General features: G+C 41.9%; 4 protein-coding genes across 5 annotated transcripts; 1 reads left to right on the forward strand and 3 right to left on the reverse strand.

Moving 5' to 3' along the window:
- Positions 1–44,616: 44,616 nt before the first annotated feature.
- On the reverse strand, positions 44,617–64,654 carry FBXO4 (F-box protein 4). Its single transcript, XM_054032010.1, has 7 exons — positions 63,906–64,654; positions 57,436–57,671; positions 54,175–54,395; positions 52,869–52,944; positions 52,158–52,336; positions 48,870–49,045; positions 44,617–48,186 (listed from the first exon to the last, which is right to left on the reverse strand). The coding sequence occupies exons 1-7, from the start codon at positions 64,095–64,097 to the stop codon at positions 48,097–48,099; spliced, it is 1,170 nt and encodes a 389-aa protein (XP_053887985.1). The 5' UTR covers positions 64,098–64,654; the 3' UTR covers positions 44,617–48,096.
- Positions 60,135–61,925, reverse strand: LOC128839221 (SRRM2 protein homolog rsr-2-like). 2 transcript variants are annotated; one of them, XM_054032013.1, is made up of 2 exons: positions 61,651–61,925; positions 60,135–60,701 (listed from the first exon to the last, which is right to left on the reverse strand). In XM_054032013.1, exons 1-2 carry the CDS (start codon positions 61,847–61,849, stop codon positions 60,181–60,183), a joined length of 720 nt encoding a protein of 239 aa, XP_053887988.1. In that variant the 5' UTR covers positions 61,850–61,925; the 3' UTR covers positions 60,135–60,180. The 2 variants fall into 2 exon arrangements, with proteins under 2 accessions (XP_053887988.1, XP_053887987.1); XM_054032012.1 differs by having other exon boundaries at positions 60,135–60,704.
- A 450-nt stretch (positions 64,655–65,104) lies between the features above and the next one.
- RIMOC1 (RAB7A interacting MON1-CCZ1 complex subunit 1) lies at positions 65,105–70,768 on the reverse strand. Its single transcript, XM_054032011.1, has 6 exons — positions 70,664–70,768; positions 69,962–70,068; positions 69,267–69,413; positions 68,441–68,572; positions 67,271–67,382; positions 65,105–65,515 (listed from the first exon to the last, which is right to left on the reverse strand). The coding sequence occupies exons 1-6, from the start codon at positions 70,749–70,751 to the stop codon at positions 65,229–65,231; spliced, it is 873 nt and encodes a 290-aa protein (XP_053887986.1). The 5' UTR covers positions 70,752–70,768; the 3' UTR covers positions 65,105–65,228.
- Positions 70,769–112,205: 41,437 nt separating this feature from the next.
- OXCT1 (3-oxoacid CoA-transferase 1) lies at positions 112,206–240,742 on the forward strand. The gene is made up of 17 exons (XM_054031401.1): positions 112,206–112,719; positions 114,882–114,990; positions 121,202–121,292; positions 141,659–141,794; positions 146,570–146,719; positions 153,967–154,073; positions 161,140–161,200; positions 186,033–186,140; positions 189,038–189,152; positions 189,644–189,738; positions 190,397–190,445; positions 195,597–195,669; positions 196,447–196,522; positions 215,482–215,571; positions 227,662–227,742; positions 229,637–229,738; positions 236,782–240,742. Exons 1-17 carry the CDS (start codon positions 112,612–112,614, stop codon positions 236,821–236,823), a joined length of 1,593 nt encoding a protein of 530 aa, XP_053887376.1. The 5' UTR covers positions 112,206–112,611; the 3' UTR covers positions 236,824–240,742.
- The last annotated feature ends 45,134 nt before the right edge of the window (positions 240,743–285,876 follow it).

Genomic DNA, 285,876 nt, shown 5'->3' on the forward strand with positions numbered 1-285,876 from the left:
GAGTGTGAAGGCCTCAGTACTGAGGACATTGCTGTGGGCAATATAGTCTTCTCCAGTGAGGAATCAGTTGGCCCTGTTAATGATTCCATAGATGGTACTGATGTCAATACCTGCTCCGATGCAGACGCTGTCACTTCCATTGAAGCCAGCATCAATGGCGATGCCAGGCCATGCTTCTTTAGCACTTTGCTGGGAGTTGTGCCAGTGTTGGGTTGGGTGTGTTTTTTTTCCCCCTGGAGGGTTTATGGTTAGACCTCTCCTTGTTAAAGGACATGGATTGGTGTCTGGAACCAGGTTTGTCTTTCTGCCCAGACCTTCCCTGCCTTTGGGAAGCTGCGGTACCAGCTCTTGGTGCTGGATCTCTATTTGAAACCAATCCTGTCAGCATTGATCCTGGGCAATCCAGCATTGATTGCATGCCAGCTGGTAGGGACACAGGCAGAAGAGGACTTTAGCAGATTAGATATGTTTCAGAGACCAGTCCTCTCTTTTTAGGGTTCCAGGTTACCCACGGGGTCTGCTTGAGGAAGTGAAGCTTGAGACAAGAGTCTCTACTTCTATGTCCTTATATGGAAAGACTGGTATATGGTACACTGACCCAGGATGTGACTTTCACTGAGGCAGAATAAACAACAGGTCTGGACACTGGTGAGAGGGATTAAACTTTATCACAAGACCAGCATAGGTTAAAGGCTAAATGCTTTGAGTCAGAGACGCTGGAATGGGGAGAAGGTGGGGGGGAAGATGACAGGGGGCCATGGCCCTCCCACTTTTGAAAGTGGATTGGCCTGGCCCATCCTTTTTTTGCCAAGGGCAGGGCCGGCTCCAGGCACCAGCTTAAGAAGCAGGTGCTTGGGGCGGCCAAGGGAGAGGGGCGGCACGTGCGGCAATTCGGGGGTGGCAGGTCCCTCACTCCCTCTAGGAGCGAAGGACCTGGCGCCGAACTTTTTTTGTCCCCAATTGCCGCTGCTGGTCGTGATTGCGATTGTGGCTTTTTTTTTTTTGCTTGGGGCGGCAGAAATGCTGGAGCCGGCCCTGGCCAAGGGCCCAGCCCCCTGCCCCTCCTCTTTCCCCTGAGGACCAGCCCCCTCCCACCAGCCAGGCTGGAAACTGGAGCCCGGGAACCTGGGGAGCTGTGGACCCTCTGCCTGCCCTGGGCGGGGGGGGCCATGGACGCAGGGACACAGGCGTGGGGGCTGCTCTCACTCCCTCGCCTCCCTCCCCGCCCCCCAGGCAGGTAGAGGATCCATGGCTCCCCGGCCCAGCTCCCAGTTTGGCTTGGGCCTAAGAGGGAAGAGCAGGGCCCTGGGTGGGGGCAAGGCTTGTGGCCCCCCCACTTTTAGGAAAAATCCATCTCCCCTGCTTTGAGTCCACCATTTGACACAGGAAGAGGCATCAAGCACCAAAGGGGAAAATGAGGTTAAATTTTCCTTTGGAAAACATTAAAAATTGAAAATGTTTGTGAGATACGAATTAACAAGGGTAACGGAAGATAATTTTAGCTCTAACTTGGTACATCAAAAGTAAATGCTAAGAGGTAATGGGCATACACCACTTGTTCCATCTCACTGCCACGGGTGATAACAAGTAAGTGAGGGACAGTTTCAGCCACTCTGTCCTTAATGCCCTCAGCTGGGGGACAGAAAGGCATGCAGGGCACAGGGGCGGCCCTAGTGGACACTGGTGTTCAAAAAGTTTTGATCTCATGTGCATGAGGCACATGGGCACAAAATGTATGAGCCACACTGACACATACTTGAAGAAAAACCTTTAATTTCTGCTCTAATATTTAAACAGATCTGCACACACCTTTTTTAGTCTATTAAATACCATCTTGCTAAAAGACATAAGCAACTCCAATTATTATTCAAAAGCCTTTACCAAAATGTGTCTTGAAATGCACTTCAGGTTATTTTTCTTGATGTTCACAAATGAATCATCATTTAAGATCAAAGAGAGAGAGAGAGAGAGAGATGAGGCGTACCAATCAGAAAATGCCAAGTCATTTGTTTATGCTGAGTAAAAAACCAAAAACAAAACTACTTAACTTGCTCAAAATATAGGGTGATCTTATGGAGCTCTACAAACCAGAAACATCTGCATAGACAGACCTCTTTTTTCTGAATTTTTAAAGATTTCAAAGCTTAAAAAAATCAAGATAAGGCATTATGTAAATATTTTAGCGAAGAGCAAATAAAATGGAAAAAAATCACAACTGTAGGTTGGAATTAATATTGAGAACCTATCTTAAAATCCTTTTATTGAATATCTGTTTGTTCAGCTACAAAAAAATCCTATGAGCTCTGATCAATATTTTACTTGTTTTAGATCTCTTTATTACATTTTTTTAAATGACCTACTTGGAAAGTGATCTCATCTTAGAAGTCTTACCTTCTAGTCTCCCAGAATGAGTATACTTTGGCAAACAAAATGAAACCCTCATGTGCCTTTATATCAGAGTCACTGTAAAAATTGGTATGTACATGTGCAATCTGCTATCATATGAAATAAATACTGGAAGCTGCACATCTTTGAGCATGAAAGGAGAGAGCCAATTTTCTATAAAGTTCTGTAAGGCTGCAGGAATAGTCATTCACTAGGTGTATGTGTGGGGGGGGGGGGGGAGTTTGAGGGGTGGCTCTGTACAATGGATAACATAAATAAGCACTGTGCTTATCCTAGCTGAGGACAACTGAAAACGTTTGTAGCTCACTACAGCATCTGAAAACACCAAAGAAGCCACTGTAATCTAAAAACTACTGTCTAATTTGCATGGTGAGCCAGGTGAGATTGCCATAATTGACCTGAATAAAGAGCCTGGGGCTCCATCCTGCACGGTGCTAAGCCCTCAAGGCCAATCCAACAAAAAACGTATGCACCTTCTTCATTTTTAAATATGGGAGTAGTCCCACTGAAATCCAGGTGCTCCTGTGCTTAAAGTTAATCAAGAGCTTAGTTGATTTGCTTGATTGGACTAGGGGGCTCAGCACCTTGCAGGACAGCCCCTTTTGAAGTATAAGTATTACAAGCCATAGCATATGAAGGAGGAGGAGGAGGAAAGAGAGCACTTAACCCAATTTTCAAAAGACAGCCTGTGATGAGTTGGACCCCACTTCTGGATGCCACCTGATGCTGGGGTCCCACTCAGCCCTCCGGCCCTGCCAGCCTGGATTTCCCTTGCACTGGCTCTAAGGCGACAGGGGAACCTGAAATTCAGTAGATGGAGCCTTGAAATATTTATTTCCTTTCTATTTCACCCTGGCAACAAAACAAAACAAAAATCTGACAGAAAAAATAAGCCTTGAAACTGCAGTTTTAATAATCTGGGGAAAGAGGACTAAGAAAAACTCCAAAGAGAGTTAGAAATGGACAGTGAAGAATTTGTTTCATTTCATTTAAGCTAGGACAACTGATCTCTGAATTTGTCAAAGGCTTTTACAATAGAAAGTAAGTGTCTCTCCCTTGGTCATGTCAGCGGGGAGCTCTCGTCCATTATGCCTCACCTAATTGCAATACACAAAGTGGTCCAGAGCACTATCCTATACATGCTTTTTATTTTCAAAAAGCATCAGAAGAAACTAAGAATTGAAGAGAGGAGCGAGAGAGGCAGACTGATTGATCCTCAAAGCAGCACTTAAATGTAAATGTTTTCGGTTTCAAAAAAAGTATCTGAGACTGAGAGGTAAGGAGTTTGAAGCCAGATGCAGCATTCTTTCTTGTGAATTTATTTTATATATGATCTGACTGACTAAAAGATTCTTGTGAGCTGAAGCAAAAGTGGAATGGCACTTTGAGGTATTTCCTCTCTGCTTGGAACCCAGACTGATAAGAGAAAAACAAGAGAGTTTCCACTTTCAAGATGAGAACAAAACTTGAGGAAACTCAAGATTCCAACCAAAGTGATGGAGGGGAGGGGCGGGAGAGAGAGAGAGTCAATAGTTAAAATCTCTCTTGCTTTTTTTGTTTTTAAATCTTTCTTGTGTTGCTTTGGTTGGAAACTTGAGTTATCCAACCTCTGTTCATATCTTGAAGGTGAAAGTCTCTCTGGTTTCTCTTTTATCCTTCTTGCTAATCCCACATTGTCCTGCGGTTTCTAGACCATCAGCCATGCTTGAGTTAGAGAATTTGCTGCCACATCTGTTGTTGCCATGCATATGCCCAGGCCAACTTCCATTTAGGTCTAATTTACCTATTCAGTGTTCCACTCATAGGTTGCATGTGTTTTTCACACACATGAGGCTGCTAACACTTTTATAGGCTGCTCAAGGTCCAGCTTACTCACTAGCACTTTCCTACCTGTAGTAGGATGTAATTAGCTAGAAGCTCCAAGTCTATGTCCTAACCAAGGAAAGACCTTTCTCCCTGTATGCACATATGTGCACACACACACACACACACACACACACACACACACACAAATTGCTGGACTGGATCAAATCCAAAGTTCATCTAGTCCTGTATCCTATCTCCATCAGTGGCTAGCCCTGGATGTGGTACCTCAGACAAGTCTCATCCTGATCTGTGATGGCTGGAGATTGGCGTAAGCCTTAAAGCATGAAGTTTACTATCTGTTCCAAAATGTTTGTTTTCAATTTTAACAACTCTAGAAATCCATATCAATTTCTAATCCCTTTAAGCATCTTGTTATATTCTTGGCCTTGGTGGGTTCCTGTGGCAATGAGTTCTGCAGTTTATACATATGGTAACTGTTTTCAATGTTTTTTTTAAATTAAGCCTAAAGGTAACATTGAAAATGATGCCATATACAGAACAGAAAATTCAACTTATATGGGGCTTTTTGGACTAACTCAGTTCAACAGCAGAGTTTTGCAGTATCTGTGACATCCCATAATGCTGCATTCTGGGACGTCTGCACTCAATCCAGAAATAGCCAGAGGACTTAGCAGGAACTATGAAGAAATTGTTTACATTCTTTTAGGCTTGTTTACGGGCAGCATAGGCCACCATAGCCTGATTCACAGCTGCATTCATTGACTTGACTGCATTAATTCTGCTTGAGTGTATTTTCCAGTTTTCAGTTCAGGTTGCCCATACAGTGTGGAACTTTTCACACACCTCTAATAGATTCTCTCTTCATTATGATAGTACTTCCTCTGATCAGAACAATTTAACTTCCCATTTTGCAGAATAAACTAGGATTGCAGTGTTTGTTCTGCTAGAAAAAATGGAGAGATGAAAAATATATGTACACATTACAACTTTAGGCAAATGTAAACTGCCTTGCAATTTTGTCGTTTCTTTGTTGATAACATAACTGTCTTAGGCTGCCATTTGCAATATCACATTAATTACATATTTCCAGTAACCTGCTGTTAGCTTCATTCTTCCTTGACGACGGGGAAAGACATGCTTGGATGATTTCCTCTGCACTAAAATGTCATGTTATTTCACTGAAAAGTCAGATGAATAGGCTCTGGCAGAGAACTTCAGTAGGGAGCTACTCGATAAATTCTGCTGCAGTTTCCTGGGCTCATTTGTACCCAGTAGAAAATGTTTTCTTTTTCCTCTTGTGTGTTTCGACTCAACTCTTATTACTTCACATTCAGCAGCTTCTACAGATTGTGACAAACAAAAATATTCCTTGCTACAAGAGCTCATCTTTAGGCCTGTCTGCCCTGCAGAAAAAAGGGGGTCACAACCACTGGGTTGGTGCCTGTAACAGCTGTAGAATACTTCAGGCCCATTTCTGCTCTCAGTTAAACTAGTGTAAATAGAGAATGACTTTAATGAAATGAAACCGAGTTGTAACAGAGCAGAATCAGGCCCTTCTTTACTCTCACATGGCAAGTGCTTTTGGGGAAGCACTTTACTGGAGCAAGTCTTGGCTGTGCCCAGTCTGATTCCTTGTGGAGCCAACATGAACGACAGCCACAGGTAGTTCAACCGCAGAGCTGCAGCCAGTCCCACAATGCTTTCCAACCAGCTCTGCAATCTGCCTATTGACAAGTTTCCCTGTAGTTACTAATAGGTGAACATTTTTGCCAGGGACAATGTTCCAGAGAAGCCAGAGGTCTGAGGGGCCTCTCAGGGTACACTAGACAGTCCTATGTACATTTGGGTGGATATAAGGTTATATCCATTTTCAAAAGGTGAGAGGGAATAGAGTGGAGGGGCAAAGAAAAACGTGGGTGAAGTGGTTTTCACCTATGTGAAATGTAAGGAAATTCTTACACGTTCTTACACGTTGACAGTAGTTCCAGAACCAGGTAATCATGGTACCAGGTGTATTCAGGTACTGCAACATGCAGTGGTGGAGACTCCTGCCTGGCTCATGGCTGTGCAGAGAAACTGTCTCTACTCCACAGAGTCAGTGGGAGGCATGCAGGCAGGTCACAGACAGATCAGATCCAAATAGGGTGACCAGAACTCCCAATTTTATAGGGACAGTCCCAATATTTGGGGCTTTGTCTTATAAAGGCATTACCCCTCACCCCCGTCCTGATTTTTCACACTTGCTATCTGATCACCCTAGATCCAAAGGCCTAAACCAGGGGTGGGCAAACTTTTTGGTCCGAGGGCCACATCGGGGTTGCGCAACTGTGTGGAGGGCCGGGTAGGGAAGTCTGTGCCTCCCCAAACAGCCTGGCCCCCGCCCCATATCCGCCCCTTCCCACTTCCTGCCCCCTGACTGCCCCCCTCAGAACTCCCAACCCATCCAACCCCCCCGCTCCGTGTCCCCTGACTGCCTCCTCCTGGGATCCCCGCCCTCTATCCAACCCCCCTGCTGTCTGTCCCCTTACTGCCCCGACCCTTATCCACACCCCCGCCCCTGACAGCCCCCCCGGGACTCCCACCCCCTATCCAACCGCCCTCTGATCCTCGTTGCCTGACTAACCCCTGCCGGGACCTCCCGCCCCTAACTGCCCCCCAGGATCCCACCCCCTTAGCCAGCCCCCCCTGCTCCCTGTCCCCTGACTGCCCGAACATAAGAACATAAGAACAGCCATACTGGGTCAGAGCGAAGGTCCATCTAGCCCAGTATCCTGTCTACCGACAGTGGCCAATGCTAGGTGCCCCAGAGGAAGTGAACCTAACAGGTAATGATCAAGTGATCTCTCTCCTGCCATCCATCTCCACTCTCTGACAAACAGAGTCTAGGGACACCATTCCTTACCCATCGTGGCTAATAGCCATTAATGGACTTAACCTCCATGAATTTATCCAGTTCTCTTTTAAACGCTGTTATAGTCCTAACCTTTACAACCTCCTCAGGTAAGGAGTTCCACAAGTTGCATGCCTGTGCGCTGTGTGAAGAAGAATTTCCTTTTATTTGTTTTAAATCTGCTGCCTATTACTTTCATTTGGTGACCCCTAGTTCTTGTATTATGGGAATAAGTAAATAACTTTTCCTTATCTACTTTCTCCACATCACTCATAATTTTATATACCTCTATCATATTTTCCCTTAGTCTCCTCTTTTCCAAGCTGAAAAGTCCTAGTCTCTTTAATCTCTCCTCATATGGGACCCTCTCCAAACCCCTAATCATTTTAGTTGCCCTTCTCTGAACCTTTTCTAGTGCCAGTATATCTTTTTTGAGATGAGGGACCACATCTGTACACAGTATTCAAGATGTGGACGTACCATTGATTTATACAAGGGCAATAATATATTCTCCGTCTTACTCTCTATCCCCTTTTTAATGATTCCTAACATCCTGTTTGCTTTTTTGACCACCTCTGCACACTGCGTGGACATCTTCAGAGAACTATCCATGATGACGCCAAGATCTTTTTCCTGATTTGTTGTAGCTAAATTAGCCCCCATCATATTGTATGTAAGTTCGGGTTATTTTTTCCAATGTGCATTACTTTACATTTATCCACATTAAATTTCATTTGCCATTTTGTTGCCCAATCACTTAGTTTTGTAAGATCTTTTTGAAGTTCTTCACAGTCTGCTTTGGTCTTAACTATCTTGAGCAGTTTAGTATCATCTGCAAACCGCCTCACTGTTTACCCCTTTCTCAGATCATTTATGACCCCGACCCCTATCCACATCCCTGCCCCCTGACAGGCCCCCCAGGACTCCCACTCCCAACTCTCCCTGATCCCCATCCCTTGACCGCCCCCCCAGAACCTCCGCCCCCGCCATCCGTCCCCTCCTCCCTGACTGCCCCCCAGGACCACCGCTCCCTTACCCAACCCCTCCAACCCCTTACCAGCAGCAGGAGTTTGCAGCCGCGACACCCGGCCAGAGCCAGCTGCGCTCCCCACGCTGCCCAGCGGGAGCGGTGGGCCAAAGCGTGGCCCGTGCGGTGGCATGGCTGTAGGGGAGGGGGAGGGGCCAGGGACTAGGCTCCCTGGCCAGAAGCTCAGGGGCCGGGCAGGATGGTCCCGCGGGCCAGATGTGGCCCACGGGCCATAATTTGCCCTCGTCTGGCCTAAACCAAAGCCGACTGAAATCAATGGGACCCTTTCCACCGACTTCAATGGGGCTTTAGATCACGCTCTCAGGGTGAGAACTCCCGCCCCCCCACCGCAAAGAACATTTTTGTCACAAAAAGGTTTTTACTTAAAAATCATATATGTGTCAAGAATATTTAGGCAATACATTTGTTCATTATGCAAATTAGGTTATCTAACAGTGTTCATTGAGTGATGCATGTATGTAGGGCTTGGCATATAGTAGCCAAAATATGTTGAACTTTGTGAGCCAAATTTTCAAAAGAGAGCATACGTGCCAATCCCAGTCATAAACCTCACATTGCATGTGCAAAATGGGTGAGTACAAATCTGCTGTTTGATGGGTGCACGCTTTTGAAATCACTTTCTACAGCATTTAGTATTGGACTCCTCCTATGGGGCCTAAACACATGTGCATTCCCACAATTGTAACCAAGGAGTATGTGGATTGGTGGCGCAGGTGTCTACTTTATCTTGCAAAGCCTCTACTTCTATTCAAATTTCAAAACAAACTCTCCCCTAACCAAGCATCTATAAATAAACTCTTCCCACTTTTCTAAAGCAAATAATTACAATTTTAAAAAAGTCTAATCCAAAAGGAAAGAACAATTCATATATGTATGGTTGTGCTAGATCAGAAGCCTTACATCATGAAAACCAGCTATTCAATGAGAAATACATTCTTTATAGTAGAAGATAGCAACAAAACTTCCACTTTGTTAGGGATGGTCTAGCTAATACTTAGTCCTGCCATGAGTGCAGGGGATGGACTAGATGGATTCTCAAGGTCCCTTCCCGTCTTATGATTCTATGATTTTATTCAAACTCTGATTCAGGAATTCACAAAGGATAAATGGATTAGAATGTAACTATTTCTAGGTATGTGATGGAGAAGGTCAAATCGACAAACAAAGTGCCATATTTGTGCTATCATTCCAGTTGTTGCAAGCTATCATAGACAATGATGGAAATTATACTTATTTTGAGAACTTTTGGAGCTCTCTAAATATAATCATTTCAGGTTTAAAAAGCCTTCAGATGTGCTTATTGGCTGTGAGCAATTAAACATAGGCCCTATTGTGCAAAAGCCTCAATTTTGTTTGCAGTTATAATTATGAATATTGGAGTCAGAAAAGATTGTTTTAAAAATTATTTTATCTTGGACTTCCTTCACAACTTCCACTCTGATACTGTTTATTATGTAACTGTACCCTCATCTTTTATATTTACCACTGTTGAGTCCATTGCATTTTTTAGTTAATGCTTTTACCTTCTGTCTGTTATTTCAAAACACCACCTATTTACTTCATGAATTTCATCTAATGGATCACATTTTACTTGGCTGCCTCACTACCAGGTTCATTTTGTATAGCTTTTATTTATTTATTTAGAAGCATCAGTATATTGAAAGGAAATAGGAGACAGAGGAAATAAAGCAAATTAATTATTTCTCCTGCAAGCTACACATGTTGAATTGTACTTTTGGAGATGCGGTATTATGTGTGCACGTGGGCACACACTCACACTGGCACACTCCTACCCGTATTTAAAGAACTGAGATTAATTTCCTCTGAATCCAGTTTTGAGAACCCTTCACTTTTAAAGGGCTCCTCCAGATGAGAGGAGAGGCACATTGGCAAGCTCGTGTGTAGAAGCTTCTCCGGCTGCTGCCTGTATGCTGGCAATTCTTGGGGAGAAATGAAGGAATTCAGTTCCCAGTGCTGCCAATCTGGCCCTTTAAAAATTACAAAAAACAAAACACTAAACACACAACAACATACACAAAACAAAAGCCCTAAATGTAGCTGTCCATAGCAGGTACTGCAGGCTCTGAAGACATTGATTACACTGGATCAATTTGACATTGTGATATTGAAATTGACGCTGATACAATTTATTCCTAATATTTTTTTTCAGTAGCTAGTTATTTAAAAAGCCTTGGGGAACGCTATTGCCCATCTGGTTGAAGGTGCCCATAGTGTGCATGATGCAGCTAACCTGTATAAAATTTCCAAACATATTAGCTAGCACTGCACTATAAGTGAAATTAGGAAGTGTAGGGTTCAGAATGTTTTTGTTTCAACTTAGTACCTGAGTACAGAGCAAAAAAAAAAAGCCAAAGGTGGTTTAACAATAGATTTTTGGATCTTTGGGATCTAGATCTAGTGGTTATAGATTATAAAGACAATGGGGACCATTGTGGTCATCTAATCTGTCCTCCTGTATAACACAGGGGCATAGAACTTCCTTGAATTAATTCCTGACTGAACAGGAGGGAGAGGGAGGAAGGGAGAGGGAACCAGAATGTAAAACAAGGACCTGTCTGTCCAGAAGGGAATAGAATGGACTTCTTAGATCCTCAGTTGGTGTAAATTTGCATAGATCCATCAATATCAACAAGACTTTCTTGATTTACAGAAACTGAGGATCTGGCTCATTGGGTCTCTCTGGGCTGGGATTCTGGAAGGAAGAGTCTGTCCATGGTGGCCTTATTAGTTGATCTCTGTTAAAAGGGATAAGACTTTTCAAAAATAGTAGGTTTAATTAGATAAAGTCATAGTTTCTTAGCAATGCCAGTCTAGGTACATGTGAGGCAGTCCATCAGTTATGGCTTAAATGCCCTATTATCTTTGCAAACTAACAGCCTATATGGGGAATTAAAAAAAAATCTTCCTAGCTTCCCTGAAAAAATGGCTTGGTAATTGTATTCATGGAAATTGCTATGCATGACAGCAATAATAAGAGGACCAACATTATGGAGATGGCAGGTATAAATCTATCCTCAAGGCAATGATGAGTGCAAAGAGCAAATTACCTTGAAAACAAATTAGTTTGTTCACACAATTATTTTCAATGGATGGTTTGCATCTCCTCTCATTTCAGTAATTGAAAAGCATGTAGCAATTTTGTGGATTATTTTCGCCCACAGAGCAAATTCAAGAAAGCAGAAGCAGACGGATAACCACTCTTCTTCTGCCTTTGATCACTTCCCTTCTATTTGTCACTGTTTCTTCCAACTTTCTTAATATTTAGGAGCGGACATGCTGCTGAGTTCTGTAGAAAAGAAGCACTGCCAACTGTTTTTCAGTCTGTTTCAATAATGAATGTATTAGGCAACAGCTTAAGACTTTCATTACGTGTGTGTGTGTGTGTGTTTGTACGAGAGAAAACATTTTCCTACCAACTGATGGATAGTATATAATTACTGTCCCTTTGAGTCAATACTCAAGGCTTTGCTGGGTTGTTTCCATTAGGTGAAGAAATCAATTACATGAGTCAGGTATTTCTTTGGTGCAATCCTGTTTGTGTACACAGAATGTACACAAAGTCCCATTTCCCTGAACACATTATAAACAATAGGCAGTTTCTTTGTTCAGAAACTCAAGTCTGCCTTTCCAGTGAATACTTTGCCCAAAAAGTGGGTATTGGTTATGCTCATCAGTGCTTCTCCAGCTCTCTCCTGGCTTTCTGCTCTCTTTCTCTTGGCTCGCTGGCTGCTTTCTGCCTCTCAAAAACCTAGACATACATAGCTACATCCAATTAATCCCTCAGTCTCTGTGTTTGCAATCAATCCCCAGGGAAAATCCTTGGCCCACATGGCTAAGCTTCTGTTCATGTCTGTGACTGGGATATGGGTGGTCATACTTAGTGGTTAGAGCAGGCATCAGTAGCCAGGAATTGGAACTTAGGGTCAGAACCAGAGTCAGAGGCCAGATGGCAGAGCCAAGGGTCAGGGCCATAGACAGAAGTCAAAGACGAGGGTCAGAACTGGGCTACCTGGAGTGGGCCAAGGCAGTAGCAAGGCTGGGAACAAGCAAGTGCCGGAACTATCTCAGCCAGGGGCAAACGCTTTGAGCAGTCCCTGAAATTCTGCTTCTGCTGCTGCAGGGCTTAGGAGCCAGCCTATTGATTCTTCCAGCCAATCAGGTAGTGTCACCAATTTGGCAGCCTACTGCAGGCCAGCTGCACTCATTAGCCCAGAGACTAGCTCTGCTGCAGGCCCTGCTTCCAGACAGCTCAGACCTTGCCATGCTGGCCAGGGCTGGGCCATGGCATCTAGTGTTTCAACTCTCTCTACACAAAAGCTCCGTTAATTGCTCTTTCCATTCAGCCTGAATGAAGGGTGTTTTGTACACCCATAAGCTTTAACCAGGTCTGTGACTGATGGCAGCCATTAACACCTTCCAGCATAACGTCATTTTATGAAGTTGTGAAGAATGGAAAGCTGGTGTATAACCTCTTTCACTCTCGCATCTGTTTTTCTGATTTCAATACAATCCAAATGATACAAATATATAAAACATTTTGTTTCTTTAATGTTAGGTTCTTACTGAAGAAAGGCCTGAACCAACACACTAGATCTAAAGATACTGGAGCACTGGGAAAGTTCAAACCAGAGCTAAACTTCACAGGTAACCCCTTTCTTTACAATGGGCTGAACTGAAACCTCAGCCCCACGACACTGGATACCATTCTGAGGCGCTGATCCCTTCTTTGTGTCCTGCAACAACAGCTTATTGGCCATGTTCTGTGCTGTTTACACCACTGGTAACCTCACCAGGTTGCCCCGTCAGATTGTACAGCATGGAATTTAGGATAGGATTTGGTCTCATCCACACCTTTCAAAGATGGTTGCATGCTGAACTCCACATCCAAATGAAGTGGAAAGGAACATTAGCTATTTCTGGGTGCTTTTTACACATGTAAGGACAAAATGGCCTTAGTGCACCAGCGAATCCAGCACTATAAGCAAAGCTATGGTATTAAATGTCATGTGAGGATAATTCACGTTGGCTACTGTAGGAAGAGTTAGTAAAAGAACTGGTATTATTTGCACACATGCTTAAAGGAATCTATGTTATTCAGACCTTGTTTTTTCTGTTAGCAAGACAAATTACCAGGGTCCTACAAATTCAGGGACAGCTCCAGATCAAGGTTGTGAACAGCAAGCTAAGTTTATATGGTTTTCATTGTTCCAGGTGGCATCTACTTCTTTTATACTCACGTCCAACAAACAGTAGTACATCAAAGTGCACTACAGAACTTTTTAGTGCAGGGTCCACATGACCTGTTAGTGCATGGCAAGCTAGTGCATAGTACAGTCACTCCTCAACTTGCCATGCACTAAGTTCTATGTCCATTTCATTCTTATCTTCTTGAATCCACTGCCGCCCCCCCCCCCCATTTTCCACCCCTTCCTCCCTTGCTGGTTACTTAAAAGGACAAGGAATTCTGATCCATTTGCTGCCCTCCACCCCCACCCCCACTCCCACCGCTTCACCTGTGACCAGACTATATGAGCGAAATTCCTACAAGACAAAAGCTGCAAAAAGCCTCACATGGCTCAGAGGCCGCAGACTACACTGCTCCAACACTAGGCTAAAGCAACTTAACACCTTTGCCTTTCTTCCTTTTCCTGTACTAGTAAGCAGCCTTAAAAGCAGTTTGTGAATAACATCACACAGTACTAACCTGGAGAAAACCACATCAGTCACGGTTCTTAATCATTACTGATATTACTTGACTCTCTTTAGGAGTGTGCACAATATTTTGTTTTAATATAAATGCACAAGATTTCTTTGAGTTAATTTTTTTTTAATTACCCAGGACCAAACCCTCTGCTCTGTTCAGTGCATGGATAAACAGGATTTATTCCAGGGTGATCCACATGGGACAGAATTCTCCTGCCCCAGACCTCAGAACACAGTGGGAGGTATTCCCCAACTGTTATTGAATGCTCAGCAGCAGCATTGCCCACCTAGGAGCAGGGAAAGGTGGAGTCTGGCCAGTGGAGTTGTGCATATGGTGCAAAAAAATTCCCAGTGCAAACAATGCCCAAATGTCTCTGGAACTGTATGGCTACAGGTGTGATTAAGAGAGAATTTATTGGGATTGGCATAGCAACCTGAGATAGATTTATGCTGATATAAACAGACTTCTTAGTACTCCTTGTGTGATCAGCAAACAGTATTATAAATCTGCTTAACAATTTCAGCCTGCATTGGCTTGTGCCTGCCTTTCAACTGGACAGAAGATAGAATAAACCAGGGGTCGGCAACGTTTGGCACGCGGCTCTCCAGGGTAAGCACCCTGGCGGGCCGGGACAGTTTTATTTACATGCTGACGCGGCAGGTTCGGCCGATTGCGGTCCCCACTGGCTGCAGTTCGCCATCCCGGGCCAATGGGGGCGGCGAGAAGCCGTGGCCAGCACATCGCTCGCCCGCGCCGCTTCTCGCCGCCCCCATTGGCCCGGGACAGCGAACCGCGGCCAGCGGGGACCGCAATCGGCCGAACCTGCCGCATCAGCAGGTAAATAAAACTGGCCCGGCCCGCCAGGGTGCTTACCCTGGCGAGCCGCGTGCCGAACGTTGCCGACCCCTGGAATAAACTACTTATATGCACCCATTATCATAGTACCTTAGTGCCTCACAATCTAACACAGCTATCCTCCCAGCACCCTTGTGAAGCAGGGCACTGTTATTATCTTCATTTTACAGATGGGGAACTGAGGCACAGAGAGGCTAAGTGACTTGCCCAAGGTCACACAGCAAATATGTGTCATAACATGGAATTGAACCCAGCCTAATTATTTAGCTCTTCAATGGTAGCTTTAAATTATCAACAGAAAGGGGACATCTGGGCACCTTTTGTCGTTAATGTATGTGTTGTGCATGGTAAAGACTCAAAATACTTGGAGACAATGTTTTGGTAAAAATGTAAGTGACACACTGTACTTATTCATGGTAGGGATAGCCACTTTCAGCTCATAATGAAACTTTTCTAGTTGAAGATATAAATTGAGGCAGTGTGAACTACATTATAAGTGCTCACATTATGCAGAGCACTGAACAGATCAGTTGGTCTTCAAATTAAGACTAACCATGCAGCCAGTCTTTGTCAGTTCAGACGGGGGATTGGTTAGCTGTGAATCATACACTAGAGGTTTTTTCTGCTGCCGCAGCAGCATCCTAATTTGCTTTATTATCCAATTTTCTGAGCACCTTAATTAAACATCAGAAACCTTATATCATGTCCTGTGACGGGTTGGATGTACTGAAACTGGGAGCTGCACCCGATGTGCCAAGACTACTTCTACCCCTGCTTCCCCTGCCAGCTCGGGACCCCAGCACCACGTCTTGCTGAGCCAGACACGCCAGTCTGCTCCAACACAGACCCAGGGTCTGAATTACTTGCCCCAAAGCTCCAGGCTTCACTGAAAGTAGCTAACAGAAGTGTTCTTGTCTTTAACACCCAGATGCCCAAATCCCAATGGGGTATAAACCCAAAGAAATCTGTTTTACCCTGCATAAAGCTTATACAGGATAAACTCATAAATTGTTCGGCCTCTGTAACACTGATAGAGAGATATGCACAGCTGTTTGCCCCCCAAGTATTAATACATACTCTGGGTCAATTAACAAGTAAAAAGTGATTATATTAAATACAGAAAATAGGATTTAAGTGGTTCCAAGTAGTAACAGACAGAACAAAGCAAGTCACCAAGCAAAATAAACTAAAACACGCAAATCCATGTCTAATCAAACAATACAGATAAGATCCTTACCAGTTCCAGAATGCTCCCTTTTACAGACTAATCTCCTTTTAGCCTAGGTCCAGCAATCACTCACACCCCTTGCAGTCACTGTCCTTTGTTCCAGTTTCTTTCAGGTATCCTGGGAGGTGGGGTGGGGTGGAGAGGCTCTCTCTTTAGCCAACTTGAAGACAAAATGGAGGGGTCTCCAACGGGCTTAAATAGATTTTCTCTTGTGGGTGGAGACCCGCTCCCCTCTCCTATGCAAAGTCCAGCTCCAAGATGGAGTTTTGAAGTCACCTGGGCAAGTCACATGTCCATATATGACTGAGTTCCTTACCAGCCAAGCCACGTTCCTGGGAAAGCCCACATGTGTATTGGTGTCTCCAAGTTCATTGTTGGCTTAAGTGTTTCCGGATTGGGCACTTACTGAGAATAGTCTTTTCTCAGGAAGCTGACCAACCGCTTCACTACAGCCTACTTAGAATCAAACAAGTATACAGCCAATATTCATAACTTCGAATACAAAAATGATACATGCATACAAATAGGATTAATAGATTTAGTAGATCATAACCTTTACAGATATGTTACATGGCATATGTAGTATAAAACACATTCTAGTTATGTTATATATATACATTCATATGCATATTTTCATAAAGCCTTATGGGAGGTATCGTCACAATGTCCTCAAGCTTTGTCACCATCCTAGCCAAACAACAGACAAAAAGCAAAAGAATGCAGTGCAACTGGCAGAAAAGAGGGTCCATGAAAGAGCACATTTGCTATATTTGGTTATTCCTGAAATAGGATTGCAATGGAAGATGAAGCATAGAATCAACACTTAGTATATTAAAAAGAGAACGGAACTAAAGATGAATGCTTTAAAAAGACTCCAAAGAAACAGTGTCACTTTCCTACTTCTCTAGTGAATAGTCTCCTACCTTAGACAATCTACTACCTCACTAAGTACAGCGGTGACTCCCTGAGAGATAGTATTCAGAAAGCCACTAACCTCTGATGGCACCTTAGAGACTAACAAATTTATTAGAGCATAAGCTTTCGTGGACTTTGTTAGTCTCTAAGGTGCCACAAGTACTCCTGTTCTTCTTTTTGCGGATACAGACTAACACGGCTGTTACTCTGTAACCTCTGATGGTGTCTACAGACTTTTCTTAGCTATAAAAAGGACCAAAAAAAGAAGATACTATTCTGGTAAGTGCTCTTAACCATTTGATCTCAGTAACTGTCCTTCCCTATGGTATAGAAATATGGAAGTACGAGCCTCACTTGACTTGCATAACCCAATATACTACTTTTTAATGAACAACAAAATTGCAAATATACTGGGTGAAAAGTTAGTAAATTCTTTTCAGCTGCTTTTACATACCCTGCTTATGGAGATGTTTGTATGAACATTGAGGACTTAATTTTCAGTTACAACAAGGCCCATTTACACCACTCTGGCAGTGTAAATTTCATCATGCTTTCTTTAATGCCCCTTTACCAGGGGCGGCTCCAGGCACCAGCACAGCAAGTGCATGCCTGGGGCGGCAAGCCACGGGGGGCAGCCTGCCGGTTGCCGTGAGGGCGGCGGTCAGGCTGCCTTCGGTGGCATGCCTGCGGGAGGTCCACTGGTCCTGTGGATTCGGCAGCAATTCAGCGGCGGGGACACCGAAGGCGCGGCACTGGCGGACCTCCCGCAGGCATGCCACCGAATCGGTGTGACCAGCGGACTGCCCGCAGGCATGCCACCGAAGGCAGCCTGACCGCCGCCCTCATGGCAACCGGCAGGGGCGCGCCACTGAATGCTGCCTGACTGCCATGCTTGGGGCGGCAAAAAGCTTAGAGCCGCCCCTGCCCTTTACACTGCCAGAATGGACAGAAAGGGGTCTTAGTGTAACTAAAACTCAGGCCCCAAAAATTTGCTTTGAAGTCCATTTGCTCCAGCTGCTTATTCCCAATTAGAGATCTCTCCCCATTCCCCGATCTTTGCTGCTCCATTACAGTCATTAGTGAAGTATCCTGCTGAAAGATAGTCAGATCTATATAAATAAAGAAAAAGGGCCTATTAAAAAAAGCAGTTATTATACATCGCATCTGATGAGCCATCATCCAGTCTCTCTCTCTCTCTCTCTCCAAAAACTTTTGGAGTTACTTTCAGTGTTAATAAAAGTGAGGGAATAATACTATTGACTTATACTGCTTAAGGGATGCAGATATCTTTCCTATATCCCTCTGTCAGCACAGCTCAATCCTGCTGTAAAACACCCTATTATGTCAGCCATCATATTTTACAAGCTAGCAGTTTCACCTGTAATTTTGTCCAATGGTTAAAAAAAATCAGAATTGAGACTACTAGAAGTGTTGAGCTCTGACTGCTGACTTTGACTCCATCATTTGTGCAATTTACCTGTTATTTCTCCAAATGAAAGATTTGATTGTGTTACATTTTCCACTGTAGTTGCTGTTTCATTTTTCAAGTAAATCCTGTAATGCACAACAGGAGAAGAACTTTCAGAGTGGGGAATCTCAACTGTTTTGAACCCACCACCATTTTTGTTCAATGCCCCCTTTTTTCTCCATGCTAGTTATCAGCAGCCTTTTCCACAGGAACAAATGGAGTCAATTATCTGCTAGTTTGCAGAGTGGGGGTTGAAACAAGATTTGTATTGTTCAAAACACTGTTAAGTTTGTTTGGCACATCTGTACTTCAGGGGGAAAAAAAAACAGTTACTCACCTTCTCGTAACTGTTGTTCTTTGAGATGTGTTGCTCATATCCATTCCAATTAGGTGTGCGCATGCCACATGCAGAGTCATCGGAAAGTTTTTACCTTAGCAGCTCCCGTCAGGTTGGCTGTGGAGCCCCCTAGAGTGGCACCTTCATAGCGCTGAATATATATGACCCTGCCAAGCCGGACCCTCCTCAGTTCCTTCTTGCCGGCTACTCCGACAGAGGGGTAGGAGGGTGGGTATTGGAATGGATATGAGCAACACATCTTGAAGAACAACAGTTATGAGAAGGTGAGTACAGTAACTGTTTTTTACTTCTTCGAATGATTGCTCATGTTGATTCCAATTAGGTGACTCACAAGCCCTACCTAGGCGGTGGGGTTGGAGTTATGGAATCACTGACTGGAGCACTGCTCTGCCAAATGCTGCATCATTTCTGATGTGCTGGATGATGGCATAATGAGAGGTGAACGTATGCATCGAGGACCACGTTGCTGCCCTGCAGATCTCTTGTATCGGGACCTGGGCCGGGAATGCCACTGACGAAGCCTGTGCCCTTGGGGAATGTGCTGTAAGGGACGGGGCTGAAACCTTGGCTAGCTAGTAGCACATCTGGATGCAGGACGTGATCCATGATGAGATTCTCTGAGATGAGACTGGGAGCCCTTTCATCCGGTCCGCAATGAAGGAGCTGGTTCGACTTCCTGAACGGCTTTGTGTGCTCGATGTAAAAGACTAGCTGAATACCCAATGAGTGGAGACTCTGTTCTCAGATATTAGCGAGCCACGTTTGGAAGGGTCTGAGCCTCATTCTAGCATGCCAGACCACGTAAGCGCAGACTGCCATGTGGCCAAGGAGACTCAGGCATTCCCTTGCTGTAGTGGCCTGGTACCACCTGAGGCCTTGAATAATGTCTATCATGGCTTAGAAGCGGGCGTCTGACAGAAATGCTCTTGCCTGTATCGAGTCCAACACTGCCCCAATGAACACTGTTCTTTGGGTCGGTAACAAAGTCGACTTGTTCACATTGAGGAGGAGGCCCAGATTCTTGAAAGTGGATCTGACCAATCAGACTTGAGTCTCCACCTGTTCCCTGGAGCATCCCATGAGCAGCCAGTCATAGAGGTAGGAGTATACCTGCACCTGCCTCCTTTGGAGGAAGGCTGCTATGATTGACATGCACTTGGTGAACACTCAGGGGGTTGTCGACAGGCTGAAGGGCAGGACCGTGAACTGATAATGGCTGTGGTCAACAACAAACCTGAGGAATCATCTGTGTGCAGGCTGTATAGCTGTGTGAAAGTACGCGTTTTTCATCTTGAAGGTGGCGTACCCATCTCCTGGATCCAGAGAAGGGATAATAGCACTCAGGGAGACCATGCGGAGCTTTATCTTTTCCATGAACTTCTTGAGTTCACACAGGTTTAGAATCGGTCTGAGACCTCCCCCCCCTTGGCTTTGGGGATTAGAAAATAACGGGAATACAATCCCTTGCCTCCTCCACCGCTCCCATGGCAAGGAGCGCCTGCACCTTGTGGATAAGGAGTTGCTTAAGAGAAGGGTCCCTGAAGAGGAATGGGGAAGGGGAGTGGGAGGGAGGGGGAAGCAGAACTGGAGAGAATATCCCACTGCTACTGTGCAAAGAACCCAGCGGTCCGATGCTATTTGGGACCAAGCACAGTAGAAGTGGGATAGACGATTCAAGAAACAAGGGGAAGGATCTGGTGTCATGACCAGGGCCGCCCAGACGGGGGGGCAAGTGGGGCAATTTGCCCCAGGCCCTGGGCCCTGCAGGGGCCCCCACAAGAATATAGTATTCTATAGTATTGCAACTTTTTTTTAGGGAAGGGGCCCCCGAAATTGCTTTGCCCCAGGCCCCCTGAATCCTCTGGGTGGCCCTGGTCATCGCGGGTGCACCGTCCTCGGTTGCACCTTCAAAAATCCTGTTTTGAGCCCAAAGATGGCTTGGTAGGGCCCTGGCCCTGCTCTGGCAGGGGATGGGAAGGCTTGTGCGTGCCATTCCTACCCCTCCTCCTGTGGAAGTCCTGCCTTGGCTGGGGAGGATAGGCAGGGCAGTCCTTAGGCACACGCAGCATACACGGCTCCGTAGGGCACCTGAAAATTTGGGGCACCCCTCGGTCTTAGTGTCCACCCTTCCACCTCTTCCTATCCCTGTTCTGACCCTTCCTGCAGGCTCCCACCACAGCTGGCTGCTGCAGCCTGGTGAGTCTTCCTCAGGAGGGGATCTAGTACTTCAGAGGGAAAAAGCCTCCAGCCTGCCAGACCTATTAGCACAACACTGAAACTGTTAAAGAGCCATTGATGTGGTAATGAAGTAATTTACCAGGCATTTGCCAACGCCCAGGTATATCCTGTCAGTTTCTGAATTTACTGACAAAAACAGTTGTGCATTACTGTAATATTTACTCAGAACATGTTAGTCTACAGGACCTTAGTTTAAAATTTGCTTTAAAAATATTTCATTAGTGTGTTGCTGAAGATTATAAAATCGCATCTCTAAAAAATCCTTGCATAGATTTTTAGATGCACAATCTGAGTATTCATCTTTAGTCTTAAATGCTTGGATCTTCAAACATATAGTTTTTTGAATAAATCCTTCAAAAGACCACCCTTATCTAAAATATACATGTGAGCCCAGGCTGCCTTCAGGCATAGGGGCACCAGTTTAATAATACTGCATAGGGCCCCATAAATCCTAAGGATGGCCCTGAAGATAGGGGTGTTGTTTCCGTTGTTGCGGCTTTAAATGTTTGCGTTGGGTTGCCGAGGTGTGCATGCCCAACAATTTCATGATCGCCCAGGAGTCGTTTAGGCTGTGCAGCCTGGAGTCAGTTTGCTCTGAGAACAGGCCTGCTCCGTCAAACGGTGGGTCCTGCACTTCCGGGGGCAACCCAGATGCCTGTAACCCTGAGCCCTTCCTCATGGCTATCCCAGAGGAAAGGGTGTGTGCGGCTGAATCCACAGCATCCAGGGAGGTCTGTAAAGAGGCCCATGCCACTGCCTTTCCTTCATTGACTATAGCCTCAAATTTGGCTCTGGAGTCCGATGGAACCAGCTCCTTAAACTTCAACATGGAGGCCCAAGAGTTGAAGTTATATCTCCTGAGGATAGCTTGCTGGTTAGCTATCCCCGGTTGCAAGCCTCCCGTTGAGCAGACCGTCTACCAAAAAGGTCCATCCGTTTTGATTCCTTTGATTTGGGAGTCGGTCCCTGCTGCCCCTGCCTCTCCTTCTCGTTAACTATGGTCATGACTAAGGAGCAGGGCTGTGGGTGCGAGACGAGCTATTCGTACCCTTTAGAGGGTATGAAGTACTTCTGCTCAACTCCTTTAGCGGTAGGCAGGATAGATGCAGGGGTCTGCCATAGAGTCTTAATCTTGCTCTGGATCATTTTTATCAGTGGCAGAGTTACCTTGAATGGCCCCTCTCATGCCAAGATGTCCTCCATGGGGTCCTCAAGTTCAACCACCACTTCTGCCTGCAACCCCATGTTGAGGGCAATCCTGCATAGCAGATCTTGGTGGGCCTTGTGGTCAATCGGGGGGGGGTGTCCCCGAGGCCAAAGCCCTTGCCACCGCCTTGTCTAGCTCTCTTGCTCCCTCCTGTCCAGTGTCGAGAACCTCAGTGCCGACTGCTGTTGCAGTGGCCTGGATGGACAGCAGAACTTGTGCTGGCATCGTCTCAGAGCCCCGAGGCATAGGTCCATCTCTGGGTGGTGGGGGCGCTCAACTTTCAGGGGCCACTGACCGGGAGCCCCTGGAAAAAGATCCCTGGACTTGGTGGTAAGACCAGGCGGTCCAAAAGGGCCACTGTGCAGGTGGCTGCCACTGGGGGTGCTAAGGCACCACACTTGCATCACGTCGGTGCCTGTCTGACCTGTGCCAGTTACATCGCGAGTATAGGGATTCCACATCTGAGTCCAACGAAGCAAACCTTGACTGTGAGAACCACAGCGGCACCTGTGGGTATTGCAACAGGGACCGGTGCTGAGCGTCCAGTGTGGGGGATCAGTGCCGAGGATCCGGTGCCAGAGATGGGTGCTGAGGAGCAGGTGCGGGAGACCGGTGCCGCTCAGTCAGTGCCAGAGCCCGGTGCCGCTCCACTCTTGATGTCAAAAAAGGTGATCACTGCCCCGTTGGTATCGGGGAGCCTTGCTGGGAACCCAGTGCCGGCAAATGGTGCCGTGGTGCAGGAGATTGGGAGCGGTATCACAGGTAGTGGTACCAAACTGGGGAGGGTAACCACCTCATCATGGCCAGCTTGCCTCTAGATTGTGCCAGTCATTGCGGCACCAGAGGCTTGTCTCTGACTGCCAGGGCCTGAGGAGCCATCATGGCAATCAGATCCCTGGCAGCTTCAAAAGTTTCCAGGGTGGAGGGAAGCTCCAACTCCTCCACCTGGGACTGCCTTTCAGGAGTGTTGCTGGGCACCTCACTCGACGGTTCCCTTAACAGGACCGAAGTCAACGGTGCTGACTCCTGCGCTCCTGGCACTAAGAGCTCCTGACTAGAACATAAGAACAGCTATACTGGGTCAGACCAATGGTCCATCTAGCCCAATATCCGGTCTTCTGACTGTAGCCAATGCCCAGGTGCCCAGGAGGGAATGAACAGAACAGGTAATCATCCAGTGATCCATCCATCCCCTGTCGCCCACTCCCAGCTTCTGGCAAACAGAGGCTAGGGAAACCATCCTTGCCCATTGTATTTAATAGCCATTGATGGAACTATTCTCCATGAATTTATCTAGTTCTTTTTTGAACCCTGTTATAGTCTTGGCCTTCACAACATCCTTTGACAAGGAGTTCCACAGGTTGACTGTGCGTTGTGTGAAAAAATACTTCCTTTTGTTTGTTTTAAACCTGCTTCCTATTAATTTCATTTGGTGACCCCTAGTTCTTGTGTTATGAGAAGGAGTAAATAATACTTCCTTATTTACTTTCTCCACATCAGTCATAATTTTATAGACCTCTATCATATCCCCCCCCCCCTTAGTCATCTTTTTTCCAAGCTGAAAAGTCCCAGTCTTATTAATCTCTCTTCATATGGCAGCTGTTCCATACCCCTAATTATTTTTGTTGCCCTTTTCTGAATCTTTTCCAATTCCGATATTTCTTTTTTGAGATGGGGCGACCACATCTGCATGCAGTATTCAAGATGTGGGTGTACCATGGATCTGTATAGAGGCAATATGATATTTTCTGTCTTATTATCTATCCTTTTCTTAATGATTCCCAACCTTCTGTTTGCTTTTTTGACTGTCGCTTCACATTGAGTGGATGTTTTCAGAGAACTAACCACAATGACTCCAAGATCTCTTTCTTGAGCGGTAACAGCTAATTTAGACCCCATTATTTTATATGTATAGTTGGGATTATGTTTTCCAGTGTGCATTACTTTGCATTTATCAACATTGAATTTCATCTGCCATTTTGTTGCCTAGTTACCAGGTTTGAGAGATCCTTTCATAGCTCTTCGCGGTCTGCCTGGGACTTAACTATCTTGAGCAGTTTTGTATCATCTGCAAATTTTGCCACCTCACTGTTTACCCCCTTTTCCAGATCATTTATGAATATGTTGAATAGGACTGGGCCCAGTACAGACCCCTGGGGGATACCACTATTTACCTCTCTCTATTCTGAAAACTGACCATTTATTCCTATCCTTTGTTTCCTATCTTTTAACCAGTTACCAATCCATGAGAGGACCTTCTCTCTTATCCCATGACTGCTTATTTTGCTTAACAGCCTTTGGTGAGGGACCTTATCAAAGGCTTTCTGAAAATCTAAGTACACTATATCCACTGGATCACTCTTGTCCACATGCTTGTTGACCCCCTCAAAGAATTCTAGTAGATTGGTAAGCCATGATTTCCCTTTACAAAAAACATGTTTACTCTTTCCCAACAAATTATGTTCATCTATGTGTTTGACAATTTTGTTCTTTACTATAGTTTCAACCAGTTTGCCCGGTACTGAAGTCAGACTTACAGGCCTATAATTGCCGGAATTGCCTCTAGAGCCCTTTTAAAAAACTGCGTCACATTGGTTATCCTGCCAGCACCACTGTCTTCAGCATGGGGGAGTGACCTCTATCAGTCTTCCTGTGCTGCTTGCCACTGGGGAGTGGGAGCCGTGCTGGGCTGTCTCCGCAGCCCACAGTGCTGGGGAGTGTCGGTGCCAAGGGTCTCTTAGCCCAGAGTCCCTCCTTGGCGCCGTGTCGCATACGGAGGTTGGGGCGCTCCTCATGTACATGCTCGGTGACGCGTCCTGATGGTCCGTGGCAGGCTGGGGACGAAGAGCGGACTCCATCAAGAGCTGTTCAAGATGGAAGTCTGGCTCTTTCTTAGTCCTGGGGTGGAAAGCCTTACGGATCCTGCACTTCTCTGTCAGGTGCATCTCCCCCAGAGACTTTAGGCATGAGTCGTAGGGGTCACCTGTTGGCATAGGCTTACTGCAGGATCCACAGGCCTTAAACCCTTGGGACTGAAGCATGTCCTCAGAAAGGATTGGGAGGTAACCCCAGCCACAATACCTTACCTACAAACTACAACTATATATACAGGCTATAACTAACTACAAACTAACAACTACTATATATGCTAAGGGAAGCACTTGCTACGCAAGCGACTGCAGTTTCAACGACCGTCACTGGCGATAAGAAGGAACTGAGGAGGGGCTGGGTCAGCAGGCTCATATATTCAGTGCCATGAAGGCATCACTTCTGGGGGCTCCCAGCCGACCCAACGGGAGCTGCTAAGGGAAAAACTTTCCGACAACTGTGCACACAACGCGCGCACACCTAATTGGAATCAATATGAGCAATCACTCGAAGAAGAGCCTGTGTGTGGATTTGAAGGCATTATTTGCCAGCTAAGCAGTCTATTTACAGTGCTGGTATGAATGTGTTATAGTGGCATGACAGCAGAGCATTCAGCAGGGATGACATTAGTTAGACACAGGGGTGAGCTGGATAGTATTCTGCCTGTACTAGCAGATTCTACATTTGTCACATCACATCTACTTATCACAGAGACAGAGGAGAGAATGATAGTTAGGGTTGGAAAAGGAAAAACTACATGTGCAACATAGAGGAATGTGTTGAAGTTTATGTGAAACTAAGGGTATGTCTACACTGCAGCTGGGAACATGCTTCATTGAGCTACCACCTAAAAAGAGCAGTATGGCCTGCCCGGGTACAAACCTGGCTCTGTATCCGGATGGCTAACTGAGCCACTGCAGCCACTCTGCTATTTTTTGCACACTAGCTCAAGCAGAACTAGCGCAAGTCTGTCTACCCACACTGGAAAGCACACTCCCAGCTGCAGTGCAGACATACCCTGCAACTGAGGGTATCAGGGAGTAATTTTAGCACTCCTTATTCAACATACGTTTCCTTGCAGCCCCCTCCACTTCTGTGGAGAAAGAAGTGGTTTGGGACTATTTAGAAAAATTGGACGTGCACAAGTCCATGGGGCCGGATGCGCTGCATCCGAGGGTGCTAAAGGAGTTGGCGGGTGAGATTGCAGAGCCATTAGCCATTATCTTTGAAAACTCATGGCGATCGGGGGAGGTCCCAGATGACTGGAAAAAGGCTAATGTAGTGCCCATCTTTAAAAAAGGGAAGAAGGAGGATCCGGGGAACTACAGGCCAGTCAGCCTCACCTCAGTCCCTGGAAAAATCATGGAGCAGGTCCTCAAGGAATCAATTATGAAACATTTAGAAGAGAGGAAAGTGATCAGGAACAGTCAGCATGGATTCACGAAGGGGAAGTCATGCCTGACTAACCTAATTGCCTTCTATGATGAGATAACTGGCTCTGTGGATGAGGGGAAAGCAGTGGATGTGTTGTTCCTTGACTTTAGCAAAGCTTTTGATACGGTCTCCCACAGTATTCTTGCCGCCAACTTAAAGAAGTATGGGCTGGATGAATGGACTGTAAGGTGGATAGAAAGCTGGCTAGATCGTCGGGCTCAACGGGTAGTGATCAATGGCTCCATGTCTAGTTGGCAGCCGGTTTCAAGCGGAGTGCCCCAAGGGTCGGTCCTGGGGCCGGTTTTGTTTAATATCTTTATTAATGATATGGAGGATGGTGTGGACTGCACTCTCAGCAAGTTTGCAGATGACACTAAACTAGGAGGCGTGGTAGATACACTAGAGGGTAGGGATTGGATACAGAGGGACCTAGACAAATTAGAGGATTGGGCAGAAAAAAACCTGATGAGGTTCAACAAGGACAAGTGCAGAGTCCTGCACTTAGGACGAAAGAATCCCATGCACTGCTACAGACTAGGGACCGAATGGCTAGGTAGCAGTTCTGCAGAAAAGGACCTAGGGGTCACAGTGGACGAGAAGCTGGATATGAGTCAACAGTGTGCTCTTGTTGCCAAGAAGGCTAACGGCATTTTGGGCTGTATAAGTAGGGGCATTGCCAGCAGATCGAGGAACGTGATCGTTCCCCTTTATTCGACATTGGTGAGGCCTCATCTGGAATACTGTGTCCAGTTTTGGTCCCCACACTACAAGAAGGATGTGGAAAAATTGGAAAGAGTCCAGCGTAGGGCAACAAAAATGATTAGAGGTCTGGAGCACATGACTTATGAGGAGAGGCTGAGGGAACTGGGATTGTTTAGTCTCCAGAAGAGAAGAATGAGGGGGGATTTGATAGCAGCCTTCAACTACCTGAAGGGGGGTTCCAAAGAGGATGGAGCTCGGCTGTTCTCAGTGGTGGCAGATGACAGAACAAGGAGCAATGGTCTCAAGTTGCAGTGGGGGAGGTCCAGGTTGGATATCAGGAAAAACTATTTCACTAGGAGGGTGGTGAAACACTGGAATGGGTTACCTAGGGAGGTGGTGGAGTCTCCTTCCTTGGAGGTTTTTAAGGCCCGGCTTGACAAAGCCCTGGCTGGGATGATTTAGCTGGGAATTGGTCCTGCTTTGAGCAGGGGGTTGGACTAGATGACCTCTTGAGGTCCCTTCCAACTCTGATATTCTATGATTCTATGATTCAAAGATGTCTGAGACTAAGGCTATGTCTACACTGTAGAGCCTAAGTCAGCACAGCACTAGTCCATTAGTGTAGATGCAGTGAACATCGACAGGCATTTTTTCTGCCAGTTTAGGAACACCGCATTGCTCAGCAAAGGGAGCTATGCCAACAGAAGCTCTTTTCTGTTGGAACAGCTGCATCTACACTGGGGGTTAGGTTGGCATAGCTGTGTTGGCAAGGGGTGTGGTTTTTCACAGCCCTGACTGGTGTAGTTATGCTGATACGCGTTTTAGGTATAGACCAAGCCTACACCAGCCCTTATTAAAACCACTTGGCTAGTGATGAATGTGTCTTCATTCCCATCACATCAATAAGACTGCAGGGGAACTGCACACCTAGAAGTTCCCCACAACGTCCAATGTGGGAGGAAGGGGCAATACACCTACCCATCCTGAACAACCAACCAACCATGCCAACTGGAATGTTCCCTTGAGACAGAACCTAGGAAGAAGTTGATGAACTTAGCTCTCTCTCTTCTATGTTCTTCCTTTTTTCCCATCTTTTCTCTCTGTCTCTTTCCCAACCTTCTTAAATATTCCATCATAGTTAATAAATCTAATATATTGACCATCTTATCTGACTGTATGAAAAAGAATTTTAAAAAAATTCTTGCTTTATTTTTTGTTAGTTTTATTCAAGAAGAAAGAAAAACCCTTGTGTTTTCTACTTTGTAGTGAATCCATCTCTACAGGTCTGTGCTTCATATCATTTTACAGCAATAAATAATGCGACTAGAACTAGCACTCCATCCACTGGACAAAATTACTACTTTGCTTTGTTACACATTATAGCCTTGTCTATCCTAGCGATATATAAGTGCAATCACTGCTGGAGCTCTGCTAGTGCTGCCATTAAGGGAAACTTGGCATCGAATTCAGGCATATTTTTAATCCACCAGCAATAAATATGAAATAATAATTCAGTAGTTTAAATCCCTTTGTCTTTCTGCACTAGATTCTACCCTTAGTAGCACGGTGGAGCTGCACCTGTGTAGAAAAATGCTTTAAAACATTAAAAGAATAGGGAACCTCCTTCTGCTTAGTAACTGAGTGGCTTCGTTTTAACCCATTTAAGTTTCCTTTTGAGCACTATACAAATGAATGAAAATCATAGCCATCCCAGCATTGGTTATTTAGCACTGTGGCACTCTTATCAAATTGCTAGCAGTCCCACTTAAGTGCTGGGCCTGTTTTTGCAGTATATTGTAAAATACAAATGAAGCTTTTACAGCACAAAGGAGTACAATTTCCTCTCATTAGCAATCACTTTGCAGTATGGGTCTGCGCTGCAGTTGGTTTACTGGTTTCTCAAAGCTATTTCTGTGGCTCTCTCAGCTACAAGCTCATCCATTATCAAATTGTTACCCATATACATAGCATACCCTTGTCTGCATCTTCTTCCTATTTTCTGCTTTGGAAAAAAAAACCCCACCACAGTAATTATTAATTAATTTATTCCTTTCTGTATGCAACAAAATGGAAGAGAAATTATTCTGCAAAGCAGAAGATTAATAAAATTGCTTACTTTCACTTGTGAAGGAAAATATAACAAATTTCTACAGCATTTCTGATATGGTATAATTAATTTTCAATGAAGAATTAATATTACATTTTAGTTTAATTGTACTTTTTTCAATCAAAAATGAATAGAAATGTAAGTTTTCTTTTGATATGAAAAGAAAAAATGCTCAGTAAATATAAGGTCCTATTTTTTGTTAAAGTGGCCTGCAGCTCCTTCTAAATATGAAAAATGGTTTCATGGCATGGTTAAACATAAAACAAATTGCAGTAACGGGATATTGCACTTTTTTATATGGGTGAATTTCAAAAGAATATAAAGCACACTCTTGGAAATGTATGGCTATGAGTATTTTTTTTTAATTCCTTTAAGGATTAAATTGCAAGGGATTTGATAGCTCCAGGAGTAACACTACACAGCACACCCAGGGCCAACTGCCCTCCCCACCAATCTTCCTCCCGTGCGCATACTTGCTTGCAGCCTCTACTTTGCTGCTGCTGGCAAACATCCTCCTGAAAGACCTGGGAAGAGCAAATTCATGAGTCCTGCCCAGAGAAATGCATGCAAACAATTTCATCATGCTAGAGCATGAAACAGAGAGATCGTATATACAAAACAGAGAGATTGTATATACACTTACACAAACACACACACACACACGGGTTGTCAAATGTACAAAATTAAGAGGAAAATATTTTTCCTTTTGTCTTTAGTAATCTTAGGAGGTTACTTGAAATATTAAGTACAAAATTTCAGACAGAAGTGTAATTTTCAAGTTGGTGGGATTTCTTTATGCAAAGCATTTTAATAACATGTAAACCTCTCCTGGGTGGTCTCTCTCTTATTTTTAATACTCAGTCTAGAATCTTGGCTTTCACAGTTACCTTGGATCCAATCCCTTCTTACCTAGCCTTGAATGTTATTTCATAGTTCTTCCAGTCTGCTAAGAAGGCCATCTTCCTTCATCTGTACAATAGTTTTATCTGTGTGCACAGAGAGATTAAAAGCTGGTGTCATACAGATGGAATGAAGGAAGAAGCAGTAACATTTAAACACAGCCTAGATATGCAGGTCAAGATAGAGGGCACAATCAAAGACAAAAGCAAGATTAACAGACTTGAGTGGCGGGGAGATGGATCCACAACAACAGAGAAACGGGAGAACGGGAATGGATGATATTTTGGCATGTTAATTTTAAGTTGATGGTGAGACATGCAGACACAGAAACAAAAGCTCAGATGCCTCTACTCTGCCAGAGATACCAGCCTCTCACTTGTTAAACTTTCAGTGCAAAGGTGGTTGTCTTTCTCCCATGCTCCCCTCAACATGTGTAAGGATAAAGTCTTTTCCTGGAGCCATATTGTAAGGTTTGAGGCCTTTTTCTGCAGCCATATTAGGAGAGCAGCAGCCATGAGCTAAGAATAGGGTTGCCAAACCTTCCAGACTGACCGGGAGTCTATCAGAATCGGCAGCAATCTCCCGGGGACTACTGAAAGCAAACTGGGAGATTTTAATAGGCCGCTAAAAGTCCAGTCGGCAGTACAGCGGGGCTAAGGCAGGCTCCCTACCTGACATATCCAGCTCCTAGGTACAAGGGTGGCCAGGGGCTCTTTGCAAACTGCCCCTGTCCCGAGCGCCAACTCTGCACTCCCATTGGCTGGGAACCGCAGCCAATAGGTGCCTGCAGGCAGGGGCAGTGCCTGCAGGCAGGGGCAGCATGTGGAGCCACCTGTCCGGCCCTGAGCCTAGAAGCCAGAGGGACATGCCGGTTGCTTCCAGGAGCCACCTGAGGTAAGCACCGCCCAACCAGAGTCCACACCCCTCACCCCCTCCCACACCCCAACCCCCTGCCCTGGCCCTGAGCCCTCTCCCACACCCAGGGCCGGCGCTTCCATTTAAGCGACCTAGGCGGTCGCCTAGGGCACCCGGATTTGGGGGGGATGGCATTTTGCCACCCTTGGCGGCAATTCGGCAGCGGGGGGTCGTTCCGCGCTCCGGGTCTTCGGCGGCAATTCTGCGGCGGGTACTTCACTCGCTCCGGGACCGGCCGCCGAAGTGCCCTGAAGACCGGGAGCGCGGAAGGACCCCCTTGCCGCAGAATTGCCGACGACAACCAGGAGCGTGGAAGGACCCCCGCCTAGGGTGCCAAAAACCCTGGTGCCGCTCCTGCTCACACCCAAACTTCCTCCCAGAGCCCACAGCCCAACCCCATGCCCCAGCCCTGATCCCTCTCTGGCACTCCAAACCCCTCAGTCCCAGGCCGGAGCCCCCTCCTGCACCCCAAACATCTCATCCCAGCCCCATCCTGGAGCCCACATCCCCAGCCGGAGCCTTCACCTCCTCCCGTACCCCAACCCCCTGCCCCAGCCTGGTGAAAGTGAGTGCAGGTGGGGGGAGAGCGAGTGATGGAGGGAGGGGGGATGGAGTGAGCAGAGGGTGGGGCCTCAGAGAAGGGGCAGGGCAGGGGCGTGGCTTCAGAGAAGGGGCGGGGAAGAGGGCAGGGGAAGGGTGTTGGGTTTTTTGTGATTAAAAAGTTGGCAACCCTACCTAAGAAGCAGATGGCCACATCTTCACATTCCATCTAAATTACATTAAAACAATGTAATATCAGGCTGTTAAAGAAGGCACTCCAGTCCTAATAGTACCCACCATCACCAGATACAGAAACAAATCTTAAGATGGTTAAGAAAACTTTCTTTGATAGCATTCTGTCTGGCAAGAAATCATTTACCAACAGTTGTGATTGTAAAATCTATACTTCTATTGTTTTGCCTTTATGGTCCCTACTTCTCTATTGTTTATCTGTATGATCTCTGTATGGTTCTTTGATTGTTTCTGTCTATTGCATAACTAATTTTGCTAGGTATAAATCAATTAAGGTGGTGGGGTATGATTGTTTAAAGAATTGTTTTACAATACGTTAGGATTGGTTAGAGAATTGTTTACTAATATTTTAGTAAAATGATCGGTTAAGGTACAGCTAAGCAGGACTCAAGTTTCACTATATGAATTGGGTCCAAAAGGAAGTTCTTTGGAACCAATTTGGACACAGCTCCAACATCAGAGCAGCCAGACCTCAACACCCTGCCAATGACACTGTGCAGAAGCTGGAGTTCCCCAGATGACCTGATTCTGACCGGCCATCAGGAGAAGTTCATCTACCTTATTGGGAGTGGTGAGCATTGTATGCTTAGTGTGTGCATTCTATTTTGGTGATTGTTAATAAATAGAGGTTAAGTAGGATATTACTGTGTAAGGCTCTTTCACTGCTAAAAGACCCCGCAAACCCGCGGAGTGTAAGGTTACGCCCTGAGCCCACAGAAGGGTAAGGGTGGGTGCCACTAGAGTGTGCAAGTAACAGAGAATTTTGTGCAGGTAACACATGGGAGGAGCTCCCTATCAACATCTGCAAAGCCAATTTGTTGTCTTACTTCAAATCTCTCCTCAAAACTCTCCTGTGCTGTGATGCCTACAAAAAAATGACAACAGTTAGGCAGCTGGTGTGCTAAGACCATGGCCTATCATGCTGACCATCATGGTCTCATTGCTTCTTTGTGCTCCCCCATATGTCTGTCTGTATCCACCTGCACTCTTGTCTTATACTTCAATTGTAAACTCTTTGGTGCAGGAACCATCTTTTGTTCTGGGTTTGTACAGAATGTAGCACAATGGAGTTCTGAGTCCATGACTGGGGCTCCGAGGTGCTACCACAATTCCAGTAAAATCAATAATAAAAAGGTCAGGCCTGGAGATTTCTGAGTCATCAGCATAGAGATGGTAATTGAAACCATGTGATCAGATGAGATCACTTAGCGCAAGGATGTAAAGGAAAAGGAGATGGAAAGGGCTAAGGACAAAGCCCCAAGGGACACCCATGGAAAATGGGATAAGGGAGAAGAACCCACCAAGAGGTGCTGAAGGACTGACCAGAGATACAGAAGTAGAACTAGACGATAAAAGGGTCATGAAAGCCATGGGGAGACAAGATTTCAAGAAGAAGAGTGCAACCAATGGTGTAAAGAGCAGCTGAGAGTAGGTAGGGCCCTGAGATTTGGCCATGAAAAGATCATCAGAGACCTTTGCTAGAATGCCTTTTAGTAGAGTGGAGAGGGTGGAAGCCTGATAGGGGGGGATACATCCAGGATCGAGTTGGAAGAAAAGACGAGGCAATGATTGCAGACAGTGTGTTCAATGAGTCTGGAGATGAAAGGGAGAAGGAAGATGGTGTGGCGGTTGGAAATGAAAATGACTTAGGAAAGGATTTTTTTGGAAAGCAGCGACTATAATGTGTTTGCATTGTGAAGGGAAAGAGCATGCTGAGAGTGAGACGTTAAGGAGAGAGTGTGGAGCCAAAGTGGGTCACTAGGAGACATGGAATGTTTTCTCTAAGGAAGGAAGAATTATTAGAAAAGGAAAGGTGACAAGAAGCCTACGTGTCAGTGACAGGAGAGCAAGAGGAGAAAGTGAGGTGGGAGTGGTGAGACAGGTCCTGTTGGATCTCACCTTCAAAACCTTCTGTTTGAAAGGTCACAGTATCCTATACGGAGAGGCAGGAGGGCACAAGATTAGAAGCCACATAGCTGACTGCTTAACGTATCTAGGACTGAAATACTGATAAAAACATAACAATGTCATGTCAGTAACCTACCGGACAACTGGCCAGGGACACTTTGTTCAATGAGGGAGGAGAATGCTGCAGCAGAGTGAGACAGGAAATGGTTTTCCTGTCCTGTGAATGTTTTCAAGAGTTCAGAAATTGTCCCCACTCCACATCGAGATGAAACTGAGAGATGGGGGGCGGGAAGGAGACAGACAGAGGCAGACAGACAATAATCAATTGCCTAGTGGTTAGGTTAGTCATGTGAGTTGTAAGAAACCCAGGTTTGAATCCCTGCTCTGCAGGGACTTGAATTTGAGTTAAAGCCACTCAGAGACTCTGGGGTTGAATTTGAGCTGCTAAACTGAGTTCAAAGCTGAATTGCCAAGTCTTTATTTCTGTTAATCCCAGTTAGCTAACCCTACTTTAAAAAAAAAAACACATTTAAAAAAAAAATCCATCTGCCCCCTCTTTGTCTCTCATTTTGAGCAGACATTCCATCCTGGACCTCAATGGAAGTTTCATCAAATCTGGTATGTTCCTCTGAACAGTTTCAGTTAGGTGAATCTTCATTTTCCAACAGAAAATTCTTGACCAGCTCTACTGTTCAGCTAGCCAGGACTCAGCAAAGAAGAGACCTTGCTCAATAGACATGGGAGCTGGCAAACACAAAACTAGATAAACTGCCGTGTTCAGTCTCTGACAGTGAAGTCAAATGGGAATGTAGGTCTGCATAACAAACAAGCCTGGTCTATAAAATCAGCCTTCTAAGAAGCCAGTCTGAAAGTACTGCAGGCTACTGAGAAGCCATGTCAGAAATTACACCAGAGAAAAATATCAAACTAAATATTTTATTATTTCTGGAGGACAATCAGTCTTGTAAATAAGCACATTTTGACTTTAAGGAATTGAGTGGTCTCACTGAGTTTGATGAGACTGCTCAGATGTTTAAATTAAGTATGTTAGAGTGTGCAGGATCAGGGCTCATATCCAGATACCAGAATATCCAAGAACTCAGCATAGTAAACAAACGGAAGTGCTGACCTATCATATTTATGGAAGAAATATTATCTGATGTCTTAGACCTTTTTTAAGCTCTATTATATAGAGAGAATTGTTATTGTATTCCATTGCTCAAACAACCTGATAACCCCAAAGCAGAGGTGGCAGTATGACCTTCCATGTGGCTTATATCCGGGAACAAGATAGGATATTTATAGGCATCCAGAAGAGAGCAGAATATTAACTTAGAGAGCTTCCAGTATTTTTCTCTTACAAAGAAAAAATATGGGGAATTAAATATAATAAAACAAGCCCTTTAGCAGAGATTATACAATCAGCAAGACTGTAACATGCTAAATTATGGGTTACCCACATAAATAAACAATACACATTTTGTGACAAAAGTTCAGGTTTAACAACCTTAAAGAATAATAAGGAGGACTTGATCACCCTTAGCGTGGATGATCCTGAAAAAAAAAGCCATGGTCCTGCTTTTGTCCTCACTGGAATCCATGGGAATCGTTACATTGACTTCAGTGGGCTTTGGATCAGGCTCTTAGGGCCAGATTTTAAAGGCATTTAGGGCACCAGACTTGCATTGATTTCAATGGGAGTGAAGCACCTAAATACATTTAAAAATCTGGCAGTGACTGGCTGCAGTATGTCAAAGAATAGACAGGAGGAATTGTGAGTTTGGAAGGCAGAGTACTGGTTTGTTTGTTTACTGTTTATTAATTATGAGATAACCTTAACCCTTTCCTTCCCCAGATCCTATTTTCCTGTTCCCAATAAAGTCCCCCATTCGTTATACTGTTATTTTGGGTGTCATTCCCTTGCAGGGTTTGTTTTATATACTTTTTGTCTCTTGTACTGTGTGTTATGCTCCTCAAAGGACAGCACCCCTGAGCGTGAAACAGTGAGGAGTCACTTTGGGTGGAGGCACCAGGTACCAGATAAGCAGGACCCACCCAACCCTTGTGAAGAGGAGGGGGAGAAATCACTGCAAATAATGGTGATAGAAAGCCATTTCTCCAGAGAGGGAGAAGAGAGGAGACTTGAGCCACAGCTCAGGGAGGGGATACAATAACAAGAAAGGCACTCACAAAGAAATAACACCCATCTACATAAGCATCCCGATCCAAAAAAAAAAAAGAATAAAAACTTATTACATAAACCTTATGATTTTACACATTATTGGCACACACACTCCAAGCAGAGACTTTTCCCAGAAAAGGGAGAAGAGTCTGAGACACCGAGTTCACTACAAACTTTGCTATTGCTATTTATTTTCTATGGATGGCACTCAGATACCACAGTGATGGGTGGCAGTATAAAGGCTAATATCCACAGACAGACATTGCAAAGATGTTAATATTAATTTAAGTATGTTGCCCAAAGTTTTAAAAGTAAACTGGGGGGGTGAGGGGTTGGATGCCGAATTTGAGGCCAGGTCTACACTAACCCCCTAATTCGAACTAAGGTACGGAACTTCAGCTACGTGAATAACGTAGCTGAAGTTCAAAGTACCTTAGTTCGAACTTACCTTGGTCCACACTCGGCAGGCAGGCTCCCCCGTCGACTCCGCGGTACTCCTCTCGCCGAGCTGGAGTACCGCAGTCGACGGCGAGCACTTCCGGGTTCGACTTATCGCGTCCAGACTAGACGCGATAAGTCGAACCCAGAAGTTCGATTGCCAGCCGCCGAACTAGCGGGTAAGTGTAGCCAAGGCCTAAGACATCTTAAAAGGGCCCTGATATTCAGAGTGGGTCCTCAGCACTTTCTGAAAGTCTATTCCCCATAGTATCTCAAACTGGACTCTGAAAAATTGGAGCTTGCAAAATCACTCTTGAAAAAAATAGCTCCAGATACTTATTTTTATTTATTTCTATTTTAAACTCACTTTGAAATTATTGGCAATTTGTAAATTTAAAGAAGCTATTCTACAATATCGGGGGGTGGGGAGGAGATCCACCAAAGGAACCAAATAGTGTAAGCATGTACAGATTTTATATTGTCTTTTTTATAATTGATGAAATGTGATTTAAACTGTCAGAGCCTCTGAAGGGGATCACTCACTGCAGGTACTTCCTAGTGGTCAGGGGAAGGTATAGAAAGTTTTCTTCTTACTGGTGCCCCTTGTTAACAGATACTCTGACCCTGCAGTGATCTGCACCTTCTGTGATTCGGGTCTTTGGCCAGGCCATGAGTTGTATCCACCCCTTTTGGGGACACAGAGAATCCAACAAAGGATAGCCTCACTGTCAGGCAAGGAGTTCCAGGACAATATCCATGGTTTGTGACCCTCCAGGTTGTAGGGTCTTCCTACTCCAGATTCCCCTGTTTCCAGGGTAGGCTTTTCACCGTGAGCAGGGTCCTGTGTGTGGGGGGGGGGGGGGCAGAGTTTTTGCACCAAAAGGTGCAGCACTGCTGCTCCCCTGGATTGTTTCCTACTAGTCTCTTTACTCAAAAGGACAAAGCCAAGCATACAAACAAAATAAATCAAAGGCTAATTCGCAGACCTCACAGTTGTCCAGAAACCTCTTTCCCTCAGCAGGTCAGATAGATTCTCAATAGTCAGGGGCCCCAGGCAGTTGGACTTCCTCCTAGTGCTCCCTCTGAGGTGTAGGTCCGTTTACCTCCCCCAGCTGCCTGGTGCTGAATTGCTCTGCTCTGCCCCCTAGCTCCTCCTCCAGCCCATCCATGCTTTGCAGGTATGGTGGCCGGGGCCCAAAGGGATATTTAAACCCTTACTTTCCACTGCAGGGTTTGAACACCCCACCACAGTGCTATATAGCAATCTTTGTCTTTCTGGAGGAGTCTGCAGAAATGTTAGGGAACCTTCTTTCCAACTGGGCTGTTGATATTCCCTCACCAGCAGGGATTTTCAACAACAGGAGTAAAGCTGATGAAAGTATTTCATTACATATTTATTTTAATGCAAAATTCAACTCAACTTTAATTATAATTATGGAGTCAGAACAGCATCTCCATGATTAACATCCTATTGTCTTATTTGGAAGCAAGAAGAGAAAAGGTAGCTAGACACAAAGAGCATACATGAGTGGGTAATTTTCTTTCTATCGTCTGACTTTCAGATCTCTCTAATCTTGAAAAACACTTCAAAGGAATTTTCCTTATTTGGTTTCTCAAAACTTCTGTATTTGTCATTTGCATTTCTTAGCTTTGCTAACAGTTCTGCTTTTTTTAGTTCAATCAACATTCTACTCAACTAAGAATGCCAATTTCAGGGTGTTTGGATGTATTCATGTAATCTATAGTACATATGCATATTGAATTTAAACTGTGTTTTACATTCAAACCAAAGGCATGGATGTATCTGTTAACTAGCTACAGAACTTAACAAAGAAGTCACTGAACTGAAGCCACTGAATTTCACAAATAGCTTATTCACTGCTAAGCAATTGCTAAATCTCACAGAAGAGTTTTGAGCAGCTGCTGGACACATATTCAGCTGCTTAGGAACCTGGTATAAGAATATTTAATAAAACCACAAGTTCTTTTTGGCTCAAAAATAGAAAAGAGAGATTAATTACCAGCAACTTTTATTGTTTGAGAGTTGCCTTCATGCTTTCACACTTGTGGGAGGTGGTGCCCCTGGCGTTGAGCTGTGGAACTGCCTTAAAAAGCCAGTCTGTTGAGGAGTGCATGAGAGAGATCACACAAGAGTAACATCATCTCCCTACTCTGTATAAAGGAGTGCAGCCCCCTTCCCCCCACTGCTGATTCAGGGAGCAAACAAAATTTGCCTAAATGACCACAGGCTAGTGTGACATTATACCCCATATTCTTTATGGAACTATGCTTATGATATGGATATGGCATAACAGATATATTTTATGCAAGATGGGTCTTATAAGGTATCATTGGAAAGATTATGATTTACTGAATGTAATTATGCAATTTGTATGCATGTATCATTTCTATACCTGGAGTTAGGGATATTAACTATGTAACAATTACAACTGTGGGTGTATTTGGGAGATACCCACCAGACAACAGGCCATCAGCCTTGATGGGCCATTAGGAAGAAACAATAAGACTTTGAAGATACTAATCTCTCTCCTTCCTACTGGGTCAGGTGGTCCTGTCACCTGATACTAAACACCATCATGGACTTCCAGTAATTTTCCACTAAAAGGAGTGGGAGGTCAAGACTGGGAAACAAAAGATTCCTGCCTTATGTAAATCTTATTTAAGGCTGGGGAGTAAGGCAAACAGGACTCCTCTCCATTGCCTTCCTGCCCAAGAAGAAAAACTTCTGAAGGTATCTGAAGAGACAAAGGAACTGAGTGGTGGGAAAGGCAAGGACTGAGTCCAGACTAAGACAGGAGTCTAGTCTGTAAAGAGAAATAACTGGAACTCTAAACTACAGAAACTCTGCAACTTGCCTAAAACAATATTTAGGGTGAGAAATTATTTATTGAAACTAATCTCGAAGATCTTAAGCTTAGTATGCGTGTTTTGCTTTATTTCATAGAATCATAGACCCATAGAATATCAGGGTTGGAAGGGACCTCAGGAGGTCATCTAGTCCAACCCCCTGCTCAAAGCAGGGCCAATCCCCAACTAAATCATCCCAGCCAGGGCTTTGTCAAGCCTGACCTTAAAAACCTCTAAGGAAGGAGTTTCCACCACCTCCCTAGGTAATCCATTCCAGTTCTTCACCACTCTCCTAGTGAAATAGTGTTTCCTGAATCCAACCTAGACCTCCCCCACTTGAGACCATTACTCCTTGCTTGGTAATCTGCTTTGTTCTGTTTGCTATCTCTTATAATCACTTAAAATCTGCCTTTTATATTTAATACATTTGTTTTTGTTTATTATTAAACCCAGTTGGTGCAATTTCTAACTGGGGAGGGGGGGCAAGAAATCGTGCACATCTTCCTCCACATTGAGGGAAGGGACGAATTTATGAATTTATGTTGTATAGATTTCTCTACAGCGCAAGACAATATTATTTTGGGTGTACTTTCCAGAGGGGAGCTGCACTTGAGTGCTGGTCGATTTCCTAGCTGAGTCTTCTCCTAGAGAGCTGTTTGCAGACTCTGTGTGATTCTACAGCTGGTGCACCCCTACCTGTGTGTGTGCGTGCTACCAGAGACCAGAGAGCCTAATTCAGCAAAACAGGGAGAGGGAGCCCAGGCTAGTGGAGCAGGCAGGCTCAGTGAAACCCCAGTACATCAGGTGACATCCCAGACGGGGGCTCTAACCCGTCACAGTTCGATCTTCCCTCTGCCTAGCTTATTATTACTATTTTCTTGTAGTTATTTTGTGTAGAATAATATAGCACACATAGCATGCCCTTATCCCAGGAGCCTTTGGACCCTCAGTTCATATCAGCCTGCAAACCTTGTAAGGGCTTCAAGAGATGTGCTTGCAGGCAGCCCAGCAATCATACTGGAGACTGACACCACATCTAGTGCCTGTCTGGGTGAGATCTGCTCAGTGGGCAGTTTGTTGTGCTTTCAATCCCCACACTAGAAGGGAGAGAATTTTGAGGCTCCAGGCTCATCTGGCTTCTCAATGCATACAGTCTGATATACCTACAGGCCCATTGAGGGTACTCAGACCAGCCGTTGGGCCAAAATCATCTCACACGACACAGGATCCAAGACGTATCTTGCTGTTCCAGCTTCAGCACTGCCTTACATCATATCTCCTCATTCTTATCCTGGAAGCAAATTCCTTACCCAGCACCACTAGTGCTGGCTAAATCAAAGTGACACTGAGGACCAAACTGGCACTGCCTATTACAGTTTCAGTAGCCTTGGTAATAATGCAGGACATGCTTATCTTGGTTCCTGCCCTCATTAGGCACTATTACCCTAGACACTGACTCCAGACCTATTCTCCAGCACTAACGTCTCTGCCTCATCATCGCAAGTCCGTGCAGATGCCTACCAGAATGAAAGCAAGGAGAACAAGACCCATCAAATGGGCAGAAGCAGTAGAAAGATGCCCACAAAGAAGAACATGTCCAATTCATAGAAATTCATTTTCTCTTTGGGTCTTCTATAGCATAGCATCTATTTGCTGTAGTATCTGAGAAACCAACAGTCTAACTGATTTCTTAAAATAAAACTTGCCCAATTGTCTAACGGTTCCTTCATCTATACACTTACTATGTGTCACTTACATGTAACAATTTATAACTTCGCTAGACACTAAAAATCATGGACGGAATAGACACTGGATTTATGGTTTATTACAATGATCTATAACCCACTAACAACATCCGCCCCCGCTGCCTTTCCTTTCCACTTCCTTCCTTTCTCCCTTATGATTGGAGGGGTGTTAATGGGCCACTACACCTCGAATGATGCCTTGCAATATGTGTTAACTAATTATGTTAAACAATCTGTTCCACCTTGTACTTAGCTGTGACACTCTGAGTATGTTTCCCAGTCCTGAAGAAGAGCTCTCTGTAAACTCAAAAGCTTGTCTCTCGCCAAGAGCAGCTGGTCCAATAAAACTTATTACCTCACCTACCTTGTCTCGTGTAACAATGGTGACATCCAGTGGCTGGATGGGAAAGTCACAATTCCTTTGAATTGAGATGTACAGTGTTCCAGGCTTCATATTTCAGTTCTAATTCTTTCTGTACCACAGCCCCAGGCAGTTCCAGTGAAGGGACATGTGATGAATTATATAGTCATTCTTATACCAATTTCTTCTTTATCCTGCAGCCTTTTTTATCTTTATTTTCTTTAAACGGAATGTGATGTTCTTTTTCACTTGCTATTCCTAACTATTTTGTAACCATATATCACTCCAGAGGGTCTAATTCAGCAGTGGGAGAAGGAATTCCTCTGTATGATTTATAAAGAGCTTTGGAATCCTCGGTGCTGAGAGGCTGTATGGGCTCAATCCTTCTTGCCTTATTCTAACTTACGGCAATGGGAACCAGGATGGATAGTTCTCTGAAAACATCCACTCAATGTGCAGCGGCAGTCAAAAAAGCAAACAGAATGTTGGGAATCACTAAGAAAGGGCTAGATAAGAAGACAGAAAATATATTGCCTCTATATAAATCCATGGTACACTCACATCTTGAATTCTGTGTGCAGATGTGGTCGCCCCCTCTCATAAAAGATATATTGGAATTGGAAAAGGTTCAGAAAAAGGCAACAAAAATGATTAGGATGTGGAACAGTTTCTGTATGAGGAGAGATTAATAAGACTGACACTTTTCACCTTGGAAAAAAGACGACTAAGCGGGGATATGATAGAGATCTATAAAGTCATGACTGGTATGGAGAAAGTAAATAAGGAAGTGTTATTTACTCCTTCTCATAACACATGAATTAAGGGTCACCAAATAAAATGAATAGGCAGTAGGTTTAAAACAAACAAAAGTAAGTATTTTTTCACACAACGCACAGTCAACCTGTGGAACTCCTTGCCAGACGATGTTGTGAAGGCCAAGACTATAACAAGGTTCAAAAAAGAACTAGATAAATTCATGGAGGATAGGTCCATCAATGGCTATCAACCAGGATGGGCAGGGATGGTGTCCCTAGCCTCTGTTTGCTAGAAGCTGGGAATAGGCTATAGGGGATGGATCACTTGATGATTATCTGTTCTATTCTTTCCCTTTGGGCACCTTGCATTAGCCACTCTCAGAAGACAGGATACTGGACTTGATGGACCTTTGGTCTGACCCAGTATGGCCATTCTTATGTTATGTTCATTTTCCATAGCATTGATTCCTTCACACTCCTGCTAAGACTACCAAGAAGGGGGCCAATTGTGGTGGTGGATTTTGTAACATGGAACATCTCCAGCAGGAATTGGACTGAGGTCAGCTCATCTCACCAAGGATAAAGAGCTATCATATGAATGACTCTGATTCATTCCAGACCCATGCCACATTTATGCCTTCAGCTGTTAAGTGTGTCTGATTATCAGTCATCTATACAGAGGGTTTTTTAATCCTCAGTCAGACTATTCATAGGGAAGGGGAAAAGTTATACTTAGATGTCATTTAGGAGTCCCATGTGCAGTTCAGTATTTCTGTGTTCACCACTGGTGAAACTGTATAAAAAGAAGAAGAATATAGGCTCTTATCTTGAATTCCTCCCTGGCTTCCAGAAACACACACATTTTTTTTCCAGACAGAAAGACTCCTACTTCTTTGCAAGTTTGCTAATTCTTTATAAAAATAGGAAAATCAAAAGGAATATGTCAAAAATGTTCATTTAAATTGACTCTCTTATTTCCAACCCTCCACATCCCCTCCCGTGCCCCTCCCCAAAAAATCCCTCTAAAACTTTCCCACTGTTTGTGGAACATGATGCCATTAGGCTGCTGACCCTCCCTTAAATACTTAAGAAAACCAGGCAGTTATAAACAGCCACCGACTAATCAATGTGCTTAACAAAGAAAATGATAGTTGGTTACATCTATATTGGGAAAATGTTCCACCAAAGATAGGACACTGGAAGAGCTAGGGTAGCTAGGGCACAGATTTTTTTACCACCATGCTGTCTAAATCCAGAGGCTTAGATGACAGTGATAAAATCACCTGTTCTCTGTCTACAGCACTCTCTATTACTAACACTGGCAGAGCTGCACTGGTGCTGATAGATGTCTACAATAGGAAAATTTGGAGGCAAGACCTGTAGGTCTGCTTACTAAACCAGAAACTGTCATTTGAGGAGAAACACCACTTTTTGTAATGTAACAAAGCAAAATGGTTGTACTTAAATGTCAGGAACTGGTTTGCCATATCAAAAAACCACCACACCCCTACACTCTTGAGATTGTTTGTTAGTTGCTTGTTCTATTAGAGAAATTCTCAATGCTGGGGTAGAGACTTGGAAGTGAATCCACAAAACATATTTTGGAGAGTAGGGAGATAAGGTGTACAAACTTTGTCTACAGAATCAAGCTTTCATTAAAAAAGAAGTTTGTGGCCATTCTGGTTGTGGAGATAACCAATCATTTGTAAATAGCTACAGCAATTAGGTTTATTGAATATTTAGCACAAAAAATCAATATTTATGCAGAAGATATGTCAAAATGTCAAAAAGAATGTTTGAATTATTTTTAATGTGCAGCTGTGGATACTGAATATAAACACAGACTTTGGACATGTATGGCACAATAAACTTGCATTATATTTCACAGGGTGGGTGAGGTAATATCTTTTATTGGACCAACTTCTGTTGGTGAGAGAGACAAGCTTTTGAGCTTACCCAGATCCTGAAGAAGAGCGCTGTGCAAGTTTGAAAGCTTGTCTCTCTCACCAACAGAAGCTGTTACCCACCTTTTCTCTCTAAGATTCTGGGACCAACATGGCTACAACACTGCATATTATATTTCACAGCATTTTAGGGGCTAGAACAGTGGAAAATACTTTGAGTAGATTTTGGGTCATGGGTGAAGCCTCAGAACCTCTGGCCCTGGACACTGTCCCACAAGTACTAATGATCATTCATGTATTTATCAGTGACAGCTCCATCTTTAGAACAGCTGGGAATCCTCACCCCATTTGTGCTCAGTCAACCCACTTCAATAGGGCCAGGATTTCACCCTTGGAGCTCTGGCCTGCCTTAGATAAACTATAACATGTACTCCAATAAATGTATCTCAGTCCCATGTCCATGCGATAGCTGATCATTTAACAGCAGAGTGCTTCCATTTTCCAGATGTGGGATTTAATCAGGCCCCTGCTTGTAGTACATACATCAAAAGATAGCTTTAACACTGCAGAACTCAGTGGAGCAACTGCATTTATTGACCAACCCACAATACATGCCTGGCACTTACTAAAGCACCCATAATTAAATGAGCACATGTGAAGCTAAGAAGGGGGTACATTGCACACTCTAAAAGTTTGGGAACCAATAGTATTTGAAACAAAAGTAAGAAGTACTGGGCGAGGTGACTTCTAGCTCTAATCTTCCTCCATGCTTTTTTCTAATGTGGTTTACCATTGTTTTGATACATTGTGCATATTGCAGTTTCTCTGTGTTCTCTAAACTCACAAAAAAGGGTATTCCCCATAGTACCTTCACTACTTTCTTTTCTTTTTAAAAAAACCATTGAGTAACAAATATTTATATTAAATCACACCTTTGAGAGTAACATGTAGAAACCAACATCAGAGCCAACAGGAAAATGTTAGAAAAGAGACATAGTAAGAAAAAAATCACAGTTATTTTGATTTAATGCAGAAGGGCTAACATGTGGCCTAATTAATGAAAATAGTATTAGTGTACCTTGAAATAAATATTCTTCTATTCCTTCTCACCAGAAGGAAAGTCTGGTTTTCAAAACATTGCAAACATCTCAAACTCAATGGCAAACACCAACAGTCATTGGAGCCCAAGCATATAACTAACAGTTTCTATGTATTAAACACTTGAAACACTTGAGTATGGTAACTGAGTTGATTATGCAAAGCAGCTGTTACAATTACACATCCCTTAAATAAAAATGTTATACAAAACAATATGAAGAACTTTTTTTTCCAAATTCTCTTTAACTCTCCTCATTGTTCATGTTACCTTCTGAAAAAAGTGAAAGAAAAAAAATGCCCTGTATCTATTTTCTCCTTTTTCTAACTGAAACTTGTTACCTTCCCACCCTCTTGAAAATAACATCATTGCTTTGGTCTATGCCCATATTTCTGCACCAATAAGTTTAACGAGTGCACCATGGGACAGGTATTTTTTGTTAACTGTTACTGGACAGCACAGATGTTTATGGTGCCTACACAAATAAGGAAGATCTGCCACCTTTAAAAAACAATGTATTACACATTTTTGAGGGGAGAAAAGAGAGTGCTATTACAATAGTGATCATTGCATAAATTAATCCTCCTTCCCAATGTATGAAATGGTAGGAGCTGCAGTAGTACCAGAGACAGTTGCATTCTCCTGCTGCAGAGCAGAGTGGCTATTAGACTATAGTAGCATTTTTTAATTATTTGACAACCAGCAGTTCACGTGAAGCCACATTACAAAGTATGGCGATCCATATGTATTTAAGGTATTTATTCAAAATATTGATTGCATTATACATGGGTTTTATCTCTTCTGTTCTGTAGAGTATCTTACAAGAGAACTATATATATACACACACACAGAATTAAAAAAATAAAAGCTAGAATAGGCATAGTGGAACTCCCAGGGTTAATCTTAGAACTCCAAATTGTCCTTTATGAACACAGATACAACAAAAGTTAGGAGGCCTTGGCTACCTGAAGCAATAGAAATAGGAAATGTTTTTGAATTTCCTTTATTTCTACCTCTGGCCTAAATATCAATCACTGGAAAGTTTTTTTAAAAAGGAACTTTGCAAATAGAATGTTTTGAAATAGATATTTTGCAGGAATGAGACCAATTCAACCTTCCATTCAGTGATAATGGGAGTAAGGGCCACTTGTAAAGTCCCCTGTATTTTGATAGGAGGAATGAAGAAGTTATTCTGGAACACTTGCTGTGCATGCTCAGGCATCTAAACATGTTTGTATTTTCTCTTCATTGGCCTCACTCTGGACAGTTCTGCTTGAAGACCCCGCCTCCCAAATGTTGAGTGCCATCATCTCTCACAGAGATCTTAATAGTAAAACTAAGTGGCACTAGCTTAATTTTATACTATTGATAGAACTTTCACCCCAAATATGTCTATGTCAGAGGTAGACAAGGTGTCTATGTTACGCCTATGAATACAGAATTAGAACATTGTTCTATAATGAACACCATGGACTCCCACCACACTAGGTACTTGTATGACCCTCACCACTGTAGTATCCAAGTGCCATGGTAGAGGTAAAGTAGAGATGACTGGCTCCACAAAAACTGCCTGTCTTCCTGCTCTGATCCCATAGTAGCCCCTCTTGCAGCCAGCTGTGGGAGCTACTGACACATACAGGGCAGCAGGCTCAAGTTTCTCTTTGCTCCCAAAGCCCTTAGTTCCATGAAAACACATCAGGCCTAGCTTCCCAGAGCTGCCCTTTGACCTATGTATGGCCTATGCCACCATCCTCAGAGCTGCATGTACTTTTCTGGTTAGTAGGAAGGTTTTACTGATATAAGTGAGAGAAAAAAATAGAGAGTAAAAAAACCAAGAAGATTAAAAAATAAATACTCAGAGAACCAACAAAAGCCAAGGAAAAGTATGTAGGTATCCATCCAATAATTCATTGGAAAGCAACAAAGAGAGAATGGGAACTACTAGCTTAAAGTAGGAGAAAGAGCCCATTTTGTTCCCTAGAACACTGCAATATGTAAACTCTAATTCCAATTCTAGGAATATTTTTTCGATTTTATAAAAATATTTCAGCTCCACAGAAGATGCAGAACGAAGACATTTACATTTCATATATTTGCTAGCTGCCAAAAGTATTTGTATGAAGGTTTGCCAGTTGAAAGCCTAGTAGATAATGTCAGGATGTTCTAATGAAGGAATAGGACATTTGTTCCCATGGTGACAGATGGATGTGAAATTCAAGTTAATATTACTGCAGCAGAAAGCAGACACAGCTGAGCTTTATTAATGTCATGAAGAACACATAGGAAAAAAATCAAATGTTCATTTTTAAAAATTTTGGTATAAGCTAACAATTCCCCTTTATGTTTACCTCTTTTCCCTAAACAATGGTTCTGGAGAGAATTCTTTTTTCCTTTTCAGGAGCTGGTCTGGGATCAGTGTTTGGAACAAATATCAAATACGATGTGCACCTTTCGGGAGACCTGGCACAGTAGATGATCACTTAAGCGCACATTGTGGTACAAGGCATGTCTCTTCTCTTGTTGGCCATTTAAGGAATACACTATATAGGAGATGGCTGCCTATGTCATCAGGAATCTCCATGTAGTATGCTTCATAAATCTGGTATAACGTACACCTAAGTGAGAGGGTTGTTCTGGCATTAAGCTAATCGGGGATAAAGGTTTGCAGAATGTTTTATATTATAGAATATGCTGAGAATGAAAAGCATTATAAGGACCCCAAATTAAAAAAAAATATATCAAACCCATTTCTTTGTCAAATGTTGATATCCAGTCAAACTTGCTTTCAGTTATAATTCAAGTCTACATTTGGAAGAATGTTGATTATTAAAATATTTGCAATCACAGAGGGCTGCCTTTTAAATCTCTTATCAATCAGTACAACATCAGGGCGAAATGTTCTCTTCATACTCTTTGCAAATGGCAAAGTCCATACAGTATGACTAAGCAAGTTTGATCATGGTGCATTTTTACATTCAACTTCTCCCAGTATCCACTCAATTCCATTTAACAGTCCACTTAAAGTAGCAGCCACAGTGTCTTGTACCTGTAAAACCAACAATGGCAGATGTTAATGTGGTATATGGATATACATATTGGGTGTATAGATACTAGATTAACATTCCATATTTGTTCTTAAAAATACAGGTATTATCAAATCTGCCTGTTTTGTCACTGGCTTCCGGGTTCCTTAAACAGAACATGTTTCTTAGAGTAAATTAGGGGAAAGGAAACAGTACTGTTCAGAGGATGAATAAAGAGAGCCATTAGGAAAGCTGTACATTATTGATTTCCTATAGAGTTCTCTCTTAATCCTCCCTCTGCTGTTTTGTGACATCTTCCTTCCTTCACAGTATCAGTTGGAATCACAGGTTATTTGAAATTCCTTTTTATAACTCTTGGGGGAACAAAGTTTCAAACTTTAGAATTTCACATAGATTATGAATTCTATAATTTCTAGTATATTTCCATTCAATTTATGTAATCTTCTAAATAACAGTGGTATGTTTTAAAAATACACAAAGCTTTCCAACAATATCCTTATGAAGGCAAAGGAAAATATTTTATCTAAAATCTGTATTTAGGCTTTACTGCCTGGCAATTCTCCTTTAACTACAGTATGCCACTAACATTTAAATTAAAGTCCACTTCAAACATTACTGCTCACTCACAAGACAATATAAAGAGGATGAGTAAAAAGAAAACAAATATTTTAAGAAGTGAAGATACCATCCATGGTTGCTTTAGCAGATTTAATTGCAGTTGATGTGCCATGTAAACACAAGGGATTCTTTTAATGCCAACTTCAGAGGTGCAGGACAAAATCAGTACAGGTCTGTTTGGAGGCCCAAGAGTTGGATCTATCATTGCCAAAATATGAGCAAATTCATCTTGACGGTCATGTTCTAGAAAACAGTTTGAAATATGAGTATTAGACTATATACAAATCCCACTATATATAATCAAACTCATCTTTATTACATTTTCTTCTATCTTGGTTCTTAGGAGGATACACATAAGTGTTATTACTGGAGTACCTTCCAAGCGATAATAACCAAAGTCACAATAGGCCATTTTCCTAACTTCCACAGAGGCAGTTGGGGCAGTGAGTTGCCCCTCCTTCCTCTTCCTTCCACCTCTCCCTTCCTGATCTAACTTTTTCCTCCTTTTAAAAGGCAATGATTATGAAGACAATCTAGCATGGATGAAGGCTGAAGAAACAAAAAGTAAACACACCTTCAGTATTAAAAGATATTCAGGACATGTTGCTTCATTATAGTTCTACATCTTCTGTAAATAAAATTAGATGCTAGAAACAATCCTAAATGTAAATACATGCTCTAGTTTAAATACTCCCAACTGAAACACATTTTAAAAATCAACAGGTAACTTGTTTGTTTCAACTTCCCGTTAATGGACCGTTAAAAACACACACAACTGTTTAAGACTAGGTCAAAGAAGGAGAGTTATACCGTCATTACATGAAAATAAGCAAGGAAAGAACTTTAGATGATAGCAGAACTCTGTTTCAGTGCAGTGCCAGACGTATGATAAACTAATGAGATATTTCAGTGCATACATTAAGAGAAACTGTAGAGACTACCAACCATTTGATAATGGACAGTCTCCTTAAAGAGAAGAAACAACCCGAATGAACTCTGGAATAAAATGAAAACTATCATGCTCAAAGCCATCTAAGCACACATTCTGAAAAGTCAGAGTTGGACCACACCATGGTTAATGGAGAAGGTGTCTGAGCTAATGAAAAAAATGACAGAATGAAAGAGTGGATTGGAAACTGAAGAACACTGGAGAGAATACAAGGAACTGAGCACACAGATTCAAAGGCACACTAAACAGAAGTGAATACATCAGGGCAAAATGTGAGGAATTTGAGAATTATAAAGAGACTAATAATATAAAAAGGTATATTCACAGTGGTCAGATTTCTTACCAAAAAGTTTTCCCCATGACCGAGTATTATAAAAGATCATGATGGCACAGTTCTTACTGAAGGTGATTCAGATTACAGTGCCAACCTGTATGTCTCATCAGAGCCACTTACAATGCAGGATGACAGAAAAGAGAGTACAAAGCCAGAGGCATCAGTCCACCGAGAAGAAATGGTGCATGTTATTAGGAAAATGAAGTTTGGAAAAGAAGCAGTGGTAAATAATGTACCAGCAGAATTACTAAAAGCAATTGGTGACCGCAGTATTGCTCTCATGCGGAAAATTTGCAATGACGCATGGATGATTTGAAATTGGTGGGAAGACTGAACGAAAGGAATCTTTCTGCTTTTACAAAGAAAGATATAACAGAGTGCAGTAACTATTAAACCATCTCCCCGATATCACACACAATTAAAGTATTTGCTCTGCGTAATTCAGGATTGCATGAAGCAATCGACAGAAGCAGAAGTAGCACCACAACAAGCTGGTTTCAGAGAGGGGCGAGGCACATGTGCTCAAATTGCAAATATTAGTCATATAATGAAAAATGTAGGGAGTATAATCTCCCAAAACGTTTTGTACAGTACTCCAAAGCATTTCACTGCACTCGCTGCAAGTCTCTACTGTTCACAACAGACCATGGTGTGAACAGCAGCGGGCAACAGCGATTTGTTTTCCATTGAGGAGAGTCCAAGACATGAGTGTATTCTGTCCCCAGGTCTTTTCAACGTATATGCAGAATTTATCATGAGACAAGCCCTGGAAGATTTTGATAAGGTGGAAGGAACTGGGACTTCTATTGATGGACACTTCTTAACCAACCTCAGATATGCTGATGATATGATGCTCTTTGGTGAAACCAATCGATGCAATGCAATAAATGTTGGAGTCTGTGAAAACAGTTAGTGAGGAACATGGACTATTCCTGAATGTGGCAAAAATGAAATTCATGTACGTTGACATGATCAATAACAACAGGATGCAAGCAAACATCATGATCAGCAGTGAAGCTGTAGAGGCAATAGTTGAATTTAATTATCTGGGATCATACATATTCAACCAAGGAGGCTGTTCCAAAGAAATCTGAAGACTACTAGGGATGGCTTGCTCAGCAAGGCCTCCCTCATGAAACTGTGGAAAAACCATGGTATCTCAACATGTATTACTGTTAGATTGCTCAAAAGCTTAATTTTTTCCATAGCAACTTATAGATGTGAATCCTGGAAAACTAATACTGACAAGAAGAAAAAAGAAGAGATGTGGTGCTGGCAAAGACTCTTGCATATCTCCTGGACGGAGAAGACAATGCATGCTTATGTTAGAAATATTATTGGAGAGAAGTGGATTCTGCTCTCGGAAATCAACAGGTGCAAACTTATATACTTTGGTCACATTTGGCATAGAGATGGAAATATCCTTGAGAAAGTTATCATGGAAGGAATGGTGGTGGGTCACCATAGTAGATGATGACCAGTGAGCAGAAGGACAGATCGTGTGTGGCAGATCACAGGGAAGTCAGCTGCTGTGTGCGCAAAGTTAGTGATGGATCACAAAGGCTTCCAAAAAATTCTGCTATGATGTCACTAGTATTCAGACATGAATAAGAGGGCTTTACTTAGCCATTAACAAAACTAAATCTTTCCATTTGACATTTTTAAATTCCCATTTGCATGACATTCTCATTTGCTCTGATCTTTAGCTCAGATTATTAAGAATTCATACCAAACACTTATTTACACAAAAGGAATAACTGAGCACACCTTGCTTTTATATTGTAGCAAAACTGCATATAACCTGCTTAGTAGTGTCCTTGTAAAATTAAATTCCTCAAGTTATATAGCAGATTCAGTAGTCAATCATTAGTAAGAACTGTCCTGAAACCACACTAACTTCATTTGGACTCATAATTCTTACTTACATTGATTAGTATCTTTCTTTGCACTTCTGAAGGTGAACAATAAGATCAGAATTTGGCCTTCAAAGTATAAATGTATTCTCATGTATTAGCAGCATCTCAACCATCCGCAAAATATGAGTCAACATAGTTAAAATAAACATTCCTTACTTTTATGAGCTTCCGCATTAGCAACATAGATGAATCCATCAACTACTTCGCACACCTGTTTAACTTGAGCAATTACATTGTAGTGTACTGCCTGTTGATTCCCACCTATGCTGTTTTCTTGGTAAAACATCTTATTGACTGTAACAGTTTGCTCTGTTCTTGCTCTCTTCCTTTCCATGCTGAAAAATATGAGAACATCCCAAACATTTAACAAAATTATCCAGACTAATTTGGAAGGAGAATGGCAAAGGGGAGGGTACTCCACAAAGAGGGGAGAGGGGAATGGCCAAAACATGCAGAACAGTTTCATCCCTGAAACAACTTTTTATAATTTGCATGCATAGTTAACCAGTTTTGCAAGATCCATACTAACATGCACCAATGGGTAGGTTCATGCTTATAAATTTCAAAAATAAAGTTAGAGACACAAAAAGGAAAGGCACTGCTCTTTATACATTACACACACACATACTCATGCTGATCAAAGATTCTTTGGGCCAGATTTAAAAAACTAGGCCTACCTTCTGCCACACAATTTGTGAGTGGCATTGCCAATTGAGGTAATTTACAAGAGATGTTCATCCACCTGATTTACAGAAACAATCAAGTACTGTGATATCCAAATTATATTAGTGGTTGAGACCAGGGAAAAAGCTGAAATAACTGAGAATATCCAGCTTTTTTTTTTTTTCTCCAGAGAACAAGCCTTACCTGGTAGTTGAATACAATGTCAAAATATTGAAATTTCGATGGTTATTAAATTTAAAACTGACTCCTGATCCAATCCCTACAAGAGGAACAAAATGAATTTAGGATATAAAAATATTCAGTTGCTAAAGACAGCTAAAGCCAAAGGCTGAAAAATCCATAGGGATCATAAATTGGGCACATTTAATCAAGTGTGTCTCTATATTACAAGAAAATATATTCATTGCATCAGAATGTGACTTTAGACACACACTAAATTGATCACACTGAGATGCTGGTAATTTAATTCAGTATTGCTATAAAAGATTGGATGGCACTTGGAATTATTTCAAGTACCTAAATAAGTTATTTAAAATTTGTACTGCAGAAGCACTTAGACCCCCAATCAGGATCAAGCGCTACTGCGCTTCCTGTTCTTAAATCACACATTAAGTTCTATCCAAAATGTTTTACACCTAATTTAAAAGATAATGCAAAAAGTGTGACATATGACAGCAGGAAAACAGCACTAAAAATGTATATTTGCATATGCCACCTGTGAGCACAACTTCATTATTCCAATTCAGTAATGAATAAATAAATATCAGTGGCTCCCAATCAAATAATTTTTGAGATTTTTTACTCTGGTTTAGAGTGAGGGGAAACTGCAGATGTTTAGAACTATATTTTATGTAAAATCCCATTGATTAATCATTTAACAACTTCCTACATTTTCCTAGGTCACTGTTCTTTTTAATAAAGGCATTTTATTACCAATCTCATATATAACTTAGATTTAAGTAGGAAATGGGGTCCTTCATCCACTTTTCCTTTTTTTGTACCTACACACTTTTTTTGTATAAAGTGCAGGCAATCAAGCAAAAGTAATTTTTAAAAAAGGACATAGTATTAATGTCAGCTAAAGAAAACTGGGCTTAAGACTAATCCATGATCAACAGCATATCTGACTTTAAGTTCTGGACCAAAACCCCAGGGTGAACTCTTGAGAGACAGACAGACAGACACCCAGACACCCACCACACACCACTGATTTCAATTCGCGTTTTCCCACTGACTTCAAGGTAGAAAGATTTCACCCCGAATGCTTATTGTTCTACAATGGCATTTTATTCTAATCAGCCACAGAGAGGGAAAAAATCCAGTTTTAGTATAGATTCATAGATCCTAAGGCCAAAAGGGGTCTTTGCAATCATCTAGTCTGATCTCCTGTATAACACAGTCTATAAAACTAATATTTGTTTTAAAGGGAGGTATAAAAAGCACCTTTTCTCTTGTAGAACATGTTTTTAAAGAAACAACTGACTATTACCATGGATTTGTCTTTGAGGTAAGCCAGCTACAGGCAAAATTTCTGGGCAAGTCATCATTCTTCGCACCAAAGATTCATCCAATTCTTCTAAACCTGGTCCAAAAAGGGCAAAGCGAGGTTCTGCTTGAGTGACCAGTGATTGTACAAGGAAGGTGGTCACAGCTCCATATGTGGGACGGCTTGATTTCAAATGTCTACTCGGAGGACAGCTCTTTTTGTATCTGGGTAAAATAGATATAATTAGAAATTAAACACAAAATACAGAGGAGATATTAATTACTGTCAACCAAATTAGGTCCCAAATGTATTTTACTTGTGACTTGTAGGTTGCTGATTCATATCAATGAGGGACAGAGTTGTTAACTGATGGTTGTTATGTAGCCTATGTAAATAAATTAGAAGTCTTGGTCCAACGAGAAATGTTTTTTGTGGTTAAGGCACTGTATTGGTACTCAGGAGAGTAGGGGGATGTAAGAGCCAGAGCATGGGGAGCACCAGAAGAGTAGGTGGCTGGACAGCTGCAGAGGCGGGGAATACGGGAAAGTACATAGATCATAGAATATCAGGGTTGGAAGGGACCTCAGGAGGTCATCTAGTCCAACCCCCTGCTCAAAGCAGGGCCAATCCCCAACTAAATCATCCCAGCCAGGGCTTTGTCAAGCCTGACCTTAAAAACCTCTAAGGAAGGAGATTCCACCACCTCCCTAGGTAACCCATTCCAGTTCTTCACCACCCTCCTAGTGAAAAAGTTTTTCCTAATATCCAACCTAAACCTCCCCCACTGCAACTTGAGACCATTACTCCTTGTTCTGTCATCTGCCACCACTGAGAACAGTCTAGATCCATCCTCTTTGGAACCCCCTTTCAGGTAGTAGAAAGCAGCTATCAAATCCCCCCTCATTCTTCTCTTCTGCAGACTAAACAATCCCAGTTCCCTCAGCCTCTCCTCATAAATCATGTGCTCCAGCCTCCTAATCATTTTTGTTGTGCTCCGCTGGACTCTTTCCAATTTTTCCACATCCTTCTCGTAGTGTGGGGCCCAAAACTGGACACAGTACTCCAGATGAGGCCTCACCAATGTCGAATAGAGGGGAACGATCACATCCCTCAATCTGCTGGCAATGCCCCTACTTATACAGCCCAAAATGCTGTTAGCCTTCTTGGAAACAAGGGCACACTGTTGACTCATATCCAGCTTCTCATCCACTGTAAGGATGAGGGACCAGTAGGTCCTTTTCTGCAGAACTGCTTCCTAGCCATTCGGTCCCTAGTCTGTAACAGTGCATGGGATTCTTCCATCCTAAGTGCAGGACTCTGCACTTGTCCTTGTTGAACCTCATCAGGTTTCTTTTAGCCCAATCCTCTAAATTGTCTAGGTCTCTCTGTATGCTATCCCTACTCGCTAGTGTATCTACCACGCCTCCCAGTTTAGTGTCATCTGCAAATTTGCTGAGAGTGCAGTCCACGCCATCCTCCAGATCATTAATGAAGATATTGAACAAAACTGGCCCCAGGACAGACCCTTGGGGCACTCTGCTTGATACCGGCTGCCAGCTAGACATGGAGCCGTTGATCACTACCCGTTGAGCCCAACGATCTAGCCAGCTTTCTATCCACTTTATAGTCCATTCATCCAGCCCATACTTCTTTAACTTGGTGGCAAGAATACTGTGGGAGACGGTATCAAAAGCTTTGCTAAAGTCAAGGAATAACACATCCACTGCTTTCCCCTCATCCACAGACCAACAGAGGGATAGCTCAGTGGCTAGAGCATTTGCCTGCTAAACCCAGGTTTGTGAGCTCAATCCTTGGGGGGCCACTTAGGGATCTGGGGCAAAATCAGTACTTGGTTCTGCTAGTGAAGGCAGGGGGCTGGACTTGATGACCTTTCAGGGTCCCTTCTAGCTCTATGAGATAAATAAATATACCTATCTCCTCATAGAAAGCAATTAGGTTAGTCAGGTATGACTTGCCCTTGGTGGATCCATGCTGACTGTTCCTGATCACTTTCCACTCCTCTAAGTGCTTCAGAATTGATTCCTTGAGGACCTGCTCCATGATTTTTCCAGGGACTGAGGTGAGGCTGACTGGCCTGTAGTTCCCTGGATCCTCCTTCTTCCCTTTTTTAAAGATGGGGTCTACATTATCCTTTTTCCAGTCATCCGGGACCTCCCCCGATCACCATGAGTTTTCAAAGATAATGGCCAATGGCTCTGCAATCACAATGTCCAGCGGGAGGAGGGCAGAAGCAGGGAGTTGAACAAGAGTAGAGTGAGAGAGAGGCAGGAGCCGGGAGGTGGATAAAAGAAAGGGGAACAAGAACAGGCTAGGAGTATACAGATATAAGGGTCTGTGCCCTCTTGAACACAGAACCTAGAATTGAACCCGGGAATCCTGAGCATCTACATTCCTCTGTTGTCAGCAAATAATTGTGAAAGCACAGCACTAGCAAAGCATGTGTCTCATTCCTCTCTAGTGGCTGATCCACATATTGGAGAACACCAACTATTGCCAATATTGTTCCATGTAACAGATTTTTCCCCCATTTTTTTTAAATTAGGAAGCTGTATCCAAAAAAAAGCTACGTTAAAAGAACATTAAAGTTCCAAAGTCAAGATGCAAAAGTTAGGAAATGCCAAAATTAAGGTTGCCTGGACAACCCTTTGTGCATATGTATTATTATGCTTATTACATTTTCCAAAGGACTTCTGGTTTATTTGATGAGTTCTTGACTTAGCAACATTAATATTCTTTTAATGTAGTTGACTGAATGTATAGATAGATTTTTCATGCAATTTACTGTACCTGAGTCTGTCAAATAAGACCTTAAAAAACAAAATCCCAATTGCTCTACATAGTACTTTTGGTAAGAGTAGGCGTTTGCTTGTCTTCTGGACAAAAACGTTTTCACCTCCTCTCCCACCACACTTTTTGTGTAGCATGCTGTGGCTGGCTCTCTAACTCCTATTCTGAGGTGGCTGCATTTCTGTGGCATTGTATATGTATCATTTGCAAAATGCTTTGAAATCCTTTGGAATTAAATAGGAATGTACTAATACTGCAAACAGAAAGAACTGAGAGAATTGTTACATAATTAGAAACTTCCTTTCAAGGAACCAGAAATGCATTTTATCCGCAAAACCACTTCAAAAGTCAAGTAATACTTTCCTATAATTAGACTGGCAGAGTTGTGGTTTTAAAATCTGGATTTGGGGTGAGTTATACTGCTTTATACACATTGGAGAAACGTAAAATACTTACATTGTCATGTAGTCGTACAATGCATTATCATTTAGCTCAGAAAATGATTTATTAAAGATTTCCACATCTGGAAGTGATTTCCAGTCAACAGAAGACCAAGAAGGGAGATCCCGCAAGAGAAAATATCGCCATAACAATGGATCCCGTGCAGTTAAACTCCAGTAGTGATTTGTGCTTCCCAAATGGCACAGGTCTTGGGGTGAGAGAAATGACATAATGTATAACTGCACATCAATCTGAAAACATTAAAAAAGAGCAGTTTTAATGACCGAGGACCTCACTAATGCAAATAGAAGAGATTAGGAGGGAAAAATAAGAGCAAAAGTAATATTACTTCACATGCAAAAGTATAAACATGAAACAGATCACTACATTATTAAGTCAAAAATATGCTTGACTTCCTGCATAACACAGGCCATAGATTATCCGCAATTCCTGCATCTAGTGCAATAATTTGTGGCTGAATAAGAGCATAGTTTTTAGAAAGATGTCCAATCTGGATTTAGACTCCAAATGATTGATCATCCTCATTGTTAAAAAATGTACACTTTATCTCCAAGTTGAATTTTGATGATTTCAGCTTCCAGCCACTGAATCTTATTATGCCTCTATCTGCTAGAATCAGCTTTTCTCAAATTTGGCCACCGTGGCTGCATGCGGCCACTAGGGGGTTTCCCTGTGGCCACGACAGCCTCATGTCTCCCTCCAACCCTGTTGCTCTTGGATGCGCCACCCTGCACCATCTCTGGAGACAGGTGGGGAACAAGGCTGAAGGAGCAAGTTGAGTTCTCTACCGGGGGGGGGAGGGGAGAGGGGAGAAGAGAGGCATAGTTGGGCTCATGCTTTAGACATGGGGTGGGGACTTAGGGTATGTCTACACTACAGGATTAATCTGAATGTATATAATTCGAATTTGGGAAACAGATTGTATAAAGTCGAATGTATGTGGCCACACTAAGCACATTAATTCAGTGGTGCGTGTCCATGTTCCGGGGCTAGCGTCGATTTCTGGAGCGTTGCACTGTGGGTAGCTATCCCATAGTTCCCGCAGTCTCCCCCGCCCATTGGAATTCTGGGTTGAGATCCCAGTGCCAGATGGGACAAAAAACATTGTCGCAGGTGGTTCTGGGTACAGCCTCACCCCTCCCTCCCTCCCTGCATGAAAGCAACGGATGGCAGACAACCATTTTGCGCCTTTTTTTCTGGGTGAACACTGCAGACTCCATACCACGGCAAGCATGGAGCCCACTCAGCTCAAGACAGCAGTCATGAACATTGTAAACACCTCGCGCATTCTCATGCAGTTTATGCTGAGCAAGGACCAGAAAAACGAGGCAAGGAGGCGGCGGCGGTGGCAGCGCAGCGACAAGCGTGATGAGGACATGGACACGGACACAGAATTCTGTCAAACTGTGGGCCCCGGTGCTTTGGAGATCATGTTGTTAATGGGGCAGGTTCTATCCATGGAACGCCGATTCTGGGCAAGGGAAACAAGCACAGACTGGTGGGAACGCATAGTGTTGCAGGTGTGGGATGATTCCCAGTGGCTGAGGAACTTTTGCATGCGTAAGGGCACTTTCATGGAACTTTGTGACTTACTGTCCCCTGCCCTGAAGCGCCAGAATACCAGGATGAGAGCAGCCCTCACAGTTGAGAAGCGAGTGGCGATAGCCCTATGGAAGCTTGCAACGCCAGACAGCTACCGGTCAGTCGGGAATCAATTTGGAGTGGGCAAATCTACTGTGGGGGCTGCTGTGATGCAAGTAGCCAAACCAATCACTCAGGTGCTGCTACGAAAGGTAGTGACTCTGGGAAATGTGCAGGCCATAGTGGATGGCTTTGCTGCAATGGGATTCCCTAACTGTGGTGGGGCGATAGATGGAACCCATATCCCTATCTTGGCACCGGAGCACCAGGGTACCCAGTACATAAACCGCAAGGGGTACTTTTCAATGGTGCTGCAAGCACTTGTGGATTCACCAACATGAACGTGGGCTGGCCGGGAAGGGTTCATGACGCTCGCATCTTCAGGAACACTACTCTGTTTAAAGGGCTGCAGCAAGGGACTTACTTTCCGGACCAGAAAATAACTGTTGGGGATGCTGAAATGCCAATAGTTATTCTTGGGGACCCAGCCTACCTCTTAATGCCATGGCTCATGAAGCCGTACATAGGCAGCCTGGACAGGAGTCAGGAGCTGTTCAACTACAGGCTGAGCAAGTGCAGAATGGTGGTAGAATGTGCATTTGGCCATTTAAAAGGTCGCTGGCGATCGTTACTGACTCGCTCAGACCTCAGACAAACCAATCTCCCCATTGTTATTTCTGCTTGCTGTGTGCTCCACAATTTCTGTGAAAGTAAGGGCAAGACTTTTATGGCGGGGTGGGAGGCTGAGGCAAATCGCCTGGCTGCTGATTATGCGCAGCCAGACACCAGGGCGATTAGAAGAGCACACCAGGAAGCGCTGTGCATCAGAGAAGCTTTGAAAACCAGTTTCATGACTGGCCAGGCTACAGTGTGAAATATCTGTTTGTTTCTCCTTCATGAAAACCCACCCCCTTTATTGACTCATTCTCTGTAAGGAACCCACCCTCCCCCTTCCCCCAGCTTGCTTTCAAACCAAATAAAGTCACTATCGTTTAAAAATCATTTATTCTTTATTAATAGATTTATAAAAAGAGGGAGGGAATCCGGGTGGGGTTTGGGAGGAGAATCGGCAGGAAGGAAAAGGCCACTAAAAAAAGGTTAAAAAAATGACAGCCTTTTGCTTGGGCTGTCCACTGGGGTGGAATGGGAAGGTGTACGGAGCCTCCCCCTCCCCCCCGCGTTCTTACACGTCTGGGTGAGGAGGCTATGGAACATGGTGAGGGGGAAGGAGGGGTTATACAGGGGCTGTAACGGCACTCTGTTATCCTGCTGCCGTTCCTGAAGCGCCACCAGACGCTGGAGCATGTCTGTTTGCTCACGCAGCAGCCCCAGCGTTGCATCCTGCCTCCTCTGATCTTCCTGCCGCCACCTCTCATCTCGAGCGTCTCTCTTCTCCTCATGTTGGTCCTTCCTGTCCTCACGTTGGTCCCTCCTGTCCTTACGTTCACTGTCTTCTTTCCTATACTTTGAAACAGTGTCCTTCCACTCATTCAGTTTAGCTCTGTCACTGTGGGTGGATTCCATGATTTCTGGGAACATCTCGTCTCGCATCTTCTTTTTCCGACGCCTTATCTGTGATAGCCTTTGGGACGGAGGAGGGAGGCTTGAAGAATTTGCAGCTGCTGGAGGGAGGGAAAAACGGAGAGAATTTTTTAAAAAGATACATTTTGCAGAACAATGCTTATATTCTTTCACGGTGACCAACACTATTCACATTACATAGCACATGTGATTTCTGTGCAAGGTCGCATTTTGCCTCTTAATATTGAGTGCCTGTGGCTTTGCTGCTAGAGATCACAGACGCAGGTCCGGGCAACAGAATTCGGCTTGCATGCGGCCATGGTAAGCCATTGTCTTTCAGCTTCTGCGCCCTCCTTTCCCACATACCAAGCAAAGCCCGTTGAGTGCTGCGGTTTTCCTGTTAAGATTCAGCAGCAGAAAACAAACTAACCCCCCCCCCCAATCCAATTCTCTGGATGATCGCTTTATCCCCACACCGCGTGGCTGGTATTAGGGAAGATCCCTGCTAGCCAAACGCGAAAAGCTCTAGGCCAATTCCTCCACCACGCTTGGCTAACTGCAGGGAAGGATTTCTTTTCAGCCACAGACAAACAGCCCAGTAGGAACAGCCACCTCTGTCCCCTTAATTAAATTCCCGTATTTCAACCAGGTTACCATAAGCGATATCACTCTCCTGAGGATTACACAGCAAGATAAAGAACGAATGTTGCTTGAATGCCAGCAAACACCGGGACCATACGCTGCCAGGCTTTGTCATGCAATGATACCGGATTACTTGCTGCAAGCATGACACGGTCAAGTGTCCTACCATGGAGGAACGGAATAAGGCTGCACTGCCCAGAAACCTTGTGGCAAGGCTTTTGGAGTACCTTCAGGAGAGCTTCATGGAGATGTCCCTGGAGGATTTCCGCTCCATCCCCAGACACATTAACAGACTTTTCCAGTAGCTGTACTGGCTGTGAATGCATCCCAAGCCCTCAGGGCAAAGTAATCATTAAAAACCCTTGCTTTTAAAACAAGTTTTATATTTTAAAAAGGTAAACTCACCTGAGGTCCCTTCCATGGGGTCGTGGTCTTGGTTACTGGGTTGGGAGGGTTGGAAGGGTACTTCAGTCAGGTTGAGAAAAAGATCCTGGCTGTTGGGGAGAACGGAGTGCTGGGTGCTCTCTGCAAGCTCCTCCTCCTCTTCCCCGTCCACAGAATCCTCAGGTGTAGCTGATGAGATGATCCCCGCCTCGGAATCCATGGTCAGAGGTGGGGTAGTGATGGCGGCCCCCCCTAGAACTGCATGCAGCTCGGCGTAGAAGCGGCATGTCCGCGGCTCTGACCCAGAGCAACCATTTGCCTCCTTTGTTTTTTGATAGGCTTGTCTGAGCTCCTTGACTTTCACGCGGCACTGATCTGAGTCCCTATTGTGGCCTCTCTCCATCATGCCCTTGGAGATTTTTTCAAAAGTTTTGGCATTTCGTCTTTTTGAACAAAGTTCTGCTAGCACTGAATCCTCTCCCCATATAGCGATCAGATCCAGTACCTCCCGTACGGTCCATGCTGGTGCTCTTTTTCGATTATCGGCCTGCATGGTTACCTGTGCTGATGAGCTATCTGTGGTCACCTGTGCTCTCCACACTGGGCAAACAGGAAATGAAATTCAAATGTTTGCGGGGCTTTTCCTGTCTACCTGACCAGTGCATCCGAGTTCAGATTGCTGTCCAGAGCGGTCACAATGGTGCACTGTGGTATAGCTCCCGGAGGCCAATACCATCGAATTGCGGCCACACTAACCCTAATTCGAAATGATAAAATCGATTTTGGCGCTACTCCACTCGTCGGGTTGGAGTACAGAAATCGATTTAAAGAGCCCTTTATTTCAAATTAAATGGCTTCGTTGTGTGGACGGGTGCAGGGTTAATTCGATTTAACGCTGCTAAATCCGAATTAAAGTCATAGTGTAGACCAGGCCTTAGGGAGCCCGTCTGCAGACCCCCTGCTGCAGCCATGGGGCTTCAGGTGCCAACACCCGGCTCTAGCCGCAGGACTTCAGGCACTGACCCCCAGCTCTGGCCACGCGGCCCTGGCCTTCAGTCACAGGTCTTCAGGCTCCAACCTCTGGCTGCGCAGCTGCAGACTCCGATCCCCGGCTCTCACCACATGGCACCAACCTCCAACCCCAGCGGCAGCCGCAGGCCTCAGGCGCAGATCCCTGGCAGCACAGTCTGACTCCCAGCCATGGTCGCTAACCCTGGGTGCCAACCCTCGGTGCAGATTCCCAGCCCTGGGTGCTGGCCCTGGGTTCAGATCCCCAGCCTTGGGCTCCGGCGGTTTGCTGGCTCTGGATGCTGACCCCTAGCCCTGGCCGCATGGCAGCAGGTATGGACCCCAAGCGCCAACCCCAGCGGTGGCTGGAGGCTCCAGGGGCCAACCCCGGCCACGCGCTCTTACCCCCAGCCCTGGTTGCTGACCCCAGACACTGCGTCTGGATGTCAACCCTGGGCTCCGGCGGGTGCTGGCCACAGGCGCCGATCCCCAGCCTTGATCACGCGGCAGCAGGCACCAACCCCGGGCTCCGGCAGGTGCTGGCCCTAGATGCTGATGCCAACCCCTTGCCCCAGTCGTGTGGCAGCGGGCATGGACCCCAAATGCTGAGCCTGGGTGCCAACCCCTGGCCCCGGTCTCGCGGCAGCAGATGCTGGCTCCAGTGCTGACCCCCCCGATCCTCAGCCCTGACCGCACAGCAGCGGCCGCCAACCCTCACCCCCAAGCACGCATTGGTGGGCCCCCTCCCATCCATCGCCTCTGACCTCTGCAGCCTCCCTCAGCCCCGCATCCATCCTCCCTGCCCCCCCTTAATTTGCCAGGACTTGCTGTGAAAAGTGATATTAACAAACATACAAATATCACTTTTCACAGCATTATATTTATTACTGAGTCTGCAAAAAAGCCATACATAAATTACAGTGAGTTGGACATGTATATGTGCATATTTATTTGTTTTCCCTAAAGTTAATTAAGCAAGAGTTGGTGGCCACACTGTGAGGCCACCAAAAAATGTGTTGTGAGAACCCCTGTGACAAAGAGCCTTTGAGTATCAGACATGAACCCCCAGGTGGTAATTTCTGAGGGTATGCCAGAATAATATGATCATGCCTTTGATTTATGGGAGCACCCAAGTGCTGCCAACAGGATGGGAACCGGATGGCTGGAGTGATAAAGAGAGACGAGGAGAGGTGGGTGGGTTACAGACGAAAGGGAGGCAGATAGCTGGTCTGGGCGGAGGGGTGGCAGGAACCGGGTGACTCACTCACCGGCAGCGTCTGCAGGGCGCAAACCTCTTCGCCGGCCTCCTCGATGCCGCTGCTCGACCGCTCTGTGGCCGCGGCCGCCGCCTGCCCGCCGCGTTGACTCGGCCCCCGGGCCCACCTGTCCCGGAGGAGGCGGAGGCTGCTGCGCAGGGCGGACTCCAGGCGGCCCCAGTGCCCGGCGTTGTCCGCTGCCATTGCCCGCTGCCCACCGGCTGCGGCCGAGAGAGCCCCCGGGGCGCTGCTTGCTCTCGGCAGGCGCTCGCTGCCAGGCCCTGGAGGCTCGGAGATCCCGGCCTCCAGCTCGCTGGCTGACTGTCCGGCCGGCAGGGAGCGGGCGTGGCGAGGGGAGCGCTACCGGGTCACCGAAAACCCACGCCTCGCCCCGGCCGCCTCTCAGCTGCGGTGCCGGGCTGCTCCGCACGGCGCTCCCGGTAGAGGCCACCCCGGTGCCGGGGGCCCCACGCACCCCTGCCGTTCAGGGCAGGAGGAAACCCCGGCCTCCCGCAGTAGCACGGCAGCCAGCCCTGGGCTCAGCCCAGCCGGTGCAGCGTGTCTGGACCCATCCCTGGCGGGAGCCCTGCACCCACGGAACGATAATCGGACCCCAGCCGCAGCTTAGCTGCATGCATCCCTGGTGCAACGGTGAGAGCTGCTGCGCTGTTAACTAGGCTTAAGAATTGGAGCAGCTGGACGAGGCAGCCCTACAGCAGGAAAGGCTGGAACTGAGCTCAGGGCTTCTTTAGAAACAACCTCAAACCTGCTTCCCAGCACTGGACAGGGCTTTTACCTACGATCTGTACCAGGAGAGGGAGGATATATAGATTTTAACCACAGTACCTAAAGCTATAATAGACTCTCACTTTCACCTCTGATGTGGTAGTGAGTCATAGCTATACATATGACAAAATCCCCCATAAACAAACAGTATTTCTCCGCTATCGTAGTTATCCATGACTGTAGAGCATCTGTGTTATCCTCAGCACTTTATACAACCAGCAGTTTTATGACTACTGCACCATTCAATACCAAAAGTGAGCGTGTGTATGTACACATCCACCCTCTTCAAAATTTAATACTGAGAAGGCAGGCAGTTTGCCTGATTGGAGGCTCACTAGATTGTAAGTTGTTTTTAACCAAATAAATAGTAATTCTCGCCCTAGCTTTCAGAATTGTAGGGGTAAAATTTCCAAGAGCACTCGAAAAACAGTCACCCTACTGAGCTTTTAATAGTGTTTTATCTCAGTTTAATGTTGACCTTTCTACTTGTGTTCTTCATATACTGCAACTTTCTTGTAAAGAATAGATAACAGCAACTGGTTAATTAAGCTAGCTATGGAATGTCTTGAAGTAGTCCAAGATTAGTTTTGCATTTGCCGTATTCCAGTCTTGTCCTTTTAAGAGTCCCTCGCACACAGCTACATATTTCATTAACATATTTTCTCCTACTTCTCGGAAATCCAGCACTGCACTATGTAAGCTACAATACAGTTCAGTATTAGATTCAGAATCCATTTTATGGGTTCCAGGCTTTTCTTCTCCACAGTGCTTCAGTCCCCAGTAACACATTTCTCCAATATACATCATGGCCAGAACATGGGTATCACTAAATACACCTGCAAAAACAGTTTAGAATTCAAGACTCCAGCGGACATGACACCTATTTCCCCCCTCTTATTTTAACAAATTAATAATCATTAACTTAGTGCTTTTCAATAGATCTCAAGAATTTTACAAAAGGCAGTAAATATAATTATCCTCATTTTACAGAAGAATACAAGAGAGTACAGAGAAGTGAAGCAACTTGCACAAGGTCATCCAGTAGGCCAGTGGCAAAGCAGCAAAAAAGACTCCAAGTCTAAGTCCTAATTCATTACTTTGTCCACTCTGTCTTCCAGTAGAAGCGGGGTTTTAATACGGACTTTGCCATGTACAATTTTCTGACAAATATCAGTGTTTATTGCAATGGTTTATAAAAATACAGAATGTCACTACAGGGGCAAAGGATTTTTTTAAAATACTGTAGGTAAACACAACTTTTCTGCACTTCCTCAGCAGCACTGTATTTAAAAAGCAGCTCCCCAGTAGTATTAGTAGCTTTAGTATTTGGACAGTGCCATACTGAAGATACCCAAGGCGTTTTACAAAGAAAAAACATTACTAAAGTGAAGATAAAAAAAAAAAAAAGTCCTATTAATTCTTCTTACTTTATAAAAAGTGATGACTTATGACAAGGCTAGATTGAAAGCCCCGGTGATTGTCTTAATCCCAGCTCCAAAACACTTCCTATTTGAATTTGTTTAATTCATTTAACCAGCGGGTGCTTCAATTTTCATAATTTATATAAATGTACAGTGCCACCTCAAAAGAATTTGAGGAATAGTGACACCCCCCCCCCCTTTGGGTGGGGGGGGTGAAGCTAAACTCAGTTTTTTTAAAGTACTTTAAGATCCTCAGATGAAAAGCATTAATAGCAATAGTGATATATATAGCCATAGAACAGGTACAGCATAGGCAGTGACAGTAAAAATGTCCCAACTCTACCTAATGTGACTCAACCCAGTTCTGGAAGTACTATCTCTAAGGGCTTGTCTATACTTACGCGCTGGTTCGGCGGCAGGCAATCGAACTTCTGGGTTCAATTTATCGCGTCTTGTCTGGACGCGATAAATCGAACTCAGAAGTGCTCCCCGTCGACTCCGGTAATCCTGCTCGCCGCGAGGAGTACGCGGAGTCGACGGGGGAGCCTGCCTGCCGGGTCTGGACCGCGGTAAGTTCGAACTAAGGTACGTCGACTTCAGCTACGTTATTCATGTAGCTGAAGTTGCGTACCTTAGTTCGATTTGGGGGTTTAGTGTAGACCAAGCCTAACACTGTGAACACAGTTAATCTACCATGTCCATTTAATCCTAGGCATGACTGCAGAGACTGCCAGCAAGGTACCACTTAGTACCATGTATAGTGGGTTTTGTGCTGTTGACACTTGCCTACTGAGAACTGGACAGATCATACAACACCAAACTGTCTTCAGATGCTAATAACTTTTGGGCACTGATGATCTGGACCTGAATTTGAACCAATGACCTAGATGTCAAAGGCTTTGTATCCCATAACTAGATCATTCAGCTGTCCATTTTCCTGAGATGAATTTATAGTTCAGCTAATTGTCTTATTTTCTCTCTTCCCTTCCCCCCTTCCCCCATATCCACAATTCAGAACAGGAAAAGAGGACAATTTGTTGGGTCCACAAGTCTTGCCTGTTTCTATAATTTATTGTTCTTAAAAGGGGACAGAATTCGAATGTGAGTGAAGTTCAAATTAGGTGGTAGAGGATCTTACAAAGGAGAGGGAACAGGAGAAGAACAATTTACCTTCACTGAGCAGTCTAGCTGTGTCTGTATCCTGAAATGAGACATCATTTAGCTGAGTAGGGTATCTAAACCTTAGCATCTCCAGTAAGTAATGGATTCCATCATTAAGACACTGAATATAAATTACACAGAAAATAGAGAAGTGTTAGAACAGCAAACAACAAATTAGATCAACTACAATGTAATCAATTCTAGTCAGAATTATTTTAAATTAAAATATTTCCCAAGTACTTATGTGAAGGAAAAACAATAAGATGAATATAATTTTGAAGGCAAAAGTCATTTTTTAATTTACAGAGAGTCACAAATCCATGAAATTAACTTTTTTCATCTTCCTGTGTTCAGTTATGCAACATAAGCCATATTAGATTGCTATATTTATGATTTTAGTTAAGACTATTTTAAAATTGCTATTTTAAGGAGATTATGTTTAAATTTAATTTGAGCTGAATTTTTAATGTACTAATTGGTAACATAACAGAAGTATTTTCAAGTAACTTTTCAAATGGCTGCTGAACAGATAAAATAATTTAACTTTTAAAATAGACAGTGTTGAAGGGCAAATTTTCCAAAGGGCTTAAGTGATTTAGGAGCCTAAATCCTATTTTCAAGTGCGATATACGCATTTATGTCCTTAAGTCTCAAAAAAATCAATAGGATTTGGTATCCTAAGGGTCTGTCTACATGGGAAAGTTATACCATTATAAATTAAAGTTTAAATTTCAACAACAGTTATTACATTTAAGAGCACCTTTTTTATATTAAAAAAAAAAAGAAAGAAAGAAAAATCTTTGGAAGGGATTCAAGAAAACTGAAAAAGAATATCCACCAGGGGGTTTATATCAGTATAACTATATCTGTTTAACTATAGCAGCATAGCTAGTCAAATTTTTCCATGTAGACAAGTCCTAAGTCACTTAGGTACTTCTGAAAATTTTACTCCAAGTTTCCAACTGTGATCCAAACTGAGCCAGTCCAAATGACAGAAGAGAAAACTGTGGCTAGATTAAAAAATCTAATGTATTTCGTGGCTGTTGTGATTTTGTCAACAACTCCAATCTAACTCAAAGCAAACAGCTTGTCTGAGGATCACAGTTATCCCATGATCATCAGCTTGTTAGAATTACAAAAAATTTTAAAATGTCTGCTAGTGAAGAAAAGGGGCTTTACCTTTTTAAACAAGTCAGTGTTTTTTGTTAGCCAGCATCCTCTCTCTTTTACAGTGTGACAATACATGTAGAGTAGAGCTCCTCGTCTCCAGGACAGACATTCTAACAACTCTGTACCAAGAACACCAATTAGCTGAAATAAAATTCAAAAGCTGAACCAAAACTGTTGTTTTAGCCCTAGGAAATCAAAGAAATACATGAGAACTGTGATGGGCACAGAGTTTATTGTTTTTAGGTTAAGCAGCCAAAAGGTCTCTTGAAACTAACAGGAGTACTTGTGGCACCTTAGAGACTAACAAATTTATTAGAGCATAAGCTTTCGTGGACTACAGCCCACTTCTTCGGATGCATATAGAGTGGAATAAATATTGAGGAAATATATATACACACATACAGAGAGCATAAACAGGTGGGAGTTGTCTTACCAACTCTGAGAGGCCAATTAAGTAAGAGAAAAAAAACTTTTGAAGTGATAATCAAGATAGCCCAGTACAGACAGTTTGATAAGAAGTGTGAGAATACTTACAAGGGGATACAGACTAACACGGCTGCTAATCTGAAACCTGTCATCTTGAAACTAAGTGAGTTCTGGACCAGACTACAACTAGCAAGAACTACCACTGTGAGAGTCTAGTGAGCTGCTTCTAAAAATGGTCTGTGAACCATCATTCAAGAATCAGTGCTTATAGACAGATAAGATTCAGAACCTTTTAAAGAGACCTCAGAATATTTTGTGGTTTACCCATCAAAATTAAAAATAAGCGTCATTCTCTATTAAAACCCCCAACCATTTGAAATAAGGTCATTTGCCATAATTCAGTACTCACATCTTGATGCATGTTGCTTTCTTTAACTAGAACCTCTGGTTCTGAAAGAATACTGATAAGTTCTTTAACTCTCTGTAAGGAAGAATCTTCTGGAAAATCTTCATCTACAAGTTGGTTCTCCTCAAAATATGTGATGTCCAAGACTATCTATAAAAAGGGAAAACACATAAGGCATAAAAACATACTATAAACAAAACATTGAACAAATTCATTAAAAATTATATTTAGTAAAATATGAGCTTGTTAATATTATGATTTTAAAGTTAATTATTTTGTAATAACATTTAATTTAGAAAAACTCACTCTAGAGTTCACAAATCACAAAGTTAAAATTCTTACAATAATTTCAGTCTACATAATAGACACAGGACATGGTGTTGTCCTCCTCTAACACTGGTGCAACTCCCATTAATTCTGGCTTGTCTCGGATCCAGAGCATAAGGTGACCTGAATTTTCTGAAAATGCTTGCAACCACCACAAAATACACTACAAAAACAACAAGGAGTCCGGTGGCACCTTAAAGACTAACAGATTTATTTGGGCATAAGCTTTCACGGGTAAAAACCTCACTTCTTCGGATACACTACAGGTATCGAAGAACATTGAGGAATCTTTTCATGCTATGCCACTTTTTCTTTAATTTTAATTATAAATGTGACTGTTTCTTAACGCATGTCTCATTTAAAAAACATACCTGTGTATAAAGCTGCAAAAGATTTGAAGGATTTACAGTTTCTTTATCTTCTTTACAAAGATTTTTCAGCTTCTCCAGAGAAATGGCACCCTTCACTAAAAAAGCATCTGTAAGAGGGTGGGGGGAAAAGACCTTAGAAAGACAGAAAAATGTCTGGCAATAACCTACAATCAGCCTCGGTGTCTTTCAACAGCCTGACTTGCCTGATTTTATCATTACACGTTTGCATCCATCATAACAATATCTGCAATGACAGAAACACTGGCTCAGTAACAGGGAAAACCTACCCTCTAAATGTTTAGTTTTAATTCTCTCAAACAGCTGAGTAGTAAAATACTGAAACAAGCCAGAGGCGCGTTTCCTTGACAGCCTACTGCTTTTGGACCAAGTCTGAACCCCCTATTTTTTACGTTCACAGTCTGGTGCTTTACGAAAAGGCTACACACTAGAAGTCTAGTTCTATTTGAAAGCGGCTCTCTTTGGCCTAGAGGGGCCCCTGGCGCAGTGCCCGGCAGAGGCTCGGTGGGAACAAGTCCCCGTGAGGAACCCGGCACAGAGCTCTTGCTAGGCTGCCCCATGGCACGGAGCTGCCGTCTCCGCAGGGCTCGGCTGTACATGGGGCAGGAGGCCAGAGACCGAGCGACTTCACGCCAGCTGCCTCCAGCGGGCAGAGCCGGCGGCGCTGGGGTAACCCCCGCTCACCCTCTCCGCCCGCTCCTCTCAGCCGTTCCAGCCTCCGCCCCAGCCCCGCCAGCCGCTGGCACAGCGCAACCACCGCCGCCCCAGCCATAGCAGCAACCACTACAACCGCCGCCCGGATCACGTGACTCAACCTGCCTTCTCACCTGACCTCAACGCCGACCCGCCGCCAAAATCACGTGACGCGCGGGGGGGGGTCCCAGCGGGTGGACACGCATGCGCTGTTATGGGAGTGACGGGACCAGCCAACTAGGTGCGGGAAAGGAGGGAAACAGTCTCTGCGCATGCGCCATAGGGAGAGCGTATGTCATGTCGTCACTTTCAGTCTTCCTCCTTTGCGAGTCTCTTTGGTCGCTCTCTGGGCAGGATGCCTACGGGGTTAACCCCTTGTTCTCCATCCCCCCGCTACCCTTCTTATCCACGGCAGGACTGATCCGTCTCGTTCCTTAATCCCCCCCTTAGCAGCTGGGGTGGGGCCAGGTCGTTGCTAGGTGTATCCCACGTTCACTCCCAGAAGGGGCTGGCCCTAGGAGGTAGGGTTAAGGCTTGGGCCAGGGCTGGGGGTGGGTGTGAGTGGCAGAGTCGTACCCTGCTTGGTAGAATTGTCTCGTTTCTCTGGGGTCAAAGGCAAAATGTTTCATAGTAAAACAGAAGTTGTCACCATTAGGCTTCAGAGTTAACACGTGAGCCCAAAGGAGGCAGCTCGTGTCTCAGGGGTGGCACAGCATCTGGGTCACATTTGGAAAGTTTTTATTCACCAGAGGAGATAGAATGTAAACAAACAAAAATCCCTCAGAAAGGAACAGGGATGCTGAGAAGGTGGGTGAATATCTTCCACTGACTCTTACAATCCATACTTAAATACTGTTCTCCTTCCCACTATGCAGCTTCAAAGCCTTTGAGGAACATCTCCACTAGAATCAGTTAATTGTTTATAAATCAGGATGCAGTTCAGACCTGGTGTAAAATGGTTCTTGGCATTAAAATAATCGTAAGCAACATTGACTTAAATTGAAGGCAGAATGACTAAAAGTAAGAATTTTTCAGATTTTAAACTGAGCATTGCCCCAATTCCAACCGCTTCACTGCTGATTCCAAGGGATAACATTTTAATATTGGGGCCCACTTGATAAAACTGAAAATTAGATAAAAATAAATCTACATGTATACTTGTTTTGGATACATGCTGCTGCTTTTCCATGTCTTGGTTCTTATCCAGCCTAAAATACACCTGCAGGTGATGACCCTCAGAAGCTCTGCAGAGGTTGCCTCCAACAACAAGCTGCTAGCACACCATAGATTCAGAGTAACAGCCGTGTTAGTCTGTATCCGCAAAAAGAAGAACAGGAGTACTTGTGGCACCTTAGAGACTAACAAATTTATTAGAGCATAAGCTTTCGTGGACTACAGCCCACTTCTTCGGATGCATATAGAATGGAACATATATTGAGGAGATATATATACACACATACAGAGAGCATAAACAGGTGGGAGTTGTCTTACTAACTCTGAGAGGCCAATTAATTAAGAGGAAAAAAAAAAAAAAAAAAAAAAAACTTTTGAAGTGATAATCAAGCTAGCCGAGTACAGACAGTGTGATAAGAAGTGTGAGAATACTTACAAGGGGAGATAGTCAACGTTTGTAATGGCTCAGCCATTCCCAGTCCTTATTCAAACCGGAGTTAATTGTGTCTAGTTTGCATATCAATTCTAGCTCTGCAGTCTCTCTTTGGAGTCTGTTTTTGAAGTTTTTCTGTTGTAATATAGCCACCCGCAGGTCTGTCACTGAATGACCAGACAGGTTAAAGTGTTCTCCCACTGGTTTTTGAGTATTTTGATTCCTGATGTCAGATTTGTGTCCATTAATTCTTTTGCGTAGAGACTGTCCGGTTTGGCCAATGTACATGGCAGAGGGGCATTGCTGGAACATGATGGCATAGATCACATTGGTAGATGTGCAGGTGAACGAGCCCCTGATGGTATGGCTGATGTGATTAGGTCCTATGATGATGTCACTTGAATAGATATGTGGACAGAGTTGGCATCGGGGTTTGTTACAAGGATAGGTTCCTGGGTTAGTGGTTTTGTTCAGTGATGTGTGGTTGCTGGTGAGTATTTGCTTTAGGTTGGGGGGTTGTCTGTAAGCGAGGACAGGTCTGTCTCCCAAGATCTGTGAGAGTAAAGGATCATCTTTCAGGATAGGTTGTAGATCTCTGATGATGCGCTGGAGAGGTTTTAGTTGGGGGCTGAAGGTGACAGCTAGTGGTGTTCTGTTATTTTCTTTGTTGGGCCTGTCTTGTAGGAGGTGACTTCTGGGTACTCGTCTGGCTCTGTCAATCTGTTTTTTCACTTCAGCAGGTGGGTATTGTAGTTTTAAGAATGCTTGATAGAGATCTTGTAGGTGCTTGTCTCTATCCGAGGGATTGGAGCAAATGCGGTTATATCTTAGAGCTTGGCTGTAGACAATGGATCGTGTGGTGTGTCCTGGATGGAAGCTGGAGGCATGTAGGTAAGTGTAGCGGTCAGTAGGTTTCCGGTATAGGGTGGTATTGATGTGACCATCGCTTATTAGCACAGTAGTGTCCAGGAAATGGACCGCTTGTGTGGATTGATCTAGGCTGAGGTTGATGGTGGGATGGAAATTATTGAAATCATGGTGAAATTCCTCAAGGGCTTCTTTTCCATGGGTCCAGATGATGAAGATGTCATCAATGTAGCGCAAGTAGAGTAGGGGCGTTAGGGGACGAGAGCTAAGGAAGCGTTGTTCTAAGTCAGCCATAAAAATGTTGGCATATTGTGGGGCCATGCGGGTACCCATAGCAGTGCCGCTGACTTGAAGGTATATATTGTCCCCAAATGTGAAATAGTTGTGGGTGAGGACAAAATCACAAAGTTCAGCCACCAGGTTAGCTGTGACATTATCAGGGATACTGTTCCTGATAGCTTGTAGTCCATCTTTGTGTGGAATATTGGTGTAGAGGGCTTCTACGTCCATAGTGGCCAGGATGGTGTTTTCTGGAAGATCACCGATGGATTGTAGTTTCCTCAGGAAGTCAGTGGTGTCTCGAAGATAGCTGGGAGTGCTGGTAGCGTAGGGTCTTAGGACAGAGTCTACATAACCAGACAAGCCTGATGTTAGGGTGCCAATGCCTGAGATGATGGGGCGTCCAGGATATCCAGGTTTATGGATCTTGGGTAGCAAATAGAATACCCCTGGTCGGGGTTCTAGGCATGTGTCTGTACGGATTTGTTCCTGTGCTTTGTCAGGGAGTTTTTTTAGCAGATGGTGTAGTTTCTTTAGGTAATCTTCAGTGGGATCAGAGGATAATGGCCTGTAGAATGTGGTGTTAGAGAGCTGTCTAGCAGCCTCCTGGTCATATTCCAATTTATTCATGATGACGACAGCACCTCCTTTGTCAGCCTTTTTGATTATGATGTCAGGGTTGTTTCTGAGGCTGTAGATGGCGTTGTGTTCAGCATGGCTGAGGTTATGTGGCAAGTGATGTTGCTTTTCCACAATTTCAGCCTTTGCACGTCGACGGAAGCAATCTATGTAGAAATCCAGTCTGTTGTTTCGACCGTCCGGAGGAGTCCATGCAGAATCCTTTTTTTTGTAGTGCTGGTAGGGAGGATTCTGTGGGTTAGTATGCTGTTCAGAGGTATGTTGGAAATATTCTTTGAGTCGGAGACGTCGAAAGTAGGATTCTAGGTCACCGCAGAACTGTATCATATTCATGGGTCTGGAGGGACAAAAGGAGAGGCCCCGAGATAGGACAGACTCTTCTGCTGGGCTAAGAGTATAGCTGGAAAGATTAACAATATTGCTGGGTGGGTTAAGGGAGCTACTGTTGTGGCTGCTTGTGGCATGTAGCAGTTTAGATAGTTTAGTGTCCTTTTTCCTCATGCCTAGAACCCCGACCAGGGGTATTCTATTTGCTACCCAAGATCCATAAACCTGGATATCCTGGACGCCCCATCATCTCAGGCATTGGCACCCTAACATCAGGCTTGTCTGGTTATGTAGACTCTGTCCTAAGACCCTACGCTACCAGCACTCCCAGCTATCTTCGAGACACCACTGACTTCCTGAGGAAACTACAATCCATCGGTGATCTTCCAGAAAACACCATCCTGGCCACTATGGACGTAGAAGCCCTCTACACCAATATTCCACACAAAGATGGACTACAAGCTATCAGGAACAGTATCCCTGATAATGTCACAGCTAACCTGGTGGCTGAACTTTGTGATTTTGTCCTCACCCACAACTATTTCACATTTGGGGACAATATATACCTTCAAGTCAGCGGCACTGCTATGGGTACCCGCATGGCCCCACAATATGCCAACATTTTTATGGCTGACTTAGAACAACGCTTCCTTAGCTCTCGTCCCCTAACGCCCCTACTCTACTTGCGCTACATTGATGACATCTTCATCATCTGGACCCATGGAAAAGAAGCCCTTGAGGAATTTCACCATGATTTCAATAATTTCCATCCCACCATCAACCTCAGCCTAGATCAATCCACACAAGCGGTCCATTTCCTGGACACTACTGTGCTAATAAGCGATGGTCACATCAATACCACCCTATACCGGAAACCTACTGACCGCTACACTTACCTACATGCCTCCAGCTTCCATCCAGGACACACCACACGATCCATTGTCTACAGCCAAGCTCTAAGATATAACCGCATTTGCTCCAATCCCTCGGATAGAGACAAGCACCTACAAGATCTCTATCAAGCATTCTTAAAACTACAATACCCACCTGCTGAAGTGAAAAAACAGATTGACAGAGCCAGACGAGTACCCAGAAGTCACCTCCTACAAGACAGGCCCAACAAAGAAAATAACAGAACACCACTAGCTGTCACCTTCAGCCCCCAACTAAAACCTCTCCAGCGCATCATCAGAGATCTACAACCTATCCTGAAAGATGATCCTTTACTCTCACAGATCTTGGGAGACAGACCTGTCCTCGCTTACAGACAACCCCCCAACCTAAAGCAAATACTCACCAGCAACCACACATCACTGAACAAAACCACTAACCCAGGAACCTATCCTTGTAACAAACCCCGATGCCAACTCTGTCCACATATCTATTCAAGTGACATCATCATAGGACCTAATCACATCAGCCATACCATCAGGGGCTCGTTCACCTGCACATCTACCAATGTGATCTATGCCATCATGTGCCAGCAATGCCCCTCTGCCATGTACATTGGCCAAACCGGACAGTCTCTACGCAAAAGAATGAATGGACACAAATCTGACATCAGGAATCAAAATACTCAAAAACCAGTGGGAGAACACTTTAACCTGTCTGGTCATTCAGTGACAGACCTGCGGGTGGCTATATTACAACAGAAAAACTTCAAAAACAGACTCCAAAGAGAGACTGCAGAGCTAGAATTGATATGCAAACTAGACACAATTAACTCCGGTTTGAATAAGGACTGGGAATGGCTGAGCCATTACAAACGTTGACTATCTCCCCTTGTAAGTATTCTCACACTTCTTATCACACTGTCTGTACTCGGCTAGCTTGATTATCACTTCAAAAGTTTTTTTTTTTTTTTGTTTTTTTTTTCTCTTAATTAATTGGCCTCTCAGAGTTAGTAAGACAACTCCCACCTGTTTATGCTCTCTATATGTGTGTATATATATCTCCTCAATATATGTTCCATTCTATATGCATCCGAAGAAGTGGGCTGTAGTCCACGAAAGCTTATGCTCTAATAAATTTGTTAGTCTCTAAGGTGCCACAAGTACTCCTGTTCTTCTTTACACCATAGATTGTTACCATCATGTTTCATTGGTATAACAACTGTATTTCTAAAAAAACCCCAACAACAACAAGGAATCCTTGTGGCACCTTAGAGACTAACAAATTTATTTGGGCATAAGCTTTCATGGGCTAAAACCCATTTCATCAGATGCATAGAGTGAAAAATACAATAAGCAGAATATATATTACAGCACGTGAAAAGATGGGAGTTGCATACCAAGCCGGGGAGAGGGGCAGGGCTAATGAGCCAATTCAATCAAAGTGGAAGTGGCCTATTCTCAACAGCTGACAAGAAGGGGTGAATATCAACAGTGGGGAAATTACTTTTTGTAGTGACCTATCCACTCCCGGTCTTTATTCAGGCCTAATTTGATGGTGTCCAGTTTGCAAATTAATTCTAGTTTTGCAGTTTCTTGTTGAAGTCTGTTTTCTATGTTTTTTTGTTGTGCCTTTAACTATAATACAAGTATCCTAACATAAATTGATTTAGTACAAGGAGCTAAGGGATCATAGCACTCTATCCTTTTCTTCTAAATTGTATTAGCAAGATCAGTTTCCAGATGGAGTTAGAGACTTTGGTCCTCTCGAAGGAGAATACCAGCTCTAAAAAGGGAGTCCTGGAAGGTACCCTGAAAGTAGCAAAACTCACAGTCCCTCATTACAAGGGATGCCCCTTATTTTTTATCTTTGTACAGAAAGATTGGGAGTTGCTGAGTGCTGCAGAAAGCTTCAAGAAATACCCCCAGCAAATGTGAGTGTTGCTTATTAATTATTATTAAGAATAGTAATATCGGAGGAAGGTGAGATGGGGGTGCTAAGAAAACAGTCCCTTATTTTTGAAATACAATGTTGGCAACCCTTGCAGGGGCAGAGGTAGCCTGTACTAGAGTAAGAAAATGCAGACCCTATTTCATTTGCTTGTTCAGCTGATTTACAACTCCCTACTCTGAAGCAGCATCTGCATCCTACAGGAGTTACGTAGCCCAGAAGGCAATGGATATCCTCTTATTGAGTTTTCTGTAAACTCTTTAGAATGAAATTTGCAAGAATCCGCTTTTGGAAGCACAGTTTTCCCTCTGGAGTATAGCAAAGCTGCTAGGAAGGCGGGATTGTCACTACATACAATGTTCAGGGAGAAAATAACCCACTTGAGATATAAAAAGTGATATCTTTTAAATCATGTTTTTAAAATTTTGGGTTTAGAATTTGCATAAACAAGATAATGCAGAGATTTATATTTTATGTCTAATATGGGATGAACTAACTGAGTGTTCTGTCTTTCTTTTTTTTTTTTTAAGTCACATGTTTCAAGGAGCAGTTGAACTAAAACCATCATCTTACCTTGACATCAGAAAGGTCTACTTTCTAGAGCATACTGATATGTTTATTTTATCAACCAATCAGTGCTCCATTAGGATATTTTTTAAAAAAGCAGAAATTTGATTTATTGTTATCTTAAAATCAGAAAACAGGCACTCCTCTCACAGACACCTTTTTTTTTAAACTGTTAATCATGTGCACTATCTGCTTTGCTTACAAATTCTGAATTTTAAATTCAAAACAAAACAAAAAAGCAAAATCTACAAGACAAACCCCTGTTAAGCCACTTTTGGAGGTCTGGGTACTTTGAAGTAACCTTTAATATTTTAGTTGTGTATGTATTGACATTTATCTCTTTTATGTTAAGTTTTATAAATATGTTTTTAAACTATTTCCTCCCCAAAGTAAGGCCTGGTTACTCCATCTATAAACCACATCTAGTGGAGGTCAGCATTCAAGAAACAGGTATATTAATACTAGAATTTTCATGACATCATAGCCATATGTGAGACCAGAGAATATTGTCTTTGTAATGAAATATAATAGTTTGTGTCTTGTACCTTTAAGGCACCCCTCCATTATTCTGCTGAGGGAGCTCTTCAGGACCCCTTTCTGAGCGTAGGTAGTCAAATTTGGGATGGGGAGAAGAGAAAACCTGTGGAGGTGGTAAGAGATCTGCTACCATTTCTGATTTAGACTTTTTTCTTGGTTGTTTGTGCCCACATTTGTTGATTTTAACCCCAAATTGTGACTGTATTGTCTCAGTATCTTCCTCACTGATCAGTGAACACCATCAACTCTCAATAGTGAATGAGATTACATCTAACCATCCAGTGCTTAATTTGTGCCAGAGCTAAGCCCTGGCACCTCTAGGCTTGGCAGTTCATAGCCCCAGCACCTCTGGGTTTGCTGCATTAGTTTTTAATGTAAAAAAAATTGCTTGAGCTCCAGCAGCTAATTGCTTGAGTACCAGCACCTCTTTCGTTAGAAATTAAGCACGGCATCTAACCTTTCAGAAAGTGTATGGTAGCAATAAACATAGTTATTGCCCACAGCCATCATTTGTTTTGCCTTGTCTGACAAAGAGAACTGTACCTTTGCTTAGTCTGCAAGCCTGACTTTTGAGCACCATGCCAGCCTCTCAAACATTCCGGCCTGTTTGTACTGTGCCTTCTCTGAAAACTTGACACACACATCCATGTGTATTGAGACTTTATGTAAACCCTTACTTACTATGTCACAATGAAACCTGGCCTAAATGACCACTCAAGGGACTGACAGCTTTGATAGAAATGGTCATCTGATAAAGATGAGGCAAAATTATACTTGCTATTCTGCACATGGGAGGGAAATGGATTTGTGCCCATTTTTATTATATAAAAAGAGAGCCTGAAAGGTTTTCATTTAATTGCAGTGGGGTGTAGTTCTACTGGTGTTTTCATATTAAAAGTTCAAGTCTTGTCTATCCTGTTTTCCTGAAGGCCTGTATGGATAACTGGGAAACTAATAAGCTTATGACATAATAAATATAAAGCAAGTGACATCTGGTTAATTGAGAGGGGAAGTGATTTTAATCAAATTGCTAAAATTTTTGATTTGTTTGATTTTGCTTAGACCCATTTAATTCGAATTCACTACAAACATTTGGAAGAAAATATGTTGTTTAAAGACCTACCACAACTGCCCATTAATTTCAAGGCTTGGAAAGCTCACAGTCCAAACACTGTGAGCCCTCCAAACAAACCTTTGAGAAAACCAGAGAAAACCTGACTTCCTGATATTTCTAAGGCTTTTTATTAAAGGTGGGGAAAAAAGAGCTCATTTAAGATGGTTTAATAAAGAAGGAGATTGTTTGTTTAATAATAGTTGTGTCCTATGCAGGTGTTACTGTTTGTGGGAATTAGATGACAGTTGTCTGTCCAGTATTTCCTGTTTACAAAACTGAGGATATAAATAGGGCAAGAAATGCACAGTGGCTTTATTTACTCTTTTTTTAAGACTGGCTGTTTTTCTGAATAGGTGGAAGAAAACACACATACCAGCATGTAAGTACCTGCGGTTGAGATTATAACAGGTCAGCTTTGCTTCTGCCATCAAATAGAAGAGCCAAAAATATGGCATTGCCACAATTGTATATTCCTGTCTCTCTTTACTTAGAGAGACTTTCGCCTAGTCTGTAAACTGAAAGGCTTTCACCACCAAATCATGTACTAAAGATTGGGCTTGTTTAGATTAGAGTTTTATATGCCAAAAGGGGTTCCTAGAAGTTGATTAGGAGAAGGAGGAACTGTCTATGCTCAGAAGATTGCTTCTTTCTGGTTTACTTTTTAATTGGGTTAGTTCCTTATTTACATGTTTGGCTTTTTGCTCTGTTGAATCAGAAAAATGGGAGTTAGGAAATATTTGGAATTTGAGTGCGTTGCTGGCAAACCAGGTGCCAGCTCAGGTCAGAACCCCAGACCAATTCACTTGTGTGTTAGTATAGATCAAAGAGTTAAATATATAAGTGTGTATTCAGATGTTTAAGCATCATTAAAACTAGTGTAATGTAACTTGTATTGTTTTCACGTATCTGTTCCTGTTATAATGTAACAGCAAATATTTACATGATGTATACCTGCTTGACTAAATAACCCATCAAATAAATCTTGTGGAATGCTAATGAAGAACTTCAGGGCTTTAACAGAAAAGGCTAATTCCAAAGCAAATGGCCATTGTGGTGATGACCTGAGATCAGAGACTCAAAGTGGATTCCTCTCTCATCCTCATCAAAGGAAAAGCCCATGTGGGTAGAGAGACTATCAACTTGCTTTCTATGTGACGATACTATAAATATGGATTCAAAGACAGATCCTTTATCTCCGGACTGTTTGGATTCTAACAGGGCAGAATAACTGAACGAGAAGACAGAGCTCCCCAGAGTTATGCTGGATAGTCCTGAAAGACTTTTGGGAAACTGATAGTTTATTACATCACCGCCACCATTTGGAATTACAAACTGTGGTTCACCGGTACATATGTTTTACTTGCTTAGCCTCTCAATAACTCTCATTCTTTTTTTCTTAGCTAATAAAACCTTTAGTTAGTTTACTATGGAATTGGCTGCCAGCATTGTCTTTGGTGTAAGATCCGGAGTACCAACTTATCTGGGGTAAGTGACTGATCCTGTGGGACTAGGAGAAACCTGATGTGGTGTGATTTGGGGTTTAAGTGACCATTATCACAAAGTTCAGTTTGTCTGGGTGGCAAGATAGGCTAGAGCAGGGATGGGCAAACTTTTTGGCCTGAGGGCCACATATGGGTATGGAAATTGTGTGGCGGGCCACAAATGCTCACAAAATTGGGGGTTGGGGTGTGAGAGGGGGTGAGGGCTCTGGCTTGGGGTGTGGGCTCTGGGGTGGGGCCAGAAATGAAGAGTTCAGGGTGTGGGAGGGGTTCCAGGCTGGGGTAGGAACTTGGGGTGAGGGGGAGGGCTCCGGCTAGGGGTGCGGGCTTTGGATTGGAGCTGGGTATAAGGGATTGGGGGTGCAGGAGGGTGCTCTGGGCTGAGACGGAGGGGTTCGGAGGGTTGGTGGGGATCAGGGCTGGGGCAGGGAGTTGCAGAGGGGGTCGGGGTGCAGGTTCTGGGTGGCGCTTGCCTCAAGCAGCTCCTGGAAGCAACGGCATGTCCCCCCTCTGGCTCCTATGCGGAGGTGCAGCCAGGCATCTCTGCACGCTGCCCCGTAGCAGGCGCCGCCCTTGCAGCTCCCATTGGCCTCAGTTCCCAGCTAATGGGAGCTGCAGGGGCGGCGCTTGGGATAGGGGCAGCGTGCAGAGCCCCCTGGCTTCCCCTATGTGTCGGAGCTGGAGGGGGGACATGCTGCTGCTTACAGGAGCCGCGTGGAGCCACGGCACATGCAGAGTGGGACAAGCTTCCGACCTCGCGCTCTGGCTGGAGCACCAGAGCAGGGCAAGCCCCGCACCCCGCTACCTGGCAGGAACTTGAGGGCCAGATTTAAACATCTGAAGGGCCAGATGCAGTTCCCGGGCTGTAGTTTGCCCACCTCTGGGTTAGAGAGTCTAAGAGGACTATCTGTGACTCCATGGTATAGTGATCCAGGAGTTCACTTTTGTTACTGGCTTGGTGAAATCTAATTATAGAACATATCACCAGTTTGGGGTGTCTGACCTTGTTTTTTGACCGTCTGCCCTGAGGTAGGCACTCTCAGTTGTGAGACACTCCAGACAGCGTAACAATGAGTAACATCTATGGAATTACACAAAGAATGAATTTGGCTCATGGTTTGTGTTGCTTTATATGTTTGCTTCTAGGATACACACCAGTTTCCACCTGTATTGGAACTGAGCACTTCATTAGATAGCAGACCCTGCAACTTCTTTCCTTCAAAACCACATGTGCTTTTCACCCTGCTGGAGGTTTGTGTGTAAATACACATGCACATATGCATGCGCACATATGTAGACTCAGGGAACAGATTAACTGAAACTATTGTTGTAATTAATGATCTTCCTTCTGTTAGTCAGATCAAAATACATTTCGGTTATTGTGGTTCATGCAGCTATGGAACTGTGATACTGTTGTTGTTTTTCCCCTACACCTTCAAATGTTTTAGGACTCTACTGGTGTGTACAAGGCAGGAGCTATTTTGTTCCAGTAATTGAATGTAGTCTGTTCTAGAGGAGACATACACACTATGCTCTCTCATGAAGACTTTATTTTTGTTTCTTGTTTTCTTTTATCTAAAACAAATCATTTTAGACTGAAAGTATATTGCTCCTCTTTGTGTATGAAAATATATAGCTTTACTTGGTAATGAAAGGCTAATTTAATAGGGGAACAGGAACATCCTAAGAAATAGCTGAAGAACTCTCTCCTTCCCCGATTTAAAAATACAGAAATACGTAGTAAAGACAACTGCATATAAGAGAAGAAAATCATAGTGTTGCTATTCCTAGCACTTTCAGGAACTTTAATCTTTTCACGTATTTAAAATGGCCTCTGCCACCTTTCTTGCACTAGGGGAAGTGGGCATTAATGAAGTTGGTAGTAATGAAATCATAGCTTCAGGGAAAAATTAGAATTGTCTTACAGTGTGGAAGAAAGTTTTTGTCAGGTCAGAGCAAACTGAAAAACTTAATTATGTGCTAATAATTGTTGTGTAGAAAGTAAGTGGAGAGAGAGACTTACCGGCTTTCTTCGCTACTAACTGTTGTGGTTAAGAGGTTAAAAAACAGGGCTGCGAAGGCAACATGGGGCCACCCACAATTTTCAGTTATAAACTGTATCTTCAAAAAAAACAAAAACAAGTTGAAATGGGAGACCATTGTTCAAGTAAGTGGAGATGGGGCAGCGAGTTATATGGGCCCATGGTGCCCATGCTACAGGAATACTCTCCCCTGACCCCATCTGCTGCCCCTGCATACCTGCCCCGGAGTGTCTCCCGGCCCCGCCTGCCGCCCTCGGGTGATTTTAAAAGGGCCTGGGGACCCCAGGCCGCTGCTGCCACCACCAGCAGCGCAGTGGGGCTAAGGCGGCTTTCTGCCCACCCTCGTTCTGCATTGCTCCTGGAAGCAACTGGCATGTTCCTGCTGCCCTGGGGGGGAGGGGTGTCTCTGCGTGCTGCCCCTGCCCATAGCGCTGACGCCACAGCTCCCATTGGCCGGGAACTGTGGCCAATGGGAGCTGCGGGGGTGGTGCCTGTGGGCAGCAGGGCGCAGAGACCCCCCAACCCTCCCACCTAGGAGCTGTTGCCAGAGGGGTGTGCAAGTCATTTTTGGGAGTTGCCCAAGGTAAGTGCCTCATCCTCTCCCACACCCCAACCCCCTGCCCCAGCGTAGAGCCTGCACCCCTCCCATACCCAAACTCCCTCCTAGAGCCTGCATCTCTCACCCCCTCCTGCACTCTAACTCCCTGTCCCAGCCCAGAACCTGCACCCAACACCCAAACTCCATCCCAGTGCCCGCACCCCTCCTGCACCCAAACTCCCTCCCAGAGCCTTAGGCAGGTGTGTGGGGCGGCAGGACTTGGACCCGTTCTGGGCACCACCAAAAATTATACAAACCTGCCGCCTCTGACTGGAGAGATTGGATCTCAGGCAGCCTAGAACAGATCAGAGAGAGAGAGACAGGTGTGGACCAGAGCAGAATGAAGAAATATGTCACCAGATTAATCTTTTGGCCAACAAGCTTTTAACAGTTTAAAAACAATGGAAAAATTTCAGCTCTTAACTAAGCAGGAAAACTCTCATTGATGTCAGCGGGAGCTGCATCCACTTAGGTTGAATTTGGGCCAATAGATTTAAATTTCAGCAAAGATACCAGATTCTCTGGTGTTTATTACTTGTCCTTGTTCCTGTCTTTAAAATTATCCTTCTGTGGATTTTGAGTCTAGCCAGGTGTGGAATCTTGGTTTTCTCTCCGTACATAAAGTTCCTGAAGTCTTTTCCCCCAGCTCATCACTAGATGTCAGGAGAGAGCTCATTCAGATCCTTCTACGGCTGCTTAGTAGTGATTAAAATTGTATTCTACATAGGTTTCTATATTGTCCCCATCACTGTAGTATTTGAGCATCTTCCAATTTAGTCTATGAATGAAATACAGAATAGTTAGACGTCAAGAAGGAAGGGTTAATAGCCATAAAATAGTTATGGCATTACATACAAAGTTCTATCTTATACATTCACATCTGAAGAAAGATGGTACACTTAGGGTATGTCTACATTGCAAAAAAAGTCCCACAGCAGCAGGTCTCAGAGCTCGAATCAGCTGAGTCAAACTCACACTATGGGGCTAAAAATAGCAGTGTAAACATTTGGGCATGAGCTAGAATCTGGGCTCTGAAACCTGGTGAGGAGGGTGGGTCTCAGAGGTCTGGACAAATGACTTGGGCTCATGCGGCTTCCTTTATGGGGCTAAAAATAGAAGTGTTCGAGGGATTTTCTAGGCACCATGATGCTCAGTGTTACAACACCCAAGTGCCTTTGTGGATCTGGGCCTTAGTCCTGGGGTCTCATAATTGTAATGATAGCTATGTAAATTGTTAAATGCGAGATGTGTTATGTAAAAACCTAAGAGAGGTACAGAGATCATTTTATTTGTGAAAATGTGTGTTGCGGGGGGGGGGGGGTGTTTAAAAATCTGTTTTGATATCTTGCATTATCCTTATTGTTGTGTTCTTAGGAGCCAACATTTTGACTTAATAAGATTATGACAAGGGCAGTTTTGAAGTTCAGTGCATAGCAGTTAGGCAAGTTACAGTAAGCATATATTTAGACTGCAGATGAGCCGTGTGTGTGTATAATGATTACTGTCATTAATGTATGGATGGAGGCATCACAGCATCATTTATCAAAAACATTTTCATTTATATCTGTACAATGAAGGGAGATATGTGATATCTCTTACTGGGAGTGGTCTGCACATTACATTAGGGAGAACATTAAGTCAGAGTTACTAAGGAAAACGCACAAAGCTGAATCTGGTCAATTAATTATCAACCAGAATAGCACAAGTCCTTCCTCACTGATTTTTCTAAAGCATTTGCTAGTATGAGCCAATGCAGTGCATTTTGCGGGAGGAGGGAGAGTAAAACTCAGCAGGGATGCTTACAGCTAGCCAAGAGACTACCCTGCCAAATCAAGAGGATTAGCCCAGACAAGAGACTTTCACTTGTCACTTAAGGTCAGATACTCTATATTTCTATGAAACTTTTGGGTTTTGTGGCTTTTCTGTCTGTGTCTCTGATAAACAAATATGGATGTGATTGCAGAACACTGTCTACGTTGTCTCTATATATCTGGTAGAGATTTAAAAACAATTCATAAACTTTACAAATTTCTGTAATGGGTCCATGAAAATAGTACCTGTCCTTTACCCAAAGAAGAAAATTAAGGCCCAGACTTTCAGAATTGTGAACAAGCAGTTCTATGCTCAAAAATGCATGAGTATATCATCACTCAGTTATTGTGATTGCACACACAAACCTGATAATTTTGTGCACAAATGTAAAAATGCATTTTTGCATATGCAGTTATGAAACTTGGGCCAATCTAATTGAGTCACATAGGCCATCAATATAATTGTCAGTGAATTATGAGATGCAACAACCACAAAAAAGATCCATTTTTATTTTAAGGGAAACTGTATGAGAACTGCACTGAGCTGTTACATATTGTAGATATAAGACAAAGAAACAAGTCTGTGAGAGTGGGTCAAAGAGTCCATGTTTCTGGTACATTGGAGATCATTCAGGATTTCCACAATCCATCCCTTCTACAAGAACTGCGTGTTGTAGGTCTGTTACCTAGCATCAAGACTGTTGAGAGTGCCCTTTTGAGTGTTTCTAAGCTGTAAGTAAACAAGACTATAATGATTCAGACAAACAGTTCATGCCACAGGATAATTCTTCAACCATGGTGCATAATGACTGAGGCGTCAGTCCCTGACTATGCCCTGCGTTTGGAAGCCAAGCTTTCAGTTACAGCATGTGATAAAAGAAAGAGGGATAAGGGAAGATTTAAGAATGCTAACCTTACTTTATGACTGAAGAATCTCTGAGTCCTGTGGAGTAAAAGTAGTGAATAACTTGCAAGCTCTATGTAATTCTGAAAGCATTTCCCTTGTTTAGACACAATACAGCTGTTAAACACTGTATTTGACTCACTGATTGGACACTTTCAAAACAATGATCTAGAACCATGCACACTTGTGATAGGAAAGCTGGCTGGCAGTATCTTCACATACTGTTGGAATTTTCAATTATAAGGGAATCTGAGAGGCCCTCTGCATCTTAGGTGAGAATAGTCAAGTCAGACTTGTCAATTATTGCAAGCTGAATATAAGGACTATCAGAGGTGCTTATATTAAACTTGGTACAGAAGAATCAATTTATTCTCTAAATGGAGCCCAATGGCTTTCAATTGTTGTCCTAAAACAGATATTGTCAGACTGCGAGGGAGAAAGATAAACAGAACTATTCTTGTCTGCCCTTGGGTTTTTGAGAGTTCAGCAAATTGCTACAGAGTGTCACCAATGCACCCAGCACATTCCAGCATTTAATAGAGAAATGCCTGGAGACGTGCATGTCAGTGAAATACTCTTATACCGGGCTACTGGCTTATGTTTTCCAAAACGTTACAGAAATACAACAGCAGGCTATTGAAGGTCTTAAATAAACCGAAAGTGTATAGCTTGAAACTGTCTCCAGAAGAATCAGACCTATGCCTATTATGGGTCCTGATGGGATATAGTTACTGGATAGATAAGATCAGTGCCATGACAGAATTGCCATCTGCTATAAATGTACAGAACTGAAATGCTGCTTAGGTTTCACAGGCTGCCATCACCATTTTACTGAGGGTATATCAAAGATAACCTGACCATTAAACCAGTAGATAGAGGGCTATCTTCCACCAAAAATGGAGGGAAAGAACTACAAGAGGCCTCAAAAGGTAGCCCCAAGTGACTGTAACAGGCCTCTTGAAAAGTGATGGACAAAGGAATATCTGGAAGGCTTTGAATGCCTAACAGAAGTTAACCACAAGACCTGTCTTGGTACACCTCTACTCCAATATAACGCGACCCGATATAACACGAATTTGGATATAACGTGATAAAGCAGTGCTCCGGGAGGGCGGGGCTGTGCACTTCGGTGGATCAAAGCAAGTTCGATATAACGCGGTTTCACCTATAATGCGGTAAGATTTTTTGGCTCCCGGGGACAGCGTTCTATCAGGGTAGAGGTGTACCCACTAATCCAAAACTGCCATATATCCTCTACTGGAATTCTTCCAGGATGGGGAGTAGCTCTCTATCAAGAGTGAGATGGACAACTATGAGTTATGACATAGGTGAGCAAGGGATTAATGAAAAGTGAAAACATTATCTTGATTATTAGCTAGAATCATTATCTTTAAAATGGGCTGTTGTGGGGAAACTTTCACAACTACTTATAGTAGTCAATTTAGTATCTTCACTGGCAATAACCACTGCAAAATGAGATACAACAGGACATTATTGGCCAGCTGCTTTATCAATTTATATTTTTCAGATCAAGTGTAGAGTGGGGAACATAAACTGAGATATCAATGGTATTTCAAGGCAACCTTGAGAGTCCTCAGCTGAGCACTATCATCATTAGCCAAAAGAACAGAGGATGGATTAATTTAGGCAGTGTTTCCACAGTGGAATTAAAAATTGTCACATTTTCAAAGTGTGCTATAACCACTCTGTCAACACCTTGCTATGGGATTTTTGCCATTTGAGAGACCTACAATGTCTGCTGCTTTCCTTGTTGTCTCAGTTGCAACGAGTCCTTCAACTATGCCAGTGGTATTGGTTTTTGGTCACAGTCTGTTCCAGGCATGACTCCTAAATACTTTTATCAAGGTTGCAGGGAAGACTCATCTGTTAACAGTCATTCAGCTTATAAAAACAAAAAGATTGCCTATTGCAAAGTAAGGCAATTCTGAGAGAGTGGACCAGACGAGAGATAATGGGCAGAATACTTTATGGATAGTACACAATTCTGGGTAGAATGCACTACCAATTAGTTCTGCCAGTGATTTGCATATCAAATATGTTCAGTTTACAAGTAAAAAGACGGTATTTCTGGCTGCCAGGTTTGCAAATTTACCTAAGATATGATGATCAAGCTAGTTTCCTTCCTTCTCACAATCATTTGTCATTAAGCTTCTGCAGTCTAGATCATGCATTGAACATTACTTGTGCAGCCTCATTTTCTTCAGTGGATTTACAGAGGTATAGCGGACTTGTAAACAATTCTGTTGTCAGTGTACCAGAAGGAATATAATCTAACTCAGTCTTTTGTAGCTGTGTTGGAACAAACAGTAAATAATTTTAGTCACCAGAGTAAGTAGTGTGACTTTGAATAGAATATACACAAGGAGCAGACCTGTTGAGCAAGAAGTTGCTATTTTAACTTTTCAGAGTAGAACTTGAATAATGATCTCTACAATTACATTATTGTATTTGAATTAAAACTGACATACCTATTGGGGGAAAATGTAACTATAAACACACAATGCCATTTATGACTGTTTGGATTATTGAACATTTTGTCCTAAAGTTTAATAGTCTTCAGATCAAAGTCTGAGGATGATTGGCATGAAGTTATAGTTTTTGTGTACCTTCCAAAAGCCACATTTCTCATAAATGCCTTCAGATCATAATCTATGTGCAAGTGTCTGTAATTAGTGAGCAAGTCAGGTAATAATTAACATATGACTATGGTTTGGATTTGGAAAGTGAAGAGGGAAAATACAGTACTAGAGTTAAAATGGCACTTGTTAGTGAAGTGTTCATGTTAGCATCCTGGGTAACATTTTAAAAATATGTATAGATTTTCTGGGGAAAATGTCTCCTCCCAGTGCAGGGGGAGAAGGCAGACAATGCCCACAGAATAATGAAATTAAGTATGTGAGGGTTTATTCAGCAGAAATTAAACATGAATCTATGAAAATCACATAAATCCAAATGTCAGGTCTGTTTGGCCCCAATGGGCTTCTTGCTAGCTAATGGGATTTTGGTCAGACAAGTCTATAGTGGAAAACATGGGAAAGAATGCTCAGTGGTGTTGCTCTAATTCAGGGATCTGAAACTCGAATCACCACGAGGGCTACGTGAAGACTAGTACATTGGCCCGAGGGCCGCATCACTAACACCTTTTTATATAAAGGTACAACAGCCCCGGCCCTACCCCCACTCCGCCCCTTCCCACTCCTTCCCCGCCCCCATTCCAATCCTTCCCCAAAGTCCCCATCCCAACTCTGCCCCCTCCCTGCCCCTATTCCAACCCCTTCCCCAAATCCCCGCCCCTGCCCCGCCTCTTCTCCACCTCCCCCCCCAGCGCGCGGCTCCCCACTCCTCCCCGCTCTCTCCTGGAAAGCGCTAAGCTGTTTGGCGGCGGGAAGCGCCTGGAGGTAGGCAGAGGAGTGGGGATGCGGCATGCTGAGGTGCAGGGGAGGGGAGCTCGTCAGGCCGCAGGAAATAATCCCGCGGGCCGCGTGTTTGAGACTTCTGCTCTAGTTGTTGCCAATATAAACTCCTTTTCACAGAGCTCGGTTTTGTTTGTTTCACTTTTCTTTCAGGTCTCTCAATATTAATTATGTGGCTGGTGCTGTTGATTCCTTGCAGTGTTTAACTGAGGCTTGCCAGAGGCACCTAGAGACCCCAAAACTGCTGGGAAACTTCAGTATTAAGAAGCCTCAGTGGAAGCAGGTTAAACAGGTTGTTGTCTTCACAATCTTTTGGAGGCTGTGAGGGGCCCTGCTTTAATATTTTCAGGGTCCCTCAATAGTTGTTGACTGTGGGCAGCAGAGTGTGTTTTCAGTTCATCTGTGTTATAAAGGGCACCAAAATATCACACTTCATTATGTTCTGCATAGGAGTTTCTGTTTCATAGATGTTTCTGCTTTACCAGGTAATCCTATTAACTGGTTTGATGCTGAAGAAAAGGTAGGGAACGGCACATAACTGTAAACTCTGAGTTGTCCTTAAGTATCTTCTTTAGGTTTCCAGAAAATTATGATGCTACAATCGCTGAAACAGGTAGTGGCCACAGAGGAACCAGATGTTTACTAGGACTGAACCAAGGGACCCCTGAGTGGGCGCACACAGTTATTATTTATATTGTTATCACAATATATAGAGGCTCAACCTGATTGGGGCTCATCGTGCTGTACAGCTGGCCCTGCCCCAAAGAGTTGACAGCTTAAAAATTCTAGCCAAAATTGCCAACAATCAGCCCAGATCTGTGACTAGTTTCAGGGTATTGAAGTCTGTATTTGATGCTCTCCACTTCTGCATCCATGCAGCCACATGTCACCCTGAGAAGTCCTGGAAGCAGGTCACCTGGCCCAAGCACAGGGATGTATAGGCTTACTGCCTTCCTCCTCCAAAGACAGAAAATGTGAAACAGTGGATGAAGTGCCCTGGGAGATTAAGCTTATCTTTTGGAGGTCAGATTTTATAGAATTTTTTAGCAGAAGGCCCTGTGCTCATCCATGTGAACTGAATATTGAAGGTTACATGAATATAAACCCACATCAGCTGATCCTTTTAGGGTCCATTCATTTGTAGTATCTGTGGGCATAGGGGAATCAGATATGGTTTCTCATTTTGTTTTTTGAGCACTATTCATCCCGGCCAGGGATGATGTACATGTGGGTGTTGTTTGATTATTTGCGTTGGTTGGGTTTTGCATGTTTTCTTTTGCCTTTTTTAAACATGTACAGAAAATAAAAATGGTATGCAGTAAGCTGATTGCATGCATATTAAATCTGAATATAGAGAGAGCGGGAGGAAAACACCACCAGTGGGTCAACCTTTCTGGATTTTGAGAATGGCAAGGTACTATATAATAAGAAATGTAGGGCAAACTATACTCTCATTTTCAGCTATGCAACCCCTCTGAAATCAGTGGGATGGCTGTTCAGGTGGAATTGAAAAAAGCAGGAAATCATCATAGCATTTTGCGAGCGCTCCCTCTCTCTCAATTAAATGAATTTTAATGTCCAATACTGGACATAAACTATTGCTACCTGCAAAATGGTTACTGGGTTTGCCTAACCAGTCACAATACTACCAGTTTGCTTGGTAAGGAACTTAGTGTATGAAATACATTAGTATTGCCTTGTAAAGAACTGGAGTTTAAAATGCAGTTCTCTCTCTTCCCTGCCAAGGCATGTTTGGAAGTACCCTGCTTAGCTATTTGATGTGAATGTTACATTACAGAGTCTGGAAAAGCCTGTTTTTGTAGCACTACTGGCCATGATCTGGCATGCAGTATTTTTCCTTTTAAGGGCATCTGTTTTAATAGTACTACTGTTGGACAGGTTCTTTCAAGCCTTTCCTGGTGTATCTCTTATTATTCACATAGATTACGATCAGTTTGCATGGTAAAATATCATCTGTCTCTTCTCTATTTGGACAAAGTTTTCCTCTCTTGTGGCATTCTGAAGGGTTTGGCCAAAACCCAAGAGTAAGAGATTCACAGCAGATGAAACTAGTTCTCTTACTTCCTGAATCAGAATTAAGAGCAGTCTCAGTAGGTTCCAAACTATACCAACTATGGCACGGTTGCAGCTGGCATCTGTAGAAATCAGCTAATTAGGCAATTTGTTTCTTTAAGAGAATATTCCAAACATTAAGAAATAATAAATTCCTTTTTATCCTTATTCCAAGATTAGTTGGAACAATCTGTCTCTGTTGGAGGTTAACTTCCATCAACACAGCCTAGGCTAGTGAAATTTACCAAACACGTTAATTTCGCTTTTTCTCTATTAAAGCACTTTCTGTAGAGTTTCCTCAGGTTGTGCTATGTAACATACTGCATGTTGTTTAATCAAAATTGGCTGTTGGCTTAGTTTATAGGTGCAATATAACTATATGTTGTAATGATGTAGGCATTAGATCAAGGTACAGTATATGCAGTGGTCACATTTAAAAAAAAATCTACTTTTAACCACAGTTACACTAGGCAGTAACTGTGGTTAAATGTTAAAATGTTAATGGCACTGGCTGTAGATGCAGTAAAGCAGGGGCGGCCAACCTGTGGCTCTGGAGCCACGTGCGGCTCTTCAGAAGTTAATATGTGGCTCCTTGTATAGGCACCAACTCCGGGGCTGGAGCTACAGGCGCCAACATTCCAATGTGCCGGGGGGGGGGAGGGCTCACTGCTCAACCCCTGGCTCTGCCACAGGCCCTGCTCCCACTCCACCCCTTCCCGCCCCTTCCCTGAGCCTGTCATGCCCTCGTTCCTCCCGCCCCACCCCAGAACTTCCTGCACGCCACAAAACAGCTGATCGGGAGATGCGGGGAAGGAGGGGGAGGCGCTGATGAGCGGGGCTGCGGATGGGTGGGAGGCACTGGGAGTGGGGGGGAACTGAGAGGGGGGTTGCTGACATATTACTGTGGCTCTTTGGCAATGTACATTGGTAAATTCTGGTGCCTTCTCAGGCTCATGTTGGCTACCCCTGCAATAGAGCTTAACTGGAAGAATTACTGCAACAATTTCCTACCTATAAATTTTACCTTATATAAGATTTTTATATATAGTTTGTATAAAATCTGTGGCTCTTGGATTTTCTCTATGTGGTTCCTCAGCCTTGCTGATAGGCTGTTCAGTATCTGACATGGAACTGAAAAACTTTGGTTCTATATTCTGTTGTATGGCAACAGGTTCCCATAGACATCATACCCCTAAAAAAGGAGGGCACTGGAAATTAGAATACCAAAAAACAATTAAATGTTCTCTCTTTTTATATGGATCTGCTCATTCTGTTATACACCATAGTTTCTCCATTAAATAAGCAGGGACGTGTTCCTAATTCTACTGAGATACTTTTATCATAATGAAAATTCTCAGTGTTTTGCTAATTGTTCAAAAATCATTTGATTTTCAAGATCAATTCAGGAATTTACCTTCTGAATCTTGGCAATTAAAATGAAGATATTCTCCTAGCTAAATCACATGTATGGAAATATTTTCATGCTGTACAAAAAGGGAGCAGCCCTGGTTCATTCCTTTGCTTCAGCTGCTTTATCCTGTGCCCAGAGGTGCAAAGTAGCTAGAAAGTTAGCTCAACCTGCCCCCCCCCAGAATCCCCAGGGACTGGTTCTAGCCCCTCAACTCACACTGGCTGGCACCATGGCTAAACTGCTGCAGTTCTCCAGTGACTTCATAACTGTTGGAATGTTACCATAGGCAGCCAGTTGTAATTTATACCAGTCCAGAGGCCAGCTAAGGACCGGGGAACTGCAAAGGTGGCACAAAGCCACTGCTCTCTCCCTCCCGTCCCTCCTTTCTTCTGGGTCTACTCTGCAAGCAGCTTCTCCAGTGCAGAGACTATGATCTAATGCTAAATTTAAATATGTTAACAAATTCTGCAAGAAGAATTTGGGCTTTACTGGGTTCATATACTGAAAAAGGTTAAACTGGATTGCACTAGCTGCGCCTCATCTCCACTGGAAAAAATTGTGTGGGATTGTATTCTTGTCTTGCTAGAGTCTTTATTTATAGGCCTTTTTTTATATGTAGGGTAATTCTATTATTTTAACTCAACAGCATCTTAAAACAATTGGATGAGGGGGGAGGGGGAGAGAAATGAGTTACTGAGCCAAATTAGTCTATAGTGTTTCTCCACTGACCTCCAGGGGAGTTACACCGGAGATGAATTTGATGACTGAATTTGCAGTGATTTAAATTTGCATTTATTGAAATGTTCTTGATATAATTGATTTTCTTTTATCAGTGTTGTTGCTTTGCCTGTTTTGAAACAAGTCCAAATGCTGTAATAAATGGAAAGACAGGTTGTCTAGTTTCATTGTAGCAGCATTGTATGCACCTATCTACTTGTCTGAACAGATATTTTGTAACTTGTACTTATATCAATACTCCAAAGACAATCATAATAGTTGTCACAAACTGTTAGAGGACCACTACCATGATTTCTACCATCAATGAAAGGTCCTATAATTAAAGAGCAGGTGCTTTACAAAATGCATGCACAAATAGGGGCATAGGGAAACTAATGAGACTCTGATATTAAAAATAGACTGATAGTTCAGTTTTATCTTGCTTCATTAATTAACATCCATGATAAGAGCAAAGGAGCAACTCCTATTTAGGAGCAGAACTTGAACAAAACCAGTTATTTCCAATGTACTATTCAGGGGAACCAGTGAGACCTGAACTGCATGAAACAGTAGATTTTCAAACTGTCACAGAACGTTCAATATAAAGTCTAATGAAGCACACTTACAATATCAACATCTTGTCTATGTGAATCTATAATGACAGAGTTCTAAGACCTCACCAGACATCAGTGAAAACTGCAGTGGCAGCTCTTCAGATGACTTGTGTTGGGATACATCAATCATGCTGGAGTAGGGTTACCATACGTCCTCTTTTTCCCCGGACATGTCCGGTTTTCGGCACTCAAACTCCCATCCGGGGGGAATTGCCAAAAAGCCGAACATGTCCAGGAAAATGGCGGCTCTGCTCCTCCCCTGACTCTTCGGCTCTGTTTAAGAGCCGAGCTGCCCGAGCGCTATGGGCTTCAGGCAGCCCCCTTGCCTCCGGACCCCAGCCACCGGCCGGGCACTTCCCCTCCCGGGCTCTGGCGGCGCAGGGTCCGGAGGCATGTGGGCTGCCCGAAGCCGGTAGCGCTGGGGCAGCTCGGCTTTTAAACAGAGCCGAAGAGTCAGCGGAGGAGCAGAGCCTCCGCGGCTCTGCTCCTCCCCGACTCTTTGGCTCTGTTTAAGAGCCGAGCGCTACGGGCTTTGGGCAGCCCCCATGCCTCCGGACCCTGCGCCGCCGGAGCCCGGGAGGGGAAGTGTCCGGCTGGGGGTGCAGGGTCCGGAGGCAAGGGGGCTGCCGGAAGCCGGTAGCGCTCGGGCAGCCCGGCTCTTAAACAGAGCCGAAGAGTCAGCGGAGGGGCAGAGCCTCCGCGGCTCTGCTCCTCCCCTGAGTCTTCGGCTCTGTTTAAGAGCCGGGCATGGGGCTGCCCGAGTGCTACCGGCTTCGGGCAGCCCCCATGCCTCCGGACCCTGCACCGCCGGAGCCCGGGAGGGGAAGTGCCCGGCTGGGGGCGCAGGGTCCGGAGGCAAGGGGGCGGCCCGAAGCCCAAGCACTACCGGCTTCACGGTTTGCCGGGCAGCCTCCAGACCCTGCGCCCCCGGCTGGGCGCTTCCCCTCCCGGGCTCCAGCTGCGCTGGGCAAGCGCCAGCCGGGGGCGCAGGGTCTGGGGGCTGCCCGGCAAACCGTGAAGCCGGTAGCGCTGGGGCAGCCCTTTCCCCGTGGCTGGGAGTGGGAGGGAGGAGGGGGCAGAGTTGGGGCGGGGCTGGGGGGTGGGGAAATGGGCGGGGCCAGGGCCCGTGGAGGGTCCTCTTTTTTTATTTAATAGATATGGTAACCCTAAGCTGGAGACTCAGGCCCAATTTCTCAGCTGTGCAAGGGAGCCAGCGCAGGTCCCTGATTCTTGGGCTGGCTGTACATTGACTCTAGTTTAGAGCCGTGCTGCTCTAAAATATGTCAGCTGGTTATGGCCCCTATCAATGTCCTTTGGCCGCATCCCTTCTTTACTCTCTCTGTTCTCAGTACACCTCCTATGCCAGTGTATGCAGATTGGGTGGTGTAGAAGATGGCTATGCCCCCTGGGACTTCCTGTACCAGAAGAATGCTCAGCTAGGAAGATCTAGTGGTGCTGTGGTCCTTTGCACCATTGTAGCAGTGTAAAGCGGACAGAGTGAGCCAGATAGTCTGAACTTTAGTTTTTCTGCAAAAAGAACTAAATATGTAAGAAAAGTAAACTTCAAGGGGAAACAAATATGACCTTCCAGTTTTTTCTTAACTTTTTGAAATTGTCAATACTTTCAAAATGTCAAATGGGTAGAAATGGCAATTATGTAGCATTTGTCTAACTGAAACCTGAAAGTGGTTTATCGTGACGTGCAATATAACAATCGTTCAGCAATTCACGGTTATTGACACAAGAGGCTAGGCAATACATTACCATTGAGTTGGCCCTGCCCAAACCTTTGACTTGCATTCAGAACTAAACATAATCCTGCATTCTGGAGTCTAGAAATGACTTCAACTCTTTTTGTAGTGTAGTGCTAATTTTTGATGACCTTATTTGCATCTTTTGGATCTATACAAATCCTTCATTTGTTTGGTTTTATTGTAGTGACTATAGTGCTAACCCTGGCAGCTGGCTTCTGTATTTGCTCAATAACATTGAATTTTGCCAGCTTTTAACTTATTTCTCAGAGTTAATGGGACTCTACCTGGTATATGTATTTTTGGTATCACACTGACCAAAGAGATATATTATAACCTTACTGCATCCAAATCTGTTAAACACTTGATCACATCTTTAAATAATTTGTTTTGCATCTTGTTAAGTAGCCAAGTCATACACCCATTTTTGTCATATGCATTTGTAGATGGATCTTCAGTTTAGCACACATGCAACTTCCTATTCACAGTTTCAAACTCTTCTGAATGGTATCTGTCATTATCTAGACTAGTGGTTCTCAACCAGGGGTCCAGGGCCCCTTGGGGGGCCATGAGCAGGTTTCAGGGGGTCCACCAAGTATGTCTGACATTAGACTCACTAGGGCCCAGGGCAGAAAGCAGAAGTCCCACCACACTTAGCTTCACAGTGCTCCCTATGATGTGAGGGGTCCCGGGCAATTGCCCTCCTTGCTACCCCCTAACACTGGCCCTGGTTTTTATATGCAGAAAAACAGTTGCTGTGGCATATCTGGGCCGTGGAGTTTTGATAGCATGTTGAGGGGGCCTCAGAAAGAAAAAGGTTGAGAACCCCTGATCTAGACATCCCATGATGGCTTTGCCAGATGGACTTGTTTGAGCTATTTTAAACAAACTTAGTTTTTTAATTTTAACATCAAATGATCACTATTCATTTTGTATACGCTTGCTCTAATTACTTTGCACTCACTTTCATTGTCTATTTTGGGACTCACATTCTGTTAATTTATTTGTGCCACAAACCAATCTGTTGTAGAACCTTGTAAATTTATTAACAGACTCGAACAAAATACTCTGCTTCTGCATCATCATCAGATCTTTGTCCAGCAGCAGTATACATGTGAATGTCTTTTGCTTTTGTGTTTCTGCAATTTGTACTGCATGGGGCACACTTATGCAAAATGGCTGTTTTTATTGTATCATGACACTGCAACTCATGTGCTGGATACATTTGTGCCATGTTCTGATTAACCCTACATTTATTTCAAACAGCTCTGGTTTCTGCCGTTTTTTTACCCTTGTATTTTAGCTTCACATCTTTTTGTATGCATTTTTAATTAGATGAACTTCAGTTCTTACACTGCTTGTCAACTGCTTCATTTAGCAAGCACAATTTTTACTAGTCCTGCAAATATCCACTGTTCTTTAAAAGTCAAGTCAATTTCTTGTTATAGTACCAATCTGTTAAATATTCAGATTCACATGACTTACCTTTATTACTTAGATCTGTAATGTAATGGTTAGCATAACATCCAGCAGTTCATTTTTTATAAAGAAAATTTACCTTCCATAAATAGCTTGTCGTTCACAGTATTCTCAAAAATTTTAATGACTTTGTACAGCAGTTTCCAGTCCTCTACATGCTCCCACAGGAATTTATTTGTAGATTTCCAGTGCCTGCAACATGCAGTAGTGTGTAAGATTTCATCCTCTCCTGATTTCTCTCTAATATAATTTTTTTGGGGGGGAGGGAAGGGGAAATAGGGAAGCTCTGCAATCATTTCCTCCAGTTTTCTACCAAATTGCATACTAAACCAAAGGGATTCAAGTGGATTCATTTTCTCCAAAGACTGATTATATGATGTCACAAGAAAACAATATCCTATTAGTTAAATAGTTACTCACAATATACCTGTAAAATATGTTTGTAGCGAAGTGCAGTGCATGAATGTATAGTTCAGGCACCCACGAGCCAATGAATCTACCACTGTCCAAACCATGCTTCAAGTATTGAATTTGCTTGTCAAATTCAGGTGGACCTGAAAAAATGGTTTCAGAATGATACAGTTCTAGTTCTCTCAGGACTGGATAAAATGTTATACATTTGTCTAGAAATAAATAGCTTTGCTAAGTCTACACTTACAGTGGCGTGTAGAGTACAGGCGCTACACTCCCAGCTAGCATAGATACAAATAGCAATGTAGAAGGCAAGGCACTGCTTGGGTGAGTAGAATACAGACACATCAGAACCTTAAGGAATATACACTACACAATTCTCTATATGCTCGAGCAGCGCATCCCACTTCTACACTGCTATTTTTATCAGTAGTGTCCCACTGCCAGAGCCCTTTCCCCTATGCAGTGGGGAAAGGCTCTAGTAGCCAGAGGGCAGCAGGGAGCTGCCAGAGCCTTTCCCCACTGCAGTTAAGCCTAGAGAAGGCATGTGATTTGAGTCCTCCTGTAAGGTAAAAGCAGTGCTGCTACATGGACAATGCTTGTGTAACTAACCCTCGATCGATTTGTGACAGAATTATTCTGGAGGGCAATTTTATGAACGTGTACCACTGTAGGCACTTTGACATACTGCTGTCTTTGACAAATTTCCCTTAACAGTGTAACTAAGGTAGCTTTATGCCATGTAATATTAACTCTTCAGTTAAGTTTTGATTACGTGCGATAACTAGTAAGTGTAATGATTAACCTAAAGCAGCTCTAAAATAGTTACCTTACTCACATTAACTGTAGCTAGTGACTTCTATTTGTCCTCAGAGTTTCACAATTCAGCTACTATTCACTCGCAAATGTTGTTAATTGTGAATAATGTTTGACTTTCATGCTACTAATGTCACAGTGGCTGGTCATCGTTTATGAAAAGAAAAATAGGAACACGTTTAAAATGGGGTACATGTTCCAGAGAATTACTGAGGTTGGTCTGTAGTATGTCGATGTTGATTTCTCTAGTAGAACCTCATACGGTGGCTGGCTAGCAGTAGCATTTACTGTTTGGGGAGCTTTACAATTACCAGTTCAGCCTCACAACACTCCTCTGAAGAATTAAGTATTATCTCTGTTATATCTGCAGGAAACAGATGCACAGCAAAGTAACTTGCCCAAGGGCACAAAGTCAGACAATTCTAGAGCTGCAATTGAACTAGAGTTCCTGTGTCACAGACTCATATATGCATTATTCACTAGACCCCAATGCCTCTCTTCAGTTCTCCATGGTACTATGCCCATATTATGCATTCATTGAATGCTGGTGCAGTACTTAGCTTGCACACGGGAAACTGAGAGAAAACAGCAGCAGAACTGAGACAAGAGCTTGTTGACATGGGGAACCAATTAATCCAGATATCCTTCATCATAGAGTTTAAGGCCAGAAGGGACTATCAGATCATCTTGTCTGACCTCCTGTATATCACACCACTCACACCCCCAGCAACCACACACTAAGCCCCAAAACCACAATTAAATCAAAGTATTCTAGCCCCTAGGAGACTGGACTATTATATGTCACAGTACTGAGGAGAGAGAAAAAGAGAGAGATCACTTGCTAGAGTAGCAGTTTGGTAAAGAGTAGGCAGTAGTGGAAGTTGCAGAGATGCTAAAATTTATTTGGGTTAAGAACCAGTAGGGGTGACAGCGCAAGCTTGTTAGATGTAGGGCATCTGGGGGCAAGGAATAGTAGACAGTGGTGAAAAGGTCACATATTTGCTTTGGGCTAACTTTTGATGGGAGAGCAAGTTGGGGTCAGGTTGAATAGAGCAGGAATGACTCCATAGCCCAGTTCGGGTTGCCAACTTTCTAATCGCAAAAAAACCAAACACACCTTCCGCTCCCCTTCTCTGAGGCCCCACCCCCACTCACTCCATCCCCTCCTCCCTCCGTCGCTTGCTTTCCCTCACCCTCACTCACTTTCACCAGGCTGGGGCAGGGGTTTGGGGAGAGGGCTCTGGCTGGGAGTGCAGGCTCTGGGGTGGGGCTGGGGATGAGGAGTTTGAAGTGCAGGAGGGAGCTCCAGGCTGGGGAAGGGGGTTGGTGTGTGTGTGTCGGGGGGGTGAAGACTCCAGCTAGGGGTGCAGGCTCTGGGATGGGGCTGCGGATGAGGGATTTGGGGTGCATGGTTCCCAGACAATGGGAGCTACAAAGCCAGCCCTCAGGGTGGGGGCAGTGCGTGGAGCATCCCTGGCTGCCCATGTGGCTAGGGGCGCAAAGACCTGGCAGTTGCTTCCGGGAGCCATGTGGAGCTAGGGCAGGCAGGGAGCCTGCCTTAGCCCCCGGCCCTCCTGCACCGCTGACTGGACTTTTAACGGCCCTGTCGGCATGCCAGGGTCCCTTTTCGACCAGGCGTTCCGGTCGAAAACTGGACGCCTGGCAGTCCTAAGCCCAGTGGTTAGAGCCACTACCTGGGACGTTGGGGGAGACCTTGGGTCCAGACCCCTGCACCAACCACTCTTTCACTATTTATCCACAACAGAACAGTTTCAATGGGAGAGACTCAGGAAGCCCCTGTTCAAATCTTTTCTCCCCCTCTGACAGAGATGGGGGAATTAAATCCAGTGTCCCACATCACAGGCAAGTGCTCTAATCACTAGGCCAAAAATTACAAGGTGGGCAACTCCTCCTCCAACCAGATACTTGAATGGGACCCAATCCAGACGGTCCTTCAAAGCACACTTACAGGATGAGGCCTCATACACAGTTTAGGCAGCCAAATGCCTGTCTTTCCCCTGGTTCATGGATTGCTCTGGGGCTTAGTCAGGAGATAGGCATCTGGACTCCTAGAGAGAGGCAGCAGTGTACATGCCCAGAGGCTGAAACTTAGGTCCCCAGGGAACTTTTACTCTGAAAAATGTGAGTTTTGTGGATTGCAGTGGAGCCAAAACTGGGACATAGATGCCTAAAGTAGGGGTGTATATAGGCATCTAAGAGAGAACTAGAACTTTATTAACTAGGGGCTTGCTCCTGAGAAGTTATTAGCACTCCTGTGAGGTGCTTCTGCTGCAGACTTCAGTGGGAGTTGAGGGAGCTCATCAACTTGCAGGATAGAGGCCACAGTACACAGGAGTACACTGAGAAATCAGGATTAGTTAATGGACCTAATCATAACATGCTAAATTGCTTAAAACCTAACTGGTTTTGAGGAAAGTGAATGTAAAATCAAAATATCTGCTAAACTGAGCCCATTCCTCTCATTTTTCACATTTGTAAACTTTTTAAAAGCCCATACTGATTTTTACCACGTTTTAAAAATATTGCTCCTAAACCGAGAGTCTGTATTCTAACTTTAATGCTTGGGCAGACCTTTGATCTATGGTATAGGGTGGGTTATAATATCAAAACTAGTAAACTTTAATTACTGAGTTATATGGGTGGCATCCACTTAACTGATGCTGTGCAAGGGTGTGAGGCATTATTCTTACGTTTATACTGGTTGATTGGCCTCACTTCTTGCTGTTACAGATTAAACAGTGTTTTATGCATTTGTTCAAAGTTTCAAACGGAGCATTTGAAAATAAACAAAAAGGGCAAGAAGAGTTAGTTCATTTGAAGTCCAGTATTGCCAGATGAAGTGGTGAAATGTGACTTATTTTTATTCTGAATTTCTACTGTATTAGACAATACAAAGAAAAGTAAAGTCCATATTCTTAAGCAACTTAGCTTGATATATTTTTGCATGAGTGAAAGAGCCATACTTACTAGCTCTTATGTAAATCAATGTTCTGCTAGTAATATATATATGTTTAGGTTCCACCTTGTCAGTGACATAGGATGAAGGAGATTTTTTTCATGCCACACTGACTTCAACAAGATTTCATGGGGTGTAAAAAATGGTTACTTACTTGTATATGTGTGATATATGTACTTACTTGTACTCTGTTTTTTAGTCCTAGTGGGGAAAAAGGTACAAATAGAGCATTATCCTTCACATGGCCCTCAGCGAGACAAACCAAGCAGCTCTTATGCCTATCCGTGACAGGGATAGCAGCCTTGCCTGTGGCACACTGCTTAAAGCCTGGGGATTTTTTCATAATATCATCCAGGTAACTACTAAAACCATAAGTAACTACACTGCATTAAATATGATAACTGTGTATACTAAGGAGTTTTGAAATACTGGCTAACCAAAGCAAATGTTATCAGGAGCACCAGCGCTCACTATGCACAGTGAGAAAAATGAGAAGGAGGCTGCAGTCCACTCCTTTTACATACCCCTGCCACGGAGCATGAGGAGAGCAGGGGCGCATGCCCCATGTAGTGGTGCTGCTGGCAAAAGTCTCCAACTCGAGTGCATTGGGCCTATATCCACCTGCAGTGGAATATGTATGTGCACAATCACTGAAAGAAGAGCTAGTAGGATCCAGTTTCCATTGAAGGCAAAGGAAAGACGTGACTTTGGATCAGGCCCTTAGTGTCTGGGTCTCTTCTTAATGGGATGTTTTTCTAAACTTCAGTGCACAATTTGTACTTAAATTGTACTGTATTTGGATTGCCACTATGCAATCAATGTACAATTCTAGTCGGAGACTTCGTCAGCATTTCCAGACACTTTCCATGTCTCCATCTTTAGAGGTGGAGACATGGAAAGCACCTGAAAATTCCTGTGGAACTACTGATATCTCCTGGGCTGTTACATTATCAATACTGAAGTTTGCAGTGTAGAATGAGATCAAAATCAAGAGTAGTTTAGCTGAGAAGTGGGGAAGGAAAATGACTACTTTAAATATTTGGTTTATGCAAAATTTAAATTTTGCTCTTTCTATTGCCAAAGAATTATGAATTATGTTGTTTGAGTCTTTTCTATCCTATAGACACCCAGATTTGTATAACTATGCACAAAAATACATCTGGCGTGTGTTTGTGAAATTACTTATGTATGTGCATATCTGCAATGTTGTACATGCAAATGGCCAGTTACTCATTTAGCTGGACATTTGAACTTGTATGTTTAAAAATGTGGTCCTAATATTCTTTGCACTACTTGTAGCTGCCTGAATTCATTTTTGCCTGTTGTCTGAAAAATGACAGCATGGTGTATGATTAAAATTTTGATGTTGGTTAACACTGTGATATCAAGCTTTTCCACTAACTGGTAGCCTTTGGCCTGCTCTACTCTACAGAGTTAGGTCAATGCAAGGCTGTTTACATCAACCTAACTATGTATGTGTCTACAGTTAAATTTCGCTCCCACCAACATAACTGCTGCACTACACCAACTTAATAACTCCACCTCCATGAGAGGCGTAGAGTCAATATCGATGTAGTTAGGTTGATGCAGTGTCGATGGAGATACTGTGTTGCTTACATCGACTGTTACTGGCTTTCAGAAGCAATCCCACAATACCTCACACTGACAGTACAATCGATACAAGCGCTCCTGGTGAGGATGTGTACCGCTGACACAAGCAGCAAAGTGCAGACATGCACAAGTGATGTAATTACTACAGTGGCTGTATGACGATATAAATTAGGTCAACTTAATTTTGTAGTGTAGACATGGCCTTATACTCTAATCAGATTGAATTAGTGAATGTATTTTCATCCTTGTCTCCGTCACCCAAACAATCATTTTAAGGAGTGAGGAGTTAAGGCAAAATGCAGAGGCATCCCTCCAATAACCAACAAATAGTCACACATATAGCATACATATATTTCCTTATTTATATCACTTATATATCATACATATATTCCATTACTTATATCCATATATTTAGACATTTATGTACTTGGAGTACTTGTTTTACCCTCATGACGCCCTCAGTGAAATAGCAGACAGGCCATCTCATACCATTTATAGACCGCAAACTTCTACTTAAGGTCCCGGGCCTGACATTCCCAGGCCCACCATAAGGGGCCTAACAGAATTGGATAATAAAATCTGTCTGCCAGTCGTACGAGGGAATGTGCAGACTAAACCGACAGATGGGGCATGAGTGTATGGATGGTCAAATAAGGTAACCACATAACAGTGTTTAGCCCACTGGGTTATCTTTAGTCCATGCATTATGCTTTTCCAGGACAATGGGTAAACATCCTCCCCCTAAAAAGACAAAAAGTGGGGGGACGTAGTAAGGGGAGGGCCTGAAACATAAACCCTTGTGTCAGAGGCCTGGTATGAGGCCTAAGGCCTGAACTAAAGTAATGGTCGAGACTTTGCTAACATAAAGCAAAGTTAAGCTGTGAGCCAGAGGCAGGCCCTGCTCACAGAAGTTGGCAAGGCTAAGGCTGATCTTGCATAAACATATACCTATAGTGTATTGGACACTACAGATATAAACACGGTACCAGGACATTCTGATACTGGAACATTCCACACAGATAACAAGGAACAACTTGACCCATCCTAAAGACAGGGTCAAAAGGGTAATATGATGGATAGAGTTGTTTTGTTCAAACCAACATGTACAAGGTGAGAGGCGGTACCTTGCTACGTAGAGGGGTTGCACCTCAATACGTCAGGAGTGAGGTGTAACTTGTTTGTACCTGTGTATAAGAATAGATCCCTGGGGCGATGTCTTTGTCTGGCCTAGGAGGCAGTGGAAAGTCCTGCCACTGACTGAGCTGGTCCATTGTCAGGGAGCACATAAGTACTAGCTGGCAGCACCTTAGCAGCACCTTGGATCTCTGATTCGGGGAGCTGGAAACTGTTTCTCTTTGACAATAAACCTGGCCTGGGTGCCTTCGTACCTTACTAGAGTCTGTGGTCATTGGGGGTTCTCTCGGGGTCTGCTGTGTCAGCTATCTGCACAGAGCTGGGGCAGCACACAGAGGGTACACACGCACGCAGCTGACTGATATCAACATTGAACAGAGCAGAGCACCACACTGGTAGCGTCTGATGACACACACCACACCCCCTCCCACACCCTGCCCCCCAACTCCCTGCCCCAGCCCTACATGGCCCTGCGTGCAATCTCCTCGCCCAGATGTGGCCCTCAAGCCAAAAAGTTTGCCCACCCCTGTTTTAGAGGCCCTGGGCCTGATTTTCACAGACCCACAACTCCGATTAACCATAGTTTCAATTGTGGGTGCTCAGACCTTCTGAAAATCAGACACATTGATGAAATGTACATGTAGATTTTAAGTGTCACTTCTGTAACAGCCAGTACAAACAGATGGAGAAAGACGTGCCCTACACAGTTTTATTTATGTTACAATAATACCTACAGGTCCTGACTGAGCTGATGACCAATTGTGCTAGGTACTACAGACTCATAGACTTAAGGTCAGAAGGGACCATTATGATCATCTAGTCTGACCTCCTGCACAACGCAGGCCACAGAATCTCACCCACCCAGTCCTGTAACAAAACCCCTAACCTATGTCTGAGTTATTGAAGTCCTCAAATCGTGGTTTAAAGACCTCAAGGTGCAGAGAATCCTCCAGCAAGTGACCTGTGCCCCATGCTGCAGAGGAAGGCGAAAAACCTCCAGGGCCTCTGCCAATCTTCCCTGGAGGAAAATTCCTTCCCGACCCCAAATATGGCGATCAGTTAAACCCTGAGCATGTGGGCAAGACTCACCAGCCAGCATCCAGGAAAGAATTCTCTGTAGCAACTCAGATCCCACCCCATCTAACATCCAATCACAGACCATTGGGCCTAATTACCTGCAAATAATCAAAGATCAATTAATTGCCAAAATTAGGCTATCCCATCATACCATCCCCTCCATAAACTTATCAAGCTTAGTCTTGAAGCCAGATATGTCTTTTGCCCCTACTACTCCCCTTGGAAGGCTGTTTCAGAACTTCACTCCTCTGATGGTTAAAAACCTTCGTCTAATTTCAAGTCTAAACTTCCTGATGGCCAGTTTATATCCATTTATTCTTGTGTCCACATTGGTACTGAGCTTAAATAATTCCTCTCCCTCCCTGATATTTATTCCTCTGATATATTTATAGAGAGCAATCATATCTCCCCTCAGCCTTCTTTTGGTTAGGCTGAACAAGCCAAGCTCTTTGAGTCTCCTTTCATAAGACAGGTTTTTCATTCCTTGAGTCATCCTAGTAGCCCTTCTCTGTACCTGTTCCAGTTTGAATTCATCCTTCTTAAGCATGGGAGACCAGAACTGCACACAATATTCCAGATGAGGTCTCGACAGTGCATTGTATAATGGTACTAACACCTCCTTATCTCTACTGGAAATACCTCGCCTGATGCATCCAAGACCGCATTAGCTTTTTTCATGGCCATATCACATTGGCGGCTCATAGTCATCCTGTGATCAACCAATACTCCAAGGTCCTTCTCCTCCTCTGTTACTTCCAACTGATGTGTCCCCAATTTATAACCAAAATTCTTGTTATTAATCCCCAAATGCATGACCTTGCACTTTTCACTATTAAATTTCATCCTATTACTATTACTCCAGTTTACAAGGTCATCCAGATCTTCCTGTATGATATCCTGATCCTTCTCTGTGTTAGCAATACCTCCCAGCTTCATGTCATCTGCAAACTTTATTAGCACATTCCCACTTTTTGTGCCAAGGTCAGTAATAAAAAGATTAAATAAGATTGGTCCCAAAACCGATCCCTGAGGAACTCCACTAGTAATCTCCTTCCAGCCTGACAGTTCACCTTTTAGTATGACCCGTTGTAGTCTCCCCTTTAACCAGTTCCTTATCCACCTTTCAATTTTCATATTGATCCCCATCTTTTCCAATTTAACTAATAATTCCGCATGTGGAACTGTATCAAATGCCTTACTGAAATCGAGGTAAATTAGATCCACTGCATTTCCTTTGTCTAAAAAATATGTTACTTTCTAAAAAAGGAGATCAGGTTGGTTTGGCACGATCTGTTGGATTTGTAAAACCATGTTGTATTTTATCCCAGTTACCATTGACCTCAATGTCCTTAACTACTTTCTCCTTCAAAATTTTTTCCAGGACCTTGCATACTACAGATGTTAAACTAACAGGCCTATAGTTACTCGGATCACTTTTTTTCCCTTTCTTAAAAATAGGAACTATGTTAGCAATTCTCCAGTCGTACGGTACAGCCCCTGAGTTTACTGATTCATTAAAAATTCTTGCTAATTGGCTTGCAATTTCATGTGCCAGTTCCTTTAATATTCTTGGATGAAGATTATCTGGGCCCTCCAATTTCGTCCCATTAAGCTGTTTGAGTTTGGCTTCTACCTCGGATGTGGTAATATCTACCTCCATATCCTCATTCCCATTTGTCATCCTACCATTATCCCTAAGCTCCTCATTAGCCTCATTAAAGACTGAGGCAAAGTATTTGTTTAGATATTGGGCCATACCTAGATTATCCTTAACCTCCACTCCATCCTCACTGTTTAGCGGTCCCACTTCTTTCTTTGTTTTCTTATTTATATGGCTATAGAACCTTTTACTACTGGTTTTAATTCCCTTTGCAAGGTCCAACTCTACATGGCTTTTGGCCTTTCTCACTTTATCCCTACATGTTCTGACCTCAATAAGGTAGCTTTCCTTGCTAATCCCTCCCATCTTCCATTCCTTGTAGGCTTTCTGCTTTTTCTTAATCACCTCTCTGAAATGCGTGCTCATCCAGCTTGGTCTACAATTCCTGCCTATGATTTTTTTCCCCCTTTCTTGGATGCAGGCTTCTGATAGTTTCTGCAACTTTGACTTGAAGTAATTCCAGGCCTCCTCTGCCTTTAGATCCACAAGTTCTTCAGTCCAATCCACTTCCCTAACTAACTTCCTTAATTCTTTAAAGTTAGCTCTTTTGAAATCAAAAACCCTAGTCCCAGATCTATTTTTGTTTATCCTTCCATCTAGTTTGAACTGAATTAACTCATGATCACTCGAACCAATGTTGTCCCCCACAACCATGTCTTCTATGAGGTTCTCACTGCTCACCAAAACTAAATCTAAAATGACATCCCCTCTTGTTGGTTCTTCAACTACTTGGTGAAGGAATCCATCAGCTATCGCATCCAGAAAAATCTGAGCCCTATTATTATTACTAGCACTTGTTCTCCAGTCTATATCTGGGAAGTTAAAGTCTCCCATGGTCACACAATTCCCATTAGTGTTTACTTCATTAAAAAACATTAAAGAGGTCTCTATCCATGTCCAAATTAGATCCCGGTGGTCTGTAGCACACCCCAAGCACTATCTCAGGGGAGGCTCTAGTAGCTTTCTTTCCCAATGTGATTTTTGCCCAGACAGACTCTGTCTTATCCATTCCATTATTTCTTATTTCTTTACAGTCTACTTCATCATTGATATACAATGCTACTCCACCACCTTTGCCTTTATTTCTGTCTTTCCTAAACAGCACATAGCCTTCAATACCTGTACTCCAGTCATGACTGCTATTCCACCATGTTTCTGTTATCCCTATAATATCCGGTTTCACTTCCTGCACCAGTAGCTCTAGTTCCTCCATTTTGTTTCCTAGGCTCCTCGCATTAGTGTACAAACATCTTAATTTTTGCCGTTTGGCTTCACTGACATTTACCCAATTAGGCACAGACATTCTACCACCAGTATCACCTATTAGATTGGGATCCACACTACCCTTCTTCCTTATGTCCATTCTCCTACACCCGACTGTATCCTTTCTTGCTTTGTTTTCTTCCCTCTCAATGTTAAATTCCGGCATGGAGATTACTTGGACATCTCCCAACCATCTCCCCCAAATTCCTAGTTTAAAGCTCTCTTAATCAGTTGTGCCAGCCTCTATCCTAGAGGTCTATTTCCCTCCTTACTCAGGTGAAGTCCATCCCGAGAGAACAGTCCTCTGTCCATGAATGCTTCCCAGTGGCCATACATCCCAAAGCCCTCCTTATAGCACCATTGTCTCAGCCATCTGTTGACCACCATAATCTTGTCACACCTTTGTCGCCCTTCCCTAGGAACAGGCAGAATCCCACTGAAGATCACCTGAGCCTTGATTTCCTTAAGCGTCTTCCCCAGTCTGGCATAGTCTCCCTTGATACGTTCCAGCGAGAATCTAGCTGTATCATTCGTTCCCACATGAAGGACAATCAGCGGATTCTTTCCTGCTCCCATTAGGATCCTTTTCAGCTTCAGGCCCACATCCCGTATCTTAGCACCTGGCAGACAGCACACCCTTCTGTTCTCCGGATCAGCTCTAGTTACAGGCCTGTCTATTCTTCTCAGTAAGAAGTCCCCAATCATGTAGACCTGCCTTTTCCTGGTGACAGTGCGACTCTCCGGTCTATCCCGTTCCCTCTGGCTTCAAGTCCTCTCGATTTCTATTGTCCCTTGCAATCCTCCACAACCCATCCCGTATCCTCCTGGGGCTCATATTTGGTGTTGTCTCCATTGACTCTTCGCCTCTTCCTATAGGACTAGCTGCTCTTCTCTTCTTCCTTGCCCTCCCACCTTCAGTGACCACCTATTGTGCCCCTTCTTCATCTTCCAACTCTGCAAACCTGTTCCTGAGTTCTATTTCTCCTTCACTGGCCCATCTTTTCCTCTGCCTGGTTCTCTTAGTCACATGCTTCCACTGTCCACTTTCCTCACCCAGCAGTCTCCCCTCAGAATTCTTTGGTCCTGCTTCCACCTGCAAGTCTGAGCTTTTCCCTTCAGTCTCCTCATGTCTTTGCTCCATCATCCGCTCGAACCCCCTTATATAGATAAAAATGGTGGTTGATAATAATTTGCACTACCATTGTGCTGGGCACTGCACATATACACATAATAAAAGATGATTCCTGCCCTGAGGAGCTTATGATTTAAATAGGTAAGATGGACAAAATGTGAGATAAAGGAATGATGAACATGTTGTAAAGGGTAGGTAAGTTGCCTAATTTTTAGTCCTGTGCTTCAGCTACTAAATAATACTGCATATTTGCCATGCTGTCATTTATGTAGTAAACTTCTTAACCTTAAAAGATGAGATGCTGGGCTTAGAGCTAACTTTTCAAAGGAGAGCACAATACCTTTTGCACTCCCAAGACCCTCCTATAAGTCTGAACATTTGACAAATGTATCCCTCTGTGCCTGTTTGCACTTACAATCATCCAGTTTGCACACACATGACTTCATGGGTACAGTAAGCCTGCTGGGGTGAAGACCGTCTTTTTGTTCTGTGTTTGTACAGCACCTCACACAGTGGTGTCTTGGTCCATGACTGGGGCCACGAGGTGCTCCAGTAATACAAATAATAAATAACATTCACTTTATACTCCTTTAAAAATTGATGCAGTAGGTCAAAATTATTCTCTTCTACATCTACATATAGTTCAATAAAGCATGCTGAGCAGTCTTTGGTTGACAGTGGTTTGGAACTGGAACAAAGGGGGTGACACTGCTCAGAACTGTGGTGTAATGACAAATCTGTAAGGGGATTTTCTACTTTCATGAGCACTAACCTCCCTCATGTTATTTGTAGAAAACATATAATGGTGGAGGGATGCTTTGTATTTTTCTTCTTCTTTCAGCAACAGAAATGCCAACAGCAAAAGCATTGTATCATGTGATCATTTAAACAAGCTATCATCTGTGCTAGTGATGTTCTTCCCAGCTGAAGTATCTAAAAGCCTGGTAGTGATCATGTGGTACATGGGTAGTGGCTAAGCTGAGAGAGCTGAAATTTAACCATTTAAAATCCTAACATTTTATATTACAATATTTTAGATTTTTTAAAATTACAGTTGTATGCAAGCACGTATACATAATAGAAATATTATATACATAAATAGCAGTCCAGAAGAAAAGGGAAACAAGTATAAATTTAAACATAGCAAATGTGACACATTGTTCAAAGTTTCAGATGAGAAATGTATGAGAACAGATGTCTCTCTTGAGGGATAATTCAAAGCTGCATCCCTTCTCTAGAATGTGGGCAGCAATTGTAACAGAAATAAATATTGCAATAGTAGTTATTTTAACATTCACTGTAGAAAACATGGCTTTTGTTTCATGTTCACCATTGTGTGGTTTGCTTTCAGTGTTTCATTTTGTGATTCTCTTCCTGAAGATGTTCTCTCTCCCCATTTGTTTTCTTAATTTTTTTTAAAGAGCTAAAAGCTAAAATATTAATAAGCACTATCTACCTAACATTAAGATAAGTGTTTGATATCAGTGCTGGGTGCAGCATGAGTAAGGCCGGTTGTTTGTCAGATTGTCATGGATGGTCATAGAATCTGAGAATATTGGATGCTAAAAATGAACCTGTGCAGAGTTCATCCATTGCAGAGGCAATAGCAAGGATGAGGAACTGCACAATGTGCAATCTGAACATATTCAGAAGTGAGGCTGAAGCAGAAATAGCTCACACAATCAGGTAATTCACTTCCAGTGGCAACTCCTGGCATCCTATTTCAAATGTCAAAGTAGCTCCCAGGCCACCATAGATTATTTTTAGAGAATCTGTAGTTATTAACAGTACTTTTAGGAAAAGAAAGGCATTGTCTTTTTTCCCCCCAATACCTCAGCAACATGGACACTTGTACATTGCTAGAAATCATCAGCTTACTCCGAAATATTACCAGTAGGTCTCTTAGGGCCAGATCTAGCCATCATTTATGCACATGAGTAATTCCAGTGAATTTAGGGGGACTTCCTGCAGGAATAAAGTTATTAGAGAACTGTTTGCAGAATTGGGGCCTTTCTCCTTAGAGCTTTTCTATCGTTTGGAATTCTGTCAGGTCACCCAGTCACCCTCTCCTTGCCAATGCTGAGTGTTTGGGACACAACAGCCGGCTCTGTAGGGCCAGGAAAGGAAACTGGCCACTGATTAGACCTAGTTCTGAAGGTCAGATAATCCCTTGTGGGCTAGGGGCCCTAGGCTGCCCCTCAGTAAAGTAAGATTTCATAGGAGAGCAGGATCAGGGGAGCTGCTGGGCGGGAGGGGGGCCAGTTCTATGCCCCTTTGGCTTCAGCTGTCATCATGTAATTACATCGCCCATGGGACGGCTTTAACCCCGCGCTGCTCCCGACTTCAGTGCCGGGCTGCGGGTTTGCTCCTGCAGCGCGTTTCAGAGCCCGGGAAGGGAGGCTGGGTGCCCCGCGCCCTACCGGCCCTGCCCAGGCTGGTGGGTGCTGGGCTGAGCCCCTTCCCCCCAGCACACACCGCTCAGGGCGCCCCCGATCCCCCCCCACCCCCAGCTGCTCGCGCCTCCACCGCAAGGGTTACAAGCAAGACGTCAAGGGCAGCCAGCGCCGAGCCCCTGCCCCACCCGCTCCCATGTGATTACAACGCCCGCTGCAGCCGCCTCGCGTTCCCGTCCTGCACTGGCTGGGCAGTGCTGCCTCCACCCCCGCGTACTCTGCTCGGCCGAGGGCAGCTCCCTGCCGCTCCCCCGGCGTCCGGACTCTCCCGCCCCGCGCGCTGCGAAGCCCGAAGATGGCGGCGTATAAACTCCTCTGCAGGCTGAGCCCCGGCATCTCCCCTCCCGCCGCTCGGGGGGCCCGCAGGGGGAGCGCCCCGGCGCTGCTGGCAGCCCAAGCCAAGGTAAGCGGGGGGGCGCAGAGAGAGTTTCCCCCGGTTCGGAGCGAGTCCCGGTTGTGCTGGCTTCCCACAGCGCGTCCCGTTGACGAGCCCTGCAGCGACCTTGTGAATTGCCTTAATCGATGGCCTGTTTCCCCGCTTTGCGCCTCGCTGCATACCCGCGGGCCCCGCGCCGCCGCCTCCCTGCCCCTGGCTACACTGTCGCTGCTGTCAGATTCGGCTACAAAATGGCACGTTTCGTCTCCGCCCGGCGTGGAAAGGGGATCTGGAGAGTCCTTCAGCACATCCCGACGGCGGCGTGTGGGGTTGACCTTGGGGAGGGAAATAACTGACTTTAGGATCCTGCCCTCTTTATTCTTCATAGCCAGAATTCAGGCCTTCCCGTTTCTTTATCAGAGCCGTTCGTGCGTTAATTGGGTGCCTGCTTTGGTGTGTAATGTGCACAATGACAACGATTTATAAGATCCGCTTTGGAAGATGCAGAGGCCTCCCTCCAGCTGGGTCTTTGTACTGGACCAGAAAAGAACGGAAAAACCACGGAGTCATCAGGGTGTTATGATTTGCTGATAATGAGCTAGTTGTTCAGGACTTGCGCTGTTGTCTTTGGATAAGACAAGAAGTGACTTTTAATACACCTGTGAACACATTCTTGGAGATTTCCTCAGCCCCAGAATGGCCTGTTCTGCTGTCAGAGGCTTCTTACTAAGCAGTATAGATGAAAACACCAGTCTCTTTATATTGCTAGCTAAAATGTATTAACGGGAAAATGAACTACTTTCACCGTGCCCTTTGGTGGCTTTTAAATTACTCATAAATGGTGTGCCTCACACAACAGGACATGAAGGCTGGGGTCTGGTCTTGGGGTCAGTTAGAAAAGTAAAAGGGCAATAAAGTTTCTGGGGCTAGAATTCTAGATCTAGAATTCCATCTCCTGCAAGCTTGAAACTCGGATTTGGAGCTTTGCATGTAGTGACCTTGCAGGATGTGGCCTGTAGTTCATACTTTGAAATCTTTTTTTTTTCAACGTTTGGAATATTGATGAATTTGTAAGATTCATTCAATTTAAAATATGCTATTAATTGTATTGCTTCAACATTTTCACAGGTGGGGGTGGTTGACCTATAATCTTACCCCACATGGTTGTGTACAGTGCAAACAACAGATGATGATTCTGTGTAACAAATCACAAATGGCAATTAACAACTGAAAACATAGTTAATTTCACCTTGACAAGGCTTCCTAAGCTAAGGCTTTATATTCACATATTTATATATCTCCTTTTATATAAGTGTGTGTGTGTGTGTACACACCCACCAAATAATATCGGTGAAGTGAGAAGCATATTCCCGCTGTACTATTTAGAGCTGCAACCCCATAATTAATTTTAGTGCCAGACATTTTAAAATCAGTACATTGGGTTAAGTGAGTTGCATTTACAATCTGTTATTGGAAGAAATGAACAAATACTGATATTTAACTCTGGACATATTTATAAAATACACTGACCTCTGTAGACAAGTTACATTACAAACATTGAATCTATCTCCCCTTGTAAGTATTCTCACACTTCTTATCAAACTGTCTGTACTGGGCTATCTTGATTATCACTTCAAAAGTTTTTTTTCTCTTAATTAATTGGCCTCTGAGAGTTGGTAAGACAACTCCCACCTGTTTATGCTCTCTGTATGTGTGTATATATATCTCCTCAATATATGTTCCATTCTATATGCATCCGAAGAAGTGGGCTGTAGTCCACGAAAGCTTATGCTCTAATAAATTTGTTAGTCTCTAAGGTGCCACAAGTACTCCTGTTCTTTCTGTAGACAAGATTATTTTATGAGACTATTTTTTTGTCTAAAGAGACACCTAAGTGGAATCAATATTGCATATAAACATAGTAGCATAATATATATGTCATGAACGCCAGGAGAAGCAGAGCAACCAGAGCTGATCTTTTGGAGGTCCAGGAAGGGCACTGGTTCGCAAAAAGGTGTTGGAACTCAATCCCCCTTCCCTCCAAACACTGAAAGACTTTGTGCTATTCAAACTCCAAACTTTGTAGATGCAGTCTCCCTCCTACACAGTTCATGGGATACTTCCCATCATAAAGCTGTAATACAAACTGTTTTGTTCATGCATGCTGATTTCCTTTAATGTTGTTCCAGATTTGTGGCTGCTATTTCTCTACCAGCAGTCATCGCAACACCAAATTCTATACTGATGCTGTGGAAGCAGTAAAAGACATACCTGATGGGGCAACTATACTTGTTGGTGGTAAGTATTAATTAACGAGAACCTCTCATCTTCTAAGTAGGACACTCTCAACTTGAATTTTTTAATTGACTAATTTAAAAAAGTGGTTAGAACACCTTTTAAATATCATGTACTGAGGAAAATATTTCTTTTTAATATAGCATTTCCTATTCTCCTATTGATGATTACAAGGGCCTTTTCAGTAAGTAAGAAACTGTCTGAGTCTTAGCAGAAAAATGTGGGGGGGAGGACACAGAAAACTCCCCCTCCCCAACTAACCATCAGCAACAGAAAACTTAGATGTTACTTAGGTGTGGAATGTTTTCAGGTGGATGGCCTTTTCAGGTCACTAGTATCCCTTTAAATGGTGAGACAAAAATTTGCAGTTTGGTAAAATTTAATATGGATTTTGGTGAAAAGTGGAAGATGGAAAAATTGGGGGCTGGGGAATGCAGAGCTCTTGCCATCTGTTTGGCACACATCTTCAAGCACCTCTGCAAGTGTCTCTATATAAATGAACTGGCTGATGGCACCAATTTAATACCCTATTTCATCTCTGCCCACTCTCCCAATAGAGCTTAACATGCTGATTTATCTCCCAGGCAGAAAGATGAGACATGCTAGCAGTGGGTGAGGAATGGGTGCTGACTGCCCCTGACATGGGGGAGCGGGAGAATGGGCGAGCTTGGTATGGGGGAGGGAGATGGAAGGCAAACCGAGCCTTTGACATGAGGTGGAAGGTGGGAATGGGGGCGCATACACATGGCATGGGGGAGTGAGGAGGAACACAGAACTCATAGCAAAGGGGAATGGGGAACCCTGTTATGGAAGAAGGAGATAAAGGGGGAATGATGGTGTACACAGATCCCTGATATAGCACAACCTGGGAATGGGGGCACACAGAATCGCTGGCAGATGGAGAGATTGGGGGACCCTGTTTGTGGGGAATGGAAAAATGAGGGTGCACACAAAGTCTCTGTCATTAGGGAGGGGGGTGGGGAGACTGAAGGAAGTCTCTGAAATAGAGGGGCATGGGAGGGTGGAACACAGGGAGCTTGTGCATGGAATGGAGGAATGCAAGGAGCCCCTTATTTGTGGTCTAAAGAAGCACCATAGAGTGTGGCCCCCTAGTTATATCATGCTTAATGAATATGGGTAACTTGGGACTCGAGCACCAAAGGCCATGTCTACATTAAAAATTTTGGTTGATGCAAGTTACATTGGCATAAAGCCATTGCAATTAGTACATCGCTTGTCTGAGTGCACATTTGGCTCCTGGCATCGGCACTGCATGTATTCACGGGGAGTGCTTGTGGGTAGGTATCCCAGGGTGCAGCCCATCACCCTCCAGCACACTGTCTTTCATGAAGTTTTGGCAATGCCTGGTAGGGCAGAAATGAGTTGCAACGGGGATGACTGGGAGCATAGGGTTAACTTCCCAGCGTGCAACTCTCCATCCCACAATGGCATCTATGTCCCTTAATTTTCAAGCCTTCTTTAAAATCCCATGAACCCGCATAATCCTCCTTGCTTTCTGCCATCTCAGTGCAGAACTGTGCAGTCTCCATGCTTCTGTCAGTTGTCATAACCGTCAACAGAAAGGGCTACTTTTCTATGGTTATGCAAGCATTGGTGGATCAGCAGGATGCTTCACCAACATCAGTGTTGACTGGTCAGGGAAGGTGCATGATGTTTGCATGGACACAGCACTGTTCAGAAAGCTGCAAACAGGGACTTATTTTCCCGATAGGTGATTACAATTGGTGGTGATGAAATGCCAATAGTGACCCTGGGGAATCCAGCCTGTCCTGGCTCCCCACACTTATGAAGCTGTTCGCTGGCCACCTCCACTGTACCAAGGAAAGATTCAATTACAGGCTCAGCAGGTGCAGAATGACAGTTGAATGTACTTTTGGTAGATGCAAGGGATGCTGGTGTTTACTCACAAGAATGGATTTCAGTGTGTGTGTGTGTGTGTGTGTGGGGGGGGGGGATATCCTAATAGTTAAAGCTGCCTGTTGTGTCCTGCGTAATATCTGTGAAGCAAAGGAGGGGGGGGGGGGGAATTGCTGCCGGGGTGGAGGTGGAGTGACTGTCTGCTGAGTTTGAACAGCCAGACACAAGAGCTATTAGAAGAGCTCAGCACCGAGCTATCTGGCTCAGGGAGGATTTGAGAGTACTCTAACAGTTAAGGCTCAGTAATGCATTGTGATGGACTGTGCTCTACCTGGCCCTGCAGTTTCGGGGCCTGTTAGGAATTGTGGGTGCTTGGCACATATCTATGAATATAACACTGCCAATGCACCTGTTCATTCTGTGGTGCTTCCTGTATATTTCATTATTACACTGTCACTGATCCTATGAGTTGGTCACACCGCACAGTAGCAAGTATGTAGGTGTTTTCAGAGTAAAGATGAATTATTTCCCAAGTAATAAAATTTTATTCAGTAACAAAGTCAGTGCAAAGAAAAATCTCTGCAATTTAAAATCAAATACATTTAAAACTCAATAAATTAATGCACCAGAAGTTAAAAAGGGAAAGAACATTCATATCTATTTTACCTACACATACTGACCTGTGAATGCCACAGTTGCTGCATGTGAAGCTGTAGTTGTCCATAATGTTCCCGGGTGGAGTGGCAAGGGTTGAGATGCAGCCCCTGATGCCGTGTGAAATATTGAGGGGCTGGTATAGGGAAGTGCTGTAATGGAGTTGTCTGTGGACTGCAAAGGGAGGCAAGCCTGTGATATTGAACTTGTAGGCTCACAAGAGTTTGCAGAATCTGTATATGCCACTCACATCTGCTCTTTCTTTCTCCAGGCTGTCTGCACTGTTCACCCTCCAGGTCCTTTGCTCATGGTCTGATGCAGCACTGGCTTGCAGGATCCCATTGAACATATTGTCCTGAATTGTCTTTTCTCCCCTCCTTATCTGGCTCAGGCATTCTGTGCATGTGCATGTGTGTGTATGTGGGGGGTACCCCACAATGCCGCAAAGGCAGAAGCTGCAGATTAAACACTGAGCTGCCTTTGTCAATATAGTTGCAATGGAAAGCGAAAGTTAAGATTTGGCACTTCCTTCTCTTGCCCCCCTAAAGTTTTAAGCAGGACGTGCTTATTTGCACTTCTGCTTCAGAGTGATTGTGCACAGTGCCACTCGCAGCACCAGCCATGGCCCTCCAAGGTGAGAGAAATGAGGAGGGAATTTCTTGGTTGCATGGAACTATGATTAGGGCAATGGCAATGAATACTGGCACCATTTCCACAGGTGGTGGTGATTTTTAGCTTGTATCTCACTTCTCAGGGTAATAAAGGCACAGAAAACACTGCTGCTGCTGGTATCCTAAAGCTGCCCAGGCCAATATGCTGCTAGCCTGTGCCTGCCAATGTTTATTGCTGAATGGCATGGGAAAGTGTCCTAAAACAGAGGAAGAAAAGGCTGCTATCCCTAGAAATCTTCAGGAGTGGACTGCAGAGTATCTCCATGAAGTTTTCATTGAGACCTCTCAGGAGGATTCAAAGGACATCCCTGTGTTCATAAACAAACTGTTCTCCGTGCCTCCTCACCCCAAACTGTACAGGGGAGTGAAAAGCAGATAAACAATTCTACTCCTCTTTATTGTACTGCTACCTCTTCTAGTATGAGTAAATTAATGAAAAATTGGTATCAGTGTCCTGTTAAATTGGGGGTGCCACCAGTATGTCATTGAAATACCATCACATGTTTACCCGAGGTTCCTTCCCCTGCAATGGGCTCACCTGTGCTTGACGGCTGGGATTGACTGAACTGTAGTGGAGTCTTAAATAGGTCCTGGCTTGCAAACGGGGAGTCCAGTTACGCCACGTCTTCCTCTTCCTCCTCCTCGCTGTTCATGCCAGAGGCCTGTGGCTTGGGCTCCTTGGAAGTATCCACAGTGGTGTGCAGGGTGGTGGTGAGGTGTCTGCCAAGTATGGCATGCAGCTCTTTGCAAAAGAGGCAGGTCTGCATCTCAGCAGTGGATTGACTGTTGGTCTTCTGATATGCCTGCCACAGTTCTTTGGCTTTCACGCAGCACTGCTGCTGATCACAGTTGCAAGCTTTCATGTGGTAAATAAGCACCCCGACTTTCACAATAAGCCAAAAATCAAGCTAATCCCACTTCAAAACAAGGCCAAAACAAGCCAACTCCAACACTCTGTGACTGGATCCCCCCCGGCGTGCAGTCTGGGAGTGTGGTGGGCCCGCTGTGCACCCCTGACTCTCCCCCTTCCCCCCCTTACCTCTGCTTGCCTCTTGCCCCTGCTTGCTGGGAGCCGATTTAAAAAAAAAAAAAAAGCCTACAAGCCAAAAACTAGCCAACAAGCAACTCACAAGCCAATTAAGCCAAAAACAAGCCCAATTTCTGTGTTTTGTTCCTCTCTTTCCCCCCACCCCCATGGGTTTGGCATGTCTGCTGCTGATCCCTGTTGTACTTCGTGTCCCACATCCCCTGTGTGATCTGCTTGTAATGTCCATGTTTCTATGGCTGGTCAATAGCTGTGCTTCCACAGCCTCTTCCCACAGGCCCAGGAGAGCCAGAATTTTCTGTCTTCTCCAAGCAGGAGCCCATCTGGAGTGTGTAGACAGCATGGGCAACTGGGCAGTTGAACTCAGCAATGGAGAGCTGCTAGGTGTGCTCACCAAGCAAGACCGGAAAAGACATTTAAAAAATTTGTGTGGCTTTAAAGGGGAGGGAGGCCTTCCAGTCTCTGACCCCTGGGCAGTGGAGTTAAAATTGTGACCAGAGCAGTCAGTATCAGGCATTGTGGGACAGCTGCTGGTGGACTGTTAGTGTCAACAGAAGTAACCAGTGTTTTTGCTCATGCTGCATCAACCTCAGTACATCGACTGTGGCTCAGTGCTGCTTGGGGAGCTGGTATTACTGTGTTGCCACAATGGGGCATTTACATCAGTGGGAGACGCATTTAAAAGTAGACACATGCACAAATAGATTGATGCAAGGCATCTTGCGTCAACCTAACTTGGTAATGTAGACCAGGCCTGAGTCACTAAGGTGCTTAGGAAAAACTTTTACCCACACACATGCACACACCCACAAAAACTTTGAAATTCCCTAATGGAAAAATGCTGCAAAGACTGATTTAGGTTATATTTCTGCTACAGTTTCCTTTTATTGGCCAATTGGTAACACTTTTTATATCTACATTGTAAAAGTGTCCTGTATGTCTCCTATTCAGAAGTTAAAATTTGTAATTTTTACTGTGAAATATCAATATGGTTTGTAAACAGAAAGCTGGATTTTTTTTAAAGATATCATGTAATCACATTTTTAAATGTATCATATGGGCTCTCTTGATAGTTATCACAAATTCATAACGGTAAGGCTGAAGGGAAATACACACTTAGTGCAGAGGTTTTTTTATTTACATGAGGAAGTATTCGTTTTTGATCCAAACAAAGAACATAATTCTTGTCTTGCAGAGTTTATAATAAAAAACACATGGGTCCTATACAAATATACAAGTGTCTAAATACAATGATGGGTAGTTGCCATCTAGCAAATACAGAAGAGCACGTGCTCTTCTTATTTGGAATGTTTTATGGAGTAGTTGGGTTTTTACAAGTTGCTGGTGGGGGGTTTTAAGGCAAAAGAGGAGCTGCCCCAGGCCTATGGGGCTGCATGGGGCTCTCTGTGTTCTCACAAAGATGAGAATACAGAAAGAGAGAACTCTAATCACAGTTACTCTAGTTCTACAGTTTGGTAGCAGAGATCTGAATTAGAGTCTTCAGGACTGAAGCTGAACTGGATTGAAGTAGGGAGAGTATATCAGAGGAAATGAAGGCAGAGATGTAGCTGGAGGCAAACTATGGATTGTGCGAAACTGAAGAGAAGAAGCTTAAACTTAATATTGCAGAAGCGGGGAAGCCACAGTAGAAGTCCAGTATGGAGATAAATATAGCCAACATAATGGGAAGGGAAGATGACTTTTGGATGGACTGAAAGGAAAGGAGATTGTACCCTCCCAAACCAACATTCATAGTAATGGCAATAGCGTGATTAAAGTCCTATTCCCTATTCTGAGAAACATTTTCTCCAAGTGTTGAACTGCCTATTCATCTATAACCAGATTATTCTCTTCTGTGCAGAATGTATGTGGTTTTTATCATCTGCTGCACAGATTTATTTCTTATGATGAAATTGTTCCCTCTAGAATGTTTGTTACATTCTTTGTTTATATTTGTTTTACATAGGTTTTGGATTGTGTGGAATTCCAGAGAACCTCATAGGAGGCTTACTGAAGACTGGAGTAAAAGGGATAACTGCAGTCAGTAACAATGCAGGGTAGGTGTTCATACACCCTTGGAATATTGTATATAAAGAATTAATAAACCTGCTTACATAAATTATATTTTAACAGAGCTATGATAAGTCTTCCATTGGAAATGAGGTTATATTTTCCCTAGGAAGAGCCATCCTTGTGACTTGACATTCTATGGCCAAAATTATCCCAAAAGGGTGATGCGAGGTGCATGTGCTTTGAGCTGCCAAGATCTTGTTATGATTTGGACAAATTCCCATGGCTGCTCATTAAGCTATTTTTGGAACAGTTATTTGGGCATGACTATAGAAGTACAGTAGACTTTCAAGCTTTGTCATCGAGAGCTGTTGTCACTGCTGTGGCACATGGTGAGTTATTTATTCTGTTGAATGCCACCACAAAACCTGGTTCTACATATTTCGGCTAAACTGTTTTAAAAGCCATGATTTCAACTCTATTTCCTTTTTTAAGTCGTAGGGAATTTTTGAACATTCCGTTTGTTACTCACATAGTAACTTTGTTACAACAAAAGACTGCAGAAGGGATTCTCCTCAGTGAGTTTTGGGGTATGTCTACACTGCAATAAAAACCTACAGCACCAAGTCTCAGAGGCCAGGTCAGCTGACTTGGTCTTGGGCTGTGGGTCTAAAAATTGCAGTGTTGACTTTTGGGCTGGGGCTGAAGCCTGGGCAATGAGACCCTCCCCCTCACAGTGTATCAGAGCTGGGTTCCAGCCCAAGCCCAAACATTAACAATGCAGTTTTGTAGTTCCACAACCTGAGACCCGCAAGCCAGAGCTAGCTGACCCAGGCCAGCTGCAATCATGCTGTGGGTCTCTTATGGCAATGTAGACATCCTTGTGTGTCTTCTTACATGAATTTCTTAACTGTTAAGCATTTTTTTAAGTGGGAAGAGAGACTGACTCCTGAGTATGGATATTATCCCTCAGCCTTTGCATAATTTATCTTGTGTATTTTTAGAACTCTTTGATTTCCAGAGCATTTAGTAATCTTCGTATATAGAACTAATTTCACCCACTGAAGTGTATCTACTTCTAGGGTGGAACATAATAGCTATTTAACAGTGCATGGCAATACTGTTAGGATAGAGAGTGAAACTGCAGGGAGGATGCTGATGTGCAGAGTATATTTAATTATATTTGAATTTGCCCAGCCCATTGGGGCTAGCACCCCATCTCCTTTGCAATATCTCAAGGGATGGTTAGTAACCAAAAGTGGTGATAACTTTTGTTTAATAACTCATCTGATAAAATGACACTGTCAGCAACTTAGGCCTGGTCTACACGAGGGGGAATCGATCTAAGTTAAGCAACTTCAGCTACATGAATAAGGTAGCTGAAGTTGACTTACTTAGATCTACTCACTGCGGTGTGTCGACTGCTGCCACTCCCCCATTGACATTGCCTATGCCTCTCGCGGCTGTCGAGTACAGGAGTCGACAGGAGACCGCTCGGGGGTCGATATCGACCCCTGCTGGATCGATCGCTGCCCGCCAATCCGGCGGGTAGTATAGACATACCCATAGTAACTCTGAAGAACAATGTTTTGTTATTGACTTAGAGGGAAGAATGTGAAATCATGAATGCATCTTCTTGTAGCATTTATGCTTTCTCCTGGGAGTTTTCCCAGGACTTGCTGACTTGACCTAAACTTCCTTTTCTTGTGAAATCTGTGATCGCAGTCCAAGGTGCTATGTTTACAGGTCATTATTGTAGTGTAGGCTTGTTTCTTAAATCCCCTGTTTCACCATTTTCCCACCCCCCACACCTCTTTTTTGGCACAGTGTCGCTTGTAATGTCAAGCAAACAAAGTAATGCCAGTGTGCTATCATTTTTGCAGACTTGTACTTACTTTGTTTCTTCTATACTCTGAATTCACGTCAAGGCAATGACAAAATATTACATTGTTTCAGTAGAATTGGATTAATATTGGTGGTTCTTATGGACCATTTCCTTGGAAAGGAAGTTTGTGGGACCCTATCTACACCTTCCAAGGGAAGGGTGATGATGAATCAGGGACCTTGCATCTTGTTGGTTGGGGGCAGTGAGAGAACCTAGGAGTGTAGTTAGAAAAGATGACCTGAAATGTCCTTTCCCCTGCAGGTTGGTTCTTAACATTATTTTACCAGAGGGGGTTAATGTGAGTTAAGAACAGAATGTCATTCTAAGTATTTTCCGCACCGCAGTGCAGACATTAGCATATTAAAAATAAATAAAAAGCTGTTTGAAAAGTGACTGTCCTCTTCCAGTAAGGTTTCCTGTTACAAAAGGTTCAGAATATTAATGTATAACACTTGAGTTCTCATTTAACAAAATTTTAGCCAGTTTTAAAAAAATCTATCATCTGAGTGAAAATACAAGATGAAGTTGGATGCTTCCTTGAGTTAAAATACATAATGAAGCTGGGTGCAACTTGATAGTGTGAAAGACCAGATCCAGGCTTTTACTCTTTAACTTTCTTTCCTCTAATTTTACAAGTGCAGCTTAAACATTAACAAAATTTCTTTTAATCTGCTGCTCTATTGACAGTGTAACTGGATGATAAGATAATGCTGATCCATTCATCATTAAAACACTTTTAGCCTCTATCATTGCCATATTTGAGTGAGATTGTTGAAAGCGTGACATCATAAACTGAAAGTACTTTTCTTCACAACAAAACACCTGTTAGTATCTGTCTTCACATTTTTACATTTATTCTGACATAGGTAATTTCAGAATACTGCCGTTCCTTTTTAGCAATGAGTATGAGAATTCGTAAATGTTTAGGAGACACTGTGTAGTTTAGCCTAATTTGACAGAGTCCATTGCACTTCTGTTTCCTCAGAAAGTTTCCTGCTTCTGATATAAGGTCGTTTGGCTCTTGATGGAACCTTTGCAAATATCTTTCACCTTTCCACCCTCCTGTTTAATCCTGTTATGCTTCTCTCCATTGCCCTGTCATCCCGCTCCTCTTCCTTTCCCTTCTTTGAAAGATGCCTCCAGACTGACATTTTATTAACTTTATGTATTCTTTGCTTTTAATGAAAGGTGATATATGTTTTTGAGTATAGAGATTGGGTCTGTGTATAAATGTCCATGCTTCTTGTTGGGTTGAAATCCATCACTTAATGTTACTTTCATATGTTGTTTGGACCACATCATACCCTCAGTTGCACCTGTGCAACTTCACAGATTTGGTTTAGATTGATTTGCTTAGAAGGAATTGAGGTAGAATTTGGCTCTGTGGGCCAAATGCCAGTTTCCATGGGATGAAGCAAAGAAAGGGAAATGAGGCCTGAAACCATTTAAAGGAGAGGAGAGGGATAGCTCTATCGTATGCTTCCTCACCTGCCATTCCCAGATGAGCAGAACATCATCATCATAGCTGAATAATTGATTTTTTGCTGTGGGGTGGAACTGAGGAGGAGCCATTTTGTTCCATGCCCCCAGGGGAGTTCTAGTAAGGAGTTAATTGAGCTCCAAACAACATTCACTCTCCTTTGTAACTTCTGCTGGTTGGAGTCCTGGAAAGAGCTTGGCTGTCAATGGGAACCCAGGACCATATTCAGCTCCCATTGAAACCAGGCTTTCCACTGACACTAATGGGAGTCAGATAGGGTCCCTAGAGAGCAGTGTGATGGGGCATGCTTTCCTTAGGAATGCCCAGAAATCCATGATGCTGCAGATTCTTGGGCTCTGAATGGTTGGAAGGCTGTGTCTCCGTCCCGATCTGTAGGGCTACAAACAGCCATTATCCCTGAAGGAAGAATGCAGCTGTAATCCCATAACACTCCTTGCCAAGATCATAAAACATTTTCCCTTTTTCTGTAGGACATGAGCGTGTAACCCTGTGTACTTTATTTAAATGGGCTGTGTCTGTTTTAAGACAAAGATATAATTGATCAAATTTGAATGACTGCATATTGAAAGACTTGCATTCAGGATGAATTTTAGGCTTGTGATCCTCCACCTATGGTGCATATTACATCTGAGGAAGGTGAACATTGAAAACAATTATTATTACACATGCACTAGCTTGTTTTGACTCCAGTATTAATAGTAAGCCATGCCTACTTTTAATATTTTTTTTCTAATAGTACCATAGGCCATTTGCATAAAAATGCTTCCTGAAATCCTAAGGAAAAGGCTATCAACACAGGACAGCTAATTTTCAAAGTATGTCAGTATTTAGCCACACCAAACCTTGACAACGTCCTTTCACTGAAACAAGAGGGATCTCTTCCAACTAATGAGACTGCTGACCACTATTCACTGATATAAATGTGGAGAAAGTTAAACATTTCAGCCAGCCAAGCCATCACATTAGAAAACTTTTGTGAATGTGTAGGTCTATTAAAAGAAGTACATTGTCTGATCCTTTGAACTATTTGGGAGACCCCCGGGCTATAATTCTGTAATCATTTAAGCAACAGTGTAATGTTTACTCATAGGAGTAAAGTTACTTTTGTCCTGAAGTGTCTGCAGACCCTCACTCCAGTCCCTGTTTTTCATTAATTGTGCCCCAGAATTACTTGGGATATGGGTCCGGTAGCCCCTCCCTTTAGGCTGGCAGTAGAAGCCTTTAGCCCATGCATGCCTGGATTTTCAGTAGGTGAAGAGTCTGCAGAACTGAAGCCTATGTTAACACAGAATACCAAGCAATTATCCTCCTAGAGCACGGTCATCCGCCTGTAATTGCAGCTACTCTTGAACTCTATAGAGTTTTAATTCAGTCTAATCTTTTTATAGGTTTTGGAATGATTCTATAAAATTATATAGCAGGGATATACTCCTAAATACCATATGAAGGTTTAAAAAAAAAAAACATACAGCCAGTTTAATTTCTTCTTTTCATAATGCCAGTTTCATAAAGGGTCTGTTTCTGCTACCCTTACTCAGTTTGAGGAGTTCTGTTCATTTCAACAATTAATTTCAGTGGTTTTACTTGTGACATAAGGAACTACTTAAAATCAGGACTGCAGATCTAGGCCTAAAATGACTAAGTCATTGTGACGCATATGGTGGAAAAGGAAAAGTGGAAAAAATAATTTTAGTTAAACCAAGTCACAGGATCAAGGTCTCCTTGATATCTCTGTGCCTTCTCAGTGGGCCAAATTCATGCCTGTTGTAACTCCACTGAAATCATCAGTTATACCAGGGAGAAATGTAGCCCGATGACCAACATCACAAACCATTTTTTTCCTGACATTAGTTTCCATTGGTGGCACTTAAATATACATTATCTTATTTTCAAGGACATGATTCTGGGTTCTGGAAGTTCTATTGTATTATTTATAGTGAAATATTATTGAAGACTTCTAGCTTACTACTTAAACTTCCTAATCCCCGGAGATGATCTTCTAAAAAGAGATTGGTGGCATACTGTCAGATTACCACTGATTCAAACTGTCTGCTTAAAGGCATGACCAACCTGTTACCCGCACTGCATTCCATCATTTGTGTGCTTTCTGAAGGAATCCCTTTGATTTTGGAGGTAAACTCGCTCTAGTATGTTGAACCGTGCCACTGTGGTAAGCATTTGACCTGCTTGTTATAACAGCAGGCTTGGGACTGAATGAAGTAGACAAAAATGCTACAGAAGTGGGAAAAGGTTATTGAATGTAATGGGGAAGTATTTATTACGGTTTTAATTACTGTTGCTGAGAGCCAAGGTAGATAAGCCATCTGTTACTATGTTGCATTCTAATTTAGATTCCAAGCTTCTTTGGTCTGGGACTGTGTTTACAATTGTACTTTATACAACACCAAACACAGTGTCGGCTCTTGACAAATAACTAATTTATAGTGGACTGAAAACATTAGTAATATACATTACATTATGTTTACTAAAATAGATTGTGCTTTTCCTATTTTATCTGCCATGTAGCTTCTATGGATGCATGGGACCTGAAGCTAAAAATCATTGGTAAAAAAAAAAAAAAAAGTTAATGCAGAGTTACTGTTGCTCGGTGGTATGTTGTCCTATTGCAGAATGTTGTTGAGTTGAACAAAACTCAAACTTCTGAAAACCAGGAAAGAAACAGTTAATGTTGCCTATGCAGCCTTGTCTCTGTCCTCTCCCAGCAATACACCAATACAGGGTCATACCTTGACTCTGCCAACACACAGTTGCTGAAATATACAAGCTCTTCACATCTTTCTACAACCAGTTCATTCTTACCCAGAGGATTCCATCTAACAATACTGATGGACAAAGAGGTAGGGAGGTGATTACTCATGTTGTCTTCCCTCTATTTCCCTGGAGTTGGCAGTAGCTTCTGTCCAGTCGATGAACCCTGTCTCTGAGAAACAGTGAAGTGTCGGAGCTTACAATGTTTGTGCCAGACTGTGTACATTTTCTGGTCAACCATGAACCCTCCACTTTCCCAATTAATGTTTTTCCAGCACTTAACAGCTTTCATATTGACTTCGCAGCAATTATACAGATGCTCAGCCAAATCAGAGAAAACTATCACACCTCCTGGATACAAATCTCTTACACCCTCCAAATCAGCTCTCACACATTGTATGAGGTGCACACCAGGTTTAAGGCCCAGATCATTTCCGCCTAGTGAATCACCACATCCTCAAACATGATGCCATTGCAGGCCACCTCTCTCCACCCAGATCGGCTGGTAGCCTGCAATCCCCATGTCAAGTGTACTGCTTGCTGTCCTGCAAACTTCTGCAACCTTGTGATCCAGGAATCGCCCAGAATCCACCTGTTGGCAACCCTTGCAGCGTGCACATTTCTTTGCCCTCAGCAGCCAAGGTACCTGTGCTGTCAGTTCCAGGGAAGAGGGATAGCTCAGTGGTTTGAGCATTGGCCTGCTAAACCCAGGGTTGTGAGTTCAGTCCTTGAGGGGGCCACTTAGGGATCTGGGGCAAAAATCAGTACTTGGTCCTGCTAGTGAAGGCAGGGGGCTGGACTTGATGACCTTTCAGGGTCCTGTCCAGTTCTATGAGATAAGTATATCTATCTATATATTTTAAATCTTTGCACTGTGTCTTTGGACACACCACATTAATTTTCCCCGAGAGCACAAAGTAGCCACTGCCCTCTGCCCCCTCCCTCCAGCCCCCTGTAATCTTTCCAGACTATGCATCTGTGCAAGCGTAGAAGTGAACATGTTCCTAAATACGGTTCCCAATTTGGGTACCCCAACGACCTTACCTTGAGGCACTCAAGCCATTTTCCCCCTACATCCCATGAATTGTTTGATCTCTAGTTCTGTGCAAAAGAACAAAACAAACTCCTAGAAACTTTTTTGAAAAATAGCTTTTTTTCCCCTTTTCTTTGGGACTTATATGTCCACAACCCTTAGCTCCAATGACCGCCTCCATTTGGGTCACTAGCCCTACCCTGCACCTCCTGAGAAACCAATCCCCCTGAGGCACACCAAATTTCAGAGGAATCTGACTAAGTAAGTATATCAATTTTAGAGGATTTATAGGAATCGGCCTTTAAAGAGAAATCATGATGCAACCTTAACTATAGTGGTGCTGCTGTGCCGCTAAAGTAAGAGACATGCCCTACCCCACCGAGCTCACAGTGAATTGGTGGACAGGCAGAGTTTGGTGCATTGGCAGGGCTGAGGGGTGTAGGGGAGTTAGGCTGTAGTGTTGGGTTGCTCCAGTAGAGCTGGGGGTGTAAGACAGTTGGGGGGCACTGGCAGAGCTAGGGAGTGCAATGCTTCCCTCACCTGAGCCCCCAACCCTTCACTCTTTCCCCATAACTCCTCTACCCCTATTCCTGCACTCCTCCAGCCCCTTTATTCCTCCTGGAAAGCATTCTCGTGTTTATTTTTCTCCAAATGTTTTGATTATATTCCCCCAAATAAAATTGCCACTTATCACTCGCAAATTGTAGCAACCACCAGTCACTCAGTCCAAAGCTCCATTTGTCTTAGGTGGGGGGTTGTCATGAACTTTTCTTTGTTAATTGAATGGTGAGTTCACAGCCATCAATCTCAATGAGATCTGTGGTTTCATCCAGTCATTAATACCTCTCCGTTTAACAGTACAAGGCAATGGAAAGAGACCATTTGGGAGGAGGGGAAGGGGACAGGACTGTAACTTAAGAACTTCTCAGTTAAATTTTGGATCATGAATGCTACCCCATGCCACCATGAGACCCATCAAATTTCAAAGCAGTCTGATTTACTGTTTGGTTTTTAGAGCATTAAAGCAGAGTCAAGTTTTAAAGCATATAAAATGATGGGAATGGAAGTCCTCTAGCCATTTTGTCTTGTATACCATTCTCAGTTTGGGTCCCCCAAAGACTTAGTGGGGGTCCTGCGCTGCCTTGGGTAAAACTCAACAGATTGAGACCATTTTTGACCCATATCACATCAGTAGTTTGATCTCTGGCTCTGTGTGCAAAAAGAACCAAAAACCAAACATCAACCCAGGAACTTTTTGAAAAATAGTAATTTTTTTTCAGGATTTATCTCTGCAACCCTTGCAGTTCCAAATGATCCCAAATTTGTGTGTCTAACCCTACCCTTCACCCTAGTGAGGCACACCAACTTTCATAGGAGTCTGTTTAAGCGTATTGATTTTAGAGGACTTAAAATTGTCGACCTTTAAACGGGAGTTGTGACCTTAGTTAACTGTAGTGGTCCTGTCAGGCCACTATAATTTGGGTCATATTTCCTGATGTGCCACAGACTTCCTCTGCGAAGTAACTTATCCAGTGTCCCAGATCCTTGTCTTAATTTCCTCATTATTATTTATTTATGGAAGTCCCACTGTGTGGTAGGTGCTTTCTGAACACACAAGGAGTGGAAACATGTTTGCCTGTTTTTAACATTTCAGAAATACTCCGTAAAACTGAGAGAACCCTTGCATCCAGTATGCCTCAGAAGTGTTGAGAGGCTTTAATTCATTCTGCTTCTACAGACACATAATTAGACAAAGAGTTTATAATTTAAATAGAGAAAATAACAGCTGAGGGAGGGGGAAAGGGCTGTGTCATGTTGAGTCTGATTTCTACTCTCTGTGTGTGTGTGTGTGTGTGTGTGTGTGTGTGTGTGTGTGAGAGAGAGAGAGAGAGAGAGAGAGAGAGTGTGAGTGAGACGAGGGTGCCGCTTCTGTGTCATGTATACAGATGTGTGTATGCATACCTAGACAGAATATATGAAGTTAACTACATTGCCTCTCCAAGAAGTGAAGTTACAAGCTAAACTTGCACTGCAGTGAGTTGCGTTAGGCAAACCTTGCTCTTAGTAGGTTGCCAAAATAATAATGGCAATAAATAAATCCATAAAATATCATCAGTTAAGTTGTTTTGGTCTATATGTTTTTAATTTGTAAGGTTCTTTATTATTACTGTTTATTATAGTTTACTGAGCTAACACTTTGTAAACTGTAACCCCAGAAGGAGACTGCACAACTCATGTTTCCAATTTTATCATAAGAGTTATTTCAGGATTCTGGAAGAACGCATTGTCCTAAGGTCACTAAAGTATGGAGCCATTAAGAAATCAAATACAGCATTGAGCAGCTTGACTTCCAGATTTTGACTCCAGATGACAAGTGGAAATACAGCAGTTGACCTAAGCTTAACTGTAGTACCGTATCAGTATATTGTCACTCTAACACCATGCAACATAAGTTAACCTTAGCCTTCAATCACTCTCATATTTCATTCACCAGGCCTTTGAAGTATGTTGCATATACTGCAGATTCAAACATGATTAGTACAGATTCAGCAAATATCTTCATCAGTAGGAGAATATGGTACACCTCTACCCCGATATAATGCGACCCGATATAACATGAATTCTGATATAACGCGGTAAAGCAGTGCTCCGGGGGGGGGGGGCGGGGCTGCGCACTCTGGTGGATCAAAGCAAGTTCGATATAACGCGGTTTCACCTATAACGCGGTAAGATTTTTTTGGCTCCTGAGGACAGCATTCTATTGGGGTGTATATGGAGGGACAAGAAATGAAAGAGGAGAATGAACCCCTTCATTTGTTGTAAGTAGATATGTTGAATAGTATTTCACAGTAGAGAGTAAAATGGGAGGAGGCTGACTGGCTTTCCTGCTAGCCTAAAGGCAAGGAAGCATAACTGTGGAACTTAGCACAAGTCTGAGCAACTTTAACCTTCTGAGTCTAAAAAAATGTGTTTTCAATACATTTCATAAGGTATTTTGTATACAAGTAAAGTACATAAGACTGGATTTCCCATTTATTTATTTAGTTCATTTCATTTCATAGAAGTAGTAGTAAGAGTGTGCACTTCCATGTGGGATTCTTTTCAGAGGGTTTGTCACTTGCCCTTTTCAAACTTCAAGAGCACTGTTTGCCTTTTATTGGTCACCCTCAGAAACAGGGTACTGGATTTGATGGTCCAGTGTCTTGATGGGCAAGTGTTCATAGGTGGCTAGTGACAATTGTTTAGTCTTAAGTGCCTAAATTCCTTTTCAAAATGAGATTTAGGCTCCTAAATCAGTTAGGCATTGCAACGCTGAGTGCAGCAACGCCTAAATAGCTTTAACAGTTTGGGCCTAAGAGTCTGATTCATTTCCCAATAAAATCAATGGGACTTCAGTGGGAGTTGGATTGAGCCCTGACTGCTTTTCCAGTTCTCGTGGCACCACCATAGCTGTCAGAGCATTTTACATTGCGGGCAGCAGCTTGCGTAGGCGTATCATGCCCCTTCTGTCCCATTACTATAGCTCTTTCCAAAATGTTTGAGGGAATTAGCTTGCCCTGCCCTCAGTCACCAGGTGCTGACATGACTTCTCTGCTCTTACTATATGTCAGGAGGAAGTCATATAGTGCTGAATTATGTTTCTGCTGGAAGCGTTAAGAAGAAATTTCCTATGACTGCCCCCTTCACCAAACAGAAAAAGGGGGAAGAGGAAGGAGAAAACAAGAAATGAATTGTCATAAAAAAAATTATAATAACAGCTCCCTCCAGCCACAAATCTGAGTGACCCAATATTTCAGGATGGAGGTTTAAATGGGAAAGCAAAACATAGAAGGTGTACATGAACAGACTTTGTGGCTATTGCATAGAAGGGGGTCTTTCAAGAAATTCAGTCACAGGGCAATTATAGGAAACCCTTGCCCAAGGGTTAGAATAAAGTATCCAAAGCTATCGGTGTGAGGGACCAAACAAAAACTACCATACAGTGAAAGCAAAATTTTATATTAACTGAAAATAGGAGTCCATGGCAATGTGACACATAATTAACAGCATCCGCTGTAAACTGACCAACTGAGGTATTATCCCTCTTGGCAACATCGCGAATGCTTAGTGTCCTGTGTATTGAGGAAATGGGGCTATATGACCTAGAATGCAAATGATCACCCCTTTTAAAAGAAATATAAACGGTTTTGGACATAAGGGAAAGAAACTACTTCAAAAATAATTAAACAGCTTGCGTGAAAATGAGACACTTTTAATGTGACTCAGCATCCCCATGACCTTCATGGCTGTGGGCTTTTGTTTGGCAAAGACTGTCCTGAGGTAAATGGAGAGCGGGAACGTGTGCACACTTTGATCCTGCAGCAAGAGATGTAAAAGCCTGCTTGATGATGATATGCTTCAGTAGCTGCTTCTGAGGCAGCCAGACCTGGGATTACAGCACTTGATTATATGAGGCAAAAATCTCACTAATCTCACTATTGATACCCGAAGAAACAGAACATGGTGGCCTTGGGTGATTGGATTGTGCACTCAGGCATAAACAAATATTGTGTGAAATTTTGGCTTTACTGAAATCAATGGGAGTTTTTCCATTGAGTTCAGTAGAGCCAAGATTTCATCCACTGTGTGCAAATGTGGTGTACAGCTATTGCACGTCAGCAATGAACTCTGTTGTAAGGTGCCATTGACCCTCTATTTGCCATTGTTCTGTAGTGTGTGCGCTCTGTCAGCATTCTGTAACTGCCTGTGGAAGTTCCTCATCTCTCAGGAAGCAGGTGGGAGAGCTACAGGAGGAGGTGGCCAGTCTGAAAAGCATCCGTGCACACGAGGAATTCATTGAGAGTATTACAGGGAGACATTCAAGGCTGAGGAAGCTGACTAGGACTGCTGTTATGCCACTGGGAGAGGAGGATATGACTCTTGTCACAGGGAGGACACTGCCTGGTGGTTACTTCTGGAAGCAGGCAGTGCTTCACCCATACTCCCTCCCACCCACCCACCATAGTGATGAAGAAACCTTATGCTGCCCTGGCAATGAGCGATGAGGAATTGCCCCCAAAGGTGGAGGAGAAGAAGCTTTGTACCCCCAAGACTGGGGAAATCTCAGCTACCACTCCCAGGAGGAAACGTAGGGTAGTGGTGGTGGACTCTCTTCTGAAGGGGACGGTGGCACCCATCTGTCGCCCTGACGTGGCATCCTGGGAGGTATGCTGCCTGCCAGGGGCCCATATACAAGAAGTTTTGGAGGGGCTGTCAAGGACCATCTGGCCCTCTGACTACTACCCCATGCTACTCATCCATGTGGGCATTAATGATACTGTAAGGTATGACCCTGAGCAGATCAGAAATGACTACAGGATTCTGGAAGTAAGGGTGAAGATGTTGGGAGTGCAGGTGGTGATCTCTTCGATCCTTCTGGTCAAGGGGAGGGACTCGGGACGAAACAGCTGCATCCTGAATGCCTGGCTGTGAGAATGGTGTTGCCAGGAGGGCATGGATTCCCTGACCATGGGATGCTGTTTCAGGAAGAAGGACTGCACAGCGGAGATGGGGTCCACCTATCAAGAAAGGGGAAGAGCATATTTGGATACAGACTGGCTAACCTAGTGAGGAAGCCTTTAAACTAGGTCCAATGGGTCAGGAGACAAAAGCCCACAGGTAGTCAAAAACATGGCCGCCTTGAAGAAAGGTTGGAATCTGGGGGGACTATGGGCCGTTATAGTGGGGATAAGGAAGAGGCAAAAGAGAACATAGGGGAAAAATCCAATCAGTATCTTAGTTGTATATCAATGTGAGAAGTATGGCGAGTAGACAGGAAGAACTAGAAATGCTAGTTAATAAACACAACTGTGACATAGTTGGCATCACAGATAATACACATGACTGAAATATTGGTATAGAAGGGTGCAGCTTTTTCAGGACGGACAGGCAGGGTAAAAAGGGAGCAGGTGTTGCCCTATATATTAAAACTATGTATACTTGGATTGAGGTTGAGATGGAAATAGGGAACAGACTTGTTGAAAGTCTCTGGCTAAGGATAAAAGGGGTAAAAAACAAGGGTGATGTCTGTACTAGATTCCCACCATGATTACCTAACCAGGAAGAAGAGGTGGATCAGGCTAACAAAATCATCCAAAGCACAGGACTTGGTGGTGATGGGGGGTTTCAATTACCCAGACATCTGTGGGAAAATAATACAGCAGGCACAGATTATCCAACAAGTTCTTGGAATGTATTCACCAAAAAGGTTAGTAGCAATTGGACATCTGACATAGTGAATGCCAATGAAAATGAGGTAGGATCAGAAGCTAAAATAGCAAAAGAACAAATTAAAAATTACTTAGACAAGTAAGATGTCTTCAAGTTACCAGAGCCTGATGAAATACATCCTAGAGTACGCAAGGAGCTGGCAGAAGAGGTATCTGAGCCATTAGTGATTTATTTTTGAAACGTCATGGAAGACGGGAGAGATCCCGGAGGACTGGCAAAGGGCAAATATAGTGCCCATCAATAAAAAGGGAAATAAGGACAACCTGGGGAATTTCAGAGCAGTCAGCTTAACTTCAGTACCCTGAAAGATAATGAAGCGAATAATTAAGCAATCAATTTGCAAACACCTAGAAGATAATAAGGTGATAAGTAACAGCATGGCTTTGTCGAGAACAAATTGTGTCAAACATCATAGCTTTCTTTGACAGGGTAACATGCCTTGTGGATGGGGGAAGCAGTAGATATGGCGTACCTTGACTTTTTTGATACTGTCTCGCACCTTCTCATAAACGAATCAGGGAATTACAACCTAGATGGAGCTACTCTAAGGTGGGTTCATAACTGGTTGGAAAACCGTTCCCAGAGAGTAGTCATCAGTGGTTCACAGTCAAGTTGGAAAGTCATATCGAGTGCTGCACCACAGGGATCTGTTCTGGGTCTGATTCTTTTCAATATCTTCATCAATGATTTAGATACTGGCATAGAGAGTACACTTATAAAGTTTGTGGATGATACCAAGTTGGGAGGAGTTGCAAGTGCTTTGGAGGATAGGATTAAAATTCAAAATGATCTAGACAAACTGGAGAAATGGCCTGAAGTAAATAGGATGAAATTCAATAAGGACAAATGCAAAATACTCAACTTAGGAAGGAACAATCAGTTGCATGCATACAAAATGGGAAATGACTGCCTAGGAAGGAGTACTGTGGAAAAGGATCTGGGGGTCATAGTGGATCGATCACAAGCTAAATATGAGTGAACAGTGTAATACTATTGCAAAAAAAGGAAACATCAGTCTGGGATGTATTAGCGAGTGTTATAAGCAAGACACAAGAAATAATTCTTCCACTCTACTCTGTGCTGATTAAGCCCAGAAGCGCAGGAAGCTCCCGAAAAGTGGTGGGACCACTGATTTCCAAAGGGTGGCTCTGCCCCCCATAGCCTCCTCCCCCCTGAAGCCCTGCCCACTGCTCACTCCTCTCCCTGCCCCCTCGCTCACTCCTAAGGAAAAAAGTGATCGGGCCATGGCCCCTTGGGCCCCTCTGTTCCATTGCCCCTGATTAGGCCTCAACTGGAGTATTCTGTCCAGTTCTTGGTACCATATTTCAGGTAAGGTAGACAAATTGGACAACATCCAGAGAAGAGCAACAAAAATGATTTGAAAATATGGCCTGTGAGGGAAGTTTGAAAAAATTGGGTTTGTTTAGTCTGTAGAAGAAAAGACTGGGGGGTTGGTGGGTGATAAGTTTTCAGGTGCATAAAAGGTTGTTACAAGGGGGAGGGAGCAAAATTGTTCTGGTTACCTCTGAGGACAGGACAAGAAGCAATGGGCTTAAATTGTAGCAAGGGTGGTTTAGGTTGGACTTCAGGAAAAATGTCCTCATTGTCAGGGCAGTTAAGCACTGGAATAAATTGCTTAGGGAGGTTGTGAAATCTTCATCATTGGAGATTAAGAGCAGGTTAGACAACATCTGTCAGGGATGGTCTAGATATACTTAGTCCTGCCTTGAGTGCAGGGGACTGGACTAGAAGACCTCTAGAAGTCCCTTCCAGTCCTACGATTCTATAATTATCTATCCCTTTCTTTAGGATTCCTAACATTCAGTTTGCTTTTTTGACTGCCTCTGAACACTGAGTGGATGTTTTCTGGGAACTATCCATGATGACCCCAAGATCTTTCTTGATTGTTAACTGCTAATTTAGACCTTGTTATTTTGTATGTATAGTTGGGATTATGGTTTTCCAGTGTTTATCACTTTGTATTTATCATCATTGAATTTGCATCTGCCATTTTGTTGCCCAGTTACCCAGTTACCCAGTTTTGTGAGATTCCTTTGTAATTCTTTATAAGTCTGCTTTGGACTTAACTATCTTGAGTAAATTTGTATCATCTGCAAACTTTACTATCTCACTGATTAGCCTTTTTCCAGATCATTTATGAATATGGTGAACAACACTGGTCCCAGCACAGATCCCAGGGGGACACCACGCCGCAGCTCTCTCATTATGATAAAGGACCATTTATTCCTATCCTTTGTTTCCTGTCTTTTAACCATTTACGGATCCATGAGAGGACCTTCCCTCTTATTCCATGACTTCTTACTTTGTTTATGAATCTTTGGTAAGGGATCTTGTCAAAGGCTTTCTGAATGTCCAAGTACACTATATTCACTGGATTATCCTTGTCCACGGGTTGGTTGACACCCTCAAAGAATTCTAATAGATTGGCAAGGCATGATTTCCCTTACAACAGCTGTGACTCTTCCCCAGCAAAATACGTTAATTGATGTGTCTAATAATTCTGTTCTTTACTAGTGAAGACTAGCCCTGGGAAAGCACTGCAGGTTTGGGCTGGTCAACATTGGAAATTGACGCTGGCATAGCTGTTTCCTAGGGGTGTGCAAAATCCACACCCATGAGAAAAGTAGTTCAGCCAACCTAACCCCTGATGTAGACAGCACTAGGTTGAAGGAAGCATTCTTCTGTTGATCTAGTTACTGCCTCTTGGGGAGGTGGATTACCTAGGCTAAATGGGAGAACCCCTGCTGTTGGCATAGGTAGTGTCTACACTTGAAGCGCTATAGCAATTTTGCTGCAGCTGTGCCTCTGTAGCGTTTCAAGTGTAAACAAGCCCTAGGAGTATCACAGTTTTGCTTCCTGGGCTCCTTCCCCTTCTGAGCAGTATCCTGTGGCAGTCCCATATGTGTGTAGGATACATTGCAGTGCAATTGCACTGGCTGCTGTGTTAGGAGGAGAGGGGCTGGAGCTAAGGCTGTGCTCAGTCATTGCTCCTCCTATCTACCTGCACAGAAGGGGGCTGGAGCAGCTCTGTAGAACTTGCTTCCCTTTATTGCAGTGCAACCATGCTATGAGTAGCTGGTGATAGAGAGTAAGGAAGCACCGTATGCCCTTTTATGCCCTTCAGAAATTGTGCAAGATAGGACATTATTTGGCCCTAAAATTTGAAGTCAGTACAGTATAGCTCTGCCACTTGCTCTCTGGCTTTGAGCAAGTCACTGAATGTCTCTGCCTCAGTTTCCCTATTTGTAAAATAGGGTCAATTCTATATGAAGGTGTTGTGGATTAATGAGCCCACATGTGCCCAACTCTCTGAAAGTGTGAAGTGTGATATAAATGCTTGCTACTAAATTTGTCAAAATAAATTAATGAAGTACATCTCATGGTACAATAATCTTGATTTTTCATTTTTTACTTTCAAAAGGTAATACAAAGTGTTTTATATACAGAAAAATGGCATAATGCAAGTGTGATGGGGTTTGGTCACAGAGCCCCCCTTGGGACTGTCACCTGATGTGCTGAATTTACCTCTGAGCCTGTTTTCCCTGCCAGCTTTGGACTGCTGCAACACCGACCCAGGTCTTGTCCACATCACCAAAGCTGTAGACTTTAACCAAAAACTGCTCAGCAGGTCATCTATGTCTAGCACCCAGACACCCATCTACCAATGGGATTCAAACCCCAAATAAATCCTTTTTACCCTGTATAAACAGGGTAAATTCATAAATTGTCCGCCCTCTATAACACTGATAGAGAGAGATGCACAGTGTTTGCTCCCTCAGGTATTAATCACTTTGGGTTAATTAATAAACAAAAGTGATTTTATTATGCATAAAAAGTAGGATCTAAGTGGTTCCAAGTAATAACAGACAGAACAAAGTAAGTTACCAAGCAAAATAAAACAAAACATGCAAGTCTAAGCCTAATACATTAAAAAACTGATTTCAGGTAAATCTCACCCTCAGAGATGTTCCAATAAGCTTCTTTCACAGACTAGACTCTTTCCTAGTCTGGGCCTAATCCTTTCCCCTGGTACAGTCCTTGTTAGTTGCAGCAGGCATCTTAGAAGAAAAGCAGGGGCTTTATCATGACTGGGACCTCCTTTGTTCTGTTCCACCCCATTTTATAGCTTTGGCACAAGGCGGAAATCTTGTCTCTTTGGGTCCCGACCCCTCCTTCTAAATGGAAAAGCACCAGGCTTAAGATGGATTCCAGTATCATATGATGTGGTCACATGTCACTGTAAGACCCCCTCCATTCTTCCAGGGCTGGTCTGCACGTACCCCAGAAGGTTTGCAAGTAAAGAGCCATTTACAATCAATTGTCCTAGTCAATGGAAGCCATCAAGGTTCTAAACCACCATTAATGGCCCACACTTTGCAGAATTACAATAGGACTTCAGAGTTATACTTCATATTTCTAGTTTCAGATACTTGAATGATACATTCATACAAATAGGATGAATATATTCAGTAGGTTATAATCTTTGTAATGATACCTTACAAGAGACCTTTTGCGTAAAGCATATTCCAGTTACATCATATTTACACTCATAAGCATATTTCCATAAAACATATGGAGTGCAAGGTCACAGCAAGATTAATCAGTTTTATAATTATACAACTTACAACAAGTGTTGGTTTAAATTTCAGAAGTCAATAAATAAGAGATGGCATTTACTCTTTAAAATTCAACAATGAAAATCCTGTGTTTGTTAACCCACTGCTGAATCTGGCTCCTTAATATGATGTCCAGGTGACAACATTAATGAGAGCAGTTATGTATCTTCTTTGATAAGATACCTAATACTGCACAGTATTAACAGATGATAAAGCCTAGTTTGGTCAGGGTCTGGTATTACCTCCTTTGATTAATGTTATCTGAACTAGCAAAACAAGTGAGTCCCTCTTGATCTCTTCATTCATTCTAGCATCATAACTTTATCTCTAACGATTTTTTTTCTTTTCTGAGCTCAGAAAGCTGCAGCATATATTTTGTAGAGTAGACATTTGATTTTTGTTCAACAGAACATCTCCCTTGCATCCATTTTGACCTCTTTGCAGATGGTCATTAGCTAAAGCTGGCTTTGGGGATGTTTACAACAGTAATTTCTGTAATCTGAAGGGAGGAGAAGGGGAAGAAATGGAAGGGAGAGCAATCCAACATATTGCCTCCTAATGGCATCATTGATGTAGAGTTAATTCACTTTTAATGTCAGTTAGAGAATGAATTGGCCTAACTCGGTGATAGGGACTGGTATAAGTTATGTAACTGAAAACCAATAATTTGTTTTAATTTTCAAGACAACAGGTATACCAGTGGCAAAGTTGAGTCCAGAATAAATTGTAGGTGTTTTAATCATTGCCTTTGAAATGGTCCCCTAATTTTTTACATTACATAATTGCCCGCATCACTGAAGGACAAAGAAAGATTGTTTTATGAGGGGATTAAAAAAATCTACTTTTTGTCTATAATAATGGATAATTCCAATTAGTTTTCCCTAAATTGCGTTTGAGTTAAAAATGTATAATATACTGGTGTTTTCCATGAGGCTCTGTATATTGGAAACTTGCATTCTCAACTATAATGTGCTGGATATCTGAATTTGCCCCATAAAAAGTTTCTTTTTATAAGTTTTCTCTGTTTCTTATCCTGAAATCCGAGGGCATACAGCAAATATTGTCCGTTGTTAGCTTACAGGGAGGCACCTTGTTACAAATGTTCAGTAAACAAACACTAAAATTCTAATGCTGTCTTTATGGGCAGCTGCGGAAAGAACTTCTTATAACTTCTTTGTGGGAAGAAAGTGCTGGGGCTTGGAGGGCTTTGAGGCTTAGGGAACGTTTGGGCCTCATTCGTGTGCAATAGTCTGTCCACGTCCTACAGAGAGCCCTGTTTAAAGTCAGTGGGGCTTGGGGTGGGTGGAGCAGTCAGCTGCTATACAATGCAGGATTGGTGCTGTAAGGGGAAGCTTTCTTTGGCTATTTTCTGTCTGTATTGCCAATTTTTTAAATTAAATCTTAATTTTGTGTCTGTAAGACTGAAACGGCTTCCTTCTGTCAGCTTACTCTGTAATGGAAGTCTCATCACATAGCCTTGTCCCACCAGGAGAGAGGGTGAGATGGTGGCAGAAGGAGTAAAGGATGCAACGGAAATAGTGACATTGGGAACGTTAGCATGATTATATACTTCTATGGAAAAAATAGCATATGCTGGTTCAAAATGCAAATCACAACATAAGCTGGCAGAGTGACGCACTGAAGAAAACCTCAGTTTCAATCATGTCTGTTCCTCAAGGAGTAGTGGCTTTCACAAGAAAGTGAAATGTTTACTGTAATCAGAAAATAAAATAGGAAAAACACCCCTCTTTGGAGTACAACTCACCCTACGACCTTGGACTTGGAGACCTGCCTCTCCCTTGTTTCCAAGCCCCCACTCTTATTTTCCTTTCCCTGAGCATCTATGCAAGGGGAAATCCAAAATGATCTGAAATTAACTTTGTTTATCAGAGACCTGATTGTGCCCTTTAATGTCTATTTATTTATTTATTTAGTGGCGAGGCAACAATTGAAGCAGAAGCTTTCTAAGGTTATTTTATTTGTTATTTTATTTGTAGCTACAAATGACAGCTTAACAAATAAAACACCTTTCAAATAAAGGTTTTAGCTTTACTTAGTGTTCTCACCCTGAGGGTGATGTCTGATCTCAAGGTGCCAGTGACTCCTCAATTCTAATTAATTCTGGCACTGACGTTTTCTTCCTCTAAAAACTGGGTCTTGCTCCTTTGCCTCCATTTCTCCATCTGTAAAATGGGAAGAATAATACTTCCTTGTCTTACAAGTGCCTTGTTAATTCATTAATGTTTATAAAGTGTTTTGAAGATGATACAATGCTCTGTATTTTGGATGTTGACTATTATTGGTGTTTTTCTGCACAGTGTTGACAATTTTGGACTTGGTCTTTTGCTTCAAACTAAGCAGATAAAACGGATGGTATCATCCTACGTTGGAGAAAATGCAGAATTTGAACGACAGTACTTATCTGGAGAATTGGAAGTTGAGCTTACACCTCAGGTAAGCTGCTTTCCATAAGGGGATCAGTCAATTCTCCTTTTTGGTCTGTAATAATAGATGATTCTCATCTTGTTTTCTTTTTAAGGGGTCTTTCCTCTTTTACTGTTGTTTTACAACACTAATATTTTCCATAGAGGTAGGTGTGTGTTGTAAACACACATGGCAGTTGTTCTCAAATTGAGGCCTGTGAACTGCTGGTGATCTGTTGTGAAATAATTGATCATGCAATGTAAACTTCTCTTGTTACCACTTGATGATAAATCACCTTAAAAAGCTTCTCAATAAGAAATTTAAATATTTGTATTGTTCACTGTTTGTTTCTAGAAGTGCCTGCAGTCTGCTAGGTAAACGTACAAGAGGGAAGAGGTCTTGCTCAGGAGAACTTACATTCTTAAAAACACAATGACAAGTTGAGCAGCATGGAGAGGAAGAGTCAGCTCTGGGGAATGAGCTGGAATTGAGGGCTAGTGGAACAGACTTTATGGCAAGAGAAGAGGGCCAACAGTTGAGAGTAAAAGTGAATGAAGTGGAGGGAATAGATGGCTGAGTCTATGAAAGTAATTGGGGAAAGAACTGGGAAGCGGGGACAGAGGATGAGGAATAAAGTCAGGGACATTGATGGATTGGGGGTCATAGAAGGGTCAGGTGAAAGTAATGGGTCTAGAACAAAGTTGAAAGAGATGAAGTGGTAGTTGGAGGGTGGGAAAATTTAAAATATTGAGAGATCCAAGAAAGAACAGTGTGTTGAGAAGACACGGTTGAGTGAATGGCTATTTTGGCATTGATCCAGGGTTGAAAGTCAAACTAGAAGTTGAGTGCTAAAGGGGTCAAATGAAATAACCAAAGATGAGGGTAAGAGACCGTGAAAAGAAGAAGAAGAAGATCCAGATGTCAAAATCAGAGAAGAAGGTGTTTTGTGGAGGAATTATGTACAGGGATATTATGCAAACATGAATGGGTAGGAAGATGGTCCAGAAGACTTTCTCTATAGATGAGATTCATGATATGAAAAAAGTTAGAGAACCCCTGAGTTGGGGTATTTGCTTCATCTTTGTTTATTAGATTAGAAGTAAATATGTAACTTCTGCTATCTAGTGGGAAAGAGTTAAAATTGGAGTTTTAAGTAGCACAGTGTGAAACTTAAAACATTAATAACATGTTAGTTGAAATCAGTCGTATTTTTGTGTTAAATCTCAGTGTGCATATATTGTGTTAGAATTTAATGCTTACAAGTTAGCTCTTCAGCCCAACCCAGCTATAGCAGTTCTTGCACTAAAGGATAATCAGGGATGTTGGGTACAAAGGTAACTTAGAATGTGGGTATCAATAAGACACTGTACTAGATCTAATATAGTAACTCCTCACTTAACGTTGTAGTTATGTTCCTGAAAAATGCAACTTTAAGTGAAACAATGTTAAACGAATCCAATTGTCCCATAAGATTTAATGTAAATGCGGGGGTGGGGGGGGTTCGGTTCCAAGGAAATTTTTTGGGGGCAAACAAAAGGCATTTATATACTGTACAGTACTGTAATGTACTGTGGTTGGGAAGTGCCCCTGGCTTACCCCACACAGGCACAGCCCTCTGCAGGCAAGGATGCTAGGAAGCACCTTTGCAGCAGCTTCCCCAGAGTACAGGTTCGGATTTTTCCGGGAATGCTCCAGGCCCACCTCTTCCTGTCCCCGCTCCACTCCAAGCCCACCTCTTCCCACCTCCACTCCACCTCCTCTCCGGAGCACGCCACATTTTCTCTCCCTCCCACCCCCAAATCCTAAGCGCCACTAAACAGCTGTTTGGCAGTGCTTAGGACTTTCTGGGAGGGAGGGGTAGGAGCAGGGAAGCATCCACTCCTCCTCCTCCCTCCCAGAAAATCTTAAGCGTCACTAAACAGCTGTTTAGCGGCACTTAGGATTTTCTGGGAGGAGCAGAGACATGGCGCTTCCCTGCTCCTCCCGCTCCCTCCCAGCACTTCGCACTTTCTGGGAGGGAGGGGCAGGAGCGGGGAAGCCCTGCATCTCCTCTCCTCCCCCTCCCTCCCAGAAAGTCCTAAGCGAAGCTCTGGGAGGGAGGGGGAGGAGGCAGAGAAGCAGAACTTGTGCAATGCTCCCTTGTAAAATCGCTGCTCTTCCACAGAATCTTACAAGCAGTCAGCCAAACAATGTTATAAGGGAGCACTGCACAACTTTAAATGAGCATGTTCCCTAATTGAGCAGGAATGTAACATTGAAACAGCGTTAGGTGGGACAACATTAAATGAGGAGTTACTGTATTGTAAAACTGACTGCATAATTCTAAAACATGCAGCTAGTCACTAAAACATATCCTTTGAAATAACACAGCATAAGACATAACACATGGAATAAAGGGTGTTAGTAATTAAGGCTGCAATAGGCGCCCTAACTATGTGTTGTGCAGAGCTGACCCCAGGTACATACAGAGTGCGCAGTTGCTCTTGGCTCTATGCTACTGAGAACGCTGCTTGTCTGAACACTAGAGAAGGAGAAGCATCCAGCATTCCTTTCTACCCGATTGGCTGGCCCAGAAAAGATCTGGCTCTTGCCACTTCCTCAGCTACCAAAGTTAGTTTATCCTGTATGTTGAATACCTCCCACCCAGACTCTCAAGCAATCCACTTTCCTCTCCCCACTTTGTGACCAGTGCCGCCAACCTGAAGATCTAACAAACTTCTCAAATGTGAGAGTTGTGTGATACCGGGTATACCAGGTGCAAGTTTTTAACAGTAAGGTTCATTAACACTGGAACAACTTGCCAGGGGATGTAGTGGATTCTGCATCACATGAAATATTTAAATTAAGATTGCATGCCTTTCTAAAAGATATGTTGTAGTTCAACCACAAATTACTGGGCTTGATACAGGCATTACTGGGAGAAATTCAATGTCTGGTGTGATACCGGAGGTCAGACTAAGTGATCACAACAATGATCCATTCTTGCCTTAAAATCTGTAAGTCTATTAATATAATTTGGGGGAGATGATGGGGGAAGGAGGATACATTTCTCTGGCAAGTTGCTTTTAAAACAAACTAACTGAAAACAATCGTTTGTAGCTGATAGAGGCTTTTGAATGCTAGTAGTTCTGGTAGAGATGGATTAGCTGCAAAGTGCAAAAGAGGTAGATAAAGGTACATATTAAATGCAATAGATTGTATGGATATCACTGTCATGCTGCCTGGAGTGCCACCCTCAAGGCAGACTGTCAAAAAACCAGGTAGTCACTCCAAGTTGGTTGTATGTTCTATAATTAGATTTCACCAACCCAGTAACAAATGTGAACTCCTGAAGCACACTATAACAGTCTTACTGTGGAGTCACAGACAGTCCCCTGGGGCATTCCAGTCTATGTTGTCACCCATGCAAGCTGGACTTGGTTGCTATACACCAAAAATCATATCACATTCAGGTTGCTTCCAGTCCCAAGAGACAGTCACTTACCCCAGGTCAGTTTGTACCTCAGATCGCTCACCAAAGACAATGCTTGTAGCCAATCCTGTAATAAACTAACTAAAGATTTATTAACTAGGAAAAAGAAATGAAAGAATTACTTACAAGTTAAAGCAGGCAAACATAGATACACAAATGACTTGGTTCTGAAAGGTAACAAGAGTTGTAGCAATCTGTCAGCACTGAATGTCTTTTAGGGCTAACCCCAGGTTGACCTTGAAGATCTCTGCTTCTGTTTCACAGCTCCAGCACTGTAAGATTTCAAACAGCCAAAGAGGTGAAAAATTTTCTTGCTCACTACCTTTATTTCCTTCTTCCAGAATTCAAGCTCATGGGATGATCCCTTTTGCACATAGCCTCTTTATGTGCCTGAAGGGACAATTAACAAAGTCTTTGCATTGTGATGTCCCACAATGGCCCATTTAGTTTTGATAGCCTTCTAAATGAGCAGGTGACAGGCTGACAGTTTCAGGTCAAGCATGTTTTACAGTTATAAAGCAAATACTTTATTACATGCTTTAAGGTAATATTTAAGATATTATAAGTGAGATTAATGCATGCAGCAACTTACAAGCTTTCCATAAAGTCTAAATACTAAACACTTTGTTATAAGTACAATACCCATCTTAACCATACTACAGGTGAAACAACTGGTTTCCAGCAATGAACTGGTCTGTGCTCAGCTGAGGCCTTGGGAAGAGCTGGACCTTGGCTTGCCAGCCTCACAATCACCACCGCTTATTTGGCACTCAAGAAGAGAACCCAGGCTTTACTGACTCCCAGCCTCCTGCTGAAACTAATAGGCATTGCTGTCTGTCTCAGTTTTGAATATTGCATCCATTGTTCTGTTTCCCTAGAGACTTCAGAGCACGAGAACTAGAATTTAGACAAATATGTAGGTTGGTAAAAAAGGCTGTTTGTACTAATGCTGGTAGCCAAGTGGGGAATAGGAAGAGAACAAAGAGTGCATGGATTTGAGTAATATACCCGTAAACAAGCTAGAGAAAAGGGGATTATAAAAGACAGAGGCAGGAAGTTGAAAACTGAGTGAATGGGGGAGTTCAGCTACAGTGTGCTATTTAGTAACTGATGGCCAAGAAGAAGGGTTTTATTGTCAAATGTTGAGCCACTTCAACACAGGAGAAATAACAAGAGGGGGAAATAGACTATTTTTCAATGTTTCTAATAGGATCAAAAGGAAAAATCCCAAGGTACAGGAACAAAAAACCCCACAAAAATGTCTCTTATTGAAGTGGCTGTTCTTACAGGAAAATCAAATTCAAGTCGAACTTCTGAACTTGTTCTCCTCTAGGGTACGCTTGCTGAGCGAGTCCGTGCAGGAGGGGCAGGCATTCCAGCATTTTTCACAAGCACGGGCTATGGAACGTTGGTACAAGAAGGAGGAGCACCTATCAAATACAACAAAGATGGCAGCATTGCCATTGCCAGTCAGCCAAGAGAGGTAAGATGCCATTCTGTTGTACTAAAGCCTGCCGGTTTAGAATCTGAATTCCTTGCTGGTTCATAGGATAAACAGCAGTGTAACCTCTTCTGAGAGCATCTGAATCTTGAGGTTACAAATTAATAATTATGTGAATTCAGAAGGGTCAGGAAGTTGACTTGTTAAAGAGAAGAAGGCTCACTTAGCATGAACACATTCAGAAACCACTCTGAGGGCAGCTCTACGCACAAAACGTTGCATTGGTGCAGCTGCGCCGCTGTAGCACTTAAATGAAGATGCTTCTTTGTCGATGGGAGAGCTTCTCCTATTGGTGTAGTTAATCCACTTCTGTGAGAGGCAGTAGCTATGTTGATGGGAGAAGCTCTCCCTCCGACATAGCACTGTCTACACCTGTGCGGTATAACTACGTCACTCGGGAGAGTGGATTTTTTTTTTTACACCCCATAGTGATATAGTTATACCAATATAAATCTGTTGTGTAGACCCGACCTTGGGTACTGATAGCCGAAATGTGATTTGGTATGAGGCTTTGAAATTAAAAAGACGCCGAAAAAGGTACTGCTTCAAATTGAGAAATAGGTCTCTCATATGGAAATCAAAGGGACAGAATCTGGAGAAGGGGAAACATCTGTGTATAACTCAACATTATCCATTAGTTTATTATATATAATATAATTTCTAGTGAATGTTCTCTCAGCTGCTGAAGATCAGTACTGCACCTCAGCGAAGGTTTACATCGTCATCATTAGGGCTAAAGCAGTGCTTTTTTCCAAATATTCTCTACTGTTTGTCAATAGCTATTTTTAAAAGAATTTCCTAATTGTCCAAACAACTTTCCTTCTCTTCTTTTACAAGAAGATTAATTTTATAGTAATAATTCTGTATCTGAAGACACTTTGAGTAATCTTCAGCTTAATCTAAATTTTTATACTGAACTTGTCACTGTGGTTTTTTAATATCTAATTTAAGCTTTCTCCTCCATTTATTAAGTGGCCCACTTTCTCTCTAGCATATCTATTTTCTCTTGATGTATTTTTAGAAGCCCTTCATATCCTCCTTGGTGGTTTGTGTGTTTTTTGCAAGAATCAACTCATTCTCCTGCTTCCCTCCCTGTCTCCCCAAACCCTGCCCACAAAACAATCTAACTATTCTTGTTTGGTTGCCTCCCTCCACGTCAATTTTCAGTATAGGTTTCATTTTATTAAATAGCTCCTTGTGAAGCCCTATAACTGAACTTTTGGCTCCTTGGGTTTTTTTCTTTTTCAGAAGAATTATTCTTTGTCATGCTCTTATAAGTATTTTTAGATGCTCCAGCCTTCTTCCACACTGTTGTGAGAAATTACATTTCTCATGTCTATTCTGGGATTTATGTCCTCACTGTCTGCAGATGAATGATAATCAATAATATTGACACCACAGTTCTTTAGACAGATGGTGATGGTTTTGGTCCCTGCTCTTTCTTGCATAGTTCAGTCTTCCTTTTTTTCTAATGATTTCTAAAGAAACACAATGGTTAAGAATTGGATCACCTGGCAAAGAGGTTAGAAAGAGGTTATTATATAACCAAAATCTTGGTGCTACTTAACAAGTGTGAGTCTGGTTTCCAGCTCTATTTAATTTTCAAGTAATCCTTTAAAAGCAAGAGCTGTAGCATAATGGATACACTGTGTAAGAACAGACAGGCCTGGTGGGTCATTATTTAAAGCAAGATGTGGAAGAAGGTGCAAGGTTCCTTTCACCCGTGTGGAGTACCTGTATTAGAAAGGGCTACAATACCTTGATGGTCCTGCCCAAAGGAGGCAGATGGCTAAGGCCATAGCCCTACCTGCTTCTGCATCAGACATCTGGGCTGTTCCCACATGGGCAGAGCATATCTCTGCCCTGTGAAACAAAGAGCAGCCCCTGTCATGTTCTGTCTTGTATTCCGTCAGAATCCCCGGAGGAATTTTACCTGCATCATTGATGCTGATTCCAGGAGATTCCACTGTAAATTGTTAAACATACATTGCTGGGGGGCTGTGCCTCTGAATCACATTATCACCCTCATGAAATAAATCATCCTGTATAATAAATCACAAACAATATACATACAGACCACTAAAATGGCACCCATCTGGCATACAGAACAATAGTGAGATGGGAGGGTAAGCTTGGCCCATGACACCAGGGCAAAACTACTGTTCTAGAATGTACCATTGGCCCATTAGTGTTCACACAGAATAGACAGGTCTCCAGTATCTGAGGTGAAACAGTAAACTGCATGGTACTCCATTGTTCTGTCTTGGCAGGATGAAGGGCTTAATTGGCCCTTCTGGGATTTGAGTCTGTGATTTCAGGTATGTCAGACCTGAGAACACATCCTATCTCGCTTTGAGTCTTATTAAGTAAAACTGTCAAAAGAATACTGTAAAAATAGAATTGTTTTGCACCTATATTTAGATTGGCTTAGGAGACTTCTTTGTATAGCAGCCAGGCAGGTGAAACTTGCCAGGAGCACAAGTTATTCAAATGGGGGGGGTGCTGCTCATATGGACTGTGGGTGTATCAGGGCTTCACCCATGTACCAGCCCCCTGAGCTCTTAGCCCTGTACCTCAGTGCTCTTCCATGAAAATTTGGAAGTTATTTGTGGGAGTTTGAGTACCTGAAAGCTAGGATTTGGCCCCTGATGTTGAACCACTAAGTGAATAAACAGGAATATGAGAGTGCTATCAGAATATATATTAGCTAACTTTTTGGGTATGGTATGACCATGCTATAAACTTTAAATTAGCATAATCCCATTTCTCCTGGTGTATTCTAGTTTGTCTATTTTAGACTGTCGCCTTCTTGCAGCAGTGATGATGTCTTCTTCTTACCATCCGTGCTTAATCGCTATTCACAAATTCCAAGGTCAGAAGGTCCGTTGTGATCATTTAGTCTGACCTCCTGTATAACACAGGCCATAGCACTTGCCCAAAATAATTCTTAGAGCAGATCTTTTATAAACGCATCAAATCTTGATTTAAAAATTGTCAGTGGTGGAAAAACCATAACAGACCTTGGTAAATTGTTCCAATGGTGAATGACCCTCACTGTCAAAAAATGTACACCTTATTTCCAGTCTGAACTGGTCTAGCTTCAATTTCCAGCCACTGGGTCATATTATACCTTTCTCTGTTAGACTGAAGAGCCCACGATTAAATATTTGTTCCCAAGTAGACAATTATTGACTATAATCAACTTACCCTTAACCTTCTCTTTGTTAAAATAAATAGATTGGGCTTTTTGGGTTAATCACTTTAAGGCATGTTTCCTAATCCTTTAATCATCCTTGTGTGTCTTCTATGAACCCTCTCCAATTGACTATGTCTTTCTTGACACCAGAACTAGACAGTATTCCAGCAGTAGTCACATTGGTGGCAAATACACTCCTACTCAAGATTCCCCTGTTTATGCATCCCAGGATTGCATTCGCTCTTTTGGCCACAGAGGCACATTGAAAGCTCATGTTTAGCTGTGTATTCCCTGCCCCCCAAGCCCAGAACAGAGTCCTCCCCATTCTGTAGGTATGACCTGCACTCCTTATTCCTAGATGTATACATTTAGCTGTATTAAAATGTATATTATTTGCTTGTGCCCAGTTTATCAAGAAGTCCAGATTGCTCTGAATCAGTGACCTGTCCTCTTCATTATTTACCATTTCCCCCAATTTTGGTGTCATCTACAAACTTGATCAGTGATGACTTTGTTTTCTTCCAGGTCATTGATAAAAATGTTAAATAGAGTAGGGCCAAGAACTGATCTCTGCAGGTCCTTACTGGAAACACACCAGCTTGATGATGATTCACCATTTACAATTTGAGATGTATCCATTAGCCAATTTTTAATCCATTTACTGTATGCCATGTTCATTTGATATCATTCTAGTTTTTTAATTAAAATGTTATGTGGTACCAAGACAAACACCTTACAGTATTACCTTTATCAACCAAACTTGTAATCTTATCCAAAAAAGAGAATTGGTTGACAAGATACATTTTCCATTAACTCTCATTCATTGGCATTAATTATAGTACCCTCCTTTAATTATTAATCAAGTCCCGTATCAGCTGCTCCATTATCTTGCCCAGGATGTCAGTTTGATGGGCCTTTAATTACCCGTGTCATCCGATTTACTCTTTAAAAATTGGCACAATTTTAGCTTTCTTCCAATTGTCTGGAACTTCCCCAGGGCTCCAAGACTGATTGAAAATCAACATGTAATGGTGCAGTGAGCTCCTCAACCAGCTCTTTCAAAACTCTTGTATGCAAGTTATCAGGGCCTGCTGATTTAAAATGTCTAACGTCAATAGCTGCTGTTTAAAATCCTCTTGTGATACTAATGGAATGAAAGAGTGTTCTCACCATTGATGAGCCTATATCATCTGTTTTTCCCCAAATACAGAACAGAAATATTTATTGAAAATTTCTGGTTTTTTTGCATTGTCATTCTACCATTTCCGTCTAGTAACGGACCAATACCATTGCGAGGATTTTTTTTTGTTCCTAATATATTTTAAAAACACCTTCTTCTTGTCCTTAGCTCTGCTGGCTATAGATTTCTCCTTTTGTCCTTTTGCTTCTGTTATCAATTTTCTACAATTGCTAGCTTCTGATTTATGTTTATTATTATCAACTTCCCCCTTCTATTTTTTTTATAGCTTCCTTCACTTTCCTCTAAACCAGGTTAGATTTTTAACCTATCTTCTTCTTCAGTTGTGGAATTCTGGCTTTTTGGGCCTCCTGTAAAGTGTTATTAAATTATTCCCAATTCTCATTCACATTTTTTTAATTAAATTCTTCCTCCCAACTGATTTGGCTCATAATTGTTTTTGGCTTTGTGAACTGGCCCTATTAAAACACCAAGTGCGTGTGTATATATATTACTATCACAGTTTACCTCTCAATGGATGTGCACAATTTCTACTAAACTTAATTGGGTTGGGAATCAGGGGAGAGAAGATACTTTTACTCGTTTAAATAAGACATTAATAGGAAACCTCAGTATTTGAAGGAATTCAGAGGGTAGGAAAGTTGAACTGATCAAAACTGTAAGCATAAAAGGCAGTAAGATTAAAAACCAAGTTGCCAAGGAAGTTCTTAAACTATAATTTGTCTTTTCATTTGAAGGTTTACGAAGTTTAAATCTAAAATACACCAAAATTGCTTTAGACATATTTAATAACATTAATTTTTGTTTGTAGCTAGGGTATTTCTCCTGTTAACATTACAGTAATTACAATATCTGTTTGAGCTGGTCATGAATCAACATTTTTTTCAATTAGATTATGATTAGGTGTTTTACTGTCATAGCAAAGCAGACCTATCACAGAAGCTTCAGTTTAAGAACTAATGAAAATATTAGTGTTCAGAAACCGTATAAAACTGATTAGGAGGCTGGAGGGATTATTCTTTCCTTATAAATTGAATGAACTAGATGTACGTATCTTGGCTAAGTGACAACAAAGGAATAAGATACATTCACTTGAAATTTATTCACATCTATGAAGTTTTAGTTAAAATTGAATATGGACTTATTTGATCTGATTGGTGTCGCTGAATGCCAGTGTAATTAAATACAAACAAAAATGTTATTTTTTTGTGTTTTTACAAACTTAAAAGCAATCCAGTCTATTAACCCAGGACTCGGAGTGAGATTTTTTTTTTAAGCTTAAATAATTGACGCCAGAGGAAGTCTATTGACTTATCTGTTGTTGCACTGTCCGTAGCTATGTAACACACTGCAGAGGTACTCAATCCTAAACCAATATTAAGTCTGTAGGTAGAAAACTGGTTAACATCCCCCTTTATTCAGGTTATGTAGCCATTCAGGATTCGTTGACTTGGGATAGAGAATGGTAAGGGAGCTTCACTGTCAACTAGCTTAGACTTCTCTCCCTCATATAGATTTATGCCACTCTCCAGTGGTCATTCAATCCATGAAGTAGGATTAGAATCAAGGATCATCCTGGTCTCCTTGATTCTTTTCTCTAACCATTAGAGAGCACAGCTCTCTTTTTTTAGTGCAAGATTTAGGTGTAAATTGCATTTAATAATAATAATGCCTGGCTCTTATATAGTGCTTTTATAATTTAAGACTGCATGGAGCTTGGCTTGCTCATTTATTTCAGTTTGGTTTGGCTTTGAATTTGATGGTAATGCGCAAGAAACTGTTACAAATTTTGATCTTTTAATTTTCTTCATCTATACACTCTAACACAGTTCAGCATGGATAATCCAGATCCCTCTTCTAAGGCCCATGACCTTTGCTATTGCGCCTCAGTAATGGATAATTAAAAAAACAAACATGCTAATGGATGACTTACCCATACTGCCTGTCCTCTGGTGACTAACCTGATTTCCACTGACACCCTGTTCTGTCTAGTTTCCTGATCCCTATACAACAGTTTTGCTTTGAGCATCAGTAAACAATCATGAAGAGAACAGAGTTCTGTTTTATAAAATCTAGAGATAATTTTACCGGAATGTCATAGCCAGACTTCAGTTTCTGTCTTAATGAACCTCCCATGTTTTGCTTTGCTTCATTTAGCACAAGTTTTAAGAGCACTGTTAGGTCATAATTCAGGAAAATCATTAGCTTGATAAGTATAGAAACTCATTTTGTAGCGAACTACAAGTTGCATCTAATTTAATGGAGCTATTAAAATAGTTGGTTCTTGGTCCATTTATGAATTACATTTTCAAATTACACAGCACCAAAAGAAGATAATTTCAGAGAACAATGGGTGAAATTCACCCCTGTACCAAGTGTCTGCATGAGGGCTATGTATTACTTAAACCCTCAAAATTGGATTTAAGAGGCACATAGACCTTGGGTGGGTCCTCTGCATCTGGATGAATTTCACCCTGTGTGAATACAAACTGTAAATATCACTGCTGCAGTACTAAGGCATGTTACTTTGTGTGAGCTGCTGGAAGTACAGCATAATGCATGCTGAATTCCAGTAGGTGGTGCAGTGGGAACAGGTACTGAATTCCAGTTTTATGTTTCCCTAAACAAGGAAGCTATAGCAACTATAAATTCAAGTTATTGCCTCCCCGTGCACCTCTGTTATTACCCACTTGAGCTATAAGACATAACTACACATAGACACAAAAGAAGGTTTAAGTTGAATTGTCCGTAAAATAAATCACACAAAATAACTATTATATAAGAAGTCTGTTTGATGATGTCTGCATTTCAGCAGTGCACTATTGTTCCCTACAGGTGAGGGAGTTTGATGGTCGTCACTATATTATGGAGAAGTCAATTACAGGTGATTTTGCACTTGTGAAGGCATGGAAGGCTGATCGTGCAGGAAACGTTATCTTCAGGTATGGCCTTTTGCCAGTGGAGGAAGATCCTTAAATAGTTTGGAACAATATGAAAAGGAAATGGAATCCTGTCTCCTGCTTGATGGCAAATGAATATCTTACTGACTTCACTTTTATTCATTTTGCTTTGCCCTACTGTCAAATTATAATCCTATAAAAGGCCAAAAAATAATTGCATATATTAATGGCTTTCAAGAATACAAGAACAGCTGTGAAATAAAAAAAAAAGTGGTAAAAACATGGCATGGCTGATAAAAGCCACTAACGGTTCCTGGAAAACATAGTAGCTTTCTGAACAGATCGAAACTTTTGAGTAAAGGTGTCAGATTTAAATAAATAAATTAAATAAATAAATAAAAATTAAGTACAGTATATTGGGTAGGGTCACAGGTGACAACAAGAGCCAGCTGCATTTAGTCTGCAGTCCAACCAATAAGCTTAATTCTGACCTGTTGAAGTCTGTGGTTCAACTCTTATTGACTTCACTGGTGAAGGATCAGACACTTTATGCCATTATATATCATCCTTTATGATGGAAAAACTTGCGGGTCTGTATGGTGGTGAGTTATGTCTAGGTCCCCTTAAAGAACTGTGCAACACAACTTTAGCCACAGTCTGAGACCAAGGTATGACTAGGCAGCTGTATTGCTCCTGTGGTTCCTCTTCCATTTAAACAGGAGAGATTTGCTTATGTTTAACACAGTTTTTTGTTTGTCTGTTTATTTTGCTGCTAACAGAAGAAGAGGTAAGTGTTGTGGTAGCTGAGCACACTTTCTTACAGTAAACTGCAAAGTCAAGTAATCCACCCCTTTTCAATATTAGAGGAAATAAGGAATGCAAAAAACCCCAAGTGTTTACAAACTCAGATTCCCAAAGGAAACGTGCAATTATTGGTCTGTCTTAAAAATCATGATATTTAAATCAGTGGCATTGTTTTTTGCCTGCCTTGTGATTTTTGAGCCTCCAGGAGGAAGCTTCCCTCCCTCCCCCACTTCCAAATGAGTGATTGTTTCTGGTTGATGATTGAACTTTAAATGTGCACACACAAAGAAATGTAGGCCACCCTGTTGGCTGTTCACTTACCTTCTCCTGCCCCCTGGGGTTTGGGCACTGGGAGCTGTCATTCTATCTCTTCTACCTGTCCCTCCATGCTTCACACAGCCTCCAATCCCATATCTTTCCCCTAGCATTTGCTTGCCCTCCACATTTTCCCTCTTTCTCCACAATCACATACCTGTCCCATTCTCCCTCTCTTTTCCACATTCTGCTGCATCGAATCGGTCTCCCACTTTCCATTGTATGTTCCTTTTTCCCTCCTGCTCCCTGCACCCTACTTCTATACCTCCCACATTGCTGAAGCACAGTTAATATCAGGAATAGTTCACTTGGAGAGGAGATCTGAAAGCTCTACTTCCCCATTTGACAGCAACTGAGGAGAGGAGGAAACATCTCTGGTTTAGGAAACGGTATCAGACCTGGGATACCTCCAGCCAAGATTTGATCTTCTTTGCTCCTTTCTGCAAATATCCAACAAGCAGATTGCCAGATCAAGTAATCTAATTGTAAACTAATGGTATCCCTCAGCCTGAGAGTAGAGAGCAGTCCTACTACAGATACTCTGATTTTTTATCCCATGGCCTACCAGGAACACCTCAACGGGAAAATTGCAATAGACTATAGTAGATTTATTTTACCTACTGTGTGGCCTGATGCTCCATTCTGACATGTTTTCAGTACCAACAGGGTCCGTTCCACCCATATTATTGCCTTGAGTTTTATGACCTCCACTCTAAATGAACTGAACTATTTCTGGTATTGACTGTGATTCAGTAGCTACAGGAGCAGTTTGCTTGTGGGGTTTGCCACATTTTAACAGTGGATCCCCTATGCCTTTGCCACCTTTCCGCCACCCAGTTAGTTGCTCGCCTTGAAGCTAAGGGCAGAAGTGAAAGTGTTCTTCTATTGCACTCTAAAGGATGGATTAAGGTATATTTAATAGATTTTAAGGCCAGAAAGGACTAGTGTGATCTTCTAATCTGACTTCCTGCATATAAACTGTAATATTTTACCAACTGATTCCTGTGTTTAGCCCAACAATGTGTGGTTGAACTGCAGCATGTCTTCCAGGAAGAAGGATTGAGACAGGATTGCTGAAAAAATGTTTTGTAGCCTTCAGCATTTTTGTTCAATACAGCAAATTGTAGCTGCATTGTCTCCAAACATGTACTGAGCAGACTACACTTCTAGACAGCCTTTGCCTAGCAAGCCTGGTCTCCTTAATAGATATCAATGTCCATTACAGTGCAACATAACCAAGATAATGACCAAAATATTCTAATGCCTTAAAGAGGACCAACTAATCCAAGCTTTGGCTTTGATTAAGCTAGGGGAGTGTAAATTACTCCTTCCTGTTCTAGCTACGACAAGGATGCACACAGGAGAATTTCATTTCATTGGTTTGAGGTAGATGTGCCCTCTGGATAGCAAGGACAACTTCAGTTCTCACTAGTGCATCCCAGGAACTCTGCTGGTTGGAGCTTCCTTAGAGAGCTGCTATATGAGTGGATATTCCAGGTGCTCCGGTCATGCTCCCTGTTCAGCCAATACCACTTAGTTTTGGTGCTGTTCTGGCCCTTGCTGGTCCTCCCCCCTGCACATGGCGCTGCGATGCTTTGTGCCAGCACAAGGACCCATTTTTCAGGGAGCTCTGCTACTTGTGAATTTAGCCTTTGGCATGACTTTGAACACCGTTGTGTACAGATTGGATGCAAGTTGTTTAGGGCCACTATAGGCTACAAGCAACTGGTTTCAGCTACCTTTTGCATTCATGATGATTGCTCTTGACATGCACTGAGGCTATCTGACATTCCAAAACCAGGAGAATGGACTTATTGGTTTGGCTGGCGTGTCTTGCCTGTTGAGTCTGCTTGTTATCTAAATGGCCTTAACAGCTATGCTCTACCTTGGACATTTAAAAATGTTTGCTTTAGATATATGGGCAATAAACAAGGGTGAGGGAGTTGATGCTTCCACTACTAACATCTTTTGTGAAGCTTTGTATCTTTAAGTTTAAGGAAGTTGGCAGTTCAGGAAGGTTAAAAAACACTGTATCGTCTGGGTCCGTGCCTATAACAGTAAGCCTCTAGAGACTGCTACCTTAAGGTCCTTCTGCATCTTCAGAGATCAGTTATTGTAATATGTCACTCACAACGAGCCTTTAACTAGAGTTGGAAAGATTAGATTTTTGCTGGGAAGTATGGATTTCACCGTACACACTCCCACAAACTTACAAATTTTTTTTCCAATGATGATAACTGAAATTTACAGATCAGTAAAATAAGAACAATTCTTCTTGAGAACTTATTTTAGAGTTTGATTTAAGGATATTGACTTTGTCTATTTTGGCACGTGATGCTGACAATTTGTGTTTTAACGGTTATCAAGCTTTAACTTTTTGAATCTCAGTATCTTCTATTGTTAAATAATTGTCTGCCCTCTCAATAATTTCCTGCAACTGTGGAAATTTAAATTGATAAAAATTAAAAAGGATAAAATAAACATTGATGTTATCTATCACAGTTATATATAAAATCGAAATCTGCCAATCCAACCCATAACTTTATAATTAGTATGATCAGTGAGTCTCCCACTACAGATATGCAAATGAACATGTACTGCAGAAACCGTTGTCTGAACAAGAAGAATGTTATCAATTCAGTTTTTAAAGCTCACTCGTGCACTCCTGTATGTATGTGTATTTCCACACAACTAGTACAAATTGGACACTATGCATGTGTATGCAAGTGCAGTAATTGAATGTACATAGCAACTGGGGATATGAGGTTGAGAGTTCAAGCCCGTAGGCAACACCTGACTTTGTTAGCTTTTAACACACTGCAGCTATTTATGTGAATGTCTTTTTTTTCCACAGTGATATTGGAAAACTTTTGATTTCTTGGAGTGAAACCTTTGAATTGCATCTCATTTTTACATCTCCGATACCATTTTCAAATTTCTCTTTCACTTTTTATTTTTTGTGACAAAACTCCCAAAATTCAATGTACATTTTAGTGCACAAACATTTTCCCTGCTAAATGTGATACCTGGATATTAAAACTAAGATGCCTTTTATTGTCTGTCCATGTCGGTGCTTAATATTGCTTGTTTTTTTGTTTTCCTGGAAAGTTTGCTCCTATTTTAAGTTAATGGCAAAGCTCCCATTGACTTCAGTAGGACCACCTGGACAATAATTACACTTAATACTCGAGATGCATTTGTTGTGTGTTGCCATACAAGGTTTGTTTATAATAATGCTTTAATACAGAAGATTAATAGAAAATTGATCTGTTTACATTAGTCAGATTCTAATGAAATTAGACCAAATAATCAACAAGAATGCCTATGTTATCAGACTCCTATTGATGTAATGCTATTATGTAAAAATATTACTTTCCAGATCAGATTTTGAAAACAAAAAAGCATTCAAATTCTGGTGAAATCAAATTTAAGTTTTTCCCCTTAATTTCACTATTTAAAAATGTTACCACATCACCATTATCAGACTATGATTATTTTTAGCATAATTAACAGGATAAAGTTTGGCAAAGACTGAAATAGCAAGCCTAATAAAAGGAATTCTTCTTGCAACATAAATGTTATCCTTCTAAGCTGGGTGGGTCTGTGTATATCTAGGAAAATATGGGTTAGTTTACTGTCATCACAAACCTTTCTTTGGTCTCCAAATTATTGGCATCAATCTCTCCCAATCACAAGGAGAGTCAAAGGTTACTATCAGAGTGCTATTCAAATGGTTAGAACCAGATAGAAGCACTGATACTGGAATGCTGTTCAGAATTTGGAAATAGTAAATAAAATTAATGGAGAATCAACTATATCACTAGAAAATCCTTGGGAACCCAAGGATCTCAATGGTATTTTGCCTTGGAAAGTTATTGTAAAACCTCAGTTTTTCAATGGAACAATGAGTGGACCTTTTGAAAGATGATTTTTGGTCTAATTCTGATTTCATGTTGCTATAAATCTGGAGTAATGCCATTGAAATCAGTAGTTTCACAGGTGTAAAAACTTACATAAATGAGATTGTATGCAGTGTTGTTGTAGCCATGTTGGTCCTAGTATATTAGAGAGACAGGATGGTTGAGGTAATATCTTTGATTGGACCAGCGTCTTTTGATTAAAGCTTGTATCTCTCAGCAACAGAAGTTGGTCCTGTAAAAGATATAAATGAGTTTGGCAACTTCCTTAAGCTTTGTCTACACTTACAGCAGTGCGTAGAGTACATTAGTTACGCAGTTACACTCATTTTGGTGTGCAGATTTCACTGCATTGGTGAAAAGCTCTGGCATTGGGGAGGCACCAGAGAGAGACTCCAGCAGCTGGAGAGCAGTGTAGACATGGGAGGCACTGCGTTGGCATGTAGAGAGCCATGTAGGGTGTATACCGGAGGGTTCCAGAACACAGGGCACTCTATTCACCTAAACTCCGCCTCACTGCCTATGCTACTATTGATACTAGCTGAGCATGCAGTGTCTGTACTCTACACGCTGCTGTCAGATGCTATGAGATGAAATATCTTTCTTTCTCCCTTAATCTCCTCCAGAGATTTTATAGTTGCTGGTTAATATTAATAAAACAATTTCCATCTCTGTATTTGGCCTTGGACTGTTGGAGTGAAAACAACTTTTCTTTGTACTACACTAGAAACCAGAAAGAAACTGTTGTGCATGCTACATGTAGGCATTTGGCACAACATAAAGAACCAGGAGGGGGCAGTGGAAGCCCAAAGTTCAGCATGGTAAAAGCAAGTGATGTGCATGAAACAATAGGGTGAAGAGACAAGGAGTAAAGACTTAGAAAATAGGGCTGGCCAGAAAAGAACTCAATTTTTGCCAGACATTGCAAGGTTTCAAAATTTGTTTTCATTTAAATGTGGAACAAAAACAAAAACTTTCAAAAAATTTCACCAAAAACGGGAGGGGGAGAGAGAGACAGACAGACTCACTCCAGAGTAGACAATAGCTTGGTATTTAGGGCTCTCAGCTAGGATGTGAAATGCTCAGAGTCAAGTTCCTGCTCTGAACTGGACAGAGCAGGGACTTGAATCTGGGTCTGACACGTACATTGGGCTAAAGAGAAGGAGACTGACTGACTCTTTCTGTGTCTGATTTTGGCCGGAAATTCCATTCTGGACCTGAAAAACTTTCCTGATGAAATGTTCACTGAAACACTTTGGTTTTGGTGGAAAAAAGTTTCTGCAGAATTTTATTGACTGCATTGGAAAGTAGCATGTACTTAGTATTATGGCCCAAAATTTTGCAAAGGAAAATTTTGCAAAGGAAGTGTGGTTTTCTGAAAAAGTAGCATCTCAGATGTAGGCGTGGAGGTGGCTCAATAGACCTTTCTTTCTTTCTGGTAAGATCTGGGTTCGAGTTCTGGCTAGGTCATAAGGGAAAGTGTTTGATTTGTTTGTCTTACTCCCTAGATGCCATTTTTCCATGTTACAAAAATAATACATAGGGAAATTTGTCACAGCGGACAGGCTTGGTTTGAGAGAGTCCCAGGATTGGCATGGCAGAGATTCCCAGGTGCAATGTCAGTGATGTTTTGGAGTCATGCGTGGGACCTTAGCGGTTTATAGGCTTCCTGCTGGTCCTCTGCACAGGTGTGAATTTTGTCCAACAGGCATTAGTGCAACCAGGGGGAATTTTGCACAGAGCATACTGCTGTTGGCTCTGAACAATTAAATAAGTGAGTTTATCAGTTGAATATTTAATTGCAAAAACTAATGTGGCCATTAAGAGTCATGGAAAGCTGTAAAGAACATGATTTAATAAAATGCAACATATTTTCATATGCCTTTTATAAAATGCTGTTATGGCTTTCTTTTCTCCCCTCTTCCATTAGCAATTTTATCCACAGCTATCTGAAAGAAAATAGTGTAACATTTGTTTTACAGGAACATGTTGTAATAGCCTAATTCTGAAATGGATATGCTTATAATTTTACTCTTACTGTTAATTATTTTCTCCTTCTTTTCCTGTGATAGGAAAACTGCAAGAAACTTCAACCAACCTATGTGCAAAGCTGCCAAAACAACTGTGGTAGAGGTAAGCATGAGCAATGTTTTCTGTATAACTGTTACTTATTCCAGAGTGAAATCATTGTATTGTCAGGTAATTCTAAAGCTAAACTAAGAAATGTGTCACTTGATTGTATGCAGTAATTTACAAAACAATGGGTCAAAGAAAGATTCACTGTTACATTGTAACTATTTTGTTATGTAAGCTTTGATGTGTGCCTTATGCATTTCTACCTTCACTGCTGGGAAAACTTTGCTGATCACTCTATGGCTAGGTCTATACTACCCGCCTGAATCGGCGGGTAGAAATCGACCGTTGGAACGTGACAATCGATCCCCGAATCGGCGCTCTTACTCCACCAGCAGAGGTGGTAGTAAGCGCCGCCGACAGAAAGCCGCAGAAGTCGATTTTGCCACCGTCCTCACAACGGGGTAAGTCGGCTGCGATACGTCGAATTCAGCTACGCTATTCACGTAGCTGAATTTACGTATCTTAAATCGACTCCCCCCTGTAGTGTAGATGTACCCTATAACATGTGTGCATAACCTGCCGACCAAGATCCATTGCAGGTTCAAGCTTGCCACCACTTCGGTAATACTATGTCCAGCTCTGGTGCCCACGATTTGAGAAGGATGTGAATAAATTGGAGAGAGTTCAGAGAAGAACATTCGAATGATTGAAGGATTGGAAAACATGCCTTAGAGTGATTTGAGCTCTTTCAGTCTATCGATTTAGCTTAACAAACAAAAGGTTAAGGGGTGACTTGATAACAGTCTGTAAAGATCTACATGGGGAACAAATATTTGATAATGAGCTCTTCAATCTAGCAAAGAAAGGCATAATACAATCCAATGGCTGGAAGTTGAAGCTAGATAAATTCAGACTGGAAATGATACATACATTTTTAATTTTAAAGTAACCATAGGAACAATTTACCAAGAGTCATGATGAATTCGCCATCACTGACAATTTTAAAATCAAGATTGGATGTTTTTCTAAAAGAAATACTCTAGGAATTATTTTGGGGAAGTTTTATAGCCTGTGTTGTATGGGAGGTGAGACTAGATGATCACAATAGAACCTTCTAGCCTTGCAATCTATAAATCTATGCATGTAAGACAAGTGGGCAATGGCTAATATAATCTTGCTTTTTGGCCCTGATCTTACATTTTAGAACCACTGTGTGGAGTCACATTGACTTCAGAAAAAAATGCCTGCAAACGGATCTGATGCAGGATCTGGGCCTGTCTGCTCAGCTGATACATTTGAGTAATTTGAGAAATAGTGATCTCTCCCTACCTCTCAGCAAAGGTGTAATTGTGCATGCTATAGAGTGGGCTCTATGTGACTAAGATTTCATTACTTTTACAAACTAAAATGCAGTATGCTTACTAGTCTGCTATAAAGTATTGTTGTAATTCAAATTAGTCCACAACCGACAAAATAATGAAGAGATTACTTTTGTGATACATTTTCTTTCTGTTCTGCTTGCTAATTTGCAGTGGAATTCCAATGTTCATTAAATGCAAATTAAGGCAAACATACCCACCTTTGTTCAAGATTGGTCTGTTTCACCAAGTTGGTGCTACGTGAGTTTTGAACGTGCACTTTTAACATCATAAAACTTTAAAACCTCACACGTAATGCTGCTATACACATTTTACCAAGATATTACTGATCAGCAAGTTATGAGTTCTCAAATGATACTTTGCACAAAGATTATTGTGATTGTGTGGAGGGTGTGAATACAGGGGTGCATTATGTCACACTGTGTTTGCACCACTTTGGATTTTTGCAAAGATTTGTGCCTGTCTGAACATTTCTGGAAAGTAAATTTTGGAACTGGAACTGAAACTTTTTTTGTTTTGTGCAGAAATAGTGGATAAAGGTCATGCAATTCAATCAAAGCAAACAAAAATACTGCTTGATTGAGTACTCACAGTGAACAGTTTATGAACAGCACAGAACAAAATTTGTTTTCACAAAAGTTTTTAAATTTCAAAATTGAAGTTGGATGTAGCAATGAATTCTTCAGTCCCTTCTAGCTTACTCTGTCCCAGCCTGTTATGCATTGGTATTTAGGGAGTGGCTGTGGAGCAGAGACTTTTCTTCTATTCCCACATTGCATCCCCTCTTTCTGCTGCCAGGATAATTTCTGTATCCACAGAAGGGGCAGAATTTTCTTCTCAACAAACAGATACCATATGAATTTCTCACTGCTGTAATTCCATTTAAGACTAGTTGTTAGATCTGTCATAAACTATAGCTGCCTTGGGTCCTTCAACACTTGCACTGCCATCAACTACTGACAGTGCTCTATGCAAGATAGCACATCTGCATTATTTTCCAGCAATTTTACAGAAGAATAAACGGGAGGGTGGGAAAGATTCCACTGTCATAACCAAAGTCAGAACAATTAGATACTTCGTCTCCTCTGTGCATCCAGACATGTGATGCCAGAAGTTGGTCTTCTGACTCATAATCACCAAAGAGCAATGCAAGTGACTGTGACAGAAATCAGTTGCACATCTCTGTGTATTTATAGATTCTGTTTTGAGTCACTGGGATTTTTTTCATTAATACAGACTGTACATTTGTATAAGTTTATACAGTTCTTTGTCTATGGCGCTGTAGATAATTTTTAGCTTCTTCCCCTCTGTATTTATATTTATATGTTTGACTTTTATCCACTTTTAAGACAAACTCTCATTTTATTGAAGTATAATTAGGGATGGGTGTCATATTCCTTTGCACTTCCTAGGAGCCTGAATACTGTCATACTACTGGAAATGCTCTTCTCAGGGTATTTCCACCCTGGCCAAAAGGAGGAAATGTGTGAGGAATCAATCAGTCAGTGCATATGAGAACCTATATTTGCAAGATTTCCCGCTGAGTTTTGAAGACTTCAGAGAGCATTATACATGAATATGTGAAAGCAGAATTTATTCCTTAATATGTAGGTTCTTCTGCCATCCAGTTGAAGGTAGTGGGAGTTTTGACATTGACTTCAACTAGAATAGGAACAGACCCTTAATTATTTTTTTAAAATTCAGGGGAGAGGGAATTTGGCAGCAGTGTAGGGAAGAAAACCCATAGGTATTGCTTAATGTTGAAGAGCTGTAAATAATTAAACTATCTATTTTCAGAGAGGATTTTGGAGAAGGAGAACTAAGATTATCACAGATATAAACAGGTGGTAACATACTCAACCTAGAGCTATTGACTTGAGAGCCCTTGGAGCAAATTTTCAGATATTGTCCTTCAGCATTGTTTTTTGCCAAAAATATCCTCTGGCCAACTTCAATCCTTTCATTTCAGTTTCTTTACTGGATCAGAAATGTCTTAACTGTAAGTCCCTGCTAGGGAAATACACAAGGTATTTACTGGCTTGAACAAATTTCTTCTGAACAGTTTGATGTAAAACAGTATCCGTGGATAAAACCTGATACCATATGTGATTATGGGGATCTTTGCTTAGACACACCCTCATCAGTCCTGCACAGAAAGTTAGACTGCATCATTTCTAATTCAGCTTGCACATGACCAGTATTGAAGGTCATAAAAAGGTATTAACTAAACTGCATAATTTATATAGATCATATGAACATTAAACTATAGCAGAGAAAAATCATTAAATGATCAAAGTGTTGGCAATATCGGTTTTTTCTGGTTTGAAATGAAACTAAAATGCCAGAGGAGTTAAAGCTTATTCTGTTCCCTTTCGATTTATTTCTATGCTTGCACCTAAAGTCTTACATTCTGTATTTAAAATTTTCTTCTCATTATGTTCACATGTAAACATTCACTCTAACAATGTAATTACATATATAGCTCTGTGTGTGGATCTATTCCCCACTCAGAAAACCTCACTAATTCTGAGAAAGGGAACATTTTAAAATGTCTCCTCTGCATGAGTTAGGAAATATTTTACTAAAAAATGAAGAGTTACTGTGCCAAGGTTGGAGACTAAATTTAATCTTTCAAATGTGAAACTGGGTTTTAGTCCTTCTTTAAGTGCAATTCACAATACTGTACAACCTTAAGTATAGAATTGCCATTCATCCTTCTGTAACTCTGTGTGTGTGTGTGTGTGTGTGTGTGTGCGCGCACGCATGTGCATGCATAATAATACCAAGATCTGATAGCACATTTCATCAGTAGATCTCAAAGAACTTTACGAGGGAGGTCAGGATCATTGCCCCTGTTTTTATAGATCTAGATATTCGCATAGCTTAGTGGGCATCTACAAGGCAAATGATGGTGTTATATCCAGGTCAAGTCCCTCTAACAGATCATCACTAGGCTGTTCTAATAGGACGGATCCCGCTGGGTCTGGGCAGAGCCCAGCACTGTCTCTGCCTCCAGGTCTCCAGGGCACACTCCCAGATGCAGACTCCCGGTCTGAAAGCCTTCCTTGGGATAGGGGACTCCACAGTCCAACTACCCTAGGCTCCCAAGACCAGTGCTGAAACAGCTCAAGCCCTCCTAGTTGCTTATGCGTACTCGGTCAGAGTCTCCCCTTCTTTGGGCAGTCTGGTTTAGAGTAGAACTCTCTGGGGACTTGTGGCAGGTAAAGTAAGAAACACAGGTTTTGTGCAGGACCTTTTTAAACACAGTTTACTCTTAAACAACGTAAGAGAATGACGAATCTAGCCAAAACAACAAAACCCCGAACACAATTCCCCTCCCACCCCTCCGAATCCTCACCACTCCTGAGAGTCTTTTCCCCACTCCTCCAGCCATCTCTCTCTGTTTCTGGCTATGAAATGGCTCCCCTTGCTCAGAGGGCATATCTCTTTTTTTAAAAAATAGGCTGAGACACTTTCCTCTGTCTTTCCTTCTGGTGATTTTCCCATGCTCCAACATCCCTGTGGGTTTTGCTGTGCAAAGAGTCATTAAAAGACAATGGTTGATCAGGAACAACCTCATTGTTTTACCAGTGTAGAGGTATTCAGTTGTTGATGACCCTGTTTCAACTTCTCAAACCGTTTCTGTTCGCTGTGTGCCAAGTCCCTGCTACAAATGGATGGTCTAAGTCACAATCATATTGTTGACATAGATATGTTCCCCAAACTATCTTGGACGGAATCCCAAACTCTGGGGATTCTTGTTAGTGTTGGTTATAAAGTTGTGGGCAATACCAAATTTTGAGGAAGACTTTTTGATTATAACTATTATTTTTCCTATTCTTATAGTGTCTGACTTGCCTCCTTTCATCTCTCATAGGGCCTATCCTTATTTTCCCTTCTTCATATGCCTCTGTGATAGGAACTTGCTGTATTGTTGAAAGGGAATGGAGTAGCAAGGGTTTGGCATTCTAGCTTTTTTCCTCAACTATAAGAATATAAATTTACTTTGTGAAGGTAGGTTGTGGAGCAATCAGAGTACTATTGGATGGAAGTTCTTGACTGTTGGGTTACCAGACAGCAAATGGGAAAGGGAAGTCAAGATGCAGTTAGGCATGGAGCATTTTTGTGGGAGAGAGCTCATCTTAGAACTAACTCTCTTGCAGTTCCATAGAAGTAGGTCAAGGGGCAGATTGAGCCAAATGAAGGAAGACTGGCAGGAAGAAAAGAGCTCTTGGTCTGAAGGCCTGGCTCTTGTAGTTGGACTCCAGCTGAGAGAGCTGGATCCTGATGTTCAAGGTAGTTTCCACGGGAAAAAGTCTGGACTCCTGTCACCCACTTACGTACCTAGAAATATTTGTTCTATCTATCCTTTGCACATCAATAAAATGGCTGTATTCACAAACAAAACTTGTCCTTACCCGAAGGATGTTTTGAAACCAAGACCCCTGACTTGTCTGAGCTTCCTTTTCCTTTTTTTCTTCTTCATATACCTCTGAGGGTCAACTTTTCAAAGGTTCACCCTGGCAGCAAGTGAAGGAGTAGAGTTGTGTGCATAGTTAAAAGCACTTTCCCCACAGTGTGTTTGACTTCTTGAAACCAATGTTAGTCGATTGTGTTCGGCAGCATGCATTCAAGGTAGAGTGCTTCTATGCAAGAATTCCTACTCTTCTGCAGCAATTTGTGCCTTCTGTCCTGAGAATATCAGCTAGAGTGGAGTGGAAGTAGTCAGCTGTCAAAACTATGAATGTTCCCAATCAAGCCCTAAGCCATCTGAAACTGACATTGTTACAAAATCTAATTCCCCACAAGGTTTATTGGAAACAGAATTCAGTCTTTAACGTGTTCACAAAGTTTGGGAGTGAAACTTAGCCAATTTGTGGCTTGTCAAACCTAGAACTGGTGAGATAATTTTGGAAATTGCAATGGAAAACCAGGAAATTTTTAATGAAACTTCTTGATTGTTAGTGTTAGGCAAAAAGATTCTTTCCCCAAGAATCAGGCAAGCACAGACAATACTGAAGGGGGTTTATTTGTGGTACCAGGAAGACTGACAAGTAGCTTCAAAGATATGGTGCTATAGTGGCCAGTTATATACATTCTCTTATCAATTCATTTGCATTTATCTGTACACACAGAGACAGACATTGTTACAAGTCAAGAGAGAACCCCGAACAAAGATTAAAAATAAGAACAGTACGTACATATAGAGGTCATCCTAATTGCATCAAAGCGGGGGAAGAAGGCGGGGTGCGGGTCGGGGGTCGGGAAGGATGAGTGCTTACAGATATCCAGTGGGCTGTAAAGGGAGGGTTTATTCTGTACTAAGAACTAAGTTACTGGGTGGGCATTGACCATATAAGCTTATCAGTTGTTTACAATTGTCAGTGCCATTTATGCTACTGAAATATTCCTGCTTGCTTGTCTGGGCCCGATCCTGTTTTCCTTGCTGAACTCTCTCTTTCCGTGGTCACAAGCTTTGTTCTTTCTTACTGATAAGCTGATAACAGTTATCGTGTATTGACAGAAACTATGTCTTTGCTTCTCAGCAGTTTCTGTCTTTTCTGCTGACTGAATTTTAACTCCTTCCTCACATTAGGTTTTTAGTTTTGGGGTTGATAAATTCCTTTGTTATAATAATGTGACATTCATGCTTTTGATGCAGTATCAGTTGAAACTACATGGACTTTGCCTTAGATTTTCACTTGTGAGTTTGGTATTAAACAAAACATCTTCACCTGTTTCTGTAACATACACTTGTATATCAGCAGTTGTGGGCTGATTGATTATAATAACTATGCCATATGTACATGTGTATTATGAGAGAGAAGATTGGGGTTTGTTCTGTGAGTTTGTTAATTGAGCTAGGGTTCTAAGCTGTACTTTTTAGGGGATTGTGGCAATATAGCCTTTCCTATCCAAACACACAGCCAAAACTCGCTTGTCCAAACTCTTTTCTCATGTCTCAGTTACTGCAACATTCTGTTTTCTGGCCTTGACAACTGCAATCTTGCCTTGCTCATATGCATTGAGAATTCTGCTGCAAAGTTCATGCTCCCGGCCTGTAGCTTTGACCACATCACCTCTCTTTGAATCCCTCCTCTGGCTCTCCCTTCTCTATAATATCAAATGTAAGATGCTGTCTTCATTTTCAAGACCTTTTTGCAGCCTATCTCCACACTATCTATGTTCACCTTATCTATCACCTCTCTCATTTGCTATTGAGATGTCAGTTCCTGCCTTTGATTGACTTACAGTATCAGCCTCCATCCTCCATGTATTAAATTTTCAAACTATCACTTTGTTCTTTCCCCTGTGCTGGCCCTCATGCTTTGGAGGAACTCCGTGTAAACATCCGCAAAGCTATTTCATTATCTGATTTCAGATTCCTCCTGAGAACTCTTCATTTGTCAGGATGCCTACGGTGGCTGTGCTGGCGCTGTGCGGAGACCATAGCCTATCATGCTGACTGATATTGTCTCATTGTTTCCTCCCTTGCCTTTCCGCAACTGTTGTCTCTTGTTTTATACTTAGATTGTAAGGTCCTTGAGGCAGGAACAATCTTTTTGTTCTGTGTTTGTACAGCACCTCCCACAATGGGCTTCTGGCTCATGACTGAGGGCTTGTCTTCACTACCCGCCTGGATTGGCGGGTAGAAATCGATCTCTCGGAGATCGAATTATCGCGTCTCGTCGGGACGTGATAATCGATCCCCGAATCGACGCGCGTACTCCACCAGCGCAGGTAGGAGTAAGCGCCGTCAATGGGGGAGCCGCAGCGGTCGATTTGCTGCCGTCCTCACAGCGGGGTAAGTCGGCTTGGATATGTCGAATTCAGCTACGCTATTCACGTAGCTGAATTTGCATATCTTAAATCGATCCCCCCCAGTGTAGACATAGCATGAGGCTCCTTGCCACTGTGGTAATATGAATAATCAGAGTGTTTGAATTAGAAGCCTCAGAGTGTTAAAATGCACTGAGTGTGGAAACTTCTCACATTTAGTTATTCTAAATACTGGGCCAGACTCTCAGCTGGTGTAAATTAGAATAGCTCCACTGAAGTCAATAGACATCTGCCAGTTTACACCACCAGAGGATCTGGCCCACATTCTCCAATTCCAGTTTTCTCTTCTAGCCTTTAATGTTTTTATATGAAGTTTTTGTTTTAGTGCTTCCAGGCCAAGATTTTCTTCTCTTGAGGTCAATGGAACTTAAGGTTCTTGGTGCTTCTGAAAATTGGGCAGGTTCCCAAATATTGATGTGGGAGTCTAATTTTAGGCTTCCACTCTTGAAAACCTTGCTATTATTATTACTATTATTTGACCTTAAAAGTTAATTGTAATATAAAGATCATAATGTTAGTTGACAGTGCCAGTAAAGTTTATCAGGAATGAGTTGGCAGCAAAGGATTTATATGCACAGAAATGATATCAATATTTTCTCCTCTGTCTTCTCTACGTGCCCTGAAGAGTTAACTATATTATTTCTTTGTTTTTATAATACCCGGCACAATTGGGCCCCATTCGATACTAGGGCCTTTGGGCACTACCATAATATAAATAATAATAATAGATGATGTATTTAAAATGTTTATAAACTAGCTGTCTGAATATCTAAGATTAGAGTACTCAATTCTTTTTGTTTGTTTTGTGGCAGGATTGCTAAATATAGCTCCCAGGGTAAACAGCATTTCCATCTAAAACATCACAATACAAAAAAAAAAAAAAAAAAAGGTAGTGTTCTTCTCATAAAAATGCATTAAATAAAAATCATTAAACCCTGCATAGTTTCTCTGGTTGCTTAGGAACAATATTCCACCTACGTCAGTGAGCTCTATTATCTCAGGTACAGTGAACCACATTGTACTGAGGGACAGAAACAGACTGATTGAAGGAAGTCATTATATCATATTGTCCGTGCCAAACCATGGCATTGCTTTTATTGATAATAGTGAGAGATGAAAAAATTATTTTATGATCCAATCCTGCAAAAAGCTTATGCACAAATATAACTATTCTCATATGAGTAGTCGCACTTTCTAGAATCAAAATTCCTGGCCCCTAGTGCCATGTTCCTAAAGTCTAAATTGCCATGTAATGAATAAAGTAAATCTATCTACAGAGTAAAACAATTGAACTTTAGAATCGTAAATTTTTCAGAGGGACCTTATTTAACATGCTTCTAATCTGCAGTGAGGAAAAAAAGGGGAAATAGTGAAATTCAGGGCGGTTTTGTTGTTTGGTATAATAAACCAGTCTCTCTTTAAAGGTAACCTTTAAATACAGGAGTCCAATTTAGCACTTCACAGCTGGAGCACTGAATGTTTTGATATGAAGTGGTTAAAATTCATCGTGAATCAAATCCTTTCTGGCTATCTCTCAGTGAGACTCATTTGTGTCTAACGTGACAATGGAGTTCAAAGTTTTTGTTTTGTTTCTCCGTGTGTGTGTTGATTTTTTTTTCTTTAAATTGATTCCTTCTGAACTGAGTATGAGCTTTCTGAGCATTAAGCTCCAGGTGTTTAATTTTGGGATCCATATGCAAATTTAGTGAACACAGTCTTCTAAGGAAAAAGAGCCCCGAGAGTCCTATAGCGTAACTTCCCAAGATGTAATATGATTCTGAAAAAGTAGTTACACAGGAAAGTTTTGGGTGATCAATACACACTGGTCAAAACAATTCCACACTCCAAAATATGACGTGCATAATGATAAGTCTATAATTATTAATTATTTATAAAGCTAATTTCAGTTGTTCTTGGGAATTGAACTGACAGCTCATTTACACAATTGACTTTATATCGTATATGTTATCTTAAATCTACCAATGCTGTGCATGAGCCAAAAGACATGGTGGTTTTTATAGGAAAACACTGAAAATAGGAAGGATTGTTAAAATGTTAGTAATTCACCAGTTTGTTATTTGTGCTAACATGTACATATGAAGCGGTGACAGTCACAAACAAGCAGGGCAGGGGGCGCAAGATGCAGTAGGCAGTAGTCCACCAGTGTCTACATCATAAAACCACATATTACGAAGAACTATGGTCCAGGAAGGAATGTGCCAGGTGCTTGCAGGGGTCACTCATTCCTAGAGTTTCTTAACCTATTTTGCTTTAAATCAGCTTCCTTGCATTAAAGTAATGAGGGGACAAAATAAATGGTAACTTTTGTGTTTTCAGATCAGTTTCCCAGTATAAGTTGAGAAAGGCATGGCATTCAGGGTTGAAATGCTACAGACCATTAGTCCATAGTGTGGATTACTGCATTTGGGCATGAAACAAAACAAACAAAATCTCAGATAGGCAGAATATTAAGATTTGAAAAGCAGCAGCCAAGTAACTATTTTATGAGACATTGCATAGCATTTTAAAATATATAAGCACTTATATCAGTTAGGTTTTAATCTTTCTGTCTCTCCACCCTCACCTAAAAATGTTTTTAAAATGTAATTGCTGAGTGAGGAAAATGACAGTTTAGGAAGGAATAGAGGATTAGAATATTAAGGACATCTTGTCTTTGTATTATGGTTTTCTGAAGTGAGACTATTTATTGCTGTTGTAGGAGACTGTAGAAACACTGTAATATTCTCAGATTGAAAGGAGGCCATTCACTTTCCTCTTTTTCTATCCACCCCATTTGATGGATTTTTGTACGTTATTTTCATATAAATACTACCTAGCACTATATTTCTCAAACCCACATTGAGTGTCTCTGTGAGAAATCTGCACCCTCCAAATGTGAAATTGTACTTTATTTCAATCATGGATATGTTTCTCTGAATCAAATATTGGGTTGCTTTGTTCACTTTCTATGATTAAATCACTGAGACGCATCCACTTTACAAGAAGTTGTTTAACAATTCATTGACCCAAGAACAATCAAGCCATATCCCTGTTTTGTTTTTGTTTGTTTTTAAACCGGGCTAACATGCAATAGCTTAAATATATTGGATAACATTCCTTTATTTTATTTTGTTGAAGTAAGGAAAAGCAAAGACTAGAGGTTGTGTTTCTTTTTTTCTTTAGTGGCATGTTACAAATGCTCTGTCTCTGATAGGTGTAATTTGCACACCTACATTTTGAATTTTTATGAGTATATTTAGTACACACAGAATCTGGAAATAGCAAATGACTTTTTCAGACTTGGGTGCCTAATGCTAGACTCTCAAAGTGGCTGATTTTTCAGAGATCCTGAGCACCAAGAGATCCAAATGAAGTGACAAGCACAGCAGGTACTTAGATGTCTAAGTGATCTAAACTTCATACTAAAATAATTGCAGGTACAAAATTATGCTCACAATAATTTACTCCAACAAAACTGATGGCATGAAAAAATGGAGGCCTGATTAGGATAGGCTGAAAACTTGGCCTTTTGTATTGTATTTGATGACTTTCTGTCAGTCCTAGCCCCTGCAAACTGAAGAAAGACCTCTACTGGCCAGTAGTTCAACCTGCTACTTTCACATCTGTTAAAATGAACCTGTTCACATCTCTCCCCTCTGCTTGGCTCTGTCATTCCCATTCAATGAGGTGTGCTAATGAGCAACCCACCAGCTATAGACTACATGACAATTTTTTACTTTCTTCTATAACCTACTAGGACAAGGCTGCCTGGAAAAAAATCTTACTAGCTGAGACAAGTAGCAGACTCCTGCTACTATAGGATTTGTAATAATTTATTGCACTGGGGTGAGACATACTCTGGAGAGAATCATACTGTGGCTAGCTAAAGATTGTTGAGAGCTATGGAAAAAAATCCGAAACCATAGACAGACTGACCAAACAGGAGAGGAAAAGACTCCTCAATAAATACCTTGAATATCAGCTGGTCTGGGGGGCAGGTTTGTTTTTTGTGCCATAAGTAGATTAGGCTGGGCTCTCTTATACCCACATTCTTGCTACTGGAGACATATTTAAATGAACAGCACTAGCACGTGCCTATGAAAGGAGATATGCAGTGGTGGTGTAGCCAGGTCACCCCCAGGATATTAGAGAGCCAAGGTGTGGGAGGAAATATCTTTTATTGGGTCAACTTCTGTTGGTGAGAGAGATGCACTTTTGAGCTACACAGAGCTCTTCTTCAGGCCTTGAAGGTGGATTTGGGCCAACTGACTTCCATCTACTTTAGATGCATGCCAGCAAGCTGACAGTAAAGGGGAGACATATGAAGGTAGCTGCTCTCCTAGTCTAGACTTTCCAGACTACAATAAAAACAAAAGGTGCTGAAAGAAACTAAAGATTTCTGTAGGAACTACATTTCTCTTTTAGTAATTTAGACTGAGAGAGCAGTGACGCCTACAATATATATATTGTATCATAATTTTTTTTCAAAGGCAGTCTAGCAGATGTACTTAGCAGTACTAAATCCAGACAGCAAGAGCATGGTTTGGTTCAGCTGTTATTTCCCATAGAACTAAAGTAGAGACAAAGTAGAAAAACTTTGTATGATCAGAACATTAGAGTTCTTACTTGTTATGACTTTTTGAATGTCATGTTCTAAAGATAATTTTTCACATTTACTGCAGGCAAAAGGGATGCAGTGTCTCCATTAGATTCAACTAAACAAAACTTCCTTCTTTAAATAGAAAGATATTTTAAAGTCAATTTCAGCTTTGGCTACTGTGCTTTTGTGCTGTGAGCTTATCACAACACCTGACTCCTGTCATTTTTCCCTGTGGGTTGTTGTTCCTTTCCTCCTCCTCTGACAACATGCAGGAAACAGAATTTTGATGCATTATGAACTTTCCATTTTCTTAATATTTGCTAGTAATATTCCATTGTTACGGTTAGATTCATCAGTTCAGTCGTGAACCCTGAGAAACTATTTCAGCCTTTCTCTCCCTCACTCCACCCCAATTTATTTATTTTCTTTCCAACTTCTACCTTGAAAAAATAATTCCGGCTATCTTCTTTCTTACTGTGCATGTCAGTGGAAGAATGTTTGTTTAAATATAAAATATTACTTTTAAGAATGTAGTAAGACCATTCATTTGATCAATGATGTATCAGCTGTATGAGCTATTCAATTTCTGAAAAATGCAAATACTGATAGATGTATTATTTAAAATCTATCACCATATAAATGAAGAAGAAGAGTGACTAACACACACAAATCACCATACAGCATTCATATGCATTCTGTCTCTTTCAGTAAAAGTTGGCAAATGCCTGATTTTTTTTTTCTCCCTTCTGAAAGGTTTAAAATCAGTAACATTACAAGTTAATAAATCCTCTGCCTGTTACCATGTCAGAAGTTCAGCATAGTCGGGTCACTAATTGGTTGTATTTCTTGACTCAGCTGGAGCTTTCCTTTGAGGGTTCAAAGCAGCCTAGGAGGTTGAGGTTTTGTGAAAAATCTCAGCCTCTTCCTGTCGTGTTTCTTAACATTTGTTTGTTTAATGTCAAGAAATGAAGTCATTGAATCATAGGACTGGAAGGGACCTTGAGAGGTCATCTGGTACAGTCCCCTGACCTCATCTCAGGACTAAGTATTATCTAGGCCATCCCTGACGGGTGTTTGTCTAACATGCTCTTAAAAATCTCCAATGATGGAGATTCCACAGCCTCCCTGGGCAATTTATTCCAGTTGCTTAACCACCCTGACAGAAAATTTTTCCTAATGTCCAATCTAAACCGCCCTTGCTGCAATTTTAAGCCCATTGCTTCTTGTCCTATCCTCAAAAGTTAAGGAGAACAATTTTTCTCCATCCTTCCTATAACAACCTTTGATGTACTTTAAAACTGTTCCCTCTCAGTCTTCTCTTCTCCAGACTAAACAAAACCAATTTTTTTCAATCTTCCCTCATTTAGTCATGTTTTCTAGACCTTTAATCATTTTTATTGCTCTTCTCTGGATGTTTTCCAATTTGTACACTTCCCCTCCCCTCCCCTTCTCCCCCCCCCCCCCCCCCCCGAAATGTGGCGCCTGGATCCGGACACAATACTCTAGTTGAGGCCTAATCAGCATGGAGTAGGGCAGAAGAATTACTTCTCATGTCTTGCTTTCAACACTCCCGATAATATATCCCACACACCCCGAGTATCAGGCATATGCTGTCCTTGGTCTTCCTCTTGCTTCTAATGTATTTGTAGAATGATGCCTAAATTCTCATCTTTGGTTAAATTATGTCTCTTTTTAATGTATGGTCTGTGCAAAGGTGATAAAACAATTTCAATCCATTTTGATTGGTCTTTTCCATGATTTCAGTTAGGAGAAATGTTGCTTTCACTGAGCTAAAAGCTAATTTTTCCCAGTCCTTGTGATTAATTTATTAAGTGCTTGATGCATTTTAATCATTAGCAGCTTTATTTATTTTACAGTCTAATCATCTCAAAGTCTTCTCATTTTAGTATATTTTGAAAATTAATAGTGGGGGCAAGGTTCTTTTTTACAACATAGAACTTTATTTGCAAGTTAAAGGCTATTTCTCCAGTGGGATCTATGTTAATGAGCAGCTGTATTATTTAGGAGGATAAGGAGTTGAAATATGTGGCTGTGTTCAGATAACTTAATCAGCAGATGTTCATAGTGCCACTTACTGTGGAGTCTTCTTGCAGAAAAGGTTAATGCTGCTTCTTTTTCCTTGGATTCTGTTTCAACATTGGTTTTCTGTGTCTGGGTTTATTTTCAAAATAACTACTTGATGCAACCTAAAAAGTAATTTTTCAAACTTGTGTGCTCTATAATTAGCAAGAAATGGCCTATTCCATTCCAATTTCCAATGATAGGATTAATGTCCAACTGAGTTTCATAAGAAAAATGTCTCAAAATAACACGTTTTCACAGTGTGTAGTGAGTACATGTTTTAAAACATAACTGATTACACCCAGACTAGGTTCATTTGTGATTTGTATCCATAAAGCCCGATTTTTTAAAAAGATTTATAAAGTAATCATTCTTTTTTTATTGCTGGAGTACAACTCCATATCACTTGAGGGTTGGTTGCTTATGGTCTATAAGTGGAATTGATCTATTACTGAATTTTGTAACAATCTCTCATAGATTGATTGAACTGAAAGAAAATTTTGCAGTAAAAAAAAACATAATTAAACCCAGACAAAAAAAGGAAGTTAAGCAAGAAACACAATAACTATCTTTTATCATTCTGTTTTCTGGCACATATTTGAACATATTTAGGACCTATTCCTACAGTCTTTACACAAGTAATTCAGTTGATTTAAAGGAGTAACTTATCTGTGCTAATCACTAATAGTGAAAATTTCTGATTTTTTTGTTCATAATGTAGTTTTGCAAATGTAAGAAAAAACTTAAACTTCAGCTTATACATAATACATGTTATTTTATTATGTTGTTATAGGCAGAGCTGATAGCGGCACCTATGGTTTTATGATTCTAAGGTTACTAACATTTTCCATTATAAGACCACTTTTCAGTTGCTTATAATTTTGCCAAACTGTAATGGCTCAGGCTGAAATATTCCATGCTGGGAGTAGCCTCAGGCTGAATTTTTTTGTTTTGCAAAACAGTTTTAGCAAAAATAGTTCAGCCATTTCCAAGAATGAGTTTAGAATTTTGTCCACATTAAATTCATAGGACTATGTAATGCCTCCATACGCTGAATCAGGGACTTGAAATTTAGCAGTGAAGCTGGCTTGGTATCAGGGATGTGCCCCAATTTGGACAAGTAATAAAGTCCTGAAAAATTACAGTTCCCACATGCTTGGTATAGGGCTGTCTGTATCTGGCAGCTGAGTTATCCAGACATATGGTCTGCACTGAACAGGCTGCATTCACGCAAAGCTCGACCTGACTGCATGTAGGCCATTTGCACAAAGCAACTGAGTATTTGTTGTCCTGTAGCTGCAGGGGCTGAACAAAACTTTCCCTGCAGTTGCTACTCCTGGCTGCCAGGAGTTGCTTTGGCACCAAGCATGAAATTTGAGGGCAGGTAATTTGTCTCTGCTGTGCTCTCAATGCTCTCCTGGGCTGGCACCCATACAGCATGGAGAAGGAAGTAGTCTGACTGGAATGCACAGTAATAGTGGAGGGGAAACTGAGGCCCTGGCACTAGAAGCGCTTTGCCAGGATTACCAATATACTATACCATCAAAATGCTCCCAGTGTAGAAAAAACTACCCTGATAAAGCTGCACATTGTACTGATATGTAAAAGCTCCCTGCATACGTGAAACAAGCTAAAGCAGTAAAAGAGCAACTTTGTCAGGATAGCTGTGTCTACACTAGGGGCTTATGCCAGCACAACTAAGTCAGTCAGCCACCACTTCACACCCCAGCCCACATAGCTATACCAGCGGGAGTCTATAGTGTGGACCTGGTCTGAGGCAGCAGCTGGGGAGGTAGGGAGAGGAAAAGACTGAGACAGGAGCTATGGAGTAGTGGGGGAGAGGATGGGGAGATTGGAACAAGAGCTGGGACAGGGACAGCTTGAGGGAACAAGGGCAGAAGGGATCAGGCTTATCAGGGACTCAAGGGAAAGAGTTTTTAACCACTAGAGAATACTCCCCTGCAGAACCTAGACTTGAACCCTGTAGTCCTAAGTCTCAACATTCCTCTCATGGCTAGCTGTGAAACCCACTGACACCTTTGACAGAGTAACAAGACTTGTGGATAGGGGGGAAGTAGTAGATGTGGTCTATCTTGACTTTAGTAAGGCTTTTGATACGGTCTTGCATGACCTTTTCATAAACAAATTAGGGAAATACAACCTAGATGGAGCTAGTATAAGGTGGGTGCAAAACTGATTGCAAAATCATTCCCAGAGAGTTATCAGTGGTTCAAAGTCATGCTAGTAGGGCATAACGAGTGGGGTCCCACAGGGATCGATTCTGGTTCTGTTCAATATCTTCATCAATGATTTAGATAATGGCATAGAGAGTACACTTATAAAGCTTGTGGGAGATACCAAGCTGGGAGAGGTTGCAAATGCTTTGGAAGATAGGATTAAAATTCAAAATGATCTGGACAAACTGGAGAAATCGTCTGACATAAATACGATGAAGTTCAGTAAGGACAAATGCAAAGTACTCCACTTAGGAAGGAACAATCAGTTGCACACATACAAAATGGGAAATGACTGCCTAGGAAGGAGTACTGCGGAAAAGGATCTGGGCATCATAGTGGATCACAAGCTAAATAGGAGTCAACAGTGTAATGCTGTTGCAAGAAAAGCAAACATCATTCTGGGAGGTATTTGCAGGAATATTGTAAGCAAGACACGAGAAGTAATTCTTCCGCTCTACTCCGTGCTGATTAGGCCTTAACTGGAGTATTGTGTCCAGTTCTGGGCACCACATTTCAGGAAAGATGTGGACAAATTGGAGAAAGTCCAGAGAAGAGCAACAAAAATGATTAAAGGTCTAGAAAACATAACCTATGAGGGAAAATTGAAAAAAATGGGTTTGTTTAGTCTGGAGAAGAGAAGACTGAGAGGGGACATAACAGTTTTCAAGCACATAAAAGGTTGTTACAAGGAGGAGGGAGAAAAATTGTTCTTCTTAACCTCTGAGGATAGGACAAAAACAATGGGCTTAAATTGCAGCAAGGGCAGTTTAGATTGGACATTAGGAAAAACTTCCTAACTGTCAGAGTGGTTAAGCACTGGAATATATTGCCTGGAGAGGTTGTGGAATCTCCATCATTGGGGATTTTTAAGAGCAGGTTGGACAAACACTGTCCGGGATGGTCTAGGCAATACTTAATCCTGCCTTGAGTGCAGGGGCATGGATTAGATGACCTCTTGAGGTCCCTTCCAGTTCTATGATCATGTCTCGTCACTTTTCCCACTCAGTGGCTCATCCATGTAGACATAACAACATATCACTGCAACCTGTTACTCAGGTCAAGTGGTAGAGGGCTGTGCTATAGATCTAAAGCTCACAGTCTTTCTGCTAATGAGCCATGTGGTGATCAATATGGTATCATATGACATGACACATGTCATATTGTTCTGTTGGCTTTTTTAAAAATTCAGGATATTGCATCCAAAAAATGACATTAAGAGAAGATTAGAAGTCGCAAAGTTGGAACACCCACGTTGAATGAGTCAGGGTTCTTGTGGAACAAAACAGTATGTGGTCATATGATTAAAGACTATATCATAATGTATCATATTGTTGTACAGGCAACCTTAATTCTGGCATTTCCAACTTCTGAGTGTTTGACTTTGCAACCTTAATATTCTTTTAATGTTTAGTTATTGTTTTGTTGTGTATACATTGAAAGCTACTTTAAATAATCACCCAAAGAGCCAACAAAAATCTGTAGCTATATGAAGTTGAAAGCTTCATCAGAAGCTAATGAAGTTGGAACAGAATTATATGAATTACATTTGTCTATATTCTGTGGTGGTCTCTTAAGATTGAAAGTTGACTAATAAAGGTGAACATGTATATGTTTCACTGCACTTTTCACATACGCATATTCAGATAGCAACAGTTTTATTTATTACGGATTTTAGGTATGCACCAACTAGCATCTGATGCTGAGCCAAATATTTAAGTGATGATTACTCAATGGTTGATTGCTTTGGTGTTTGTTTATTTTTAAACACCCTTCTCATTCAGGCCAGCCATGGACCGACTGACTGTCACTGGCTTGAATGGGAGTTTGGCAGGAGTCAGAATTAAATTCTTTACGATTCAGGATTTTCTTTAGAATGTTACTACTAGTCCTGTCTCCTCACAGTGCAAGTTGAAGAAATGCTTCAATGAGACTGTCCCTTTACAGTCTAAAGTTTTATTTTATTCTTTATGCTATTGTTGGTTTTTGGTTTTGTATTTTTTTTTTTTTTTTTTTTTTACATCTGGCCAAGTGTACATCTTATGCTACTTAGGCCCCTCATGATCTTTTTGTATCTTTTCTCTGATTAATTGAAAGATTTCAGGGTAGTCTTTAAACAAAACAAAACCAAAACCACAATTTAGAGTAAAAAGTGGGTTTAATAAGACCAGTATTTTAAAACTACATTAAAAATGCTTGGGTTGCTTTTGTGTTAAGCATTTAAAAAAAAAAAAAAAAAAAAACCTGCTCCGGTTTCTGCTGCAAATGAGTGTGTGTGTTTATGGATGTGTTTTTAAAAAAAACCTCCAACTTTTGAAAAGGCTTTGCACATCTTGAACCTACTAATTAGACAGCAAGATTAGGATACAGTGGGCATACTCAGTTTTAAAGGCTGTTTTTTATAAAATGACTTGGCATGAGTGGATGTTTCTTTTAAAATTGGGTTGCCAGTTTACAGTGAAGTATCTTATTCAGTGCCTTACAAACTTCAACAGTATCAGGACTACACATCCCAGTGTTCCCTTCAACTATAGTGTACCTCCATCGCTGGAGGCCTGCAGAAATTCTGGGGTTGCCATGGCTACACTTTCAGGGGAAGAACTGAAATTCCCTTGTTAAAAACTGAAATAAAGTAACAAAAATAAAATTAAACATGTGGAAGAAAATGATACTCTGACATTAGTTAACATTGTGATTTGTCCTACAACCATTACTGAGTCACTTCAGACTTTATAATCTTGGGCACACGTGCAGTTAAACAGTATTCAGCATTTTGCCACTAGTTGTGAGCAATGGGTAATCTTGGTGCTTTAGTAAAGGTCTGTGAGGGTAATTATTCAAAAAAGGAAAAGAGAAAGCTATGATTTATGGAGGCTTTATTTTCCTTTGGTGGACAACAAAAGGTTTGTCGGGTTTTTTAAATTTATATATTCTATATTTATATTTTTTATTAGGGCTGTTGATTAATCACAGTTAAGTCATGTGATTAACTCAAAATAATTGTGATTAAAAATATTAATCACGATTAATCACAGTTTTAATCGCACTGTTAAACCATAGAATACCAATTGAAATTTATTAACTATTTTTGGACTTTTTTTTTTTTTTTACATTTTCAAATATATTAATTTAATATATGATTTGATGATGTGCTGGGTCATCATCCAAGACTGCTATAATATGAAATACATGGGAGAATGTGGGTAAAACAGAGCAGGAGACATACTGTTCTCCCCCAAGGAGTTCAGTCAAAATGTAATTAACACGTTATTATTTTAACGAGCGTCATCAACATGGAAGCATGTCCTCTGGAACGGTAGCCAAAGCATGAAGGGGCATAAAAATGTTTAGCATATCTGGCACGTAAATACCTTGCAATGCCGGCTATAAAAGTGCCATGCGAACGCCTGTTCTCACTTTCAGGTGACGTTGTAAATAAGAAGCCGTCAGCATTATCTCCTGTAAATGTAAACAAACTTGTTTGTCTGAGCAATTGGCTGAACAAGAAGTGGGACTGAGTGGACTTATAGGCTCTAAAGTTTTACATTGTTTTATTTTTGTACATAATTCTACATTTGTAAGTTCAACTTTCATGATAGAGATTGCATTACTGTACTTGTATGAAAAATACTCTTGTTTTGTTTTTTACAGCACAAATAATTGCAATCAAAAATAAATATAAAGTGACCACTGTACACTTTGTATTCTGTGTGGTAATTGAAATCAACATATGTAAAAATTTAGAAAACATCCAAAAATATTTAAATAAATGGTATTCTATTAATGTTTCAGAGCAATTAATCACATTTTTTTTAATCGTGTGATTAATTGTGATTAATTGTTTTAATCGCTTGACAGCCCTATTATTAACTTTTTCAAATACAACAAATATAGTGAAATACCAGATTAATCATAACACACAAAGTAAATGGACACAGCATATCTATCTTCTGGGTCTATGTGAATCATGAGCCTCTAAAAAGGCAGCCCAAATTGTTCTGAATTTTTCGGGCACTCCCTTTCTGTGAAATGCCAGGCATTTATTATTGGCAAGGTCAGCCATATCACTGAGCCGGGAATCAATATTTGGTGGGGATCACCTTTTCCATTTTTGCAGGATTATTTTTTTTCAAGACCAAAGTTGCACATGGGAATTACGCCTCTTTGTTACCAGGTAATCTCCAGGTATCAGGAATATATCCAAAAATTAAACTTAAGGGGGAGAACTCCAAGTTAGCATCCAATGCAAAATTGGTCCCTTGACCCACGTCATACCAGGAATTCTTGATACAGGAACACTCGTAAATCATATGAGATAATATAGCACCAAGGGAGTTAATGTCCAACAGTGGTCAGCATTTATGAGGCCCATTACTGTTAGCCTGTGTGGGGACAAGTATATTTGGGGGGGAAAAAAAGTCTTTTGATGAATAAGCCATAGCCTCAGGTCTATAGTAGGTTTTTTAACATAAGGTACAATTATATTCCATTGGGTCAGAGATAGCCGTGTATCCAAATCTCTGTTTCAAGCAACTTTAAAATTATCAATCTTTGGCAGAGTTTTTTGGCCTAGCAAATCATAAAAGGATACCAACTGGTTGAGTAAATGCCAGAAACTTCCTCCAAAATAATAATTTTTTTGGAGGTTCTGGAGCTCCCAATACACTCCGTCCAAATATATTAGTAAGTAAATGCTTTAACTGGAGATACGTTCATGCTCGGAGAAGGGCAAGACAAATTGTTGCTGAAGATCTACAGATGGCTTAAATTTGTGCTTGTCAGTTAGCTGTGACATAGTCATCATTCCTCTGTCCACTAAGCCCTCCACATCATGGTTTTGCCACCGAGTTTAAGGATGGGATTGCTCTATAGGACTGCCTCTACCTGGAAGAATCAATGGAATCAGAACTTTCTAGCCAAGTTTAACCAAGCTTATCTCACAGCTGTTATGGTGGGCACTCTGGAGCTATCAAATCTATAATAATTTGATCCTACAGTGCCTGAAAGGGAGACAGATTATTCCAATTCTTGTTCAATCTGAACCCAAGCAGGGTCTGTGTGGTCATATCTAACAGGCACAAAGATACCTATTTAACAGAAAGGAGATGCGATAATGTCCCAATTTTAGGGTCTTTAAACAACAAATTGAAGGCCTCCTAAAATGGACCAAGCCCATCTGCCATCTTCAGGATTGAAGTTACTCCTCAGATTCTACTGTATAGCTAAGATGGATAACCTCTCAGTTTCCTGTGATTTCTAATATCTGATGAAGTAAAGCCTTAAAATAAACTGTAGTGTTGTCTTAGCCTGCTCTGAGCGGTTAGATGGCATGATAGTTGAAAACTGGCAGCTAGTCTACATTTGTGCTGTCGTTGCTTGCACTAATGGGAAGTTTTAAGAAAATGGCTAATGTAGACATGTGAGGGCTAGACTCACAAACAAACACAAGAATGGGCGTGAATCTATGGATGAATCCATTTGAAGAAATGGGGTCTTTGATCTTAAGTTCTTCAGGGCAAATATGTGCATTTTATTGTCTACATGCGACATACATTTATGGCAATACATACATAAAATAATGTTGATGCTTGTGCTATGTTGACTGCTGCATCAAAAGAAATATGGGATAAAAATAAATGCCAAATAATAAGGGGGATTGTGAGGGGAGATAGATAACAATAGATGGTATCTCTAGAGAAATCACTTTAAGTCTTCTGAGGAAGAAGAATACGGGTCACATTCTCTGTTAGCATAACTCCATTGAAGTCAAGAGAGTTATGCCAACAAAAAATGTGGTTCAATAATTCTAACCTTTAATAATAGTGAATAAAAGCAGCCCTTTTATAATAGAGTTTGAATCAATAGCGATTAATATTTCTTGGGCCTGCTTTTTCACCTAATAAGTAAAGACAAATACTAGTTAGAAAAATGGGACTCAGATTCTAGATGGTAGCAGATGATCTGTTCCATGTATAGTTGCATTGAACTGTCTGTGCAATTTTCTTCTGCTTTTCCTCCTTTTTGATTTTGTTCCAGGATTCTTACAACAGCTGCTGTTCTGACAGAGAATCTTCACCTGTGTTCTTCAGGATTTTTCCACTTTATCCTATTTTTGATCGCAGAGGTATTCTGCCATCTCATAATATAGATGACAATGTGACCAATGATTTAGCAAGATAGTGCATGGATTCTGTTGCACCATTTTGTTCCTGATAAAATCTTTTTATTTTTAAAACAGTAAATTGACTTGGCCCACCCTACCTTGGAACTTTTCTTTCTCTTCTCCTATCATTGCTCCCTCTAAATGTCTTGCACTGGTCACTTCACACAGTTTTGCTACTGTTTGTGCCAGAACCTTTTTCCCCTAGAGCTCTTGCCATATAAACAGTCTTGTGTTTTCCTGTCTCAACAGGTCTTTGAAAAGAATTAAAGATCATCTGAAAACATACCTTCTTTCCCTTGTTTATACCTTTTGATTTCCTCTTTCCCTTTGCTACTTTTTATTATTAGCTTGTTTAGCCTTTTATTGGCACCCTATAAGGAATATTAGGGTAAAGGGTGTATGACAGATGCCATATGAAATTTATTATTGATGAGATTTTATAGAGACAACAGATACAGCACATGGATTTGTTTTCATCTGAGAATTATGCATGCTAACCTGGATTTAAAGTACTTTAATGTTTCTTCATTTGCAATGAGAGTGCTCTGAGATTGATCATCATAGAGACTGGGTAAATGATGTAACTCCCTTGATGTATCCTGTTGCATAAGTCTTTATTGTTTAGGAATCCTTAGGCTTATTTTAGATACCTTTATATTGAGTTTAATGTTGCTATTGTAACGTGTTCTCGGGAGACTAGCTCTGTTATGATTTCATTTCCTTTTGAATACAGAATATCTAGCATCATGAACATTGCATTGCTTGACATTATAATGTTGTGCCTGTATACATGCATTGAAAACACTATGCAAATGTAACTGACTGAGAACCTGAATATAATGAATGTGAGATAGTCTCTCCCTGAAATTCTATGAATAACTGTAGTGACAATTAGATTACTTAAGAATTCCTTTCAAAGTATGAAAAGGTGCTCCAAAGAGGCCACATTTAAAGTACATGGGGTAGACAGATATAAATTTTGTGCCAAAGGTACATTTGATCAATTCAACTACTTTCTTAGAACTTGAAATTTAACTTTTTTTAACTACAGCATGTCATCATAAATATTCAGACTTCTTTTGTACAGCCTTGCATTCTAGTGACTTCCTACAGAACAGCACATCTTGAAGTACTTTCAAAGTGGTCTGAACCTGATCTCCAGATTTATATGCCTAAAATTGTACATTTTCATTTTGTACCTCTTTTGCTACCAAAATTTTATTTTTCTCCATTTTGTGCTTATTATTTTGTATGTGCAAAGAATTCTCATGTGGGTGTGCAGGAAATATTTGTATGTGCAAACTGGGCAGCTAGAAACATAATTATTCAGAAATGCATGTGGAAATATCCTTTACACAAAAATGTTGGCATTCCCTCCATGTGTAAGAGGTAGGCATGCAATTTTAGACTCACTTATTTTGAGGCCATTCCACTATTTTGGCCCACTCTCTGCCTCTTCTTGGGTAGATTTGAGCTACTCTGCTTTGAGTATCTGGAAGTTTCATTGCTAAATCTCTCATAAGTCTTTCATGTCTTGAGAGAATATACTGGTTCAACAGAGTATATTCCCTCTTCTTTTTCCTCTCTGCAGGTGGAAGAAATTGTTGATATAGGATCATTTGCCCCGGAAGATATTCACATTCCAAAGATCTATGTCCATCGTCTCATAAAGGGAGAGAAATATGAAAAGAGAATTGAAGTAAGTAGTTCAGCTTCTTAGCCACTATGTGTGTTGACCCAGAATAAATTTTATAAATTACAGAATTTTTGCTCAACCATTAAACTGTAGCCATGATAAAATATTATGAGATGGATTCTCTACTGTGTCAAGTTCCAGCTAGTGCAGGAGATGGGGGCGGGGGAGGGAATGGTTATGGATCCCCAATTGTCAAGCTTCAGTAACTGGTTCCAATCACTGCATAAGTTAGAGGAGCCTGGGCTTGTCTAATTAAGGACATCTGGTTATGGTCCCTAAGGAACCTTATATCAGCTTAAAATTTGAGGCGTGGCACTCCACCCTACCCCTTCTATATCATGCTTCCTCCTCATCCCAACATGCCTCCTTGAGTGGCAGCATGGGCAGTGGTTGGTGTAGAAGCCGGCTCTGCCAGCTTTACTGCAGGTGAGAGTTATCTCCCACTGGGAGGTTTGGCAGCTAGAGCCAGTTCCAGCCCCTTAGTGCTATGCAGGTTGTACAGACTGGGCCCAGGAGAGAAAACGTGGCCCTATATTCATATTTATGTGGCAGAGTGTCCTGGAGGTGTTTTTGGTTTTAACAGAAACTGTTACTTAATTGCATTCCTCTACAGAACTAGAAGACCTTTAATTGTCATTATCTATTTACAAAATTACAAAATTATTTTAATATTAATGAACATGTTGGTAGCATTTTAGCTGACCACAAAGAAAGCAGCTATTTCATTGCTACACTTAAAACCAATCTGGAGGAAATTGTCCCTGCTTTGGTTCTGTGGTGTCCCCTCCCAGGAGCAATGTCTCTGGGTTCAACTTTGTGGCATGTCCGCTCTCTGGAAGTACACTTAAAAATGTCATGGGCCAGCAATCTTGCAGTATGTTCTGACACACCTGTAATATTTCTTTGCAGTCAGAAATAACATTTTTTGCTATATTTGTTGGTTATTATGGTGGGAGTGGGAAATATGAAGGGGGGGGGGAAAGGTTATGCTGACTTCTGCCCATTTTTGTTATTAAACAGTTGTCCTCCCGAGACTGTTCTGCTATAAATCAAATTTCTGTGACCACCATAAAATCACAAAGGCCTGGAAAACCATAAGGCCCTTTTACTTGAGTAAACTCTCCCTGGGGTAAACCTCTTTGCGCACCGCAAGCAGGATGATAAATCACAGCTTGCTTCGCCACCAGTTTATTCTGCTCAAACTTCGTATGTCCTAGGTATCTGACTGGAGCCAGATGTGTCAAAGCTCTTAGTCTATGGGCACTTTGTATTAGACAGCAGTTAATACCCCGTTCCCTCCTTTTAAGACATGGTCTATTACATCCGCTCACAAGCGTTTATCTTTCTCAAAATGTATTGATTTTGCTTTGATTAAAATGCTGTTGTTATTTCAGTTTGGCTTCAGGGGCTTGCCCCTTCTTTCCAGTGTAGCACCTACATACAAATGCTGCTTGGATTTCTTCTCTGATTTGCCCACTACAATGTGGGTCCTCCTAGGACCAGGAGATTAAGCCAGAACAACAAGGCCTCATGTCATAGCACTTACCCCATTTTTTATCACCTTTTAAAAAGTTTTTATATAATATACAATAGAGTTGCAGCAGGGATAAATTTTGGTCCATTGAGTTTTATAATCCTAGCAGTGATGCATCTCATCAAATAGAAATATAGCAATAAAATTGCAAAGTTATTAATTTACTGTCTTACACAGAGCCTATAAAATAAAATTTGAGGCATGGCACTCCACCCTACCCCTTCTATATCATGATCCCTCCTCATCCCAACATGCCACCTTGACTGGCAGCGTGGACAGTAGTTCGTGTAGGAGCCAGCTCTGCCAGCATTACTTACTACATTTTGACCATAAATTGGATTAGGCATATTACTCCAGTGGAGTGTCTGGAAAGGATTCCCATATAAACCAGATTTAGAGTGCTGGGAAAAGGAAGGTATGTTATTGTTCTAATCATGTTACAGAAATGACAGTCATACTCCTATACCTTTTGTGGTGGGGGTGATGGGGTGCAGAGCGGGAGGAAGGAGAGGAATAAATAGAAGCTAGCTTGTCATACATTTACTGTCTTTCGATGTTTGCTCCTGCCTAATTGGATTCCGACCTGATCTCTCTAGCCGGAATGCCCTTGGTGTACCGTGCATTCCTTTTTCCATGGAAGAATCCTCCAACACAAGGCAGGAGCCAGTCTGTGAACACTTTCATTTCCTGCAGGAAGTTAAATAATGAGTTTGGGATTCAAAGACAGCAATAAATGCTCCACCATTGTAGGGGAAGCAGCCATGGATTAAAAAAAAAAAAAAAAGCTTCTTTAAAATGAATAAAATAAATGTTTTAATTTAAACATGGATTTTATTTAACAACTCTGTTCCCACTAAAGGCCTCTGGTCCATCAGGGAAAATCCCTTCTGCCCACATAAACCTACTGTCCTGAAATATGGAAAAAGATAAAGGACAAAATTGCAGAAAATATATTTTTGACAGACACTTTCTCAGAAGAATAGTGCTGTTCTTGACAGCAAACCATCCCTTGTGGAAAAGGCTTATAGAATTTAAAACCATGATAACTTTTATAGAATAGTAAAGCCAAGGTATCGAATTCCATTGCAGGGATAATATTGTCTAATAAGTTCTGTAGGCTACTGAAAAAATGTGTATAGAAAGGATTTCATTTGTTGTTAAATTCTATTGGGTTTTTGTTTGTTTGTTTGTTTTGGGTTGTTTTTTTTTTTGCAGTACTTCCTGCAGACCCCAATTGGTTTCATCTCTATAATATCCTAAAAGACTTTTGCATAAAGTCTCACTGAACCCATGAGCCTGACTTTTATGTCTTGCAAAACAGGAATCTTAACCCACAGTTTGTTTTTGACAATGTCTTACTCTGTAGCGATTATCCATCCGAAAGCCTGAAGACTCAAAAGCCAAACAAAAGAAGGAAGGAGATAATGTGAGAGAGAGGATCATCAGACGAGCAGCTTTAGAGTTTGAAGACGGCATGTATGGTATCCTCCAACTATGTTGTAGGTTAAAGAAATGGGATTTGCTGTGATAAAATAGCAGTCGCAGCTGTTACTCCTGGCACAAGTTTTTTGTTATCTTCACTGTTCACTACAGCACCTGTGGTTCTGTCATTATATTAACATCCTATTGAAATAGATGGAATGTTAAGGCATACAGTAGGAGATGTTCTACCTGGGTATGACTGGAATGTTCATTGGGAGTCAAGTGATTAATTGATATTTCTTGAAAATTGTAAGCACCATCTGTATTAAATGAAGCTTGCTTGGACAGTTATATTAATGGGTTAGCATCTGAAAGAAAGCAACTAAGCAGTTCAAATGACACAATAATTCAGCATAACCTTTGAGGCATATATATGAAAAGCTGAACCGTTTGTGTGTTTAAAAAAAAAAGGAGATTCTGATCATAGCACAAATATAATTTTGTTAATTTACTCATTTACAGTAGTTGTACCTTGACCAATTTACTTCAGCTAATCTAGGCATAGGAATTCCACTGTTGGCCAGCAACTTCATCAGTCCAGACATTTCAGTTCACCTGCAGAGTGAAAATGGAGTCCTGGGCTTGGTAAGTATAGAGTCAGTGAAGGCTTATGTAATGCACTTAAATTGATTTTTTGTTTTTTTTTCACAAGCTGTTTATACTTTGAGCTCAACGAGCTGTCATGTTGCAAGGTGCTGAGCATTCTTGCTTAAGCCCAGGTAGGTATTTAAAGCACATACTTACTTGAGAGAGATGGCAGTAGTCCCATTGGAGTTATGGGACTGATTACAAGCTTAAAGCTAAGCATGTACTTTGGTAAAGGGCTTTGCTGGATTGGTGCCAGAATGCTCAGCACCTTGCAGGATCAAGCTCTCTAAGAGGTTTTTAGTTGTGACATCATACATAATTTTAAACTAACATAATATGTATGCATATTTTACTATAGTGATGTTTTGTTAAATTGAACCTGGATGCCTGTGACTTTAAGAAATTCTGTAGCTTCAAGGAAAACTACATACATTTAATGATTATAATAGCCTTCAGCAATGTCGTTACCATACAGTCTCTGTTCATGGACTAGTGTACGTTTCAGTGCACATACTAAATAAAAATGGTGTACCACACAGAAAAATCCAAATGTATGGGTGTATTTATTTTGAATCACAAACATTAGAATTAATAAAGGAAAATATTGTGTTGTTCTGGATCGTCAATAAATATTGAAACTGTGTTTTGTTATCAGGGTCCTTATCCACTTGAAAATGAGGTAGATCCAGACCTGATTAATGCAGGTAAAATCATGAACATACCTAACTTCTGGAAATTGTTCATAACTGATTTAACATACTTCATTTGGTTAAAGACTAAATCCAGAACACTGGTGCAATGTTATTGTAAATATTGTAAATATTTATGTTGTTTTGCCTTTTTTAGTACTGACATATTTTCAGTGACTATGAGTTTCGATCATTAGTGACCATTAATATACTAGCTAGTCAGCATATGTATCATCACTGCTTTCTAGTAGGGACAGTTAAAGGAGTCTCTTTTTTAACTCAAGCAGTGAAGGCTTGTGTTTTTACTTTTTTGAAACAAATGATTCTTAGACCTATTCCCCAATTCAGCATGTAGACTTGCACTGTGATGTCTATACGCACATGCATTTGTTCCCACTGTTTTTCCTGGGATGTCTGGAAGTGCTAGAAATTGGCCCCATTGACTCATGTCCCAGGCATGTTTGGCAAAATTGCTGGACTTCAGTCACTGTGTGTTTAATATCTTCGCTTCTCACTATTGAGGGATTATATCTTTGGAGGAACAACTTAAGCAACTTTTCAGAGATCTCACTTGAATATTCGGAGTAGACACTTCCAGTGTTCCCTCTAATTTTTTCCATCCACATGTGGAATGAATTTTGCTATGTGCACCATATCGAGGTAATGTGCGGATGTGCACCACCAGTAGAAACACAAAAGCTAGATATAATATATATTTTTAAAAAGTTACCATAGGGATAATTACTCCAGCCAGAACAAGTTAGGCATTTTAGAACTCACTACTCAAAGAATTAAATTTAAGCACAAGAGAGAAATAAAAGTTACGAAATGCATAGACCAGTCAAAAAACTAAAACAACAGACTTGGAAAGAAGTATCAAGTAACAACAATAACAATACAAGTATGTGTTGGGAGGTGAGTGTGATAAGAACGGCCATACTGGGTCAGACCAAAGGTCCATCTAGCCAACTATCCTGTCTTCTCACGGTGGCCAATGCCAAGTGCCCGAGAGGGAATGAACAGAATAGGTAATCACCAAGTGATCCATCCCCCATCGCCCATTCCAAGCTTCTGGCAAACAGAGGCTAGGGACACCATCCCTGTCCATCCTGGCTAGTAGCCATTGATGGACTTATCCTCCATGAACTTATCTAGTTCTTTTTTTAATTCTGTTATAGTCTTGGTCTTCACAACATCATCTGACAAGGAGTTCCACAGGTTCACTGTTCATTGTGTGAAAAAAATACTTCCTTTTGTTTGTTTTAAACCTGGTGCCTATTAATTTCAATTGGTGACCCCTAGTTCTTGTGTTATGAGAAGGAGTAAATAACACTTCCTTATTTATTTTCTCCCCACCAGTCATGGTTTTATAGATGTTTATCATATCCCCCCTTAGTCGTCTCTTTTCCAAGCTGAAAATTCCCAGTCTTCTCATATGGCAGTATTCATTTTTGTTACTCTTTTCTGAACTTTTTCCAATTCCGATTATATTTTTTTTGAGATAGGGCGACCACATCGGCATGCAGTATTCAAAAAGTGGGCATAGCATGGACTTATATAGAGGCAGTATGATATTGTCTGTCTTATTATCTATCCCTTTCTTAATGATTCCCAACATTTTGTTTTCATTTTTGACTGCTGTTGCACATTGAGTGGATGTTTTCAGAGACCAATTCACAATGACTCCAAGATCTCTTTCTTGAGTGGTAACAGCCAATTTAGATCCCATCATTTTATATATATATTTGGGATTATGTTTTCCAATGTGTATTACTTTGCATTTATTAACATTGGATTTCATCTGCCATTTTGTTGCCCAGTCACCCAGTTTTGAGAGATTCTTTTGTAGCTCTTCGCAATCTGCCTGGGACTTAACTATCTTGAGCAATTTTGTATCATTTGCAAATTTTGCCGCCTCACTGTTTACCCCCTTTTCCCAGATCATTTATGAATATGTTGAATAGGACTGGGCCCAGTACAGACCCCGGGGGGGGGGGGGCACCACAATTTACCTCTCTCCATTCTGAAAATTGACCATTTATTCTTAACCTTTGTTTCCTATCTTTTAACCAGTTACAAATCCATGAGAGGACCTTCCCTCTTATCCGATGGCAGCTTACTTTGCTTAAGAGCCTATGGTGAGGGACCGTGTCAAAGGGTTTCTGAAAATCTAAGTACACCTCTACCCCGATATAACGCAACCCAATATAACACGAATTCGGATATAATGTGGTAAAGCAGCACTCCGGGGGAGGGCAGGGCTGCATGCTCCGGCAGATCAAAGCAAATTCGTTATAACACGGTTTCACCTATAACGCGGTAAGATTTTTTGGCTCCCGAGGACAGCATTATATCGGGGTAGAGGTGTACACTATATCCACTGGATCCCCCTTGTTCACATGCTTGTGGGCCCCCTCAAAGAATTCTAGTAGATTAGTGAGGCATGATTTCCCTTTACAAAAACCATATTGACTCTTCCCCAACAAATTGTTTATCTATGTGTCTGACAATTCTGTTCTTTACTATAGTTTCAACCAGTTTGCCCGGTACTGAAGTCAGGCTTACTGGCCTGTAATCACTGGGATCACCTCTGGAGCTCTTTTTAAAAATTGGTGTCACATGAGCTATCCTCTAGTCCAGGGGTGTGCAAACGTTTTGGCCCGAAGGCCACATTGGGGTTGCAAAACTGTAATGAGGGCCGGGTAGGGAAGGCTGTGGCTCCCCAAACAGCCTGGCCCCCGCCCCCATCTGACCCCTCCCACTTCCTGCCCCCTGACTGCCCCCCTCAGAACCTCCCAACCCATCCAACCCTCCCTGCTCCTTGTCCCCTAACCACCCCCTCCCGGGACCCCCAGCCCCTAACCGCCCCCGGGACCCCCAGCCCCTATCCAACCCCCCTGCTCCCAGTCCCCTGACTGCTCTGACCCCTATCCACACCCCTGTCCCCTGACACTCTCCCCCCTCCCCCGGGACTCCCATGCTTATCCAACCGTCCCCTGACCGCCCCCCAGAACCTCCACCCCATCCAACCACCCCCTGCTCCCTGTCCCCTGACTGCCCCCCAGGATCTCTCCCAGCCGCCTTACCATGCCGCTCGGAGCAGCATGTCTGGCAGCCGCATGTCTGGCACTTGATAGCTTACTGGGTGGCCGCCCCGCCATGCAGCTTAGAGGGAATTTAGGATACCTCCCCCTGTAATTCACCCATTTCAGCTTCAGACAACCTCTCCCCATCTTTTGTCAGGAAAAAGTGGTCACACAGCTTTGAAATGGGAAAACAAGCTTGTTAGAGTTTTTGTTTTTTGTTTGTTTGGGGGTTTTTTTTAGTTTAGTTTCACAATACAAAGTTATGCAAGTACTTGCAGTTAATTCCATTCAGTTTAAACACAGGCCTTGCTTGTGCACTGGGATTAGCTAGTGCAGAGACCTACACCCAGACAGACTCCCATTAGTGTTAACAGGACTCTGCTTGGCCACAGGCCCACACTAGTGGATCCTAGTGCAGGATCAGGTATATACATCTGGTATTTTAGAAAGGGCTTTTCATAATAATATAGATCTCCTCTTTAGCAGATCATGTTAGCTAGTACAGCTAAACTGAATAGCCAAATGAGATAAAGCACTGATATATAACCGAATTTATAATTTAATTTAGCTGTACACTGCAGCAACTGCTCACTGACTTGTAAAAATATTTGCCGCCTAGCTTAACTAATTGATTCTGTTATCACAGTAAAAAGAACAGGAGTACTTGTGGCACCTTAGAGACGATCAAATTTATTTATCACAGTGTTGTTTTTCCCACTTTGAACAATGCCATCTCTGCAATATTACTCATGTATTATTTCAGCACCTAACAAAGTTTCACCAACAGCTGGCTGTGGAAATATTTTATATGTTTCCAAGGCACAAATGGGAGTTAAGTGCCTACCTTTGAAAATCTCTCTGTGTGTGTGCGCATTAACACAAGTTAAGACTTGAGATTAATGTAATTTTTTTAAAAAATTAAACAGGGTAAAAATTGTTCTTTAAAAATAATGAATCCTAAATTGGCAGTCATCATCTCGTATTTGAAATATTCTTTCAAAAACATGTGGTAGAACTTGCAAAGAATTTGCAAGATGAAAAATGGGATTGGATATTTATATGGGTATCATAGTTATAATTATAACAAATTTTACAAGGGATATTAAACCTCATGCTTCAGGTTTTAAATCAATCTCTAACTATTAAAGATACCTCCTAGGTAAGACAGGAAAAACAGTACTGCTTGTGCCTCACCAGAAGTGGTGCTGGGAGGCAGGAAGGCGGTCCAGTGCTAGGTCTAGGGTTAGGTCCTTCAGGTCTTCCAAGTGATTTGTCAGGTGGATGCTGGATAAGGTTTTGTGTGCTCCATTCACAGGACCAGGAACAGCTCAGGGAGCGGCTGCATAGCACAAGGAGGCTGCTCACAAACATTCATTTTCTTGTACATGCACCTTGGAGACAAGAGTGAACCAATGCTGTCACACATTGAAAGGACATTTCCACTAGAGTAAATTCCCAGTCTGGCCTCCTCTTTTTGTAACATTTTCTGTCTTCTCCAGGCACTTTCTGCTAAAAATTGCCCCACACTTTTCCCACAATGAATGAAATGAATGAATGAAAAGCTAAGTCCAGTGGGGGTTTTCATGACCTTAACATGAGATTCCACTGCCTATACCTTTGAATGGGGTCATTATCTGATCACCTATAAAATACTTCCTGCCACTCACACTACCCAGTGACACATTCTGATTGATTTGGTATCGGTATGACTCAGGTGCCAGTCTAAGGCCATGTCTACACTACACTTACAGTGGCACAGCTGTACGGATACAGCTGTTCCACTGTAAGATCGCTCGTGTAACTACTCTATGCCGATGGGAGAGAGCTCTCCCATCAACATAATAAAACCACCTAAACGAGCAGTGGTAGTTATGTCAGTGGGAGAAGCTCTCCCTAATTCAGCCCTGACCAACTCCCTCAAGCCATTCTTACAGAGTAACCTTCCCCTCCCATAATTCCAAAAAGCTTACACCAGTAAAGATTGACAGTGTCTGATGGAGTTTGACATGATGAAGATCCCTTCCTATTGGATTTTCCTGAACACCAGTTCTGTAAATATAACAGCCCGTTTCTTTTATAGGTAAAGAGACAGTCACCGTTCTTCCAGGTTCCTCCTATTTCTCTAGTGATGAATCATTTGCAATGATTAGAGGGTACGTAACAGAACTCCTAATCTGTTAAAATGCTGAACAGAATAGGATGAGTCACTAACTAAACTCATTAGTAATGCTCTGAAATGTGATTATCATTTAACAACCTGCAAAACTATTGTGGATGTTCAGTGACAACTTACAGAAGGATTAGGTCAGGCTAGTGGAAACTGAAATATTCAACTGACTGTGACTGATGCCATAAGGATGTTTGCATCTAACACCACTTGACTGTATATAAACACATTTGTAGCTGTGTTTTAAACAGCTACTTTTTAGTCACTTTCCGAGGAATCTAATCTGTACTTGCACACTGTATATTCTCTTTACTCAGCTTATGTCTGCAATCCTGATTCCGCCTCCCTGATGGAAATTCACCATCTGCACCTGTTTTTTGTTTGTTTTTTCGGAGAGGAGGTTGGATACAAACAAACACTAAACCATAATGGCTCTGAAAAGATAATCAGTGCACGTAAATATGTGAAGGAGTGCATTTAAAAATGTGAGTTCAGAGCTGATTTACTGTGAATGCAATTAACCAAAGCCAGACAGAAATAATCATGTTTTTGAGGCTCCGAAGGCAGAGGGAAATCCAGATCAGTGCTATGTGTAGGGGGAAAAAGTACATGTGTAAGTGACAAACTGCTCAGTTCCTCTGTTGTTTACTACCGTTTTTAGGAGCTTTATATTGATATATTAAGACAGTGAACAAATAACTTGGTTGGATTTGTGAGCTATTATTTCAACACAGTATGCTAATTGCACACTATCTTTTACCAGAGGTCATGTCGATTTGACAATGCTTGGAGCAATGCAGGTGTCTAAGTATGGTGATCTGGCCAACTGGATGATACCTGTAAGTAAACACTTGTACCATGAGTGCACTTACTTTAGAATAATACAAATGTATTTTTCCTAGCTTCTTTCATAACAACTGTGTTTTGAAACTGCAGTTTCTAAACTGATAGCAGAGAGGGAGAGAGTTTGCGACAAAGGAGAATAGATTTTAAATGAACAGTCGCAGGTGCCTAACTTTATTTAGTTATTTTTAATAAGTGTTCAAAAACTGAAGATTTAAGGAGCTTTGGAGACATTTGATAGTGGAACCATTGCACCAGACATACAATTTTTGTTCAGCATCTTGAGTTCATGGAGACTTTCAATGTAAAGATGTGTACTGTTTCTTTAAATCTGTGGCAAGAAGACACGAAAGAATTTAGTTTAAAAACTGGACTGTGAGGTAGAGAAAAGGAGAGAACGCTTACAGCTTTAAGGTCGATACTGTTTTCCTTCAATATCGCCAGCTCCAAGCATTCAAAAATCCTGAGTCAGGCCTCCAAAATTGAGTTTGTATTGAAAAGAATGAGATTTTTAAAATAATAATTTGTGGTCTTTTTATTTGCCTCCTAGTTTTTGAGCTGTTAGGGTTCCCATTTTAAAACTTCTCTGAGTTTCCTGCAGTTTAGAGATTTATTGCATACGTTTTCAGTAGCTCTCAACACAACATCAATACCAGTAGGGAGCAAAGAATGTCTAACTAAAGAGAGATGATATAGGGCTTGAAGTTGGTAGGAAAGAAGACAACCCTACAACCAACAGTCAAAGCAAATTCCTCTTGTAGGGAAACTGGAGATTCTAAGATGTTCCTGGCTGAAAAAATAAGAAAGTTGGACATGTTTTGGGAAGGGGCTATGAGGGGCATAAGGAGGTTTACAGCAGTATATATTAAGGTCACTGCTTCTGGCTGCATATAAGTGAAACCAAAATATTAAATTCTAGTGATTGTGCTGTGATTGTTTTAAACTAATTTTTCTTTTTCTAACAGTCATTCACTTGTCATGTGAGGGACTAATGTTGCTAGTTAGATGGTTTCAGAACTCATTGGTAAAACCCCCTGAGCAAAGATGGGCACAACTACCAATTTTGCCTTCATTTACTGTTACTTATTCACACACTTTTTTTCTTGAATTTGATGCCATTGTCAATAAAAGCTATGGATTTTCACAGCTAAAATGATGAAATTCTAATCCATGAGGCGGAAGCATGAGTTTTACCCATTTCCAATGGTACCATATGGATAAAAAGAATAGCTTTCAGAGCAATCTGATGAAATTTTTGCAGGCAGAAAACCCTTTGATTATTATGAAAAATTGGAATTAAGAATTAATATCCCCTCTCTGTGATGTTTCACTGGTGATTAGGCATCTTTTATACCTTAACCTAGTTTAGGGAACTCGAAGGATGGTCAGGTATGCTGTTGGGTCAATATCTCTCATGTTTGGACCTTAATATTTACATTTGGTAAACTGTGCATTTCTTAAGATGCCAATTAGTACTAGATCTTTATGTAACTTGCCATTGAACTTAATTTGGAACATATTGTATTTTTATGTGTCTTGAGTTACAAAAATCCAAAATAAATAATAAACTCAGCCTCTTTTGGAAAGGAGAAGAATACTGTGAAAAAAGGGAAAGAATCAAATTATATTTTTAGTCCCTGATATGGTTTATGATCTGCACCAAAATGAGATTAATATGAGGTCACCAAATATGTTTCTAAAAAGAGTCAAGGAGTTAATGGACTGAAGCCCAATGTAGTTAAAATTAGAGTATGGGTGATTTATTTTTTACAGTTATGTTTTAGAGAGTTCAGATTTCCTTTTAAAATAAATTTAGTATCTAAATCTTATGCCAGTTAGATGGGCAAATGACTATCAGTCTGATACACAGTCCTTAGGAGACTTGCATTTAGAGTAAGATCTCTTTCCCTTTATGTCATCTTATGAACCACTTTTATTTTCTCTTGATATTGAATTAATACAGTTCTGTCAGAAGACCTCATCATCTTTGTTTTGTAGAGGATGTGACTATTTATTACAGAATGCAGAATGAACTAACTATTTACCTACTGGTTTGCAAAAATAATTCTGAATGATTGCATTCTGGATCACAAAATGTGTTTAAATGACACACGTAAACATTTTTCATTCTAAATTTCTGGGGTTTAAACCTAACTTATATTTCTTATTAAATAATTTTCCTCAATGTAGATTATTGAAAAAATATTTTTTGTTACACACACTAGGGATTTTTCTTGTCTTGGGGGAGATATGCTCAACTGAATTTTTGAAGGTTTTTTTTTTAAGTGTAATTTTTAAGAAAAAACAGTCCTCGAATGGGAGATTTCATGGGTCATATATATTTGAATGGGAAATGCACTAAAAGTGTAGCATATAGAAATTATAGCAACATATGTACAGTATTTCCACTTCAAACTACAGTTTCAGTTGGCGTTCAAATGAAGTCCGCAATCCTACATTAGATTCCAGTGTCATTCTGTGACATTGTGCAGAGTCATATTAGAACTCCATGAGTACAGAGGTCTGCACTTGCAAATCCTGATGAAGGATCAGGGTCAAATTTCAAGTATTTTTACTAGTGTATGCCATCTCGGTGGTGGTATTATTATTTTTATTATTTATTATTGTGCTAAAAGTCTATATCAACATCTAGTCTGTCAGCAGAAGTCTGTACAAACATTTCTCAATGCTCTAAAGCATATTTGGGTTTGATCACTCAAACAATTGCCACATAGGAAGGATTCTTTTCTCTTTGCTCACTTACACTAGTCTTGTAATGGTACAAGGAGACCAACAATGTCTCCAGCTATAGTGCTTTTGCTGCAGGTGCAATTTGAGGGTTAGCTCAGTGGTTTGAGTATTGTCCTGATAAACCCAGGGTTGTGAGTTCAATCTTTGAGGGGGCCATTTAGGGATCTGGGGTAAAAATCTGTCTGGGGATTGGTCCTACTCTGAGCAGGGGGTTGGACTAGATGACCTCCAGAGGTCCCTTCCAACCCTGATGTTGTGGGGGGAAAGTGAACAGTCAGTATACTAACATATCTGTGGATTGTGGGCATGTCCTTCAAGTTAGAGGTCCCCTGACTCTCTGGAATTCACTTCTTCCCCAGTCCTTTGGACCAAAAAAAGCTGAGTTTAATGCTCATACACACTGCAAGACCTTTGTTTACTCAAGATTTTTCTGAGAGGATTGCTAGAAAGGAGTTTGAAGTGGTTGTTTAGAAGGTGGTATTTTGTTTGCTTTATTATTTTTATAGTAAATATGTCTTGGAGTTGAAAAGAGGAACATTTTATAAATGGAAAAATAAATAAAATATTAACTTTTCCCTGCGGTACAAAGTATTGGTTAACCCATGCAAAAAATGGGCACATCCCCTCTGAAAAACAGGCATTTTTCAATTACACTATCAAGTATTGCAGTAGTAGCTATGACTGAAGAAGTTAAACAAAAAGTAGGCATATAAGTGTTTCTCGGTCTTATTCCACCTTCTGTTTTAAATAAGACAATATGTCATCATTATTAGGTGACTTCAGTGAGCTCTATATATCCTTTTTTGTTGCAAGATTTATGTTGAATAATATACAGATACATTTTTATTGCAAGAAGCTAACAATCAAGGGAACTTAAAGTTCCATTTTATTGCATCATTTTTCACTTAACTTTCTATTTTCATAGTTTCATCATTTTTTTTTATGCCATAAGTCTCTGGTGGTATTTCCATCAGTTGGAGCCAAGTAATAATCCTAAGCCTTCAAGTTTTGAATAAGTAGCACAGTGAAACTATTCTTGCTCTCCCTAAATAGGTTAATATCACTCAAGCACTGGTAATTATATATGTATTTGCATACATTCATAATGAGGAAGTCAACTGGGAAGGATGGTTAAAATAATTGTAGCCCTCTCCTCCTTGCCTTCTTCATTAACTTTTAATGGAGGTGGAACTCCCATGAAAGTTTTGGGGTAAGAAGAGCTGTATGTCATTCTAAGCACACTACAAAATGCAAGGCTTGGGGTACTGGTCTGCTCATGGGAAGGACGGGAGCTTGTTCCTAACCACAGGTTCTCGATGACAGGCTGACTCCATAAAGCATGAAGGTTTATATCCTTTGCATGCGAACATTCATTTCATTCTTCCCCCAGGGCCATTAACTATATTTGCTTGCTGCTTAAGGTTCCACCTCAGCCCTTCCTCAAGCTTTTTCAGCTCACACCATCCCAGACTCCTTTCCTAGCGTGTCAGAGGTGGGACCTTCACTGAGGTCTTTGCTCAGACCCTGGTCACCGCAACCCTCCCAGCACTTGCTTCTCACTTGAAAAAAATGTATTGCCTTTATATCACTTCCTTGGTGGCAAGCTTACAACTCTGCCCCGGAACACAAGCCTCAGAATTCCATTAATCTGGGAAGAAACCAGGCACAGATGGGCACCTATCTTTCTTTAAAGCCTACTCTAGGACGCAATCCCCTCTTTGTTCACTATAATTGTTTTTTTTACTTTTGTAGTCCACAAACGGAAATGTCTCTCCCTCTAAGGAGCTTAGGGCTTAAATTTCATTGAATTTCACTGAAACTCATTGCCCTCTCAGTAGAAGGTGGACAGATCGCCAATCACAAATGTTAACCTTTTGTGATTATATTTTCTGTTAAAATAATAATAAAAAAATGACTGGACTATGTCTCCTTTCACTTTGTCTCCATAATGTTTTTACCTGTGCCAGTGTATCTTTTTCAATTGTCTATTTCAGTGTCTGTTTTCCTCACTCTTAATCTTCTTGTGCCCAGTATATTTTTCCCCCTATCCCTCCCCTTTCTTTTCCAATGCTTTAATCTCATTCCTTCTTCTTAATCTTTTTTTCCCTGTCTTTGTCTCCCCTCCAGAAATCATCTCTCTTCCACTGCCCAGCACCGCACAGCACTCTGTCCATCTCCCCCAACAACCCAGCACCCACTTTCTGTGTGTGTGTGTGTGTGTGTGTGTGTGTGTGTGTGTGTGTGTGTCCCCCTGACTCTTTCTCATCCACTGTACCTATCAGTCTAGGAGTATGTTGCTCCAAAAACTGTGTGTGTTCCATTTCCTACAACCTGGAAAAGAGGGATCCATGATGGGTGTCATTTCCCTGTGGGCCCAGATGTCCTTGCCTGCCCCTCTCCTAGCCACAGAAAAGAAAGGGATTGAGAGAGAACCGAGGAGTTGAAATTTTCTCCCATTCTAATAGAATCATTGTTGCTCTTACCCTACCCTACACTGCTTCTTCTCCTTTCCATCCCTATGGCATATAAGCTCCAGGCCACCTTACCTTCATTGCTGGCCCCTATAAATACCTGATCTGTGCTTGATAGTTAAGCCCAAGGGTAGGGAGATAGGAGAGATGTACACATGCCAGCACCTCCTGTTGCAACTTGTGTGAGAATACCATAAAAGTGCTGATGTTGGTTACTCCTTTCAAGTCCATGATCAGTGCTGGGCTCAAGACAACAGGACTGTCCAATGCACCTCTGTCAGTGGCATTCGGCAGAGAAAGCTTCACTATGTTGCTCCTGTGAACACCAACCCTGACTAGGTGGGACCACCTTTAGAGGTGAGACGTTAGCTCAGTCTCCCTCTATTGACTCTAAACCACACTGTCAATTGTTTTGGTGATGTGCAAGGCTGTCTAAAGACACTAGACCATGGCCACCAATTTATTTTACACACACCATTGTCCATCAGGGTTGTTCCAAAATGTATCTTAGAGGTGAATAGAAGTGAGTCCCACTCTGTTCCTTCACCCATGGGAATTTTCATGAGGTGAGACTTGCTACACGAAATACCTCATCTTGTAGATCAGTGGTCTCCAAACTTTTTTGATTGCGCATCCCCTATCAGTAAAAAAAATTTTGAGCATGCACCCCCTGCCGTGCCGGCTCTACCATTTTTGCCAAAGCAAAAAAAAAAAGCCTCTCGGACTCACGCCCGACCTGCCGAAGCGCAAAAAAAAAAAAAAAAACCGCTCCTCCTGCCGCGCACCCCCAAGGATCCTCTTGCTCACCCCCTGGGGTGCATGCACCCCACTTTGGAGACCACTGTTGTAGATAATGGAGATATATAGTGGTGTCAATTAAAAGTTGACATTTACCAATAGTCGTAATGCTATGCTATTTGTTTCAGAGTAGCAGCCGTGTTAGTCTGTATCCGCAAAAAGAACAGGAGTACTTGTGGCACCTTAGAGACTAACAAATTTGTTTGAGCATAAGCTTTCATGGGATAATAGTTGTTAAATATTGACTTTTTTATTAAAGACCACGGTCGAATGTTTAAAAATAATGACACGTTACTGCAGAAATGTATCTCTAATTCTCTATTTTTCCAAGTTCCCTATATAGTGAAGTGAAGTTTTGGAGTAAGCTATAGCACCTTTCACAAAAAAGTAGCAGGGGATCTGATATTGCCTACCAGTGGGGTTTCTTTGACTAATGATGCTTTTGCATTGCTAAAATAGCCCCAAGCCATTAAACATCAAGCTTTAAGAGAGGAGAGGAAAAAAAAGATTAAAAGTGATGGATAATGCCTCCAAGGGATTCATTAATATTAATATAATAAATACTGGTGCTGCCTATTTGGTGTAACAGCAAATAAACCATTGAACCAGTGACAGAGATGCCCTGTGGCTAAAGGTTCATGAATATCAAAGAGTAAATTTTGTAAAACTTCTGTGGGTTCCATGTCAATAGATAAAAATTTCCTCCAAACTTTTTCCTGCTGTATTACCATCACTAATGTGAAGGGAATATGCTCTGTCTTACATAATGGTTCTGATTTAATAAAATACCTTTTTGGAAGATCTGTACTACATAAGAACAGAATATGGCTAATAAATATGCAGAATATTGCATCCCAGTTGTACACCTTATCAACTGGTACTTTAAGTAAGAATGCAAATAATTAGATGCAATGCATTTAAAAAGTAGTGTGTCTCCTTTTGTGTAGCACCACACAAGTTCTGGAGATAGAACACTAGGTGTACTAACCATCAAAGATATTTGTATGTGCAGCTGTCTTCCCTATAGTCAACTTCAAACAATTACAACTCATGACAAAGAGAATTAACTCTCTCTCTGCATATTCTTCTGCCGTAATCAAAGTCTGATGTTGTGGTAGCTGTTCAGTTAGGGTTCTGGGTTAGGAGGACAAGGCTCGTGTAAATGAACACATTACCACACACAAAAACATACACAATAGCTATTCATTTTCAATTGTGCTCATAGCACCTTTCACTCCCAAAGATCCAAAAGTGCTTCACAAGCTGTAGGCAATTCCAAGCTATCTTGTGCAGGTGTACGTGGTAGGGAAAAGGCATAAAGAACCTTTTATTCTCTGGACTCCCCCTGCACAAAAGCAGGCCAAGATACAAACCTTGTACTCCCTTGAGCACTAGGGAGGAGGCCTGACTAATGCACCCAGGGACCCTCCATGGCTCTAAGGTGGCATGCTCAGCCATCTTAGTGGTGGGTCGGACCTTCGGCCTCTTAGACACATGCTGCCCTCAGACACAGATGCTGTGGGGGAATGCACATTGCTCCTTTTTATGGAGCAATAGCAAAGAATGTTGCAGAGCTTCTTGTCCCTGTCCCCTCCTGCTTGTGACAGCGTTGATGTAGTTGACAAGGCAGGTTGGGGTTGTAATAAAAATCAGAACAATATCAAAAGTCACTTTCATTTTTTAAAAACTGATTTTAATCTGAAATATTTGGATTGAAGTTTTCAAAAGTGACTAGCGATTTTGGATGCCTCCATTTTTAGGTTCCCAACTTGAGACACCGGAAAGGAGCCTGATTTTCAGAAAGCTGAGTGCACATTTTGAAAATCAGGCTTGTCAATGGGGTTTCAAGTTGGGCACCCAACAGCTAAGGCACCTAAAAATGAGTCACGCTTGGAAAAAATTGGCTTGGAATTTTAGAAATATCAGCCTAAAATCTTAATGCTGTACATCGAATCCCAGATCTAACTTGGAGCAGCCTCAGGAATGACCAGATGAAAGGGTTAATAATGAAATCCATCTAATGAAAAGAAAACCAGAGTACAAAAGTATTGACCCTTACCGAAGATTAACTTTGCAGGGAAGCTAGGAAGAAGGTCAGTTCCAATTTAATAACATTTTATTTTAATTGGCTATCTGTAGAGGTCAGTATAACCTAGGACATTAGGAAAGTAATGCTATACGTTAAGTGGTAATTTTTCACCCAGTCTTAAATAACATTTGTGAACAGCTTTCAGTGAGGATCCTTTTTTGAGACCAGTTGAAAATCTGGTCTTCAGTGCGTTCGAAAAACAACATAGCTGTTACGTTTGCACCTGACCCAAAGCTAATTCAAGTCAGTGGAGAGACTCCTATTTATTTCAGTGGGCTTTGGATGAGACCTTGAGTGAGCTGATACACTAATAGTAAACAATAGAAAAAAATAATATAAAGGGAATCCCTCCTTTGGATTTCCCAGTAGGTTGTAGTTTCTCCATGTTTGTCTCTTAGGTCCTGAACGTGCAATGACTTATGCACATGTTTCACTTTAAGCATGTATGTAGTCCCACTGCCTTTACCAGGACTGCTCAGATCTTTGTAGGATCAGGAGCTTAGATTGTAAGCTTCCAGGGCAGGAACTGACTTAATTTTCAATATGTGTCCATACCACTACGAGCATACAAGAAAAGTCATCATACAGTTACTTAGGCCAGGTCTAAAATACAGACCTATGTTGGTATAACTACATCACTCAGGGGTGTGAAAAATCCATAGTTATACCGATCTTAACCACCACCGTCTGTGAATATCAAACATTGCACATTTATTTCTTGCTTCCAAATTATACATTAAGATGCAAGACATTCTATGAGAAGCATACTTCTTTTTTCATCATTATTGTAGGTAATGGAATGATTGCCTACTGCTGCAAATTAAGCAACTAAGTGCTATATAAACAGAAAATATTCACGCTAAGTAAATTTATTGGATTTGTACATCTCTGAATGTCCATGGGAGCTGTGCTGCTAATTCCCAGTGCATTTTGAGCAGCTACCCCAGATTGCATGGAAACAAATTAGGCATGTAGTAGAAAATATGTTGGGGGTAGTAGATCTGTTAACTCAAGACTGGGGAACCTGCAGTTACCTGGATTCTCACGCTTATCTGAGTTCTACAGTTTCCAAGTGATGACATTATTTAAATTATAGGCAACAGCATTAACTTACTTGCAGACATCTGCTTTCTAAGTGAAGCATGTAATATAGATCAGCTTTCTAGTTCCATCTGCCTCACTCCCAACAAATACACACCTGGAAATCCTGCAGAGCCCTTATAGCACATAATTACTGCCATAAAGTGGCTACTGCAGGGTGAAAGGAAGAGTAGAGCATGTTGCGTTAGCTCCATTTCTCTTTCCACTGCATGTGAGGCTTTTCTGTCCTATTTTATTTTGATTTGCTCTTCTCCACACCTCATAGCGTAGAGGGAGTATAGGGCTCATAAACAGGATAGTTATGGGTGCTCTCCTAGACTTTTTTATTGGGGAAAATGAGAAATCTGACTTGCACAGCTTCCTACAATGGGCAGCTTTTTCAGACTAAAAATATTCACTGCCTATTTCAAAGACCAGAAGATATGTCAAAAAATCCTTGATCCCTGGGTTAGTCCTAGAATGGAATGGCACTTGCAACCTTAACTGTGGAGCCATAATCACTGGGTGAGCATGAACGTTATGTATGCAGTTCTTGGAATTAACATTTAATAATCACTGCACAACATGCACTACATTTTGGTAGGGCCATGTACAGCTAAATGGAAAGCTTAACTTGATGCTCTCTAGCCCTATCATAGTAATTTACATCTTCATAGAGTGCGTGCATTTGAGTGCTGCACAGCTTTTAAGAGATTGGTTTAAGTACTGTAGCTCTTGAGATGCACTTTCAGTGCATTCATTTGAATTTCACTTTGCAGTTTTAATTCAGTGCCAACAGTCATTTTGAATTAGTTTTATGGAAAAATAACTTCATAAACATTGACTAACTTTCCTTTAGGCATATATCATATTTTAAATTACTTCTCTGTTCTAGAAAATAAATATTTAACATCCCCAGCACAGTAATTTTTAAGCATACTAAATTTTAGGAAAAAGATATTTGGTGAAATTTTCAAAAGTTCATAAATTACTTAGGAGCCTAAATCCCATTTTCAGAAGTGTCTAAATCCCATTGAAAGGCTCTTTTGAAAATTATATCCATTGTCTTTTAATTCCATATTTTGTCGTGGAAGTTCAGTGGGAAACGGTGTTTAGCATTTTTGAAAATCAGGCCACCTATTCAATGGCTAAATATGTATCTAGAAATTGAATTTAGACCTCAGCTTTTTAAAAAATCTTTGCCATGTGTATATCTAATAGTACATATACAATTATTGCATTTAAGGACTTTAACTGTTTGCTTCTGCATTATTTCTTTCACCCACTCAACTGCCACAAAAATACCATTAATGACTTCCTAGTATTCCTTGCTAATGTTCCTTCAGTTAGTCTCTCTGAGTAAAATCTAATCTAGCTGTCAGAGATGGCAATATAATTACAATAATTCTGTAATTGTGCCATTTGAGGCCCTGCAGTCACTGAAAAAAATGAGAGCAAGTATATTCTAGAGCAATTCATCTTCAAGCTCTATCCAGTAAAATCTTTTCTCCATTGGAGAAATGGAAAATAAAATACTGGAAGAAGAGTGACTTTCCTTTTTGGAAGTAAGCTACTGTAAGCATAGTTTCCCTTGTGAGCAGAGTATATTGATGTGTAATGTTATACTTACACTATTTATATAGGCACATACTTATTTTCTTTACAAAACATTCTGGATCCTCTGAGATCTTTTCTTTATAATTGTAATTCAGGGCTTCCCTGGAGTTTGCTGATATACTGATTTTTTTTTTTCAAATCCTACAAAAACATGTAATGCAGATTATATTTTCTTATTGTTCCTTGTTGTATTCGGCTCAGATTATCTCTTTACACATGCTGTGCGTCTCACTTGAATCCTTCGCATACACGAGTCGTGATAGCAGCTTTATGGAAGATGTAGGGGCCTCCAGGGCTAATGTAGGTTGGTGATTTATGAGTACCACTGAGGCTCACTGAGTAGACAGGCAGAGCAGAAAACTCTCCGCACAGGTTTCAAGTTCACCTTTTGAGTGCGCCACAAGCCTCATTCCTTGTGGCCCCGAGCCTCCCAGCAGAGAGAGCACCATAGTGGAGTTATGTTAGTCCAATCACCATTACCCTCATTCACAATTTTCTGCAAGATCTAACCTCTTTGTTTAGCAAGGAGGCTGGAAATAACAACTGATTCCCATTTCTGCCCCTCCCCTGTCCCATCCAACATGTCCCACTAGGCCAGCTGAGTCCAAACCAGGATCTCTTTCCTTCAGGAAGATAGGGGAGTCATGCTGACTCTTCTCCTCTTCATCTGGTTGGTTTTATGAGGTTTTCCTTAGCTCCATGCCATGAAGGCGAAGGAAACATCTGACTCTTGGAAATTAATCTGCATTAATGCCCAATTCCCATTTCTTTCCCCATCCTAGGCCATTTGTTCAAGATCTTTCCAGACAGTCACTTAAAAGGTCAACTTGAACTGTAGACACTACTAAGTAGTTAAATCAGTCACTCTGGTTATTTGATAGCTACATGCATCATTATGTGGAGATGGTGTGAACACTGTGGTTTAGCTGATACGGCTTCAAAGTAACAGCATTCATAACGGCGTGCAAGAGTTTCTGAAGCAACCCTTTTATTAATCCAGAAGACAGAGTGAAGCATATGGTTTCTCATCACTAGTTGACGAAGGAAAGGCAGACTCATATCGATTTAATATACCCTGATAGTGTCCTGCTGACTGATGTGATAAGCAGAGGTGCTGGAACAATTTTTATATGGGGGTGCTGACAGCCATTAAACTAAACTGTAAACACTGTAAATGATGGAAACCACTTCAAACCAAAACCAGGGGATGCAAGCGCACGCCCAGCGTTCCTAGTTCCAGCACCTATGGTGATAAACCACTTACAATGTGCTTAAACTTGAGGCATATGACTAGCAGTGAGCCTGGACTAAGGAATTGGTCTCAGTTTCCTCTTATGGTGTGTGTTCACTTAAACCCTCATTTCTTGATCACACAGGGAATTATTAAAGCTTTTCCTTCATTTGCTTAATAACCCCTTTACCCCAGGTCTTTCCATTGGATCCCTCTGGAGTATTCTTTATTCCTATGACTGGCACAGGATTCTGCTCTGTACCATGTAGGTGTTCTTAGAAAGCCTCTTTGGGTAGCTGCAAGCCACCGTGAACCTCAGAGGGAGCAAAAAATGCAGGGCATCTTTACAGTATCTGTACAGTGTCCGTGTCTTCCCAAGGTATCTTTGAATTCAGCCTGAACTGCTGAAAAGGAGGCAGGAGGAAGGGAGAATTCATTCCATCCCTGTGCACTTTTTGTAGCAGTTATGCTGGCACAAAGGAGAAGCAAAGCAACAGTAAGCCTCTTCCTACCCCAACTTTTGTAAGTATTCCTAGTTTAGGGAAGGCGCAGAGCTGATTTGAAAAACTTTCCTCCTAATCCCAACTCTGATTGATAGTGTTCTTATTATAATGCATGGGGTTAGGGAGGATTTGAACCAGTGCACTAAAATGAATCTTTCCTCTGGATTCCCAAACAAGTTCCATTAATGTACTTAGAAGCTTACAATGCTCATTTAAAGAAAAACAGCACCCAAAAAAGTACAAACCCTGAATCCTGTACAAGCTTGTAGGGGAGGGGGGTATAATAACCTTTAGGGTGTATTTCTATCTGTTGCCAATTTTAAAATAATTTTGGTTTTTCCAAGGAGTTGACTAAAGCAGTTGGTCTCTATACGTACGAGACCAGGTTATTTAATTACAACGTTTCTATTAAGAGTGTTTAATCAAGTTGCAGAGAGTGACCTATTGTACGTACTGCATTTTATCCTATTTAAGAGAAAATTAGATAGAAATTAATTCTAACTTCTGTTAAGTGAAACAGTGTAGTTCTGCCTCTCAACCCAATGCCTCCTTCCATGCCCACTGCTATCCGCCCTAATTAGCTTTTAGCAGAAATTTCATGTAACTGTTGGCTGCTGTTGCAGGCAGTTTCCAGGAAGAGTAAATATTTATTTTTAAGACAGGCTTCATTTTGCGCACAAGGCACTCAAATCATTTAACGAACAATCTGGTATATGTTGACTGCAATTAAATCTAGCATTGAGCTTTAAAAGTAACAGAAATCCCTTGTAAATGTGCAGTGATAGTAGGAGGTATAACTGGGGACCTAGAGCTCTGTTTTCATTTAGAACAGACCAAGATTTGCTTGTTTGCCTTTGGTCTGAGGGCCCATTTTCAGCATAAAGGAACAAAAGTGACTTTCTGAGAAATCATGGTTTTGGGAGCCCTTAACCCTACTTTGCACATACAGACTGGCATGACGCCATCTGACACTAGTAGGGACCACAGAGAGAGGAAATTCACAACTTGATTTCCACACTCCTATTGGCAGCAACATTTTTCTGGCCCAAGTAGCGATGTTCAATTTTAGTAATATGAAGTTATTTCCCTTGTAGAGCACATACCAACTTCAAATAGCTGTATGATGATTTTTTCAACCAGTTTCTATTCCGCCTCTTTAGAATACAATTGCTCTTCCCCTTCCCACATGACTAATGTGTGGGGAAAAGCCACTCAATAGGAGTTCTGCACATGGATCGAGGGCAGTATATGGTCCTTAGGCAACATATGCTTCTCAAAATGCAATTTAAACATTAAGCTGGATCAAGCCCTTAAACTGGTGAATGAAGGCAAGGAAAGAAATCCCCAGATGCACCATTGATAAAATAGAGCATCCCATTAGCAGTGAAGACTTGATGCAAGGGGCCAAAAGCTTACATGGAGGGATGCAATATCCTCCTGCCGGGCCATAAAGGAGAATATCTTCAGCTGCAGACTTGCCATAGTGCACCATCAGCACCCTTTCTCACTGAGTCCTAGTCTACATGGCTCTCCAGATAACTAAAGGAAGCAAAAAGCAAGAGAGAGTCCTGTGGCACCTTTAAGACTAACATATGTATTAGAGCATAAACTTTCGTGAGTGAATGCCCACTTCGTCGGATGCATGCACGAAAGTTTATGCTCCAATAAATCTGTTAGTCTGGATCCGTAAAAAGCAACAGAGAGTCCTGTGACACCTTTAAGACTAACATGGCTACCCCTCTGATAAAGGAAGCAAAACCACCCAGGGCCCCTATAAGAGGGCCTCAAGATCATCATGGGAGCATGTTAATGACTAGGTTGGCATAATCCATGATAACTCAACCAGGGTTAATGAGGAAATAATGCCACATCTTTAGCTATCCCTACACCATGCCCTAGATAAGAGTCGTGCAAGGTTGCTGAGAAGACAGTTCAGCCTCTGCAGAACTCTGTATTTCCGGGTTTCCAAGGAAAAGTTTGGGTAGTGCTGTCAGTTAGTGTCCAGTGCATAAATCTGAGTGGCTGACACAGAGAAGTGCTCACCCAAGGTAAACGTTGATACTCATTAAAGCAAAGTCTCCCAAGTTATTTTTTTATCTTTATTTTGGAGAGGGTTCAAAATGTTTCTTATAATTACTAAAGATGCTAATCATAATCAAGTGCTAGTAAGTTATTTACATTTGAATGGAAATCTCTTGATTTAATACAAATTATTAATATGGCCAATGAACATATTTTAAGTGATTTAATGTAGGAAGAAAGAGCTTTGACAGTTGGCAGTTGTTTTTCACCTTGGGAAAAAAAGCAGAAAAATGCCATTTTCCATGGATATTTGTTTCTCTGTGGTAAAGAAATTTCCACTGAAGTTGCTGGCCAAATTTATAATGGAATTTTTTTGGTATGATCTGATACATTGTATGCTTTATGTCATGGATCATAGTTATGCACTGTGTTGCCTTATTGAAATATGGGACAGCAGGAAATAAATGGAAAAGAAAGAATTATCGAGGAAAAGTTTTACATTTGGAAGTTCCCCATATGTATGTCTCTTTCCAGGTTGCTTGGCCTAACACTGTTATGTTTTCTATATACAAAAAGAAAAACACGTATTTCAGTAAGGATTACTTATTTTCGATTAAAGAAAACAGCCAATCAAAGGAAGAACAATGATAAAACCTTCATGACAGAAAGCAGTCTCTTCTCACTTCATTAGACCCTTACTTTCAACTTGCCTGACAGTCTTACCCACAGCACTCAGGTAGGCAGAAATTGACAAGCCATTTAATTTAATTTAATGATGCAGCACACAGAAAACCATAGCTAAATATACTCCACAAGCACTTTATATCCAATACAGCATTGTGTGCAGTTATATATTTGGGGGAAAACAGATTATATAGGCTCATCATATGGTGATGGTAATAATCTTTTCTTCCACTAGTATCTCAGGACAATGTAAACAGAAGCCTCTAAAGTTAGACATTTTAAAATCAGCAGCTCCAGATAACTTTCATCTGAGAGGTCTAAAAGAGCTTGTTCAGGAGCTTGCTGGAACAGTAATGTTGATTTTCAAGAAGTCTTGGAGCACTGGGGAAGTTCCAGAAGACTGGAAGAAAGTGAATGTACCAGTTTTTAGAAAGGGTAAATGGAATGACCATGTTAATTATAGGTTTGTCAACATGACCTAGATCCTGGGCTTTTGATACGGTCTCCCACAGTATTCTTGCTGCCAAGTTAAAGAAGTATGGGCTGGATGAATGGACTGTAAGGTGGATAGAAAGCTGGCTAGATCATCGGGCTCAACGGGTAGTGATCAATGGCTCCATGTCTAGTTGGCAGCCGGTTTCAAGCGGAGTGCCCCAAGGGTCGGTCCTGGGGCCGGTTTTGTTTAATATCTTTATTAATGATCTGGAGGATGGTGTGGACTGCACTCTCAGCAAGTTGGCAGATAACACTAAACTGGGAGGCATGGTAGATACGCTGGAGGGTAGGGATCAGATACAGAGGGACCTAGACAAATTGGAGGATTGGGCCAAAAGAAACCTGATGAGGTTCAACAAGGACAAGTGCAGAGTCCTGCACTTAGGACGGAAGAAACCTATGCACTGCTATAGACTAGGGACCGAATGGCTAGGAAGCAGTTCTGCAGAAAAGGACCTAGGGGTCACAGTGGATGAGAAGCTGGATATGAGTCAACAGTGTGCTCTTGTTGCCAAGAAGGCTAATGGCATTTTGGGCTGTATACGTAGGGGCATTGCCAGCAGATCGAGGGATGTGATCGTTCCCCTTTATGCGTCACTGGTGAGGCCTCATCTGGAGTACTGTGTCCAGTTTTGGGCCCCACACTACAAGAAGGATGTGGAAATATTGGAAAGAATCCAGCGGAGGGCATCAAAAATGATTAGGGGTCTGGAGCACATGACTTATGAGGAGAGGCTGAGGGAACTGGGATTGTTTAGTCTCCAGAAGAGAAGAATGAGGGGGGGATTTGATAGCAGCTTTCAACTACCTGAAGGGGGATTCCAAAGAGGATGGAGCTCAGCTGTTCTCAGTTGTGGCAGATGACAGAACAAGGAGCAATGGTCTCAAGTTGCAATGAGGGAGGTCTAGGTTGGATATTAGGAAACACTATTTCACTAGGAGGGTGGTGAAGCACTGGAATGCTTTACCTAGGGAGGTGGTGGAATCTCCTTCCTTGGAGGTTTTTAAGGCCCGGCTTGACAAAGCCCTGGCTGGAATGATTTAGTTGGGAATTGGTCTTGCTTTGAGCAGGGGGTTGGACTAGATGACCTCCTCAGGTCCCTTCCAACCCTGATATTCTATGATTCTAAGATAACGGAGCTGCTGATATGGGACTCGATTAATAAAGAACTAAAGGAGGGTAAAGGAATTCATGCAAATCAGCATGGATTTATGGAAAACTAGATCCTGTCAAACTAATTTGAATTTTTTTTTTTTTTTTTTTTTGAGATTACAAGTTTCGTTGATGAAGGTAATAGTGTTGACGTAATATATTAAGACTTCTGGAAGGTGTTTGACTTGGTACTGCACAACATTTTGATTTTTAAAAGCTAGAACAATATGAAATTAACATGGCACAATTTTAAATGGATTAAAAACCAGCTAACAATGTAATTGCAAATGGAGAGTCATAATCAAGTGGGTCTGTTTCCAGTGGGGTCCTACACAAATTGGTTCTTTGCCCTGGGCTATTTAACGTTTTTGTCAATGATTTGGAAGAAAACATAAAATCATCTCTGATAAAGTTTGCAAGTGACACACAAATTGGGGGTGTTGTAAATAATGAAGAGGACAGGTCACTGATTCAGAGCAATCTGGATCCCTTGGTTAACTGGGAAAAAGTAAACAATGTATGTTTTAATGTGGTTAAATGTATACATTTAAGAACAAAGAATGTAGGCCATTCTTACAGGATGAGGGACTCTATTCTGGAAAAGAGTGATTCTGAAAAAGATTAGGGGTCCTGGTGGGTAATCAGCTGAACATGAGCTCCCAGTATGTTGCTGTGACCAAAAGAGCTAATGTGACCCTGGAATGCGTAAACGTGAATCTTGAGTAGGAGTAAAGAAGATATTTTACCTCTGTATTTGGCACTGGTACGACCACTGCTGGAATACTGTGTCCAGTTCTAGTGCCCACAGTTCAAGAAGGATGTTGGTTAATTGGAGAGGGTTCAGAGAAGAGCCGTGAGAACGATTAAAGGATTAGAAAACATGCCTTTTAATGATAACTCTAGGAGCTCAATGTATTTAGCACAAGAAAGAGAAGATTAAGGGGTGACTTGATTACAGTTTATAAGTATCTACATGGGGAACAAATATTTAATAATGGGTTCTACAATCTATCAGGGAAGGTATATCATGATCCAATGCCTGCAAGGTGAAGCTAGACAAATTCAGACTGGGAATGTAAATTTTTAATAGTGAAAGGAATAAACCATTGGAACAATTTACCGAGGGTTGTGGTTGATTCTCCATCACTGACAATTTTTAGATCAAGATTGGCTGTTTTTCTAAAAGATACCATCTAGGAATTATTTTGGCCTGAGTCACAGACTAGATGATCACCATGGTCTCTTCTGGCCTATGAATTTGTTACACTTTAAAAGGAATAATGCAGATCATAAAAGTAGGAAACATTGCATGGCTGAGGAACAAAGAGAAATCAATATTGATCCATATTTATTTATTTACCTATTTCCAAAACAACATAACAAGAGTTCTGGTGTGAAATAGAGACAGCAGCTTGAGCTGGCATGGTGCTAAACCCATGGTTTTCAAATCAGCACAAGCACAGATCTTCTTGTTGCTAATTTTTAGCCAACAAAATTTTCTTCTGCCAAAAGAAAAAGAAACTTCTAGCACGTCCCTGCAGCCCCCCACTTCCTGCAGCTCCCATTGGCTGGGAACGGTGAACCGCAGCCACTGGGAGCTGTGGGGGGCTGTTCCTGTGGACGGTCAACGTCCGCAAAATGTCTCGCGGCCTGCAATCAGCTTATCCTGATGGGCCGCAGGTTGCTCACCACTGGCTTAAGTCCTTTGCTGAATTGGAGCCCATCTACTTTGTCTTCAGTTGAGTTACACCAAAGATGACATTGACCGTGTGTTCTGATTCATGATTTTCTTCCTAACCACATTAGATTAGTGCAGTTGATTCTTAGCATGGGGCAGCAGAATATAACTGGCTGCATGTTTCTTTACAACCTTGTTCAATGGCAATGATAACGATATACGGTGCGGGGTGTTTTTTTTTTTTTTTTTTTTTGCATAGAAAACTTGTGTTTCTGAAATGATTTCATCTCAGTGCAGCAAAATGTTCATCTAATTTTAAACTGGTTCCTTTTGTAGTAAATATATCAAGACATTTGACTCTCCTTTTCCAAATGCTGTTTTAGGGTAAGATGGTGAAAGGAATGGGTGGTGCTATGGACTTGGTGTCTAGTGCACAAACCAAAGTGGTCGTCACCATGGAGCACTCTGCCAAGGTAAAGCTTTCTCTCTTCCTTCTAGCTGTTCAGCTCTAAGCCAATATTTTGCACTGTAACAAAAAGTTACTTTATCTTCCCTGTGGAGATTCTTGAGAATGTTGTTGTTAGTTGCAATAGAAGTACTTAACGGGTGTTTAGGACACTTATTTCTTTCTTGGGTACAAATCTTTTGACTTAAAAAAATTTAGTACACCTCTACTCCAATGTAACGCTGTCCTCAGAAGCCAAAAAAATTTTACTATGTTATATCGAACTTGCTTTGATCCGCCGGAGTGCGCAGCCCCCCTGGAGCACTGCTTTACCACGTTATATCCGAATTCATAGACTCATAGACTTTAAGGTCAGAAGGGACCATTATGATCATCTGGTGTGACCCCCTGCATGCTGCAGGCCACAAAACCGTCCCTACCCTTCCCTTGATTCTGCTGATGAAGTCCCCAAATCCTGTGTTTTAGTGACTTCAATTGGCAGAGAACCCTCCTGCTAGCGATCCCTGCCCCATGCTGCGGAGGAAGGCGAAAAACCTCCAGGGCCTCAGCCAATCTACCCTGGAGGAAAATTCCTTCCCGACCCCAAATATGGCGATCAGCAAGACCCCGAGCATGTAGGCAAGAGTCACCAGCCTGACCCTTGTTAGCCATTATACTATTTACCTTCCATAACTCTGTATTCCTCAGCTAATATGTTTTACCATTAAACCATTCCCTCCATAAACTTATCTAACTTAATCTTAAAACCAGACAGGTCCCTCGCCCCCACCGTTTCCCTCGGAAGGCCGTTCCAATATTTCACCCCTCTGACGGTCAGAAACCTTCGTCTAATTTCAAGCCTAAACTTCCCCACGGCCAGTTTATATCCATTCGTTCTCGTGTCCACATTAGTACTAAGCTGGAATAATTCCTCTCCCTCCCTTGTATTTATCCCTCTGATATATTTAAAGAGAGCAATCATATCCCCCCTCAGCCTTCGTTTCGTCAGACTAAACAACCCGAGCTCCTCTAGTCTCTTTTCATACGACAGGTTTTCCATTCCTCTGATCATCCTAGTGGCCCTTCTCTGCACCCGTTCCAATTTGAGTTCATCTTTTTTAAACATGGGAGACCAGAACTGCACACAGTACTCCAAATGAGGTCTCACCAGCGCCTTATACAACGGAAGCAGCACCTCCTTATCCCTACTAGATATCCCTCGCCTAATGCATCCCAAGACCGCATTGGCTTTTTTCACCGCCACGTCACATTGTCGACTCATAGTCATCCTCCAGTCTACAAGAACCCCTAGGTCCTTCTCCTGTTCCATGTTATATCATGTTGCGTTATATTGGAGTAGAGGTGTGTTTTAAATCACACACATTCTTGAGTGATTTTATGTAATTTTAATGTGTATGCAAAGTGCTGGATCTACAGCAGATGCTATTGATGGTACTTGTTCTTCACCTTACAGCCAACTGGAAAAATGAAGTTTTCCATGGGCATTTGTTTCACTGTGAGGAAAAGAAATTTGCCATTGAAATTGCTGTCCAATTTAATAGTGACAGCTCAATGAAAGAAACCTTATCTGCATGATTTCATACAGTCTGTTTTATATTGCTACAACAGAAATACAAAGTTAGAGACTTTCATTTTTGGTAAACAATGAATGCTGAGACGCTAGAGTAAACAATCCAGGGGTCTAAGTGGCAACCCCTGCACTTTGAGAAACATTACAATATTGACTGGACACTTTGATTGCATAGAAGAGTTGTGTGTTGTTTTTTAACTGCTAAAATACTAAAAAACTACCTTTTTTAAATTCACAGTTGAACTAAACTTGTAGATGCTGGTAGAATATAGAAAGAAAAAAACAAAGTATGGTAAAACAAAGGGATTTCTCCCCATCCTCTAATGTATTCTGGAAGGGTTTTCTTTATCTCCTTCGTCAGAAGCATCAGGGATGGCTGGAGACGGGGCATTGGACAGTCTTGGCCAAGGTTCTGAGGTGGCATTGAGCATTCTCTCACTCAGGTGCTTTCCTGGATAGTTCTTGCTCAGATGCTAACTGATCATCATATGCAAAGTCAGAAAAGAATTTTTCCCAAGTTAGATTTGCAGTGACCTTGGGGGTTTTTCACCTTCCTTTGCAGTTGTGTGAGTGCAGGTCACTTGCCAGGACTATCTGGGTATACCTCACTTAATCATTTCCTTTCCATTGCAGGGACCTTGAGCACCAGTGCACCTTGGTCCCTCCTACTATCTGCCAATGGCACATACCCTTCAGGCATTAAACTCTATGACAAAATAACAATGGTAGTTTTAATGAAAACCAACAAGGCACTGGAAAATGGTTTACAGAATCTTTCACCGGGTTCATACGTGATGAAGGACAGTAGTAAATGACCCCCACATAGCCGTTCCGGGGTCTCTGTGAAATGAATTGGTGCGCTCACTCCATCACTAGGGGTTGTTCCTCAGAAGATGGTTGAAGCAGATTGCTGAAGCATTGTGGGGGAAGTTTACAGCCATTGCCCACGTTGCCTCTGTTCTTTGCATAAAGGATAGAGTTGACAATCTGGCACCTCAAGCACTAATTAAAAGAAATATAAATTGTATCAAACCCTGCAAGCTTTACAGGATTATTATATGAGCTCTAAAGGCATTATAGTATAAAATAAGCAGCTGAATGGTGGATCAGCATTCACATCACGCTCCCTGTCAGTACCTAGCCTTGGCTGGGGAAGCTAATGATCCAACCAGTGGACCAAATTTGGCGATGAATCCTGGTCCTGTGCCACCTGAGGCATGTTGCACATATGCTAAGACAATTATCTCTATTCAAGTCACAGGGGATAAAAGACAAAATTTTCTGCTGGTATAAATTGGTGCCCCTCCCTTGAAGTCAATAGAGCTGTGTTAATTTATACCGGAAGAAAATTTGGGCCAAACTCTCCCAGTTGCTTTTACCTGTTAACACTTCACATATGAGCATTCTGTGCTGGGAGTGTTTGTAATATTGAACCTTATATTGGTAGCATGTGTGACGGGTTCCCCCCGGGGTGCCACCTGGAATTGGGTATCACTGAGCCACCTGACCCACCAGCCTGGGCTCCCTCTCGCATTGTACTGCTGTGACAAGCTGTAAAGACCTCCAGCCTGCACTTTCACCAGCATTTATACAGGTAGGGACACGCCCAGCTCCAGTTACATGCAGGCTCTCTAACCACCAGCTTCCCAGCATGGGACCCCAGAGCAGTACTGTCCTGCGCTGGTCAAATCTGGCCAGTATATGGGTTTAATACCCAGTCTGCCTCTCCCTCAATGTGAAAAGAACATACACACTTGTGATAACCAAGCAGAGATTTTCGCCAAGCACTCCAGTCAAAGCTCACTGGTTTAGATTAAAACAAAAACAAGTTTATTAACTACAAAAGATAGATTTTAAGTGATTATAAGGGATAGCAAACAGATCAAAGCAGGTTATCTAGCAAATATACAAAGCAAGTAAACTCAGCAAATAAACAAAAAATGCAAACAAAGCTTAATATACTAGATAGATTGGATATGAATTAGCAGATTCTCACCCTAAGAGATGATACAAGCAGGCTGCAGATTCGTAAGGGCAAGCTACACTTGCTTTCCAGCTTGGAATCCCCAGGTGTTACATACACAGGCTAGAAATCCCTTTAGCCTGGGTCCAGCACTTCCATCAATCCTCTGGGCAGCCCTGATCATTAATAGAGGGTAGTCATACTCAGACTCAGTTTGGTACTTGCCTTCATGCATTTCCTTGTGATACTTTAAGGCTGCCTGAGAAGACTTCTCTTTACACTCAGTTGATGTCAGTGAGACGGCTCACGTGTTTAAATTGAAAACAGTTGAGGGTACAGATCTGATTGGAGCACTCAGAAACTTGCAGAATCAAGCCCTTAGATTATAAACTCTTCAGAACAGGACAGTTTCTTACTATGTGTTTATATGTTGCTTAGCATATCAGTCTTGGCTGGGCCTTCAGGGAACTACCATAACACTATTACTATTAATAAGCAAAATATTTTTTAAAGTCTAAATATAAAAGCAAAATGTTCTTCCCTTGAGAAGACTCCAGAGTCCAATGCCCCTCTCACTGATCATTCCTATCAGGGTGCGTTTTGAAAAAGACTTGCAGACCATACACACTGCACAGATAAGGCCCTACCAGAGGCAAAAAAGGCACTTACTCTGTCCCTCATTCAGTGGAATTGCTGTATCGCAGAATGGGCAGGTTTTTAAACCTTGAGATTTTCATTCCGCCATAGGCCTGATAGCCCCAGATTCTGAAGCAGCTAAGTAACAAAAGTCTCACTCTAACTACATTATTAGTATTATGTTGCCAGTGGGCTAACAACAAATACATGTATTTGGAAAAATTAGGAAAAACCAAGTACAGTAACCTCACTAACAACTATGTAACAATAGAGACACTACAGTTTGGGGAAAACACGGAAGTTGTTCTGTCTCACTGCCATGGACAGCAAGAAGCAACTGAGTGGCAGCTGGGGTCACTCCTCCCTCAGGAACAGGGAGACACAAAGGCATGCAAGAAACATGCGTGGCCCCAGTGGACACTGCTGGTAAAGACTCTGCTCTCCAGTGCATGCACACCAAGAGTGGGCTCCACATGTACAGATACTCAAAGAAGAATCCTCTTAGGGAAGTAGACCAGATAATCTAATTAGTCTTTTTTTTTTTTTTTAAATCTCTGTTTCTACAACTATAGCCAACCTTTTGTATCTCTGGTATAGCAGAAACCAAAACTTAGTTATGGTCTCATCTATGTTTTTATTATACAAACCTTTTGTTAGGGATTTGTAACTAAATCTATAAAAATCAGGAATGCCTTAGAGAATTTGTATAGCAGTAAATAGGAAAGCTAAGTAAATTAAATGTTGTTTGTTTGTTTGTTAAACCTGCCTTCAGGGATTACTTTTCAGTGCCACGTATAACAGTTCGAGACTCCTATTTAAAAATATAGAAGTTTCATGTTTTATCTGAAACCGTGAACTGAAGATGCAAACTTTCAAAAACAGCCCTATGTTTACTGAATAATGTGTTTGTGCATGTGCATACATAACCAAAAGTGCAAAAATGCATTTGCATGAGCAAAAATCCCATGTGTGTGCAAATACCCATTTGCATGTGCACATGCATTTTCTTCAGGCACAACTTTGATACGAATGTGTGCAAATACTGGCCCTGAACACTTATACCTAACCTCCAGAAGTCAGGAAATTCAACTCAGGCTGACGTTACATACACAACTCATCCATGCACTGTTTATCTATTTAAAATAGTATAAGCAAGATCTCCTTTTGTAAAATTCTTGGGGCTGACTTGTATGCTGCTTTAGCCAATGGGAGTGCTGAAATCTGAGGAGAATGAAAACACAAGAATTGTGCTATTATGAATTGTGGGGTTTTATTTATTCATTCTTGGGTGCATGCAGTGCTGATCTGATGGGTTAGTGACATAGGCGACCACCCAGGGCGCCGTAGTCATGGGGCACACCATGGTCAAGAAACTGCAGAAGGACACTGAGCTCCTAAGTAATGATTATTAGCCAAGCCCACTCAGGAGGCAGGGAGAGGGGATAAAGGGGGTGTGGGGTGGGAGCCAGGTGCTCACACACGACCCCTCTCCGCCCTCCCTGCCCCTCCACCTGCTGCAGCTCTGCCTGCTGAATGGTCGCCTGCTGTTCGGGAAGCCTGGGCAGGGAACAGGCCACCTGGGCTCTCTGCCCTACCCGGAGAACAAGCTCTTCCTCAGGGAAGGTGTCATAGAGGGCTTCCTGGAGGGGGCAGGCAGCCAGCTCCCCCAGGGCACCATTTTCCCTAAGGCTGGCCCTGGTGCATGTATGTATAATTTGGGCTTTTAGGTACAAGAAATGCCTTATGTGCATTTCTTTTGGGGAGCCTGTTTTGGAAATCTCTGAATTATTAATTTAGTTTCTGCTTTCTGTGGGAAGTACGTTCTTCATTTTTCAACAAATATGTGGTCTCAGAGGCTGATGTTTGTGGGCTACCATTCCAGATCTTTCTTTATCTTCTCTGAGGAAAAAACATTAAGACTGATACCAAAAACATTTATTTCCATTGATTGTTGTCTATAATTATCATCTCCTCTTTGAATGGTTTATTGTACTGTATAATCGGAATGTATGGTAGATGTGCAGCTCATATAATATACTGTGTGGTTATCTACTTGTCATTTTTTGAGACTGGCAGGAATAATGGCATTCCCACAAACTAATTTATTTTTAAATTGAGAATTTTGCTCTCCCTGGAGAGCTTACGTTTTAGAAGCTTGTCCTTCTCTTTTGGTTCTCAATACTGCTTGCTCTTGCTGCTCCAAGAGTGAAGAAATTGCAAATATATAAATCTAAAACTCAAAAATAGAAAGCTGCTGTTATGATTTTTAGATGCTCTGTCAAAAGCCAAAAACGCACACAACCCTCACCAGTAACACCACTTCTGAAGCAAGTAGCATTCCCTTGGGATAGCTATTTCTGCCAGAGCAGATTTCCTGTTCAATCCTACTTATTCCTATACCCAAAAGAGTTTCTCTCCGAGAGCAAATTGTTGTTTCATCTGCATCTAAGAAGTACTTCAAACTCGTCAGAGAAGTGCTCCTTCATCCCCCTCAGAACCCAACATTTCTGCCAACTGAAACAAATATATGAATACACATTAGCCATCCTCTTGGAAAAGAGGATTTTATTACAACCTGCACTGATAAGAAGTTGATGGTTAAGGGCTGGTCTATACTGGGGGTGGGGTGGGGGATCAATCTAAGATACGCAACTTCAGCTACGTGAATAGCGTAGTTGAAGTCGAAGTATCTTAGATCGATTTACCTTGGGTCCTCACGGCGTGGGATCGATGGCTGCGGCTCCCCCGTCGACTCCGCTACCGCCTCTCACTCTGGTGGAGTTCCGGAGTTGATGGGGAGCGCGTTCGGGGATCGATTTATCACGTCTAGACAAGACACGATAAATCGATCCCTGATAGATCGATTACTACCCGCTGATCCGGCAGGTGGTGAAGACGTACCCTTAGAGACAGCCAAAGACATCGCTGGTTTGTATGTTATCTGTTTAGATTGCAGCATCTTCAGAGCAGATATCGCTTTATCTTACTTGTTGCTCTGCAAATAAACAGTAATAAGATAATTCATTGACAGGGTTAGGATCTGATGATGGATTAACAGAAATCAAGATGTAAGACATTGAAGTGTAGTGAAAGGCTACAGAGGAGAGAGGAATGACATTTAGCTGCAGCAAAAAGGAATGATTGACATCAGATCCTCCAAGGCTTCTGAAATGTCTGTGAATGCCAGTAGTGGAGGAAAAAACAGAAGAAATATTTTGTGTGGGAAAAGCTAGAGGGTGAAGGAACTAGATACCAACCAAGCTTACTGCAATGTCAAGAATTGTCAACGTAACTTCAGCATGGGCAAAGACTATTGAATTTGGGCATTGTCAGTCTTCATAAACACCAAAGTAGTTTTCTTCACACTTACCCGTACCATAACTTCTGTGCTGTTTGCACTCTCTGTGATAAGTGCAAGTTTAGGATGAATAGGACGTCACCTCGGTTCTACCACACCACTTATTCTGGAGATTTGGGAAACCATCATTTTGTATTGTGGTATGAGTCAGGATGATCCAGTTATTTTTCAGTTGAAGCTATCGTTTTTCGTTCTATAGTCTCTTCTATTTCTATTTGAAAGAAGAAGTGGCAAACATTTAATACTGGAGATCAGCCCAAGAGTTCACATCTGGGTCTGAACTTTCCCAAAATTCAAGGGGATTTAGATGTAGTGTGGTGGTGGTGGTGGTGGCTCATCATTACCATGCTAATATCTGTTGCAAGCAGAGTCACCAGGTATGTTTTATGGTTGATACATTAGATAGCCCTGATAATGAATTTAGCCCACTCTTGAAACTTTTTATCTTATAACCAGTTTAAATTTTTTTTACATCTTCAGCTACAGTGATGACTCACAAAACTTCCAGGTTGTTATGATACACTTGTAAATTCTCAGAAAATTTGTTCTGTACTCAAGAGTAAGTGCTGTACTTTTGAAGACAATATGTTGTATTTTTCATACAAAGAGGTTGAATCCCTGCACTAAGTGCAAGATAGAACTCAATGTTAATTATGAAGTTGCAACCAGCACTTCCATTGTTTATTTGTGCATCTTCCTTTAAGCTTTGAGAAGTGCTTGAATGCTAGGGGTTTTCTACTCGTGGGCTCTGATTTACAGTATAGGGTATATATTAAAAAAAATGAGAACATTGTTTTACTGTTGTTTCATTAGGTCACGGGTGGGCAAACTTTTTGGCCTGAGGGCCACATCTGGGTGGGGAAATGGGGTCATGAATGTAGGGCTGGAGCAGAGGGTTGGGGTGCGGGGCATGGGAGGGGGCTCAGGGCAGGGGGTTGGGGTGAAGGAGGGGTGTGGAGTGTGACAGGGGGCTCAGGGCAGGGGGTTGGGGTGCAGGAGGGGGTGCAACGTGCGGGAGGGGGCTCAGGGCGGGGGTTGGAGTGCAGGGGGGGTGCGAAGTGCATCACGGGGCTCAGGGCAGGGGGTTGGGGTGCAGGAGGGGTGCGGCATGGGCTCAAGGCAGAGGGTCAGGGCAGGGGGTTGGGATGCAGGGTGCAGGAGGGGTTAAGGTTGCAGGCTCTGGCCCGGCGCCGCTTACCTCGAGTGGCATCAGGGTGGCAGCAGCGCGCAGCAGGGCTAAGGCAGATTCCCTGCCTGCCCTGGCTCTGCACCACTCCCGGAAGTGGCCAGCATGTCCGGCAGGGGCTCCTGGGGGTGGGGTGGGGAAGTCGGCTCCGCCGCACACTACCCTCACCTGTGGGTACCACCCCCAAAGCTCCCATGGGCCGCTGTTCCCTGTTCCCAGCCAATGGGAGCTGCGGGGGGCAGTGCCTGCAAGCGAGGGCAGTGCACGGAGCCCTCTGCCCCTCCTCCAGGGGCCGCAGGGACGTGGTGCTGGCCACTTCCAGGAGCGACGTGGGGCCAGGGCAGTCAGGGAGCCTGCTTTAGCCCCACTGCACCATGGGGCTGGCAATCCTGCGGGCCAGATTGAAAGCCCTGATGGGCTGGATCTGGCCTGCGGGCCATAGTTTGCCCTCCCCTGGATTAGTTAGTAACTGCTGTCAGCAATTCTTTTATCTTTTTTTTTTCCAAGTGAGTTTTTTGCTTGTAAAGACGAGGAAGGCAATACTGCTAAAGAGTGATGTTTTTTTTATCCGCCAAACAGGCACAGAACATGCAGCGTTAGGCAGTTTGGCGAAACATGCACTACCCCTGCCCAGGAGTAATAAAAATCAAGTTAGCTTAACAACTGAATGGATATGAGGACTTTTTTTTGCTAAGAACGGTAAAAAAAAATGTATATAGCAGTGTTGTAGTGGTGCCTTTGTGAAGTTAGAGTTGGATGGAGACCTCTAGTGCAGACCACTGAACAAAGAGATCGTAACTGATCTCAACCACTGTTGGCTGGGGGTTGAACTGACACAGGTGATCGAGAGCTGAAAAGCTCATCCAGTTACCCTGTGTGATCCGCTCCCCTGTTGTGAACAGTTCCAATTTTGATGCATCGTGGTAGATTAATGATGTTTTCACTCTCAAATAACAAAATGTGTTACTCAACAAAACAATTTTTAGCACAGGTTGAACCAGATTTAGGATTTTGTCCCCCTTCCCCCCCCACACACACACTCATGCTCCTCTTTTACCCAATGAACACCTCTTAAACACAGACGGTAACCGATCCCACAGTCCCATTTGCGTTCTCAATCTGGTGTGGTCCTGCAGATATGGGTGGAGGTGTGTGGGTGCCAAAAGCCAGCTCAGATAATAAGCAGCAATAAAGTAATCTTCAGCTGAACTTTTCAAGAAGCTGAAATGCATCTGCTCTCAGGGTCACTGAGGCTCTCTTCAAGCTATCACTACTGCAAGCCTGTACATTTCAGTCTCCACAGGATACCAAGAGGAGATATTACATGACCTTAAAGGTATACTTGCTGTGTTACTGAAAACTTTTAAAATAATCCAGATCAATCTTGGCTGTTATGAGAACAGAATGCCAGAAGGTCCTTGAGAAAGGTACGACCTAAGTTGATTATTTGAAAGTAATGCTGTCTGTCTCAAGTCATTATTTTCATTAAGACTGAGTCAGTTTTATCTGAGTAGTTGCCTTGATACCAGATGTGGATCTTGCTGATATAATTAGAATGAAGCAATAGTTCCTCACAGAAAAAATTTCTTTCACAACTCAGATGGCTCATTTTGTCAGCATCCAGGAATTGACTTTGCTGAGGTATGGCTGCTCAAGCTATACTAGACTTAAAGAGAACTGACAGTGGTAAAACTCAGAAAATTCATCAGAGAGGTCAGCTCATTAATTTAGACTTGCCACACTCCAGATCTTCTTTGAAATTTATAAAAGTAAACTGATAATTAGACATAAAATGGCAAGAGTATATTACCAGAGTGTATGCTTACTGCTATATCTGTAAAATACTTACAACTAGTAATCAAAGGGCAATGATCTGTCCATTTTATGTTCATTCAGAGCAGTTTCTGCCTACATTCATTTAACAGGAAGTCTCATAGTTCAGCTGACACATAGTGTCCCTGAAGGAAATTAAATAGATTCCTTTTGATAATATTTACAGGCTGATGCTCTGTCTAAGAGAGAAACCATGTGGCTTTTGGATGATACAGTTGTGTCCAGCTAGTATCATTTCTTGACTTTGCTGTGTGTAGCCCCAGGGAAAGGGGTGGGTGCTAGGTGAGCATGAAGTCTCTGTTGGGTAGAGGGGATGAACTTGGTAATATGAATAGCTATTCTTGGCTGTGGGTATAGCCTCCTAGGGTCTGGACTCGGTCGTGTGTGCATCAGACTCTCTATAAGTACTGTGCATAGATAAGCATGTCCGAGAAATATCACGCCCTCAATGACCTTCTTTAATTATTTTCCACAATAGGGCTGATTCTGGAAGCCAACAGGATGGGAGGGAGATGGGAATTTCTCTTTGGTTTGCCCTTACGAGTTGGGGTGAAAAATGCCACAGCAGAAGTACATGGCAGAATGACACTTTCACAAAGAAACTTCATGCATCCCTGGTTGGTTTAGTCTGGGGATCACTGCCAAATCCTGAGTAAATGGGGATGTACGGTCACATTGCTATAGAGTCCTCTGAATCCCTGGGAGGGTGAAATGGGAACTAAGAATTTCTCCATAACTGGTGGATATACTTGCAAACTTTCATCCTTCCAATAAAACAGAGACTGTAGAAATAAAGAGCTGCAGCTAAGGGGCTTGCTGAGCCTGGGTTTCATATTTGTGGTGGTCTGAGCTCTCAAAAATGAGTCAGTGAGCTGGTTCCCTGCAACGTGTACAAAGGAATGGGTATGGAAGGTTCCCTACAGTTTCCGTGAACTCCCAAGTGAGTAACCACTATTTGGGCTTTCACCTGAATAATAAAGAGCTAGATTGTGCTTTTAGGCACAGCCCCAAGCAAGACAAGCTCTATGAATTGCACCACCCCAGGAGGCATGGTTCTCCAGAGAGATTTCTTTGAGGCATAGTTCCCTCCTGCCTTCCCCTTACTCCAGCAGCCAATTATGACAGCCCCAGACCAGCTCAGCTGCATTAATTGGCTAAGACTCCACCCATTCCCCACCCATGTGCTCCAGGAGGCGGGAAACAGTAAGTAGAAATACACTGGGCATAGAGTCTGTGTAGCCCACACAAGGATGTAAAGAAGTTCTTATTCCCTTTTACTCCTCCGCATGATCCAAGACATGCTCTAGCACAAACACAAAGTGTTTGGAATCAGATGTAATCTGCCATAGGAAAAGACTCCAGCGTTAGAAGTCTGAGTACAGTGTGTGTTTCATGCATGCAGGGTGCTTATGCCTGTGATGTTTTAAGTGTCTTGGATCATGACTCTGACCTTTGAGTCTGAGAGTCTTATTTTCTCATCCTTATCTGAATTCTGAACACGAAGTATTGGTTCTTGAAAGCTAATGTTTGTCTGTCTATTGTTAAATGCAGGGCAACGTCCACAAAATTATGGAAAAATGTAATTTGCCACTTACTGGGAAACAATGTGTAAATCGTATCATTACGGAGAAGGTAAAGTACATTTCTTTAGTCCTTTTCCAGTCTTTTTTTCTCCCTAGAAAGTGCCACCAAATCATATTTAAATTTACTTTAGTGCAAGCATGAATGATATGCAGCATCACTTAACAATGAAAAGGATAGATCCCGTTGGAGGTGGATTCAAGAGTTTGGGTGGGTCCCAGTTTTTCTTTGAAAAATGTGATCCTTTAGCACCCAAACATACTGGGCCACGTTTTCAGACACATTCTGGTTTCAAATGCCTGTGATAGAATTATGAATAGTGTCTGCTGTCAGCCTCTCATGGGACTACTTGTGAAGTAAATTACTACTCAGTGTGAGTAAGGGAGGCAGAACTGAGCCCCAAACAGTCAGTTTGCTGCACAAAGTAGTTCAGTGGACCTTTCCAATAAAGGTTGAGGAAATTAAGTTATTGCTGCAACCACCTTTATTTTATTATAAGTGCTTACATTTTGAGGGCTAAAAGTATGATAAGAGGGCTCCCACAGAGATTACCAAGTAGTGTGCTTCAAAGGCAGTCATGTTAGATGCCATTTTCCCCCAGTAGTATATTACTGTTATCTTAAATAAATCTTTCTCCACAAGGTAGAGGAAAACAAATGAAAGGTGAAACTTATTTATAGTCGGACTCTAGTAACAGACTATATACAAATGTTTAGTTGAAAAGGAAAGTTGAACAAAGATTGGGAAAAAAGCAAGTAACCTATAGAAATTTTTATAAAAACCAGCCCTGGTCAGATCCTCCTATGTACATATATGCACCTATCATATATTCCTATAAGAAATGGCTCTTATGTATACACCAGAATATCACTTAAATTCAATTGGAAACTCTAACGATCCCCAAACCAACATCCTAAAGTAGGTGTTTCTTACCCCCAGTTTTTGTTTTCAGATTTAGGGATGTAAATCCCTTTGTAATCTCGTAAATCAAATTTATAGCCTGATATGTCCCAGGGAAGGATAATTAAGCGTTCAGTCTGAGCTTCAGTCCACTCCTGTGTCAAATCTGTGACTTCCCTTTGATTCCAGGTTAAACCTTCACCTTTTTCAACTGACTTTCTCTGGGAAAATGTCTAGATATATTATGAGTTTTATTGGCTACTAGCATGCAACCAGTATAACTCTGTCTGGTAGGCACCCATTCAATCCCACATTACCTGTGTTTTGCATTTGTGGAAATACAGAAACAGCCTTTATTTATTTATTTATTTATTTATTTATTAAATGTGCTGTGAGCTGTTGAAGCGCAAAGCAGTAGCCAGAGTGCCAGAAAAAGCTTCCAAAGGTGCTGTCCTTGCTCACTTACACAGGCTTTGCCACTTTATCCCAGGTGTTCTGGGTTTAAAAACAAAAAAACCCCTCTGCTTCATTGGCAGCCCTGGACTCAAAATAATCAAATTGGACAAAATTGGATGGTGCAATTGACAGAGAAGAAAATCACCCATGGACCCTTCAAACAATCAAATGTATTTCACTTCTGACCTTAACCTAAAAAACAAAGAAAGCAAGCAATCCCCTCTTCCACCACCAATTGTCACCTCCCAGGCAAGCATAAAATCCAACCGGAATTGCCCAGTAAGATGTAGGTCCCATCCCTACCAATTTGTCTAAGAGGGCTGAATTCATGCAAAGAAAAAGAGATAATATTGTGAAAGTATGAAACTATCCTGTTTGTTTTTATTCTTTCAAGTACTAATGAATATTACACTGATATTTACTGGACAGTTATATGTAAGAAAATTGACACATGTAGATAGCATAATTTGTTACCATTTTAATGGAAATGTACATATTTTAGCTCACCATTTTTTATTATATGAATAGTCATTTCCTTATTATCTCTTCTTACACTAAAAATGACTCATATTTTATTTGAATCTGACAGGCTGTGTTTGATGTGGACAAGAAAAAAGGCCTGACCTTGATTGAAATCTGGGAAGGACTGTCAGTGGATGAAATCAAGAAAAGCACTGGCTGTGACTTTACAGTAAGTTGTTGTATGAACAAATGTAGTCGTCATGTTCCAGACCTAGCCATCTTAACAGAGAAGAAAAGCACATAAACCTTTTTTTTTGTAATCCAATAGCTTTCACCTTTCAGAGTGTGTGTGGGTGACTGTGTCGGGGCAGAGGATGGTACTGAAGTTTAGATTGCGTGGATGCTTGCCATGAGAGCAGGGAGGGAAGTTGTAGGTTGACTAAGGTGAGAGAGAGTGACGGTGTTAGGCCTGGGATTGGGGACTGGATGGGAGCAGTAGAAGAACTGGAGAGGGGGACTGGATTGGCAAGGACAATTCGGGAGTGAAATTGAGCTAATGCATTGAAGGGGTTAGGTCAGCTTCACTAGGATAGTGGGTGAATACTTGAGCCTGTTCAATGGTGTAAAAATTAGCTCACCCAGCCCCCTTTTGTGTACTGATTTTTCTTACTACATTTTCCAACACACAGTTTAAAATTGCCCCATGTGTGATGAATATTTAATAAAACAGATGCTGTATATTGTGCATAAAATGATTGTACATATTTTGAATGTATTCTTGGGACAAAGGTAATCTGTCCGCTTAGTAGTAGTAGGGCCTACAGGTCCTTCCACCCCTGTGCCATGCTGTGGCCCCTTTATGGTTGGGTACTCCAGGATCTAGAAAAATGACAAAGGCAGATATGGGAAGAGAGAAGCGGTCTAGGGAACAGTCTGTGTCTGGGGACAACCTGGGCTGCTCTTCCTTAAGGGACAAGACCAAGAGCTTTTGTAGAGAGGGTGGGACAGGGCTCCCTTCTCTCCCAACCAACCCTCACTGGCTCTGGGAAAGAGGGCTGTGTATGTGCTGTCTCTTCTCTCCGAGCCTAGAGACACCAGCAGTGGAAGGTTGATACTTGCTGACCTCTCCCAGTCCAGGTAGAAAAGGGACAACGGGGTCTACTGGCGGAGAAGCTGATTGAAAGCCACAGTTGACCTGAAGTAAAGATCAGAGTGCAACAAGGGCCTTCTGTGCCAAGGAGGGAGAAGTTTGACAGAAAGTTCCCCCCCCACACTCCAAAGAGGAAGGCTAGGAAGACCCCTGAACATAAGGGAAGAATCTATAGACCAGGACTAAAAATATCAAGTCCCCAAGAGAGAGGGCTGGTAAGGCCTCCTGAACGTAAAGGGGAGCTCTTTGAGGGAAGTTGTATGCTAAATAAATTAGATCAGTGGTTCTCAAACTTTTGTACTGGTGATCCCTTTCACAGAGCAAGCCTCTGAGTGTGAACACCCCCCTTTATAAATTAAAAAGACTTTTTTATATATTTAGCACCATTATAAATGCTAGAGGCAAAGTGGAGTTTGGGGTAGAGGCTGACAGCTCACGACCCCCCCCATGTAATAACCTCACGACTCCCAGTCTGAGAATCCCTGAATTAGATCCCAGGGGAAGGGAAATATTGTTTAAAGACTGTGGAGGCAAGTAATTGATTTCTGAACCCCACTAAAGGGAGCTGAGGAAAGTGTGCCTACAGGACATTGCTGTGCCATCCGGGGGTGCTCTGGGGAAGCACCCTGCCACTATCCTCCTTCCACATCCACAATATGGTGCTTGTCCTCTTACTTGGTAAAACCTTTCAGGGCAGGGAAAGTGAGGACAGATGCTGTCCTTCAGGTGAGGTGCTACCTAGTACACTGTGCATTCTGTAAAATACAAAATAATAAAGAAAAAATGACTCCAGTGCTACAGTGGGATACACTAATGTGGACAACAACTCCTTGTGGAGTCCTTGACAGGTGGGGCTGAGAATTGTAAGATCGCAGGCCAGATATTTTTACTTCATAAGCTTCAGCATTTGCATCTGTAGGAATACGTTTTGCTAAACAGCGCCAAAGTATTGTGTGTTAGTTTTATTGTTCTGCATTTTTTTTAAAGCAGATAGTCAGGTCACTTCTAAAAATAGAATTCCTCCCAATTAGCTGAAGCTATTTTTAATGTTGAAATGACCTGCAACTGGCAGAGTATAACACATTGCTATAAAAACAACTTGGCTGCATAATTCATTGTCCACATAACACCTTACTGAAGTTACTTTATTAACCTTGTGTTTTAAAATTTCTCTTTTGAAACAGCCCTCTGTATTCAGCAGTACTTTACACAAAAGAACTGGTTTTGATCATCCTTCCAGTAATGATTTAAGGAAAGGGATTGATTTTTTGCATACTTTGATAATGTCCGAATTTATTTTTCTCCAGTCACAGAGCGCCTCTCATGCAATCAGTAAAGTCAATGCTAAAGCATATGAAAATTGACCTTTTAGATTCATCTTTTTTTGCATTCAATACCCACTCTGCTTTAATCTTGCAAGTTTAAAAAGGGGGTAAGCCACAAAGTATTTAATGTATTTTTATGGGCCATTTGTGATAGGCATTTAAAGAGCTAATGGCTGAAGCTACTGTAGTAGCACATGTGGCAGTCATTCATAATGACCACTGATAGTCATTGGGCCAGGGGAAGAGAGTGACTGGATAGCCTGGTGGCTAGGGTACTCATTAGGGTAGACCTACATTTAAGACCCACTCCAATGACTATGATACATAAACACTGCGCGCAAAAAAAAAAAAAAAAAACCACCCCAAAGCATGGCAGAGAGAGCCTGGGTCAACTTACTCGTGCTCACAGGGATCATGCTGTGGGGCTAAAAATAGCAATGTAGATATTCCCATGCAAGCTAGAGTCTAGGCTCTGAGGCCCTCCTCCTTTCTTGGGGGGCTCCAGCCTGGGTGGGAACATCAATATTGCTATTTTTAGACCCATAATTTGAGCCCAAATCAATTGACCTGGTGTAGTGGTGGTGGTGGTGGTTGTTTTGCAATGTTGATACAGCCTATTTAATAGTTTATACAAACTGAAACAGCTTCAAGAGGAGAGATTGAGAGAGAGTCACCCCAGAATATTCCATAGCCCCGTGGCTTGGGGCATTGTCTTCAACTTGGGAGACCTTTCTCATCAGGCAGAGGAGGGACTTGAACCTTGGGTCTCCCATATCCTAGGTGAATGTCCTAACCACTGGCCTAAAGGTTATAATGGAGGGGTCTTGCCTCCCTCCTCTCAACCCAGTGTTTTGTAAACTTAGTCCACTTTTGTCAAAATGTCCAATATTGAAACAAAATATTGGGTTGGGTCAAAATGAAGCATTTTAATTTCAATGCTACTGAAACATTTCGGGTTTTGGGGTTCAGTCAAAACTATTTGGAGAACTTTACACAAATTTGTGAATAGTTTCCGGTTGACTGAAACTGCGTTTTTCAGCGAATAGTTTATTTATCAAAAACATTTCACCTAGCTCAAGCCCTGAACTCTGTGATAGAATAATACCCGAAGAGCTGTGTTGTGAATGCTTTTCCTCATACACCAAAATGCTGCTGTTTACACCAGAGCAATAACAATGATTTTACTCCCTTGGTATTCTACTGTTAATTGAATTGTCTCGTTAGACTGACCCCCGACTTGGTAAGGCAACTCCCATCTTTTCATGTCCTGTGTGTGTGTGTGTGTGTGTGTGTGTGTATATATATATATATATATATATATATATATATATATATATATATATATATATATACACACATACACACCTGCTACTGTGTTTTCCACTCCATGCATCTGATGAAGTGGGTTCTAGCCCACAAAAGCTTATACCCTAATAAATGTGTTAGTCTCTAAGGTGCCACAAGGACTCCTTGTTGTTGTTTTTTAATGACTTTAATGACGTTGTGCAGATAGAAATGAAAAGCAGAATTCTCTCATCTTATATTTTTGCCTGTAAAGGAATACAATTTTGAATAGAACTAAGGAAAATAGATTATGGAGTTGAACATTCCTGTTGATAGTATTTTCAATGGCTTTAGAAAACGTTAGCTAAAATAACTGTCTTTTGGGTTTGTTACAATTTAAGGTTTAATGCATGACTGCACAATTTGTACTTAATTTTATACTGAGCCATACAGGGTGCTGTCCATAATGCAGCTGCTTTTGGCTCCATACTGCTTCTTGTAAGAAAAATATACAAGGAAAGCCATTTAGAAATATTATGGTTTCTTTGAGAGAGATTTGGCTGTACATTGTTATTTTCAGAGCCGGTTTATGTGCTTGAAAAAGTCACTCCTAGAGGACATCCACAGCAGCTACATGCCAAGGGACAAGTGATTTAGAGTCACCAATCTTTATTAGGAACCTGGCATTGTATCAAAAATAAACAATTCACCCTGGATTTCACAAGGCTGTGAAGACAAAGTATTGGCTTATCTTGTACACTTAAATCACATCTGCTACCGCCTGGCTTGTAGATCAGCTTGGCAGAGTAATCTCTTTTGGCTTGTACTAGTTTATAGCTTTGATGAGACCATGAGAGAACAGAATAAGGAAACATTCTTTCGTAGATGTATTTCATTATAAAAATAGATAAGGCAAGTCTGTCTACATAAAGATTCATCTTCTTGTTTTTTCCTGTGAAAGCTCAATTCTAGATCAGGGATACAAAAAGACATTAAAAGCTAACATGGAGCTCAAAACAGTGGCTTTCAGCCCAAGAGAAACAACCCATGTTTGACTATCAAGCAGCTGTTAGACAGTTCAGTTTCTTTTTAACCAAAGTTCAAGCCAATGAATAAAAAATAATACAAAGTATGGGATATCAACTTCTCTGTGGTTTTATTTCATAGAGATGTCTTTCCTTTTTATAAAAACAGTGGCTTGTTTATATGATGGAGAATGTTTTAAATGCAAAGCCTGTTTTCTCTTCTTGTCACCCCTCTCCCACCGTGGAACTTACATTGACAAAAGGGAGTTTTGTACAAAGAGGCTAGAATATGCTCTTTAACTAATGCCTTTATCTGCAAGTAAAATAATTTCCAGGTAGCATGATATAGTGACTTTTTAGGCATATAAGCCATATGCCCAACCATAGAATCAACTCACATCACACCCTTGGAGGTGGGAAGGAGAAAGTTTTGGCTGAGGACACAAGGGCCTCAGCCAAAATTCCCTGGGATTTTTGATGTCCAAGCAGAGCAGACCTCTGAGACACGCCACAGATAGAAAGACACACTCTGTAACCTAGGTATTTATCTGCCTCAAAGGGCTATAGAACTGAGTGGATCCCGTTGGGATTTAGACCCATGGGGAGTCTATGCATTGTAAACTTGATGATTCCCTGATTTTAAACCATAAACCATCCTTGAGCTGCTCAAGCATTTTTCTGCTTATTTAATTTTATTTATTCATAGCAAGCAGTTATATTTAGGCCTGATTCTGAAGAGTGCTAAGAATGTGCAACCCTATTGACTTTCAGTGGATCAACCCTTGAAGGGAGCGAATGCTGGGCACACAAGGGACAGCTGTAATGTCAGATGTGCAAATAAAAATGAGACAAATGTGAGATTGAACGTAATGTGCTCATTCAAATGTAAAACACTCCAAGCCACACGGTACCGAAAACCATGACAACAGACAAACAATATCCACTTACTGTAATTGGATTTTGTCACTGTTGTCAGAAAATACAGGAATAGAGTCTGCCATTCTCACTCACCTTCAGTAGCTCCTTACTCCTCAAGTATTTTTATTTATTTAGGTGGAACCACTCATGGAGTGAAGTACAGCTCAAGGCTGGCAGAATTGCCCCATGCTAAATACAGTGCATATGCATTTTAAGTGTGAAAATGTAAGCCTCCTGGAACCAGCCCCAAGGTGTCCATACACTGAGGGAGTTTCTCCCACTGCTTAATGTACACACTTGTAGCAATTTATTATCCCACTTTACAGTGAGCTTTGAAAAATCAATGTACAGTGTCTCATTCCACCAAGATGTTTCATTAACATTCAGCACAATAAATACACTCTGCATGAACCAAGCCCAGTTTATCAGCTGCTACTTCCACAAGAGACTGCATGTAAATGATGATTTATTGTGGTTCAAGGAAGAATAATTCAAGAAATTAAACTGGGCATTATCTGTAGGAAATAAAGATCTGCACCTCTAAAAGCAACAGGCCACTAATGGTTGCAAAGACATAATGTGTGAGCATGTTCAGCAATGTGAAATGGGTGGGATAAGGAGGCAGAAGAAATGCAGTGGGTGAGATTTTATGGAGACTGATTAATCATCTAGACCTGAGGTACTGGAGGTATTCTCTGTCATCCTAGGCAGCTGATGTCATCCAGGTTGTCTTTGCTCTTCATGGGGCTGGGAGCAGAAGGCGATCCCTTCCTAGGGCTATCCAGCAGTGCCCCTCTGTCTCTGTACTCAGAGCTTAGTTATAGCCATATTAATTTGATCAGTCATTTGTGCACTGTTTCAGCTCTCCACCCCCAGCAAATTTTCCCCCCGCCCCCGTTCACATCCCACACATGCATTCTTTTTTTCATCAGCTCTCCCTTTTGGGTTATTTTTCTGTTGCCCGTTCTATTTTGCTAGGATGGCTGCTCTGTCTCGGTCTATATTACTAATTGGTTTTTAATTTTATACAGTACCATATATGCTGGGAATGAATGACTTAGAAAACAATCAAATAAAAATATCCTTGTGACAGAATAAGTTGGGAGGTGGAGGGTAAGAAAGTGTAAATAACCTTGCACTGTATTAATGCTAGCTGAAAATACTCTGTCTTTCCTGACTACATCCCATTCAAACTGGCTGCACAGCCACGGATATCATTTTCATTAAACCCAATCTTTGAATTGTTCTACATGGGCCCATCATGACAGGACACTTCTGTTTTGTCAGGTGTTTGAGGCAGATTGATGGACAAGCGGAGCTATTTTAGGATAATGGGGTTTATTAGCTAAGGATTCCTTGGCAATCTTGTGTTAATATTGTAATGGCAGTGCAATAACCATTGGAAAATCTCAACTATGTTTATATATTAAAAGCAAGTTGGTAATGGGATTTCTGCTGCTGCAATGTTTCATAGTTGGAAATCAAGGGTCGGGGACATGCTTACAATAACCTAGTTTGCACTGTTGCGTGTGTTTGCCAACTTATTTTTTTTCTCTCTCCTTTTTTCTAGGTTTCACCAAATCTCATACCGATGAGGCAGATTTCAACCTGAAAAGCAGGCTGGTCTGGACTTGCCAGAGTTCTTGTTTCCAAACAGGAGCTCAGTGAAGGGAAATCAGTGTCTGTTTTGCAATTATACTTTTTTTAAAGGGCTTTTAAAGTAGTTTCCTAGTAGTTAGACTCAGGCTGTGATAGCTGTGTATAGCTGTTTCTCACATGACATTACAGTCCAGTTTTAATACCTAATTTTTTGATAACATCATACTACAACCATGACTGTTAATAAGCATTGGCCCAAGGAAATGCCTTGTAGAAGTAGTCTTATTGCTGAGGACTACATTTTTTAAAAAGTACAGACCTATTGTGCAAACAGACAATGTGCATGCCAACTTCCAACTGCCTGTGCATTTGCTGAAGTTTTATCAACAAGTTAACCACTGGAAGTGGAAATACTGCAAATGTCATGGTAATTCTAATGCATGGTGAGGCACTTGTTGATTTTCTTCTGGGGGATGATTGCTGAGCTTGTAGCAAACATGTAGAACCGCAGATGTACATCTGACACATTGGCTGCCACGTCTCTTTTGTGAAAACTTGGGTCCTCAACCTGTTACCAATAAGTCAATGGCAAAACTCATTGAAATCAATGGGAGTAATTGGGCCCTTAACCTTGAATGTATGATCATTTCCCATGGTGCTATGTACTGGTGTTTAATGAGGAGAGGGGACACCTTCTAGAGTATGACTCTGGTCCCTTCTATTTGAATGATGAAACCCATAAATGTGTAACTCAGAAAGGGGCTACTTTGGGAGGGAAACACAAAGGGTCTCTTCCCTCAAACAGACAAGTTGATGGCCTTGCAAAGGGATATGGGCCTGGGTCACAGAGAGGAAAGGTGCGTGGGCTGTGGGGAGAAGGGTTTAGTGACTGTGAAGAGTCAGGGAAAGGAGCTCCTTTTTTGAACGGACATGTTATCAACTGTTCAAATTCGGATTGAGGACAGTTTTAAAGTGATAGGCTCCCTGTTTATCAGCTCTTTCCCCAGCTCTTGCTGATCCAGCGAGCCAGTAGTGTTTCAGGACCCGCATGCATAGAAGCCACAGTCAAGATGAAATGCAGTTTCCTTTCCCCAGGTTTCCTACCCTCCCCACTTGATAAGGCTTTTCCCTTTCCCACTCAGTTACAAAGAGAACTATTGTTTTTTTTATATAGTATAACTCTGACAACATAGGTCCTTCCTTCGCAGGCTAGTACAGAGTAACTCCATTACATGGGACGCCAATTCACAAAAGTCCACGTTAACCAAAGTCTAGTACTAGCTCCAGATGCAGTGGCTTCCTTCCCAATTCTTCTAAATATTTAGAAGTTCCCAAAATGATTTGGTTAAATGAGGTCCTTTCATACATGTGACTTCGGCAGTAAGAGTCAGCTGTATGCCAGGAAGCCATGCAAAAGAAAACGATACATAATATAAGCAACCCAGGCAGAGGGAAAAGGAAAAACTGAACTTGAGACAGATGAGGGAGTCTCCCACTTCATAAAGTGCTATTTGCTTCATGTTGTGGGAAGAGCAGGGGGATGTTCTGAACACAGCACTGGGGGCCAGAAATAGTCCTCCAATGTCCTAGCTCCTCAGTATCCTTGGGCTTCTCTCCTTCATTTCCCTCCCTTTAATGGGGAATAATACTCCTTCACAGGGTTCTTGTAAAAGTAGGCCTGATCTCCACACACATTTGTACTGATATAACTAATTTGATTAAGGGTGTGAATGTGTATTGCTATACTGGTACAACCCCTACTGTGGATGCAGTTATACCTGTATAAATGTGCATTATACCAGAATAGCATCTCCTCCTTTCCCTAAAGTAATAAGCTATACTAGCATAAGCACCTGTACACCAGTATAACTGTGTGCATACTGGGGGGTTGTACTCCTTTAACTATACCGGTATATAACTTGGGGGTGTAGCCAAGGCCTACAAATGAATATTTGAAGAAGAAAGCTGTTGCATAAGTGGTAGTGTTAAGGTCGGGTTTCATACAAAGAGAGTTTTGTCTGATATTTATTTGTTTGAAAGATTTGAAGTGACACTGGCACTCCAGAATAGCTGCAAGCAAAAATCCTGCACTGGCCCTCGTTTCCAACCAGCTCTAAGATCAGGAGGTTTCCTATATTCTAAGCTCTGGGAAAAGATGTCAATTAACGGTTTGACCATTTCCACCCATTTGAAGTAAAACCAAAAAAATCAGATTGAAGAAGTTATTCCCAGGGGTTTTGTATAGCTAGATTTCTATGGGATTGCTCAGTAATGGCTCTGCTATAATGGAAACTAATGCACTGTGGGTTTGCATAAAACAATTTGGGGTTGATGATGGAGCAGCTAAGTAACCTGAGCTAATCCACAAAGACCCTTCATGGATAGTGTTTGCTGTTGAGAGAGTATAGTGTCCCGGTGATGTAGAAAGTAAAAAGTGCATATCATTATCTCTGTTACTGAGGATCAGTTAAGAGCCACATTTGATGGAATGGATGGGATCATAAATGAGTTCCTGCTAGCAATTACTCTTGGATTTACTAAAGAACATTCAGTGTGTATATTGTTTTTCAAAGGGAATATTATGTAAGGAGGGGATTTGCCGCTCCTTTAATACTTTTAATTTGTCTATAAAGAAAACTGTATGTTTAAATAAAGGAGGGGAAATCTTTAAGAAAATCTAGAGAATTGAATGTTATCTAATTGGATTAACCATATTAAATTAAGCTCAATAGCAATTAATTTGGTGGAGACTGTCTAAAGTTTTCCTCAGAGTATATTTACCACAACTGTGGTATCTGATAGGTGCGAGAGAGCAGCAGCAAATATATATTACTTCTCCCCCTAAAATCCTTCATTCAGACACGCTTATAGTCTCTGATTACAATTAGACTTGATGTTTGAAAGAGAGGAATGGTCTAAGTAATTAGAAGTTCAATATCTCAAAACCCTAAGTAAAGGACTGGGAGCCAAGAACTCTTAAGTTATAATCTTCGCTTTTCTGATTGTTCACTTGTGGCCTTGGAAAAGACACACACATGCTCTGCTTCAGTTTCCCTAACTGAAAAGAAAGATTTACCTTGTGTGGATTAATTAGCTAAAGTCTGTACAGCAAGTAATATTTTTCCTTTAGTGAAAATTCAAAACTTGATCAAGAGTATAAAAGAGCATTTCAGGTCTGCCACATGTGATGAATGTTTTGGACTTGATTCTCCTCACGCTTGTATGAGTGTCACTCAGGAGAATTCGAGTCAATAGAGTTGTACTAGTGAGCGGAGATAGGAGTTGAATCAGGACTTATCAACATACAACTATCGTGTAAATATCTGACTACCATGCTATCTGTATTTGCCTCAGTAACTTGATACTAAGGTAGGGTATTTATATTCTTAGACAAATGTCAATTGACCCCCCCATAAGCCAACTGTATTAATTCTATGGTCATGTTTTGGAAAGACTTGTATTATGATGAGTGCAAATGTATAAACTTGATTTTTCATAGCAGCCAAAGCCATTCTTGTTAGTCAGCCAGACAGCTTTCCTGTTGAAGAGCAGAAGCAAGTCTGGTTCATAGTTGAAATATACAAACTAGGTAGTAGTTGTGATGACAGGTTCTCCTTTCTCTCCTCCATGGCAACATGAAGGCCAGGAAGCATGATGAAGGTCCAATGGGATATCAGTGAGATCATTACCTGGCTGGCAGCACTTCACAAGACAGAGATAACATAATGCCCTTGAGTTGAAGAAGGTGGTGATTCTGTCGTATCACTATGACTTATTTCTCTAATTATTTAAATGAATACATGATTTTGTCCCTTAGAGAAGCAAAATGTGAAAAGGTGATCTAAATGGCTATTGTACTGTAAACTATATGTCAAAGTTCTTTACGTGTACTTGCAAAACAATCAATCAAAATTAAAAGATTTTAAAAGGGCTGATTATGTATATTGCTAGTGCTCTTTATAATGAAGCATCCTAAGAATGGTCTGTTAGAAACATACGAGAATCAGCAGACTTTGTGTTGGCATATTGAATGTGCTGTAATAATGACAGTGCACCTTATTACACAAAATGTATGTGATATTAGATGGAGATGGAGGAACTTGATAAACAGGAGGAATGGAAAATCGGAGAGCAACAACTGAGCCCAACTAACTGGTCATAGTGCTTTCCATGGTATCTCCTCTTATTTGCATTGCATGTTTGGCCAGTCTGAATGACAGCTCACAAAAGCATCCACAGTAAATGCATTTTGCAAGTGACTTGCAGTTCACACTGGTCAAATGTGAGTATAAGGAAAAGGAGATGCCAGGGAGGGAGGAGACCATGAGCCCACCTACATGTAGCAATGTATCAGTAGTCACTTTGTTTGAGCTGGACACCTTAGTGGAATGATTTGTCCCTCTAGAATGAAGACTATTGCACAAAAGGTGGGCGACAAGCTTTTTATATTTAGTAATACAAGGACTGAAGCTCCGGTATTAATGTGCATCTGTAGCCTGAAAATGTTTTAAGGCATCATTCCTGCCTAGGAAGTTAAATTCTAGTGTCTGCCTGGTGAATGATCAATCATGGTGATTGCTGAAATGATGGAAATGCTGCCTGTATATGATAGACTTTTAAACGTCATTCGTAGGCATATATGTCAGCGTGTCCTTTTACCTCAGTATCACAACCACCACAGCAAAAAAGCTGGATGAAAAGCAGGAAGAAAAATGCTCGGACTTTGCGCAAAAGGGATGTTTGGCTCAGAAATAAGAGCCCGCAACAATTTCTGTGCATGTCCATGCTCCAGCATTCCCTCTTCCTGTCCATGAATTGAGGTAAAGGTTAGGTATCAGAAATATGCAAGTAAGCTACAGCAAATCACAGAAGGAACAAATAAGTTACACACGGAAGTAGTGGGATATATTCACCTACTCTGAGAATTATAGAATATTAGGGTTGGAAGAGACCTTAGGAGGTCAACTAGTCCAATCCCCTGCTCAAAGCAGGACCAACGCCAACTAAATCATCCAGCAAGGGCTTTGTCAAGCCAGGCCTTAAAAACCTCTAAGGATAGAGATTCTATCACCTCCCTAGGTAACCCATTCCAGTGGTTCACTACCCTCCTTGTTGAACCTCGTCAGATTTCTTTTGGCCCAATCCTCCAATTTGTCTAGGTCACTCTGGACCCTATCCCTACCCTCCAGCGTATTTACCTCTTCCCTCCCAGCTTAGTGTCATCTGTGAACTTGCTGAGGGTGCAATTCATCCCATCATCCAGATCATTAATAATGTTGAAGAAAACCGGCCCCAGAACCGACCTCTGGGGCACTCCGCTTGATACCGGCTGCCAACTAGACATCGAGCTGTTGATCACTACCCATTGATCCTGACAATCTAGCCAGCTTTCTATCCACTTTATAGTCCATTCATCCAATCCATACTTCTTTAACTTGCTGGCAAGAATACTGTGGGAGACTCTATCAAAAGCTTTGTACAGCGAGGGGTAAATTGTGCCTGTACTGTTTAGATGGTGAGTGAATCAAGACTTTAATTTGTTTTGCATTGTCCTTGTGCTGCAGAAACACTTGGATAATCTAAAAGCAATCTTCAATTATGGACAATTAGCACATTCTCACAAATCTGTCCAAGAATAATGAAAAGCTCAGCAAGCAAGTCAATAGACATCCTTAAAAAATACAAACTTTAGAGTAAAAACGAAGTAGTTCAGCTTGTCAGTCATTCCTGTCTAGGTTAATCTTCTTGCGTTCTTTAGAACAAAACCCATCAAACATGTCTGCTCCTTTCCCCCATTGCCCACTCAGTGAAATAGCACCTCTTCTGGCCTGATGTCCTGTGAGAGTAGGGAGGTGGACAGTTCCCCTTCTTACGCAACAGGCTTCAGGCTCCTCCAAACTTCAATAGTCTCCTGCCTCCCTGGGTTCAGAAAAAGGCAGGAAGGTCAGTGAGAGTGTGTTTGACTGCCTGGGTCAGTGAGTAGCCACAACACAAGGGCAGAGAGGAGGAGGAGGAGGAGGGGAATAGTTTGTGCCCAAGGGGGAGAGAGCTACAAGGGATAGCACAAGAAACAGCCACTAGTGGCTCAGGCACCTACAGGAGAGCCCTGCTTACACAGTATGGGCTGGGCCCTCTAAGTCCTGGTTGTGGGCCACTATTGTATTGCATTAGATCCATGCTCACAACCCTGGGTAGAAATGCTGGTTCTGCAGCACTGATGAACTTTCTGTTCTAAGGCCCACACTTCCGCAAATGAGCTCACAGTCCAGCTCTTCTCCTGCCAGAGAAGGTGGGTGCTTTTTTCTCCCCCTTGATTTTGATTTTCAGTTAGAAGCTGGTCATTTTGGAGCTGCACCTGTTTGAAAAATGGAAATACTATCACTATGTGATGGTCTCATCTCACAGGGAAGGCCTGGAGACCTGCTCCCCCATACTCTGCAAGGTATCTGAAGGACAGAATCTCATCTCCTCTGGTGTGTGTGGCCAGGGCCATCAGATGGGGTCACTGTTCCCCTCAAATCCTGGGTGTGCCTCAGGAAGATCGGTAAGTGGTCTCGCACTAAGGCTGCTACAGAACACAGCAAGAGCTGCACCCTGTTACCATCAGGTTTTGTTTCAGGTTGGCTCAGAATTCCTGGAACATAAAATGGCTGTCTTTTGAAGTTCAATATCTCAAATTGTGGTGAAAGTGCCACATCCTGGGTGGTGGGGAGGGGGTACTTTGCTAAGATTTTGGCTCTATGGAAAGATACTTCTAATGTTTCCCTCTTAGAATGATATTCGATGATTTCTTTGCTCCCGTTTCGATTAATACTGACATTTTTAGACCCTTCTCCTCCTCCCACAGCCTGAAACTAAAAGCCAGCCCCATAAATCCACTAGCAATAAAACAGAAAGATGGTGAAATCCGTCTGCAACAGCATATCCCAGTCCTCGTTAAGGGGCAATTCAACATCTTTAGGACACATTAACTGCTGTTGTGAGGGAAAGAGGTTGCAGATCCATTTAAAAACAACCGGGACTTGCAAAATCCAATTTATAATTTGCAACGCTCTCCCCCTGCAGTAATGACCATACACATCCAGGTCAGCAGCTTGGAAGAAAATACTGCAAACTGATTTGGGTGGATAGCTGCAAAAATAATCTGATTTGGAAAATCTTTACATGTTGAGGAGGAGATAATTCTGGCAATTATCTGTAATATCTTCAGTTGAACAGTGCTGGGTAGACACTTCGGGGAATCATCAGTGTGTTTATTTCAAAATTGCAAAAGGTGGTGACTCTAACAATTGTCTGAATCATCAGCTTTATAAACCTTTAGCTAACAAGTTATTTGATTCTTTACAAAATAACCAATTTGAGAAGACATCCACTATCACCCAGAGATCTTGTTTCTATGGGGATTTTAATTGCTCAGCAGTTCATTTTAATGCCTGCTCTAAGATGATAGAATCATTCAATGATCGGAAAACAGCTAATGTAGGCAACACAAAGAATGAGGCCTTTGAACAAAGGGGTACATTGGAAAACGGCAGGTAGGTGACTGACGGCTCCACCTTCCCTCTTTCTGGACATTATTACACCAGAAAGAGACTTGCTCCCAGGAAAGCCACCTCTAGAATTTTTCATGGTCTCCACGTTTCTAATGTATGCAGTAGTGTTGGTGCCAGCCAGAATCAAAGGCTTAAAAAATAGAAAATTAATACAAGAAATTATATTTCAATATAGAGATATGACCCAAAGTTCAAATGACACAGGATCTTCATCAGTTGCAAAAAAACATTCTTTTTTCAGCATTTATGAGGGATATTGACTTGTAACAGGTGTCATGTCCTGTGGGCTGGAGAGCCTGGGGTTAAACCAATTGTGATTGCAGAATGGGCCTGACTGGTATATAAGGGCAGTCAGCAGCGAACCAGCTGAGCGGCGAACAGCAGAGGCTAACAGAGGAGTTTGCCTGGGAGTTCACCTGGGGAGAGCTCACTGAGGCTTCCATCTGCAAGTTTCTCTGAGCAGTTCCTGCAACAGCTGAGGAAGCTCTTAAGAGGAAGGTGATATGGAAGGTGAGTGATCAGCTGTTGTAACCTGCACAGGTTGTGCCATGTTTGTCTTTCTTCCACAGGACAGAAGCGACTTTGTCTGTACAAAGTGCAAGCTGGTCTCCATATTGGAAGAGAAGGTTCGAGGTCTGGAGAAACGAGTATCGAGTCTGCGTTGCATAAGGGAAAATGAAGATTTCCTGGACAGACGTCAGGAGATGCTTCTACGGCCACAATGTTCTGAAGATTCAGAGCAGGTGCAGCAGGGACAGAAGGATGGTGAAGAAGTTTGGCAGTATGTGACCTCCAGAAGGAGAAAAAGGAGCGTCCATATACCAGCAATGGAGATACAGGTGAGCAATCATTTCCATGTTCTCTCTACAGGTACTAATGCGGAGAGTGGACTAGATGACCCATCTGAGGGAAGGGAGCAGAAGGAGACTCCACCAATTGGAAGACAAAAGATGCACTGTCCTAGGGATGGGGGTTCCACGACCCTCACTCCCAAGAGGGGGAGGAGGGTGGTGGTGGTCGGGGACTCCCTCCTCAGGGGGATTGAGTCATCTATCTGCCGCCCTGACCGGGAAAACCGAGAGGTCTGCTGCTTGCCAGGAGCTAGGATACACGATGTGATGGAGAGACTACCGAGACTCATCAAGCCCTCGGATCGCTACCCCTTCCTGCTTCTCCACGTGGGCATCAATGATACTGCCAAGAATGACCTTGAGCAGATCACTGCAGACTACGTGGCTCTGGGAAGAAGGATAAATGAGTTTGAGGCGCAAGTGGTGTTCTCGTCCATCCTCCCTGTGCAAGGAAAAGGCCTGGGTAGAGACCGTCGAATCATGGAAGTCAACGAATGGCTACGCAGGTGGTGTCCGAGAGAAGGCTTTGGATTCTTCAACCAGGGGATGGTGTTCCAAGAAGGAGGAGTGCTAGGCAGAGACGGGCTCCACCTAACAAAGAGAGGAAAGAGTATCTTCGCAAGCAGGCTGGCTAACCTAGTGAGGAGGGCTTTAAACTAGGTTCACCGGGGGAAGGAGACCAAAGGCCTGAGGTAAGTGGGGAAGTGGGATCCTGGGAGGAAGCACAAGCAGGAGAGCACAAGAGCGGAGGATTCCTGTCTCATACTGAGAAAGAGGTACGATCGATGAGTTATCTTAAGTGCCTATACACAAATGCAAGAAGCCTGGGAAACAAGCAGGAAGAACTGGAAGTCCTGGCACAGTCAGGGAACTATGATGCGATTGGAATAAAAGAGACTTGGTGGGATAACTGACATGACTGGAGTACTGTCATGGATGGATATAAACTGTTCAGGAAGGACAGGCAGGGCAGAAAAGGTGGGGGAGTTGCATTGTATGTAAGAGAGGAGTATGACTGCTCAGAGCTCCGGTATGAAACTGCAGAAAAACCTGAGAGTCTCTGGATAAAGTTGAGAAGTGTGAGCAACAAGGGTGATGTTGTGGTCGGAGTCTGCTATAGACCACCAGACCAGGGGGATGAGGTGGATGAGGCTTTCTTCTGGCAACTAGCAGAAGTTGCTAGATCACAGGCCCTGGTTCTCATGGGAGACTTTAATCACCCTGATATCTGCTGGGAGAGCAATACAGCGGTGCACAGACAATCCAGGAAGTTTTTGGGGACAATTTCCTGGTGCAAGTGCTGGAGGAACCAACTAGGGGCAGAGCTTTTCTTGACCTGCTACTCACAAACAGGGAAGAATTAGTAGGGGAAGCAAAAGTGGATGGGAACCTGGGAGGCAGTGACTATGAGATGGTCGAGTTTAGGATCCTGACACAAGGAGGAAAGGAGAGCAGCAGAATACGGACCCTGGACTTCAGAAAAGCAGACTTTGACTCCCTCAGGGAACAGATGGGCAGGATCCCCTGGGAATAACATTGAAGGGCAAAGGGGTCCAGGAGAGCTGGCTGTATTTTAAAGAATCCTTATTGCGGTTGCAGGAACAAACCATCCCGATGTGTAGAAAGAATAGTAAATATGGCAGGCGACCAGCTTGGCTAAACAGTGAAATCCCTGCTGATCTTAAACGCAAAAAAGAAGCTTACAAGAAGTGGAAGATTGGACAAATGACCAGGGAGGAGTATAAAAATATTGCTCAGGCATGCAGGAGTGAAATCAGGAAGGCCAAATCACACTTGGAGTTGCAGCTAGCAAGAGATGTTAAGAGTAACAAGAAGGGTTTCTTCAGGTATGTTAGCAACAAGAAGAAAGTCAAGGAAAGTATGGGCCCCTTACTGAATAAGGGAGGCAACCTAGTGACCGAGGATGTGGAAAAAGCTAATGTATTCAATCATTTTTTTGCCTCTGTCTTCACGAATAAGGTCAGCTCCCAGACTGCTGCACTGGGCAGCACAGTATGGGGCGAAGGTGACCAGCCCTCTGTGGAGAAAGAAGTGATTCGGGACTATTTAGAAAAACTGGATGTGCACAAGTCCATGGGGCCGGATGCGCTGCATCCGACGGTGCTAAAGGAGTTGGCGGATGAGATTGCAGAGCCATTAGCCATTATTTTTGAAAACTCATGGCGATCGGGGGAGGTCGCGGATGACTGGAAAAAGGCTAATGTAGTGCCATCTTTAAAAAAGGGAAGGAGGAGGATCCGGGGAACTACAGGCTAGTCAGCCTCACCTCAGTCCCTGGAAAAATCATGGAGCAGGCCCTCAAGGAATCAATTATGAAACACTTAGAGGAGAGGAAAGTGATCAGGAACAGTCAGCATGGATTCACCAAGGGGAAGTCGTGCCTGACTAACCTAATTGCCTTCTATGATGAGATAACTGGCTCTGTGGATGAGGGGAAAGCAATGGATGTGTTATTCCTTGACTTTAGCAGAGCTTTTGATACGGTCTCCCACTGTATTCTTGCCGCCAAGTTAAAGAAGTATAGGCTGGATGAATGGACTGTAAGGTGGATAGAAAGCTGGCTAGATCGTCGGGCTTAACGGGTAATAATCAATGGCTCCATGTCTAGTTGGCAGTTGGTTTTGAGCGGAGTGCCCCAGGGATCGGTCCTGGGGCGGTTTTGTTTAATGTCTTTATTAATGATCTGGAGGATGGTGTGGACTGTACTCTCAGCAAGTTTGCAGATGACACTAAACTGGGAAGCGTGGTAGATACACTAGAAGGTAGGGATCTGATACAGAGGGACCTAGACAAATTAGAGGATTGGGCCAAAAAAAACCTGATGAGGTTCAACAAGTGCAGAGTCCTGCACTTAGGACGGAAGAATCCCATGCACAGCTACAGACTAGGGACCGAATGGCTAGGTAGCAGTTCTGCAGAAAAGGAGCTAGGGTTCACAGTGGACGAGAAGCTGGATATGAGTCAACAGTGTGCTCTTGTTGCCAAGAAGGTTAACAGCATTTTGGGCTGTATAAGTAGGGGCATTGCCAGCAGATCGAGGAACATGATCGTTCCCCTTTATTTGACATTGGTGAGGCCTCATCTGGAGTACTGTGTCCAGTTTTGGGCCCCACACTACAAGAAGGATGTGGAAAAATTGGAAAGAGTCCAGCGGAGGGCAACAAAAAGGATTAGGGGTCTGGAGCACATGACTTATGAGGAGAGGCTGAGGGAACTGGGATTGTTTAGTCTCCAGAAGAGAAGAATGAGGGGAGATTTGATAGCAGCCTTCAACTACCTGAAGGGGGGTTCCAAAGAGGATGGAGCTCGGCTGTTCTCAGTGGTGGCAGATGACAGAACAAGGAGCAATGGTCTCAAGTTGCAGTGGGGGAGGTCTAGGTTGGATATTAGGAAACACTATTTCACTAGGAGGGTGGTGAAGCACTGGAATGTGTTACCTAGGGAGGTGGTGGAATCTCCTTCCTTAGAGGGTTTTAAGGCCCGGCTTGACAAAGCCCTGGCTGGGATGATTTAGTTGGGAATTGGTCCTGCTTTGAGCAGGGGGTTGGACTAGATGACCTCCTGAGGTCCCTTCCAACCCTGATATTCTATGATTCTATGAATGAATCCCACCTACGTGGAGTCAGACAATTCCCTGTTAAGAGCAGAAGGTGGGGGGAGTGCAGGGAGTTGCAACTATAGCTATGCTGATAGACAGTATAGGGTGTGGGGGTGAAAGGCTCCTGTAGGACCATGATATCAGGGAGCTTGGAGGGCAAAGGCCACTGAGGAGGGGCTACCTTGCCTGTGTTTGTGACTGGATGTCTGAGCCCCACTGAGGGAGAACTGGGAGGACTGGTTGGGAGAGAAGAAAAAGCCCTGGGGTTCAGAGAAAATGCCAGAGCTAAGTAGGGACTTTTTCTTTGTGTTGTTAGAATGGACTTTAGTTTGGGACTCTGGGTTGTTGGAAGCTGGTTCTGGTATTCAGCTAGCCCCCAGCAGGGGTATTGTTAACCAGAGAAAGCCTCTGTGAGGTTTTTAAAGGGACAAGAAGAGAGGAAAAGCAGAGGTGGGGAGCCTGCAGAGATACCCCAGGCCAGGAAGGGGCACTCAGTTAGTAGCAGTCCTGTTACAGGGATTAATATCTTATTTTAAACAAATGATTAAATCCCTGATTAAACAGCCTGTTCCTCTTCAACAGGGCACTTCAGCACATGCTAAAATCCATTGACTATAATGGAATTTAAACACTGTTTAAAGTTAAGTGTGTGCTTACTGCTCCTGCATTCCCGAAGCATAAAATCTCCATTTTTGTTCTAGTTGGTAACATTGCTTTAAGACGGCATCAAAATTCCTTCTTCACAGAAAACCCCATTCATTCTGAAAGCTTGTTGGAATTGTCAAACTCATTTTTTAAAGGTAATTTAGCCTTACTTTTTTTTAAAAGAAAGAAAATGTTAATGAATATATTTAGATTTTTCTCTGAATTCTCTACATTTCAATGAATATTTTGCTTTATCATTTTCAGATTTCTTGGATTTGGGTGTTTGTTTTCAATTGCCAAGTTTGATTGGTTGGTTTAGTTACATTATAAGATTTCTTGAAAACAAGCATTTTTTTACTTCAAAATAAAAACATTTCATTTTAGAAACTCCAGTTTTAAAAAAAGATACAGAAGTTCTGAGGAATGTTTAAATGGGTCCATTTTGAAAAGTACTGCAGTACTCAAAAAGTAATCATCTTCTTTTTCTTCAACTAGCTCACCTATTCTTTTAAAAAAGAGGTATAAAATAGAGAGCGACCCATGAGCATAAAAACTGTAGTGTGTTAAAAGGGAAAGCACCGTGTGCAGATGATCAGCAGAGAACCACAGACACAAGGTTCCAGGCTGCATAAAAGCTACTGGTTGGGTTCAATAGCTCCTGGTATTGAGTGATTTTGACATGTGGATACAAACAACAAAGCACCCTTGCGACTACAAAATAGATACACAATGGAAAAATCATCTGAATGAGTGACTGTCCTCCAAATACATGTACATCAGAGGGATGTAGAAAAAGGAGTTTGTATGTCTGGAAATGTGTGCAGCATCAAGGTAATGAGACAGAAAGATCTCTGAATTAACTCCTAGCAACAAAGGTATTCATAACATCAACTAACAAGGTTAACTCATCCTGAATTAAGTCTAAGAACAATTAAGTAAAAATAAAGAGAAACTATTCTTTTATTGCTGTTGCAGGGAGGGGAGGAAGCGATCTTACCATGACATTAAGGGGACATCATTTATACTCATCATTGATTCAGGAAAGCATTTAAGCACACATTTGACTTAAACATATGTTTAAACCCCTGTGAAGTTAGTGGGACTTGAGCATGTGCTTCAGTGCTTTCCTGAATAGAGATGGATTTAAGCATGTGCTTATTGAACTGGGGCAGATTTTATTTGTCTTAAGTTAAAAATTCCTGTGATCTGGGTTTTGCAGCCCTCCCCTGATCCCTGGTAAGCTAACACTCTTCAGCCACTGGCTGCAGTAGAGCTGACAGGGAGATGAAGGAGGGACCAGGAGCTGGAGAGGAGTGTAGCCCAGAGCAACTCCAAGTGCGCCCTTCCAGAGGGTGACCTGGTTGAGTCCATAGCACCTTCAGGTAAGAGTGCTCTTTGCAAGCAATGGTTGGGCACAGTGAAAGTCAGTTGTAGCATAAGGAAGAGCAAAGGTGTTGGAGAGTAATGACCACAGGGTAGACCCTGTAATAGACAATCCTGCACTTCTCCTGTCTTCAGATGCTGCATCATGGAAGGGATTTTACAGCTGGCAGCTAAGCTAAGGAATCCCCATGTTTTCTATCACTGTACAATCTAAAGCCAACCTCAACGACACACTCAGATATGAGAGCTCCTTTAGATGGTGGTTAAAACTGGCTACCCTAAGGCAAGCCAGTAAGGACAGTAAATTCTGTTGGAAAAACTCAATATGTGCCTTGATGCTGTGATTATAGTTCTAAGTACTAATCTTCCTATTCTAAATACAGGTTTCAATGCATACCTTTAATCCACTCCCAAATCTGAAAACATTGGCCATAAGATGCTCTCACCAATATAGCTACCACTGCTCATTGGGGGGGTTAATTATGCCAATAGGAGAGCTCTCTTCCATCAGCATAGAGAGGCTACATGGGAGCCCTTACAGTGGCACCGCTGCAGCAATACTGCTCTGCTGCTGTAAGCTCTGTAGTGTAGACATAGCCTAAGAAAGCCTTCAAGCAGAAAAGGAAGTTCTCCTTAATAGGCATTTTTATTCCCTTCCACCAGCATTCAAGCTGTGATGGGACGAGGGCTTGGGCACCTCTTCAGGACAGTGGTGGAAGCAATCAAAAAAATCTTTGTTCCACAATGGTCCATTTGGATTCAATAGTCCTTCCTGATGGGCAGGAGATAGCACCTTCTGTAGGAATCCAAAATCTAGCATTAGATGTGGCTTTTTGTTTCTGGTTTGGTGAGTGACATAGATTCAGAACCAAACATTTTACAAGTTTCAGAGTAACAGCCGTGTTAGTCTGTATCCGCAAAAAGAAGAACAGGAGTACTTGTGGCACCTTAGAGACTAACAAATTTATTAGAGCATAAGCTTTCGTGGACTACAGCCCACTTCTTCGGATGCATATAGCTATATGCATCCGAAGAAGTGGGCTGTAGTCCACGAAAGCTTATGCTCTAATAAATTTGTTAGTCTCTAAGGTGCCACAAGTACTCCTGTTCTTCTTTTTGCAAACATTTTACAGTAAAACAGAAAAAAAAATTAAGCATTAACTTATAGCAGGGGATTTAAAGCTTTTGACGTGGTCTCCCACAGTATTCTTGCCAGCAAGTTCAAGAAGTATGGATTGGATGAATGGACTATAAGATGGATAGAAAGTTGGCTAGATCATCAGGCTCAACCGTATTGATCAACAATGTCTAGTTGGCAGCCGGTATCAAGCAGAGTGGCCCAGGGGTCGATCCTGGGCTGGTTTTGTTCAACATCTTTATTAATGATCTGGATGATGGGATGGATTTCACCCTCAGCAAGTATGCAGATGACACTAAGCTGGAGGGAGAGGTAGATATGCTAAAGGGTAGGGATAAGGTCCAGAATGACCTAGACAAATTGGAGGATTGGGCCAAAAGAAATCTGGCTGGGATGATTTAGTTGGTGTTGGTCCTGCTTTCAGCAGGGGATTGGACTAGATGACCTCCTGAGGTCTTTTCCAACCCTAATATTCTATGATTCTATGTTGAGGTTCAACAAGGACAAGTGCAGAGTCCTGCACTTAGGACGGAAGAATCCCATGCACTGATACAGGCTGGGGACGGACTGACAAAGCGGCAGTTTTGCAGTAAAGGACCTGGCGATTACAGTGGATGAGAAGCTGGATGTGAGTCAACAGTGTGCCCTTGTTTCCAAGAAGGCTAACAGCATATTGGGCTGCATTAGTAGGAGCATTGCCAGCAGATCGAGGTAAGTGATTATTCTCCTCTATTTGGCACTGGTGAGGCCACCTCTGGAGTATTGCGTCCAGTTTTGGCCCATTACAGAAAGGATGTTGACAAATTGGAGAGAGTCCAGTGGAGAGCAATGAAAATTATTAGGGGCTGGGGCACATGACTTACGAGGAGAGGCTGAGGGAATTGGAGTTATTTAGTCTGAAGAAGAGAAGAGTGAGGGGGGATTTGATAGCAGCCTTCAACTATCTGAAGACGGGTTCCAAAGAGGATGGAGCTTGGCTGTTCTCAGTGGTGGCAGATGACAGAACAAGGAGCAATGGTCTCAAGTTGCAGTGGGGGAGGTCTAGGTTGGATATTATCTGGAATGGGTTACCTCAGGAGCTGATGAAATCTCCATCCTTAGAGGTTTCTAAGGCCCGGCTTGACAAAGCCCTGGCTGGGATGATTTCATTGGAGTTGGTCCTGCTTTAAGCAGGGGTTGGACTAGATGACCTCCTTGAGGTCTCTTCCAACTCTAATCTTCTATGATTCTCAAACTTTTGTACTGGTGACCCCTTTCACATAGCAAGTCCCTGAGTGTGGCCCCCCTTATAAATTAAAAACACATTTTTATATATTTAACACCATTATAAATGCTGGATGCAAAGCAGGGTTTGGGTTGGAGGCTGGCAGCTTGTGACCCCCCCCATGTAATAACCTTGTGACCACCTGAGGGGTCCCAACCCCCAGTTTGAGAACTCCTGATATAGAGGTAATAAATGAGATTAATGCATGCAGCAGCTTATAAGACTTTATGAAATGCTTGTAACACTAATATCTATTTTAACTACACTAACCCACAGGTAAGCCAGACTAGTTCAGTGTCCAGTGAGGCCTGGGGTCTTGGCATGACCTGGCACCTGGTCTGCCGGTGTCACAATGATGATGGGCAAGAGTTGGCTCATTTTGAAGATGGGAAGACTGTGGGATCAGTCACCTTTTTTTTTTTTTTTTTTTGGCAGGGGATGATGTGGGTATGAGATAGGCCTGGTCCCCACTAAGCCCCCACTTTGGACTAAGGTACGCAAATTCAGCTACGTTAATAACGTAGCTGAATTCGAAGTACCTTAGTCCGAACTTACCGCGGGTCCAGACGCGGCAGGGAGGCTCCCCCGTCGATGCCGCGTACTCCTTTCGGCGAGCTGGAGTACCGGCGTCGACGGCGAGCACTTCCGGGATCAATCTGGGATCGATTTATCGCGTCTTAACCAGACGCGATAAATCGATCCCAGAACATCGATTGCCTGCCGCCGGACCCTCCGGTAAGTGAAGACGTACCCTTAGACTTTTAGGAAAATGGCGAGGTCAGGAGGAAATAGGAAGGTGGAAATAGTGGCAAACATAGGTGCTGGAACTAGGTGTGGTGGGGATGCTGCTGCAACCTGTGGCTTGAAGTGGTTTCCATCATATACATGGTTTACAGTTTGGTTCAATGACTCTCAGCACCCCGACTATACAAATTGTTCCAGCACCCCTCGTGGCAAAATGTTTCCCAGGCTTCAGGAAAAAATACTAAAGCCAGCTCTGCCATGCGTTTTTAACTGGGGAAATGCTGAGAAGCCACGAAGTCTGTTCTAGCCACATGGCTTCTGTTATCAAGCAATAAACTACTCAGAGATGTCCAGATGAAACACGTACAAAGTGCCATTTTGAAAAATGTGCTATCTGTGAAATGTGCCCCCAAAATGGAGGCAAATCCATGTAATCCTGACACCACTGAAGTCAATGGGAGTGTTGCCATTGACTATAAGAGGGCCAGGATTTCACTCAATGTGAATAAACAAGTCCAGATCAAGAGGGCAAACTCATGGCAATTGATAGTTATGGCCAATCAGAATCTGGGGAATGAACAGCCCTTGTTTGCAAGTTTTGCAACTCCTTTTAATGTAGAGCACTAACTCTAGATTGAAAAAATAAAGAAGCTGTTCCATGAGAAATAGTTGTCAAACAATAATGCTAAAGGTGCAGTCATTTCTGTGCTGTAGATCATCATGTCAACATATAATTGATGCTGTGTAGAACTGTGAGAAAATGATAAACATTTGAAATTGTTATCATTTTCTTTTAGGCCATTTCATAACCTGCAATTACATTTTTTTCATTAAAGTTCAATGAGATGTTGAGTTTCACCTGTTTTGGGGTATGACATGTATTAGTTTTTGATGCAAATAGATGTTCTAATGTAAGAAAATTTTAAATGTGAGAAATAGTTGAGGGGTTTGCTCAAAAGTAAGAAGATTGATTTTTCTGAAACACAGTTCTGAATATTTTTTGCCCACCACTTATGCATTGTAACATCATGTGACACTAGATGATCATCAACATATTTACACATGGGACAGCAAAATGTCTTTAATACTGTGTGTTTGTGGGCAAGGACAGGTTGTGCTAAAACAAAATTAAAATGACCAGATACCTAGGTTTAATTGCAGTGAATCAGCAAACTTCTTATAAAGTAAACATATAAGGAGAAAGTGGCTTCACCTTGAGCTTTTTGTATCTTATTCAGTACAGTTTATAGCTTCTCACCAGTGCTTGAGAATTCTACAGAGCTCAAGCAAATCAAATATAGTAGCATTCTCTCATCTGCATAATTACCAAGAGCCAGATAATGGAAAACAAGTTCTGATTCTAAAATGTTAATTGCTGTTGAAGCTATAGAAGGCAGAAATGAATACGGTTTGATTTTCATTAGCTATATTGAACCTGTAAGGTGGAGAATTACAAGATAACTTGGTTTGCTGAGTAAATCAGTTCTAATAGTCTCTACTGTTTACCCATTCTGCTTATGAAATTATTTTTATTATGTGTATTCTAGCAGAGCCCAGTGGTCCCAAGTGAGATCAGACCCCTTTGTGCAAGGCACTATACAATAATAATACAAGCAGTCTGGGTAAACAGCAAAGCTTACTGGAACTGATTACTCAATAAGCCAAATTATTGTGTCATTCACATACACATAAGGGATAACTTCTGCCTGCAAATTTGACACTCTAAATAGACAAGACAAAGGGTGGGAGAGAGGGAGACTTCTTATCCCCATTTTGAAGATGGGGAATTGAGACACGGAGTGATTGTGACTTACCTGAGCTGACACAGGGTACATCTACAGGGCAGCTGGCAGTGAGCCTCCCAACCTAGGTAGACAGACTCATGCAAGCACGCTAAAAATAGTTGTGTGGCTGTTGTGGCTCCACCATTTGAGCTCAAGCAGAGGGAGTTGGGTGGGCTTGAGCTTGGGTAGCTAGCCAGAGTCGCAGCCAGAGCCACCACGTCTACACAGCTATTTTTAGCGCACTAGCACAAGTCTGTTTACCTGGACTGTAGGAGGCTTATGCCCAGCTGCACCGTAGACGTACCCACCAAGAGTCTGTGTTAGTGCCAATCTCTTGAGTCCCAGTCCAGAGTATTACCCAAAAAAACATTCTGCCCCCTTGAGTATTGTGAGCTTGGAAAAGCGCCTGTTTGTTCAGGGCTGCCTGAGGGGGGGAGGAGGGAAGTGGGGCAATTTGCCCCGGGCCCCACTGGGGCCTCGCTATCCCTGGCCAAGAATCCCTTCCCTAGCTACTCAGCCAGCGGCGGTCCAGGTCTTCAGCGGCACTTCGGCAGTGGAGGGCCCTTCAGTCACTCTGGGTCTTCAGCGGCATTTCGGCAGCGGGTCCTTCAGTGCTGCCAAAGACGCGGAGCGAGTGAAGGACCCGCTGCCGCAGACTCAGAGCGCCGCCCGGTGAGTACAAGCGCCGCAGCGGGTGGCACCTTTTTTTATGTCCACTCCCCCGCTTTGCCCCAGGCCCCCTGAATCCTCTGGGTCCTATGTTTGTTTGCTTATGCTCCATCTTTCACAACTTGTAAAAGCGGAGTCCTCACCACCACCTTGCCTGGAGGCTGACAAGATTCTGAGCGTCTCCTCAGGGATGTTGGTGTATGGATTTCTTTTGAGACGTGAGTCACGTTTCTACAGGGCCTGTGTTTGCAGTATGTTTTGCACCAAGGAGTTTGGGGTTTCAGCATCACCATGTTATGATAATATTGTACTCATGATCTGTGAGCCCACATATTTAAGCTTAGCTACAACTGCTTTGTCAAAATTGTAGGAAGAAACTGTATATATTTTTTAAATTACTATCCCTCAACAGGCTGCCTCATATTGCAGTGTGCATCATTGCCCTGTACTAGAGGAATCAAACCATGCCATGGGCCTTATGCTGCCAGCCACTAATGGACACTTTCTTGTAGCTCAAGTAGAAGGTGTCTAACTTTCTGGAACACAAGCATCGGAGTTTTATTGCCCCCTTGCTGTGAAGTTCCAAGTGACCATGGCGCTCAGCGTCATGACAATGAGGATATCCAAGGCAGCCATCGATTTTTTTTTTAACGCTATATGATAATGTAGTGAAATATAGAACATCAGTGTTCTAGTACGGGGAATTTAAACATAAAATGAAGCGATGATGGGGATGCTATTCAAAGCACAGGACTCTTTATTTTTTATAAAAGACACCAATTGATTGAACATAGTTTCAAATAAAAAACAAACCCTCTCAATTTCAAGATGCCTAGAAACCAGCAATGAGGATTTAGTTTTGACTTAACTTTTCCTCACTAGCTGTTAACACACATACACTTAATCCTTCACCCATGCTCAAGAAATAAAACAAATAACAACTCTCTCTTCAACTTTTCTCCTATAGCTAATGAAGGGTTGGGTGGTTTTTTTGTTTTTTGCTTGTTTCTTGTTTTTTTTCCCTTTGAATTACTTCGGAGACACTTGGAAAATACACTGATAAGGGCCATGTATGAGATAAATAGAATGGCAGTCAGTCACATTCTGCTCAATGATATTAAGTTTTGGGACTAGGAATGTCATTGTTTTTAAGTGATTAAAAAACTGTTGGACTAGATCATTGCATTAACACAAGTCCTGAATAAGAGGTATAGTAGTGCTGCCCCGGAAGCAGACCAGGGATCAAATTGTGACCAGATATTTACATTTTTGTAGCCACAAACCAATGATGGGTGTAATTTTATACCATCAATTATTTGGGGGTCCAGTAGTATCACATGGACATCTATGGACACAATGCTGTCTGCAAATCGGGTACTTAAATGTATGTGACCTAAAATGAGAGCACAAATAATTGCAGGCAAACATTCAGACCTTAGAGTCTAAAGGTTCTGTATATCATCAAAATGTACAAAAGTTGCCCATTACTATTCCAGACAACTCTAAAACTGATGGGGCAGCGTGAAGTCTTCTAACTGCAGTACCTAGCAAAACAAAATCTGATTTCAGTAACTCAGATGTAAGTTTCTTCCTCTGGGCTACTTGGGATGAAAATATACTTTCCTGAAAGAAGAAATTAAAAAAGTAGATCTAATACAAGGGACAATTAGGAACAACCTGATTTTATTAATGTATTCAGTCTCCTTTTCCCCTCAAGCATTCCCCCAGTCCCCAGCCTAAGTAACTCAATCAGGCTGTCAACAAAGAAAAGGAGCAAGAGTGAAGTCACTTTGCAGCCAGTACTCTCGCATGTAGTAAAGGAAATTTTAATTAAAACAATCAAGCAAACAGTCTAGAATAATCTGCATAATTCTTGCTCTGCCTCTAGGAGAGCTGAAAGAACTGAGGATCTTGGGAGCTTGGAGGTAGTGGCAAGTCACCGCAAATAGGACCTGAGTACAGTGGAAATGCATTCATTTTAAAATCCAAATCTAATATATCCAGACAAGTCTGTTCACTATTTCCCAGCTTCTCTAAAGAGAAGGTTGCTCGTTATCTGTGGAATTGTCATCTCCAGAAAACAGTCTTTTAAGAAATGCTTTACAGAAAACCTGAGCATCATCTGAGGTGTAAGATGTTTTCTTGGCTAAGGCCAGACGTTTTCCCTTTCCTCATAGGACAGAATAATTTAATGTAAAGTTCATTATCTCAACCTTAATTTCATAAGAACATAAAAACTGCCAAATTGGGTCACACCAATGGTACATCTAGCCCTTTATCCTGCCTCTGACAGTGGCCAGTACCAAAGATTCAGGGGAACATACAGAATAGGGCAGTTGGAACGATCCACCTCTATATTCTCCTCCCGGTTTCTGGCAATCAGTAGTTTATGGTCACCCTGAGCATGGCATCCCTAACTATCTTGGCTAACAGCTGTTGATGGACCTATCCTCCCTGAACTTATCTAGTTCTTTTCTGAAGTCAGTTGTGCTTTTGGCTATCATGACATCCCATGACCCCTCATATTATCTTCATTCAGATTTGACTTCCAAATTGTAAGGGATGTCTTTTTGCCTCTAACAGCCTCTGCTAATCTGCTGTTTAGCCATGGTGGCATTCTTTTGGTCCTCTTATTGTCTTTACTGATTTGGGGCATACATTTAATCTGAGCCTCTATTATGATGTTTAAAAACACCAAGCTTTATAAAGTCGTCATACTGCTTGCAGGCGGTTAATCCCTATGACAGCACCTTTTAATTTCCATCTAATAAGCCTCCTCATTCTTATGTAGTTCCCCTTTTTAATAGTGAAAGGTTACTGTTGTTGGCTTTTATTTTTTGTATTCCCCTTCTCTGCTCAAGGCTGTAAAATGGAAAGGAGGCAGTGGCTAGAAAAAATCGTTTCAGATTCACCCAAAAATGCCCAAACTGTCCCTGCCAAAAAATTTACCTTTTCAGATGAAACTTTCTGTACTTGATTTGAATCCATAGCTGATTTCTTCTTTTCTTTTCTTTTCTTTTCTTTTCTTTTCTTTTCTTTTCTTTTCTTTTCTTTTCTTTTCTTTTCAAAAGATTGTTAAAACCTCTCCATCTGCTAAGGTAGAAAAAGTCCTTTTTCTCCATTTATGAACATTCAAGCCACCTGTTGGGCTTATTATACATGGTTCCATAACAGCTGAAGTTTGGAAGATGAAGTTTGGCAACTGAATTTTCATCAGAAAGGAGTAGTGGCTTTGTTCAGTATGGGAAAACGATGCTTTTGGTTAAGTACAATTATGCTCATTTGTATACTGAGGATGTGGCATGGAAATGTTAAGAGCTGAATTCTGAGCTCAGTCATGCATATACAACTCCAACGCAGTGTGCCTGTATAACCAGTGACAGAGCTGGCCCCTTAGTCTACAAAAGTCCATTAGTTGGACTGCTTTGTCTCTGTATTTGTGTTTGCTCAGCACCTAGCACACTGGGACTTCAAACATGAGATGGGTCTTTGAGCGCTAATGTAATGTATATGATTAATAATAATAAATTAATAATTGCACATTGGGGCAAATTTTCAGTGCACATGAAGGATGCATTTTTCAGCTAGTTATTAGGGGCTAGATCCTCAGATGCTATAACTTCGTTTAGCGTATTCAAGTCAATGAAGCAATACTTATTTACACCAACAGAGCATCTGGTCCTTGAAGTTTAGCTACAGCACTGTATATACAGTGCAATACTATTTGGATAGCATTTTAAAAGTACACAAAAGTTAACATCATTTTGCTAATCTGCTAAACCTAACCGAAAGCCATTCCATGTAAAATTAAAAGATGTTGATTTATCTATCATCTGTGATATAACCTGGGAGAGCTGGGTTTTACAAAACAGCTGGTAGCAACTGTAGCCAATTGATTAGAAAGTGGTAACAACTCACGCGGGTAACAAGAGGTCAGAGCGTTCCTGCCCATTGTTAACTAAAGATAAGGTATAATAAATAATAATACATTACACTCATATAGCAACTTTTAACTAGACAGATCCCCACACTAGATTATTCAGCCACCATTTGGAAGATCTTAATCGTTTCTAAAAGGGAGTGAAAAATGTTCAGAGATGCAAACTAAAACCCTGCTCAGAACTTTCCCACATTTAGGGGCCTGCGAAATCAGGATCTGAATATTGCAGTTTCAGCCCATTTCTTAAAATGCTATGTTTCTGAAGATTATACAGTAGTTGCTCTGAGTCATCTGACATGCAACTTGAAAAGGTGACATTCCTTAAAGCTTCCCCCATAATTTTTAGCTTTTGTGATTTGGGGTAATAGAGCCAAAATAGGAAAGTGTGTGCTTTGATGAGATAGCATGGTGGCATTCACTTCTGCAGTGACAAAGCAATCACCAGATTTCATACTCGTGAGATGGTTGCAATGTTATTGTTTTGAAATTTTTTGAACATACTGTAGTATTAGAACGGATGAGTGCTGCAAAACAGTATTCACAAATATTTATTGAACTAAAAACATTCATTTGTTTTTGTCATCTGAAAATAGGAATTGCCAGATTGGCTCAGACCCATGGTCCATCTAATCTGGTGTCCTGTCTCTGACAGTGGCCAGCACCAGGTGCTTCTGGGGGAGTCACAAGATTCTTTAGTCTTGCCTACATTCAAACTTGTACAAATTTAACTAAATGTGTTTTTAAACAGTTTTATTTAAAGGTTCAACATCCCGTGTGGGCACTTGTTTTAAAATGTCTTATACCAATTTAATAGAGTCATGGATTTCAATGCCAGAAGAGACCATTATGGTCATCTAGTCTGGCCTCCTACAGAACAAAGACCATAGCATTGCCTTCAGTGACTCCTGCATCAGGCCTATAACTTCTTGTTTGGTAAAGAATCAATTTAAGCTAAATCAATTTGACACCTTTAAATCAATTTAAGTGTGCAGTCTGGGGACTTTGCACCAAACAAAATTGGTTACTAAAATGATTTTATTTAAATCTGTGTAATTTTGCATGGGGACAATTATAAAATAACCTGTTCTAGAGAGAAAATTACTTTCTAATTCCCTCCATTCATTTTTTATTTCTAAGCTGAAGCATGAGGATTTTATATATCTTTCTAAAAATTATCCAGCAAACAGACCAAAGATTTTCATTGAGCTGCCCATATGGATGATCAGGGCTTTTTTCTGAATGCTTATGTGCATGAGTACTTTAAATTATGTTTTCCAATGTGCGTTATCTTGCATATGTCAACAGTCAATTTTATCTGCCCCCCTCCAGCTGTCTATTCACCTATCTTTGTAACAACCTCTGGTATTCCTCACAGCCTTCTCCAATCTAGAGTACATTAATGATTTTGTGTTATCTGCAAATTTTGCCACCTCCCTATTCACCCCTTCTCTGGATCTTTCATAACGTTATTAAACACTTGTCCTAAAGAGCTTTGGGACACCTTTCTGATTCATCATATTGATAATTAACCATTCTGTCCTGCTCCTTATTTTCTCTTAGCCAGTTTCTAAATTCTGGTGGTAATTTAGCTCAAATAGAGTCTGAGGGAATTTTTCAAAGGACTTTTTGAAAGTGCAAATAAATTATCGCAACCCTGTTCCCCCTTTTCCATGGTTTTGTTCGCATGCTCAAAGAATTCTAATAGATTAGAGAGGCATGATTTTCCTTTACTGAAGTCTTGATCATATCAAATGAATCTAGTTTTGCAATTCTTTAGTTATTATTTGAACCCATTTACCTGGTACTAAAGTAAGGCTTAGTTGGCTGTAATTTGCAATACCATCTGCTACTGGTGACTCACTACTCTTTAATGTATCTGCTTGTTCCAGCTTTTTCCTCATTAGCTGACAGTACCTCAACTTTGCTATCTGAAAAGAATAAGTCCAGGGTAATAGTCTGTTGCAAAGAAGTCATTGAAGCATCTATGCAATGTCCTTATCTTCCTTAATTGTGCCCTTTATTGTCTGGCAATCCAATGGATCCATAGATTCTCTTGTAAGTTTCCTGCTTCTAATATAATTAAATAATTTTATTGTATGATTTTCTGTTTGTTTTGGCTCTACTATTCAAATCCCGCCCCCAAATGTCCATTTTACAGTTTACCCATTTCTTTCTAGTGGTTTCACTAGGATTGGATTTCTATTTTCTGAAAGATGCTCATTTGATTTGAACGATTCCCCTCTTTTTTCTTTGCTAGGTTTAGACAGAAGAGGATTGCATTGCTCAGTTCATTCATAGATAGTGGGACTGGTATTTCTCTTCAAATTTCTGGGACACAAGGTTCCAAATCTAGATACAATAATTAAAAGAACTGGAAGAAGCGGCCGACAGCAGGACTAGTAATTGGACAAGACTTTTATAGATTATTGCATGTTGTTGAAAGTTTTTTGTTGTTTTTAACAAAAATGTGTCAAGGCTTCTCCTGCTAAGCATGCAACTCTGTAAGAGGAATTCAGAAAGTGCTTTGGGGAATGTAAATCTCTTATGAGTACAGCTACTGCAGCCACAATATGGGAAGAAACATTTATCTGATAAAAGGGATAAAAAACGTAGAACCTCAATTATAGGCTGGGCTTTAAAAGTACTTTAATGTCTGCCTTTTTGGAGGATGGGGGGGGCTAGGTTACAAAAGCTAAAACTACAAGAACAAACACGCAGAACTGTATTAACACAGAGAATGTGCTTTTATTGAGCATCCTTTAATTTCTAATGAATTCAGATTAAAATGTTATGCACATTTTTAATGGGGTTGGGTTTTTTAGCCTGTGATCTATGCAACTAAACAACCAAAGCACCTGCATTTTTTCAATAGTGATAATCCTTAGAAATTAAAGAGAGAGGTGGTTGCTATGGGGATTGCACTAAATAATGTAGGTGAGCTTCTGAACTTCAAATGCAATGTAATTGCCAGCGAACTAATGGCTTTGGGAGTTCAGAAAATAATAAAAGGTTTAGTTTTCATTCCAAATATGGAATGAAAACAAATTTCAAAAGTTGCATCAAAACAGAATTGCTGTACTCAGATCGCCCCTGCTGAACTCAACCCATGGTGAGAAACAAAGCCAAAGTGTTAGGGAAATCCATATATTTAATGACTTTTCTTTGACAGTCATGACATTGAGACTTTACCCACATAACTGTCAGGGTCTTAGCTCAAACCTATGAACCAGTAACTGTAATTCTGTAAATGGACAGTCACCTATCCATGGATGTCCATTAGGTGTGATGAGAGAAAGGTCAGAGGTATCAAGTCAGAAACCCTTTTGGGTCTGCTCAGTGATATTCAGGCTATAACTTCAGTGTAGGTGTATACCAGGTACCAGGCAGTTTTAAAATGGTAGATAGTGTCGGAGAAAAACAGAGTTCTCACTATTTGTTTAGGTATAGCAAGTCAGATGCTTTATTAACTCTCACAATTGCGCAGAGGGAGAGAGCTAAGCAGGTCTCTCAACAGGTAAACAATTACAGCAAGCATTTATACCTTTTGTTACAGACAATAATGAGCAACAGTTGCATTTTGTTTATACATAGGCCATCTTGATATCTCATTTCCTCACTTGTTTTGACTCTTGCCAACATACAATATTTTCTATACCTTATCTACACAAGGTCTTCTACACCTTATCTATACCAGGTCATAATGACTTCTTACACAGTTCTTTCTCACCCGCCTCACACAATCCTCGCTTCTACAAATCTCGCGTTATCAGGGTTACAGTTAGCCTGACTCTTGCTAACAAACTGTCATGTATTGCATCCCCTTCCTGTCAGTTCTTTCTCTGCTTCCACAATAGTAACTTTGCCTAGGCGTATGCACTGAAGGTCTTGGCAAGATGGTTGCAGAGATCCAAGAGCAGCATAAGGGCCTTGGCACAGCTTCCAAGATTTCCAAGCAGCCCTGTTTTGGGATGGCCTGCTTGCTTTATCTGATGGTGGCTCTAGAAAAGGTGGTCAAACAAGCCCTGCCTCATTCTTTACATCGTGGCTCAATTGTTTTTATAAACAGAATTGCTTTCTGGAATATTTGGACTTTGACCCCTGGATATGACTTTGACCTGAATTCGGATTTAAGGAAAACGGCGGTGTGGAGTAACGAACTTGCATGTTTCAGAACTGATATTGCAGCTCTTTCAGAAACTTGGCTCTCAGATGCAGGCTTCAGAAGGGAGAAGGACTCCGCCATTTATTGGCATAGCAAACCTGAAGGAGTAAGGAGAGAAATGAACTTAGTCATCAAGTGAAGCTCCGATTGCAGTGTTCTTACATATCATGACACTTCGAGTTAGTTTACAGAAGGGATTCATCAACCTCATCAGTGTCTATGCTCCAACTCTGCAGGCTAGTGGTGAGGAAAAGGATAGCTTTTACCAACAGTTAGAAGAATTGATTGGCAGGATTTCACAGAAGGAACCCATCCTAGTACTTGGAGACTTCAATGCAAGAGCCAATTGGATCCAATGCTGAGATCTCCGTAGGCATGGCATTGGATGTATGAATGACAATGGTCGGAGAGCTCTTGAGCTCTGTGCCAGTCAAGGCTTATCAGTGACCAACACCTTCTTTGCTGGTAACATCAGAAAAAAAGAGCACTGTGGAGATACCCAGGGTCTAAGCACTGACACTAGGTGGACTTGGTTCTGACAAGACATTCATATATGAAAGATATCTTACATACATGATTCTTCCAAAGCACAGTCTGTGACATAGGCCACTCTTGGCTGCTGCAAAGTGAAATTTCAAGCTAAGAAGATCCACTGTAATAAAATTGCCGTACAACCTTATATTGACTTGTGCTGAATCAATGATTTGTCAAGAAATGGCTTTTTAATGAAGAAGTAGCAAAGACAGTTGGAAGAAATTAAACTGCTTCAGATGCATGGGAAGTCCTGAAGACAAGTATGTACAATGTGGCAATCAAGAGTTTTGGAAAGAGTACTAAGAAAAATGTTGACTGGTTCATAGACCAGGGGAGATCTTTTTCCTCTCAATGAGTGGCAGCAATATCTCCGAATGATCACCTACAGGTCTACTCCTACTACTGATTCACTCAATAACATAAAGAAGCTTGTAACGTTGTTCAAATAGCTTCCAGGAGGTATGCTCAAGAATTTTGACTGGGTCTCTGTGATAACATCTAACAGGTGGCTAATGCAGGTGACAGTAGGTGGTTGTATGAGGGTATTAGAAAGGCCATTGGGCTGATAAAGAACAAGACAGCTCCACTGAAAGCTCTGGATGGCATTATTATAACTGATAAAGGGAAACAACTGGAGAGGTGGATTCAGCATTATGGAATGATATACTCAAGGGCGTCTGTAGAAGACCAATGTGTGTTAGACAAATTGCCTGGGTTTGAAGTTATGACTTCGCTGGATGCCAAACCTACACTAGAGGAACTTGAAAAAAAGCATAAAAAAGATTCCCAACAACAAAGCTTCATGATCTGACTGTTCACCTGCTGAAACCTACAAATGTGCGAATGAAGACTTGCTGCAAAGATTGCATGAGGTATTGTTACTCTGTTCAAAGGAAGAAACTGTTCTGCAAGATTTTAAAGATGCTCATTTCATCCAACACTAAAAAACCAAAGGAGACAGAAGTGATTGTAATAACCACAGAGGTATATCTCTTCTTAAGATTGCGGGAAAAATCTTAACCTGTATTCTTTTGCAGATGATGCAGCCCTTGTGGCTCTCAGAGTTGATGCCCTACAATATCTTATCAAGTTTTCTGATTCATGCAAAATCTTTAGGCTAGCAATAAGCTTGAAGAAGACTGTTATCATGCACCAGGACTCTTCAGAACCAGTTCCAGATATTACCTTAGATGGTATTCATCTAGATGCTGTTGAACAATTTTGCTACCTTGGCTCTACTCTTATCAGCAATGTAGATCTTGATGCTGAGCTTACTGGTAGAATTGGCAAAGCAGCCAGGAACTTCAATCTTTTGCAAGACAGAGCCTGGAACAACAACAAATTTGTCAACTAAAGTGAAAATCCGTATTAATGAGACATGTATTTTATCCACTGTTCTATCTGGCTCAGAAACATGAATGACTTACACCAAACATACCAAATGACTAAACAGTTTTCATCTCAGATGCTTGCATAAAATTGTTCGACTAAGATGGCAAGATAGATTTACAAATGTGGAAGTGTTAAATCGTGCTGGTACATCATTCATGGGAATGTTGATTAGTAAGAAAAGACTCAGGTGGCTTGGACACGTCAAGCGAATGCTGGATTACAGGGTCTTGAAGAGTGTGTTCTACTCCTCACAAAGGATCTGGAAAGAGTGGCAGACTACTGCGCAGATTTCAGGATGCTTGCAAAGCTGATTTAGTATCCTTTGGTATGAATGATTGGGAAAGGAGTGCACAGCACAGCTCTGGTTGGCAGTGTCAGCTTAGGGATGGAGTGAGGCGTTGCGAGGCAGACTGGATTGAGCTTTGTGATGACTGGCGTCCGGGTTGAGTCCGCAGCTTCGTCTTGGTAAAGAACCAAAAGTTTATGGCTTTAAGTTTCAAACTTAAGGTTCTAAATTTCTCCCTCATTTGCCTTGGATCAAATGCCATTTGGCAGAATTGGACCCCTGGACTTTGGTTTGTAGCATTTCAGGATATCGTTTTCTAAGTATTTCACTGTAGTGCCAGCCAATGGACATCAGCCTAATGTATGTCCTTTGGATAGGACATTAAAATATGCTCTCTTCTTTCTGTCTGTCTGTGGTAACTACATAGATGGGAGTTAGATTCCATGGCACTCTTTGAAAAGAGTTAGGGAACAACTAGCATGTCCTGATCAATATTTTTTTATGTCTCTGTGAGTTGGTTTGCTGAACACACAGGGTTAAATTTACAAAAAGACACCTCTGAGTGCTTAGCACAAGATAAGACCTTGTGCACACAATCTTGAGTGCACTGGAATGTTTTCATTCAAGCATAATAATAAAGTAAATAAATTAATGGAGATGTCCTATCTCCTAGAACGGACCTTGAAAGTTCATTGAGTCCATCCCCCTGCCTTCACTAGCAAGACCAAGTACTGATTTTGTCCCAGATCCCTAAGTGGCCCCCTCAAGGATTGAACTCACAACCCTGGGTTTAGCAGGCCAATGCTTAAACCACTGAACTATCCCTCCCCTCCATAATACTATTTATCAGCAGATCTCAAGGCACTTTACAAGGGAAGGTAAACACCTCAAAACTATTGTGCACCTACATATAAATGTCAGAGAAATCTGAAATGTAACAGAAAGATACATTTTCAACATGGCTAGTTAGGAGTACAAACTGCCTTCTGTAGGCAGTGAATTTCCGTGTTGGAGAAATTAGTAATTACCTGTAATGAAAAATCCTTTATTTTGAATGCTTTGTTTTCTCTTCTTTGCAAGTCAAATTACTGAGGGATATATTTGATTGAGAACATGATAAGCTGGCAAACCTAGCCTTTTTTACCAAGATGCCAAAAGCAATGTTAAAATGTAGACATGGAGGTAAACCTTCCAGTATGTAGCCAAACAAGAAAGTGCAAAATATTTAGGTTAGGGAAACCAACAATTATTAGGTCTGAAAAGCTCTGGGGTCTTATATGATCTTTAGGTTTCTTTTTACCTCCTGCATCTCTTCTTCCCTCACCTGAAAATAAAATTTTCCATGAATTGATCTCTTACTTCCAGCAAATTGATCCCCTTCCTACAAACAACTATTGAAGACAAGCCTTTTCCCATGCAGCTAATTTACCCATTGTCCCGTTGGCCAATTCCTCACATGACCCTGGGATGGTCTGTCTAGTTCCTACATGGACTGATGACTACATCATCAAAACATGGGCCTTTAATGTTATGAGAATGTCTTCCTGTGATCAGCTTGAAAGGATATGGTCAACTTGAAAAAAAAAATCACATTTTCCTCTGAGAATTTTGTACCTAAAGTTTACAGATAACTTCTGTGGTTACTAGAACTGAAAGAGACAGGAAACAAACAAATACTTCTCTCTGTTTTGCCAATGTAAGTTGTCCATTGGAAAGCTGCTGGTGTTTAGTCAGTTTCACTGTTTCATTGATGGTCATTTGCATTTCTCACTCTGGAGGAACTCTCAGGCCTGCGCATTCTCAGGCACTGCAAGAAGGTGTTTACAACACCCAGCAAAGCTGAACCTACAGAAGTAGGTCTGAACCAAAAGAAAAAGTGGCATCGGAGGGGATAAAAGGGATGGCATTGCTGCCCTTTGGTCTGCTCAAAAGACCGATATAAACACCGCAGAGGGACAGAAAAAACTCAATTATTTTTAGGGTATTAAAACCCCAAATTCCGGCTGTACTATTTGAAGAGTGTTGTATCAGACAGTTTTCAAAAAATTAAAATTTGGCAAGCAGCAAAAATGTCCTTGGCTCTCTTAGAGAGCAGAGATGCCTATCAACTGAGCTAAGTTTTGCTTTTATGCTTCGATTAAATCCCTTTGTTAAAATAGATGCATGCACTGTACACTTACCACACTGTGTGAGACACTGCTGGAAATATTGTTTTGCTAGAGGAATGAATGTCATTAATGTCTAAAAGGAAAGAGAATGGTTGACTGTCTTTCAGAGTCTGTTTTAAAACTTCTAAATGACATGATGTGTTCCAGACTAATCTGCCATTTCACAAATGAAAACCATGTTTTTAATCACTCATTTATCACTTAAACTGGATGCTTTGGTGGATTGTTTGCTTTTCAGATGAACTGAGCCTGAGGAATGTGGAGCCTTTGTTTTCTTATAGGTATATTTAAACATTTCTGTTGCCATCATCAACATTGCATTAATTTGTTTTAGCTCTACTAAGCTGAATAGTTTTATTTAAAAAAACCTGTGTTAAACAAAAATTAAGGTGGTGAAGTCAAGCAGTCAAAAGTTAGGAAATGCCAGAACATAGGCCAGGTGCCCCAGAGAACAGAACAGGTCATCATCCCCTGTCGTCCATTCCCAGCTTCTGGCAATTGAGGTTGCCTGTGCAAGGGAGCTGAATTAAAAATGCAAAGACAACTTTAATTCTGGCATTTCCCAGCTTTTGAGTGCTTGACTTTGCAGGCTTAATGTTCTTTGAATGTGGATTTTTTGTTTGTAGTAGAATCATATAAATGTAGGGCTGGAAGGGACTTCAGTATGGTAGCTAGTCCACAAAGCAGACATAGAACAGCTAAATTACAAATTAAAGCAGTTCTCAATGCTAACCCATTCACAGCTCTTTGAAGTGTTATAGAAGCTATGAGGGCTTTTCACCATCCTCTGAAGCATCTGACATTGGCCTCTCTTTGAGACAGGATACTGGACTACAGGGACCGCTAGTCTGTTCTGGTATGGCTGTTCTTGCCTCCTTAATTGTTACAACTTAAAAGGAAGTTTTAAGAAGACAGGAGGGAAAGGCGGGGTGGAACGCTCCAAAATAGTTCTGTTCCATACACTTCCCCTGAAGTGTCACTATCAGAGACAGGATACTGGGCTACATAGATCATTGATCTGACCCAGTAGGGCCATTCTTATGTTCTCGTCACTCAGGAATTAAATGAGCTCATTAGTACGTGGTTGAAGGTAGGAACAGATTTAATTAGAACAGATAATGTCACAGGAACAGAATTTTGACATAAGATAATGTCTCTTGGCAGTATATAAATGCCAAAACATTCATAGAAAGTAAGCATTCAAGTGACACAAATGATATTTTCATTATACCAAATGATTGGTGTAGGTGCAAATGTTACCATCTGTGTAAAGAGTTCTTGTGCAGGTGAGTGGACATTGCTCTCTAGCAATATTCTGAGTAAGCTCCTATTTATGTGTACCACTGCTCTCTACTGAGCAGAATCAAACCTCTCAACTCCGTGTCATAGCCTTATAAGGATATAAGGAGTCAGCTTTTGGGGGCAGCGGCTCTCTCTCGATCCCACGTTTGTACAGCACCAATGTGATGAATTGGAAGTATGCCTGTACAAGTTATGGATTCTGTGTGAGATGTGTCTGTGCTTGTGACAAGCTGCAAACTACAGTGTGAACCTGCAGCCTTTTGCCTTCTCTGTGGTCTGATTGCTTCCATGTTGGGTTGGAAATTCCAAAGCCTGGTGGCAAAAGAATAAGAGAGGGTAATTGACTCTTAAGGGCACAATCATTGACGGTCTGTTCACTCTAGACAAAAGACTGGTCCCTGCCAAGAAGAACTGATTTAGCAGGGGAAATGTTGCCTTTGGAACCCAAGTCACCTGGCAGAGGTTTGTGCTCCTCTAGGGAAGCTGGCAAAGGTGTTATCTGACATGGGGCTGAAGGTTTTAAAAGGGAAGAAGATGATCAACTCAGGGGCCCATTTTCTTTGGTTCATGAGGGAGAGACCACTCAGCATGTGCCTGCCTGCCTTAAGACCCAGATTGTTCCCCAAAGATTCACACAGAAAGGGTGAGCTAGAAAATTTGGGATATTTGCAGTTTCAGATGTTTGTTGTTTTGTATGATCTGTATTCTCCTGTGCTCTGTCTCTCTGCTCAGTAAAAAGCAGTGGTGCTAGGAATCAGATTTATCGGAAGCTTATAATTTGGCCAAATTGGAGCATTCTTTCATGGGAAGAGCAAACAGCACATTCCTGATACCAGGAAAAACCCCTGCCAAACTTCAAATACTTACGCCAAAACATGCAGGCTTCTCAATGAAACTGTTATATAAAAAAAAGTTTACATGGCCAAAACAATGTATTTTTATACAACCTCAAAAATGGAAATTTGCCCCCAAACATTTAAGCCTGAAGCAGATATCCAGCAGGGAAAATGTCAGCCCCAGTGGTTAAAGTTTGACAAGTTATAAGCAAGTGCAAACAGGGCTTCATAATGCAAAGTGTTAAGTAAAATTAATTATAGGTGTCACTGCTGCGTCCCCTATATAACACATTTGTGACACTGGCTGGCCAGGTCATGCTAGACTGTATTCAGGTCACTTCACTACTGGGTAGAGAGATTGTCAGCTTGCTTTCTGTGTGAAGATACTCTACATATGGATTCAAAGATCCTTTATCTCTGGCTGTTTGGACTCTTAGAGGGAAGTGTACCAAATGCAAAGCGGAATTATTCTGGGTACCCAGAAAAGACTGTTGGGAGACTGGCAGTTTATTACATCACTGCCACCATTTGGACTTACAAACTGTTCATATATTTTACCTGCTTTAGCCTCTCAATAACTCTCATTTCCTTTTCTTAGCTAATAAACCTAAGTCAGTTTACTATAAAATTGGCTGCCAGCATTGTCTTTGGTGTAAGATCTGGAGTATCAATTGATCTGGGGTAAGTGACTGGTCTCTTGGGACTGGGAGAAACCTGATGTGGTGTGATTTTAGGTTTAAGTGACCTTTTATCAAAAAGTTCAGTTTGTCTGGATGGCAAGATAGACTTGGGTGTTAAAGGAGACTGTCTGTGATTCCACAGTAAGACTTCACGGTAAGACTGGCATGATTCAGGAGTTCACATTTGTTACTGGCTTGGTGAAATCAAATTAAAGAACATACCAGCAGTTTGAGGTGTCTGCCCTTGTTTTCTGACAGTCTGCCCTGAGTTTAGGCACTCAAAGTTGTGAGCCACTCCAGACAGCAATGACAGTATTTAATCACAACCATAATTTTAAATGTTTTTTTCTTACAATTGGGAAGGAGGTTAGGGTTTGGGTTTTTTTTCCCCCTTCACTCTTATTATTTCTGACTTATATTTAGTTCATTTGAAGCATCATTAAGAAGTTACGTTACAGCAAAGTTTTATAGTAAAAGATTTATTTGTGTTAATAGGCTTTTTAGGCCATAGCAAGATATAGTATGTAGAAAAATAGTAGATATGATAGTACATTACATAGTTCTCCTTCAAATCCGCCCTTAAAACTCACCCCTGTTACAATGCTCTTGACAAACCATAAGCATTTGGTATGTTATGACCCCCTGTACATGGGGTCTCTACCCCATGCAAGGTTTAACTAGGTGAAAAGGGCCAATTAAGCCTATGACAGGCTGCATCTGGAGGAGAGTCAGGGCTAAGGCTGATGAAGCCCAGCTGTGCGAAGAGCTGGGTGAGGCATTAAGAGAGGTTAGGAGAGGGTTCTAGGGAGGAATTAATTCTACAGTCCCTCTCTAGAGAGGAGGGGGGTTAGCATACAGACTCTGGCAAGAACTTGATGGGGGGAAATAGCCATAGGGAGCAGAGGAAGCTCCTGGGGTAACCCAGAGAGGGAGGGCAGAAGATAGGTAGGAAAGACCCCAAGAAAACAGCAACTACATCAGAGTTTGAGCAGATCAGGGTTGCTGAGCATAGGGTCCATTGGCTGGAACATGGAGTAGTGGGCAGCCCAGGATTCTCCTACCAGCCACTGACAAAGTGGCACAGCCTGGGCAGTGGAGCAGAAGATTGCCTGAGATGGTCTGTCCAGTAGGATTTTGATACTGCCCTGGAAAGGGAAAACCATATTAACCTAGCTGGAGGGCCAAGCCATTAAGCAGGAGTAACCTGACTCCAGAGAGAGTGCAAGACCCTGGGGTGAGACCTGAAGGAGGGGGTGTCAGATTGGCTGTGCACAATACCAGATGGGCCCTCAGAAGGCACCACAGCGGTGAGCAGGGAACCCTGTGATATGCTGTTTATTACTCTGATCATAATCCTCTCACTGGTACCTTGAAGGAATTACAGGGTAAAATTCTATGGCCTCCCTCCTGTAGGAGGTCAAAGTAATTGACCACAATAGTCTCTTCTGCACTTAAAACTATTAGTTTTGCACTCCCCGCATCTGCTTGTTGTCTCTGGTCATACATTTAGGGCACAAGCTCTGTAGAGCAGAGGTCATCTTTTCATTATATGTGAGTACAGTGCCTAACACAATGGGGCCTCTGTGTGCTACCATAATACAAATAATAGCTAATAATAACAATTTATTTTCCAGTTTAAGCCCCAGATCTTCATTTGTGAATGCTTTGTTTAGCTCAGTAGGGAGGTGGCTTCATGCCACCTTTATGCTTCCCCTTTATGAGTGTTGATAGTAAATATTTGCACTAAAGGGATACTCCCTAAATGTGTGCATTAAATCTGGTTCCCCGGTTGCTTTCCCTGAAAACTGTGGAGTTTCATACTAAGGTGCTATGATATCTGCATGTCTAAAGACTAATCCCAGTGCAATGGTGTTAAGAGACTGAAAAATCCTTCCCTTTTGCTAGTGGTATTGTAGTGAAACAACAAAGGCATTTCATGATGAAGTTGCTCAAAGAAAGAAGTGATCTGTCATGCTTTTCTATCATTTGAAATCTTAATTACACATTGTAGAAAATGACTGGGTCATCCAGCAGTATTGTATGAGCTACTTCCCACAGGAAAACTGCCGCAGAGAAGAAAGAGGTTAGGTTCACAAATATGGCATTTTGATATTTCTAGGCTGAGGATTTATGCTTGTAAAAGTGACAGAAGTGAAAAAGTGCCTCATCAGTGCTAGAACAGTACAGTACATATCATGGATCAACTGTGTTTCTCCTATGGTTCTTCCTTTAAAATCTAGCGAGTGTGGAAAGCTCTGAGAAATGTGGCACTTTCAGTTCACAGACAGATGATTGGTGACTTGTTTTCTTTATTTTGGTTTCCGTCCCTAAGTTTTAGTTTGACTTTGTGATTGATTAACCCCCAACCTCAAAGTGAAATTCACTTGACGCCATTAAGATTTACCTGGTTCCAGGCCAAAACCATAAAATACTGAGCCCTGCATGGGTTTCACCCAAAACCTCTCTAACAACCATGGGAAAGGGGAATTTGTCGCAGGTTTACAATAGATCGTAGAAGTGTGGTTTAGGAACTTAAGAGCATGGGCTAAATTTTGTGTTTGTGAAGAACTCTGAAACCAGGTGAATTTACCTGGTTTTGTTGACAAATTTCTAGATAGCCCTAGTAGTAAATCAAACAACACAAAATGGGGATTTTCCACAGAGATCCTTGGGACCTTGATGTTTGTTAGGGCTAGTCAAGAGTCTGTCAAAACTACTTTTGGATGGCAAATTGGATTTTCAAATAAATACATCTGCACAAAAAGCATCTGTTTTCTTTGTAAAATTCTGAGTTTTCAGTAAATTTTCAGTTTTTTTATGAACAGCTGAAATTTTTCCACAGGGAATGAAATATTTATATTTCCCCAACCAGTTCTACTGTGTCTTCATTAGGGACTGCTTCCTTTTACATCAAAAGCTGTCTTTAGGTCCAGTCTTCCCAGCCCTTTGCACATACCCCTCCTGTTGAATTCAGTAGGATCTGGGCAGGCAGAAGTCTTGCAGGTTCAGGTCCCATATATGCACTACAATACATGAGGATATGTATTCTGTGGCTTTAGTACTGAACCACTTTAATGGCTTGAAACATGCTCTTAGCCCAGGAAAGAAAATTCCTGGTTTGGGATATGGAAGAATAGCGAACATTAAGCCCTGAGGCTGCTGTGCATTGTCTACTATCATTAGTTCCCAAAGGCCCTTCCAGTAACCAGGATCACCAGGAATGTCCTGGCCACACTTCCTGGCACTGGGGGACTACAGGGTGGTAGGTTTGATCCACCAGGGGCCTGATCCACCAGCCTTACCGTTCATTTCTGTCTCCAGCAGCAAAGGGGCAGAGGTGGGGTGAAGGATCTGGCCCTACCTCTTCTGCCGCAAAGGGTCTACAATCTAGGGGTAAATACTTAATACTGGTTGCAGTGCCTATTAACATGAGTCATCCCTTGGGATATTAGCAGATGTGCAAAAGGGAAAGAACATACTACCAGGAGGACTTCAGCACTAACAATTAATACATGAAGATACCTGACCTGGAGCTTTTAGCTGGAGAAAGTAATTATTTTTCTGAATTTATATGTCCCTGTGGAATGTAATCATTCTACAATGAATACATTTGTACTAATAAAGAGGATACTTCATGTCCTGTTTTCATGATGCTACTTGGACAAAATCTGTGTACTGTGCTTCCTGGGTACCTCTCCCAAAAAGCCTTTAACCCCTGACTCCCATTCTCTGTAGGGAAGAGTTGATTAACAATAGCCTAAAAACCATAAACATGGAATTGAACAAAATGGAAAGGAAAGAGCATGAAATGAAAAATATCCAAGAAAAGTCATGTTGTAAACAGGACCCATGCTTAGCATCACCACTTACTTTCATTGTTCCCTACCACTCTTTCCTTGTCTATTTTTTATTTAGGGTTTGTTGTGCGTGTGTTCTGTTCACAACACAATTTTTGTTGGGATTTTTAAAATGTATTTTGGACTATCATTCGTTAACCCTTCCTTGTGGGGCACAGGAGTAGAGGAGTAGAACACAATAAATTCATGAAAATAATTATTTTCTCCAGCTAAAAGCTTCAGGTCAGGTACCTTCGTGTATTAATTGTTATTGCTGAAGTTCTCTTGGCACTATGTTTCCTCTCCTTAGCACATCTGGTAGTTGTGTTTATTTAAAGATAAACACCACTCCCATATGTACCATGTGTATTATGCCCTGCGCTGAAGGTACTCTCTCTCCTGGTATGCAAAATTCTAGTTCAGGTTGCAAAGTAAAACTTGGATCCGCTTGTCCTAGGTGAAGTGGGTTCAAGACTAAATACACCCTCAGGGGCTTGTATATATTTATTCTGAAGCACTAATATATGAAATCACAAGACCATTGTATTAAAATGAGGGAAAAAAATTTGTCCCACTCAGAGCAACCCTTAAAGAAAATGGCACACACTTTTTTCTCAGCTCAGAACTCTAGAAGCCTGAAAGATAAGAAGCACTTTTCATCAGGAGGGAATTGTGACATGTGCTTGAAAATAAATGACTTACTGTATCATTTTCTGAACATAAAAAATGTGCCCATCTTACTTTGAAAAAAAGTCATCATGGGACTGTTCCTTCTCCCATTGCAAATCATAGTACCCATTGTCAGCTGAGTCAGGCCCCAGGTGGTATTAAATATTGGAGTCTAATGTAAGAGATTGCAAGCATTTTAAAAGTGTGCAATAGAGTGTAAAGTAGATATAAAGTGCTACGGCTGTTGTGAGTGGAGAAATCTGATTGAAGTAGCATTTTATACTTATTTTGCACAGTTGAAAACGACTACAGAAGATGCAAATTGGTGGAAAATCAGGCCCTGAAAGAGCACTAATGCAAGGTGATCCAATAGTGAGACCTATTGTAAAAAGCCATGTTATTCTGCCTTGTGTCATGTCAAGGAAAAATAACATTGGTTTTTATTTTACTTTTTGATTTCAAAATTTCATCTTAATGTTGTTAGGGAAGTCACTCCAGATTTACACTGGTGTAACTGAGAGCCAAATCTTGCTCCGTTTGCAAAGACCATCTTGGAGACTGTGAAGAAACCTAAATCTAGTGGCATATCCTTTTTCTTACCTCTTACCCTGCCATTCCATGTGCTCAGTGAATTCCCTTTGGGACCCTCCTCTTCCACATGTAGAAAGATGTGATGCTTCCTTCCAACGTGGCCCACTTAGGTCTTTCATCATATACCAGGCATTCTGGGTACTCCCAATCAATCTCTTTTTAACAAAAGCAGAAAGATCAAAAATGCCCAGGCTGTGAGCAAACTTGGCATTGTGAGTGCTCATTCAACATCTTATCAGCCAGTCAACCTCGCTGCCATGGCTTCTCTGGCAGCTGGGCCACTTAGATCTTTCAGCTTCTATTTAAAAAAGATAAATTGGAAGGATTAAACACTAGTGATCTATGTTTTTTAATAGATGATGAAAGATCAAATTTGTCCAGCTGCCAGCGAAGCCTTTTGGGAAATGCCAGCTGGGCCAGAGCTGAAGGGAGCCATAACTATTATATCAAGGAAACAAACCCATGAACTACAGCCTTTGGGCAGCTGCATTATTCTGAAACATATTATAAAATGTGTGTGTGGAGAATAATAGTGGCAACTTGTTTGGAATACTGTTTTCTATTGATATCTTAATCTTTCTGCAGGAAAGGATTTTTAACAGGGAAAGTACAGCTTAAACTGATTTGGTGACACTTTATATTAAGGTTCTATTTACAAGTCCATTTATAAGGTTAGTGATTAGTAGATGTTTTAGTAAGGGGTTAATTACATAAGAACATAAGGAATATTAGGAAATACTATTTCACTAAGAGGGTGGTGAAGCACTGGAATGCATTACCTAGGGAGGTGGTGGAATCTCCTTCCTTGGAGGTTTTTAAGGCCCGGCTTGACAAAGCCCTGGCTCGGATGATTTAGTTGGGAATTGGTCCTGCTTTGAGCAGGGGCTTCGACTAGATGACCTCTTGAGGTCCCTTCCAACCCTGATATTCTATGATTCTATGATAAGAATGGCTGTACCGGGTCAGACCAAAGGTCCATCTAGCCCAGTATCCTGTCTACCGACAGTGGCCAATGCTATGTGCCCCAGAGGGAGTGGACCAACAGGCAATGATCAAGTGATCTCTCTCCTGCCATCCATCTCCATCCTCTGACAAACAGAGACTAAGGACACCATTCCTTACCCATCCTGGCTAATAGCCATTAATGGACTTAACCACCATGAATTTATCCTGTTCTCTTTTAAACGCTGTTATAGTCCTAGCCTTCACAACCTCCTCAGGTAAGGAGTTCCACAAGTTGACTGTGCGCTGCGTGAAGAAGAACTTCCTTGTATTTGTTTTAAACCTGCTGCCTATTAATTTCGTTTGGTGACCCCTAGTCCTTGTATTATGGGAATAAGTAAATAACTTTTCCTTATCCACTTTCTCCACATCATTCATGATTTTATATACCTCTATCATATCCCCCCTTAGTCTCCTCTTTTCTAAGCTGAAGAGTCCTAGCCTCTTCAATCTCTCCTCATATGGGACCCGTTCCAAACCCCTAATTGTTTTAGTTGCCCTTTTCTGAACCTTTTCTAGTGCCAGTATATCTTTTTTTAGATGAGGAGACCACATCTGTACGCAGTATTCGAGATGTGGGCGTACCATCGATTTATATAATGGCAATAATATATTCTCAGTCTTCTTCTCTATCCCCTTTTTAATGATCCCTAACATCCTGTTTGCTTTTTTGACCGCCTCTGCACACTGCACGGACATCTTCAGAGAACTATCCACAATGACTCCAAGATCTTTTTCCTGACTTGTTGTAGCTAAATTAGCCCCCATCATATTGTATGTATAGTTGGGGTTATTTTTTCCAATGTGCATTACTTGACATTTATCCACATTAAATTTCATTTGCCATTTTGTTGCCCAATCACTTAATTTTGTGAGATCTTTTTGAAGTTTATCACCGTCTGCTTTGGTCTTAACTATCTTGAGCAGTTTAATATCTTCTGCAAACTTTGCCACCTCACTGTTTACCCCTTTCTCCAGATCATTTATAAATAAGTTGAATAGGATTGGTCCGAGCACTGACCCTTGGGGAACAACACTAGTTACCCTTCTCCATTCTGAGAATTTACCATTAATTCCTACCCTTTGTTCCCGGTCTTTTAACCAGTTCTCAATCCATGAAAGGACCTTCCCTTTTATCCCATGATAACTTACTTTACTTAAGAGCTTTTGGTGAGGGACCTTGTCAAAGGCTTTCTGGAAATCTAAGCACACTATGACCACTGGATCCCCCTTGTCCACATGTTTGTTGACCCCTTCAAAGAACTCTAATTGTTAGTCCACAGGTCAATATATTGTCTATAACCATGGCTTCTAATGATCAATAACCTTCTCTAGATGTAGTTATAACAATCCATAACACAAACTATTCATATCAGTAACACGCTATTACATCATCTATTTATTGTTTAGTGACCCTTTCTAAACTTTTTACAATTCAAACCTTAATATTAAGTGTCAAAAGATTTTAAAAGTCCACCCAGTTTAGATTGTATCAGAGGGGTAGCCGTGTTAGTCTGAATCTGTAAAAAGCAACAGAGGGTCCTGTGGCACCTTTGAGACTAACAGAAGTACTGGGAGCATAAGCTTTCGTGGGTAAGAACCTCACTTCTTCAGATGCAAGAGATGCACTTCTTGCATCTGAAGAAGTGAGGTTCTTACCCACGAAAGCTTATGCTCCCAGTACTTCTGTTAGTCTCAAAGGTGCCACAGGACCCTCTGTTGCTTTTTACAGTTTAGATTATAACTTAGAATATTTTTCTAATGAGAAATGTAATTTTTTATAATTATTTAAAAAAAAAACTTGATGGAATGCTTTTAAATACATGCACTTCATGTGTTCATGGCTTCATGCCTAAAAACTAGAACCTGGCAACATTTTATGTGCAAGTTGTTTTGGAAAGGTTTGCATCTTCAAAATATCAAAAAGATACATCTTTGGGGATTTTTGTGTGTGTATGTTTAATATATTGGCTTGTGAAACCACTTTTGAGATGTCATGCCATGCCAAATACGTCAATCCTGTGGTATCCAACAGTGTCTTTAACTTTTCAATTCTGTTGCTAAGTTGAAACTTAAAATGTGCCTTCACTGCTGGATCTATTAACTTTCTAGCGTCATACATACCCTCTGCCTTGCATTCTGTTACCTTCTTTAGTTTGATTTGATTGTCCCAATAACACCAACAATCTTCTCCAGCACCTACTAGTGGGAATAAAATCTAGCCATTTTGGGGTGAAGCCATCATTTGATCTCCATTTCAGTTTATGTCCTTCCTTGCATGGAAATAGTGTTCCCGCAATGCGAAGATTGCTGAACTTTGCAGCCTAAGCAGAACATTCGCCATTATCAGTCTATCCTGGGATAGCACATGTGCCTTCAGTGTTTTCACATCCAGTGTTATCACCAGCCTGGGCATCTAGATCTCCCAGGAGGATAAAGTCATATTTACTGATCTTGCTAAGGACATGCTACAATGTTTCATAGTAACAAACAGATCAGACTGTTTCTATCACTTGTTGGTGCATAACACTGAACAGCTGTTTTTTTTATTTTGTTTTTTACATAGATGTCCCAAAGCTAGCAGTAGTATTCTTTAGGTTATGATTTCTGGAACAATATTCCAGTGACAATTTTATTCCACTTTCATCCAAATAATAGCAGCATTACTCATTCGGGCGCTGATTCTCTAAAGAATTACCCACATGCATAACTTTATATATGTGAATCATCCCATTGACTTCAATAGGACTGCTCACATGTGAAAAGTGAAGTGCAAAAATGTACAAATGTTTCAGGATTGGTCCTTCAACTGTTATGGTTTCAGACGAGATGGTTGGAGAATAAATAACATTTTTCAGCCTAAATCTTTATTTTCTATGGGAATAACTTTTAAATTAAAATGTAGATATATCTTCATAAAGAAGCTCTTGCCACTTGCTGTTCAAGTCATCTTCGCGTTATTCTGGCATACAGCCAATTTTTTATATCCTCTATAGCACTGCATCAGACGTGATTCATTATGTTTTGTGGAAGGCCTCACTGTCCATTGTTTTATCCTTCTGCTTTATGTTAATTACAAATCAGTCATTTATTTACTACAATTGTGACAGTCTGACAGTATGTCATGGCAGTTTGTTTGTACATGAATAGTTTTTAAGATGCACCAGATGATAGCATTCGAAATCGAAGTTCTTCTGTTGGTACAATGTAGGCAGGAGTAGTGCAAGCTTCCCACTTAGCCATCAGGCAATGTACCTTATCAAGCAGAGACCACTGGTTTGTAACAGGACAGTAATCTCTGCTCAGATTGCCATGAGTGTGTCAGTTAGTGCCAGTTATTGTCTACTATGAGGATGGTCTTATGGGCCAGCGACACCTGTTAACCATGCTGACATGAGAGTTCATTTCACCCAGGACACCAAGTGTAATGAGTAACTTTGGTCAGATCTGGGTACCACTCTGACCCTTCGCCTCTCCACTCCTCTGCTGCTCTGTTCACAGTTTTTTGGATGTGACGAGATTGTGTCCTGAGGTAGTATGGCTACTGGTTTCATTACAAACAAACATGTTAAACAACATTCATAGCATTCACTCCACACTGCAAGAAGTAACTTTGTGACCCAATCTCCTCTGGGCCTTGTTTCAGCACTCTGCACTCCCTTTCAACTTGCCTATTGCTCTGTTTTTGATTGTCTCCATGCTGCCTAGTGCTGTATATGGCCTAGCAGTGGTTCTCAACCTTTTTTTTGTGGACCACTTGAAAATTGCTGAGGGTCTCGGCGGGCCATTTAGTGATCTTTCCCAATGTTGTTTGTACTGTTAGCTAACTATTGTAAAGCGCTTTGGATAAAAGCGTTATGTAAAAAAAAACTTAATAATAATTAAAGTTTTTTGTTCTACAAATAAAAGCACACAACTCATATTTTAATATCAGTAGTCTTACCTTTCTAATGCAATGGATGTGCCCTCTCCCCCCCGCCACGGAAGCCCCCGAGCTGAGGCTGGGAAGGAGGGCCGTCTCTTCCAAGCAGCCGCAGCCCTGGAGCTGGGAAAAGTCGCCTCTTTCTCTGGCTGCTGCAGCCCTGCACATCCCAAATTCTCCCCACCCCTTCTTCTCACCCCACTGCCCTCTGCCATCTACCCTCTATTCCCCTTAAGGCCACCACCTCTCCTTACATGTGTGTTTTCTCCAGGGTCCAGGCACCTTATTAGTGGAGCCACGCCTGCGCAGCTCCACTAATTAAGTGGGTGGCCCTTCATTCTCTCATCTGCGGCCTCCCAGGCATGCACCTTAGAGGGAACTATCACGGACCACCTGAACGGTGCTTGCGGACCACTGGTGGTCTGAGGACCACAGTTTGAGAACCTCTAGGCCCTAGAGGAAAGTTCTTCTCAGCATGGCCACACCCTAACTCCTCTACCTCCCAAAAATGTCTGCCTTTGAATCAACTGAGCTAGATTCTGTTCACACACTATTTTTACATTGCTGTAACCCCACTGACTTCAGTGGAATTACCTTGATTTACACTATTGTCAGGGTTCCTTCCCCACTCTGAACTCCAGGGTACAGATGTGGGGACCTGCATGAAAGCCCCCTAAGCTTATTTCTACCAGCTTAGGTTAAAACCTGGTATGCTGTCACCACCAAGTGATTTAACAAGAAACAGGGAAAGGACCACTTGGAGTTCCTCTTCCCCCAAAATATCCCTCCAAGCCCTTACATCCCCTTTCCTGGGGAGGTTTGAGATTAATATCCTAACCAATTGGTTACAAAGTGATCAAAGACCCAAACCCCTGGAAAACAATGGAAAAATCAGTCCGGTTCTTAAAAGAAGGATTTTATTAAAAAGAAAATATAAAAATCATCTCTGTAAAATCAGGATGGAAAATAACTTTACAGAGTAATCAGATTCAAAGAGCCCAGAGGAACCTCCTCTAGCCTTAGTTTCAAAGTTACAACAAAACAGGGATAAACTTCCCTCTAGCAAAGGTAAAATTCACAAGTTGAGAAAACAAAGATAAACTAATATGCCTTGCCTGGTTGTTACTTACAAGTTTGAAATATGAGAGACTTGTTCAGAAAGATTTGGAGAACATGGATTGATGTCCGGTCCCTCTTAGTCCCAAGAGCGAACCCCACCAAAACGAAGAGCACAAACAAAAGGCTTCTCCTTCCCCACTCCCCCCCAAGATTTGAAAGTTACCTGAGCTTCTTAACCCTTTACAGGTAAAAGGATGTTGGTGTCTCTGTCCAGGAGGGATTTTATAGTATTGTGTATAGGAAGGTTGTTACCCTTCCCTTTATAGTTATGACAACTACTGTGAGATCAGAATAAATCTCTCTTCTGGTTTCCTCCCAGCCTTTTCTCACCCCCTCCTGGCATATTTTAGGGATGGATTTTTTTTTTTTAAGGAAAACAAAATTAATGACCTCTTTTTCTTAAGGCCTCTTATCTAAGTGAGCCTCTGAACACTGTTCTTGAAAACAAAATAATACCTATGTCTCACTTCCTGTAAATATAGTCAATGTCTTAGTCAAACAGCTGCTGCACAGACAAAGTTTCTTTTTATTGAGTCACCTGAGGCAGGATTTAAGCAATACATTAGTGGAAGAATTTTTTTTCATAATGTGTATTTCTGATATGGCAATCCTTTGGTAATATTATATCTGTATTAAATCAGATGGAAATAAAATCCTTGGGAGCAAAGTACAGCTGTGATATTTTTTTTTAAACCAAAGGGAGCCCTGCTCGCAATAAAAGCAATTTCTATACTGTTTCTATCTAATCAAGTTCAACGTCAGGGTGAAAAGTAAATTTCATGCTGCATTTAATTTTCAGTCATGGAGCATGAAATCCTCAACCACAAAAGAATGTAAGAATAAAACTTCTATCTGCTGTGTCTTGAGGGGAAAAAAGTGGTCCCAAGAATAAAAAGAGAAGGAAAGATGAAAGTTTCTTGGGGGGAAGGGGTTGAGGGAGATTATTAGCACTAGGCCTGCACTGCTGTAGCTAACCTGACCTTAATTCTTAAATTAACTGAACTGTACCATAGAATCTCTATGGATAGTAATTCCATGCTTGAATAATAAGAAAATAGCAATAAGGATATACTACCGATCACCTGACCAGGATGGTGATAGTGACTGTGAAATGCTCAGGGAGATTAGAAAGGCTATAAAAATAAAAAACTCAGTAATAATGGGGGATTTCAACTATCTCCATATTGACTGGGTACACCTCACCTCAGGACGGGATGCGGAGTAAAAGTTGGGGTGGTCTGATGTACAAAGTCCAAGGAGATATGGGGAGAGAGGAAATGGTCCCAGGAATAAATAGTGCTTGGGAAAAAATCTGTTACTGTAGCTTTTGGGGGCCATGGACCTGGAGCCTTGAAGGGTGGGTGGGGCAAAGCTCCTGTCTCCCAACCAATTGGGTTGAGCTGTCTTCCCAACTAACATGTATGCTTTCTCCTCCCTCATAGCAAGATAGATATCAGCAAGAAGAGGCTGGCCTGCTGCACCCCCTAAGCTTGAGGACTAATTGAGAAAAGATGCCTAGCTGATGGTGAAGCTGACTAAAGCCCTTCAGTTGGCTTGAACCATAACCCTACCTCGATGGAAGAGAGCTAGGGAGACTCCTAGTTAAAGGAAGGCAACACTGCCAGCTTGAACCTCATCCCCAGCTCTGTGAAGGAGGACTAGGGGAACATGTGACCAAAAGAAAGGGTTATTAGTGGTCCAAACCATAACCTGAGCTCCAGGAAGCGAGCTGGGGGAAACTCCCACCTTAGGAAAGGAACCATAAGGACAGTTTGGAGTATAGCCTGGTGTGTGCGAAGGAGCCGAGGAGCCGCAAAACTAGTACCTTGGAGGAGAGGACTATAAGACTGAACCAGAGGGACACTTACATTCACTGTACCCTCCCTCCAGTGCTCAGTTCTTCAGAGCAGGCAGCATTTGTGGAGCATTTGCCAGTGGCACATAATAGTCTAATCTCTTGTGGGCTATAAAACTTTGGTCTAATTTTGCTTGTGGGTTTAGTGTGTGGGTGCTGAATAGTGTTGATGGCCTGTGACAATCCAAAGAGATTATCTGGTAGTCCCTTCTAACCTTAAACTGTGACTGTATTTGAAATAATGTTCAAGGATACTACTTGAGGGAGGGGGGTCTTTCCCACACAGACCTTGCTTACTCATAGGAATGAAAAAGGGAATCCGAGCCAAGGGCGGTTGCATCAGGCTGCACACAGATAACTGTGAACCAAAACAAAGCTGCTAGGTCTAATTTTATGCCTACCAGCCTTGGCAGTATCATTTGAATATGGGGAATGTTTAACTTTTCCCCCTCCTATCCAACCCATGCCAGAAGAAATTATTTATCCGAGCTGTAATTTTAATGGTGCATCTCTCATATACTTTCCTATGTCCTGGAAAATGATCTGACTGACAAAATGCTGCTAAAACATGAACATATTGGGTATGTCTATTCTGACGCTGGCAGGCCCAATGCCAGCTCTTGCTCAGTCTGCAGAATACATGGTGGCCAAAACACGAAGGGACATATGAATCTTTAGTGTATCTGGCACATAAATATCTTGCGACGCTGGCTATAACAGTGCCATGCCAACACCTGTTCTCACTTTCAGGTGACATTGTAAACAAGAAGTGGGCAGGACTATCTCCTGCAAATGTAAACAAACTTGTTTGAGCGATTGGCTGAACAAGAAGTAGGACTGAGTGGACTTCTAGATTCTAAAGTTTTACACTGTTTTATTTTTGAGTGCAATTATTTTTTTGTACATAATTCTCATTTGTAAGTTCAACTTTAATGATAAAGAGAGTGCTCTACATTATTTGTATTAGGTGAATTGAAAAATACTACACCTCTACCCCAATATAACGCGACCTGATATAACACGGGTTCATATACAATGCGGTAAAGCAGCGCTCTGGTGGATCAGCGTGTCAGCTCCCAGCTGTGGTGCTCCACTTCCGGCCGCCGGTGAGTGCGGGGAGGT

Source organism: Malaclemys terrapin, chromosome 6 (genome assembly GCF_027887155.1).
Source record: "Malaclemys terrapin pileata isolate rMalTer1 chromosome 6, rMalTer1.hap1, whole genome shotgun sequence".
Lineage (NCBI taxonomy): Eukaryota > Metazoa > Chordata > Testudines > Emydidae > Malaclemys > Malaclemys terrapin.

Bases quoted from the DNA above. Each gene is read 5' to 3' on its own strand.
- LOC128839221 (XM_054032012.1), bottom strand. From the start codon at position 61,849: ATGGATTCCGAGGCGGGGATCATCTCATCAGCTACACCTGAGGATTCT. The intron at 60,705-61,650 runs GTGAGTTTACCT...CCCTCCCTCCAG, and splicing joins CCCCATGGAAGGGACCTCAG to CAGCTGCAAATTCTTCAAGC.
- FBXO4 (XM_054032010.1), bottom strand. From the start codon at position 64,097: ATGGCAGCGGACAACGCCGGGCACTGGGGCCGCCTGGAGTCCGCCCTG. The intron at 57,672-63,905 runs GTGAGTGAGTCA...TAATGTTTTCAG, and splicing joins GCGCCCTGCAGACGCTGCCG to ATTGATGTGCAGTTATACAT. The intron at 54,396-57,435 runs GTAAGTATTTTA...TATTTTACCCAG, and splicing joins TTGTACGACTACATGACAAT to ATACAAAAAGAGCTGTCCTC.
- RIMOC1 (XM_054032011.1), bottom strand. From the start codon at position 70,751: ATGGCTGGGGCGGCGGTGGTTGCGCTGTGCCAGCGGCTGGCGGGGCTG. The intron at 67,383-68,440 runs GTAAAGCCCCTT...ATTTATATTCAG, and splicing joins ACACTGACTTGTTTAAAAAG to TGTCTTAATGATGGAATCCA. The intron at 65,516-67,270 runs GTAAATTGTTCT...CTGTTTTTGCAG, and splicing joins AGCTAGACTGCTCAGTGAAG to GTGTATTTAGTGATACCCAT.
- OXCT1 (XM_054031401.1), top strand. From the start codon at position 112,612: ATGGCGGCGTATAAACTCCTCTGCAGGCTGAGCCCCGGCATCTCCCCT. The intron at 114,991-121,201 runs GTAAGTATTAAT...TGTTTTACATAG, and splicing joins GGCAACTATACTTGTTGGTG to GTTTTGGATTGTGTGGAATT. The intron at 141,795-146,569 runs GTAAGCTGCTTT...GTTCTCCTCTAG, and splicing joins AAGTTGAGCTTACACCTCAG to GGTACGCTTGCTGAGCGAGT.